Here is a 288,358-nt window from a genome sequence, read left to right on the forward strand (position 1 = left end):
TACATTTCAGGGAAGCCTCATGCAAAGGCTCAAAAGGAGCCCTTGTCAGCGCATTCAATACTAAGATCCCAGGGAGGAATATGTTTGATGACCCTGAGAGTATGTTAAGATCTGGCTGAAAGGAACCTGCTGTCTAAAGGATCTTCCGCTAGTCTTCTTTCTGCAAATAAAGATAAGACTGAGATCTGAACCCTAAGGGTGCTGACAGAGAGACCTTTTTCTACTTCCCTCTGCAAAAAATCGAATGCACAGGAAGTCGAAAAAGAATCTAAACTGGCTTTCCTTTGCCAGGAAACAAAAGTTGTCCAAACTTTCCCACAGATCCTTCTTGTGACTAACGGCTATCCAGGATAGTTTGAATAACCCTCTCTGAACACCCCCTCAGCTGTTGGATGCGCCGCTCAGCCTCCAGGCCTTCAAATGGAAGGTCTGAGGGTTTGGATGCAACACCGATCCCTGATGGAGCAGATCCTTCCGAACTGGAAGGGGCCAGGGAGGATCTACAGAGAGGGCCTTCAGAGAGGAAAACCAACTCCTCCTGGGCCACCAGGGGGCAATCAGAACCACTTCTGCCTGGTCCTGAATAATTTCCAAACTACTAGAGGTAAGAGGGGAAAAGGAGGGAAGGCGTAGACCAAAGTGAAATCCCACGGGAAGAAGAGAGCATCCGTCCCAAGGACTCCATCTCTCTCTCCAGCGAGAAAAACAAGCCGGCAATTTCCTGTTGAGACTGGAGGCAAAAAGATCCACTGTGGAAAGACCCCATCTCAGCACAACCTTCTGGAACGTGCCTTGATGTAGTTCCCAACCGCTGGAACTGATGCTCACCCTACTCAGATAGTCCACCAGCATATTCTCTGATCCCCTGATGTGGACTGCCCTGATTGCAGTGACCTTGATCTCTGCCCAGGACAGAATCTGCTGTGTTAACGTTAGAAGCGACTTCAAGCTGTGTGGCATTGTCTGAGAAAATGAATAGGTCTTACGAATAGACCCTCTCTTCCAGGGACATAAGAGCCTTCCTTACAGCTAGAAGCTCCCTGAAATTTGAGGAGCGGCCAGTCTCCTCTGGCAACCAGGCTCCCTGGGCATGCCAGTACTGTGAGTGAGCACCCCAGCCCCACAGACTGGCATCTGTGGTAATTTTTACCGGAGCATGTTGTTCCCAGAACTTCCCACCCTGCAGATGTTCCCACTGCTCCCACCAGGAGAGATCGAGAAAATCCTCTCCTGGCAGCTGCAGCAGCTGATCAAGAGAATCCTCCCTGCAATCCCAATGGAGCAAAAGAAACGTCCAAAGGGGCCTGGAGTGTAGTTTGGCTCAAGGCACTCCTGGGATGGCTGCTGTCATTAACCCTAATAACTGCATGATCCGCCAAATGGAGGTCTGTGGGAGCAACTTGAAGGCTCGCCGGGAGAGAAGAATTTTGAAAATCCTCTCTTCGGGAAGCAAAATTTTCTGGACTGCAGAGTCTATTAGATAACCTAGGAAAAGCATGCTCTGGGAGGGCACCAGGCAAGACTTTCACTGGTTGACTTTCCACCCCAATTTCTGAAAGGTCCGTATAACCAACTGCAGATCCTGAACAAGGGACTCTTTGTCCCGAGCAAAGATCAAAAAATCATCTAGATATGGGACGATTGACACTCTGCACCCGAAAAAAGGCCATGATTTTGGTAAAAATCCTGGGTGCTGCCAAGAAACCAAAAGGAAGGGCATTGAACTGCCAATGACTTGGCCCGTTCTCCATGAGAACCGCAAACCTGAGGATCCTTCTGTGACTTTGGCAGATTGGCACATGAAGATAAGCATCCTGAAGGTCCAGGGTATTCATGAAGACCCCTTACAGAATAAATGTTCTCCATCCGAAAACATCTGTAGACTATGAATCTGTTCAGGACGCTCAAATTAATGACCATACGAAAGCCGCCGGATGCTTTCTTGACCAAAAAGACGTGAGAATAAAATCCCCGGAAAAGGCCTCTTATTCTGGGGCTTACTCCCTTGAGAAGAAGGGAACCGTATACTCTTCGAGGTACGAGCTAGGACCTGTACCAAGGAGGAACCAAACAAGAGCTTGCCTTAAAAGGGTATGCATAGTTTATTCTTGGAGGTAAGATCACCTTCCCAAGATTTAAGCCAGATAGCTCGTCTAGCCGAATAAATGTGGGCAGAAGACCTGGCTGCAGATTTCACCGAAATCTGTTGCTGCACCAGCAAAAAAGGCAACTGACTTGGCAATAAACGGGAGAGACACCCTAATCTCCTCTTTGGAGGTGGCGGATGAAAGAAGATCATCCAGACGCTGAACCCATACGTCTAAATTCCTAGCCACACAGGCGGATGCTACCTCTGGACCCAAAGAAAAAGCCGAAGCATCCCAGGCCTTACGTAGCAATGAGTCGGCCTTTCTATCCATTTGATCTTTAAGGAGTCTTCAAAAGAAAGATCTGACCTCTTGGACAGCTGCGACATAGTAGCATCTAATCTAAGACACTTAAAGAAAACTTCCTCAAATTCAGACTGAAAGGGAAACTTTCTTTTGTGTGCTCTAGACTGGAACAACCTTTTTTTCAGGTTCTTTCCACTCAGAAAGAATCATGTCTTTAAGTGACTGGTGTACCAGAAAAGCTCTCGCCTTGTGCCCCTGTAGACCCCTATACGTTTTATCCTGTACAGACTGGGCTTGCTGTGGTACCTCAATCTGCTCTGAGGTATATATTGACTTTAGTAGTTCATCAATATTTTCCACTGGAAAAAGATACTTAGTTGAGCTACCCGTATCCTCCTCTGATGCAGATTCCTCATCAGATGAAGAAACCGGATTCTCACCTTCTTCCAGATCAGAAGCATTGCGCAAACTAACGGTCTCAGACACTAACAGAGGAAGGGATCTAGCCGAGGCTGAAGGCTCTTGAGCGATGGGTCTAGACAAGGAAGGACCTAGTCCAGTTATCCAGGCCACTACTTCCTTCATAGAAGACATTAACTCCTTAAAAGGGGAAGCCTCTGAACTAGCTCTGGATGGAATACAATATCAGAAAGCCTGGCCCTACAGTTCCCACATTTCTTCTTTACCGGTTTGGCCTAGAAAAAAAACAGAAACAGACCATGAACAAAAAAAGGTCCATACAAAAGTCCCCTGCTGTAGAGCTATCCACTGCCGCTGGTTCAATTGGAGCGGATCCTCAGACCTGTCCTCAAGCTCCATGAGGCAAGCGGAGATCAGTCAGAGAAAAAAACTGCTGCTGTACTGCTAAAATACACCTGCCGGCGTTCAGCAGACCGTTCCCCAAGCAGTATGTCCTCAGCGTTACACGCTATGCTTTCTAAAGAAAAAAATGTTGCACGGAAGTGCGTCATGTGACTTCCGGGTTCCGGCACCATCTTTCCGCGTCACCGGAAGTCCTCCGACACCATCTTGGTACACCGCGGTGAAGCATGAGGAGACAGTTCCACACAGCCAGAGCTGCGGAAAAAAATGGAAGGAAGTTGCCACCACACACATCATCCAGTAGGCAAGTAACCCCAAAAATAGGGAACCCTTCTGGTAGAAAGAACAGGACTATCACCCAGGACTTGAACACAACTAGTCCTGGATAATACCAGAGAAGGGAGGTCCACCAACTACAGTTACCAGACCTATCAAAACTAAAAACATGTTGGTGCTCCTGGAGGGTCTGGAAACACAAAACAACTGAGGGTTAGAGGAAAGGGAGGGGCCTTTTAAATTAAGCTGTCCTGAAAGGTGAGTGGGATATAATAATTTTATTCAATTTCTTCATTTTAAAAAAAATTGTGACAAAAAATTACAACTTCCAAAAGCTCGCTCTCTAACTAAAATGTCTCAGACTGTCTACTTTCCAAAAATGGCTTATTTGGGGGGAATTTGTACTGTCCTAGCATTTTAGGGCTTCAAGTAATGACATATGCCATCAGTACAGCAGAAAATATTGTTTTTTTTTTTTTTTTAAATTATCTTTTTGTGTGTGCAAAAAACCCAGTGGTGATCAAAAGAAGAAGATATATTGGTGTGAAAAAAATTATAAACATTTAATTTGCATACAGTATTACATGACTGTGCAATGGGCAGTCAGAGGTAAGATGTGTTGCCCTAATATGATTTATGGATTAGGAGTGGACCCACATCCCTACATTGTACAAGACAGAAACACACTCGCAAGGAGTGTAGCTCCTCTAATGGGATTTTTGAAAAGGGTCACTCTTGTGAGTGACCCTTTTCAAAAATCCCATTAGAGGAGCTACACTCCTTGTGAGTGTGTTTCTGTCTTGTGCAATGGGCAGTCAGACATCTCAAGTCTCCCGCGAGGTGCGGGAGCCTCCCACATTTGGGGGGAGCCTCCCGGACACCCACAAGTGCTGCCCGATATCCCGGCTGCGGGCTGATCCTGGATTGTCCCTGGTTCACAGCCGGGGATGATCGGTGCAGCAGGAAGGACAGCTGTGAACACCAATCTTCCTCTATAGCTGACATCCGCTTCTCCTTCTCTCCCTCCCACGGCTGTCAGCTAAAAAGCTATACAGGGAGATCGGTGATCACCGATCATCCCTGACTGTTCCCTGTATCCTCCTCCTCCAACCCCCCTATGTGTCTTCTACAGCTCCCCTCCTGTCCTTCACCCTGCTCTCTGTCCTCCTCCTCCAGCCCCCTCCTGTCCTTCACCCGGCTCTCTGTCCTTCTCCTCCAGCCCCCTCCGTGTCCTTCACCCCCCCCTTCTTCACCGGCTCCCTGTCCTCCTCTGCCCCCATCCATAATAATAAAAATAAAGAACTACTAACACCATCCACTGCCCTACTGACACCACCCTCCACACCCTCCACTTTAAGTCATCTCAGACTCTATTAAATCACACCCCATTTAAGCCACGCCCAATATGTAGCACCGTTTAAGCCATGCCCAACTCCCTGAAATGAGTTTGCCACCTCCCTGAAATTAGTTTTTGCAGGTTGGGATGTCTGGATAGTTAAAGTAGCGCAGTGCATGGATACAAAAGGTGTAGCGCTTATGTGTGAAACATGATACAACAACAAATGTCAAATAAAAAGTACTGAACCCCAATAATCGCTAATGGGAAAAAGCAGAAACATAAAAAATACAAATGCAATAAACCCTGTGACTAGTGATGACTGTCCAAAGAAAGTCCAAGTGAAAAAATGATAAAACAGAGTATGATTCAAAATCCCTTATGGAATAAATGAAAAAACTTCATGTGAAAATCATAGCGGTGAGCAAGGTGTGCAATTGAAGTGAGGAATGCCACCACCAAAAGTAGGGAGGCTTACCGGAACGTTTGAACCCACAAGAACATATGTTCTGTGGGTCAAACAAGCTTGTGTTGTGTGAACAACTAATGGTACTGGACACTGGAATCCTCAGATGGCTCCAACAGGAACACTCGGCTGTCCTCAGGATGGTGGGTGGTTATACTGGTGTTTCTCATAGGAATGGTAACCAGCTTTGCATAGATGCAGTAGATGGATTAAAATAGGGAGATTAAAAAGGGCCACATACCGTAATTCCATTAAAGATGTGCAAAACATTTAATGAAGTAGGAAAACTTACATTTAGCAGATTAAAAACAGCGCTTTTCTTAAAAACAAATGGAGGCAGTGGAGTCCTTCCCGCCGCGTTTCGTCTCCATAGACATCGTCTGGGGTGATGTAAGTTTTCCTATTTCATTAAATGTTTTGCTGAGGACAGCCGAGTGTTCCTGTTTGAGCCATCTGAGGATTCCAGTGTCCAGTACCATTGGTTGTTCACACAACACAAGCTTGTTTGACCCACAGAACATACGTTCTTATGGGTTCAAACGTTCCGGTAAGCCTCCCTACTTTCGGTGGTGGCATTCCTCACTTCAACTACACACCTTGCTCACCGCTATGATTTTCACATGACGTTTTTTCATTTATTCCATATGGGATTTTGAATCATACTGTGTTTTATCATTTTTTCACTTGGACTTTCTTCGGACAGTCATCACTAGTCACAGGGTTTATTGCATTTGTATTTTTTATGTTTGTGTTTTTTCCCATTAGCGATTATTAGGGTTCAGTATTTTTATTTGACATTTGTTGTTGTATCATGTTTCACACATAAGCGCTACACCTTTTGTATCCATCTTCTATTGGATTTATCCAATTTGCTGTGTTAGCTGCTACCTTTTCCTGGCAGCGCAGAATTATTTGTTACACCAAAGTAGCACAGTGCAGAATAGCAAAAAATTCCCTGGTCATGAACGGGGTAAAACCTTCTGGAGCTTAAGTGGTTAAGAAAATTAACATTGTAGTCTTCTTTGGCCTCTCACCACCCTGATGCTCTGCAGATGTCTTCCTGGGCGCATTTTGTTCCTTGATGACCACTTCTACAGACAGGATGGTAGGAGGTCAAAAAGTCACATATTGCAGGTTGTGTTTTGGTATTGTACCCTCATACTTTGGGGCACCCAGGACCTTAATCCAAAGTACCTTTATGATAAACTCACAATTGGAGGGAGATGGTTGAATATTAGGCCACAGCACCTCTAAGTGGATGATCACAGACAAAGACATGCTGAGAAAGAACAGCCAGTAGTACATTTCTTCTAAGCACTTGCAGAATTCACATTCACATTTGTTCAGTTGTTAACTGCAGACAACTCCATTGCACTTTTCCCCCTCCCCATCTCTCTATAAGGCTCCTTGCAAACAGGGCCCCTCTAGCTGCAGAGCATTTTAGTGTGCCTGGGAGGGACAGATGCAGTGTCTAGCCCCGCTGCTAAATGGGGCTGAACAATGTAAAATTTGAACTCGGGTTTGGGTCCCTGACCTACGTTCAGGGCCTTCGTCCCTGAATGCACAGGGCCTTACACCAGTATGACTCCCGACTTACTATCTGCACATGATTAAGTTGGCTTTATGCTTGTGAGATAGGCAAGAAGCAATGCCACCAGGCATGTTTCAAATCTGTCCGACGGACTCGAGTCCGGTCGAAAAGTCCGCTCGTCTGTATGCTAGTCCGACGGACAAAAACCAACACTAGGGCAGCTATTGGCTACTGGCTATGAACTTCCTTGTTTTAGTCCGGTCGTACGTCATCACGTACGAATCCGTCGGACTTTGGTTGATTGTGTGTAGGCAAGTCCGTTCATTCGGAAAGTCAGTCGCAAAGTCCGTCGAAAAGTACTCCGGACAAAGTCTGCCGTAAAGTCCGATCGTGTGTACGCGGCATAAGACATTGGGCGATAGAGACAACTTTCACACTTTCTGTCCCCCTTACCCAAAAGCAGCAAGCTTTGCTCACCCCCTTTGTGAAGCCCTGTTGTGCCGCAAACTTACTACACATCCTTTTGGTCATTCCCCAAATCAAGCCAATTTTGAGACTAGGTTCATACTATTACGCAGAAGTTCACCAACATGCAAATCCCTAAAACCTTGACCTCATTCTTTTTCATCACGGTACATTTCCTTCAAAAACTTACAAGCGGTCTATCATAATCCATTGGGCCAATGCAGCCAGTGCCTGCATTCCTGTGCTTTGAAAACAACCAAATCCTCCTTCTATAAAACACTGGTTTAACATAGTAAAAAATATCAAAATACCTATATGTACAGTATCTCTGGAATTCCTAAAACCATATAACCATACCTTTAATTGATTGGGAAATCCCTCAAGGGGTTTTTTAGCAGCAAAGTAGGTGTTCAAATCAAGTGACAATGATTTTATTAAAACTTGATAGTTCTTTATTTATATCATGGTATAAAAATAGGGGGATAAATAGTATAATTACATGGGAATCGTAAATTAATTACAATGGTCTCTGTGGCGTATTCGCTGCAAGATCACTTTTATCGGCGGCGGGGAGAGGGGGGCCCCTCCCACCGCGCTCCGGTGCCATCCGCAGGAAACACAAATCAGATACAATTTAAAAGGCCCCTCCCTTTCCTCTGACCCTCAGTTGTTTTGTGTTTCCAGACCCTCCAGGAGCACTGACATGTTTTTTGTTTTCTTAGGTCTAGTAACTGTAGTTGGTGGACCCCCCTTCTCTGGTATCATCCAGGACTACTTGTGGCCAAGTCCTCGGTGATAGTCTGTACTTTCTACCAGAAGGGTTCCCTATTTTTGGGGTTACTTGCCTACCTGGTGGTGTGAGTGATGGCAACTCCCTTCCACTTTTTTTCCAGCTCTGGCTGTGTGGAACTGTGTCCTCCTCGTGCTTCACCGCGGTGTACCAAGATGGCGTTGGAGGACTTCTGGTGACGCGACAAGATGGCACCGGAACTGGAAGTCACATGACACACTTCCGGGTGCAGTTTTTTTCTTATGGAATCACGGCATGGATACACTGAGAACATGATGCTTGGGGAACAGTTTGCTGAATGCCGGGCAGGCGCATTTAGCGGTACAGCAGCAGTCTATCTCTCCGGCCGATCTCCGCTTGACTCATGGAGCTGGAGGACAGGTCTGAGGATGGAGCGTCCACTCGGATTGAACCAGCGGCAGCATCCAGGTTCCATACTGCCCCCAAGGTAAGCCCTTGTCTGTGGATAGCTCTACAGCAGGGGACTGTATGGACCTTTTTCGTTTATGGTTCTTATTTCTGCTTTTTCTAGGCCAAACCGGTAAAGAAGAAATGTGGGAACTGTAGGGCCAGGCTTTCTGATAGTTATAAAAAAACTATTTTGTGAGGATTGTATTCATTCCAGAGCTAGTTCAGAGACTTCCTCTTTTAAGGAGTTAATGTCTTCTATGAAAGAGGTAGTGGCCTCCTTTCGGTCTGTTAATGACAGGGTAGCTGGACTAGGACCTTACTCGTCTAGACCCATAGCTCAAGAGCCTTCAGCCTCGGCTAGATCCCTTCCTCTGTTAGTGTCTGACCATTAGTTTACGCAATACTTCTGATATGGAGGAAGGTGAGGATCCGGTTTCTTCATTTGATGAGGAATCTGCATCAGAGGAATATATGGGTAACTCAGCTAAGTAACTTTTTCCAGCTGATGATATTGACGAACTTCGAAGGTCAATATATACCTCGGAGCAGATTGAGATGCCACAGCAAGCCCAATCTGTACAGGATAAAATGTATAAGGGTCAACAGGGGGCGGAAGTCTGGAGCTTTTCCGGTGCACCATTCACTTAAAGACATGATTCTTTCAGAGTGGGAAGAACCTGGAAAAGGTTGTTCCAGTCTAGAGGACACAAAAGAAAGTTTCCTTTTCCAAGAGGTCAGATCTTTCTTTTGAAGACTCTGAGGTCCTTAAGGATCAAATAGATAGAAAGGCCGACTCATTGCTACGTAAGGCCTGGAATGCTTCGCCTTTTTCTTTGGGTCCTGCGGTAGCATCCACCTGTGCGGCTAGTAATTTAGACGTATGGGTTCAGCGGCTGGATGATCTTCTTTCATCCGACACCCCCAAAGAGGAGATTAGGGAGTCTCTCCCACTCATTTCTAAGTCAGTTGTCTTTTTGGCTGATGCGGCAGCAGATTCCGTAAAATCTGCAGCCAGGTCTTCTGCTCTCATTTCAGCTAGTCGAGCTATCTAGCTTAAATCTTGGGAAGGTGATCTTACCTCCAAGCATAAACTCTGCGACATATCCTTTGAAGGCAAGCTCTTATTCGGTTCCTCCTTAGTGGAGGTCCTAGCGCTTTCATCTGAGAAGTGTAAGCGCTTCCCTTGTTCCCAAAGGAATAAGGCCCAGAATAAGAGGCTTTTTTGCGGCTTCCAAAACAAGGTTAATTTTAAAACCAATAGGCAAAGAAGAAGTGGTATTTTAACAAAGACAAACAAAAAGGGGGGGGCCCTCTTTGCTCCTTCAGCCTCTTCCAAAAACCCCCAGTGATGCCAGGATAGGGGTAAGGGGAAGGTTGTCCCATTTTGTCAAAGAATGGGCAGAGATTTCCGACAATTCCTTTATTCTTCAAACATTGGAAAGGGGTTACAGGTTGGAATTCAAAAGTCTTCCCCCCCCGGAGATTTTTTCTTACCCATCTGACAAGAGACCAAGAGAGACAGCAAGCCATAATGAATCTGATTTCTGTGTGGGAAACAGACGGAGTTTTTCTCCTGTTCCAGAAATTCAAAAATTCTGAGGTTTTTATCTCACGTCTTTCTGGTCAAAAAAGCATCCGGCGGCTTTCGTATGGTCATCAATTTAGGCGTCCTGAACAAAATCATAGTCTACAGACATTTACGAATGGAGAACATTTATTCTGTAAGGAATCTGTTGTTGCCAGGGGTCTTCATGATAACCCTGGATCTTCAGGACGCTTATCTTCATGTACCAATCTGCCAGAGTCACCGAAGGTTCCTCAGATTTGCTATTCACATGGAAAATGGGCCAAGTCATTGGCAGTTTAATGCCCTTCCTTTTTGGTCTCTCAGCAGCGCGAAGAATCCCTTGTTCAGGATCTGGTTGGTTTTACAGGCCTTTCAGAAATTGGGGTGGAAAGTCAACCAGCAAAAGTCTTGCCTGGTGCCCTCCCAGACCATACTTTTCCTGGGTTATCTAATAGACTCTGTTGTCCAAAAGATTTTTCTTCCCAAAGAGAAGATTTTGAAAATTCTTCTCTCCTTGCAGGCCTTTAAGTTGCTCCCACAGACCTCCCTTTGGCGGATCATGCAGTTATTAGGGTTGATGACTGCAGCCATCCCAGGGGTGCCTTGGGCCCAATTGCGTGCAGAAGCGAACGCATACGTGAGTAGCACCCGCATATGAAAACGGTGTTCAAACCACACATGTGAGGTATTGCTGCGATCAGTAGAGCGAGAGCAATAATTCTAGCTCTACTAAGCCTCCTCTGTAACTCAAAACATGCAACCTGTAGAATTTTTTAAACGTCGCCTATGGAGATTTTTAAGGGTAAAAGTTTGTCACAATTTGGAGCAATTTTGAAGCATGACATGTTGGGTATCAATTTACTCGGCGTAACATTATCTTTCACAATATAAAAAAAATTGGGCTAACTTTACTGTTGTCTTAGTTTTTAATTCAAAAAAGTGTATTTTTTCCAAAAAAAAGTGTGCTAGTAAGATCGCTGTGCAAATACGGTGTGACAGAAAGTATTGCAACGACCGTCATTTTATTCTCTAGGGTGTTAGAAAAAAAATGTATAATGTTTGGGGGTTCTAAGTAATTTTCTAGCAAAAAAAACAGTTTTTAACTTGTAAACAACAAATCTCAAAAAGAGGCTTGGTCCTTAAGTGGTTAAAGTGAAATAATAAAAATTAAACATTCCTTTAAATATAGTGCCTGGGGGGTCCCCTTAGTCTGCCTGTAAAGTGGTGCATCTGTACCGTGTATAGAACCTGCTGCAGAAAAACTGACATTTCTAAAAAAAAAAAAATTACATTAAAATTTAAAAATTTCCAGCAATACAATACCACTGCCGGCAATAGAAAAATCTGAAAAAAAACGGCATGCCCCCCCGATTTCATACCAGGCCCTTCGGGCCCCATGCTAAAATAATAAAGTAGCGGTGTGGGGTCCCCCCCAAGATCCATATCAGACCTTATCCAAACATGCAGCCCAGCAGGCCAGGAAAGGGGGGGGCGGGTGAGTGTCCCCCCTCCTGAACCAGACCAGGCCACATGCCCTCAACATGGAAGGGGGGGTGCTTTGGGGCACCCCCACCGCAAAGCACCTTGTCCCCATGTTGATGTTGACCAGGGCACTCTGCCCTTGTCAACCCTGGGTTATGGTTGTGGAGGTCTGCGGGCGGGGAGCTTAACAGAATCTGGAAGCCCTCTTTAACAGGGGGGCCCCCAGATCCTGCCCCCCATGTGAATGAGTATGGGGTACATAGTACCCCTACCCATTCACCAAAAAAGTGTATAAGTGATTAAAGACAGTACAAGAGTTTTTGACAATTCCTTTATTAACAACTTCTAAACCGGGCACTTTCCCCCCTTCCTGCCCAGGACAATTTTCAGCTTTCAGCGCTGTCGCACTTTGAATGACAATTGCACGGTCATGTAACACTGTACCCAAACTAAATTTTTTAACATTTTCTTCCCACAAATAGAGATTTCTTTTGGTGGTATTTGATCGCCTCCGGGGTTTTTATTTTTTGCTAAACAAACTAAAAAAGACTGACATTCAAAGAAAATAATCTTTTTTTATTTGTTTCTGTTATAAAATGTTGTTTTCTCCTTCACTGAGAGGCAGTAATGAGGCAGCACTAAGGGGCACTGATGAGTTGGCACTGATAAGGTGGGACTGATATGTAGAATTGATGGGCACTGATAGGCGGCACTGATATGCAGCACTGATGGGCACTGATAGGCGGCACTGATGGGAACTAATAGATGGCACTGATGGGCAGCACTGTTGATGAGGTAGTGACAGGTTTTATTGATGGGCAATGATTGGCACTGTGGTGAGCACTGATTGGCACTTTGATGGGCACTGACAGGCGTTTCTGATGGGGCACTGACTGGCAGTTGATGAGCACTGATTGGCATGGTTTGTGGCACATCTGATGGGGCTGTGCTGATAATCAATGTGCTTATTATCAGCACAGACCCCCCCTCTGACAGGGAGAGCCACTGATCTCCCTGTCAGCGGGAACCAAGGAAAGCCGTTTACCGGCACTTCCTGGTTCATGCTGTGAACAGCTGTGATTGGTCCTAGTTGATCACGTGGTAAGGAGCCTTCGTCAGAGGCTTCTTACTACGATCAGGGATGCAGTATGTCAGAGTAACACACAGCGCCACTGGTCGCCACGCTGTGCGCCCCCGTGGGCGCCCGCCAGCATGTTATCCTGCTGAAAGTCATATGACGTCCAGTCAGGATAACTGAACCCCCGCCCGGCTGTCATTCTGTTATAGGTTGGGAAGTGGTAAAAAAAAAAAAAAAAAATTATTTTACCCCATGTAGATTTATTGTCAATCACAACACCGCCACCACTGCCGGACCCGAAAAAGAAAAAAAAAAGCTCCGCTGTCAACGAAGGCTAAACGCCTACTGCAGGCTCCGCCATTTGACAGTTCTTATATAGGTAAGGGGCGGAGCCACCTGTCGATGTCACCTGGTGGCACCACCCCTTGTGATGTCACCAACCCAGCATGCAAAGCCCAATCAAGGCTTAGAATGTGCTGTGCAGCACACAGTGCATTGTGGGGAGCTCTACTGGCATACAACCTACCGAGTGCCCCGAAATTCGGGTGTTAGCCGAACCGGCAGACAGGCGATAATCGGGCCAAACTTTTGTTCGCCCCAAACCATTCGTCCAACACTACTCCTTGCTTATGTTTGCTTATGGTATCAGAAGGTACCCTCTCTCAAGTTACTACAGTACAAAGGTTGAGTGCTCCCTGTTTGTTAGGATTTTCATGTTAGATATGCAGTCATAAAACAATCTTGCCCATTTATGACACGCTTTTAATAATGTTAGATTTATGTTTACTCTGTACCTGACTGTGAAATGCTGTGTCCTATTTCTTTTTGTTACTGTATTGAAAACCCTAAATATAGTATTTTAAAAAAATGCACAGAATCTCCAGATTAAAAGATTATGCCTAAAGGGTAGAATTGTGGTGTTTCCAGACAATGAGTCTGATGTTTACAATTTTTTCTTGTGCTTATGGGATTTACCATCTAAGAACCTTTCTCATGTAGATAGTAAAGCCAGTGTAATCAGACTATCCCTTGAAAAGCCATTATCCCCAGTGATACAAGATGCTGTGATTCCTGTCCTCTAACACTGTTTTGGTCGAACTTTGTTAATTTTATTGTTAATCACCCTCTGTTTATTTAAAGGAAGTAACCATTTTTTATACCATTTTGGCTAGTCATGGACATAGGCTGGCAATTAAAGGTTATTATATGGCAAGGGTCTCCAAACTGTATGGAGAACACAGTAGATTTTACAAATAGTAATGGGCCAAAAACAATCAGCTTTATAAATGAATGAATCAAATGTAAATGACTGAATACATTTTACTGGGAGTTTGTATGTAATCAGCATGATATTATTTAGATTTTTAAAAAATATATTTTTGTTAAAAGGTGAACTTATCCTTATTCACAGTGTTGGAGGAAAAAGTAGGTGAATCCTTGGAGTTACTAGCTGGTCAAACCTCCTTTGGCAGCATTGACTTTAAGCAAGCACTTTTGGTAGCTCTGGATTAGACCTGCACAACGTTCAGGAGAAATTTTTGACAATTCCTCTCTACAAAACTGCTTCAGCTCAGATGCATTTGTAGGATGTCTGGTGTGAACAGCTAGCTCTCGAGGTCATTCCATAGTCTCTCTGTGGGGTTCTTGGCTCTGGCTCGACCACTCCAAAGGACACATTTTCTTTTTCTGAAGCCAGTCTGTGATGGAGTTACTTTGATGCTTATGTTCATTGTCCTTCTGCATCATCCAACTTCTACTAAAGTTCAGCTGGCGAACAGCCACCCTGCCATTATCCTGCAGGATATTTTGGTAAAACTTGGGAGTTCTATTTCCACTCGATCATGGCAAGTGGTCCAAGTCCTGAGGCAGCAAAGCAAGTCCAATTCATGATGTTCACTCTGCCATACATAGTGCTGAGTATTCTTCCTGAACAATTCAATTTTGTTTCATTGGTCCACAGAACATTTTCCTAGTAGCTTTGTGGTTTGCCAAGGTGCACTTTGGCAAACTTCAGACACGCAGTTTTTTGGATGGCAGATGCTTCCTCCATGGTGTTCTGCCATGGACAACCTGCCTGTTCACAGACTTGTGTATAGTAGACTCATGAACATGAATGTTTGCCAGTTCCAGTGATGTCTTCAAGCCTTTAGCTGTAACGCATGGGTTATTCTTTACCTCATTGAGGAATCTACTTTGTGCCTCGGGAGTTATCTCGGCCGGGTACCCACTTCGAGCTGTAAACTTCACTAAAAGGTAAAAGTCAATACAGGTTCAGCTTAGAAAATATTTTATACACTACAATCTAAGGTCCAGATGTTTGCTCAAAAATTATTTAAAATGTGGAAGCTAAAAAAAAGAAAAAAGTGGTCTGGATTTTATTAAATTTTTTTTCTTCCTCGTTTTAGTTTTCTTATTGTTTCACTTTAGTTTTGGTACAGTTTGAAGGATTTCCTATGAGACATCTTCAGTTGAAAATCACAAGGCAAATTCAGAAAAAAATATTTTACATCTCCCTGAAATAAATGTAACATTTAATATAGTCTTTAACCCATATTTTGTTCATTTTCTATTTTTTCTTAATCGCTACCCTTGTTGAGATCATTTGTTTTAAATGTAAAACACCGTACAATTTTATTATGTGAATCCTCTTATAATCACTTGTGCTTATTTTTTTTTTTTATTACGTTTCCCTAGAGCTGATTGTCAAGTTGTTTACAAAATGTGATGACATTAGTCTATAGCCAAAGCCAGCTGTCATCATCCACTAGGAAGGAACTGTGGGTCTTCTTTAACCTATGGCATGTTTTACGATGAGAAATGCTTCTTTTTTTACACAGATACAGGGTGACACATTGTTTTCTTCTCAGTTGTAGCCTGTGATTGGATGATTTCTAGAAAGTAAGCTTATTCTCTACCCAGCTACCAAGTCAGAATTACAAACACATGCACAACTGGTGAGGTCAATCTGGGTTACGGTCAAAGTGCTAATGCTTTAATGGAGGAAGGGTTTAAGAGTTTAACGCAGCTTCTGTATTGTTGTTTACTATCTGACCTGCTAAAAAAAAAAAATTCCTTGCTTCTATTTGGTGATTTTTTGAGTGGCTCCCTGCAGAGAAAGCTATCAATAAAAGCAATATTTGAGAGGTTAGAGTGGGCATTCATCTCTTGAAGTCAGTCCTCATCACATCATAAAGACATGAACAGGTCATACGTTGCTTGGTTTAGCCTCCTAGTAACATTATTTGAAGCAGTGCCAAGTGGTTGGTGATTTTTAAATGGATAATACCCTTGTAACTCCTTCCTGGTAGTGATGTATTAATCAAATTAGAATATTACATGGGATTCAGCACCCAGCAACTTCCAGAATAAGGAAGGTGCCCTCCATGATTTGCTGGGGTCACTCATTGAATAGAAGGTAAAGTTATTAAACTATTTAAATATTGGAGGGCAAAGTTTTTCCTATGAAAACTGGATAGACTAATTTTCTAATCTACAACGGAAAAGTGAAGCTGGCACATGAAATGTTCCAATATGTTGGATAAATTGTCTCCGTTTTTTATCCGCAGGGAGACATTATAAAACAGAAAATAGGATGTCCTAAATACAACATGACATGTAAGGCAAGATTTGTGAAGGGTGTGGGCTCTCCCTGTTTTTTTTTTTCATGCCCATAGGTCACTGGTGCCTAGTTGTCCAGGCCAAATTTAAGTGTTAGGCTGTATCAGTTAACTTAACAATAACTCTGTGAATCATTTGCATTTCAATTTTTTTTTAAATTACTTTTAAAGTACATATAAGGCTTATATTTGGTATTCACAAATAAATGACGATGTGCAATGCTATGCTGGCAAATGTGCAAATTGAACACAATTTATATATTTTTTTCTCTATTTCTCGAATTCAATTACAATCTAAAACTGATGGTATGGCAAAAACCATTTCAGCCTGAAGATGGCAGTGTTCATCTGCAGGGTGAAGGCTTATTTTTTTTTTTAATTAAGTCTCCAGCCTGCATGTGATAACTATATGTCATAGCGTATATATCAGTGGTGGCTGATGCTCCACCTTCCGGTCGGTCGAATCTCCCCCACGGTCGATCAAATCAACACCCCCCCCCCCCCCGTCGCGCGATTGTCAGCCCACCAGCCCCGCACTTACCCCATCTAGGTCGCAGGCAATGCTTCCTCCTCAGCGGATTCACCCTGCGTCTCCTCCTTCTCTGCTCACAGCGGCTTACCCTGCGTCTCCTCCTCCCCTGCGAGGAATACGCTCGCTTCTCCTATCGGTCAATTAGGTCTCAGGACGCCCTTCCTGATTCACCGGGAGTAGAATCAGGAAGACAATATAGAATAATAATTCGCTAATGTCACACAACTGGGTGGGCTCAGGGCGCAGTGCTCTGCATTGTGAGCCCACCCTTTTTTTAAGTCAGTTTGAGCCTCGGGCTCTAATCACGGGATAAAAAAAAAAAAAACCATTGAAATCCATGCATCCAGCATCCCGCATTTAGATTAGGTGCCAGGCGCATGGATTAGGGGGGGGGGGGGGGGCGACGCACTTGCACCCCACATGAACAGCCTGCCACTGACTTAAATAGTTCCTTTGTATAGTACATAATTTGTTTTAATCATTTTTTATTAATTTTTTGCAAAAGACAAACCTGTTACATAGCATTCTAAAAAGACTCAACATACAAAAATACAACATATTCACAAATCACAATGCTCATAATACATAACATTACTAAAGTATATAAGTCATATAATATTACCATCTCCCATAGGTAGACATAACATTCTAAGGTTTCCCCTTCCATATACTCAAACTTTTGAGAGGGGGTGAGGCAGAAATAAAACTCAATCCTTCTTTTCCTGTGAACCAAAAAAAGTTAATAATTAAAATTATGGGGTGGATCTAGGGACTATTACACAGAGGTCACCACCCCAATTCCACCCTAGTTCCATGCACCTCCGCCCACCCCTCCCTCCTTCCCTAAATCTGGCTATCCCCATGTTCTTTCCCTCTCTTTATACTCCATTCCCCCCATGCAAAAAAAAACCCCACACACCACACTTCCCACCTACCCTTACCCATTCCTTTTACCCCTGTGGACCAAAAACATTAATAATTCAATTATGGGGTGGGTCTAGGGAGGATTGCATATAGGCCTATACCCTAATTCGTGCACCCCCTCCCACCCCTCCCTCATTCCCAAATCTAACTATCCCCTCTTACTTTCCCTCTCTTTACACACCATTCCCCCCGTGCAGAAAAAAAAAACTAAAAAAAAATCAAAAAACAAACACGTGATATGTGGGGGTGGTTCATGAGATGGTCATACAGAAGGCCCTCCCTCCAGTTCCACCCAAGAAAAAAAAAAACCCGAACAAACCCCCCCTCCCCTCTACCAATACTTTAATCCCTCATATAACTTATGTAAATCACAGATTGTTTAAACTCAATCCAACCTCTCCAAGTTCCATAGAATCTCTGCCTGGAATCATTTTGCATAGATATTAGTTCTTCCATCAATCTAGTTTTATCCACTTCCCTGAACCAAGCATATACTCCTAGTCCAATCTGTCAAAGGCCTTTTCAGCATCTACTGACAGAAATAATAATGGTTTCTTTCCCCTTTTGGCTCCATGGATCAAAAGTAATGCTCTTATTACATTATCCCTCGCTTCCCTCCCAGGGACAAAACCTACTTGATCTTTTTCTATCCATTTTGACATAAGGCGCTTCAGCCTCTCGGCCAATATCCTTGCATAAATCTTTATGTCTTCATTGGTCAAGGATATTGGCCTATAGCTGCCACACAGTGTTGGGTCCTTCTCTTCTTTAGTTAGGAGACTTATATCCCCACTCCTTCCCCTATGGCGTTCGTATGTAACTGAAAGTAGGGAGCTAAAATTCCCAAGAATTTTTTATAATTTAGTGGGGTATACCCATCCGGACCTGGGCTTTTACCTGTTTTGGTGCTTTTAATTGCCTGTTCTATTTCCTCTTTTGAGATCTCTATATCTAACTTGGTGGATCCTTCTAATATAGCCGGCAACTTTGCCTTTTCTAAATAATGCTCTATTTTATTTCTTCTGAATTGCAATTCATCGGGATTTTGTATGTTATTAACTTTGTACAGCAATTGATAATATTCTTGGAAAACCTTTGTAACATCTTTTGTAGAGTATTTTAGTTCCCCATTCTTATCTTTCATTTTTGCTATATAGTTCAAATATTACTTCTAGGTTTGATTACCCCTGCCAATATTTTTCCGGGCTTATTCCCCATTTCATAATACTTTTTTGCTAGTCTTATTAAATATCCATTTAGTATCTTGCTCCATCAGGTCCATTAGTACATAATTTGGAACCACTCTGGTTTATGATCATCACTAGGTGGCAATGTCTGGTTATACAGAGGTGTGCTAGGTCCTTTTGAGCTAGAGCCCTTCTGTAGTGATGTAATAAGTGAGTCAGTGCTCATATATGTGTAGCACTACCCCTGTAGGAGTTGCTGAAGTCAGGGTTCCCCACAGTCAGTCACTCAGCATTTCCTTCTTTCAACACAAAAATCAGTCTTTGGCTTGTTTTTTGTAGTTTTATTAGGGGATGATAACTTGGATGGGGTAATGGATTATGGGATGCCCGGTGTGACAACAATTCAACTTCAGGGACACTTCCTTGCTATTTACAGAGTCCTCTTCTTCCTTCCACCTGCACAAACTTTGTTCCTCTTTGCACAGCTTCTGCTGGTTCATGCCTGTCAGGGAACTGACAGGCTTTTTTGTCAGTTCAGCAACAGCCCATTATAGGCAGAAACTCTCAGTACCTTGAAAAGTAGCACATATAGAGTGAGACAGCATATCACATCTCCTGCTTTCTTGTGGCCATTAATCCCAGTTCCACTGCAGAAAATGCTAGACCACCTGGCTGCCACCAGCCGCACCTGGCTGCTTTCTCTTCCTAGTCCTCCTGACTGACACGCACACATGGAGGTTCCCCAGGCAAGTTTAGATGAAGACTTGGCACACCGCATTCTTCAAAAGTGCACTGCTACAGCTGGCAGTCTCTCCCCTTGTCTGTCCCTACACCGTGCTGATCTACTCTCTGTCTCTCATTTCTCTCTTCGCTGCCACTCCAGCTTGAATCCCTCCAACTCCCTCCTGTATTGGGATCCTTCCAAGCCATCCTCCAGAGCTCCAGCCCGAGGTAAACCCCCCTCAAGGGCCACCGACAGCCTCCCTCAGCACTGCTTCTCCATCTTCCACCCGAACTCCCTTGCTGGCATGGCTCATGTCTATTTAAGGGCTTCTTTGGCTCCCAAAGGCCCCTAAATATTCAAGGCAACCCCTCCCAGCCTCCGCCCAATATTTTCTAGAACGTTCTCCAACATTCTAGAAAAGGGGGGGGGGAGCACCAGAGAGGTGCCAAGATGTTATCCAGCCCTGGCCTCTAATAACCCTGACCCAGATTTAGTGACTCAGGTTTATCCCAGAGCCAGACTATGTTTTACTTCTACTACACTTCTAGTAGCACACACTAGAGCTACATACTGTATAAGCCAGGTTGGGAGGAGCCCTTGTGCAGTTGGGTCATGGGAGCCAGGGACTCCACGATCAGGCAGATGAAGTCAGCAAGTGGAGGCCCTGGACAGGGCTAAAGCACAAGGAGAGGTAGACCTGCACTCAAATAATCAGGCTGTAGATATCCTGACTCCTATGGTGGAAGATTGCATACACTTTTGTATTTAACTGACTGCTAAAAAAAATTGAAAATTTGTTTTGTAAATAAAGAATGCAAAAAAAAAAAAAAAAGCCTCTGCAGATATATACACTCATGCGACAGATTTTATTAAAACTTAATTAACCTAGCAGTATGTGTTTAGATAGGAAACCAGGACACATGAATAAAATGCAGGAACTATACATACTCCATGCAAAAAACATCCTTGGCAAGAGCTGAACCCATTATTTTGACCACATTGCCACCATGCCATCATTTGTGCAAACCATTGTGCCAGTGTTTCTCACTGTGGTAGACTGGAAGCCAGTCGGTGAAATAAAGTAGTTCCCATATAGAGAACTATTGAATAATGTATTAACAATACAAGATTTCACCATCAGATGGCGTTGCAGGCAAAATCTGTAATTGCAGCTCTCTGTCACAGGAAAGCCCAAAAGCTGTGATTTCCCTCTAAGATAACATATGCAGGAATCACAAATAAAAACTTTTCTTACTTACTTGGATAAACTCTTTAACCACTTGCCTACTGGGCACTTTCACCTCCTTCCTGCCCAGACATATTTTTAGCTTTCAGCGCCGTTGGATTTTGAATGGCAATTGCATGGTCATGCATCTCTGTACTCATATGAAATTTTTATAATTTTTTTCACACAAATAGAGCTTTCTTTTGGTGGTGTTTAATCACCACTGTTTTTTTTTTATTTTTGCTAAACAAATAAAAAAAGACCAAAACATTTTTAAGAAAGTTTTTTCTTAGTTTCTGTTATAAAATTTTGCAAACAGGTGATTTTTCTCCTTCACTGATGTGCGCTGATGAGGCTGCACTGATGGGTACTGATAGGTGGCACTGATGAGGTGGCACTGATAAGGCTACACTGATATATGGCACTGGGGAGGCTGCACTAATATGTGGCACTGATGAGGCTGCTCTGATGGGTACTAATAGGCAGCACTGAAGGGCACTGATAGGAGGCACTGAGTGGCAGCACTGAGGGGCACTGATAGGCACTGTTGGGGCTGAACTGATCATCAGGACACTGATGATCGGTGCCCCGATTATCAGTTTAGATGTCTCCTTCTCACTTGCCGTGACAGTGTGAGAAAAGGAATGCCAATAAATGGCAAGTGTGTTTACATCATGATCAACTGTGATTGGACACAGCTGATCATGTGGTAAAGGGCCGCTGCCCTTGTGATTGGCCCTTTACCCTGATCTGTGATCAATCAATAGACGCCCTCCCAGAACTGGACAACTGCTCTGTAGCCGCCATTTGATTATAGAGCGGTCGGCAAACACACATACTCACCTCAGTCCTGCAGCATTGGTTTGATGCTGCACTGTCCCCCTCTAGGTCTAAGCCTGAGAACTGAGCAATCACATGACCCCTGATTGCTCAGTCCTTGGTCAGCTCTGGGCAGAGTGTGGTTACTGTCAGCCACCGCTCCCTGCTCTACCACTCCAGCAGTCACAGGAGCGCTGGGCTGGGGAGGGAGTAGGAGCAGCTGGTTCAATCTCTGTGTTCTCTGAGATGCTGAGCCAGCTCCCAGTCAGACATCTGGGTGTATCCCAACATTATTACTGAGATTCTTCCAGAGCCTGTAGCGGCAATGTGATGTCAGCTGACAATGGACTTTAGTTTGATGTCTGCTAAATTTGGGTCACAGGAGAGCACAGGTAAGTGCTCTCCTATAACCCACTAGAGAAGTATGGCCAAAAAAGAAAACTTTGGTCATACTTCTTTTTTAATTGCTTTCTATAGATCAATGACATCAGGGAAGGCCAGCTACACATCTGGGTGGTCTCACTGTACTGTGTAGGCGGGTAGCGAAAACTGTAATTTGTATTGTGTACCAAAGGGTTAAAGCGTGGTTACTCATGGGTTAATTGTGTGCTGTGGTGTGACAGCTTGCGTGTGTCCTTTTTAAATAAAAATAAAGTTGCGCTGTGTAAAACAAAAATAAAACAAAAGTGAGTCTCTGAGCCACACAGGTGACACAAATATAGATAAGTGTTGATACACCAACTGAAATCTTCCACCATGTGATAAACCCCCACCAATGAAGGATGTGCAATTACCAGAGAGCATTGACCACCTATTACGGGGGGTCAAAGAAGGCTTAGTATCTCAAATGCTCCATCTCCATTTGTAGGTTTACATACGGAAGACGGGAAAGATCATTCCAGGCAGCCAATGAGTAAATCACAGGTCCTCCAGTACAAGCTTGCAGATAAGGCAGCAGTGGCGGTACGTCCATAAGGGCGCACGGCCTGCGCCCCCTCTCTCCTGCCACCCCCTCTAGCACCAATAGATAGATTCATGCATTGCATGAATCTATCTATGGCCGCCGCTGCCACTCCCTATTCAGGTGCCCAGCCCCTTTTCGGTGCCTGAATTACAGCGGTGGAGGGGTGTTTTTTGAAGCACCTGATTGGAGCCATAGGCTCTAATAGGTGTCAAAAAAGGTGACATGCGAGCGCCAAGCTGGGCCTATCAGGCGTCCAACCATAGCAGAGGATGGGAAGAGAGGACAGGAGAGATATTGAGGAGCTGTCCCATCGAGACAGGGTGCAGTTGGTGGGTGGGGGCACACTGGCAGCATTTGATATGGCACACTGGCAGCATTTGATGGGGTACAGTGGGAGCATTTGATGGGGCAGGGGCACAGTGGGAGCATTTGATATGGCACAGTGTGAGTGTTTGATATGGCACAGTGGCTGCGTTTGATGACCACAGTGGCTGCGTTTGATGACCACAGTGGCTGCGTTTGATGGGCACAGAGGCTGCGTTTGATGGGCACAGAGGCTGCGTTTGATGGGCACAGAGGCTGCGTTTGATGGGCACAGAGGCTGCGTTTGATGGGCACAGAGGCTGCGTTTGATGGCACAGAGGCTGCGTTTGATGGCACAGTGGCTGCGTTTGATGGCACAGTGGCTGTGTTTGATGATACAGTGGCGGCAATTGATGGGCACAGTAGCTGCGTTTGATGGCACAGTGGCTGCGTTTGATGGCACAGTGGCTGCGTTTGATGGCACAGTGGCTGCGTTTGATGGCACAGTGGCGGCAATTGATGGGCACAGTGGCTGCGTTTGATGGCACAGTGGCTGCGTTTGATGGCACAGTGGCTGCGTTTGATGGCACAGTGGCTGCGTTTGATGGCACAGTGGGGGCAATTGATGGGCACAGTGGCTGCGTTTGATGGCACAGTGGCTGGGATTGATGGTACAGTGAGGCTGCAATTGAGAGTTGTTCAGTTTGTTTGTGCCCCCCCCTCCCCCCCGGAGATGTAAAATTTCCGGAAATTTTGAAGCTCGGAAAAAAAAACGTTTTTTTTTCCATTTTCTGGGGAACAAAACTGAAATTTTTGGGAAAAATTGAAAAAAATGCTACATTAGCACTTTTTTGTCTTTTTAAGATTAAAAGTCATAAAATATGACTATGGACAATTTGACTTGGCATTAAATTATCACAACTAGCATATTAAAAATATAGTGTAGCCACACAATTATCACAAACAGAATTTACTTTTTTTTATAATATTTATTTGTAACAAAGGGAGCAACAATCTCCTGAACTGCTTACTAGTTTATGTGGAACAACCAAAAAGCCTCCACAGAACAATTTTCAAAACCAAAAGTAACAATTTTTTTTTCAATTTCCTCTTCACAGTATTAAATAAAAAGAAAAACCCCATTCTCATAAAAAGAACTGAAGATGGGGGAAGTGTTAAGAAGAGAGTGGGACTAAGTTTCAATGGACATTTAATCAGAATCATTTTCTGAGCTGAAATTGTCAGTATCCGTCTCGGCTTCTGCAGCTACTCTTTTTTGTCCATCATCACAATTAGGAACTTCTAAAAATGTAAGGTTTGACCGGATCGGTTCTTGTTACAATAGCAGCACGGCACCTCCTAAAAGAAGAAATGCATACTGTTCTTGCATTGGAGGGTTCAGTTTGTTACCTAGGACTTGCTTGTCCTCACTCAGTGCACAGAAATTAGAATAATCTGATATCATACAATTTTTTTAGAAATGATTTGGAAAATATTTGAACACCCTGTCTTAAAATATTGTATTCATCATGTTAAAATAAAATATTCCACATTTTTTTTTTCTTTTTTCAATTTTCCCAATTTTTTTGAAAAAAACAAAAAAGCCTTCAGGGAAAAAACAAAAAAAAAAACATTTTCTTTTCAGAATTTCTCCTTTTTTTTCCGGGCCTCCACATCTCTACCCCCCCAAAAAAAATTTTGAGCACCAGCCTCCACTGTAAGGCAGATAAAGCCTTACCTGCAAGCTTGTACCAGAGGACCTGTGATTTACTCATAGACTCACTTATGTTTGTTTTTTTGTTTCACTCAGTGCAACATTATTTTTATTTATTTCTATTTTGTGATGATATCTCACTAGAGTGTTGCAGCTTATATTCACTTTGTTATCACAAGCGCAGTTTATTTCTGTTTTTTATTCCATTGTGTGTCCTTTTTAGGAGTTACTGTGTGTATATATATATATATATATATATATATATATATATATATATATATATATATATATATATATATATATATATATATATATATATATATATATATATATATATATATATATATATATATATACATACACAGGAGGAAGTTGAGCCTCATGGTCTTTTGAGACGATGGAAAATTGGGAATGAGACCATACATGTAAAGTGTGATTGTGATACCAAGTTTGGAATAAAACTAAAATCAATTAGGTAGCGCTTACCACTAAATGATTCAATACATATAACCCAATAGATTACAAATTCAACCTACATACAAGCTCAAGATCAAGTGGCTTAATAAATATATATATATACACACACACTATATTGCCAAAAGTATTGGGATGCCTGCCTTTAAACGTACATGATCGTTAATGGCATCCCAGTCTTCATCTGTTGGGTTCAATATTGAGCAGGCCCACACTTTGCAGTTTTAGCAGCTTTAACGGCTTCAACTCTTCTGGGAAGGCTGTCTACAAGGTTGAAGAGCCTGTTTTTGGGAGTGTTTGACTAATCTTCCAGAAGCACATTTGTGAGGTCAGGCACTGATGTTGTATTAAAAGGTCTGTCTCGCAGTCTCTACTCTAATTCACCCCAAAGGTGTTCTATCGGGTTGAGGTCAGGACTCTGTGCAGGCCAGTTAAGTTTCCCCACCCCAAACTTGCTCATCCACACTATATTACCAAAAGTATTGGGCCATCCCGCCAAATAATTTGGTGGAAGGGGGATTATGGTGTGGGGTTGTTTTTCAGGGGTTGGGCTTGGCCCCTTAGTTCCAGTGAAGGGAAATCTTAAGGCGTCAGCATACCAAGATATTTTGGACAATTCCATGGTCCCAACTTTGTGGGAACAGTTTGGGAATGGCCCCTTCCTGTTCCAACATGACTGCTTACCAGTGCACAAAGCAAGGTCCATAAAGACATGGATGAGCAAGTATGGTGTGGAGGAACTTGACTGGCTTGCACAGAGTCCTGACCTCAACCCGATAGAACAGTGCCTGACCTCACAAATCCTGGACTACACTCTGGAAGAATGGTCAAACATTCCCATAGACACACTTCTAAACCTTGTGGACAGCCTCCCAGAAGAGTTGAAGCTGTTATAGCTGCAAAGGGTGGGCCAGCTCAATATTGAACCCTACGGACTAAGACTGGGATCCCATTAAAGTTCATATGAATTATATGTGAAGCTGCCCCTTTAAGTGATAAACCACTTCTGAACAAAAAAAAAAATATATATTTTATGTTAAGGTTTAATGTGAGGTGAAAGCGCCAATACCAAGTTTGGGGCTACCCCGGAGCGGGACCCTGGTATGGGACAATGCATTGTAATTTACTTACATTATGGGAACAAGCTTATCTAAAATCTATGGACAGCACAGCCACAGCAACTACAGCATTTATGACAAAAGGTGGAAATTTGATGTTTTTCAAAATTTTGCACTATATGCATTCCTATCGAACTGGTTAAGAACTGTACATTTGACTGGTTCTGTTTAAGAGCAGCATATGGTCTGATTTACTTGAAGAGGGAGTGTGCTCTACAGTGTATTGGAGAACTGGGGAAGGAAGTGTACAATTCCAGTAAACCCTTGAGGTTCTGAAGTGAGGAGTAATAAGAAGAAGCAGCAGGCAGCACGGGTGAAGGGGAAGCAGTGGTAGCTGGTGACGGAGGTTCCACAAGCTACAGTGGCTAGGAACTTGCAAAGTAAGTGAAGTGGCTCCACTCTTAGCCTTCTGGCTGGATACAATGAAGTGTACAGTGTGAGAAGAGCTGGTGGAGGAAATCAGCGCTCAACACTATTTACTTCAAAGTGACTCTATAGTCAGTGTTGGGACAGGCGTCACCAGGGTCGGGACAAGGGGTGGGCAGGAGGGACGTCTGCCCTGGGCACTGAGGTATCATGCGAGGTGCGGGGGCACTACAAGGAGATTGGGGGCGGAGGATTTGTGTTCGGAAGGAGGAATTTGGGGGGCCGGCAAGAGGTAAGAATTGTTCTAGGAGAGGAAATTTGGGGAGGTGTACTAGGAATGGTGATTTGGGGGGCTTGTTGAGTGGGGGGGTGGGGAAGAGGTTTAGTGCTAGGAGGGAGGATTTGGGGGGTTTGTGCCAGAAAAAAAATAAACTGGTGCGGCGGGGGGGTTTGTGCTAGGAGGGGAAAGTGTTTTTAGGAGGGGGATTTGTGCTTGTAGGGAAGATTGGGGGCATTTGTGCTAGGGGAAATTGGGGAGGGGAGAATTTGTGCTAGGATGGGGGTTGGGGGGGGGGGGATTGTGATGGGAGGGGGAATGAGAAGATTAATTAGTGTTTAATTTTTCTTGGGATGGGGGGGGGGGGGAATTTTTGCTGACACATAATGCTCATACATCTTGGGGGGGGGGGACACAATTTGGTATGTTCGCCCTGGGCTCTAGATGACCTTGTCCCTGCACTGGGTGTCACTGACAAGTGTAACGGGGTCCAGTAAAGTAATTTGGCATCTGGACCAGGGGTGTATCTACCGTGAAGCAAACACGGCATATGCCCTGGGCAGCATTTTTCAGGGGGGGGGGGGGTTGGCAGGGGTGACCCTGCCCATGCTCAAAAGGACCCATACAGAGCTGCAATAGCCAGCTACACACTGTGCACATTAAGGCTGTGTCTGTAAAAGAATCCAACCTTGGCTGTGTGCAGTCGGGGAGGAGCAGCACTGCTGAGAGCCCTGTCCTGCCAGCTATGACCCCATACTCTGCCCTGCTGATCTCATCCTTTGCCCTACTGACCCCTGTCCCATGCTCTGCTACTACATCCTCTGCCCAGCTGACCCTATCCTCAGTCCAGCTCACCCCTGTCCTCTACCCCACATAGCCACCAGAGGCCCCACATAGCCACCAGAGACCCCACATAGCCTCCAGAGGCCCCACATAGCCTCCAGAGGCCCCACATAGCCACCAGAGACCCCACATAGCCACCAGAGACCCCACATAGCCTCCAGAGACCCCACATAGCCTCCAGAGGCCCCACATAGCCACCAGAGGCCCCACATAGCCACTTGAGAAGGAAGAAGTGGGACAAATTTAGATTGGGGGGGTGGTCTTGCTTAGATCAGCACAAAACCAAAATACACCACTGCTTTGGCAATGAGGTGGTGCTAACCCACACATGGAACAATATAAATCTAACAGCATGCAATTCTACATGCTAACAAGTGAGTACTGCGGATCCAAGACTAGATGGAGTAGGGTGAATGGCACTGGCTGGTAAAGTGGCTTTGTGGTTACACAAATGCCAAGTATGTGTACCCATTAAAACCTGTCAATACAACTAGCAAAACCTACTTATAAGGGTGTGTGAGGACATGTGCTTCCTGCCTTTTATCTCACATGAGTGAACCCATTTTTGTATCATTACATACACATTGCACCCATGAGTGTTTTTAAAACCCCCCTTCGCAAATCATATATTTTCTGAAAGCCCGAGGATCTATAGAATAAAAAACTGTGTTTATAATATTGCTTATCACATGATATTCATACCAGTTTTTAGCAAAACAATATTTTGGATAAAAATCCTCTATTATTAGTGCATAGAACATCTCCAAAATGACAAAAACACAAAACAAGAATGAAACTTGTGAATAAACATGTATACACTTAAAGCTGTGCATTTTGCAAAACTGCAAAAATCAAAGAAGTGCAAAACTGCAAAGCAACTTATTACTTCACAGTCAAATCGTGCTCAACATAACCAGCACCTGCATAGCAACTTTCTATAGACTTGAACTACCTCAACTTTTGGAATAAGGTCCCTTTAAACTAAGTTTACTGGAAAGCTACTGTGCAGGTGCTGGCAGCATTTCTTCACCACAGCTGTAAACACTGAGATGTGACACTTGTGGAAAGAGGTAAGTAAAGTGTGAGGGGTTGAGGGGAGGGTGAGTTGGCCCTCGACCCCCAAAGTACTCCTAGGGTGGGTCTGGGTAATATGATCAATGATGTTCTAAGTGGAAGCGGAGGTGTCAGTAGCAAACACTAGTGTACCATATGTATCTACGTTTCTCATCTCTGTCATGGGGTACAATTAAATCAGTCCTGTATGGTGTGTGTGAGGGTGGGGGGCAGATGAAGCATCGGACTGGTGCTGCATCAAGTAGGTATGTTTTTTATTTGTTATTTTACAATTCTGCACTTCTCCTTTAGGATGTTGGAAGGTGATATAAATGGCAGAAAAGTGGTTCCAGGTTAAAGGAGTTGTGAATCTGATGCATGCTATGCATTAAGATAAAAAACCTTCTGTGTGTAGCAGCCCCCCCCCCCAACACCCCCCCAACACCCCCCTTATTACCTACCTGAGCTCCTTCTCTCTCCAGTGATGTCCACGATCCCCTCAGCCATCCAGGACACTCCTCTAAATGGCTGAGACAGAGCAGCGGCGCCATTGGCTCCTGCAGCTGTCAATCAAAGTCAGTCACGCAATCAGGGGAGAGAGGGGGCGGGGCCAGGTCAGGGCTCCGTGTCTGAATGGATACACTGAGCTCTGACTCAGCTTGGGTGCCCCCTGTAACGAGCTGCTGGCTGAGGAGCACTCAAAGGAGGGAGGGGCTAGGAGCAGCAAAGAGGGACCCAGGAAGAGAAGGATCTGGGCTGCTCTGTGCAAAACCAACTGCACAGAGGAGGTAAGTATAACATGTTTGTTACTTTTTTATTTTAAAAAATGAGCCTTTCGTTTTCAATCACTCTGAGAACAAAGATCAACAGAGACAATCTTGTCTGATGCCATTTGTGATGACAAAACTGTCTGAGATGCTGCTGTTTACTTTCAACCTGATGTTAGGTGAAGAGTATAGGGACATAATTCATTGTAATTCATTACCAAGGTTGATAGATGTAGCGCCCTGCCTTAGTTGGGCTAAATTACATTTTTGGCTCTGCTGTACTCACTGGAGCAGCAATTTGTTTTCTGGTTCTGATCAGGTTTCCCCAAGCCTGGTGGTTTATTGCTCTTGTCCTCCTCTGGATGAAGCTTCCAGATATTGAGTAGGAGGACTAGCCACTGAAGTTATGAATATTTATCTATCCTCAGCCAGTTCCTGGGAGGGGAACTCAGAAGGTGGCTGGGGAGAAGATACTGTATATGTTTGGGACGCTTGCTCAGAGTTTTTTCTCCTGGGGCTGCTGCCCGTGGGATGCAGTCTGTGTATTGAAGAGCTGATGTAGGTCTCAGCATGTGCTTGGCCGAGGGCCTGAAGGCATCTGGACTGAAAGAAATTCGCTGGAGGGCATCACCTGTGGAAGTTGGCCTAAAGAGGGATCCTTTTATAACAGAACAGTGTTGCATGGAAGCTGGTGGGCGACAATGTGTGCATGTGCTTTAGGGGTTGAATGTCAGAAGTGGCTGCAAGGACTAGGACTGCTCATTAAGATTCTGGGATTAACTGGCTATCCCTTTTACCTACAGCAAAGACTGCTTTTCAAGGATTTTTGCATGAGAATCTGTCCTCCTGTTTTAGTGTTTTGGAGTATCCTACACCCTCATCCATCCAAAAAGACATCTCCTAGACTAAACCTGTGTTGAAGCTGATGACTGGGCCTGGCAGCGTTTGAACAGGTAAGGGAGACCTGTCTATTTCCAGTGGTCGCTCCAGGGGTGAGTGCTACATATATTTAAGTGTTTCGAGGATAAAAGACCATACTACCTTTATCGAATGCTTTCTCAGCACAAGGCATTGATGAGCTCGCAAATGCATGAAAGGTGCCCCGACATGCAGGTCAAATGGCCCCGCCCACAATCTATTTACAAAGGGACTCACAAACAGGCTGTGTAGACCAAGAATGTTTTTGGAAGTTTAGCAGACCATCCCATGTACTGTTTATTCAGCTTGTCCTGCTGGAGCTGTGTTCTGTGGGGGTTATATGATTTCTATCTCACCAACTCATAAGATTTTAATCTGATTGTTTTATGACTGACTTGCGAATTTTGAGGTTGTCAGACCTCATTATCATCACAGGTAAGACGCAGATTTGGATGCTATTGCACCTATTTCTATTTTTCTTCTTCTTCTAGGTGAGAGCTTACATCAATGTTTATAGAGTCCTGGTTATTTCTAAATAGATGAAGAGAATTTATCTACGGGGATGGAGCTCTCCATGATTTGGACTCTTTGTGGTTGATTTACTAAAGGCACAACCTGCCAAACTCATTCATTGAGGTCAATGAGGCTGCGCGGCAACAGGGAGCCATACGCTCATAGGTGCAGCACAGCCCTGCAAAAAAAACAAAAAAACACCACAGGTCTTAAGAAGCAGCAGTAGCACCTCTGGAGCGCCTGCCACCCACTGTTATATCATCCTCTGAAAAGCATTCCATGGTGGATTGCTTTTCAGAGGGCGCCTCTCTGAAAGAGACCTAACTCACGATCCTGTCTTCCAACTATCGACCGAAATCCACTTCCCATGTGTGTCAAATGACTTGTCGATAAAGGCCCCTTTCACACAGCCGATACGATCAGGTCCGCCTGTCAGTTTTTCAGGTGGACCCGATCGGAGCTTCCAGTCTTTTCTATGGAGCACAGGCTTCATTTATTTTTTTGCTGTTTCTTGTTCTCATTTGTTTGAGTTGGTATAGAGGTGCACATATAGCACAGGTGTTGCACATATTTGTGTCCTTTTGCACACATTGGTACCCTTTTTGGTTGCGCATCTATTTTCACTTTACACATATTTTTTAAAGCTGAATATTCCAGTTCTTTCTTAGATTGCAGCACCATCACATATTTTTATTAGCATTTACCGCATATTTTTATAGATTGATTTTCATTCGTATCCACGTTACACAACCCTGATGATTGGGGTAAGCCCAGGCACGTCCGGCCTGAGCACACACCTATGCATTTGGTGGTTGTGGTACTTGGTTACTTGAAGCCACAGTCCAATCTAAATGTGTCCAGATTGCAGTTGGTCTGAAACCTGGACACATGATTTAAAACCCGGACTGTCTGGGTGAATCCCGGACGGGTGGCAACCCTGTGTATAAGTGAAGTCCCAGGCGTGACAGTGAAGCAAGGCATCGTAGGTGCAGCATGTGTTACACCCCCAGCAGCTAAAGGGGGTAGTGGTTGTAATGGGGGGGTATACTTCCCAACATTTTGAGATGGGAATGAGGGACACCTACTAGCAAATGTATGTAGGACACGCCCCCTTAAAGGAGAATTAACCAAAAAAAGGTTAATTAAATCCACAAAGGACTTTTTTTTTACCACTACTTTTCCTTTATATTGACTTTTAAAATTTACAAATGCAGCAATTTAGAATTTGGATGAAAGGTTTAGCACTGGGAAACACTTTTTGAAAGATAAAAAGTGCATTTTATATACAACTATATAGATCAGACCATTATGAGAGACAAATGAGGAAGAAAGAGGGACAGAGGGTCATTGCTCCAGATCAGGGACAGCCCTCGAAATCCGAAATCGGGGACAGTTGGGAGCTATGGGGGAATGGTTGCCACCTCATCCCTTTAAAACCGAACACATATTAATTACACAGGTTCTGTGGCTAATTAAGGTGGTAATTAAACTCACTTGGTGCCTTATCTGCATTAAATTAGCCTCAGAATCTGGGTAATTAATATGTGTTCGGATTTAAAGGGATGAGGTGGCAACCCTAGATGGGGGGGTAAAACGCGGCCCAAGCTTGGGGGTTTATCTCCCCTCAACTGCTAGTGTGAATGAGCCCTTAGGAAGAAGTGTACACAATCCCTCCTTTATAAAACACATTCTTTATTTTCAGGATTCCCTGTGTGTGCAGCTTTCCTCAGCTGGAGATGGACAAGAGGCATCCTAAACACATAAAGCCTCTGATCCTACATACAATTCACAGAACAGCAACACCAGAGATCACATGACCTCATCCCCTCTGTGTCCTCGAAGATTCTCGCGAGACTGCTCTATGACTGTTGCTTAGCAACTGAACGCCGGCGCGTATTTGCAACAATAATCGTGCAATGGCGGAAAACCGGAGAGCGCCGGTGTCCTCCCGTAAGGTGAGCCGCTATGGAGGCGGGGGATATTTCCTTGCACGGTGCAGACTTGTTATAGATGTCAGCACTGAGCCCCCCGTGTATTGGGATTCTCTGTTCTGTAGACAGGTGTATGGGGCATACAGCACATCGGATAAATGAGACAGGCTCATTCCATAGAACATTGCATTGAATAGCAACCAATTCACCTCCATCCTGCACTACATGTACAGCAAGTCGGGGGTCACACCATACAGGTGCGATGGAGCGCATGCATTGTACGATTCCTACACCTGAGAAATGCACAAAAGCAACCTCTGATTCTTTTTTAAAATTGTCGCTTGCAAAAATGCGCACGTTAGAAAATGTGTGGGGTTGCCGACTCGCCTGCTAAAGGGCGGTGCGTTTTATGCGTGTGTCGGGAAGCGTGCAATTTTGCGCATGTCTCTTCTGCTGATGGTTTTGAAAGAGAGGCTTAAAGTGGAACTTTACCCATAACAACCCATAATGTTCTTTAGCAAGGAACCTACATTACACAGTAATAATTATGCTACCAAAATGAGTGTGTGCTGTAAACTGTCTCCAGCATTGCTCCTGTTTCTTCTTGCTGGCTGCCATTTTGCTGAAGCCCAGATCCCCTGAGCAGCAGTAAGCCCTGGTTCACATTGCAGTGATTTGGCATGTCAATCCCCATGCCAAATCGGCGCCTCTATTGCCGGCAATGGCACTCTCCGAATCGGTGCTGCACTGATTCCCAAAAGTAATTTCTGTACTAGGACAGGAGGGTTTAATTCTGCTTTAACCACTTTCCGACCACCCTGTAGCAGTTTTATTGCTACAGGGTGGCCACGCTGCCCAGGATCACGTGTGTGTGTGTGTGTGTGTGTGTGTGTGTGTGTGTGTGTGTGTATATATATATATATATATATATATATATCTATATATATCCTGCACTTCCGGGTAGCGGGCGGGAGCGCATGCTTCCATCGGCTCACTACTCACTGTGATTTTACACAGCGGGAGCCGATTAGCTAGTCCCGAGGACTCGAAGTCTGCCGCCACCCGCTGATCGTTCGGTACACAGGCAGAACAAAGGAAGGCATGGATTCTGTGTTCCTATAAAGCAGGGACATGGATCCATGTTTTCCCTTAGTAAAAGCCCCTCCCCACTACACTAAAACACAGGTTATGCACACATTTAACCCTTTGATCGCCCCGGATGTTAACCCCTTCCCAGCCAGTGTCATTAGTGCAGTGACAGTGCATATTATTTATTTTATTGTATTTGCGTCAGTTAGTGTCCAATTTGTCCCCCCCGCAATATCACAGTCCTGCTATAAGTCGCTGATCTCCACCATTACTAGTAGAAAATAAAAATTCCATAAATATGCCCCATAGTTTGTAGACGATATAACTTTTGCGCAAACCAATCATCATACGCTTATTAGGATTTTTTTTACCAAAAACATGTAGAAGAGTGCATATTGCCCTAAACTGATGAAGAAATTAGATTTTTTTTTTTTTTTTACATTTTTTTATTGCATATGTTTTATAGCAGAAAGTAAGAAATATTTTTTATTTATTTTTTTCCAAAATTGACAGTCTTTTTTTGTGTACAACACAAAAAATAAAAACTGCAGAGGTGATTAAATACCACCAAAAGAAAAGTTTTATTTGCGGGAAAAATAACAAAAACTTTATTTGGGTACAGTGTCACACAACCGCGCAATTGTCAGTTAAAATAACGCAGTGCCTTATCGCAAAAAATGGGGCTGGTCATGAAGGGGGGTAAATCTTCCGGAGCTGAAGTAATTAAGGCTATCAGCAGACCGGCCTCCACAAACTCGGCAGTGTCTAAAAATCGAGAGCAACTGAGCATGTGCAGAGCAGGGTGAGACAGGGTATTACTGGATTTTAAACCGTATAGACACTTATTTTTAATGTTTTACATAGCTATACCTGCAAAAGGGACCAGCCTGAAGTCATCTAGCAGGACTTAATTTTCTCACTAATGTTCTGCTTTAGGCTCACCACACACAATTAAAATCTGATTGTACGATCTCCCTTAGATCTACCAGCAACGATGTAGTGCAAGGGCCTGCTTGATTGAATACATTAGGTAGGTCCTCATATTACATTGTTTTGGTAAATCCAAAGTTGATTGTCCAAAGTTTGTCTCTAATTGGCTTCAAAAGAACACTGTGCCCGGAGCCCACCCAGTTGTGTGACATTCGCAAATTAATATTGGCTAATGTCTTCCTGTTTCTCCTCCTGGCCAATCAGGAAGCGGGTCCTGAGACCTGATCGGCCGGGAGTCCTAAGACCTGATCGGCTGCGAGTCCAAAGTCCTGAAGAAGCAACCGCCGGGACTCGGGAGTAGATGCAGGGTGGAAGCCGCGACCTGGATGGGCGAAGTGCAGGGCTGGCGGGTGGCCTGACGGGCAATGGGTGAGTGATGCAACGAATGAGCGACTGGGGGAGCGGTGATCAAACGAGCGAGCACCAGATTGGTTGGCTGGCTGGGGAGGCCGCGGGCTCCCCCTCCCCTCCCCTCCCCTCCCAGGAAAATTGAGCACCAGCCGGCACTGCTGTTTTCACTTTTTCTGTATCTCCGTGCTACAGATCTCCTGCAGCCACTTTCATTCACTTCCTGTCTACATATACTCAGCATTGGCTGCACATTTCTGCTCCAGTTTGGCCTCCTGGTAGTGATAGGAGTGGACCATGACTGCATGTTGGTACACCTGAATGTGGTCTGCACAAGCTCTTAGGCCTCATTCACACAAGCATACCGATCCATAAACCAGTGTGAAACGCTGTCATCAGCTGCTCAGATGCACAGGTGTTTGTGCAGAGACATGCAAGAGGCCTGTTCAGATCCGACCTGCGCAGTTGTGTATTCTGGGACGCATTCGGAGATCCGTGCAGGTTTGTATTGCTGGCCACCTGTCATTGATTTGTCTTATGAACACACAGAGCGAGGCTCTGGAGCAAGCAGGCACTTGAAGAAGAGGAGGAGCCAAGAGCGCTGCCGGGGGACCCAGGAAGAGGAAGATCTGGGCTGCTCTGTGCAAAACCATTGCACAGAGCAGGTAAGTAGAACATGTTTGTTTTTTAAAAAAAAAAACCTTTTAAAGTGGCTGTAAAGGCTGATGGTAAAAGAAATCTGTGTGCTGCTTCCCTCACAGCCCCTCTAATACACACCTGAGCCCTCTCTTGGTCCAGCAATGTGCACAACTGCCTTGGCTGTTCTGGGAATCCCTTTCCTCATTGGCTGAGACAGCAGCGCGAGACATCGGCTCCCACTGCTGTTAATCACAGCCAGTGAGCCAATGAGGAGAGTGAGTGAGGTGGGGCCAAGCCGCAGCTATGTGTCTTATGGTCGCATAGAGCGGTGCTGAGGAGCGAGCATGCACCAATGTCTCTATAGCAAGCAGCTTGCTAATTGGGGCACTGGTCAAAGAGGAGGAACCAGTAGCGCTGGCGGGGGACCCAAGTAGAAGAAGAGGATCAGGGCTGCTCTGTGCAAAACCACTGCACAAAGCAGGTAAGTATAACATGTTTGTTATTTAAAAAAAAAAAAGACATACCTTTAATACCACTTTAATATCATGTTAACGGCATAGTCCATCACAGGAGTGAGCTCTCAAACACTGAGCTCTGGGCTACTACATCAGGGAGGGAAAAGCATGTGAGGGGGTTTAAATCAGAACAAGCTTGCTCTTGTGATGCTGAAGGTAAGCAGTAACAGCTGGACGTGTCTTAGAAACTTCCCAGCAACAAGGCAGCCTGGGATGAATACCATCTCTGGGAGTTTTCCAGTCAGGCTTCATGAGGTATGTAAATGGCCTGCTCCTATAGCAAGGGCATTATTCAATTTTGGTCAGAGCTGCACAGTTTGTTTTTATCCACTGAGAGCCTTATCTGCATAGGCAGTCTTATGGTAAAGGTGAACTATCCCTTTAAGCATGCCCCTATGTGAGGGCCGTGTTTTTCCTGCACAGAGTTTCCATGCATTCCTGAGCAGACAGCCCCCTTTCATGTCAATTGGGTTGTAGCAGATTTATGGACACAGCTACCAATCTGACATCAGTGTGGGTGCGTGTCCCTGAATGCAGACAGCGTGAGTTCGGGGACACACACTTGCACCCACATGGATGTCAAATTGGGAGCAGAAGGTGTGCTCATGCAGCCGCTGTGTCCCAATTAACATGAGTGGGACTGCCTGCAAGGCCCTCACATGTGTACACATACAGTTGTGCTCATAAGTTTACATACCCTGGCTGAATTTATGATTTCTTGGCCATTTTTCAGAGAATATGAATGATAACTCAAACTTTTTTCACTGATGGTTAGTGTTTGTCTGAAGCCATTTATTATCAATCAACTGCGTTTTACTCTTTTTTTTTTTTAAAAAAAAAAATCATAATGGCAACATAAACTACCCAAATGACCCCGATCAAAAGTTTACATACCCTGGTGATTTTGGCCTGATAACATGCACACAAGTTGACACAAAGGGGTTTGAATGGCTATTAAAGGTAACCATCCTCACCTGTGATCTGTTTGCTTGTAATTAGTGTGTGTGTATAAAAGGTCAATGAGTATCTGGACTCCTGACAGACCCTTGCATCTTACATCCAGTGCTGCACTGACGTTTCTGGATTCTGAGTCATGGGGAAAGCAAAAGAATTGTCAAAGGATCTGCAGGAAAAGGTAGTTGAACTGTATAAAACAGGAAAGGGATTTGGGTTTCTGTTGAAACCAAACCACGGTCAGGTAGACCAACTAAAATTTCAGCCACAACTGCCAGGGAAATTGTTCGCAAAGAAAAACCCACAAATAACTTCAGGTGAAATACAGGACTCTGAAAACATGTGGTGTGGCTGTTTCAAGATGCACAATAAGGAGGCACTTGAAGAAAGGTGGGCTGCATGGTCGAGTCGCCAGAAGAAAGCCATTACTACACAAATGCCACAAAGTATCCCGCTTACAATACGCCAAACAGCACAGAGACAAGCCTCAAACCTTCTGGCACAAAGTCATTTGGAGTAATGAGACCAAAATTAAACTTTTTGGCCACAACCATAAACTCAACATTTGTAGAGGAGTCAACAAGACCTATGAGTTTGCATGTTCTCCCTGTGTCTGCGTGGGTTTCCTCCGGGTACTCCGGTTTCCTCCCACACTCCAAAGACATGCTGGTAGGTTAATTGGATCCTGTCTAAATTGGCCCTAATATGTATGAATGTGAGTTAGGGACCTTAGATTGTAAGCTCCTTGAGGGTGTAGGGACTGATGTGAATGTATAATGTATATGTAAAGCGCTGCGTAAATTGACGGCGCTATATAAGTACCTGAAATAAATAAATAAATAAATGATGAAAGGTACACCATTCCTACTGTGAAACGTGGAGGTGGATCGCTGATGTTTTGCAGATGTGTGAGCTACAAAGGCACAGGAAATTTGGTCAAAATTGATGGCAAGATGAATGCAGTATGTTATCAAAAAATACTGGAGTAACATTTGCATTCATCAGCCAGGAAGCTGCGCATGGGATGTACTTGGACATTCCAACATGACAATGATCCAAAACAGAAGGCCAAGTCGACCTTTCATTGGCTACAGCAGAATAAAGTGAAGGTTCTGAAGTGGTCATCTCAGTCTCCTGACCTCAATATCATTGAGCCACTCTGGGGAGATCTCAAACGTACAGTTCATGTAAGATAGCCAAAGCATTTACAGGTACTGGAGGCTTCTTGCCAAGAGGAATGGGCAGCTTTACCATCTAGGAAGATGAGCCTCATCCACAAATACCACAAAAGACTTGTCAAGCTGTCATTGATGTTAAAGGGGCAATACACAGTATTAAGAACTGTGGTATGTAAACTTTTGATCAGGCTTATTTGGGTAGTTTATGTTACCATTATGATTTAAAAAGAGTAAACACGGTTGATTGATAATAAATGGCTTCAGCCAAACACTAATCATGAGTGAAAGAAAAGTTTTTGTGTTATCATTCGTATTCATATCATAAATTCTGCCAGGGTATGTAAACTTATGAGCACAACTGTAAATACTATACACCCATGTGAATGAGGTCTAAAGATTATCTATGTACTTTTTGCCCAAGAGGGCAATAAGACTTTTAATTAATTAAGGTCTCTTTTTTTTTTTTTTTTTTTGTTGAATAAAATTTTGTAAAAAATCTTTTTTTTAGGTGCGGAAGACACACAGTGCTGGTCATGTAGTTCCTGAGTCTGGTAAGAAGGCCACACAAGACAGTCTTTTGGCAAAAGAAGAAGAATACAAGTATGGTTTTATCTTGGTTTTAAAATGCAATTTCTTTCTGCTGAATAATGTATTAAAGAAGTCTGTTGGTCAGGACAGAATAGCAAATTTTTTAAATCTATTTTTCTGTTGATTTCAGCTTGTTTGTTCTAGTGCTCTATTATTTGGTGTTTTATGTACTTGCCATCTATTTTAATTTTGAAGTGTTTCATTTCATTATGTTCATTTAAGGACACAGTCTGGTAATAATCTTAGCCATAGGGTTATGCCGCCACCTTCAGGCATAGGACTCTAAGCAGAAAAAACAACACAGCACCACCTACAGGCATCCCCCACCTGCTATAGGCATCCCAGTTTTTTGCTTAGTATCAAGGAGTGTGGACCTAGCTCCCTGATGGGACTCTTAAGCTGGCCATACACCATACAATTTTCTTATTCAATTTTCTTTAGATTTACCTTCAACTATGTAGTGCAAGCGCCTGCCTGATTGCATACAAATTGAAAGTGTTTAGGTTTTACCTCATATTATATGGTTTTGGTAAATCTAAAGGAAAGTTGTACAAGAGAATTGTATAATGTATGGCCAGCCTAAGTTGCACATTTTTCCTTTGTATTTTTGGCAGGGTGAGTCTTCCTCTGTCACTATTTTGTGATGGATTAGGCAGACTGTTGTTCAGGCCTATGCCATTAGGAGTTAATCACTTCCCTTTCCCCTCATGGTAAACTCCACTAGGACGATTAGTGCATTTTGGGCCATCGGGCTTCCATATCTCAGGTTTGCAAGGCTGTTACCTGGTTGTCTGTCCATACCTTTACCAAGTTTCACAAGGTTGATGTGTTGGCTGCAAGGTTTTGAAGGCTGAAATATGAGGTTTTTGTTTCCTCCCTTAGGCAACATGTACAGTAGCCTAACCTGACCTCGGCCACAGGAAAATGAAAAACGCAGCAAAAACGCAAACTGTGGTTTCCCGCGACCAGCGGTCAAAATGTTCCTATCCTGAACACGATTCTTTTGCGTTCAGGAGAGGGAGATTCAACTTCCTACCTAAACGCTCCTGATCTCTGCTTAAAGCCTATGTGTACATGGACACGTATGCTTTTATGGAGTTGAGTTCAGGAGCTTTGGCAAAAAAAGAATGCCAAAAGCTCTTAAACTCAAGTTTAGGAGCTGCTAATGTACATGAAGCCTTAGGGGTTCTTTTGTTGCATGTTTTTCCTCCTGGTTTCCCACTCCTCAATGATCAAGATTATTACCGGGCTTTGTCTTTTAATGAACGTAACAGAAAACTGGATTTTCCACCACTCTGATATTGTTTCTGTGCTGCTTTGCAACTAACTGAGCTGCCTATAGTAGATGAGGTTTTGGCCATAAGTAAGGGTTGCCCATAGGCTTGGTGTCCTACTACAGACAGTGGCACTATAACTCTACAGTCAAGATTATTACTGGGCTGCGTCCTTCAGTGAACTCCCAAAAATTGATTTTTCGGTGAGTAGAAATAAAATCCCATTTTTCGCACTTTACAGCAGTGGTTTTTAACTAGCATTCTTAAGAGAAGTAACTTTTTTTTTTTTTTTTTTTTCCCCCTATTCATGCTCACCTAGGTGGATGTAGCAATGGTCCGATGCTGCATCTGTCCCCCGGCACCTCTGCACTGAGAGCCAAGCGATCGAACATTGCCCGGTTTTCTTAGCCCTGGGAGCAGAGAGCTGCAGACTATCAGTCACAGCTCTCTGCTCTGCTCCCTCCTCGCTCACTGAAGCGCTGGGCTGTGGAGGGACGGGGACGGCTGGCTCAGGCTCTCAGCGGCTCACTGGGAGGCTGAGCCGGGTGCGGTCAAGGCACCTGGCGGATCCAGACATTTTATTGTCGCTATAACGTGGTGCCTGAACTGACATCCGTGACGTCAGCAGTGACCGGACTTCAGCCTGCTCTCTGCTGAAAACAGGTCAAAGGAGTGCAAAATGAACTACGCTCCTGTAATTCATAGAAGTACAGCCAAACAAGCTTTGGCTGGATTTCTCCTTTAAACTAGTGGTTCATTAGCTCACCTCAGCCTTTGATATCCACAGATTGATAAAAATAGAGTCACTATGAAGCTGCTCTGCTTTGAGCCTCATCTGAATTATCGGCATACCATAGCAATTAATGTCAGAAGTGGCTGACTGGCGGGGGGACTCGTATCCTTGTAGTGTTTGCCAGTTTGTTGGCAAGACAAATTGAAAATAACCTCAAGCCAGAATGCAGCATCTGCCTGTCCACTGAGGCAGCTGGGACAAAGAGTCAGAGGGATGCCAAAGGGCCATGGCTACACTCCAGGTAATGATTGCACTATGTGTAATTGTGCCAAGACTTTTTCAAATGTAGTAAGGATGTTGTTAGTAACTATGGTATTATACTATGGTATGGTATCTTTAAATTATACAATTAAAAAAATTAATTCCAATTTTTTGGAAGGTGCTTTTTTTAATTTAGTTTCATCCCCAGCTTTCAAAGTAGTACATAACAAGCAAGGTGCAGTACTACATGTTGGCTAAACAAGGATATCAGTACATAATGAAGCCTTGTAATCAGGGCTGTTCAACCCTGTCGGTTGAACAAAAAAAAAACTGACAGCTCCGATCTCCCCCACTGAGCTGTTGCGTTCTTACAGGGGGGCGGTTCCCCCGCCAGAACACTCAGATCAGCGCTATCTGCCATTGGATGTAAGCTCTGATCGGGAGTCCGTCAGCTGCTGGTTTTTCAAGCATGCTCATCCGACTTCTTTCGAACAGACCAACATATACAAAGGCCGAATGTCGGATGTTTTTTTTTTTTTTTGAACCGGCCCTTGTCTCCTGACATGCGGCCTGTTAAATAGTTAGAAAAAAATCTGACTATTGTACTCACAAAGCAAACTGATATCACTATCTTATCAAAAGTCAGGTCTCTTAATGTGTTCTACTTAAAAGCCAGGTATCATAGCCATGTTTTTCCTCCATACATGTGAATGCATCAGACTGTCACCAGGACTATCCTCTTTCTTCTAATCCAATGGTCATGCAGTCCCATACACAGTTTGCTCAAGAAAGGGATGATATTTTGTAGTATGTTGGTATAAGCCCAAAATTATTTAGAAAATATGTTGCTCACAGAGATGTTAAATATCAGTCCAATTCATGCCAATAACACTGCTTTCCAGACATATACCCTTTCAGCAAAAAGTTTTATTGCCCCTTTAAAACCAATAGCTGCACGTGAACTTCTAACAAAAAAAGGGAGGCCCACCAGAAAAGTTTGGCTCCCTTACTCAGAAAGGTGAATCAAGAACTGCTTTATCCATATACTGATGATCAGTACAACTTCTTAGTGATCTCTCCAATCACCATCTCATAAGAGAGTAAAAGACCCACCAAATGTCTTAGAAAAGGTTTTTATTCATCTCTTCAGCATAAACAATAAGTCAATGTGCTTTTATTATGTCATCACTTAAAAGATTGCTGTATTTGGGATCATATTTCTGTACTATGGTTCTGTGATTCCCAGAATTATTCACCACCAGTTAAAAAAAGAAACTCAGCTTAACAAAATGTACAAAAGAGCAGAAATTGGTAATATACGTGATCCAAATTCCATTGTGTTTTTATTTATATAGGCGCCTTAATGCCGAATTGGAGGCAAAAACAGCTGAGCTTGTTCGCGAGGCTGAAGAAGTGATGGTAAGTACGGTAGACAGGTGCTTATCTCTGGTGACACAAAATCCAAGTGGAATGTCACCCTTCTGTTGTCTATAGTTTATGGTTTGAAATGTGTGAAACACTATTAAGGCCAAATATGTCCACAGAAAAAAAAATGTCTAGGTTGACATATACTATAAGCACGGAGCCTCGTGGTTGAAAATGGAAATCTGAAAACAACTGCTTTTAGCAAACATCAGTTCTCCTTTTGTTTCATTTCTTAGGTGGTAATGAAAGTAAAGGTAATAAACAAATGAAATAGTGATGGCATGTAGAAATCCCAGTAAGGTCCTAAGATTCTCATATCACTTTCTTACTAGAAAGGGTTAAGATTTAAAGGACACTGAGCATACTGTTTGGCCATCCAGAAAATGTTTCATTATAATCTATTTTATTAGAATAGAATGAATATCAATCGCAGACCACACGCCAAGTCCAATCTTTGTTTTGTAGGTCAAAGATTAGAAAATTAGAAAAATTATCTCATGCATTCCAAATAGCATAATACTTCTCAGATTTGAGTATCTCAGAATAATTCTTCCATTTTGTCCATCTGTCAACAGTCAATGTTTGAAATGGTGGTTTGTGTCTTTCTCTTTGCAATTAGCAGTTGCAGTATGCAGCAGTAATCATTGGTGTCAAGCAGGGCTAAAACCAAGTTTTTAGCCTAGGTTCACATTGATGCGATTTGACATGTCAAATTGCATGCCAAATCGGCAGCTATTGCCGGCAAGGGCACCATCCGAATTGGTGCCGCATTTGCCACACCGATTCCCAAAAGTAGTTTCTGCACTACTGTTGGCACCTTTTGGGTGCGATTTCAATTGACATCTATGCAGGAACCCGCACAGATGTCTCTGAAATCGCCCCCCAAAGTCGGACTGACATGCGGGAATAAAATCGCGCAAGTTCAGCTGAACTCGCACGATTTCAATCCCACTGTTAGTGTTAACCTGGGCTTAAAGTGGAATTAAACCCATCGAATTAATGGTTCCCAAAGCAGTTACATTCCAGGCATACTGTGAATGATAATTGTCACAGTTGGTTGGACTCTCAACTGTGAGATGTCAAGCCATCAAATGGCTGATGTCCTAACTGATCGCATGTGCAGGACCATGGAAACTACAGATTAAACAGAGGCTAAGATGGCAGCTTTTTTGGCTGTAAAGGATAGGTTGATTTAATTCTTCTTTAAAGTGATTATAAAGACAGAAGGTTTTTTTTTTTATCTTAAAGTGTAGTTCCACCCACTTTTACAACTCTTCAGCATCCCTCACTAAACTGTGCACTGCAAACGAATTGGATATTTAAAAAATTTTTTTTCTCAGCACCTACTGTATATCTGCTGTATTCATTTTTCACTTCCTCCTCCCTGGCCGTGGCCCATCACATTATTTCCTGTTTGCAATGCCTTCTGGGAAGGGGCGGCAACTTCCTCTGACACTGACGTTGCTGTGGACACCTGACCTGAAACCTATTACACTGCTTGTGCTGCACTGAGCATGTGCGAGATCTGCAAGGATGAGATCCAGGAAAAAATACAGTGTGGCTTCAGATGCCCACACTTAAGATGGCCACGGCCTGCTGCAAGTTTATAAAATAACAAACTACTGCTATAAACTAACAAAACAGACCTTAGTTTACAGACTAACTTTACTAGAATACATTAAGCTTGTGTATTATAGGGGTATTTTTATTTAAAAAGTATAATTTCGGCCGGAACACCACTTTAATGCATTCTATGCATTAGGATAAAAAACCTGTATGCAGCAGCCCCCTAATACTTACCTGAGCCCATCTCTATCCAGCGATGTTGTACGAGAGACTCGGCTGCCCGGGACTCTCCTCCTCATTGGTTAGGACAGCAGCGGAGCCCCATTGGCTCCTGCTGCTGTCAATCAAAGTCAGTGAGCCAATGAGGAGAGAGAGGGGCCAGGGCCTAGCCAGGGCACCATGTCTCAATGGACACAGGGAGCTGTGGCTTGGCTCGAGTGACCTCGTAACAAGCTGCTTGCTGTGGGGGCACTCATCAGTAAGGAGGGGCCAGAAGAACCGAAGAGGGACCCGAGAAGGGGAGGATCTGGGTTGCTCTGTGCAAAACTGCACAGAGCAGGTAAGTATAACATGTTTGGTTTTTAAGAAAAAAAAAAAAGAGACTTTACAATCACTTTAAGTAATTGCTTTTTTTTAGTTTTGGATAGTCTGCAGAATGATTAGAATGACTGTTATGTGTTTCTCAATGCAATAGCTTTCATAGCTCCTGGTGCTGAGAGCAATGCCTTACCCTAAGGCTGCATTCACATAATAGCATTTTGGGAATGTGCGTAAAATCATGCTGCGTGTATGTGGGTTTTAGTGCCACATGCATGGCATAGTACAGCCCATTAATTTTAAATGGGCTGCCCTATGTGCCACAAACATGCAAAGGTAGCTCATTTATCTTTTTGAGCCTTAAGCTATGCAAGTTTTTAACCGTGTGGTTTGCTGCGGTTGTCATGTGTTTTATTTATTTATTTTTTATTAGAAAATCTCACGTCTGTTTTGCCTGCACCATTAACAATGGATGGCACCACAACCGCAGCGCACGTTTTTTAAATGCACTCAAAATCTTTCACAAGACGCTATAGTGTGAATGCAACCCTAGGCTTCCTTCATATGAATTCTTTCTGTAAACCTTACTCTTTCTTCTTTAACGTTAACCCCTTTTTTGCATACCCTTCTTTCCTACTCCAATATTCTCTATGCCAAAAAAAAATTATTCTACACGGAGAGGTCCTAGCACCAAAATATACTGATTGGTGTATTCATTGCTTTGTGTTCCTATTTTTGAGATGTTCCTTTGCTTTCATACCCCACACAGCTTACTTTTCTTATTGATTTATCAAGTCGTGTTACATGGTTATGTCAGTAACTAAACTTAAAGTTGACCTTCAGGCACAGTTCTTTTCAGTATATAAGTATATAAAACCATTTCGTATGCAATGAATACGATAGCAAAGCAAGCTTAAAAGTAGCAGTAACATAATCGCTGAACTGCATGTAGCCTGAGCAGAGCTATGAGTGGATTCTTGGCTCTTCATGTGCCTTGGGTGGGACCTGGATGGCCCTGGTGCCGGCCTAATTCTAACTGACTTGCTTATGATTCTCATCATAATTAATGGGCCTGTATGAGCAGACTGGGCAGTCCACACATTGATAGTCCACAAACTTTAGAAAGCCTTGAAAAAAAACTACTTGGTTGTTAATACAGAACCAGCCACTCTGCTAAAAAAAAAAAAGCAGCAGCCATCAGTCTTTTTAAAGGGGACTCATGCACCAAAGTGCCTTTGGGCTAGATTGGTTCAAATATCTAGAAGCAATGCTAACAAAACATCAAGACTAAAGTGAGTGCTTCTCGCATTTACAGTTTATATGTGTAACCTGGTGTTTAGCTTTGACGTGATCCTGTAAGCACATGGTCACTTGTATACAATTCCATAACTGCAAAGGAAGAGGCAATATACTTGACTATGTGATGACCTGTATATGAAATACTGCATTGCTGCTCCCCAGTCGCTTTATTGCCTCTTTTTTACTGTAACGGTATAGTATACAAGTTTTCCTAGTTGGAGTGGGGCCACTTTAAAGTGAACATGCCTAACCAAGCAATTCTCTTTGCCTGCTCATGAGAGCAAATAGTAGAAGTCCTGTGTAAGTTCCAAGTTGCTTCAACTGGTTACACAAGGTTCAAGATTTACTCCACTCGCCCACAAGATGATGGTGTTCTGCATTGTGGGAGGAAGGAAAGTGAATCAAATGCTATTATACTTTGCTTTCGAACCAAATAGCAAGCGTATAAAGGAAACATACGTTTAAACCTAAAAATTGGGGGTCCATATTATCTAGGCAGTTCCAGAACACGGGAAGTTAAAGTGGAAATTTTAACAGTTTCCTAAAAGAGTTGCATTCGAGGCATGCTGTGAATCATAACTGTCGCAGTTGATTGTGCTTTCAACTGAGCTGTTCAGCCACCAAATGGCTGCTGTAAAAACTGATCACATTTGCAGCACCATGGCAGCTTCCTTTGCTGTAAAGGAGAGGGAGGGTTTAGTTCCTCTTTAAAGCAAATCTAAACCCAAAAGAAAAATTGTAATATATTGCAGCTTACCAATATCTAAATGTGCTAGTGGTATAAGTTTTCTTTTTTAGGCCTATCCTTTATTTTCTCCTTTTGGTTCTACCAGTAAGTCTGTTAATTTTAAACTTTTTTTTAGAGACCAAGCTGTCCAGCAAAAGTTGCAGTTAGTGCAGTGGTGGACATCTGATAAATTATAGAGGGCTTTAAGTGCGGCCCCTGACACTTCCAGAGGGCTACACCAATATCTCTGGGTTTTTGCACCTCAATGCCCCAAAATTTTCGTTGTGCTGCATTGCAATGTACACTAAAGAAGTTGGAATACAATAACCCCAAACATTAGTGTCAGTGGCCACAATAATAGCCTCCAACATTGGTGTCAGTACAATTAACAGTAACACACATTGATGGTCCGTGACAATGAAAGTTAATCCCCTATCCCTCCCCTGCATTGGTGGTCGGTGGCAGTGAAAGTTAAGGTCCACCGCCTCCAAATTGGGAATCGCAACATTGAAAGTTAACCCCCCACAAAAGTGTTAACACCCCCCCCATATTGGTGACCATAGCATTGAGACTGGCGCCCTATAGCCTACGTGCCGCACACAGAGACCATCCGTGTGTTGGGCACCAGGGAGTTAGAGGGTTGAGGCAAGCCATTTAACACTGACAAGGTTGCTTACAATAGTCAGCTTTTTATTTTAATTCATGTAAAACATTTATCCCAAAACTGTTGCTGTAGCTGTGTCAAGTGATTGTAAAGGCTAGTTTAAAAAAAACAAAAACAAACATGTTATACTTACCTCCTCTGTGCAGTTGGTTTTGCACAGAGCAGCCCGGATTCTCCTCTTCTCGGGTCCCTCTTTGCTGCTCCTAGCCCTTTCCTCTTTTGAGTGCCCCCTCAGCCAGCAGCTTGCTACAGGGGGCATCCAAGCCGAGTCAGAGCTTTGTGTATTCCTTCAAACACAGACCCCTGACCTGGCCCTGCCCCCTCTCTCCCCTGATTGGCTGACTGACTTTGATGGACAGCCACGGGAGCCAATGGCGTCGCTGCTCTGTCTCAGCCAATCAGGAGGAGTGCCCTGGATAGCTGAGGGGATCGTGGACACCGCTGGAGAGAGAAGGGGTTCACATAGGTAATTAGGGGGGAGCTGGGGGGGCTGCTACACACAGAAGGTTTTTTGTCCTAATGCATAGAATGCATTAAGATTAAAAAAACCTTCTGCCTTTACAACTCCTTTCAGCTTTAATTTGTTAGTTAAGTCCATCTTAATTGCTAGTGCATATAAAACTACCCTCTCCACAGATTGACAATGCTGCTGTTCTAGGGTTGCTCAGTTGCTCCTCCATAGAGTGGAGCCACCCAGGTTAGGAATGGTGTTGGCCAGATCACCAGGTGAAAGAAAAGTTCTAATGCAACCTCGATATTTCAGGAATGGCAATCTGAAATATATTACATTTTTGTTTTTGAGCCCTACCAGCAAATCAGATTTTAGTTTTCAGTAATTTAGGTAAGTAGAAGATGGTCGGCATGGATTTCTGTGTTTTGCTCTGTATCTTAACTAAGCATGGGTAGTTAACCCTTTTAGTTTATTCTGAACTGCCTTTTGTGAAATCACTGTGCCAGGAGACTGCCATGGTTAGAAGAGCTGGACACTTCTAGCTACAAGGCTAGAAACAATGGATATGATCATGCTTGATAACCAATACCACTGATAAAGGAGATGCTGAGGATATAGATCCAAACACAAACATTGACAAATGGTTTGAGCAAGATCATCTGCCTATAGCGGCATAATTGTACATACACTACTTGCATTTTCTTGGTACTTAACTGCTCTGCATGTCCTAAATGCTCGGCAAACATCTTGTAACAATGGCAAGAAAATGTTCTACAATCTAAGGTGCACCATAAAAGGGAAAGTAAAGGGTTAATATAGTCAGCAAGCAAATGGAAGGCAAGCTAACACTGCAGCTGAAGACAGATTAGGGGGAACCAAGCCACAACAAGGTGAGGGGTTGAATGCATTTACTGGGGAGCTGTAGTGTAAGAGAGACCAACTTGGGTATAACCAGGATAGTGAATGGAGAATGGCTGGGAAAACTTGAGCGAGTCCTGAGGTGTGCTGAGCCTCATACAGATGAGTTAGAATGAAGAGCGTAGTGGAAACTAGAAAAGAAAAGTTAGCTAAACCAGTAGGGCTGAACGAAAAAAACTGACCGCTCAGGATGAGCCGCTGTACTAACTATCCGACGTTAGTACAGCAATCTCCCCTGCTGTTCTATTGTGTTCTAACAGGGAGATGGGCCCCCCACCAGAACACTCCAGTCATTGGCTGAGAGCGCTGATTGGGAGTCGATTGGGTGACCTTTTTCGGCCTTGACTAACAAACTAAGGCCTGCTTCGGACGGTTTCTATTGAACTATCCATTGCCGCCCTACATTCGTCCCATGTGTACTAGGCTTAAAGGGTTTGTAAAGTCAGAAGATTTTTTTTTATCTTAATGCATTCTATGCATTAAGATAAAAAGCCTTCTGTGTGCAGCAGCCCCCCTTATACCTAATACTGGAGCCCCATCTCTGTCCAGCGATGGCCATGAATGTCTCGGCCGTCCGGGACTCTCCCTCCTGATTGGCTGAGACACAGCAGTGGTGCCATTGGCTCCCGCTGCTGTCAATCAAAGTCAGTTAGCCCATCAGGGGAGAGAAGGGTGGGGCCGAACTGCAGCTCTGTGTCTGTATGGACACGCAGAGCTGCAGCTGCTAGCTGTGGGGGCACTCAACAGGAGGGAGGGGCCAGGAGCACAGAAGAGGGACCCAGAAAGAGGAGGATCTGGGCTGTTCTGTGCAAATCTACTGCAACAGGGCAGGTAAGTTTTTAACATGTTTGTTATTTTTATAGAAAAAAAAATGAGACTTTACAATCACTTTAAGTATGCATATCTCGTATCTGATGGGCTGCTGAGAAAGCTAGAAATCACTGTAGGATTACATGTGGTGTCACCACCCCCTCCTCTCCACCACATCAAATCAAAGCCTTGTCTTGTTCATTTAAAAAAATCAAGGTGCTCTATGAATGGAGGTTTTCCGTGTGCAGAGGGTAAGCTACTCCCACAGAACCTGGGGGGGACCAGGTATATCTATTAGGCTCGGTTCACACTAGGGGCGGCACGACTTGCACACGACATCCACGGCGACTTGCAAAACGACTTCTGTATAGAAGTCTATGCAAGTCGCCTCAAGTCGCCCCAAAAGAAGTACAGGAACCTTTTTCTAAGTCGGAGCGACTTGCGTCGCTCCTATTAGGACGGTTCCATTGTACAGAACGGGAGGCGACTTGTCAGGCGACTAGGTCGCCTGACAAGTCGCCCCTGTGTGAACCGGCTCTTACTATTACTATATAGCTATTACTGTAGTAGTGCAGACTACTACATTGATTATCAGTTTTACCAGCTGCCAAGCTAAACCAACGTAAGCATGCAATTCAAATCATTCCAGGAGTTCAGCTTTAAACAAATGCAGAAGAACAGAATACAGTATGTAATAGTTTGTTTCTAGTTCTGAATACTGCAAAAGCAAATGTTAACATGTTTCTTCTTTCAGAGAGAGCAACAGCAGCTGTTATCACAACCAGCACTGACACAGGTTAAACTTTTTGATGAAGATGAAGATGAAAGCTTCAGGTTAGTGTTGTGTTTTTTTTTAATGTATATTAGCAATGTTGCAAATTCCTAATGCAAATTGAAAAGACTCCATGTTTGCTTTGACTTTAAATACTCTAAGCTGAGTCAAACAAAAAACTATTTTGTTCAGAAACCGATATGTCTGCTGGGTGCACTCTGTATAAACTGTATATACAAAGCTTCCTCCGAGGTGAAGATCATGACGTCATCAGTCCACCTCTCTGCCTCAGCCAGTCAGAGGAAACTTTGTACTCATCTATAGAGTACAAAGCTGCCTGTGAATGACTGAGCAGTGTCCAGCCCGACCCAATCTTGCTTCAGGAGCAGGACAGGAAGTCCCCATCCTGATACTGGGACTCAGCGCTGTATACTGGACATAAAATAATAATATAAGTGAACCTCTGCGCTACTAAAATGTTTGCTAAAAATGTGTACTACAAATGTGTACTGTGTGAAGTGCTGCAAAATCTAAGGTGTACACAAATCAACCAATACAGAAAGTCAATAAAGTGATTTCGCGCACAACAGAAAAGTGAAAATTCAAATAATACTATAAATAGTGTTCAAGTGCCAAAAACTCATTGAAATGAAGTATTGTGAACAATGATGAAAATCAAAAAAATAACATCAAAAATAAGAATCGGTGTAGTGGATCAACCGATATTATATATAGTCAGTCAGTAAATAGATCCAATCGTGCTGGGACTGGATATAGATGAATCTGCTCCAAACATAGGGTGGATAATGTAGACAGCAATAGATGACATCTGTATGATAATGTGCTCACAGAGCCCTTACCTCCTAAAGGCATAGGTAAATGCCTTAGTGCTCCAAATGGTGGTAGATGATGGGGACCGATGAGTGCTCGGGTCAGTAGATGTCAATCATCAAGCTAGATCAGGCTCATCTCCGGGTCCAGGTGTACAGTATATAAAAGAAGAAAGGACAGCCTCCAATGGTGTAGTAAAAAAAATCCAGTTTTTAATGATAAAAAACGCTGTACAGGGCATACAGGCAAACAGTACAGCATACAAGAGATTCCCTGAGGAAGTCACGAGGGGTCATGACATAACGCGTAGGACCCACGTTAGCTTACGTAATCGTAAGCTCTTACTCTGACCCGGTTGTTTACATTACGGACCGGAAGTTTTATATCAGGTAGCGGTGGAACGCCGCTGTATGCTGTACTGTTTGCCTGTATGCCCTGTACAGCGGTTTTTATTGACTTACTGTACATAACTGGTGCTATATACAACTATATACAGCTATATTCAACTGTTATTGAACAAAAAAGTTTGTTGGGGCCACCTTGGCCCCAACAAATTACTTAAACCCATAGTAAACCTGTAATTAGGCTTCAGTCTGCAGCAGAGAAAAGATGACTCCAGGATTTCGTCCTTATAAGTAGAGTTTCAAGAAAAAAGAAGCCGAATCTGAAACTGGCGAAGAGAAAGAAAAGGATAAAAGAGCAAAAAAAAAAAAGAGAAATGGTAGTAGATGACCGAGAGAAATATTAATATTATGGATAGAGGATATGTCTAAGGCCCCTTTCACACATGCGAACCATTAGTTTCATTAGATTAGTCACTTTTTTTTTTTAAAGAAAAAAATGGATCAAGTTTTTGCATCAGTTTTTGCATCAGTTTTTACATCCGCCAGCTAGAGTCCTTAACCACTTGAGTACCGGAGACTTTTTTTTCAAGCAAAAACAGACCGTTTTTTTTCTTTTGTTTCTTTTTCATCTGTTCCGCATTTTTTCGGAAGAAAAATAGGGCTTTGATCTGTTCCAAAATACGGATGATGATGGAAGCAGATGTAAACGGATGATCATCCATTTACATAAGTTTTTCCATAGAGATGCATTGATGGTCCGCATGCGTGAAAGGGGACTAAGGGTCATATTTATAAAACCGTGGATCTGACAATCTCCCAATATTCACTGCAGTTGAATATTCCAGGTGCATGTGTTCTAAATGAGATCGGTTCACTAGCAGAGAAAGTTTGTCACCTTCACTACCTAATAAATAGACCCCTAGATGTGAGGTATTTGGATGAAGGGGCAGAAAATATATGGGCTTTAGAACAAATGAAAAAATTCTGTAGGCATGATGCCCTTGTCAAGCATGGTGGAAGAAATGTAGTGGTATGACATTCATTTGGTGCTGGTTAAGGCTGGGGGTATACACAAAGTACAAAAAATAATAAACCTGAAAGGTTACCCCTCTGTCTTACAACATCATGCCTTCTCCATGTGGTCAATGCTTGATTGTGTCCGCATTTATCATGCAGCAGGACAATAATCTGAAACATGTTGATTTTATGCAAAACTGAGTAAAGAAATTGGAAAGTACTTTCTTTGACCAGCACAATCACTAGATCTTAACTGTTTTAAACAGTTTTTACAATTTCATTGTAAAAATCAAAGAAAAATGTCCTACCATCCAATTGCACCCTTAAGCCTAGTACACACAGGCAGTTTTTTTTTTTTTTTCATTCAACCCAGCGGGCTGATAGCTCAGGTCGGAGCCGTGGTACTAACAATCCAATGTTAGTACAGTGATCTCCCCTACTGTTCGATTGTGTTCTGACAGGGGGATGGCCCCCCACGCTAGATCACTTTGGTCAACTGAGAGCGCTGATCAGGAGCCGGTTTGCAGACCTTTTTACGTCATGCCGAATGGCTGGCTTCTGTCAGACCAGCTGCAATACACACGGGCCGAATGTTGGCCAGTTTTTATTGAATCGGCCGATGCCGTCCGACATTCAGACCGTGTGAACGGGGCTTTAAGCATTGCTAAAAAAACCATGGATGAAATTTCCCCTAAATATCTTCTCAAACTGACAGCTAGAATGCCAGAAGCTGAAAATCTAACTGCTGCAAACAGAGGGGGTTGATTTACTAAAACTGGAGAGTGCAAAGTCTGGTGCAACTGTGCATGGTAGCTAATAGGCTACTAATTTCAGCTTGTTCAAGTAAAGAAGTATAGCCAAGCTTTTTTGGCTATGGATCACAGGAGTACAGTTCGGCTGATGTCACAGAGTGGGTCCAGGCTCAGGAAAGATCCTGACCATATGGTTGGGATCCACCCAAATGCCTGGACTGGCAGCTGGCTCAGGCTCTTAGTGGGCCTCTGGGAGCCTGAGCCAGCCACTCCTGCCACCTCCACAGCCCAGTGCTCCAATGAGCGCTGTAGGGGCAGAGCAGAGAGCTGGTGACACAGTCACCAGCCCTCTGCAGGCAGAAGAACGAGAGCTGAGCCAGCGGAGGACAGATCCAGCATCAGACCGATGCTGCATCCACCTAGGTGAGTATAATTTTTTTTTTTAATGAAGCCTGAATTTCTCTTTTAAGCTTTCACAAAAAAGTCTAAACTGATTGGTTACTATAAAGACATGCACAAGATTTTGCACTGTCCAGTTTTAGTAAATCAACCTCAGTGTTTTTGAATGTAAAAAAAAATGCCCTACACTGTCAATGTTTTTTAATTTCATTTTTAATTAAATTAAGAATGTTATACTTACCTGCTCTGTGCAATTGTTTTGTACAGAGCAGCCCTGATCCTCGTATTTTGGGGTCCCCCGCTTGAGCTCCTGGCTCCACCCCCTTGCTGAGTTTATGCGTGCTCGCTCCTGAGCCCTGCTCTGTGTGTCTACAATACGCACAGAGCGGGGCTCGGCCCTTGTTCCCACTCCCTCCTTTCTAGCTCTGAATGACAGCAGCGGGAAACAATGGCTCCTGCTGTTGTATCTGAACCAATGAGGAGCGAAAGACTCAAGCTTAGTGTGTGTATAACATATAAAGCATTTCATTTGTAACCCTATGTTAAATTTATCGAATTTATTGACTGTTTATAACATGAAAAGTTAATATCTGTGGCTAGTGCTTTTTCTGGCTAGCCCAGAGATTTGGATGGGCGCAAAGTGTGTTGTGTTTGTTTTTTATTATATATATTTCATTTTTAGAAATTGTTATACAGTAATACCTTGGATTACGAACACAATTCGTTCCAGAAGAATGCTTGTAATCCAAAGCACTCATATATTAAAGCGAGTTTCCCCATAGGAAATAATTGAAACTCAGATAATCCGTTCCACAGCCATTGCTTGTCTATGCAGTACGGCATGTGGCCAGAGGTGTCGGGGGGCGCCAGAGACGAGCATCTCCGACTGTCTCAAAGTCCGACCGTCAAGAACGCGTTGACGTACAACACGTAAGACAGGACTAGAAAAAGGAAGTAAAATAGCCAGTAGCCAATAGCTTCCGTCTCGTACTTGCTTCAGAGCATGTTTCGTTTTTGGTATGTTGGAACAGCATACAGACAAGCGGTTTTCCCGATAGGAATTGGTTCCGTCGGAAATATTTAGAACATTTTCTCTTTCTAGGTCCGTCAGAGTTTTCGATGGAAAAAGTCCGATGAGGCATACACACGATCGGAATATACGTTGAAAAGCTCCTGTCGGACTTTTTCTTACAGACATTCTGCTCCTGTGTACGCGGCATAAGTGCTGACTTCTTCTTTTCTGGTCATACTTCCCCACTGTATAAACCTGCATACATTAGCTAGAATTATCTTAATAATTTTGAAGAGCATAATCAATTTTAAACCTCTTTTTATAAGAGAAGTATGGCTTTTTTTTTTTTTAAGTCATACTTACCTAGCTAGATGCAGCATTGGTCTCGCACTAGCTCTAACACTGAGAACCAAGCAATCAAACACCGCTGATCGCTCAGTTCTCACAGCCCCCTGATCAGAGAGCTGGTGACTGTCAGTCACCTGCTTTCTGCTCTGCCCCCCTTGCTCACTGGAGCGCTGGGCTGTGGTGGCTGAGCCAGGTGCCGGTCCAGGCATGTGGGCAGATCCCAACTTCATTGTCGTGATCTTGCCCAAGCCTGGACTGGCACTGTGATGTCAGCCGACAGTGGGCTTCAGCCTGCTGTCAGCTGAAAACGGTCAGAGGAGTGTAAAACCAACTGCACTCCTGTGATCTATAGGATAAGTACAGCCAAAAAAGCTTTGGCTGTACTTCTTCTTTAAGCAATGCTCGCAATTCAGTTTTTTTTTTTGTTTTTAGTCCATTTTTGATCCTCCTTTTTAAAAGCGATAGAAGATGTATCTATCGACGATTAAAAAGCAAACAATATATTTTACCCACTCCCCTTTGACTTTTCACATGAAAACTGTAGCTGCAGATTTTGATATTTCACAAAATGTTCTAATCAAGAGTACCACATTTTATGATGATCAGACTATTGTTACTCCATTTTCAGATATACATGCTGTGTAGGTCAACAACGTTGGGACTTTAGCTTTGATATAGCATTATTTAAGGGAAACCTGTGCTGAGAGAAATATGTAGGCTTCTCAAAATGCTAATTGTCTGAGTCTGACTTTAAAGCGGAGTTCCACACAAAAATGGAACTTCCGCTTTTCGGAACCCTCCCCCCCTCCGGTGTCACATTTGGCACCTTTCAGGGGGGAGGGGGGTGCAGATACCTGTCTAAGACAGGTATTTGCACCCACTTCCGGCATAGACTCCCATGGGAGTCTACACCAATTCCCGTCCCCACCGCGCTGTCTGCTGGGAACACACAGCTCCCAGGAGAGAGCGGGGACCACTTGGGATGCGCAGCGTGACTCGCGCATGCGCAGTAGGGAACCGGGAAGTGAAGCCGCAATGCTTCACTTCCTGATTCCCTCACCTAGGATGGCGGCGGCAGCTGCCGAGAACCGAGCGGGTTCTCGGCGTCCCCTGCCGACATTGCTGGACCCTGGAACAGGTAAGTGGCCACGTATTAAAAGTCAGCAGCTGCAGTATTTGTAGCTGCTGGCTTTTAATATTTTTTTTTTTGGCGGTGTGGGTGGACCCCCGCTTTAAGTAGATGTAAACTCAATCACTAAACTCTTTTATGTAAACAGCCTGTTTACATTGCTCAAAAGCTCAAGCTTAAGCTGGCCATACATTATACAATTTTCTTATTCAATTTCCCTTAGATTTACCTTCAACTATATAGTGCAAGGGCCTACCTGATAGAATACAAATAGATTGTATGGCTGAATTTACATCACATTCACACCAAACTCTTGCAGGACCCTTTCTTTGGTCCACACCAGAATGGTATCGCTTGGGTGTTCACACCCATGCGATCTGATTTCTGTCCCAATTGACAGTTCGCACCCGATCTGGGGGTGTCATTAACTTTGTATTGACACTCCCAGCGGTTCGCATAGGGCAAGGTGAACTACAGGTGGGAGCCATGCGATGCAGGAGCCCGTACTGGATTTGCTGGGTTCCCGCATTGCTGCAGTGTGAACCAAGCCTTAAATGTTTCTTTTTAAAACGATTGTGTATATAAATTTACCACAAATCCATTATAATGAAAGTTATATGCCATCCTTGTCTCTATATCTTTTTTTTTTTTTTTTTTCTTTCCTTTTTTTAATTTTTTTTTTTTAATATCTGTTAGGCATCTGTTGTCCCCTGAAGTACCAACTTTAACCCTTCCACGGAATATGGTATGAAAATGGTTCTTATGTGTGCATAAAATTGTAGGTTTGATTTATAAAAATTTGAACCCTTCTTTTTTTTTTTTTTTTTTTTTAATGCAAGGTTTTTCAAATGTGATTTTATACTTGAGTGACATTTTGTTTAGATTTCTTAGAAACTAGAAAAATCTGTGACCTTGGAGAAGGAAATGGATTGACATGTTTTATGGAGTTTGTATGTTCTTCTGAGATGCATGGGTTTCCTCTGGGTGATACAATTTCCTCTCACGTTCCAGAAACATACTGGTGGGTTAATGTGCTTCCATCTAGATTAGATGTGCTTTCCTGTATAATTGTAATAAGGACATTAAAATCCATATTCAGGGCAAAGCAACAAATTCACTTAAGTGATTCTTCTGCTGCCTATGCTCCTCTTTCTCTCCCTCACCACTACTTTTGCCTGCAGGAAATAAGAGAAAAGCCCGGTATAAACTATAAGGTTTGCTCTGGTTGGAACTTACACAGGCTGGGAATTCTTTCTCTGTTCCAACATGACAGCTTCTCGGGAACCCAGTATGGCATAAGCTACTTTCTCTTCATACTTGGTATTTCTCCATTCTCTTGGTGGTCGAATGAAGCAGCTGGATGTATGGGATTGGGAAGCATTTAAGTGATATACAAAATAGGCAGATAACCATAACCTCACGTCCTGAAGAAGCCGGGTTTCTGGTGAAACGTGTTGAAGTTATGCAGGCGTGTGCGCTGGACGTTACTAGCCACGCCTTTACCACTTCTGCCTACCCGGGAAGCTGAAGCCAGACTTTTGAGACACTGCGGCGAGTGTACACACACATAGAATGGAGTGCAGTAATTTCGCGCAACGTCATGCAGGGACTCTCTACTGACATCTCATAGAGCGGCATACCCGGACCCATTGAAGATTGTTCAACTATCAGGTTTGGAACACACATGCTATATGCAGTACTATAGAGTCACCAAGAACGGTTTCCTGCACAAAGATTGAGCAGTCTGCTCACGGAGCATGGAGGTGGCTTAGGACTGGTATAGACTGAGCTTTCACTGTCTGTTTTGTGAGCCATCTACTCTGTCTATTCCCTCCGCTCCCTGCAAATAGGTGCCATGCTTACTGCTTTAGGTCTGCTTTCTGCTGTTCATTACCTGCTGCCATCTACCCGCTTGTCTCCTCCTGCAAATTTGCTTCATGTCCATCCAATGACACAGTGACTACATGTCCACTCATGACATGTCTACTTGGAAACTAGTCTGGCCCATCTGTTTGCGGTGTGATGTCAGTACCGCTGACTGGTGAACAGTCTATTCCGCAATATATTTACTCTGCTCTTTTTTCATTTACCAATGGACTGTTAGATCAGTCACATGATTTATGTTCTGTTCCCATACTCTCAGTACCTCTATCTACCCGGGGACTCTACGCATTGATGCTGCAGCGGTAACAGATGATCACCCGACCCATACTAACTTGGATATACAGTGGATATAAAAAGTCTACACACACCTGTTAAAATGTCAGGTTTCTGTGATGTAAAAAATGAGACAGAGATAATTTCCGAACTTTTTCCACCTTCAATGTGACCTATAAACTGTACAACTCAGTTGAAAAACAAACTGAAATCTTTTAGGTGGAGGGAAGTAAAAATAAAAAAATAAAATAATATGGTTGCATAAGTGTGCACACCCTTAAACTAATACTTTTTCGAAGCACCTTTTGATTTTATTACAGCACTCAGTCTTTTTGGGTAAAAGTCTATCAGCATGGTACATCTTGACTTTGCAAAGAAGGGTGAGCAAATATTGCCAAAACACTCCAAATCTGTCAGATTGCGGGGGCGTCTCCTGTGCACAGCCCTCTCAGATTAGGATGTTTGCTTTGGGTCGTTGTCATGCTGAAAGATGAAGTTCCTCTTCATGTTTCGCTTTCTAGCAGAAGCCTGAAGGTTTTGTGCCAATATTGACTGATATTTGGAACTGTTCATAATTCCCTCTACCTTGACTAAGGCCCCTGTACCAGCTGAAGAAAAATAACCCCAAAGCATGATGCTGCCACCACACCATGCTTCACTGTGGGTATGGTATTCTTTTGGTGACGTGCAGTGTTGTTTTTGTGCCAAACATATCTTTTGGAATTATGGCCAAAAAGTTCAACCTTGGTTTCATCAGACCATAACACATTTTCCCACATGCTTTTGGGAGACTTCAGTTGTGTTTTTGCAAAATTTAGCCGGGCTTGGCTGTTTTTCTTCGTAAGAAAAGGCTTCCATCTTGCCACTCTTCCCCATAGTCCAGACATATGAAGAATACAGGAGATTGTTGTCACATGTACCACACAGCCAGTAATTGCCAGCTATTCCTGCAGCTCCTTTAATGTTGCTGTAGGCCTCTTGGCAGCCTCCCTGACCAGTTTTCTTCTCGTCTTTTTTGGAGGGACATCCAGTTCTTGGTAATGTCACTGTTGTGCCGTATTTTCTCCACTTGATGATGGCTGTCTTCACTGTGTTCCATGGTATATCTTTTTTTTTTTTTTTTTTTTCCTTTTTTTTTTTATAATTTTTTTTGTAGACCTACACCATCAATCAGAAATCGCCTAAACCATAGGCATATAACTTTAGCATAGTTACTTTCACAATGTCGTGCAAAATATCAAACTTTTATAACCTTCAATACTTATTATACGCAGTTCATATTTACTCCACATAGTCAAAAAAAAGAAGGTGCTACCAATACCTCCACTCACTCCAGTCTTTTCATCAATTTTGGAGGGACATCCAGTTCTTGGTAATGTCACTGTTGTGCCATATTTTCTCTACTTGATGATTCATTGTGTTCCATGGGATATCTAATGCCTTGAAAAAATTTTTGTACCCTTCCGACTGATACCTTTTAACAATGAGATCCCTGGTGGGAAAAGTTCTGAAATGATTTGTCTTTGTCTCATTTTGTTACATCACAGAAACCTGATGTTTTAACAGGGGTTTGTAGACTTTTTATGTCCACTGTGTGTGTATATATATATGTGTGTGTGTATGTATATATATATATATGTGTGTGTGTATGTATATATATATATATATATATATATATATATATATATATATATATATATATATATATATATATATATATATATATATATATATATATATATATTCCTTTCCGAGTCACCCCTTTTCTCCGCCCCTACCCACCTCCCAGTACCATACCTTTTGGACAATATAGAACCAAGTATCATTTTGAGGTGCTAAGTGATTTGTATAGAATTTGGTAATGATATCAAGAAAAGCAGTAAAATAGATCCCCTGCAGCCAGCAACAATAGATCCCCCTAACAGCAATGGACCAACCACAACAAAATTTCCCCGCCAGCAACAATAGACTCCCAGCAGCATCAACAGATCTCCGCACAGCCAGCATTATTAGTCTGTCTGCCATCCACAATAGACCCCTCCCCCAACAGTAGATCTCTTTCAGCAACAACGGACCCCCCCAGCAACAATAGGTTCCCCACCAGCAACAATAGACCTCCCCAGCAACAATAGACCTCCCCAGCAACAATAGACCCCCCTTGCAAAAATAGATCCTCAGCAGTGAGCATTAATACCCTGCAGCACACCCCAGCACCCCCTGCCATTACATACTGACTGCATCAGTACACACAGTTTCCTTTATAGGCTAAATTAGTTACTGTGTTTAGCTATATTAGGAACGTTTGAGTTGTGTACATGTGTGGCATCCGGCGCACCTTCTTTGGTTTACATAGACAACGTTGTCTTTTTTATTGGTGATGGTGGGTGGTTCCTGTTTTCATATTTTACTATTTTGATATACTTGTTGTATCTAATACAGTTTGATATATTTTTTATAGATTGTTTTGGCATTTATTATTTTTTTGTTACCATACCCCAGTGGCTCACAGTTCTGGTCCTTAAGGCAGCTCTGTCTGCCTATTTTTGTATATGCATTGTTTTTGGCCATAGAGCCCCACTTTATTTAGGTGAGTAGGTAGGTTACTAGAGGTTGTGTTTTGGAACCTCGAGATTTGTAGGCTCCCTTTTTTGTTTGTTTTCTCCTGAACATTAAACTGAACCTGCTTTTTCCCTACATGGGCATCATGGAAATGGTATAGATAGGCAACTCCCTAAATTAATATTTATCAGTGGGTCCAAATTAATATTAACTAATAAAGGAACAGACACAAAAAGATACACTCTGCATTTTAAAATTACTGTTCTGTTGATTCGGCGCATTTTTTTTTTTTTTTTTTTTATAAACATGCTTACGTAGGTATAACGTTAATATTACAATTGTAGACTGTAAATAGGCCGGCTAGTGTTTTTATCATGGTTTTAGAATTAGGGTAGGTGGCATTAGAGTTAGCATGATGCCTAGGTCGTTGGCTGCAGTGGACAAAGCATACAAAATGAAGTACATGTATATACAGAATTTAAACATTCATTCACAATGGGTTAGGCTCTTTCATGGATGGGGAGTGATGTGGATGATCTCCCTGCACTGCAAAGGACAGTAAAATATGTTAAAATGCATAGAAAATGAGGATATTGTTAAGTTTTTGTGGGGTGGTGTCAGAAGTGACTGAAATTGACCACTAGAAAACCACAATATTCTTATTGAAGTTAAACTTTTATTGTGCTTATTTTTGTATGTGCTAGTAATGTGATATTTAGTTAAATCCATGCAAAACATTTCAAACTTAATTTAAAATTTTCTTGTGAAATCCCTGTAGGTAAAATCATATAAAGGCAGGGGAACCGCTGATGAAATTACATTTTTTATTTTTCTAAGTGGAAGGAAATTAAACCAACTTCTGCTAGGAACAACCATAATTCTTACATGTGTCTTAGAATTCTAATACCTGGATAATATTTTTTTTTGTCAATTTAGCACGTTAGAAAGAACAAAAGTGTGGTTTGTGCAGAGGTTTGGCACCACATTATTTTTATAATTGCTTTTTTTTTTGCTGTTCACTATAGAATGCCCTCAATTACTGATGAAAATTTAACCCATAAAAATTGTGGATTAAAATTTACAGGGACGTGTTATGTTAAAGTGGAACTAAACCCATCAATGTTAACCGTTTCCCAAAACTGTACATTCAACGCATGCCAATGAAGATAACTTTCAGCGCTGCTTGTGCTCTCAACCAAGCTGTCAAGCCATCAAATGGCCGTTGTCATAACTGATCACGTTTGCAGCACCATGGCAGTTGCAGATCAAACAGGCTAAGATGGCAGCTTCCTTGGCTGTAAAGGATAAGTTGGTTTAGTTCCCCTTTAAATATTCACTAAACAAAATCCACAAATTAGGACAGTTAGTCAACTTAGGGTAAAGTGGGCAAAATGGAACTGTAAAATCCTTCGTTTAAAGTGGTTGTAAACACCATTCATGAAATCTGACCTGGTCAGATATAGCTGTAGTGTTTACTTATCTCTCTCCAAAGCTCTAAGTGCCGTGTCTTTCTGCTGCTCTGTTCCTCTGTTATCAGCATTATACGTATGACAAGTTCTCCAACACAGGAGATAAAAGCAGCTGTAAATTTGTGTGGGGGGGGGGTAATAGTTAAGATAGTTGAGCAGAGAGCTTGTCTATTCACAGTACAGCTCTTCAAGTTTCTTCCTTTTCCTATGTGGAGGGGGTGGTGTCTCTTTCCTCCAATCAGGTGTCACACACCATGTATGCCCAGACTCCCCACCCACTTCTGAAGCAGGAAGAAAGATTTGTAACATGATCTGCACTTTCTAAAGAATGTAGAAAGCTGAAGACAACAGATATACATTTAAAACTTATGTAGGGAGATTTGTTTCATTCTGTGTATCATCTGAGGCTGTTCACTTCACTGGGTATATGTGAGGGTTTACATCTACTTTAAAGCACTACAAAGTACAGAATGCCTTCCTAAAGCGGTAGTAAACCGCTGCAAAAAAAAAAAAAAAAACTCATTAAAAAACCCCTGCAAGACAATGGCATAATGTGCTAATATGCATCGCGTACAAGCACATTATTAAATACTTGCCTTAGAACGAAGCCACCGCAGCGGCACCCAGTCACTGCTGAGGGGGCTGACATGTTCCCCTGGTGTTTTTTCCAGGTTCGCGGGCTCCGGCTCTGAGAGTGACCAGAGCTGGGATGACATCACTCCCGAGCCCTCGGTTCCGGCATGATATGCCAGAACTTCAGAGCGCATGCGCCGCGGACGTCAGCAGCTGCATGCAGGGTGAAAATCTCCTAAATGGTGCACGTTTAGGAGATATTCATTTTACCTACAGGTGAGCCTTATTATAGGCTTACCTGTAGGTAAAAAAATAACAAAGTGAGGTATACAAAATATTCTAGCATAGATCTAAAACACAAGAGATTTATACCCTATTTTAGAACAGTGGGCAAAGCTATGCCAAATAATTCTTTGTCCCTGTGGCTCAGGCCCACTCATACCACAGAGTTGTGCAGCACAACACGTGTTTTTTTTAAACAGACTATTTCAAATAAATGCACTGCAAATATAGGGCAAGCTGCATTTTATTGCAGCACAGGGCACCAAACGTTGTGCTGTTCTGCTTTAATGTAGCATACTGTAAAAGATCAGCAAAAAAAAAAACTTTGCTTACAACTCTCTGGTCATTGAGATACATAATAATAATAATAATAATAATAATAATAATATATTAGTGTTATTGTTATTATTATTATTACGAGCTTGGACGGAGGAGACAAGGGAGCTTAAAGCGTTTAACAAAAAAAAAAAAAAAAGATCCTGTTCCCTTACAGCATGTTATACAGAACAGTGCTTGTGCTGTGTCATTTGGAACCTCCTATCATCTGAAATACCTGGCTGACCCTGTCTAGCTATGCCCTTCCCTCTGCAAACATACCACGATAATCATGGCTGCTGGGCCCCTCATACCGTTGTCTATTTGCGTGATTTCGTCATCCACTGCCTGCTCTTCTGTGTCTGTCTCCTGTGTCTGTCTCCTATGTCCTTCTCCCCCCTCCTCCTCCCTCCCCTCTCTGCTTCTACAATGGGCTCTCCCCTCCTCCTCCCTGCTCGTACAATGTGCCCCCTCCCCTCCGCTCCTGCTGCTCTAACTGCTCTCATATCTTCTATTACATCATCCCATCCTCTCTACACCAATATCAGAAGTTTTCCTGTGCCTGTGTTCAGTAAAAATACTGCACGATTCTACCTGTATGAGCTCCGCTCCCGGTGCTCAGCTGATTGTAGCTGGCTTGGCGCTCTGTGTCTCCTCTCTCTATTTCCTCCCCGGCTGACGTCAGCGGGAGGGCTCGGCCCCGCCCACTGAAGCTATGAGCCGGAGACAGAATAGGGGAGAGGAATCAGCTGATTGCCTGGAGCAGAGCTAATACAGGTAGAATCGTGCAGTTTTATTATAGAGCACATAGAGAAAACTTCTGATAATGGTGCAGAGAAGATGGGATGATGTAAAAGAAGTGGGTTAACAACCACTTTAAGAGCAGGAGGTCTTGAGAGCAGTGGAGAGTACAGTTTGGCTATTTGGAGACAAGATTGGTGATGTAGCTTGAGGCAGAATTGTGAATGGCTTTGTATGTTAGTATTTTGAATACTTGCATATTAGGTCAGTTTGGACCCACTTTGATTCAACACAGCATTGTATGAGGAAACTAAGACTTTGAAGAGCAGCAGACATCTGTGAGGACACAGGGTGGCTTGCATGGTCAATGTAATTGCACATTGTAAAATGTGGTAATTATGACTTTCTGCGTAATGTAACTTCTTAATTTTACAGAATGACAGTAAACCAAATCCAAAATCGACAAAGTCATCAGCTCGGAGCAGGCCATTTTCTGCAAACAATGGGAAAAAACAAATGCCTAGGTAAGAAAAAAATAAATAAAAAAATTAAAATATATCTATTTATTTTATAGTAGGTAAAATAAGTATTGAACACGTCGCCATTTTTCTAGGTAAATATATTTCTAAAGGTGCTATTGACATGAAATTTTCACCACGTGTCCGTAACAACATATCACGAAAGGGAGGTGTAAAAGGGCATGGAAAGACAAGACACCAGCTGAAATCTATCAGTAATTAGAAAGCAATGCTGCCCCTTTCCAGGGCAAGTTAATATCAGCTGGTTCAGTTTCAACTGATGGCTTAAAAAAAGGTGTCACACAAAGCATAGCAAAGAGCTCTCTCAAGACCTTTGCAACCTTATTGTTGCAAAACATACTGATGGCATTGGTTACAGAAGGATTTCTAAACTTCTGTTAGGGCCATAATCTGGACGTGAAAAGAACATAATTTCAAAGACACTTGATAAACATCTGCTGCCATCTACCAGGATGATGAAGATGAAACATCTTCATCATCCTGGAAATTTCAGCAAGACAATGATCCCAAACACAAAGCCAAGGAAACTCTCCATTGGTTTCAGAGAAAGAAAGAAAATAAAGCTGCTAGAATGGCCTAGCCAATCACCTGACTTGAATCCAATAGAAAATCTATGGAAAGAACTAAACATTAGAGTACATAGAAGGGGCCCATGGATCCTTAAAGATTTGAAGACTGTGTGGAAGAATGGGCCAAAATCACACCTGAGCAATACATGCGACTAGTTTCTCCATACAGGAGGCGTCTTGAAGATGTCATTACCAACAAAAGATTTTGTACGAAGTATTAAATAAATCTCAGTTAGCTTTTTCAATACTTTGTCCCTGTGTCATTCCTTTTTATTACACATAACTTAATTTCTGAACAAATTTGTTTTGTTTTTTTTGTATGTATGGACTGCATGGGTTGTTAGTGACGTGGTTAAAATTTCATGTCAATAGCACCTTTAGAAATGTATTTACCTAGAAAAATGGTGACGTGTTCAATACTTATTTTACCTGCTGTGTGTGTGTATATATAAATATACTGTATATCCTAATTTATTTGTGACACCTCTAATCTGCAACTGTGTTTTTGCTCCTCCTTATCACGGTCATGTGCATTATAATGAAGGGCATCTTTCTGTTTTTTTCTCAAGACCTCGATCGAAAACTACCAACACACAAGCTGTCTGTGACGTTGCAATCCCCACAGATATCGCAGATTTCTCCCTTACAAAAACCATTAGCAAGATTGAATCTAAGCAGGAGGAGGGAGAGCTGCCAGAAAACACCGAAGATGTCATTCCAGGAATAAGTGATGAAATTGGTGCAGGTATGTGGCTTTCCGTTTTAACACTGGAGAAGAAAAGATAGATATATATATGTGTGTAATATATATATATATTTTTTTAAATATTCCTTCCAGTTTAGCTTCCTCCATTTATATGTATGTGATGTCTCTAATCCTCTAATATTCCCTCATGAACTCATCAAATAAGGCTATAGAAAGTGAAGGACCTTTATGCACCTGCAAAATATTTTTTTTTCACTTCACTTGCAGTGTTTTCACTCTCTCCATCTCCTGAAAAATCCTTCTTACTTACTTACCTGCCATTAATTATCTTTGGCAACTAAAATTGCAGATGGAGCCTAAAGAACCGCTAGAGGTGCTGTTTTGCAGTGTGACAGTTTGTTGTCTGACCTAACACCAAATGCCGGGACTTGTTTTGCATCAACATCCAATTCATACTACTTAAAGTGATTGTAAAGGCAGAAGGTTTTTTTATCTTTATGCATTCTATGCATAAAGATAAAAAGCCTTCTGTGTACAACAGCCACCCTAATACTTACCTGAGCCCCATCTCTATCCAGTGTTGTGCACCAATGCCTCGGCCATCCAGGACTTTCCCTCCTGATTGACTGAGACACAGCAGCGGTGCCATTGGCTCCCACTACTGTCAGTCAAAGTCAGTTAGCCAATCAGGAGGGGGGGGGGGCAGGGCCAAACCGTGGTTCTGTGTCTGAATGGACACATGGAGCTGTGGCTCAGATGCTACCATAGCAAGCTGCTTGCTGTGGGGGCACTCAACAGGAGGGAGGGGCCTGGAGCGCTGAAGAGGCACCTGAGAAGAGGAGAATTTGTGCTGCTCTGTGCAGTTAAGTGTAACATGTTTGTTTGTTTTTTTTTTAAAGGAAAAAAAAAAAAAGTCTTTAGTATCACTTTAAAGAAAACCTGGCAGAGGCTGTCATTGCTGACTTCTTCTGAAAATACACGTTGCCTACTTATCATACTTGACCTTCTTGCTTTAGTATTTTATAGGAAGCATTTTTCACTGAGTGCCCAAAAATTTAGGAAAAATTATTTCTTGAGCCATGTGAAACTGAGGAGACACCTTAAGATGGTAAGGTCCGGGATAGTAGTGTTCTCCTAAATATTTGAATAAAGCTTTCTAATAGAGAAGGCCTAAATCTCACTCACCCTTTGAATGTGGTTATAGCCGTTTTTAAGAGGCAGAATTTAGTGGCCAAAGGGTCCCAATGGCTCCAAAGAGGGTTTAAGAGTCCTGACAACCCCCTTTTAACCACTTGTCTACTGGGCACTTTTACCCCCTTCCTGTCCAAGCCAATTTTCAGCGCTGTCGCACTATGAATGACAATTGCGCGATCATGCAGCACTGTATCCATATGACATTTTTATCATTTTTTTTCACACAGAGCTTTCTTTTGGTGGTATTTAGTCAACAATGGGGTTTTTATTTTTTGCTAAATATACAAAAAAGACCAACATTTTCGAGGAAAAAAAATCCTTCTTAGTTTCTGTTTATAAAATTTTGCAAACAGGTCATTTTTCTCCTCCACTGATGGGCACTGATAGGCTGCACTGATGGGGCGGTACTTATAGGCAGCACTAAAGGGTACTGATAAGGCAGCACTGATGAAGAGGCACTGATAGGCGGCACTGTTTAGCATGTATTGGCAGCACTGATTTGCGCCACAGCCGGTGCACGGGGGGAGCATTTACGAGAGGACGATACCTTCGCAGAACTGCCTGACTGCGGTAATTTTGCTATAGCGCGGCCGGCAAGTGGTTAAAGATTACATGACCAAAAAGTAGATCTGAGCCGATGACTAATGTGAGACTCTCTTGACGAAGATGTTAAAATGTAGCTTTAGTCTAGTCTAGGTAGGCTGACTTTACCTCACAGACCCCCCACCCTATAAGTCCTTGGTTCCCTTTCACATCACAGTCCCCCCTTTACATAAGTGTCCTCAATCCCCCCTTCAAAGCACAGCTCATACCCCTCTGCCTCCCATTTTTATATCCACATCCTCTCTCCCCTCTTCAAATCACAGCCCCTCCCCCTTACAGCAGTGTCCTCGGTTTTCCCCCTCACATCACAGCTCAAACCCCACCCCCTTTACATCACAGCTCCCCCCCCCCCCACCCCCCTTAATTCATTGTCTTTAGTCTCTTCTTTACCTCATGGTACAGTAGGTCTGAACAGAGGGTAGGGACTGCCCAACTTCCCATGTTAAGAAGCAGGTAAGTGGTTGCTGGGACTTCCCCAAGTTCTAGCAAATAATCACCCTCCTGTTAACTTAATAAGTTGGGCAGCCCCCCCCCCTGTACAGACCTGCTGAACCTCCCAACTCTCTGCCTTGCTGTGAGGTTGACAGTGGTGGCGGGGCAGGCAGAGGGGTACACGCAGGAGAAGACAACCAGACTATTAAGTTGCGTGGCTGCAGTCTGGACAGGACTGTCACTTAGTCCACCATTTAAGTGATGCACTGTATAGTGGAAATGCATTTTTAAAAACCTCATCACCTCTGTCAAATAGCCCCAAATGTATGTGAAAAGTGTATTTTAACAACTCCTTTCTTTGTTAACCCATGTGAGCAAGGAGACTATCTCTCCTGCTCAACCATCAAGTTCAAGAATTACAAAGGATATTTAAACATCTTTCTAAACATGCTGTTTGAAAGTAATTGCAAATCTTCAGGTGAATGTGTTTAACTACAAGCCAAGTAGACCAGATCTTATCACTTTTCTTATCATAATTTATAATTTTAAATATATTTCCACTTTTGCGGTCCAATTTGAGAAAACACAGCTGTATATTTATATGTTCCTATTTCAGATACACAATGATAATGCAGACTTAAGTGTATCTAGAGTCTTCTAAAACAGCTTGCCTTCTCATCATCTCCCTCTCGTGGTGACATTTGGTGCCTGAATGACCGATTACCAAACTCAAGTAGGGCTGCAACTAATTATTTTCATAATCAATTAGTTGGTCGATTTATTGTCTTGATTAATCGGATAAAAAACCTAAAAAAAAAAGTGTGGTGTATAATTTAGGTAATATGCAAAGCTTAAAGAAAAGACAATAAATTCTTCAATATCTATATGCAGTATGCATGTTAGATCTAAATAACCAGCTATATGGTTAGTCAATAAAATATCTAAGAATAAAAGACAGAAGGGATCTGGTACATATCATCAGACTCAGTGATCGAATTGTTAGTGGGGTGAAATCGACATTCATTTTCGACCTCAGTGGTGGGAAAATTCAAAGGAGCAGAGTCAATCAACCTCATTTTCAGACAGTGTATGTGTTGTGTGTGTGTTTTTTTTTTTTTTTTTTTTTTTTAAGTCACCTTCAAAATAACACAGACGATCAAGGCTAGCCCTTGGAAAACAAGGTTCTTTAGAACAACTCAATAGCTGGGTTGTGTTTTGTGGGAATGTGAATAAACTTTACAGTTAAGACATCCATCAGATGTTTATACTGGGTAAATGAAGGACTCCCTAATCAGAGGAAGCTGGGGCGAGTCGAAATGTATAAGGCAACTTCTGTTAATTTACTGCTCCCCAGAAAGGTTATCCATTTTTTTTACAGAATTTAGACGATATTCATACATGTGATGGCCTAACAAGGTGTCTAGAGTGCCTCTCAACAGAAATGTGTGTGACGAGGGATGTTTGTAAAACAGATGTTAAATTACTGCTGCAAAAACATTTTAGAAAATCAAAATCTGTCAATATCACTCCAAGTTTTTTTAAATGTTCAGTCTATTTCAGAGGTGGTTATGTTACCATCTTTCTAGCTGTATGGTTTGTTGGGAAAATACTGGCTCTGTCCTAATTACAGTAGAAATGAATTCAGTTTAATAAACTGTATATTTATTTACATAGAAAGAGATTCATTTATTTATTACAGACATTTGTTTAGTGCTGACAATTTACACAGCGCTTAACATATATTGTACTTCCACGGCAGTCCATGCCCTCAAGTAGCTTACAGTCTAAGGCCCCTATCTATGCACATACTAGGGCAAATTTCATCAGGAGCCAATTAACCCACCCGCATGCCTTTGGAGTGTGGGAGGAAAGCTGGGCACCCAGAGAAAACCCATTTAAGCACAGGGAGAACATGCAAATGCCATGCAGATAGTGGCCTGACTGGGATACTAGCTGGGGACCCCAGTGCTGCACAGAAGAAGTACTTTCTATCCTTTGAGCCTCTTACTAATATACCTCACTTACTGCCTCTCGACCACCAACCCAAACTAGGGTATGCAGCTGCTTAGGGCTCCACACATGCCACAAAGCAAACCATTAAGCAAAAATTAAATATCATGTCGCTTTTTTAACAGGCAGTAGCATCGCAGAGCATGACCCATTCAAGTGACATGGACATACCACAAGTACCCTGCAACTGTGTGCAATGCACACAGTTGTGGTGTGATGGGTCGCCATTTTGAAAGTTAAAATGGGTGGTGAGGAAGTGACGTATTTCCTCCTCACTGACAGTTTTGCCCTCTGAAATAGCGATCAAACCCGGATTGCTTTTCAGAGGGGTGGCAGTATAGCCGCACATGTGAACAAGTCCTTATACAAGCATGTTATGTGAACTAGGCCTAAAAGTGCAGCATTCTGATCTTTGTAGTTCAAGTTAATATGCAATGCTATTAGACAGTGCAATTAGAAATGCTATTAGGCAGTGCATGGTGCACTGTCAACTAGCCCAGTGAATATTGTGCTATCATTTTCTTTACCCCTTCAGAATCCTCATAATGCTTTACAAGTTCCAGTTTTCCATACCGCCAGTTCAGGATTATAGCTTCTTAAGAAAGGACTGGTGCAACCTTTCTTAACCTTTTAACACATGGGGACCCTTGAAATAACTTTCTGGTCCCAGGGAACCCTTGCTAACAATTACTATATCTACAGCTCACTGTACATTAGTTTGATGATCAGTGAGAAGAATCCTCCTTTTACAGATAGCTCAAAAGATAATTGATGTCAGTAGGAACTTATCTGAGAGGCATAAATTGTTCATTGCTCAAGGAAGTCCTAGCAACCTTTGGAGGAACACTAGTTGAGAAAGGCTGGTCCAGAGCATAGAAATGTACTAACGTGTTGCTGTCCCCTGCACTACAAATGTTTTGCTATGTAACCTTGATAAGATCTAAGATCCAGTATCAATCTTTTTATGGCTATTACCAACTTGGTGGTTTGTTATATTAGAAAGGATGGTTTAGTACCCTATGATGGCTACCATTATAGCTGATAAATCAAATTGCTGCTGATCCGAGGGCTCCATGGTCTGCTGAGCTTGACCTCTAGTTGGTGCCTTCAGTAAAAGTACCTGGTTAAAATAGTTCCTAACCCTAAATGATTGATGATCAGTTTGGTAAAGCACTGTGTATCATAAAATTGCCATGTTTTTCCTATAAAATACAGTTTTCACCTTGTTTGCTTTTTTATCCTTTTTGCCATCTGCTCCAGCAATCTCCTTCAGCTTCTTGCATTATTTCCTAACTTTTATTCCGCTGCATCAGCTACACATCATTAAACATCATTGCTTTACTGATACCTGCTTTACTTACAATATACCTTTTACCTGCTTTACTGATAGTAACAATGACTGTGTAATGTGTGTAGACACAGCTGCTTGTAGTTTAACCCAGTGGCACATTTGGCAAAGGGGTAGACACAGGAGCATGATTTGGATACATTTGTCACCCCATAACAGGAAGAGTCTGAACAAGGACCTTCTTGGGGTTTCCTTTCAGGAAATGCAGATTTGAGGAGATTAAATTCAACTTTTTCAGTTACATTAACATGTAAAACTTATATCATATTTTAGCCATTGGGTTTTTATCTACTTTAAGACCTTGTTCAGATATCGTGTTGCAGGAAAGAGCGATGTGTTGCGCATAGGGCAACGTATTCAGTTCAATGGGCTGCCCTATACGAATTTGTAACCCAAAAGCTCCTGCTCCCCTTTTGGTGACAAGCTTAGCGTGATTTTTAAATGCGTGTTTTGCCACAATTTCAGCACGATTCTGTTGTGCGACAATTGTGGCCGACTCGCTCTGCATTTGAGGTGCCTTAATTCTTAAACACGAGTCGTGCATGTTGCTGCAATATTGAATAGTGGCGATTCTGCCCTCTATTCCGAATCGCCTAATAAGAATGGGACCTAACTGGCCTTACCAAACTCTATTAACCGCTTGCCGACCAGCCGCCGCAGTTGTACTGCGGCAACGTGGCTCGGCTGTGCGAATCGCCGTCATGTTATGTCCCTTCTAGATTTGGCCACTAGGGATGCGCGTGCGCCCCCTGCTCGCCCATGGAGCCGAGTGGCTGCCAGTAGCGATCACCGCCGGGCTCCTGCGATCGCTCAGGGCATACGGAGAACCGGGATCTGTGTGTGTAAATACACAGTTTCCGGTTCTCTGAGGGGAGAACAGATAGATCATCTGTTCATACAGAGTATGAACAAAGATCTGTCATCTACCCTACACAGTCCCCTCCCCCCTTCAGTTGGAACACACAATAGGGAACACATTAACCCTTTGATTGCCCCCTAGTGGTTAACCCCTTTACTGCCAGTGTAATTTTTACAGTAATCAATGCATTTTTATAGCACTGATGGCTGTAAAAATGACAGTGGTCCCAAAAATGTGTCAAAATTGTCCGACGTGTCCGCCATAATGTCAGTCCCGATAAAAATCGCAGATCACTGCCATTACTAGTAAAAAAAAAAAAAAAATTAATAATAAAAATGCCATAAAACTATCCCCTATTTTGTAGACGCTATAACTTTTGCGCAAACCAATCAATATACGCTTATTGCGTTTTTTGGGGTTTTTTTTTACCAAAAATATGTAGAAGAGAACATATCGGCCTAAACTGAGGAAAAAAATATTTTTTATATATATTTTTGGGGGATATTTATTATAGCAAAAAGTTAAAAAATATTGAATTTTTTATTCAAAATTGTCGCTCTTTTTTTTGTTTTATATCGCAAAAAATAAAAACCGCAGAGGTGATCAAATACCACCAAAAGAAAGCTCTACTTGTGGGGAAAAAAAAAGGAAATCAATTTTGTTTGGGTGCAACATTGCATGACCTTGCAATTGTCAGTTAAAACGATGCAGTGCCGAATCGCAACAAGTGCTCTTGTCAGGAAGGTGGTAAAATCTTCCGGGGCTGAAGCGGTTAATCAAAGGGAGAGGTAGTTCATACTTAAAAGTTCAGTATGTGTGTCTGTTGAAGAAGCCCTGGCATTGGAAACATCATGTTATTATTTATGTCTATGTACAATGGATAACTACCGTATTTAATGGTGTATAACACGCACCCCAATTTTAGGAGGGAAGTTTAACCACTTAAGCCCAGGACCATTTGACTGGCCAAAGACCAGAGCACTTTTTGCAATAAGGCACTGCGTCGCTTTAACTGACAATTGCGCGGTCATGCGACATGATTCCCAAACAAAAAGAGCGACAATTTTGAAAAAAAACGCATTGTTTTTTTACTTTTTGCTATAATATCCCCCAAAAATATATAAAAAAAAAAACATTTTTTTCCCTCAGTTTAGGTCGATACGTATTCTTCTACATATTTTTGTTTAAAAAATCGCAATAAGCGTATATTGATTGGTTTGCGCAAAAGTTTAGCGTCTACAAAATAGGGGATAGATTTATGGCATTTTTATTATATTTTTTTTTTTTTTTTTTACTAGTAGTGGCAGCGATCAGCGATTTTTATTGTGACTGCGACATTATGGCGGACACGTCTGACAATTTTGACACATTTTTGGGATTAATACAGCTATCAGTGCCATTAAAAATGCACTGATTACTGTAAAAATGTCACTGGCAGTGAAGGGGTTAACACTAGGGGGCAGTGAAGGGGTTAAGTAAGTCTTAGTTTGTGTTCTAACTGAAGGGGGATGGGGACTGTGCAGGGGAGATAACAGATCGTCTGTTCATACTCTGTATGAACAGACAATCTGTCAGTTCTCCCCTCAGAGAACCAGAAACTGTGTGTTTACACACACAGTTCCGGGTTCTCCGTGTGCCCCGAGCGATCGCTGGAGCCCGGCGGTGATCGAGACTGCCGGGCACTCCCATTGGCGCGGGGGGTGCATGCCCCCTAGTGGCCACAGGACGAAGCGATGTTACATAATGTCGTTTTACCCAGCCGTGCCATTCTGCCGCAGTACAACTGCGACGGCTAGTCTGCATGTGGTTAAGGAAAAAAACTTACATTTTAAATAAAGAACTTTGAAGCAAAATTAGGGTCACAGCTCATCAATGCACCCTGCTCAATGCCCAAAAGAAAAATACCCGAGTCATTCTTTCCAACACTGTCTATCCCTGGTGCCGGCATCTCAACTGGCTTCACAGCTGGGGGCCCACTGCGCATGGGCAGGCCGCGCTGCACTTTTTGAATGGTCTTGCAGTCTTCTGGGACCTATGACCTGTCCCAGAAGACTGGGGGGAGAGAGGGGGTGGAGACCTTTCAAAACCAGGTACCTGCTCCCCCTCCAAAAAAGTCCCTTTTTGTAAAGAGGGGGGAAGGAGACTGTGATGGAACCACTTAGGCCCACGATTAGGTGCGTCCTCCAAACAGTGCCTCCTGCCCTTCAAACCATTCCGAGCAGACCCAGAGCTAATACCAGCCCTTTTTTACCCCAAGTATGGTACACAGACAAGATGTTGGGATAGAACAAAAGTAATGACTGTTTATTGAACAGGTTTTTTTGACTTGAAAAGTAGGTCAGTCACCACATGAACAATAAAACCAAATATTTACGCAAAACATCACACAATGGTTAGGTAACGAGGTATAGCTGACACAAGGCTAATCCCATCATAGGTACCTCCAAAAGTTACCCAATTTAGCCAACAGGCAGAAACAATAGGTGACTCAATTAACTTCATTAACAATTGGAAAAAGACACGTAACACATAACGCCTTAAATAGATTAAATCAGGCAACCCCCAGCATCAGGTTGCTTTGAGCTGATGATATTAACATCTCTGTCTCACAGTTTGAAGTAGTCATTGCTGGTTTGGGCCTAGAGACCCCAAATATCTATATAGGTCTACCAGTTCCCAGAGTCTGTGTGTTTTGGGGAAACATGGACTTGAATCCGAAGCAAGACCACTCCAAGGGTCCCCCAAGCATACACCTCCCAACAAGTAGTGTTCCCTTAAAAGCCAGGGCCCATAGTCAGTGGCCACCTTAAAGCAGAACTTCCCCTTTTGGATGGAGCTCCGCTTTAAACTTCTCTTTTAAAAAAGGTGGACTGCCATTTTTGACTTCCTTCTAAAAATACTATTTGACTGGATTCTTTGCTGATCCACTAGCTTCTCTTTGCACTGAATCTCAGATCTAGAACAAGTAATCAGATTATGAAAGTCAGAACAAACTCATCTGCATATTTGTTATAGGTTATTACCTCAAAGTGTTGAAGAGGATAGGCATAATAGACCGGCAAAGCAACTACCATTATCAGGAGGAGTTAACAATTGGAGTCTAAATGAACAGAAAAACCCAAAAGTAAACTTTCAAAAAAAATTCTTAGTTCAAGATAGCAGATTAAGTACAGCTAAGTAGTCCCATTTACAGTATAACCGCACAGGTTAAAGAGGGAGGGGGAAAGATTATTTTTTTGACAGCATTGCAGTAAAGCCCATGTGGCTACGAGTTGTTGGAGTGTGAGTAATAGATTTGCTTCATGTCTCATCCAAAGGATGTCTGTCACCTCCGCTACTTCTGGTCTCCCTTGATATTGTGCTGCAGTGTCAGCATTGGGCATGAGCCAATGCAACTTGTGTGTGAGATGAAACCATGAACCTCAGACCCTGAGCTGACAGTGCCGGCAAATGATGCATATAATGTTCGACTTTTGTGTTGGAACAGTGATCAAGGAAATATTTTATTAAACGCTTTTGTCAGTAATAACTCAAGGTTTTGAAAACTCTGCTTTCTGCCAGAGAGTAATATCAGGTCATGGGATTCTGTCATATCTAATTCTGGCTTCTGTGTGACTGTTCTGTTGGTTGCTGACAGTGATCCTTTCTGCTCCGCAGCTCTGCATGCTTGTCGTATTTAGTCAGGTGTCATATATTTGACGTTTTGTCCAAGCAGTACCGTTTGTATAGTCAAATAAATAAGTATAATAAGCCCATTTGCTATCCATAACTAATGTTTCACTTTTAGATGTCAAAATGACAAATCTTTTGTCAGACCAGACAAAAATGGACATAGCAGGACTTGAACTAGATGGAGAGTTTGCCATGCAAAAAGATTAGCAAACTTAATATTTTTATTTTACAGAATGCCCTAAGAGGATATCTTTTTTAATATGTTTAAGTGTTGGAGGTCAGTATTAAAAACTGCCCCATGAACTTTTCATCTTAGCAGTTAATGGGAACCTCAGTGTAGACTTGAAGAGAAACCAATTTCGGGATAGAAGGTTATTCTTTACTGTAAGTGTGGCCATAATTTGGAATTTTCTGCTAAAGGTGATGATTGACTACAGTAGAAGTGAATTTAAATCTCCAATTTTAATTAGGATTGCTATGTCCCCGAGAGATATACTAACCCAGTGAGTAATTCAGTATAGCAGTTCTCAAATATTTCTAAACTGTCAGATTTGGATGAGCAGGTTCACCTTGGGGAATTTTAACCACTTCAAGACTGGAATGTTTCACCCCCTTTCCTGCCCAGGCCATTTTTCATTTTTCAGTGCTGTCACACTTTAAATGATAAATACTCAGTCATACAACCTGTACTGTACCCAAATACATTTTATATCTTTGAGGCAGAGAGAGCGTTCTTTTGGTTGTATTTAATCACCACTGGGTTGTTTTTTGCTTTATAAAGGAAAAAAGACCAGAAATTTTGAAAAGGAAAAAAAGAGTTTTTCTTAGTTTTTGCAAATAAATAATATTTTTTCATAAATCTAGTCCAAAATGTATTCTGCTACATTTGTACATTTGTTTGGTAAAAATAACCAAACTCAGTGTACATTATTTAGTCTGTGTGAAAGTTGGAGTCTACAAACTATGGAATATGTGTTTGAAAATTGAACAATCCTGGGGTACTGATTGCATATCTTGTTATTGAGGCTTTAAAATGCCAGGACAATATTCCCTCCCCAAATGACCCTTCTTTGAAAGTAGACTGTCCAAGGTATTTAGTAAGAGGCATGGTGAGTTTTTTGAAGTTGTAATTTGTTGTCCCTTTTTTTTTTTTTGTGGAAAATTAAGAAATTTAAATGTATGTAAATGTATTCTCACACACAGCATTGACATGCTTACAATTACATTCCAAAACGTGTTCTGCTATACCTTCTGAGTATGGGAATATGTGTGAGACTTTTTCACAGCCAAGATGCGTAGAGAAGCCCAAAATCCAAGGAGCACATTTTGGGCTCTTAAAGCAGAACTTCAGTCATTTTTTCATCTTTCCATCTATTAAATCTTCTGCCCTTGTTGTTTTAAATTTGGATAGTAAAACATTTTTTTTTCTGACAGTAAATACCTTATACAGCACACTTCCTGTTTCTTTTCTGGTCATTAGCCCTAGGCTTACGACATCATGCACACTCTCTCTCGTGAGAGTTTGCCAGGAAGGGAGGATGGATGAGTCATAAGAAGGCCAATGAGAGCTGCAGAGCTGGAGGTGTGCCTCTGTGTGTTTGTGTAAATCCAGGAAGTGAACAGGCAGCAGCTTCAGCTGTCCACAGTTAAAATGGATGCAGCCAGACTCGGTGGAGGGAGATTTCTGCAGCATATTTGGCAAGTACAGAATCACAGTATATATAAAATAATATGCAAAGTAGTTGGAGGGAAGCTTCAGAGTGGCAAAGATGTTTTTATTACAGATTATGTGAGCAGACTGCAGTTCCTCTTTAAGGAGCATAAATTATGCACCTAGTTTCCTGACTACTTATATTTCTTGAGACCCTGAAGTGCTAAGACAGCAGAAACACCACAAAATGACCATATTTTGGAAAGCAAACACACCATGGTGTTTTCTGAAAGGCCTAAGGAGCCTTTTAACCACTTGCCGACTGCCGCATGCCGATGTACGTCCAAAGTTTGGCGGCGGATATCGTTGTTATGGCAGCAGCTAGCTGCCATAACCTCGGTATCCCTGTTTTCGTGCGGCGGTCGGCTTTCAGATAAAAGTGGTCTCTGCGGCGGATTCGCCGCGAGATCACTTTTATCGGTGGCGGGAGAGGCCCCCCCCCCTCCTGCCGTGATCCAGTGCCCTCCGCCGCTTACAGGAGCCGTCGGTAGCGGCGGAGGCGATCGCATCTGTCTCCCTGCTGTGCCTGGAGACGAGTGAGGCTAAGATGGCGCCCACTCGTCTCCATGACACTGCTGGGCGGAAGCGACGTCAAAACGTAACTTCCGTCCATACGTCTTAAAGGCACATTTTTTACAATGTCATTTTTTTTAAATGACTTTTTTTTCTTTCTTTTTTATTGCATTTTAGTGTAAATATGAGATCTGAGGTCTTTTTGACCCCAGATCTCATATTTAAGAGGTCCTGTCATGCTTTTTTCTATTACAAGGGATGTTTACATTCCTTGTAATAGGAATAAAAGTGACAAATTTTTTATTTTTTTTTTTTTTTTAAACCGTGTAAAAATAAATAATATAAATAAAAATTTTTTTTTAAAAACCCCCCCATCCCGACGAGCTCGCGCGCAGAAGCAAACGCATACGTGAGTAGCGCCCGCATATGAAAACGGTGGTCAAACCACACATGTGAGGTATCGCCACAATCGTTAGAGCAAGAGCAATAATTCTAGCCCTAGACCTCCTCTGTAACGCAAAACATGCAACCTGTAGAATTTTTTAAACGTCGCCTATGGAGATTTTTGAGGGTAAAAGTTTGACGCCATTCCACGAGCAGATGCAATTTTGAAGCGTGACATGTTGGGTATCAATTTACTTGGCGTAACATTATCTTTCACAATATAAAAAAAATTGGGCTAACTTTACTGTTGTCTTATTTTTTTTATTCGAAAAAGTAAATTTTTTTCCAAAAAAAAGCGCGCTTGTAAGACCGCTGCTCAAATACGGTGTGAAAAAAAGTATTGCAATGACCGCCATTTTGTTCTCTAGGGTGTTAGAAAAAAAAACAATATATAATGTTTGGGGGTTCTAAGTAATTTTCTAGCAAAAAAAACTGTTTTAAACATGTAAACACCTAATTTCCAAAACGAGGCTGGTCCTTTAAGTGGTTAAAAAAAACTTAATTTTTTTTTTGTCACAAGTTTTTGGAAAATGCAGGAAAGATAGCAAAAATTTCTCTTTTACACAATTTTGTCAATTATTAAGATATTTCTAACACACATCACAGGCATACTTAGAATTACACCCCAAGACCACGTATGAAAATGCAGCCTTTATCCATGTCATTCCTAAACCGGGGAAGGATCATGGGGACTGTGCTAACTACCGTCCGATCTGACTTATTAATGTAGATTTCAAACTGATGTCCAGAGTCTTAGCAAATCGGATGAATACTTTCCTGGCTAGTTATGTACATCCGGACCAGGTGGGGTTTGTGCCTAACTGTTAAGCTCCCAATCAGACCTGACGACTAATAGATCTCATATCGGCGGTGCAGTCTAACTGGGACAGTTATGGACCCAGGAAGGGTATGATGTTGTCCTTAGACCTTTGTAAGGCTTTTGACTCCTAATCATGGGACTATTTGTTTTTTGTACTTAAAGGTTACAGATTTGACCCAAAGTTTTTGACAGTTTTGCAGACCCTTTATAGCGCTCCCACTGCTAGGATACTGGTGAAGGGATATAGATCACATCAAATAGATATTCACAGGGGTACCCGACAAGGGTGCTCTCTATCTCCCATTTTATTTATACTGGTTCTGGAACCCTTGGCTATCAAACTTCGTTGCCATCACAACATAAAAGGGATACATTGTGTGGATTTTGCGCACAAGTGTGCTTTTTTTTGCTGTTGATATCCTTCCTCCCCGGCCACGTCACTCTCAAATCTATACCAATTAATGCGTCGCTTTTCCATTATCTCGGGTCTCTCTATCAACCATACGAAATCGGTTGCCCCTAATTTCTCCTTGGATGCGAACACGGTTACACAATTACGAAACTAATTTCCTTTTAAATGGCAGAGGACCCTTCCATATTTAGGAATTTTTCTGCCTTCCTACTATAGATACGTTATATCAGGTAAACTATCCCCCATTATATAGAAGGATGATAACAGATCTTCAACGATGGGAAAACAACCCCCTGTCGTGGTTCGGTAGACTGTACACGATTAAGATGAATCATTTGCCAAGGTTGTTATACCTATTCAGAATATTGCCTTTCTCAATATGTATGCCAGATTTACACAAGTTCCATAATAAGGTTTTGAAATTTATATGGGGGAATAAGAGACCTTGAGTGAACAAACGCACCATATACATGCCCAAGCTAAGGGGTGGCCTGGGAGTCCCGGACTTAGCAAAATACTTCCATGCAGCACAACTAATCCACTTCCATTCTTTATCACCTCAACCTACATGGATGAAATTGGAATCCTCCTTACATCCCACAAAACCAGATAATCATTTAATGTGGCTGAAATCAAAAGACGGGCCGGTTATAATGTGTCCCACGTCATCCTTACATTTGTGGGATAGATTAACATAGCCTTAAGGTTTTAAGTCCCCACATACTCCCATGGCTCCGCCTGGTCAGATTTCACTCCAGGTCTCAATACCCACACTTTGGCCTGGTGGACCAACAAGGGTTTGATGCGCATTGCTGACCCTTGCGATCAAAGCGGGATCTTATCAAAAGAAACCCTACGAGACAAATGCCAACTCCCAAACTCAGAATTTTTTCATTATGTTCATATTGCGCATTCCTTGAAATCCCTACAGCGTACATCTGATATTACCGCATCTAGCTCGATGGAGTATTTGTGTAGGTCCTTTGATAAGCACACTGGCCACATCTCTAAAATCTATGGCCCCTTTCACATGATAAGCCTGCTCGGATCCGCCTGTCCGTTTTTTCAGGCGGATCTGAGCACGCCACTTATTGACTCCTATGGGCAGGCGGATGTCAGCGGAGATGTGTCCGCTGACGCCCGCCTGCCATCCTATCTGCTAAAAACAGACGTATGGCGAAACGTTCAGCCATCCGTCTGGTGGATCGGATGAGATCTGATGAAAATGGACATGCTATGCATTTTCGTCCAATCTCCCCATAGGAATCAGCGGGGCTCTGACAGGTCCCTCCCCGCTCAGTGAGCAGAGACGGACCTGTCATCCGCTGGCTCAGCAGAGATCAACGGACCGATCTCCTGCTGCGCTGGCGGACTCCGCTGAGCGGATCAATCCCCGTGTGAAAGGGGCCTTAAACGTACTGACTTCCAAGTCAGAAAAACAGTTTTATATGACCAAGTGGGAACAAGACAGGCAAAACGTTCAAAATAGCTGAATGGTCCAAAATATCACAGGGTGTGTCGAAATCATACAAAAATACCTCATTGATCAAAGCTTACTATAAAGTATTGATGAGATAGGACATGGTTTCCAGCGAGAATAGCTGCATATGTCACAGGGGCCATTTCCTCTTGCTTTTGAGGGTGTGGGATAGAAGGCACAGTATTACATATATGGTTGTCCTGTCCCAAAGTGAAACGCTTTTGGATCCGTATCTACAACTTAATTTATTCACTTATACAGATGAATCTACTCAAATCACCACAGCAAGCTCTTTTGGGACAGCCAGTTGATGGAACACCAAGACAGGCAGGGAAACTCATAGCCTTTATTTTCACGGCAGCTAGGATAGCAATAGCTAGGTCCTGGAGGACACCTACGATCCCCTTCGACTTGGTGAAAAACAAGTTGTCGTGGATCATGGTAAACGAACGCCTTTCTGCAATTCTATTAGACAAACGAGCTAGGTTTGATGAGATCTGGAAACCCTGGATTAAATACTTGTGAGCTGTCACGGACACCAGACAAGCTCATACTATGGAGTGCACTCTCTTCTTTGGTATTATATCCTTTTTTTCTATTCTATTCCCCCTCTTTTCTTTGACTTACCCCTTTCCTTATACTCTCCCTGCAGCGCCAAGGAGATGGATGTCATACAATCTACAACAATGAGTATAACGTTAAAGGGAAGGCTATAATACTTTGTTCAAATGCTGAATTTAGGGTCTGTATTTCTAGACCACACTGATCCATGTTGAATGGGACAGAGGATACTGGCCTCACGGTTATGTTACCATGGTTTTCCCCTTCTTTCCTCTTATGGAGTGCGGTGGAACAATGGGGAAACCATAAGATACTTATCGTTACCTCTAGGGTGCAGAAATATACGTTGTTCAATCTCTCTTAACTTTCTAATTGTTTTGTAAATTTCAGTAAAAATCATTGAAACAGAATTACACCCCAATACACATTCTGCTACTCCTCCCGAGTATGGGGATACCACATGTGAGACTTTTTCACAGCCTAACCACATTAGAGAGGCCTAAATCCAAGGAGCACCCCCAGCCTTTCTAGAGCCATACATTACACATATAATTTCTTGACTACATATGACATTTTTGGAGGCCCTGGAGCACCAGGACAGCGTTAACACCAACAAAATATGCATATGCATTTTGGAGCGCAAACACACCGATGTATTTTTTAAGAGGCACAGTGAGTCTTTTGAAGATTTCATTGTTTGTTGCCTAAAGCATTTGGAAAATTTACAATGAAAATGAGAAAATATATTTAGAATTACACCCCAAAACACATTCGGCTAATCCTCTCAAGTATGATGATACCATATGTGTGAGACTTTCACTGTTTGGACTGATTTTGTACCGGACATTGTGGTATCACATAAATCAGCCAATTGTACAAAACCAACAAACTATAATGGTCGCCTCTATATGAGTGATCAGGGAATATAGCTTAGTGTAGCATCACCTATAGAAGTCCCTGTTCCTATAAGCCAAGCAAGCCTAGTCTACTGGTATGTGGCTGTCCCCAGGAGTGCAATGTTTACTCTCCAGGAAGTACAGGAGGCTGAAGAAAGGAATAACAGAAGCGTTTCTGTGGTTCCAGGAATGCAGTTGTCCGCAGAGGATAGCTGGGATTGATGACTCACAGGAACGTAGTCAGATGGGTCAGTTCATGCTGCAGGCCTAGACACAGTCAGCAAACAGGCAAAGGGTCAGCCAGGCAGCAGGCAGAAACGTGGTCAATAAACAGGCCAGAGGCAGCAGGCAGAGGCAACACTGCACTTTGGCACTGATCAGGAATACTGTTGTTGACTGCACTAGTCTGTTGACACTGGGCACTGGTGCGGCAGCAATCAGGAACACTGTTACTGACTTACACTGGTTTGGTGACACTGGGACTACTGTGGTGACAATCAGGGAGACTGTTGCTGGTTTGCACTGGTCTGGTGACACCGCGACTGGTGTGGTAGTGATAAGGAAAGGCTGCACTGGCCTGGTGTGGTGGCGGTCAGGAGCACTGGTTCTAGCTGCAATGGTCTGATGACACTGGGACTGGAGTGGGGGTGATCAGGGGCACTGTGATTCCTTGCACTAATAGGGCTTGTTCACATGTGAGTTGGAGGGGAGGGGGTGATAAAACCTTGAAGTTGAGCTGCAGAGGCAGCAACCATAGGTGTACACATGCCACAGCTGCAATGCTTTGGCTCGTAGCTGTGGCAGGAATTATACCTCTGTACCCCGGTCCAAGCATTTAAAGCACGTGGCGAGGAGGCAATGCAACACCTCCTCACCGCTTGCTAAATGCTCTCTAAAGAGTGGACTAAACGTGAATCGCTTCATAGAGCATCACACATGTGAATGAGTCCTTATGGTGACACTAGGACTGGTGTAACGGTGATCAGGGACACTAGAACTGGTGTGGCGGGGATTAGGGACACTGTGGCTGGTACAACAGTGATTATGGACACTGTGAGTGGTGTGGTGGTGATGAGGGACACTGGCTGGTGCCACAGTGATTAGGTACACTGTGGTGACTGGCAGCACTGATCTAGTGACAATATATTGCTGTGGCGGTGATCAGAGACAATAGCTGGCAGCACTTGCATAAAGTGATATCAGAACAGCCAAGCATTGTACATGATCACGCCACAGCAGTAAAATGTCACCATTGTCACCCTGCACTTCCTCTTATGACAATATGTAAAAAAGAAAATTGCAATTTTTGTTTTTGTTTTACATACCATCACCAGAGCAGTGAAGTGTCACCATAGTGTGCAGTTTCTTTAGTAACGAATTCCTGAGTTCTGCCCACACAGCCATGCCATTTTTAAAATGTGATAGCAGGTGCAGGGAGAGGCTCCCTCGCCCACAACCTCAGTGGAAGGGATGAGGAGGGAGCGGGGCACGAGCTAGCACGTATAACATATTACACCCTAAATACGAGTGTAACATTTAACATTTTCCAAAGGTGAACTTAGCCTTTAAGATGGTTATTGACTTCAGACAAGACAAACTCTCACCAAAAGACTACATAGCTCTGTCTTCATTTGAAAGTTCAGCTCAGTGGAACATAGTTTCAGTAGAAAGAGGTGAGGGCCTGTTTGAGGGGGTTATCACTACACTATATAAGGGCTACATAATTGTTATAAACAAAAAAACTTAGTTATCCTGTCATTGTGAATTCTAATTTAACATTAACTTTACTGTTCACTCATCCTGTACATTAAAATGGAACTTCACCTAAAGAGGCCTTTACACCGCACAGCCCTGCACTGGCAAAGTTGAGTAAAGTTGGACATGGACAGATCAAAATTCAGCCGGTTCAGCAGCAACTGGCCAAATCTATTGATCGACTTTAGTACAACCAGCCTGTCAGTTTTTTTTCCGTACAATCACTAACGGCTGCCATAGCCGCCAGTAGTGATCATTGTATTCTGGCAGCAAGGAAACCTTCTGCTGTCAGAATAAAATAGCACAGCGATTGTAATTTAACCTGTGGTTGAAGGAAAGAAAATTGCATAATCTATAACCAGCCTAATAGCCACACATTTTAAAACAAACTTCATGACACAAGCTTGTATTTTAAAGAAAGGGAAGTGGTGTGTCTGACCAGGTCATTCGCAGTGCTAAGAGATGTGGGTCTTATGGTGGCCATATACTGTATGTAGAGAGAGATGGATCAAGTGATCACAAACAAGTGAATTCTTCATTGATTCATTTATTGAAAAGATTTGTTTTGCTGATACCCACAATAAATTCCTACATACCTGGCAGCCCTGGTTAGATTACTTTCCACCAACACAACCGCCTATGCGCTTCCTGAACTGTAATCTATAACGGTGCTCTTATATTTCTGTAGCGAGCCTCCGCAACAGGGATGGCCTCCTCTCCTCCTCCTCCTCTTCTTCTTTTTTTTTTTTTTTTTCTTCCCTCCCCTCTCTCCTCTATCGCTTCATCTCTTATTTCTGATCCTCTTCGCTTCGGAATGGTCCCTTTGCCCACAGGCAAGAACGGTGCCCCTCTTTGGTCCCATGGACGAAGATATAGTCTTCAGTTCTGTCGTTTCCAATTGAAGGGGCCTCTTTTAGGACATGAAGCATTTTGCGATCTCAAGCATGACTTTAATATTTCTCCACCTTCCAATTTAATGTCACTTGGTTATTTTCTTTATTATTACATCATTGTTTAATGTTCAATACTTGCCGAGGGTAACCCTCTTTGAATCTATACCTGTTATTGTACTTTTTTTTTTTTGCACTGTGTAAGTGTCTATGTTTCTTATAATTTCCAATAAAATTCAAGTGAAAGAAAAGCTTAGTTTCGTACTTTGGAAAGATGTGATCTATACATTACAATTCGAGACGATCTATTAAAAATGATCCTTTTGTGATCAGTTCTCTGACACACACACTAATATTTGAGTCTAAATCAGTCAGGAGCTCGTTAAATGTCTACGACTTTTAGTCAAATCGATGTATAGTTAGGAAAAATCATTAAGTTATTTTTAAAATGTTTCCACAAATTGCCTTTCCACAACTGAACGTACCTTTTGGAGATTTACATTGCAAAGTATATTGTGCATACATAACAGTTTATCTATACAGTGCATATGTGTTTTCTTTTCACAGAAGCTCAAATTAGATTTCTGAAAGCAAAGCTACGAGTCATGCAAGAGGAGTTAGACAACATAACACATGAATGTAATAAAAAGGTAAAATCAATGTTCCAGGCCTGTTGGCACAGCTGGTCTTTTTCTAAAGGTCCTGCATTTACTCCTATCAGGTTAAAGCGGGGGTCCACCTATCTATCGTTTTTTTTTTTTTTTTTTTTTTTTTTGAGTTCATTCACAAACTTTTCTTCTCAGCATTACATACTCACATATTGTGTGTAATATGTCCGCCTGTGTCAGATTTTGTCGGAAAGAATAACTTATATTATTCGCTGCAGGCGGTTTCCATCTTCATTGTGGGCATTTATTTCCTGGATGCGGTGAATGCTGTGCTCACAGCATTCACCGCTCGTTCCCGCACATGCTCAGTGGCATCCTGGGAAGCCTGAGACTAGCTCCCAGGAGACTGTGCGGAGTCTGGGAGAGGCTAGAAACACGCCTACTCCCACGGGAGGAGAACCAGGAAGTGCAAAGAAGAATAGAAAAATAAAAGGTAATTACTGCGATTTAAATTTTTTTAAACGGCATGTCAGCATCTAGGCAAGGAAGAGAATACATACAGATATTGTTCAAAATTTGGGTGGAACCCCGCTTTAAAGTTATTGTAAAGCTTCGTTTTTTTTTTTTTTTTTTTAAATAACAAACATGTCATACTTAAAATTGTGATGTAACGTCCTGTGAGCCACCACTACCAAACAGATCAAAAAGGTCTTCAAAAAGCAATGTTTCTATTTTGAATTAGCCGCTAGCGTTACACATGTCTCATGAATCATGCAAAAAGTTAAAAAAAAAATATACAAATACGCTGCGCTATCAAAATTAATGAATTAATTGAAACATTTTCTGTAGGCATAAAATATATATATATTCAGAGTCCTGAGCCAGAGTGCCTCGGCTCTTGTGCACATCGCTGGATCGGGCCTGGGCTCAGGTAAATATAAGGAGTGGCTGGGGGGACACATGAAACACAGCAGTTTTTTTAGCTTATTGCATTAAGCTAAAAAAAACTCTTAAGCCTTTGCAACCACTCTAATTCTGTACCACTTTCAGGTCTTAGATTCCCTGGACAATTTTTTAAGTAAAAATTTCTATTTTTCAGTTTGCATACAACCTGCCTACAAAAATACACAAAAGTATAAAGCAGAAAAGTGCCAGTTTTACATTATTCCCCTCATTGAATACACTAGGATGTCTATTTCCCTAATTTTGGGGTTATTTTAGTTGTTTTAGTTTTTGAAAGCAGTATGAAAAGCAAATATCATACACAGGTAGTAGGTAACGTATGCATATCAGGGTGCAAATACACAGATTTAAATACATATTTTAGTTTTTTCCAGTTTGCAAAAGGTCCAATTCCAAATTGTAAATGAAAAGTACTGAATTAGTGATTAAAAACTGTCCATTCATACTAAACTAAGTTTCATAAGTTCAAAGCAAATATCTATGAAAAGCCTGAGGCTCTCTATTTTTTTTTTTTTTATATTTTTGGTAAATTTTCTTTTTAAATTGTCTGTGAACTAAAACTTTTGTTTACAGAGCATTGTATTAGAAATATTATACTGCTTTAAAAAAACACAATGTATAGACTATAGTTATCATCCAATGATACACATCTCATGTGAGAAAACCGACCTTTATTTGGGATCTCTTCAGTCAGGATACAAATGGGGACAGATTTAAAGTGGTTGTAAACCCTTAAAAAAACCTAGTGAAGTGGGTGGCCTCAGGTGATACAGAGATGAAACAAATCCTCCTACAAAAGTTGTATCTGTTGGTCTGCAGCCCTTTCTTCTCTACATCCATTCAAAGTGCTGAATTTTAAAGCTTGTCTGGGAATTTAGAAAAAAGAGGGCAGAGAACTGAAGTTACACTCTGCAGAGCTCAGTGAGGAGAGCTCTGACAGCGGATTGGAGGGAAAAGACAAACCCCCTTCACACAGGAACAGAGCTGAGGCTGTCAATTAGCTGCAGATCCCTCCCCTGTCACCTTTTTTTTCCCTTGGTGTCAGAAGTGATTCATGATAATATCCTAATTGAGACAGGTATACACAATAGAGGGATATGCTTTGTTCATATTTCATGAGGTTTACAACCACTTTAATTTTAAATTTAATGCAGTAGTAATATAAACTGGAGTAAGATAACAAAAAAATGCATAATAATAACAAAAGATGTGCAGTGTATTTATTAAAACAGTGCACAAGTAAAAGCCTTATGTCCTTAACAGTGTAACAATTATTTAGGTAAATAAATGAATCACAGAATTAATGTTTAGTTAACTGATGCATACTGAAGCTGTTAAGTCTGAACTGCAGGGATTATCTGTTTTGCATACTTGCATTGGTCCAGCTTGGCACAATGCAAGTATACATATCTCATAATGAATGGACCACTTGGAAAGCTGATTTAGCAGTTGGTACTGCTACAATGATAGCAATGATCTTCTGGGTCCTACCCGGGTCATGTGCGAGTGGCTTCCCCTCTGAACACAGGGAGTCACTTGTGTTCAGTGAATACAAGGCGTTCTCTGATTGGGTATATGAAAGGCAGTAACATCCCAATTGCCACTAACACTGTAGCGCTAACTACTGCAGTGATTGCCAGCTTCCCCACTAGCCCATCAGGTAAGAGATACACATACTTATGTTGTGTCAAGCTGGACCAATATAAGTATGAAATACAGATAATTCCCAGAGTTCAAATTTAAATTTGTTCTGGGCATCTAGGCTTCAATGACCTGTAGTAATTGAGCTATTCCACAGAAAAAAAAAATTCATTATAAATGTATGACTTGTTTTTGGAAACTTACATGTAGTTTTTCTGTTTGGTGGCATTTATTTCTTAGAAGGCTTGGCTAATCCTGCGTGTTTAGTCATGCCTCTCACTGTAATTGGCAGAGAAAATGGTATCAGGAGCTAAAAGTTGTGCATTGTAGCTTGTAATGCATGTCTGCAGAGCTGAATTAGCACAGTATAGCGCTACAATCTTTAACCTTATTAACTGTTTTTTTTTTTTTTTTTTTTTTTTATTATTAAATAATTATGTTGCTTATTGGCCACCGTTAATGTTGTTGTGTGTTGTTTTTTTTTTTTTTTTTTTTTTTATGTAATCAACAGGATGATGAAAATCGAACACTTCTGGCTCGTGTAAAAGAACTGGAGGAGGAGCGCGTACGATTACAGAGAACGGCAAACGTGCAGCAGACCCAAGCAGAGAAATATAAAGCTTTATCTGAGGAAGCAACTAAAAAAAATGATGGATTCCAGCATCAAATTTTCTCACTAGAAAAGGTACAGTAACGTTTAGTTGCACTTTTCTACAACACTTACTAAGTAAAAACAAAATACAGAAAAGGTCTATGTTCAAAGTGCAGTACCTATAACAAGCAATTAAAATCCATCTTATACTGGTCTGCATTTAGCAGATTGCTTCCTTGCACTTCTTATTGAACACTCAAGGTACCAAAGAAATGACAGGGCCACAAACTGGTAGTGCTGGAGCCATAGGGCTAACCTGATAAAATGTTGGTACACTGGAATAATGGAAACATGTAAGTATGCATCTTTGATGTCCACAAAAGCCAGAAGGTCTTCCTGATGAGGGAATGCAATGTCAGATCTGGTGGACTCAATCTGGTCCTTGACAACTCTCAGGCCAGTGTGTTCATTCCCCAGAAGAAGCTTCAGATTTTCAGGTCTCAGGTTCTAACTCTTCAGTCCAGAAGCCATCTAACTCTCCATTTGTGCATGGGGGTTTTGGGATTGAACATAGCATCTTTTAAAGCAGACCCTTTTGCCAGTTTTCACTCCAGACCTCTGTAACAGAATGTTCTGTCATTGTGGGACAAGTCAGGCCTGTTTCTGCACAGGCTGATTCGTTGACACCAAGGATCTGGCTTGGTGGCTCAGGAGTCTAGCTCTGGAAGAGGAAGGAGGGGGGGAAGTGCTTTCTTCCTGTCTCTTGGAAGATTTTTATAATGGACAACAGCATGACTGACCTGGGGGGTAGATTTGTTTGCTGAAGAACACTCTTCTCCCAATAAACTTGAAACTTCAGGTGATTTTTATCCATCCATTTATCCACTGCCTGTTGGAGGGTTATCCTATCCGGATTCAGTCTGACATCCCGAACATCAACCATCATTAAGGAACCAGAAGTCTCTGTGGCAAGAGAGAGATCCTGTCCTGGGCAGATGTGCACATTCCAGCCTTGTCGGCTGTGTACATTTCAGGCGTAGACAATTGACAGGTAGATTTCCATAGCTAGCAGCATCTGAATTTGAGAAAAATGTCTCTATACCCAGAGGTGTTCAAGGACAGGATATCTGATGTGAACCTCCTGGCATCCAGGTACAGCAACAACCTGGACAGGTTTTTATCTAGGTCCAAGGATCCACTGTTGGAAACAGCAACTCTGCATGGATAGTTCACACTGATCTGTATCCTTCTCCTGAAACTACTTCTTGGCCTGCCCCACAGGATCAAGGCATACTGGTGATCCTCATTGCTCTGGATTGGCCCAAGCAGATGTCATACGTAACCTGATAAGACAGACTGTGGGCCCTGCCAGACTGCCAAGGGCCGATTTGCCGTCTCACTTTACTGTTGCTGGCTTTAACAGCATATTGTAGCCATTGAAGCCCAGGTTCGGAGTGACAGAGAGACCTCCTAATCTGTGATTCCTATGATGCTCAAGGCTAGTAGGGCCACTTCCCCCCCAGGTATATTTTTGGATATGAAAGATTAACATCACTTGGTGTAGGTCTAGGGCTTTCCTCTAGGAGACTAATTCTCTCCTTCCTGCAGTTGCATCTGGACCAGCATTTGGCTCTTGGCACCATCAATGGTCAAGTCTCTGCTCTTTCCATTCTCTTCTAGGGACCATTAGCCTCTGACTCTTTTGGTTAAGACTTTTGTACAGGAAAAAGAAAATCACACCGCTGTGTAAATAGCAGCCAACACAGCTATAGACCAAAGAAATATGTATAAAAAGTAAAAGTGTAGCGCTATAAATCATAAATTAACCATTAGATTAATAATGGAGTGATATAATGTCACAAAAGAGGATTATTAATGGTCCAAATCTACCCAATAAGGGAATAAACTATTTTAACCATATAACAAATACACATGTGCACGACAAGTGACTCTAATGACTTAGAGAAAATAAGTGAATAACAATTGTGAAAAGTTATATATATAACGGTTTGAAAATGTGCTACACTATGGACACGAGATCTAATAATACAAAAAAGTCCAAAAGATGTCAGCAGATATAAAGAAAAAGTCCAAAAAATGAAGAAGATGATCCCACATATCAGGACATATATTCAACAGACATCACTTGGAAGGAGGTTGGGATAGTGAGTAAGCCACCACCAATAGTCATAAAGAGGCTTTCCAGATGTTGGTGACTTGGGAAGGCATATACCGTCCAAGTCGTAAAGACTTTCAAACCAGCTGACTGGAAAGGTGCACCTGCTTGGACAGCCACGATAAATCCAAGATCAGGAATATACCTTGATCCAAACGATCGCGGACAGCAACTTGTGGGTAATACTCCAATAGGGAGCTCAGATCCGATCTGCAGAGTGCTGATCAGGTGTGCAGAGTGGAGATGGTGCATTGTGTACAGAACTGCAGGTGCACCTTTCCAGTCAGCTGGTTTAAAAGGCTTTACGACTTGGGCGGTATATGCCTTCCCAAGTCACCAACATCTGGTAAGGCTCCCTATGACTATTGGTGGTGGCTTACTCACTATCCCAACCTCCTTCCAAGTGATGTCTATTGAATATATGTCCTGATATGTAGGATCATCTTCTTCACTTTTTGGACCTTTTCTTTATATCTGCTGACATCCTTTGGACTTTTGTATTAATATTATATATATAACTTTTCACAACTGTTATTCACTTATTTTCTAAGTCATTAGAGTCACTTGTCGTGCGCATGTGTATTTGTTATATGGTTAAAATAGTTTATTCCCTTATTGGGTAGATTTGGACCATTAATAATCCTCTTTTGTGACATTATATCACTCCATTATTAATCTAATGGTTAATTTATGATTTATAGAGCTACACTTTTACTTTTTAAAGACTTTTGTACAGGTTGGTGTCCCATGTGAAATCACCTATCTGTTCCTGTGTGATCTAAATCTGGTTCCCTTTTAGAAGCCACTGTTTGAACCCATTAGAGACATTCCTCTCTACTCTCACCCACACAGCTTCTTTCCTTGTAGACTTTGAGGGGAATGTCTCTTAAATCGAAAAAAGGTTTTTGGACCTCACATTTTTTTGTTTGTCAGTGATTTTAGGTGAGGATTAGGAATAGATTTTACAGAGAGTACAGTAATCCTATTTTCTTTAACCATACATCATGGGACACAGAGCCATAGTAATCACTATGTGGTTATAGGCCACCTTCAGGTGCTGGACACTGGCACATCCTAAACAGGAAGTTGCCTCCTTATATAACCCCTCCCATACCGGGAGTGCCTCAGTTTTTTGCCAGTGTCTAAGGTGTTGGTCACAAGTAAAGATGTGCTGTGCTGAGCTCCTCTGGAGCTATCCTTGCTTGGGCTAGCTGTGCAGCCGGATCCATTCAAATTGTCTTATTAGGCCAAATTGAATGGTACCCGGGCCTCGTGTCCGAAGAAACAAGGTTTTGCCTGTAACGCTTCTCTTTTTTAGAGAGCTGGACCCGGGATCCAGTACTTTGGTATTTTAAAGCCATAAAGTTTTACTGGCGGGTGCTATTATAGGTCCAGGATTGTGGGTTCCCAAAGGGTCCCCGGTTCCCGATGGTTTAACGGAACCCACTGTGAAGGGTGAAGATTGGGTCTGCCCTGCGGCGGGAAAGGTAAGTGGAGTTTTTCTAAGGAATTTTTTAATTTTCTTATGAAATGTCTCCTTTAAAAGTAAATATTGTCATGCCTAAGAGTCACCACTGGGGGCTGTATGGAGCACGTACCTTGTCATGCTTCCTCAGAAACCATGCTCTGTCAGAAGCAGCAGGCTTTCCCTCCGGCGAGCAGCTCAGACCTCCGGTAAGATTGGGGGGAAATTTTCTCTCACTAAAACACCCCACCTGGACAAAGCTCTCTCCCTGGGAAGGGGAAAGTGAAACGATCGGCGTTGCTGCTCCGTTTTTTCTCTCACCGCCCCTGCACAGCGGCTGGTCACCAGGTCTCCTCGCCACCCCCCCCCCCCACACACACACACACGCCAATCTCGTCGGATCAGAGGCCCACGCTCATGCGGGAAAAGTTTCTTTTAAAAAGTAAGAGTTTCTTTTGAAAACTGAGGGGGGGTGTGTGGCAGGGACGGGGCTGAGCGCGGAGTTGGCATGCAGTAACGCTTAGCACGGGAGTATGTTGTATGAAACTCATTTTTTTGCTGGCTGCAGCTGTCGGAGGGACACAAAAGCAAAAAGGAGCATGTAAGAGGTTGGTGACACAGGCATTTCCCTGGCACATTTACTAATAGCATCAGGCTGAGTGTTAATAGCAGTGGCTGGACTATTGCTCAAAGCAGTGGATGCGATTTCTTCTGGTAGTACCTCTGCATTTATGCATCGGGCTATGGTCAGAAGGGGGGGTAAAAGCACCCCAAAGGAGGGCTAAAGGGGTCTCCCTCAAGCCCTGAAAGCCTAAAGCTCATCTCTTCAATGGCATCCTCCCCTGAGAGGGGGTGGCTGGTCAGAATGAGCCTTCAGGGGTCATGGAATGTTTGCAACTGTTTACAACACTGCAGCCCCTGCCTATATTTCTAAAAACGTTTTTTTCCTCTGCCATGATAGGATTGGAAAAAGGTTAGCAGCTTTAATCGCATCCCAGATTGGGATAAAATACGACAGGTTCCATTCCATTACCCAGGACCTTTTAAACTGAGTATCTGGGGGCGGGAGAAGATGTTTTCTCTTAGGGGACCGTGAACAGGCTGATGACTCCACTTCTGAGGGGTCATATGCGGAAGCATTAGCTTCACAATCTGAGATTGTGGGTGCAATTTCTTACTGAATTGGTCCAATCCACATTTTATGGTACCCTTAACTGAGTGTCCACTTCTTGTTTTGGGTTCGCTAAAGCGTCCTCAAAACTGTGCATGCCTTTTTCCTGTCCATACATTGTGGGGAAAGCTTATGTATTCTGAGCGGAATCACCAAGATAAGCATTTTTTCCCTCCTAAAAAGTATTTTCACACTTTATCCTATGGAGGAAAAAGCTTACTAAAGGTGGAAGATACCAGCAATTGACGCTGCTATATCTTCTGATTAAAAGTTTGACTTGTCCGGCAGACAATGCTCAAATACTTAAAGATCCAACGGATAAAGAGTTGGAATTCCTATTAAAAAGAAAAAAACATAGATTGTTTTCCTGACAGGTTGAGTGTCTCAGCCTGTGCTGACAGTAATTGGTATATAAATAAAGTTTAAAAACAGAGCAGCAAGGTGGGACTTTGTATGAGGCGCGATGTGCGCAGAGCCAAGCGTCTCCATCCCCAATAATTTGAACAAAAAGACAAAACAGGTGGGACTTTATATGAGGCATGCACCCCAGGAGATAACATGCTAACAATGAATATGGCAGGTACCCAAAATAATATAATAGAACCAAAAACGTTGCATAGAAGCATCACATGGAATCAATTGGCATTAAATGATTTAATATAAAATGTATATAAAATATGACAGAAGTAAAAATATCGTAATTCATACTGTAAATACTATAAAAACTTGAATTCATTGGAGTCTCCAATTGTATAAATAATATAACAGAAATATAATTAATAACATGATTAGTTCATACTGTAGAAAACAAATTAATTAAAGGCAAGTCTCTATGATAGATAATTGTATCCTTGGTTAATTGATAAAATCCAATTGATATGTAAGGTAAGATAGTGATGCAATGGTAAACATAAGGGGGCAACTATTGGCTCACAATCCCATAGTAAAGCAACATAATTGGCTCATACTGTAAACACTGTACATAACCAAATTCACTGAAGGGTGTCTCCATGATAAATAGTTATAGTCGTAATTAGTTGGTACAGTCCAGTTGGTGTATAAGGTAGTAAATGGTGATTCAGGAGCAGGTATGTAGTAGGTGTCTATAAATATTAAAAACATATATGTTGAAAGAAATTATATAGTAGGTCTATATAGGGGGAGAAGAGGGAGGGGGGTAGGGGGAGGAATAGAACCCGATTTCCCAGTACTACTTACAAATAATCCTATGAGTTTGGGCATAGGGATGGCGGGCTGGAGGCCGGCCGAAGAAACATCAGCCCCCGGGAGCTGAGGTGGACTGACCCAGATATACAACGATGGAAATCCAGTAACAGACACTAGTCCCCAGGGATGTACCCCCGTTAGTTTCAAAATTGATGTGATCCACGTGGTAGCCATCTATGAGAGGAGGGGATATATGGTACAATATAAATAGACCGTGGAAATATATAATGGGTTACTAGTGAGAAAATTGTACTGGTGCAGATACCAATCAGTGGCAGGGAAATTAAACCGAATGTAGGATCGGTGCAAGGTAGTAGAGAGGATGATGTGGCACAAAAAAGAAAAGGGAGAAAATATGTGGGGAAACCAAAAAGGTTACCTGGAAGAGGAGTGTAGGCAATGAAGGTCCGAAAGTGCACAGAGGCCATGGGGGTGACAACCGTGTGGGGGCTGGGAATGAGCTGGAGGGAGTATATAGACTCCAATGTGGTCATGGGTGTCCACCAACGTCACGCTGGCAGCCAAATTGAATCAGCAGCAGCAGCGCACCGATGTCACATAGTGACGCAGCACGCGCCGGAAGTGTGATGCTGATGCGCAATTGGACGTACGCCCGATCCTCCGCGTCACTAAAGAGGAGGTGGGGGGAGAGGAGGACACCAGAAGCGCATAGCAGCTCCCGGGACTGAGCACGACTGCCGGGAGTGGCCAACTTAGCTCATATTATAACCCAGTACAATACAAATAGGCAAAATAGTCAAGCACACACATTGTGGGTAACAGTGTGAGACAGTAACATGGTACAACCAACCTCCTCAGAACCTAAAATGACATAAGACTCTAGATTAGCAATGTAAATGTTTGTTAGTGTTTAACCACTTCAATACAGGGCACTTATACACCTTCCTGCCCAGACCAATTTTCAGCTTTCAGCGCTGTCGCAGTTTGAATAACAATTTTTATCATTTTGTTCCCACAAATAGAGCTTTCTTTTGGTGGTATTTGATCACCTCTGTGGTTTTTTATTTTTTGCTAAACCAATAAAAAAAGACAGAAAATTTTGAAAAAAATAAAAGTTTTGCTTTTGTTTCTGTTAAAAAAAATTTGTAAATAAGTAAGTTTTCTCTTTCACTGATGGGCACTGATAAGGCGGCACTGACAGGCACTGATACGGCGGCACCGATGAGGTGGCACCAATGAGCGGGCACTGACGATGGGCATTGGTAGGCGGCACTGATGGGTGGCACTGATGTGCAGCACTGATGGGCATTGATAGGCGGCACTGATGGGTACTCATGGGTGGCACTGGTTGGCACTGATGGGCACTGATAGGCGACACTGGGCACTGAAAGGCGGCACTGCTGGGCACTGAAAGGCGGCACTGCTGGGCACTGAAAGGCGGCACTGCTGGGCATTGATAGGCACTGATACGCGGCACTGATGGGCATCCCTGGCAGTGGTAGGCATTGGAGTGGGCACAGATTGGCAGCTGCCTGGGCACAGATTGGCAGCTGCCTGGGCACATATTGGTATTTCCCTGGGGGTCTAGGGGCATACCTGATGGTCTAGTGTGGATGGCCATCCTGGTGGTCCTGGGCGCTTCCCTGGTGGTCCTGGGCGGGATCCGAGGGGGGGGCTGTGCTGATAAACAATCAGCACAGACCCCCCCCCCTGTCAGGAGAGCAGCCGATCGGCTCTCCTCTACTCGCGTCTGTCAGACGCGAGTGAGGAAAAGCCGATCACCGGCTCTTCCTATTTACATCGTGATCAGCCGTGATTGGACACGGCTGATCACATGGTAAAGAGTCTCCGTCAGAGACTCTTTACCTAGATCAGAGTTGCGGTGTGTCAGACTGACACACCTCAACAACGATCGCCGCGATGCGTGCCCCCGGGGGCGCGCAGCGGCTCAGTATCCTGATCACGTCATATGACGTCCGGTCAGGATATTGAAACCACTTTGCCGCCATCATTTTGCTATATGGTGGGCGGCAATTGGTTAAATATAAAATAGACACCTGAGTTTGTAGTAACAATGGAGAGTACCAACATTCGAATAATAGGTAAGGGTGCATGCTTCCATCCCTTTTAAGTGAATAAAGTTTAAAAACAGAGCAGCAAGGTATGAGGTATGAAGTGTATTGGTATATGTCAAATCCTTGAGGGACCAGTTTAAACAGGTGCTCAAGGTTATCCCTTTATGTTGGCAATAGACGCTATGAGAGATTCTATCTTCAGGCCTCACACCTTTTGCTGGGCTGGTACATATGATAGAATGCTATGGTTGAAAAATTGGTCAGCTGAAGCATCGTGAAAAAAAAAACTCATCATGAAAAAAACAAAAAACTCCTGGCTGGTTTTCCTTTTTTGTGTGAAACGGCTGTTTGGGATATCTTGGATAATTAATGCAAAGAATTTTTAGTGGAAAGGTACCCCTTTGCCATTTAAGAAAAGGAGTAAATGTATTTCATTTAAACAAGCTCCTTCTCCAGTGCCAGGGGTATCAGCCTCTGGGCAGTCACAACGGCTTCTGCCATCAAGTTTAAAAGGTAATCCTCAGGGTCAAGCCCAGGGATAAAAGAAACCAAAAAAAAGATACTAAAGCATCCTTATGAGGGGGTGCCCCCTAGGGGTGCGCATCTTCACTGGTCTCACGATTTGATTGGATTACGATTATCTGGTCTTCGATTCGATTCCGCAATGCATCACGATTACCGACAAGCTCCCACTTCCACTTGGGCCGCCTAGGCGGCCCTTCCTCCCTGCAATCTTCTGGGACACGTCACAGTTCCCAAAAGATTGCCTGGCTATGCAGGAAAGCGCAGTGAGACATGCGCACAGTTCCCTGTATTGTCTCTGTTCTGACCAGTGGCAGCTGGTGCTCCAAATTTTTGGGGGAGCCTGAATACTGAACCTTCCCCATCAAACACAGCCACCTGTTCCCCTCAAACGCAGCCACCTGTTCCCCTCAAACGCAGCCACCTGTTCCCCTTAAACGCAGCCACCTGTGCCCGTCAAACGCAGCCACCTGTGCCCGTCAAACGCAGCCACCTGTGCCCGTCAAACGCAGCCACTTGTGGCCATTTAATGCAGCCATCACTACCCCCCCCCCACAATGCATGGGCCACCACTGGTGCTGACAGTTCCTTGGCATTGGAATGTGCACAGGATAGCCAGGGACCTGTCAGCATGGAGCGTGAGGTGTAATGTTACCGTTGTTAAAATGACTTTCTTTTAATAAATTCTGTGTTACAATGGATGATGTGCCCCACTGTACTGTGTATGTGCTTTTTTAAAAAACTGTCACTTCATACCGAATTTCATTGTAGTACGAAATATCCCGCTTATGTGACTCCCGGCCCGTCCCGCCCCTCTCCTCTCTCCGGCCGCTCTCCTCTCTCCGGCCGCTCTCCTCTCACGTCTCCTGAGTCCTGACGTCAGCAGGGAATTCTCAGCCCCGCCCGCTGACTTTAGCTATCGTATCAGAAGAGAGGCGGGCGGGACTGAGAATTCCCTGCTGATGTCAGAACTCAGGAGAGCGGAGAGGAGAGTGGAGAGGGGAGGGACGGGCCGGGAGGGGAGTCACATGAGCGGGATATTTCGTACAACAGTGAAATTCGGTATGAAAAAAAGCACATACACAATACAGCCAGCGGGGCACATCATCCATTGTAACACAGAATTTATTAAAAGAATGTAATTTTAAAAATACGCTCCGAGTGCATTCCCAGGAGGGGCGGAGCTAGTCGCCATGACGTCACCCGCAATCGATTTTCCGGTCCTTATGCATCGATGCCGCATTGGGGACACCCGAATCGCGATGCATAGATTAATTTCAGCACCCCTAGTGCCCCTGCTTGCTCGCGGAGGGGGAGAGGGAAGACTTCTGCAGTTCTCAAGGGTCTGGCAGAATGTCAAGAATGTCCTAAAGATCCAGAAAAAAAGAAGTCTGGCTTTCTAGCATTGGACTATCCTTTGGCAAAGAGTGGTCATGCTGGTCCCCTTGAAAGAGCTGGGGTTGAGGTTTTATTCAAACCTTTTTTTCACGGCAAAATCGAATGGAGATGTCAAACCCATTCTGGATCTCAAGAATCTAAACCGGTTCCTGGATATCCGCTCTTTTTTGCATGGAGTCAATCCAATCAGTTGTCTCCATCCTACAAGGAGGAGAACTTTTGACATCAATCGACGTCAAGGGTGCATACCTCTGTGGCATATTTCTTCACTCACCAATAATATCTACTTCAAGATAGAGAATCTTCATTTTCAGTTTGTAGCTCTGCTTTTCAGTCTAGCTACTGCTCCTTGAGCCCGGGTTCACACCTATGCGAATTAGATGCGGCTTACACCGCATCTAATTCGCAGGACATTTTAAAATACATTCATATGAATGCATCTGGTTCACATATGTGCGTTGCATTCGCACTGCGCATTGCACAAAAAACGTGTGCGTTTTTTGGGCATTGCGGTGCGAACTACAAGCCTATTATCTCCTATGGGAACGCATCTGATTCGCAGATGCATTGCGTTCTGAACAAGGATTTTCTCTTTCTCCTCACTACACCTCCCCCTCCCCCCCCCTCCCTCCCCCTCTCCCTCCCCCTCTCCCTGCTCTCTAATCCTGAGCAAAAACGCAATGAATCCGTTGAACAGGAGATTGTTATCTCCCCAGTGAAACCTGAGCTTCAATTCGCACCGCACATGTGTGAAACCAGGCTGAATGTTTACAGAGGTTCTGGCCCCTCCTCTAGCCAGATTAAGGGCCCAAGGTATAACAGCTACAATCTGTCTAATCGGCTCTTGACAGACCAGTCGGTAGCCTGCTTAAACCAAAGTATGGTCACCAAATTCAACTATCTGGAATACCTAGGTTGGATTCTCGACCTAGAGAAATCTTCCTTAAAACTATTAAGGTGGTTAAAATACTTGGGTTTTTTCATAGATACACCCAGGAAAGGGTATTCTTGCCCCAGGCAAAGATCAGCACCATAAAGGAATTGATTAAGGGGTCAAAGCAAGATAAATCCTTTTATTCAGCTTGTATGAGGGAAAGATGGTGGCTTCATTCGAGGCCATTCCTTATGTTCAGTTTCTTTCGAGACTCCTGCAAAACAGTATCTTATCGGCTTGGAACAAGAGGGTTCAAGCTCTAGATTTTCCAATGTGCCTGATTCCAAGGGTGCGCCGGAGCCTCAGTTTATGGTAATAACCAAAAATCTGCAAAAGGGGAAAATCCTTTCCTACAGTTACATAGTAGGTGAGGTTGAAAAAGGACACAAGTCCAACCTATGTGTGTGATTATGTGTCAGTATTACATTGTATATCCCTGTATGTTGCAGTCATTCAGGTGATTATCTAATAGTTTCTTGAAGCTATCAATGCTCCCCGCTGAGACCACCGCCTGTGGAAGGGAATTCCACATCCTTGCCGCTCTTACAGTAAAGAACCCTCTACGTAGTTTAAGGTTAAACCTCTTTTCTTCTAATTGTAATGAATGGCCACGAGTCTTATTAAACTCTCTTCTGCAAAAAAGTTTTATCCCTATTGTGGGGTCACCAGTACAGTATTTGTAAATTGAAATCATATTCCCTCTCAAGCGTCTCTTCTCCAGAGAGAATAAGTTCAGTGCTTGCAACCTTTCCTCATAACTAAGATCCTCCAGACCCTTTATTAGCTTTGTTGCCCTTCTTTGTACTCGCTCCATTTCCAGTACATCCTTCCTGAGGACTGGTGCCCAGAACTGGACAGCATACTCCAGGTGCGGCCGGACCAGAGCCTTGTAGAGTGGGAGAATTATCGTTTTATCTCTTGCGTTGATCCCCCTTTTAATGCATGCCAATATTCTGTTTGCTTTATTAGCAGCAGCTTGACATTGCATGCCATTGCTGAGCCTATTATCTACTAGGACCCCCAGGTCCTTTTCCATCCTAGATTCCCCCAGAGGTTCTCCCCCCAGTGTATAGATTGCATTCATATTTTTGCCACCCAAATGCATTATTTTACATTTTTCTACATTGAACCTCATTTGCCATGTAGTCGCCCACCCCATTAATTTGTTCAGGTCTTTTTGCAAGGTTTCCACATCCTGCGGAGAAGTTATTGCCCTGCTTAGCTTAGTATCGTCTGCAAATACAGAGATTGAACTGTTTATCCCATCCTCCAGGTCGTTTATAATGCGATGCGATGTGGTAACAACATACGCCAATCTTCTTTTTTAGGTTGGGGAGCAGTCCTGGAAGAAGCAACTGTCCAAGAGAAGTGGTCCAGATCAGAAATGACCTTGCCTATTAACATTCTAGAGATTCGGGCAGAACGCTTGGTCCTGAGGGCCTGGACATTTAATTTTCGGAGCTGTCCTGTCAGGATCCAATCCGAAAATGCCACAGCAGTGGCCTGTATCAATCACCTAGGGGGCACAAGAAGTTGTGCGGCACAGAGAAAGGGGAATCATATCCTATCTTGGGCAGAAAACAACGTACCTTGCCTATCTGCAGTTTTTTTTCATTCTAGGGATAGGAATTTGGCAGGCAGTCTATTTGAGTCGCCAGCAGTTGTTCCCAGGAGAATGGTTCCTTCACCCCGATATCTTTCTGACAATAGGTCAAAGATGGGGGATCCCAGACGTAGATCTGTTTCCGTCCAGGTTCAACAGAGAGATCGACATATTTATGTTAGGAACAAAGGATCCGCTAGCATACGGAACAGGTGCCTTGGTGTTCCCATGGAATCAGTTTTTACTGATTTATGCTTTCTCTCCTTTTCTGCGTGCATCCACGACTTCTTTGCAGGATCAAGCAGGAAGGGAAGTTGGTGATTCTTGTGGCCCCGGGGGGGGCCCAGAAGATCTTGGTATGCAGAGATCGTAAGGATGGCAGTAGGGGTCCCATGGACCCTACCACCTCGTCCAGACCTTCTCTCGAAAGGTCCGGTATTCCATCTTGCCTTACAAACGCTAAATTTAACGGTTTGGCTATTGAGACCCACACGCTGAAGAAGCGTGGGCTGTCAGGTTCAGTGGTATCTACCTTGGTTAATGCAAGGAAGCCGGCCTCCATAATTATATATTATGGAGTCTGGGAAGCATATGTCTCCTGGTGTGAAACCAGGGGTTGGCACCCCAGGAAATAGGTCAGAGGTAGAATCCTTGACTTTCTGCAGATGGGGTGAGAAATAAAGCTGGCCCTGAGTACTTTCTAAGGACAGGTCTCGGCCTTATTGGTATTATTTCAACAACCACTTGCTCCGCATTCTTTGGTTCGTAACTTTATTCAGGGGGTAACATGGCTTAATCTCCGGTTAGGTCACCCCTGAACCCTTGGGACTTGAATTTAGTTTTGTCGGCATTACAAAACAGCCTTTTTTTGAGCCAATACGACATATTCCCTTGGTCCTTTTTTGACAAGGAAACTATTTTTTCTGGTAACCATATCTGCTGCAAGAAGGGTATCAGAATTGACTGCTCTCTTTTGTAAAGCTCCATATTATTATTATTATTCACAAGGATAAGGTTGTATTGCGTCCTCATCCTAATTTTCTACCAAAGGTAGTGTCAGGTTTTCATTTAAACCTGGATATTGTTCTACCTTCATTTTTCGCAGAACCCCGTTCTGCAGAAGAGAAGTCCCTACATTCTCTTGATGTGGTGAGAGCAGTCAAAGTCTACTTAAAGGCGACTGATTAGATTCGGAAAACTGATGTTTTGTTCATATTACCTGAAGGTCCTAAAAGAGGACAGGCAGTATCTAAATCTACTATTTCTAAATTGATTCGACAAGTAATCGTTCAAGCTTATGGTTTAAAGAGGTAGATTCCACCCTCTCAAATCAAAACTCACTCCTCTAGGGCTGTTAGTGCTGCATGGGCAGTGCATCACTAAGCCTCCATGGCTCAAATCTGCAAGGCCGCAACTTGGTCTTCAATTCATACATTTACTAGATTCTATCAGGTGGATGTAATAAGGCATGAGGATATCGCCTTTGGGCGTAGTGTGCTGCAGTCAGCAGTGTAACTCCTCTAGTCTCATGTTGCCCTAATTATGTTGTGTCTCCCTCCCCTTAGTTGGCATTGCTATGGGACATCCCACATAGTGATTACTATGGCTCTGTGTCCTGTGATGTACGATTAAAGAAAATAGGATTTTTATAACAGCTTACCTGTAAAATCCTTTTCTTTTGAAGTACATCTCGGGACACAGAGGTCCCACCCCTCTTTCTAGTTTACACGTGTATTGCTTTGCTACAAAACTGAGGCACTCCCTGTATGGGAGGGGTTATATAGGGAGGCAACTTCCTGTTTAGGGTGCGCCAGTGTCCAGCACCTGAAGGTGGCCTATAACCACATAGTGATTACTATGGCTGTGTGTCCTGTGATGTACTTCAAAAGAAAAGGATTTTACAGGTAAGCTGTTATAAAAATCCTATTTTGTCAGGAGGAAAATCATTTTATTACAGTCCATTAACTGTATTTGCTTCATGTAGAAAAAAAAATACTAATTGTGCATGTTTAAGTTATCAGCATGTCAAAGCTGAACTTGACTAAACCAGGGGAACACTCTGTCCCCTTAATGCCATATAGACTTCCCCAGTTTGCTTCTCTGTACAGCACCCAGGAGCCTAAAAATGATTATGATAAAATATGACATGATGTTGTAATGGTCAGCATATGACACCCCTTCCTGCAGCTCACTATTGCCACAAAAGATAGGTGCCAAAGATGGGATGGGGCTGGCAGAGCTAGCGACCAGGACGTTATTTGCATCTGGTTTTCAGTGTTCTGTTCTTAAAGCGGTTCTAAAGCCTAAACATTTTTAACCCTAATGCATTCCCTGCATTTTTTTTACATGCTGTCACCAGTTAGTGTCTCTGATCACCACCATTCCAGTCATTAGGTGACGCTGTACTGCTCTGGTAACCGTGTAAAAAATAAATAAATAAATAAATAATTTCCTAATTTTCCAAAAAATTGTGACAAAAAATTACAAATCACAATGCCTCTTACTAAATACCTCACACTGTCGTCTTTCCAAAAATGGTTAATTTGGGGGGTATTTATGTTGTCTTGGCATTTGGGGCCTCATGAAATTAGAGTTTATACCTTTCCTACAGACTAAATAATATACTTTGATTTGGGTTATTTTTAACAAAGAAATGTAGCAGAATACATTTTGGGCAAAATTTATGAAGAGCGATTAGTTATTTGCAAAATTCTGTAACAGAGGCAAAGAAAAATGCTTTTCTTTTTTCATTTTCTGGGTTTTTTTTTTTTGCTTATTTAGCAAAAAAAAAACCCACTGGTGATTAAATATGAGTGTAATTAAAAGTATGACAGTGCTGAAAGCTGAAAATTGACCTGGACAGGACACTAGAGCGCTGGGGGCACGTAAGGTTGATGCAGGCATTTCCAGTACAGGAAATAACATTTATAACAACACTAAAGCTGAACTTTATGAGCATTGTCTTTTGCTAGACTATTTTGCTCAGCGTGTTGTGCATTTACTTAGTGCCTCTGTGTTTTTGTGCTCAGCACTATGGTTCCCAAAAGAGACACCCCAAAGGTACCAAAAATTCCACCCCCAGGCGCTGGGAACTCCAGTCGTGTCTCCACACTGTCATCCTCGTCTGAGATACCAGATATGGCAAGCCAGGGTGAGTCATTGGGACCAATTGGTGGTGCAACTGCTTCTCACATTTCAGCCCCAGTAAACGTGACTGAAGATGTGTTTTTCCTCCGCCCTGCAGGGCCTAGAAGGAAGATTAGCGACTTTAATCGCATCCTCTATCCAAAAGGATAGAAAGCCCCCTTACCAAGGGAACAGTGGGTAGAGGATCAGGTGTTACCCTCAGGTGAACAAGAAGAACAGCAAACCGTTTACTCCTCTGCGGAGGAAACAACGGTAGATGAACCTTTTTCAGCCTCACAATCTGAGAAATTGATGATACAATCTCTTACAGAGATGGTTCGTGCCTCTTTCAAGCTACCTCTAGCAGAGTCAGCTGATAGTTCTGTTTCTTCTTTAGGTTCCTTAAAACCTTCATAGCCTTTTCATGCGTTTCCTGTAATTGCATTATTAGAAAAGCTTATTTATACTGAATGGGATCACCCAGATAAGCGTTTTCTCCCTCCAAAGAGATTCACAGCACTCTATCCCATGATGGAGAAATTCACCAAAAGATGGAAGGTACCGGCAGTTGACGCTGCGATTTCCAGTATGAATAATAGTCTAACTTGCCCAGTAGACAATGCACAAATGCTTAACCGCTTGGCATCCGCGCTATAGCCGAATGACGGCTACAGCGCGGACCTGAATTCCCGGGAGGCTGTCATATGACGGCCTCCCCTGTGCACGTGCCCTGCGCGCGCCCTGCAGGGCGCGCGTGGAGCGCGCTGTGATTACCGAGTCACTGAGACTCGGGTGATCACCGATCTGTGTAAGGGGCCGGTACCGGCCCCTTACCATGTGATCAGCTGTAAGCCAATGACAGTTGATCACATGATCAAAACAAAAGCTCTGTGATCGTTTTTTTTTTTCTCCTCGCGCTGACAGTGCGAGGAGAAAAAAAAGCCGATCACCGGCTCAGCAGCAAGGGACATCGGTCCCGAAGACGAGGAGGCAATAATGCCTCATATGTGCCTCAATTGTGCCAACAGTACCCACTGACAGTGCAACCTGACATTGCCACATCACAGTGCCCACCAGTGCCATGTATCAATGCCCATAAGTGCCACCTATCAATGCCTACAAGTGCCACCTATCAATGCCCACCATTGCCCTAACAATGCCCACCATTGCCACCTAACAATGCCCACCAGTGGTGCCTAGCAGTGTACAAGATCAGTGCCCATTATTGCCACCAATCAGTGCCCATCACTGCCACCCATCGGTGCCCATCACTGCCACCTATCAGTGCCCATTGGTGCCGCCTCATCAGCGTACATCAATGAAGGAGAAAAATTACCCTTTTAAAAAATTTTATAACAAAATATAAAAAAAATAATTTTTTTTTTTTAAAAATTCGGTCTTTTTAAATTTTTTTAACAAAAAATAAAAACCGCAGAGGTGATCAAATGCCACCAAAAGAAAGCTCTATTTGTGGGGAAAAAATGATAAAAATGTAATTTGGGTACAGTGTTGCATGACCGCGCAATTGTCATTCAAAGTGCGTCAGCGCTGAAAGCTGAAAATTGGTCTGGATAGGAGGGGGGTTTAAGTGCCCGGTAAGCAAGTGGTTAAAGGTCCAACAGATAAAAGATTGGAATTTCTGTTAAAATCCTCTTTTTCTTTGGCAGGTGCAGTTACTCAGCCTGCAGTTGCGGCAATAGGCATCTGTCAGTCCCTAAAGAACCAGTTTAGACAGGCCCTTAAAGAGGTCCCTGCACAACAGGCCCTCGTTTTGGCAGAACTACCAAGGGCACTATGTTTTGCCATAGACGCCATAAAAGACTCTATTCACCAGGCGTCCCGCCTTGCGCTTGTGCTAGTACACATGCGTAGGACACTGTGGGTAAAAAATTGGTCAGCCGAAGCACCTTGCAAAAGGCTTCTGACTAGTTTGCATGGGGATCAACTATTTGGGGAGGATTTGGACAAATACATCCAAATGATTTCTAGTGGGAAGAATACTCTTTTGCCGATCAAAAGAAAGTATGAATGTCCTTCATTTAAACTGACTCTTTCCCCTGCGCCAGGGGTATCCGCCTCTAAGCAGTGGCGACGGCCTCCACCGTCAGACTCTAGAGGAAATCCTCAGGGTCAGGCCCAGGCACAGAAGAAGACCTGGGGCCGGAAATCTGCAAAGCCGAATACTAAAGCCTCATTATGAAGAGGCGCCCCCCCTCACCAGAGTGGGGGGAAGACTTCTGCAATACTCAGAAGTCTGGCAAGAGGAAATTCAGGACAGATGGGTCATCTCCACGGTGTCTCTAGGATACAAACCAGAATTTCGGGAGTTTCCACCGTCACGTTTTCTGAGATCAAACGTTCCCAAAGATCCAGAGAAAAGGCAATCTCTGTTTCAGGCATTAGACCGATTACTGGCTTAAGGGGTGATCATACAGATCCCCACAGAAGAGCAAGGTTTGGGGTTTTATTCAAACCTCTTTATGGTACCAAAACCAAATGGAGATGTCAGACCCATTCTAGTTCTAAAGAATCTAAATCAGTTCCTGAAGATCCACTCCTTTCGCATGGAGTCGATCAGGTCAGTAGTTTCTATCCTACAAGGGGGAGAACTTCTGGCGTCTATCGACATCAGGGATGCATATCTGGCATGTACCTATATATCCCGCTCACCAAAAGTTTCTGCGGTTCGAAGTAGAACAGCAGCATTTTCAGTTTGTAGCCTTGTCCTTCGGGCTAGCTACAGCACCCCGGGTGTTCACAAAAGTGCTGGTCCTACCTCTAGCCAGGTTAAGGGCACAGGGCATAACAGTTTTGGCGTACTTAGATGATCTGTTGCTTATAGACCAGTTGGTGGCTCAGTTGGAGCAAAGCGTTACGCATTACAACCAGCTACCTGAAAAATCTGGGTTGGATTCTCAACCTAGGGAAATCTTCCTTAAAACCACTAAAAAGCCTGGAGTACTTGGGTCTGATCATAGACACAGCCCAGAAAAAGGTGTTCTTGCCTCAGGAAAAAATCAACTCCATAAGAGAGCTGGTACAGATGGTCAGGTCGAAAGGAGATCCCTCCATTCGCCTTTGCATGAGGTTGTTAGAAAAGATGGTGGCTTCATTCGAAGCGGTCCCCTATGCCCAGTTCCATTCAAGAATGTTGCAAAAGAGTATCCTGTCCGCTTGGAACAAAACGATCCAAGCTTTAGACTTGCCAATGGGACTGTCGCCAAGGGTTTCACAAAGCCTCAGTTGGTTACTAACCCAGAATCTGCTGAAGGGAAAATGCTTCAGACCAGTTATCTGGAAAGTGGTAACGACAGATGCCAGCCTTTTAGGCTGGGGAGCAGTATTAGAGAAGACAACTGTCCAAGGACAGTGGTCAAGAACTAAAAGAGCCTTGCCCATCAACATCCTAGACATTCGGGCAGTGCGTCTGGCTCTGAAGGCCTGGACTTTCAGGTTACGGGATTGTCCTGTCAGGATCCAATCCGACAGTGCCACAGCTGTGGCCTATATCAATCACCAAGGGGGCACCAAGAGGTGCGCAGACAGAGGTGAACCATATTCTAACTGGGGCAGAAAGGAATGTTCCGTGCCTATCGGCAGTCTTCAATCCGGAAATAGAGAATTGGCAAGCGGACTAGTTAAGTCACAAGTAGTTATTCCCAGGGGAATGGTCTCTTCACCCCAACGTTTTTCGGGCTGTTTGTCAAAGATGGGGGACTCCGGACAAAGATCTTCTAGCATCAAGATTCAACGTGAAGTTAGTCAACTTTGTGTCCAGGACAAGGGATCCTTTCGAATGCTGAACAGATGCGTTGGTGACCCCGTGGGATCAGTTTCCACTGATCTATGCATTTCCCCCTATTCAGTTGCTTCCTCGACTTCTTTGCAGGATCAAGCTGGAAAGAAAGCCAGTAATTCTGGTAGCACCAGCATGGCCCAGAAGGTCATGGTATGCAGAAATCGTAAAGATGGCAGTGGAGGATCCATGGTCCCTTTCACTAAGGCCAGACCTGCTTTCACAGGGGCCAATATTCCATCCTACCTTACAAACGCTAAATTTAACTGCTTGGCTATTGAAACCCACATTCTGAAGAAACGTGGGCTTTCCGGGTCAGTTATCTCTACTTTGATTAATGCAAGGAAGGCAGCTTCCAGAACTAATTATTATAGAGTCTGGGGGGCTTATGTTTCCTGGTGGGAATCCAAGGGTTGGCACCCTCGGATATATATCATAGGCAGAATTCTTGCCTTTCTACAATTAATGAGATGAAGTTGGCATTGAGTACTATTAAGGGCCAAGTGTCAGCTTTATCGGTCTTATTTCAAAGACCGCTTGCGTCACATTCTTTAGTCCAGGGTTTTATGCAAGGGGTGATGCGGATTAATCTGCCAGTTAAATCGCTTTGAACTCTTGGGACTTGAACTTAGTTTTGTCAGTGTTACAAAAACAGCCATTTGAACCGATACAGCATATTCTCTTAGTCCTTCTGACAAGGAAGCTGGTGTTCTTGGTTGCTATATCCTCAGCAAGGACGGTTTCCGAATTGGCTGCTCTTTCTTGTAAAGAACCATAATTGATTATTCATAAGGACAGAGTGGTGTTGCACCCTCGTCCAGATTTTTTGCCAAAAGTGGTCTCGGGTTTTCACCTGAACCAAGATATTGTACTGCCTTCGTTTTTTCCAAAACCATGTTCCAGGGAAGAAAAGTCACTACATTGTCTTGATGTGGTAAGAGCAGTGAAAGTCTATTTAAAGACAACTGCTCAGATTCGGAAGACTGATGTCTTATTTGTACTGCCAGAGGGTCCTAAGAAAGGACAGGGAGCGTTGAAATCCACTGTCGCTAAGTGGATTTGGCAAGTTATAATTCAGACTTATGATTTAAGGGGTAAGATTCCACCTTTTCAAGTCAAAGTGCACTCTACCAGGTCAGTTAGTGCTTCTTGGGCAGTGCGTCACCAGGCCTCCATGGCTCAGATCTGTAATGCCCTGTAAACACGGTTGGATTTTCCGACAGAAAATGTGTGATAGGACCTTGTTGTCGGAAATACCAACCGTGTGTGGGCTCCATCACACATTTTGCAATCGGAATTTCTGACACACAAAGTTTGAGAGCTTGCTATAAAATTTTCCGACAACAAAATCCGTTGTCGGAAATTCCAATCGTGTGTATACAAATCCGACGCACAAACTGCCACGCATGCTCAGAATAAATTAAGAGACGAAAGCTATTGGCTACTGCCCCATTTATAGTCCCGACGTACGAGTTTTACGTCACCGCGTTTAGAACGATCGGATTTTCTGACAACTTTGTGTGACCGTGTGTATGCAAGACAAGTTTGAGCCAACATCCGTCGGAAAAAATCCATGGATTTTGTTGTCGGAATGTCCGATCAATATCCGACCGTGTGTACAGGGCATAAGACCACAACTTGGTCTTCAATACATACATTCACCAAATTTTATCAGATGGATGTAAGGAGGTATGAGGATATCGCCTTTGGGTGCAGTGTGCTGCAGGCAGCAGTATAGGTCCTCAAGTCTGTGGGTACCCTATGGGTTGTCTCTCCCTCCCCTCAAATAGCATTGCTATGGGACGTCCCATTAAGTTAATAACTATGGCTCTGTGTCCCATGATGTACAATAAAGAAAATAGGATTTTTAGAACAGCTTACCTGTAAAATCCTTTTCTTGGAGTACATCATAGGACACAGAGGTCCCTCCTCTCTTTTTGGGGTTTAGATATATTGCTTTGCTACAAAAACTGAGGTACTCCTGGAAGGAGGAGGGGTTATATAGGAAGTGAACATCCTGTATTGGGTATACCAGTGTCCATCACCTGAAGGTGCCTATATACCATTAAGTTAATAATTATGGCTCTGTGTCCCATGATATACTCCAAGAAAAGGATTTTACAGGTAAGCTGTTATAAAAATCCTATTTGATCCCCTGCAGATTTTGTAAGTTTTCCCAATTACAGAAAAATTAAGGGTCTATCATTTTTATCATAGGTGTATTCTACATGATAGAGACAGAATATCAACCAAAAATCCAGAAAAAACATGATACAAAAGTTATAAATTGAGTTGCAGTTCAGTGAGTAAATCCCCGAATCCTTAAGGTTTCTAGGCTGTCGCTTGGCAACTCTAATGCCGCGTACACACGGTCGGACTTTTCGTCTACAAAAGTCCAACGGACGCCGACGGACTAAAGCTGGCTGGTAATCCGATCGTGTGTGGGCTTCTCCGGACTTTCAGCAGACTTTTTCAGCCTCAAATCCGACGGACTTTAGATTTGAAACATGCTTCAAATCTTTACGTCGTAACTACGACGGACCCCGAAATCCGCTCGTCTGTGTGCTAGTCCGACGGACAAAAACCCATGCTAGGGCAGCTATTGGCTACTGGCTATGAACTTCCTTATTTTAGTCCGGTGTACGTCATCACGTACGAATCCGTCGGACTTTTGTGTGGTCGTGTGTAGGCAAGTCCGTTCGTTAGAAAGTCTGCTACAAATCCGCCGAAAGTCCGCCGGAAGTCTGTCGGACAGGCTGTCGGACTTTTGTAGACGAAAAGTCCGACCGTGTGTACGCGGCATAAGTTTCAGCTTCCTCCATAAGTTTTCTATAGGATTAAGGTCTGGAGACTGGCTAGGCCACTCCATGACCTTAATGTGCTTCTTCCTGAGCCACTCCTTTGTTGCCTTGGCAGTATGTTTTGGGCCATTGTCGTGCTGAAAGACCCATAAATGACCCATCATGTTCTAGCTGAGGGAAGACGGTTCCAAGATTTTACAATACATGGCCCTGTCCATTGGCCCCCTCAATGCGGAAAAGTCGGTCTGTACCTTTTAGCAGAGAAATAGCCCCAAAGCATAATGTTTCCACCTCCATGCTTGACTGTGGGGATGGTGTTCTTAGGGTCATTGTCAGCATTTTTCTTCCTCCAAACATGGCGAGTCCCCATCCTCAAGAAGGCACATTGTACAATCATGCCAATGAACATCTAAATGATTCAGAAAGGATTGGGAGAAAGTGCTGTGGTCAGATGAGACCAAAGTTGTGCTCTTTGGCATTAACTCGACTCGCCATCTTTGGAGGAAGGAAAATGCTGACTATGACCCTAAGAACACCACCCCTACAGTCAAGCACGGAGGTGGAAACATGATGTCTTGGGACTGCTTCTCTGCTAAAGGTACAGTCCGACTTTGCTGCATTGAGGGGCCAACGGACAGGGCCATGCATTGTAAAATCTTGGATTAGAACCTTCTTTCCTTAGCCAGAACACTGAAAATGGGTCGTGTATGTGTCTTCCAGCATGACAATGACCCAAAACATACCGTCAAGGCAACAAAGGAGTGGCTGAAGAAATACATTAAGGTCATGGAGTGGCCTAGTCAGTCTCCAGACCTTAATCCTATAGAAAATTTATGGAGGGAGATGAAACTTCAAGTTGCCAAAAGACAACCAAGAAACCTTAAGGATTTAGAGAAGATCTGTAAAGAAGAGTGGACCAAAATCCCTCCTGAGATGTGTGTGAACCTGGTCATCAACTACAAGAAACGTCTTACCTCTGTGCTTGCCAACAAGGGTTTCTCCACCAAGTACTAAGTCCATGTTTTGCTTGGGGATCAATGACCTATTTCACCCACTGAACTGCAACTTATATTGTAGCATTTGTTTTATGTGTTTTTTCTGGATTTTTGGTTAATATTCTGTCTCTATCATTTAAAATACACCTATGATATAAATTTTAGACCGTTCATTTCTTTGTAAGTGGGCAAACTTACAAAATCTGCAGGGGATCAAATAATAATTTTTTCCCCACTGTATGTTGATTATACATCACTTTGTTTTTATGTTGTGCTTATCACTCAGTGGCAGCCAGTGTGTGGACATATCATGGGCATGTAAGGCACATCATCTCTTATACCCCGGTTTTCTTTTATTACTAATGAAGATTTCTTAATTATCTATTCACTTTGTATCTTAATCTCGTAAAGAAGGGTTAATTGGGTATAATTCCATACTTCATGCGCAGCACTGCTAGCTCCTTGTGCTGTCATAGCAGCTAAATATTACAATACAGATGAAGGTTAAAAGCAACTTATTCCCTCAGGAATGGGAGTGAGGAAGAATATGAGGTCATTTTCTATTTTCTTGCTTTTGAAATATTAGCTGAAGTAGGACCTTGGAAGAGAGTCAGTAGGACTTGCTAATAAGGGATGATGTAATGATACCCATGATGTTCTTGCAGTACTTAAGAAGCACATGATGAGAATACAAATTCGTAATGGGAGTTTTGGTGGGGAGGTTGACGTGCATATTTTTCACATAAAAAAACACACATTTGGATTTTAATATGCAACTTTATTGAAGTAAGTAATTTGCTAAAAAGAAGCTATTAAAATATATTTTTGGTATTTTTGAAAGCAAACATTGTTTGATTACTTTGTTTGATTAATACATTTTTATCACAGGGTTTGCTAGCCAACGGCTGTGTTGTTTCTACTGGAAGTTTTCTAAACCATGCTGGATGTTGGAATTCGTTATTGAAAACTTACATTTCAAAACAAGTTAGAGATGCAGTGATGTGTCCTAGCCTTACCCATTTTTTTTTTTTATTTTTAATATGTAAGATATGGGTAAAGCATTGGTAAGAATTTTGATAAGGACAAGAAAATGTATGGGGGGGGGGGGCTCACCTATAACATTATTTAAATAATAAGCAACTTTACTGTATATATTAGTTAAAGAAGCATAATTTAAAGTTTGCCTAAAATCCTAATAAAGTATACATTTCAGTTGTATACCTTAACAGACAGATGAAGACACTGCGCACAAAGACTAATGCCCCGTACACACGGTCGGATTTTCCAATGGAAAATGTCCGATCGGAGCGTGTTATCGGAAATTCCGAACGTGTGTGGGCTCCATCGGACATTTTCCATCGGATTTTCCGACACACAAAGTTGGAGAGCAGGATATAAAATTTTCCGACAACAAAATCTGTTGTCGGAAATTCCGATCCTGTGTACACAAATCCGACGGACAAAGTGCCACACATGCTCAGAATAAATAAAGAGATGAAAGCTATTGGCCACTGCCCCGTTTATAGTCCCGACGTACGTGTTTTACGTCACCGCGTTCAGAATGATCGGATTTTCCGACAACTTTGTGTGACCTTGTGTATGCAAGACAAGTTTGAGCCAACATCCGTCGGAAAAAATCCTAGGATTTTGTTGTCGTAATGTACGAACAAAGTCCGACCGTGTGTACGCCCTATAACAGGTTGCCTCTGCAACTTTTAATTTCTATTTTAATAGATTGGAGTTGTAGCATTGCAATATATAGAAAAGTTACCCCAGAAAGGTACCATGATCGCAAGTTAACACCTGATAAATTTCCCGATGCCTAAATGGTGTGAGGCTATTGTCTTAAAATGATATAATATTACTTTATCGGGGCTATAGAGTCTCTGTGCTGCAATCAAGTACATAATGATTTCAGTAATACCTGTGTAGACCTTATACAAATATTGTAAACTTTATTTAATTTGTTACTTTTTCTTTTCAGTAATTTTAGTTTGCTGTCACTAGAATATAAAGTACAGAGCAGTTTTTAACCACTTGCCTACAGGGCCCTTTCACCCCCTTCCTGCCCAGGCCAATTTTCAGCTTTCAGCGCCGTCACAGTTTGAGTGACAACTGCGCGGTCATGCAACACTGTACCCAAATAAAATTTTTATATTTTTTCCCCAACAAATAGAGATTTCTTTTGGTGGTAAGTGGTCACCACATTTTTTTTTTTTTTTTGCTAAACAAATGAAAAAAGACAGAGAATTTAAAGTAAAAAAAATGTTTCATAGTTTGTTATAAAATTTTGGAAATGTTTGTAAATTTTCTCCTACACTGATGTGGAGTGATGGGCACTGATAGGCGGCACTGATGGTCTGCACTGATACAGTGCCTTGAAAAAGTATTCATACCCTTAAAATTTTCCACATTTTGTCATTTGTTACAACCAAAAACTTAAATGTATTTTATGGGGATTTTATGTGATAGACCAACACAAAGTGGCACATAATTGTGAAGTGGAAGGAAAATGATAAATGGTTTTCAATTTATTTTTTACAAATAAATATCTGAAAAATGTGGCGTGCATTTGTATTCAGCCCCCTTAAGTCAATACTTTGTAAAACCACCTTTTGCTGCAATTACAGCTGCAAGTCTTTTTGGGGATGTCTCTACCAGACTCTAGAGAGTGACGATTTTTGCCCATTCTTCTTTGCAAAATAGCTCAACCTTTGTCAGATTAGATGGAGAGCGTCTGTGAACACCAATTTTCAAGTCTTGGATTTAGGTTTGGACTTTAACTGGGCCATTCTAACACATGAATATGCTTTGATCTAAACCATTCCATTGTAGCTCTGGCTGTATGTTAAGGGTTGTCCTGCTGGACGGTGAATCTCTGCTCCAGTCTCAAGTCTCAAGACTCTAACAGGTTTTCTTCCAAGATTGCCCTGTATTTGACTCCATCCATCTTCCTATCAACTCTGACCAGCTTCCCTGTCCCTGCTGAGAAAAGCATCCCCACAACATGATGCTGCCACCACCATGTTTAACCAATTGCCGACGTCATTATACGGCGGCAGGTCATCACGATCCCGCGAACTGTCGTAGCTGTACGTTGGCTCCTTTAAGCGGGATAGCAGGCACGCGTGCGCAGCTGTACTGCGGTGGTGCCAATGCTTGTCACTGGCAGTCGCGTTGACCACTGGCCAAGCGCGATCGCGGGCACGAGAGGCAGAATAGGGACGCATGTGTGTAAACACACAAATCCCTGTTCTGTGAGGAGAGGAGATGCAGATCGTGAGTTCCTAATAGCTAGGAACCTCGATCTGTCATCTCCTATAGTCAGTCCCCTCCCCCTACAGTTAGCACACACACTAGGGAACACAGTTAACGCTATACGTTTGCGCAAACCAATCACTATACACTTACTGCGATTTTTATTATCAAAAATATGTAAAAGAGTACATATCGGCCTAAACTGAGGAAAAAAAATTAGCTTTTTTTAAAAAAAAAATGGGTACAGCGTCAATTTTGTTTGGATACAGCGTTGCACGACCACGCAATTGTCAGTTAAAGTGACGTATTGCCGTATCGCAAAAAATGGCTTGGTCATTGAGCAGCAAAATCTTCCGGGGCTGAAGTGGTTAACGGTGGGGATGGTGTGTTCAGGGTGATGTGCAGTGTAAGTTTTCCGCCACACATAGCGTTTTACTTTTAGGCAAAATAGTTCAATTCTGGTTTCATCTGACCAGAGCACCTTCTTCCACATGTTTTCTGTGTCCCCCACATGGCTTCTCGCAAACTGCAAATGGGACTTCCTTTGGCTTTCTTTCAACAATGGCTTTTTTCTTTCTACTCTTCCATAAAGGCCAGATTTGTGAAGTGCACGACTAATAGTTGTCCTGTGGACAGATTCTCCCTCCTGAGCTGTGGATCTCTGCAGCTCCTCCAGAGTTACCATGGGCCTCTTGGCTGCTTCTCTGATTAATGCTCTCCTTGCCCGGCCTGTCAGATTAGGTGGACGGCCATGTCTTGGTAGGTTTGCAGTTGTGCCATACTCTTTCCATTTTCGGATGATGGATTGAACAGTGCTCCATGAGATGTTCAAAGCTTGGGATTTTTTTTTTATAACCTAACCCTGCCTAAAACTTCTCCGCAACTTTATTCCTGACCTGTCTGATGTGTTGTTCACTAACAAACCTCTGAGGGCTTCACAGAACAATTGTATTTATGCTGAGGTTAAATTACACGCAGATGGACTCTATTTACTAATTAGGTGACTTCTGAAGGCAATTGGTTCCACTAGATTTTAGTTAGGGGTATCAGAGTAAAGGGGGCTGAATACAAATGCACGCCACACTTTTCAGTTATTTAGTTGTAAAAAAAAATGAAAACCATTTATCATTTTCCTTCCACTTCACAATTGTGTGCCACTTTGTGTTGGTCTATCACATAAAATCTCAATAAAATACATTTACATTTTTGGTTGTAACATTACAAAATGTGGAAAATTTCAAGGGTTATGAATACTTTTTCACGGCACTGTAGGTGGCACTGATGGGCACTAATAGGCGGCATTGGTGGAACTAATGAAGAGGCACTGGTGGGCACTGATAGGTGGCAGTGATAGCCGGAAACTGATAGGCAGCACTGATGAGCACTGGTAGACGGCACTCATGGGCACTGATAGATGACACTGATGAGGAGGCACTGATTGGCAGCAATGGTGGGGTACTGATTGGCAGCACTGGTAGGACTTTAGGACACTGATAATCAATGCCGATGTCCCTTTACTACAAGCCGGTTATCGGTTCTCTTCACCTCTCCTCAAGCTGTCGACATGAGGAAAGAAAAGTCGATAACCGGCTTGTGTTTACATCTTGTGATCACCTGTGATTGGCCCTTTACTACATGATCAGCTAAGTCCTTTGGACTCGGCGATCACAGAGAGCGCCGCCCGCGCGCCGCGATCACAGGAGGACGTCAAAAGATGCCCTCCCGGCAAAGTAAGCCCACACTGTAGCTGTCATTCGGCTATAGCACGGGTAGCAAGCGGATAATTAATATAGTACACAGTAGCTAGGGTGCAGCCTGGACAGCCATCCCGCTCCCTTCTTCCAGGTGGGGAGCTGTAAAATCATGACAACTTCAGGAGTCTGCTTTAAAGCGGACCTTCGGTAATTTTTTCATCTTTCCATCTATTAAATCTTCTGCCCTTGTTTTAACTTTGGATAGTAAAACATATTCTGCCAGTAAATACCTTATACAGCCCTATTCCTGTTTCTTGTTTGGTCATTAGCCTAGGCTTATGACCACATGCACAGCTCTCTCTCTCTCACTCTTGTGAGAGTTTACCAGGAAGGGAAGGGGGATGAGTCATAAGAGGGCCAATGTGAGCTGGAGGTGTGCCTCTGGGTGTTTGTGTAAATCCAGGAAGTGAACAGGCAGCAGCTTCAGCTGCCCACAGTTAAACTGGTTGCAGCCAGACTCAGTGGAGGGAGATTTCTGCAGCATATTTGGCAAGTATAGAATGACAGTATATATACAATAATATGCAAAGTGGTTGGAGGGAAGCTTCAGGATGGCAAAGATGTTTTTATTACAAATTATGTGAGCAGACTGCAGTTCCTCTTTAAGTTGGTTCCAGGGCTTTGTAGGTGAATGTATTTATCTCCATTGCTTATATCACTGCCTTGAAAGCAGAATAAAGCCAGCTCTTCTAAAGGTAATATAATTTGTATATGTGTGACTGAGACCAATCATGGAATCTGAGCAAAGCACATAGGTCTGTAGTGTTTACTTAGCTCTCTCCAAAGCTCAAAGTATCATTTCTCTCTGGTGCTTTGTTCCTCTGTTATCAGCGTGAGTCACTTGGCTGACCGCTTGTCTATTCAGAACACAGTTCTTCTGCTGTGTGGAGGGGCTGTGTGCCTTTCCACCAATCAGCTCTCACACACTGTTACTGCAGTCTCTCCGCCCCCTCCTCTATGCTCCTGACATTAAGAAAGATTTTAACACTTTTCTGCCCTTTTGAAGATGAAGAAAGAAAGAAGAATGCAGATAAACAAGTAAAACCTATGTAGGATGATTTGTTTCATCCCTGTGTATGTGAGGGTTTACAACCACTTTAAGTTAACCTGCCCAGTTTAAAACCACAGAAGTGTTCTAGACAAATATGTTCCTTGCAGGTTAGTGAGGACCTGACTGTTAAAAGAGACCCGTTGTCTGCATATAAATCTTATTGAGTTTGCCCTGGGTTTAGAACCTTATGTACCCACACTGTTAGATACTTACCTGTCATGTAGAGACGAATGTTAGAGGCTTCATGTGGCAGTAGATCCTATGTCTGGCATAGCTGTGTAGCTTAATCCTCACTGCACAGCAGAGACCATTCCATCAAGACCCTGTTATTGGTTACAGAGGTCCACTGAAACAGCAGTTTCTTTACAAGTAGCTATGAAACATATTTTGTAAGGTCCCTAAGCCCTCGTTCACATTGGAGCGACTTGTCATGCGATTTGACAGGTAAGATAAACCCTATTGCACCCTATTGTCTGCAATGGTCAAGTTCAAATCGATGCGCCGCCGACTTTGCAGTGCTGTGTCAATTTGAAAAAGTAGTTCCTGCACTACTTTTGGCGATTTCAGGTGCGACTTGTATAGACATCTAGATCATCACATACATGAAGCCGCACAGATGTCTCCAAAGTCGCACCTGAAGTTGCACTGACATGCAGCTTTGAAATCGTCCCATTTCAGATGAAGTCGCACAATTTCAAAGCCGCATTCAATGTGAATGAGGGCTTAAGATATGTTCACACTACATGCAGTGACCTGCTAGGGCACATGGAAAATTGTTGTGTTTCATGTACCCTGTTGCTGGTGCTAGGACCTGGGTCTAAAACTGAAAACTCTACTGTGTCTTGTGATGTCTCTCCTTGCTTAGTCACTTGGGATGCCAGACAGCTCCCCGGACAATTCCTTCAATGATCTTACAACTCTGTTTTTCTTGAACCTTGAACTCTTTGCTCCTTCCATGAACTTCCTGATTTAAGCTATGTCTCTGCACTTCCTGTTTGCCAGATTGTTGTGCTTTTTCTGTCTTTTTGCTCCTGCTGCAATCCATATCTTCACTATTACTCGTTTCCAACCTTTGGCTTGTTCCTCGACTACGCATCTTCTTGATCCCAACTTGCATCCACTCGTTACCGACCTTCGACTTGTTTATTGATTATGCTTTTGCTTATCCCTACCTGCTATATCTGCTACTGGACCCCGGCTTGCTCACCTCCTGGTGGGGTGCTCCTGAGGACCGCAACCTGGTACTAACACGCAGCAAAACCCATCTTCACCATCGGGAGCTCTGGGGAACACTGCTTAGTACTTATACTCCACACCTCAGGTGAACCCATGTCATCCACCATGACCTGCTTCTGTGCTTACAGAGCTGGTTGTTGGGTGCTTCTGTACTGCTATAGCTACTGGCCTCCAAACCTGACTTCAGACCGTGACAGCTGGTGTGACGTATGGTCTGGAAAAATGCAGCCCACCACACAGTTCACTAGTGTGAACAAGCCTTAAAACTATAGGGCAGCAGGAGGAGAAACGTGTACCATGTTTTCTGACAATGATCAGCTTAAGGCAGTGGGTTCTTGTCTATTTAGTCTTAGCTGATCTTTTTTTTTTTTAATCTGTTTACAGAAATCTGTTGTTCTAGCTCAAGTTTTATGAGCAACCAAATGAGTCATTCTGCTTCCTATCTGTTGTGTTCAGATGGGCTACCTGGAGTCCCAAACAAAGATGGTGTCCAAATTAAATCCCTTCTGCTGTGCTCTTGCTTTAGAATATCCATAAGCTCTATAAAATATGTCAACACAGACAATTTGTTTTTTTTTAAGCAGCGTATGGAAAGTAACGTTATAAAAAAAATTCTGATGTAGCCTATAGCTGCTACAGTATAGGAAAAAACAATCTTGATGAAGGCAAGTCATCACAGTGTGTAATATATATGCATGTTCTGTAACTGGTATATTATCAGTCACATATTATTATTATTATTATTATTATTATTATTATTATTATTATCAGTCATTAGTGATATTGATGATCTGTTACTGCCATACAAATCAAAATATTTTTTTTTTTTACTTCTACTATGAACATTTTGCTTTTTTAATATAGGAACTGGAAAACTTTAAGAGAGCACAGAAGCAGTCTGCCAGTAACCAGAGTGCCATCGAAGTTCGCTTAAACAGAGCCCTTGAAGAAGTTGATAAATATAAGATGGAACTCAATAAGCTGAAGCAGGGTAATAAGGTACTCATTTCCTCTTCTTACTTTGTTGGTCTTTTAAAGCGGAACTTCCATATCATTGGTGGATCATGTCACAAAGTGTCATAGTGTTACTGCTGACACATTTGTTGCCTCTTTATTCCTGTACTATTATCTAACGGGTGCCATTTATTTTCCATGTAGCTCAACAACTAGCATAGGTAGTTTTACTCACATTTTCCTTAATTTTTTTTTTAACATAGCCCTTACTGTTTTAATTGCTATAGCCCAGAGGTCTCCAAACTGCGGCCCAGGGGCCGGATGTGTCATTTTGCACGTCTTAATCCAGCCCTTGGAGCACTATTCCTCTGACTGACACCAACAACGGGGCATAATTCCTGTCATCGATACCAACAATAGGACATAATCCCTAACACTGACCCAAACAATAGGGCACTATTTTTCCCACTAACACCAATGATGGGGAACTATTCCTCCCACTGATGCCAACAGCAGAGTAATATTCTTTCCACTGACACCAGTGAAAGGGGCACTATTCCTTCCCCTGATACCAACAATGGGGCACTATTCCTCCCACTGACACCACTAATGGGGCACTTTCTTTATCGTACATTATGGGACACAGAGCCTTAAGTAATTACTTAATGGGTTATAGGCTACCTTCAGGTGTTGACACTGGTTATACCCAATCAAGGAAGTTCACTCCCTATATAACCCCTCCTCCTTCCAGGAGCACATCAGTTTTTTCGCCAGTGTCTAAGGTGTTGGTCACGAGTGAAGATGTGCTCTGAGGAGCTCCAGGAGGGATCCATGCTGGATTTAAATAACCTCCTTAAAGACCAGATCCATCCAAAGTGCTACTAAGGCCTAAAAGGATGGTACCTGGGGCCTTGTATCCGAAGCACAAGGTTTTTCCTGTAATGCCTCTCTTTGTAGGGGTGGACCCCAGGAACCAAGGGCTTAGGTCTTGCTACATTACCTAAAGCTTCCTTATGGGGGGTTTTACAGGTCCAAGGGAGTTGGAACCCCGTTTTAGGGACCCGATCCTTGAAGGTTTGCTAAACACAGCCCGCTGTGATGGGTGAAGGCTGGATTGTCTGTTAATTCAGCAAATCCTGCGGCGGGGATAAGGTAAGGGAAGAAACTTGGATATTAAAAGCACCTATGTATTTCTTCCATTAGGAAAAAAATGTTGTCATGCCTTAAATCTCTACTAGAAGGGAGTCTATGCACATACCTTAATCTGTTGTCTTGACTGTAAAGCTCAGTCCGTGTCTGGTTGCAGCAGCGTGTGGAGGGGGATTTTTTCAAGGTAAAGGAAGTCTGCAAAAAATGTTTTCATTCTCCCCCCTGATGGGACTAGAGGGTTAGGGTGACAGCAGTGCTGTACCCCCCTTATATTACCCCCCCCCCGCCGCGGGGGGGGGGGGGGTTGCGGAGCTCTCGCTAATACCGCTAATTGTTTTACTGTGGCTGATTTCACTGTTTGTGCCTGCTGCTGGATGGGTCCCTGCTCCCCCCCCCCCCCCCCCCCGGTGTTGGGTCGGTGGACCCGAAAACGCCACGCAAAAGCGAGGGAACATTTTAAATGTAAAAAGGGGCAGAATTTTTTCTCAGAGGGGGCGGGGCCTAAGTGCAATGCCGTGAACATCCACGAGGACACACAGCAGGCTAAAAACAAATACAACACAGCTGTGACAGTCTCTCCTCGGCTGACGAGGAGAAAAACAAGCAGCCTGCAACACAAGGACACAAGAGCTGTGGGACATGTGAGTGTTGCAAACGGGCATTCCTGATACAGGAAGGATACCTTTTTCCCAGCACTAGGCTGAATTTTATAGCGTCATGACTATTTTCAGCGATTAGGTGCAATTTGTATAGTTCCTCTGTTTTTGTACTTAGGACTATGCCTACCAAAAAAGACACCACAAAAACCAAAAAAGTAAAGGTTTCACCCCCAGGCGCTAGGATCCCGAGTTGCATTTCCATGCTGTCATCCTCGCCTGAATTGCCAGTTATGGCAAGCCAGGGTGAGCCATTGGAATAAGTTGATGGTGCAACTGCTTCTCACATCTCAGCCCCTGTATACGTGACTGAAGATGTCCTTTCCTCCTCCCTGCAGGGCCTGGAAGAAATATTAGCAGCTTTAATCGCATCCTCCATACAAATGGATAGGAAGTGTGCTAGATCCCCCTCCCCCACTTCAGAACCTTTGCAGGGGAAACAATGGGCACAGGATGAGGTGTTACCCTCAGTCGATCAGGAGGAAAAACAAACCAATGATGATTCCTCTGCGTAGGAAACAATGGTAGATGAGCCTTTCTAAGCCCCTCAATCTGAGAAATTGCTGATACAATCTCTTACGGAGATGGTTCGTTCTACTTTCATGCTACCCCCAAAGGAGTCTCCTGAAAGTTCGGTTTCTTCCTTGGGTTCCTTAAAACCTTCTCAATCTTTGCATGCGTTTCCTGCACATGCATTACTAGAACAGCTTTTTTTTGCTGAATGGGATCACCCGGATAAGCATTTTCTCCCTCCTAAGAGATTTTCAATTCTCTATCCCCTGGAGGAGAAATTCTCCAAAAGATGGAAAATACCAGCAGTTGACGCTACGATTTCCAATGCAAATAAAGGCCTAACTTGTCCAGGAGACAATGCACAGGTGCTTAAGGATCCAACAGATTAGGAGTTGGAAACCCTGTTAAAATCTACTTTTTCCATGGCAGGTGCCATTACTCAGTCTGCAGTTGCTGCAATAAGGGTCTGTCAATCCCTAAGGGACCAATTTAAACAGGCCCTTAGAAAGCATCCTGCACAACAAACTCGGGATTTGGCTGAACTACCAAAAGCATTATGCTTTGCCATAGATGCTATTAAAGATTCTGTTCACCAGGTGTCCCGCCTTACACTTATGCTTGCGCACATGCTTTGAATCCTGTGGTTAAAACATTTGGTCAGCTGAAGCACCATGTAAAGACCTCCTAACTGGGCTCCCTTTTCATGGGGTGCGACTATTTGGAGAAAACTTGGACAAATATATCCAAACAATTTCTAGTGGGAAAAGTACTCTTTTGCCTGTTAAAAGAAAGTATAAACCCCCTTCATTTAAACGGGCTCTTTCCCCTACGCCAGGGGCTTCCGCCTCTAGGCAGGGGCAACGGCCTCCGCCATCAGACTCTAGAGGAAGATCTCAGAGTCAGTCCCGGGCTCAAAAGAAATCCTGGGGTCGGAAACCTGCAAGCCAGAATCCTAAAGCCTCATCATGAAGAGGCAACCCCCCTCACCAAGGTGGGGGGAAGACTTCTGCAGTTTTCAGAAGTCTGAAAAGAAGAAATTCAGGACAGATGGGTCATCTCCACAGTAACGCTGGGGTACAAGCTGGAATTTCGGGACTTTCCACCGCCTCGCTTCCTGAGGTCAAGTATTCCCAAAGATACAGAGAAAAGACAATCTCTATTTTCAGGCACTAGAGCGGTTAATATCTCAGGGAGTGATCATACAGATCCCCACAAAAGAGCAAGGTTTGGGGTTTTATTCAAACTTTTTTATGGTACCGAAACCAAATGGAGATGTCAGACCCATTCTAGATCTAAGAAATCTAAATCAGTTCCTGAAGATCCGCTCCTTTCGCATGGAGACGATCAGGTCAGTAGTTTCTATACTTCTAGGAGGAGAACTTCTGGCATGTCCCTATATTTCCCGCTCATCAAAAGTTTCTGCAGTTTGAACAGCAGCATTTCCAGTTTGTAGCCCTGCCCTTCGAACTAGCCACAGCACCCCGGGTGTTCACAAAAGTGCTGGCCCCACCTCTAGCCAGGTTAAGGACATAACAGTCGTAGCGTACCTACACAATCTATTACTAATAGATCAATCGGTGGCTCATTTGGAGCAAAGCGTACGCACTACAACCAACTATCTGAAGAGTTGGGTTGGATTCTCAACCTAGAGAAATCTTCCTTGAATACCGCTAAAAAGGCTGGAGTACTTGGGTCTGATCATAGACACAGCCCAGGAAAAGGTGTTCTTGCCTTAGGCAAGGATCAACTCCATAAGAGAGTTGGTGTGGATGGTCAGGTCAAATGGCGATCCCTCCATTCGCCTTTGCATGAGGTTGTTAGGAACCATGGTGGCTTCATTCAAAGCAGTTCGCTATGCCCAGTTCCATTTAAGACTGTTGCAAAATAGTATCCTGTCTGCTTGGAACAAAACAATGCAAGCTTTAGACTTGCCAATGCAGCTGTCCCCAAGAGTGTCCCAAAGCCTCACTTGGTGGTTACTAACCCAGAATCTGCTGAAAGGAAAATCCTTCAGACCAGTCATCTGGAAAGTGGTAACTTTCAGGCTGGGGAGAAGTACTAGAAGTACTAGAAAAGACAACTGTCCAGGGACAGTGGTCAAGAACCGAAAAGAACCTTGTCCATCAATATCCTAGAGATTCGGGCAGTACGTCTGGCTCTAAAGGTCTGGACTTTCAGGTTACGGCATTGTCCTGTCAGGATTCAATCCGACAATGCCACGGCTGTGGCCTATATCAATCACCAAGGGGGCACTGAAAGTCTCTCAGCGCAGAGAGAGGTCAACCATATTCTAACCTGGGCAGAAAGGAATGTTTCGTGTCTATCGGCAGTCTTCATTCCGGGAGTAGAGAAACTTACAGATTTCGGGCTGTTTCCAGACATGCGGGACTCCGGATGTAGATTTTCTAGCATCCAGGTTCAACATGAAGTTAGTCAACTTTGTGGCCAGAACAATGGATCCATTCGCATGTGGAACGGATGCGTTGGTGACCCCATGCAATCAGTTCTCACTGATCTATGCATTCCCCCCTATTCAGTTGCTGCCATGACTTCTTTGCAGGATCAAGCTGGAAAGAAAGCCGGTAATTCTGGTGGCACCAGCTAGACATGTGCGCCGTCAATAAATTTGTTTTGTTTCGTTCCGTATTAGAATTGATTCGTAATTCGTGTCGGAAATTTTGTACGAATTTTCGTTAGGTTCGTTAACTTTTCGTAACAATTACGAATGTTCGTTATGATGAATTTATCATTATGAGGGGCTCCCACCATCCCTGTGTTGTGCTGACTTCCTGGGTTTTTAGCTTTTAGGTTTGTTAACTTTTTGTAACAATTACGAATGTTCGTTAGGAATTTGAATACGAAATTCGTAAACGAAATTTCGTATTTTGTACAAAATTCGGAAGCATAGCAATTCGTATTTCAGATCCTCCCAGATGTACAAATTTACGGAAATTCGTACGAATTTTCGATTCGTACGAAGCTAAGTTTAGCACTAAGCTTTTAACTAAGCTATGTCTAGCACCAGCATGGCCCAGAAGGTCATGGTATGCTGAAATCGTAAAGATAGCAGTGGAGGGCCCATGGTCCCTCCCACTACGGCCAGATCTGCTCTCACAGGGACCGATATTCCATGCTTCCTTACTGTCTCTAAATTTAACGGCTTGGCTATTGAAACCCACATTTTGAAGAAACATGGGCTTTCTGGGTCAGTTATCTCTACTATGATTAGTGCAAGGAAGCCAGCTTCCGGAACTATATATTATAGAGTCTGGAGGACTTATGTTTCCTGGTGTGAATCCAAGGGTTGGCATCCTCGGAGATGCATCATAGGCAGAATTCTTGCCTTTCTACAAATAGGGGTAGAAATGAAATTGGCCTTGAGTACTATTAAAGGCCAAGTCTCAGCTTTATCGGTCTTATTTCAAAGACCACTTGCTACTCATTCTTTGGTCTGGGGTTTTATACAAGGGGTGATGTAGCTTATTCCTCCCTCAAACCTCCCTTGAACCCTTGGGACTTGAACTTAGTGTTGTTTGTGTTACAAAAACAGCCATTTGAACCAATACAACATATTCCCCTAGTCCTTCTGACAAGGAAGTTGGTATTTTTGGTTGCTATATCCTCAGCAAGGAGGGTTTCAGAATTGGCTGCTCTTTCTTGTAAAGAGCCATATTTGATTCTTCATGAGGACAGAGTGATGTTATGTCCTCGTCCAGACTTTTTGCCAAAAGTAGTTTCAGGTTTTTACCTGAACCAAGATATTGTCCTGCCATTTTTTTTTTCCAAAACCATGTTCCAGGGAAGAGAAGTCACTACATTGTCTTGATGTGGTGAGAACAGTGAAAATCTATTTAAAGGCAACTGCTCAGATTTGTAAGACGGATGTCTTCTTTATTCTGCCAGTGGGTCCTAAGAAAGGACAGGCAGCGTCAAAATCCACTGTCGCTAAGTGGATTCGGCAAGTGATAATTCAAACTTATGACTTAAGGGGTAAGATTCCCCTGTTTTGAGTTAAAGCACACTCTACCAGGTCGGTTAGTGCTTCTTGGACAGTTGCGTCACCAGGTCTCCATGGCTCAAATCTGTAAGGCCGCAACTTGGTCTTCAGTACATAGATTCACCAAATTTTATCAGGTGGATGTAAGGAGGTATGAGGATATCGCCTTCGGGAGCAGTGTACTGCAGGCAGCAGTATAAGTCCTCAAGTCTGTGGATACCCTGCGGGTTGTCTCTCCCTCCCCTCAAATAGCATTGCTATGGGACGTCCCATTAAGTAATTACTTAAAGTGGAGTTCCACCCACTTTTACAACTCTTCAGCATCCCTCACTAAACTGTGCACTGTAAACGAATTGGATATTTTTAATTTTTTTTTCTCAGCACCTACTGTATATCTGCTATATTCATTTTTCACTTCCTCCTCCCTGGCCGTGGCCCATCGCATCATTTCCTGTTTGCAATGCCTTCTGGGAAGGGGCGGCAACTTCCTCTGACCATGCCGTTGCTATGGAAACCTGACCTGAAACCTATTACACTGCTTGTGCTGCACTGAGCACGTGCGAGATCTGCAAGGATGAGATCCAGGAAGAAACACAGTCTGGCTTCAGATGCCCACATTTAAGATGGCTACGGCCTGCTGTAAGTTTATAAAGTAAAAAACTACTGCTATAAACTAACAAAACAGACCTTAGTTTACAGACTAACTTTACTAGAATACATTAAACTTGTGTATTATAGGGGTATTTTTATTTAAAAAGTATCATTTCGGCCGGAACACCACTTTAAGGCTCTGTGTCCCATGATGTACGATAAAGAAAATAGGATTTTTATTACAGCTTACCTGTAAAATCCTTTTCTTGGAGTACATCATGGGACACAGAGGTCCCGCCCCTCTTTTTTTGGGATTAAGTATATTGCTTTGCTACAAAAACTGATGTGCTCCTGGGAGGAGGGGTTATATAGGAGAGTAAACTTCCTTCATTGGGTATAACCAGTGTCAACACCTGAAGGTGGCCTATAACCCATTAAGTAATTACTTAAGGCTCTGTGTCCCATGATGTACTCCAAGAAAGGGATTTTACACTTAAGCTGTAATAAAAATCCTATTATTCCTTCCCCTGATACCAACAATGGGGTAGTATTCCTCCCACTAATACCAATGATGGGGCATTGTTTACTCCCAATAATGCCAGGGCATGTTCTACTCACACTGGCCACAGTCCGGCCCCCTTAAAGTCTGAAGGACAGTAAACTGGCCCTTTGTTGCATACAAATAGGTGGCTCAGAGGGTTGGATGTGTCATTGCCATCATCCCTTAGAAGATTAGAAACACATGTATACCTCAATGTGGGATTTTGAAGGCAATGTAGTAAAGAAAAAAATTATATTTAAAAAGAATAATTTATTGATACATAGAAAATATATAACACATACAAAATGCTTTTGGTGATCATGCGATTAAAAAGAACCATCAAACATGAAATGGACTGAGAGCTAAAGCTCCTACATTGTGATACATCCTGCTACAAGATACAATCACCACCTATAGCAGTGCGATGGCGTCAAGTAGCGATATTCCAACGCGCTTCAACTTATAGCATCAAAAAAAGTTTTCCTCAGGGAGAGATTGCATCATGTTCTAAAGTTTCAAAAAATAACAATGTTACATAATAAATAAATAAATATATATATATATATATATATAATATCACATATATGTCATTAAACGCATACATTCAATAAACGCAACTTACATTTTTCATGTAGCTGCAGGAATGCAGGAAAGCCTGTGGTGACGAGCCTGGGTTGTAGAGTACCTCTTGGTTGGAAGCCGAATGGAAATTGCTGCCATAAGCCGTCCCTGGCGTCCTAATAAAGGGATGTGGGCGTGGCTAAGCTCTGGGCGTCGCATCTCCATAGCGACGCCCCACCACCAATTGGTGCAACCGTGGGAGGCGCGGTGCCGACAAAGCGGCATCCCGCCCCTCAGATGAAGGGTATGGGTGTGACCGAGCTCCGGGCGTCGCATCTCCATGTCAACACCCAATCGCTCATTAATACCAATGTGAGGGGCGCGGTGTCGGCAACGCGACGTCCCGCCCCTCGATAAGGGCTCCACGCCCCACATCCCCATATCCTATGGGGTGTGGGTGTGGCTCACCGAGACAGGGGAGGGAAGCGTCGCATCGCCTAGGCGACGGCGCACATTTCCACTGTCTGTCGGCGGCGCGTGCAGCGTCAAAGTTATGACTGAATGCTGCCGTGACGCCGTTTCTCCTAGGAATATAAAAAATAAGTATAGAAGACACCCGGATGCAGCGAAACAACCATATCACGAGTGAGCGGAAGCTGATCTAGCTGTGACATGGGGACACAAACCCCACTGCTACGCAAAAATATTAAAGAATTAATTAGTTCCTGCTCCATGGTTTAGTGGGACATGATACATAAACAAAATGAAAGAAAGTGGGAATCATTATGTCAACTTAAAACGTTGTATATCAAAAAACCAAAAGAAATAACACCATTGGGAATTATTTTAGGTTCCCTATGTGGGATGCCTAGACCCTTTAGACGGTCCGTATCTCCCTTTGCTTCAACCATAGAAGCTTGGGAGGAGAGGGCCTATTAGGACTAATAACCACCGACACAGTAAGAAACCCCTGGCCCAGAATAATAATCGGAGTCCAGGGGTACCTAGGCCACGGTATTTCTAGCATGGCCCCCCTGTGCCGGGTAGGAATGAGAGGACAGAAAGGACAACCATATATGGAAACCTATAACCTTAGCACTGGGAAGCAAATATAAAAATTGTTATTATTGAAGTGCATTAACAATGACAATGAATATACTGTAATCATGTCAATAGGTGAAAATTATGACGTTATCCGACCTACGATTTGGGCAAAAAGAAAGACCCAAGGACAATACTTCCTGTTCTGCTATTGTTTGTTTGTGGGAAGAAAGATTGATGACATTTAACTTTCATTCAGGGGTGGGACTATTGTTGGTATCATTGATGACAAATCACCAGAGAGATTGAAAAAATGGAAAAACACACCACTAAAAGCAATTTGAATTTGGAACACCAAAAGGCCTTGAACACCCTAAAGAACAACACGGATATTAGGATCAAGGCATCAGACAAGGGGGGAACATTGTCCTCGTGGACAATGTCAAATATGAAAAAATGTGTTTTAACATACTCAACAACACTAAATGTTATAAAAAAATTTCCCCGGCCGCGGTGGACAAATTCAATCAGGAATTTTTCTCCTTAGTGGACAAATCCCTGAATGAGGGGGTAATAGACAGAGATATGTGGGATTTCATACGAACTCGGCACCCACGCCAGCCCACCTTCTATGTACCTGCCGAAGGTACATAAAAAGCTCAATGATCCTCCAGGGAGACCGATTATCTCTGGAAATGGTTCCATCACAGAAGGAATCAGCCAAATTATGGACCAATATTTTAGACCTCACGTTATGGACCTACCTTCATATAGAAGAGACACAATACATTTATTACAAATTTTGGACAATTTAACTATTCCCAGCTCGGCCATACTTGTTACAATAGACGTGGAATCCCTCTACAATAGTATCCCACATGATTTGGGTATTGCAGCTATCGAATGGGTTTTGAAATAAAGGGCAACTACGGACTGGAAATGTAATGCTTTCATTTTGTCAATGTTGGAATATAATATAATGAGCGATGGGGCGTTGCCATGGAGATGCAACGCCCGGAGCTCGGTCACACCCACACCCCTCATCTGAATGGCGGGATGCCGCTTTGTCGGCACCGCGCCTCCCACGGTTGCACCGATTGGACGCCCAGAGCTTAGCCACGCCCACATCCCTTTATTAGGATGCCAGGGACGGCTTTTGGCAGCACTTTCCATTCGGCTTCCAACCGAGAGGTACTCTACAACCCAGGCTCGTCACCACAGGCTTTCCTGCATTTTTTTACAAGACCCATATTCTACTACACGAGAAGGCAACTTTATATACGCTCTAACCGTAAAAGCCTCAGAGAATATTGGTCTCTGAAAGAATCTTATTCTTATCACTATTTTCCCAAAAACTTTTTGTTTTTCTAGAAACTTTACTTATTGGCTGCCTATGATTGGTGTTTTTCTCAAAATATATTCTGCCGTCCTGTAGAGGATTTTGGACAGCATGGGCAACAAATGTTGGAGACACTTCCTTTCTTTTTAAGCATTGGGAATGCACTTTTCCTGCAGCTACATGAAAAATGTAAGTTGCGTTTATTGAATGTATGCGTTTAATGACATATATGAGAGATATATATATATATATATATATATATATATATATATATATATATATATATATATATATATATATATAGTATGTAACATTGTTATTTTTTGAACCTTTAGAACGTGATGCAATCTTTCCCTGAGGAAGACTTTTTTTGATTCTATAAGTTGAAACGCATTGGAATATCGCTACTTGACGCCATCACACTGCTATAGGTGGTGATTGTATCTTGTAGCAGGATGTATCACAATGTAGGAGCTTTAGCTCCCAGTCCATTTCACGTTTGATGGTTCTTCTTTTTAATCGCATGATCACCAAAAGCATTTTGTATGTGTTATATATTTTCTATGTATCAATAAATTGTGTTTCTAACTGGCCCTTTGTTTAGAAAGTTTGGAGACCCCTACTCTAGCACCACCTTGCATTGACTGTCAAAGGTAACTTGAAGTTTAAATAAATTAAAACCTAATGCATTTATGAGAGGAACTAAAAACAACTATTTTCACTTCTTCAGCACTCCATTTTCATCAGGAGGGTAGGACTGACAGCTTATAAGATAACACCTGTACCTAAAAAACGGAGAGGTGTGAATGCAGCCTTAAAGGATCAGTTTTATCAAGGCTGATAATTTTATTTTTTGTAAAGGCTGTAGAATTAAAGGATAGGTTCACCTTTAGGAGCATGGTACATGTTACACCTGTATTTAGGGTGTATCTTGTAACATGCTTCTATTCACATGGCTCCCACCGCCAGAACCCCCTCCCTGCTGTCACATTTCAAAATCAGAATGACTGTGCAGGGCTCTGTCCACACAGCTACATCATTCATTCACAGCAATCTATGAATGAGGAAACTACAAGTCTCATCTTCCACCACAGCAGATGGCTTGTAGTTTTAAATAAACTGCAAGGTGGGGAGCTGATGAGTGTGCTTATAGTTCATTCACAAGCTTTGCAGCTTTCAAACTGAAAGTCCTACAGAGGTACGGGCAGAAAGCTGTAGGAAGTGTCTGCAGGAGCCTGACTTTGTACCTATGATCCACTGATCATGGGTGCAATGCACTCTTTTTTCCCACATAAATATATGCGTTTATAATTTTTTTGCGCAAAGGTGAACTTGGCCTTTAAACCATGTGCCAATTTCTTTGTTGTGAGTTCCTAGGTATGCACTTTTTGCTTTACCTTTGAGGGGTTCTCTTTGTTGGATTTCTTATGTACTTCTAGGTGGACAAGTCTGGAAGTCTAGCAGGGAGCTCTCACTGTTGGTTTATCAAAGACTTATACGAATTGACTCTTACCACCTATGTATAAAATACAATTTTTGAGTAGATTGACTTCTTAGAGCTGAACTCCTGGAAAAGTAAAAATGCCCCCCTGCACATGTCAACTGCTCAATTCTGTCTAAGGGTTTGGAAAATAACTTTTACTTACCTGATTCTCTGCTCACACAGCCTCCTCTATGTTGCCAGACTGGTCCCAGCAGTCCGTTCTTCCCTACACTCTGGCAGTCTAACGTCCTCTGATGTCACACTGACATGCACTGGACATGAGGATGCTGAGGAACAGTCAATGCCGGAGTATGGGGGAGCACTTTCTGCTGGGGAAACTTTCTGCTGGGATCTGGTAAGTAAAAATGCTTCTTCTATCCCCATAGACAGGGACAAGCAAGGAGCATTTTTCCATTTTCTGGATTTAGGCTTTAAATTGCTGCATGTAGACCAGTTACCATTTTCATAGATTTACTTTAGTGTAGCTGTAAAACGTCACCATCCTTTAAAAGAATAACATTTTTTATTTTTATTAAATCAGTCCAGTGTCCTTACTAGACTTTTTTTTTTTTTTTTTTTTTAAAGAACATTGTTTTAGTTATCCTTGACCTGTGACCCTTCTGTATATTAGCTGAGGTATAAAAATGTTTGTTTCACAATTGCTCCAGATGTGTATTGTGTTTATGACGTCTACAAATAAGACAAAAGATATCCAGCTGATACAGCAATAAAGCAGATGCCTGGCTTTAATCTGTGCACAGATTGCATTTTCCCCTAGTTGTCTTTGTCTAATTTGTCAGGGTAACATACAGCAGAGTCTGAGGCTTCTAAATTGGTTTAAAAAAAAAAAAGGATTACGATAGTTATGGTAGAATAACATAAAGAAAAAAAGTTTAGGATTTTCTTTAATAAAAATTCAAAGGGCAGAAATGGGTATTGTGTAGCATCCAATTATAGATGCCTTATATTAGTCTGACTGCACAAATTTGATGAACGCTAATTCCTTATTGGTCATTAGGGACTGGCGTGCAGTTCCAGTGCACTCATGCGTTTTTTGCATGTTTTTTCACTGCTTCCATTGAAGTCAATAGGGCCAAAAATGCCCCATTCTGCTTCAAAAGTAGCCCATACTGTATATCTTTTGGAGCTTCAGGCATTAAGCTACATGTGCCTGAATACTGAAATGTGAACAGGAACAATTTAAAAGCTTGGCATTTGGATTCTTGCGCATTTTGGAGCTTCGAGGTACAACGCACAGGTGTGAATGGCAAATTATGGTATTGATACAAGCTATTTAACCAGGATTTTTTTCTCAGAGCAAAGGTGCAGGAACTCACCCCCCTCTCCTAGGTTACTCTAGTCTCCGCCCCCTACCCGCCCATAGAACCACCCCCCTTTAGAGAACATGGAACCAAGTATAATTTGGGGGGCTATACAAGTAATTTGTATAGAATTTGTTAATAAAAAGCAAAGCATGAGCTCATCCCTACTGGTACAGCTCTAAGCACCCATGTGAATGAGCCCTTAGACCCCTTTCACACTGAAGCATTTTTCAGGCGCTAAAGGGCTTAAAATATCCCCTGTAAAGCACCTGAAAAATGCCTCCCCTGCCACCCCAATGTGAAAGCCCGAGTGCTTTCACACTGGGGTGCTGCGCTGGCAGAACGTTAAAAAAAAGTCCTGCAAGCAGCATCTTTGGGGCAGTGGAGGAGCGGTGTATACACCACTCCTCCACCGCCCCTGCCTATTGAAATGAATGGGCACTGCTGCTGAAGCGCCTGCAAAGCGATTCGGCAGCGGCGCTACATGGGCGCTATTAACCCTTTCTTTGCCGCTAGCGGGGGGTTAAAAGCACCGCTAAAACTAGCGGTGTTTTACCACTAACGTGGCCCCACTGATAGTGTGAAAGGGCTCTTATTGCAAGAATAGATCCCTTCAGCAACAATAGACAGACCATACAATGGTCAGCTTTTATTCATTTATGTATTAATTACAGGTACTTTATATAGTGCCAACAATTCACACACACACACACACACACACACACACACACACACACACACACACACACATATATATATATATATATATATATATATATATATATATATATATATATATATATATATATATATATATATATATAATATAATTGTACATTCACATCAGTCCCTGCCCTCAAGGAGCTTACAGTCTAGAGTCTTTAACTCACATTCATACATAATCATACATACACATACTAGGGCCATTTTAGACAGGAGCCAATTAACCTACAAGCCTGTCTTTGGAGGGTGGGAGGAAACTGGAGTACCCGGAGGAAACCCACGCATGCACAGGGAGAACATGCAAACTCCAGGCAGGAAGTGCCATGATTGGGATTCGAACTGACAAACCTAGTGCTGTTAGGTGGAAGTGCTACCTACTATGCTACCCATGTAAAAACGTTAGTTTCAATCGTTTCTATTGGTATTTTGAAAAAGTGCACAGTAAATGAACACTGTGCAGAGCAGCAAACAATCCTTGCATGCTCTGAATCATACAACAAGAATTAGTACAAAAATGAGGGGAGGAGAGTAGGAAACGTCAGGGGAAGATCTTGGTAAACTGATTAGGTCTTCAATAAGGCCACGGTGAAACATATGGGCATCAACAGAAATAAACATATAAGCTTTGGGTTATGAACATAGTACATTATGAAGACATCATTATTAACCCTGACAGGTAGCTGACATGATTATTTCCCTGTGTATCAGAATAAGAATCAATAAGGGCAGGAAGATCCTGAGGTTGAGACTGAAACATAATCACTGTAAGTAGGCCCTCAAAAATAATAGAGGGTTCTAGTCCAGTGACCACATCTCTCTAAATATTTTCCCCTGTAGGGGGCTCCAATCCCTCAACTATAACAAAAAATCATTCTAGTAGGAAGAGAGAAAGAGAAGAGAAAAAAAAAGTGTGTGGGGGGGGGGGAAGAGCAGTTAGATTCCTAGATCAATTGGGATCAGAGGAACAATAGAAATGGTAAAGGAGGAAAGAGGAAAGAAGAAGAGGATTCTCCAGTCATTATTGGCTTCAGTCTCCTGGTTCCTGCAAATAATCCAGCCAAGGATACCAAAGGATACCAAATTTTGTCAAAGTTTGTTTGATATTCCCTATCTTTTCGTGCAACATGATCCCCCATGTAAAAACTTTTAATCCCGAAAGTAAAAAAAATTCAATAAAAAAGCTGTTGCTGTAAGTGCTTAAAGTGTTATCTGGAGTTCGGCTTTAATTTGTTAAGTTCCTCTAATCTACTAGTTCATCTAATACTACCCCATACTGAATGCTGTTATCCAAAGGTGTGTTCATTGCTCCTCCATCCAGAGCGGTGACACCCTAAAACAGGAAGTGTGTTACAGTTTGGATCACCAGGTGAAAATAAAGGTAAAAATCCTAAAAAAAAAGGAAAACAAATGCAGCCATTACATCTAAGGATTAGTAGCCTGCAATATATTACATTTTTGTTTTAACAAGGCATCATCTTTCCATCACACTGTTAAAATCAAAATGAAATGAAATGCTAAAGTTCATCTGAACTGGTCACCCATGTAAGGAAAGTGCTGATCATATAGTCCAGAGCTGTACCAGAATTTGACAATGGGTACTGGATGTGTTCCTGCAGTAGTTGCATATACAAGCCTTTTACGCAGGCCTTAACAAAACCAGGTCCCATGCCCTGTTTTGCTTTGCTAGTGGAGTGAACTTGCCAAGAAATTTTTGTTCTAGTAAAAGCAGCTGTTTGGGTCATGTACATACACTACCAGGTCACACAAGACTGCTCAAATAGACCGAGCTCTGCCACTTCCAACAGACAAGACCTCATAGCGATCAGCTATTAAGTGTGTGCTGGGCAGGCCCAATGTGTTGCACAGCGTTGTGTAAACTGGTAATTAATACAAATGTTAACTAGAACATGCATTCACTCCACATGCAAGGCAAAACTGTCCGGGCACTTGGCTTGCCTTAAAGCAGTTATAAACTGTGGACGTTGCAAAAAAAAAAAAACCCCAAAAAATCTTGCATTGCATACAAGCACATTATAAAATACTCACCTTGGAACGAAGCCCTCCAGCGCTGTAATGTCACCACTGAGAGGGCTGACATGTTCCCCCGGTCTTTCTTCCAAGTTCGCTCGCTCTGGCTATGTGATTGGCTGGAGCCGCAATGACGTCACTCCCACGCATGTGCGCGGGAGCCCTCGGTTCTGGGACAAAGCTTTGAAATTCCGGCACGGTATGGGTATCCTGGGCATTCGTCCCTGAGCGCATACTGCCCTAATCCTTACTACTGTTAGGTGCACAGTCAAGACACGGCACCTGTCAGCCCCTTTGACAGGCTGCCAGCAGCAGGGCTGCATGGAGCACCTCTGCCTGCAGGTAGATGCCAGAACTCAATGCACTGGGGCTAAACATCCAGTGTTCGTGGGACCTTTACTATTTTGCACTCATCATGAATAATGATACAGATAAAGTAAAATGGGCTACTTTAATAGAGAGTTTGGAAATGGCACCTCCATGTTTACCTCTCATATACATTGTGGTTGTTTAATAAAGTTTACAGACACAGGTCCTTTTCACATTTGTTTCTTTAAATAAAGATGTTATTTTTTTTTTATTTTTTTAACCTGAGTAAACCACCAACATGTAATAGTTGTACTACAATATTATGGTGTTCATTTTATTTTCTACTCCCTGAACCATAGGAGTAACCTACATTGTGCTGTCATTGTGTATACTGTTTACAGCATTTCCAGGTGGCAGACTGTTATAAAATGGAATTTTACTAATGCAGCACTGCTCCTTTCTCCCAGGATACTGCTAATCAAGAGCGCAGAAAGATTGATGAACTAAAACTGGAAAACAAGAAGCTGGAAAAACAAAAAGCAGATTTGATGGCTGGATTTAAGAAACAAATTAAACTTATAGACATTTTAAAAAGACAAAAGGTGAGCGTGTTATATATACTTAATGAGAAAATACATGAGGAAATGTATGGAGATCTCCCAGCATATTGGGTATGATGCGCTTAGTATGGCATTATTGTCAACTGCCCATACTTCTCGTTTGTCTCCTCACTTCCCAGCCAGGGGTTAGAGAACGAAGGAGGGAGGACCTGTTATTCGTCTCTGTGCATCCTGGCTTGTTTATAGATTTGGCAAGAACATGGAATAATTTTTGCAAGGTTTACCGTATATACTGGAGTATAAGTTGAATTTTTCAGCCCTTTTTTTTGGGCTGAAAGTGCCCCCCCCCCCCGATCAGCGTGTCATGCAGGCAGATGGCGGCCAGCGTGTGATAATACCGTTCAAAGGCTATTCCAGCTTTCAAAAGCCGTGCCTCCTGCTCGTCTGTGATAGGCTGGACACTCCATTTCCCAGCTGTCACTGTACAGCCTATCACGGACATTCTCTCATCCTCGTCCATGGTATGCGAATGAGAGAATGTCTGTGATAGGCTGACTGCTGAGTATTCTGCCTATCACAGATGAGGAGGAGGCGCAGCTTTTGAACAGTGGAATGGCTGCCCAAGTGTATTATCACACGCTGATCGGAGGATGGAGATCGCCACAGGGAGGTTGCACAGGACACAGGTAGGCTGCACAGGGACACAGGACACATGCACACAGGACACAGGACACATGTACAGGACACAGGACACATACACATGTACAGGACACATGCACAGGACACAGGGACACATGCACAGGACACAGGGAAACATACACTTGTACAGGACACATACACATGTACAGGACACATACACATGTACAGGACACATGCACATGTACAGGGCACATGTACAGGACACAGGACACATGCACAGGATACAGGTAGGCTGCACAGGACACAAGGAGGCATGCAGCTGCAGATGGACATTGTTGACCCTCTTTTTCCACTTACAGTAGCTGCTGCATTTCTCACCCTCGTCTTATACTCGGGTCAATACGTTTTTTCCAGTTTTTTGTGGTAAATTAGGGGCCTCGATTTATACTCGGATCGACTTATACTCGAGTATATACGGTATATTGCTGTCTATGTCTCCTTTTTAGAAAATGCAGATACATTAATAGAGGGGGCTCTCTTGCTGTAAAATTAGGATTTTTGGTTTACCTGTAAAAATTATTTTCTTGGAGTTCATCACAGGACACAAAGGACTTAATATTAACCCCTTCGCGACTAAGGGTAAAACAAATCTAAATGCCTAAGCACAATTTTGAAACGTTGACGTGTAATTAAAACTGTACTGCATTTTTTTCAGGACAAATTGAGCTTCCTTTTGGTGGTAAATGGTAATGAGCATCTCCTGTTGTTGTTTTTTTTTTTTTTTTTTTTTTTTTTTATCAAAGGAAAGCTGTCCCAAAATAGTAAATAAAAAAACATTTTTTTATTAAATTTAATGGTATATTTCTTTCTATTATTATAACCTACCACCAATGAAAAAACCCAAATGTAATTCTCCTGCTCCTGACGATCGCAGCGATACCCTATATGTGTATGTTAGTTGTTGTTTGAATAATAGTGCCCATTTTGCTTTTTTTACCCTACCTAAAACACACGGACGCTGATACAAAAAGTAAATAAAAATCCTGTCCAAAAAATAAATACTGACCCTCAATTTGACCCTGACCTTGACCCAAACACTAAACCTGGCACTGACCTAGATCAAACCTTGATCCTAGGTTTTTTTTAATTATTTTTTTATACAAACTTTATTTTTTTCTCTCTGCAAGGAGAGAGAAAGATACTAAGACCCCTTTCACACTGGGGCACTTTGCAGGCGCTACAGTGCTAAAAATAGCGCCTGCAAAGCGCCCTGAAAGAGCCGCTGCTGTGTCTCCAGTGTGAAAGCCCCGAGGGCTTTCACACTGGAGCGGTACGCTGGCAGGACGGTAAAAAAAGTCCTGTTAGCAGCATCTTTGGAGTGGTGAAGGAGCAGTGTATACACCGCTCCTTCACCGCACCTGCCCACTATACCCACTATACCGCTGGCTGCAGCAGCGCTTTGCGGTTGTTTTAACCCTTTCTCGGTCGCTAGCAGGGGGGTAAAACGTCCTGCTAGCGGTTGAATACCGGCGCTAAAAATAGCGCTGTTTTACCGCCGACGCCGCCCCTGCCCCAGTGTGAAAGGGGCCTAATTATGTCTTCTCTATTCACGGGGGCTGGCTTCACAGTGACTAATCACAGCGATCAGGTGACCCGCAATCAGGAGATCCGGGTCCCAATCATTATTATGGGGCCGGGGGCTTTTCATGAGTTATGCGGCCCCATGGAAAAAAGCCCAGTCCAGTGGGGCAGCATATTTGCATACGCTCAGCGTGAAGGGGTTAATGACTACATGGGTTATGCTACCACCTTCAAGTGAATGGACTGGCCAGAAAAGGCAGCATCTAGGCATAAGCTCTTCCCGCTCAGCTAAGCCTCATTTTGTAGCAAGCAATGAGGAACAGACATGAAGGGAGGGATCTCTGTTCCGTCTATTACCTCTACTAGGATTTGACAGGTAAACCAAAAATCCTAATGTCCTAACAACTTCAATACTGGGCACTTTCACTCCCTTCCTGCTCAGGACAATTCAGCGCTGTTGAATGACAGTTGTGCAGTCATGCAACACTGTACCCAAATAAAATTTTCATCATTTTCTTGAGACAGAGCTTTCATTTGGTGGTATTTAACCACTTCCAGACCGCCCACCGCACATATACTGCGGCAGGGTCGGCCCTGCTGTACAAACCGATGTACCCGTTTGTTGGTCTGTGCATTAGATACAGCAGGTGTGTCACTTAGAGTCAGATTTGTCCACCGCAATGTTGCAGTCCCACTAAAAATCGCAGATCGCCGCCATTATTAGTAAAAACAATAAAAATAAAAAGTCCCTAAATCTTTCCCCTATTTTGTAGATGCTATAACTTTTGCGCAAACCAATCAATATACGCTTATTGCATTTTTTTTTTTACCAAAAATATGTAGCGGAATACATATTGGCCTAAATTGATGAATACATTTGTTTTTCTATATATTTTTTTTGGATATGTATTATAGCAGAAAGTAAAAAATATTGTTTTTTTTTCAAAATTGTCGGTCTTTTTTTGTTTATAGCGCGACAGATAAAAACTGCAGAGGTGATCAAATGCCACCAAAAGAAAGCTCTATTTTTGGGAAAAAAAGGACATCAATTTTGTTTGTGTACAATGTCACACGACTGCGCAATTGTTGGTTAAAGCAACGCAGTGCCGTATTCGCAGAAATGGCCTGGTCATTAAGGGGCTGAAGTGGTTACTCAGCACTGGGTTTTTTATTTTCTGCTGAAAAAAATTTTTGCTCTGAAAATTTTGAAAAAAAAAAAGTTGTTCTTAGTTTCTGTTAGAAAATTTTGTAAATAAGTAATTTTTCTCCTTCACCAATGTGCACTGATAAAGCTGCACTGATGGGCACTGTTGAGGGGGCACTGACTGGCATCGCTGCTGGGGCTGCACTGATAATCGGTGCCCTGATTATCTGTGCAGCTCTCCCCTGTGAGGAAATGCTGCTGATCGGCTCTCCTCACATGCTGTCAGTGTGAGGAGAGGAAAGCTGATAACCAGCATTTCCTTGTTTACATGTGATCAACTGTGATTGGACACAGCTGATCACATGGGTAAAGAGCCTCGTCATTGGCTCTTTATGGAGATCGGTGATGCGCCGTGTCCCAGAAACACAGAGCGCTGCTGATCGCCGCGCTGTGTGCCCTCCGCGGCGAGAGTGGGATAAGGTCATATGTCATTCCAGAACGAGAGAGCCACCTTGCACCTGTCATTTTACTATATGGCCCGCAGGAGATGGTTAATCGTACATAACAGAACACCTATTTACGATTACTTGGAATTTCCCAAAGCAATGAACATGAGGGGTGGGTAGTAGGAAGTCCAAACATACCCAAAAGCCTGAAATGACCTGGACCTCACTGCAAAGCTGCTTGCATAACCTTTTGCCCAAAACTGGCAGAACTTAGTAGGTGTGTGAAGAGAAGACCAGGTAGCAGTCTTACAAACTTGAACAACAGAAGCTTAATGCTGAATCGCTTAAAAAGTACTTACACCCCTGGTGGAATGAATCTTAACAGGGAAAGGAGGAGTCTTGCCCTTCATAACATAAGCTTGAGAAATGAGCTGATGAATTCACCTAGAAATAGTTGAGAAGCAGTCTGACCCTTGCAAGGTCCCTCAGGTAGAACAAACCGGGAATCTGCATTTCGAAATAAAGCTGAACAGTTTGAACAACATCCAAAGAGTAACACATCTTCTCCTTAAGATCCTTATGATTAGGACAAAAAATTTGCAACACACTGTCCTGTGGAACAAAAACCACCTCAGGTAAAAAAAATAGGACCACCTTTTATCCTGGTTAAGTACATTCCTTGCAAAAAAAGCACAGCCAACTCTGAGACCCTGTGAGCCAAAGTAATGGCAAGAAAACATTCTTACATGTCAAGAGCAGCAAGGGCATCTCTTAAAGAGGTTCAAAAGGAAAAGTCTGCAACAAGTTAGGTGGGCATGCACAGTGGAACAATTTTATGTGAAACCCTGCACACTGGCTTTTACAAAGGAATGAGTCTCTGAAACAGAACAGCCAAGGCCAAAAGGCCAAGATCTGTTCCTTGAAGGAATTTAAAGCCAGAGACAGATCCACACCAGACTGGAGAAAACCCAAAATGCGCCCCACAGCATATTGTCAGGTATGAAACTTGCAAGCCTCACACCAGGCGGGAAAAAAAGCTTTTCAAATATGGTGGTACAACTTCCTGGAGGTTGACTATCCTGCCTTGAGGAAGATCGGGATTCCAGAGTCAGAAATACCCCTATCCCTCAGGAAGTGGTCTTTAACAGCCATGTCATCAAAACCAGCAACCGCAGGATGGAAGATTGCACCCTGTGACAGCAAATTTGTCTGATCTGGAAAAACCCACAGCTCATTTGCCAAGAGATTTGATATCTGCATATCACATTCTTCATGGTCAAGTGAGTGCGATCAGAATCACCAGATTGCCCTCTACCTTTACCCTGCACATCAAGCCAAGAAGAACATGGAGTGAAGAGAAAGCATAGATCAAGGAAAACCAATCCCAAGGAGTCACTATGACATTTACTGCAAATGCCTGAAGGATCCCTGCTTTTGTAAACAAACCTAGTTTGCTAGTTTCTAGTTTGCTGATTAATCTGGACACCAAGAGATCTAAATCCAGTGTTCCCCACTGCAGACCAATCTCTGCACACAATTCCTGGGTAAAGGGTCTATTGTCGCAGATTCATCTGCTGACAGCTGAGAAATTCCACCTGCCAATTTTACATGCCGAGACTGTGCATGGCATACAGAGTTTGAACATAAAGTTCTGCCCAGGATAAGATCAGGTTTAACTTCATGTCCTTTGATTTATGCCACAGCCATGACATTGTCCAACTGTAACCTGATGGGGGCATCCGTTGGCAAGACCTTCCAATTCAAAGGAAGGATATCACAGCCTCTGTAAGGGTATCCACCATTCCAGAGCTGACCGGGTGTTTGTCCTATGCCAACATGATATGATATTGACCTGAAGAGCTCTGGAGTTAGAAACTAGGCATACAGGGCCACATCTAAGGTGGCTACCTTCTTCCCCAGCACCCCCTTGCAGGCCTGAACCAAGGGACTTTCCAACGATTTCAAGGACTCCACCTCTCCAGATGTGGTGTTGAAACCAAGACAACTTCTGAAAGTTTAGCGCCCAACCAAACCTTTCCAAGACCTGTAACATCTGATAGACATGGGCTGTCAGCTTCGGATCCATCCCATTACTCGCTACGTTTTCCCAGGTTCCTTACAATGGGAATACCCCAGGTTCCCAACAATCCCAAAACCAGAGCAAAAACTTTGGTAAGCAATCAAGGGGCAGTGGACAGGCCGAAAGGCAAAGCCATAAAAATGATAGTGATGAACCTCCACTGTGAATCGCAGAAACTGTTGGTGAGGCCAGAGAATCGTGATGTGTAGGCATAATATCCACTAGGACGTCCCCCTGATGAAGCAAAACAATCGCTGATTGAGTGGTTTCTATCCTCAATTTCTGTACTTTAAGGAACTTGTTAAGACCCTTGAGGTACAGAATAGGCTGGGTATCTCTGTTTGGCTTAGGAACTGTAAACGGGTTGGAGTAGAAGCCATGAGAACTCTCCCCCCTCTGGTACAGGTATGATGCAATATAAAATGCTATTTTTTGGAGCTCTAAAGAAACTTTTGAGACCATAAAGTGTGGAGAGAGAAAGCGGCGAAACTCCAGCTTGCAGCCTCTGGACACCATGCTACAGACCAAATCGTCTGTAACTTCTTGAGCCCAGGTGACTGCAAAGACCAATAGATGTCCCCCTACTCGTGCAGGTTGCTTCCAAGGATGGTCCAAACAAGCATTTGCCCTCAAAGAGCAGCCTCTCGATACCAAAACTTGAGCCATAGGGTTCTTCTAATGTGGACAGACATGGTGCCCACCTTTTTGAAAAATGCTGTATGGAATCCTCCAAGGCATCCACCAAGAAAAGCTCAGATTTCTTGGAATGCTTTCTGTAAAGCTCAGATTTCTTGGAATGCTTTCTGTAAATTATACCCAGATCTCCCAGGTGGCAGGTTCCCCCGGTCCAATTCTCTGGAATGGAGCATAAGCTTCACTCACACTTTAAGGCACTGTCAAGTCCCATTACAGCTACCACAGGCTACAGAGCCACTCCTACCTAAGAGAAGGACGCTTTAAAGAGGTCCTCTAACCTCTTGTGTGTGGCATCATTAAAGGCTGGGACCTCATCCACAGGGACTAGGTGCCTTATTCAGATAGGAAATTGCAAAGTCAACAGCCAGAAAACCCTTTTTTTTGGTGGAATTCTTCTTCTGTAGAGTACTGTTAAGCAAAATATTTCAAAGATGAAAATGATTTCCCTGGCTGAGCCCAATCAGTTTGCATCAAAGCAAAGTGAGTGTGCATGGGAAAGAATTTTGGGATGCTTTGGCAGCTGCCAGGCCTCAAAACCAGTAATTTTAGGGAAGAGGATTCCAGCAGTGGTAATGGGCACCACGTCCGCCAGAAAATCCAGAGTGGTCTTATGTGTCTGAGACAACCCTCGACCCCAAGATTACTCCTGGGAGGACTCGCCTACAGAAGATTCCCAATCCTCAATAGCTCCCCCCCTTATCCTCATCTTGAGGATGTTCTGATGCTTCATCCTCCCACAAAAAGGGAGCAGAGGAGGAAGAGCACCTACTCTTGTGTCCCAGGGGTTTCAAGCCAAAGAGAATCCATGAGAGGTGATCTTGCAGTCCAGAAATAGCTGCAGAATTTTCTTTCTTTTAACACAAAGGAAGTGGAGGATTTTGCCCCTGAGACAGTGTATATACCAGATACTGGTAGGGATTTAGAGTTAATCTAAACCATTCAGAGAGCCATTGCAGGATGAACTGTGCAGGAGGTCCTCCCCACCTGAATGAGGGATTTGGGAGCCCACCACATGGCTTGCTGAAAATCTGTAGGCCTGTTTTATACCTCAAGGGAAGCACCCACCCAGCTGTGAGGGGTGTAGTCACAAGCCACAACACCTAAGTGGCAGTCACCCCCTGTTAACAAGTGTCCCTTATACTTGCTGCGCCCTATGCTGAAGTTTGGTGCACTGTGTGGTGAGGCAGTCTAGCTGAACAGCTGGAAAAAACAAAAATGGGTCTGGAAACCAAACTAAACAATGAAAAAGAACAGGCAATCATCTACTCATCCTGATGATGAGTGGGGTTTAGTGGCTAACCAATCAATGAAAAAGGGGAAGCTACACCAAAAGGAGAAAAGGTGTAGAAAATATACCACATATAGAACCAAAGAGATGAAAAAAAATGAATTATAACAAAAATAGACATGTATTGTATGTATGCATGTATAAATACACAGTAATTGACTACATAAAGTATAAAATCAATAACCTCCACCATTAACTATCCAATGACAACGTTGTCAAATGACCAGACAAATACAGACAAACTAACAGACTGACAAACATATAGGGGAACATCTTCACTGCATGTGCATAAATATATGGGCCATAGAAATGCTATATAGATTTAAGCAATGTGGCAGCATCAAACATGGAACCAGGTAATCCTTTTATGAAAAAAATGGCAGCAAAAAATAGTATAACTCAGTCATTCAAAATTGTTCGATTTAAAATTGTAAATAAAGTGGGCTGTATGAAGCTGTTAAGGGTAAATAGCAAAAGTATTGGCATATTGGATTATAGCAGATGGATATCCATTTTGGTGAGCAGAAAAAAATATATATTGCAGTCCATAGGACACAGGAAAATAGCCTGCAAAGCGATTGTTAGTGGCAGAAACAAAACAGTCTAAGTAACAGAAGTATAGCGGGTAGGTATATGGTATGATCTACCTTACCCGAGATGTAGACAGTGATATGCTGTAGGTAGTTTGCCGTGGTCTGCTGTGTTCAGTACTCCATTCTACTTACGATGGAAAAGCAATGGTGTTCACATAAAAGTGGATATCAAACAACTGAGCGAGGAAACACCTCATGTATCAATCAGTATCACTATGCCACAATAGTGACGTTTTAGGGGGCGTGGTCACTGGGTGATGTTGACCACGCCCCCTAAAACGTCACAGTCCCAGCATGCCCAGGGACTGTGACATCAAAAGGGGGCGGGGTCTCCGCCTATATAAGTCACAACGCAGCCCTCGGAGAGCAGTCCAGCCGGAGAGCGCGTCGTGTCAACATCTGGAGAAGAGAAGAGAAGAAGCCCAGAAGCCCAGGAGTCCGGACCTCTGCTGGCAAGAGAGCTACCTGAAGACAGCAGAGGAGCCGGCCGAAGAACTGGAACACCGGGAGAAGAACCAACCGGACGCAGGGAGAAGATGAAGCGCAGGGACCCCCGAAGCCGGAAGAAGACCCCCGAAGCCGGAGGAAGATCTCCCCCCCCCGGAGCTGTTTAATAAAATATTTTAAAAACCTGTGTAGTGTGTTTTATTACACTTTTTCCCTAGGTGAATGGGTAGGGGTACCATGTACCCCATACTCATTCACATAGGGTGGGGGGCCGGGATCTGGGGGCCCCCTTATTAAAGGGGGCTCCCAGATTCCGATAAGCCCCCGCCCGCAGACCCCGACAACCAACGGCCAGGGTTGTCGGGAAGAGGCCCTTGTCCTCATCAACATGGGGACAAGGTGCTTTGGGGTGGGGGGCCCCGCAGGGCGCCCCCCTCCCCCAAAGCACCCATCCCCCCATGTTGAGGGCATGCGGCCTGGTACGGTTCAGGAGGGGGGGGGCGCTCGCTCGTCCCCACCCCCTTTCCTGACCGGCCAGGCTGCGTGCTCGGATCGGGGTCTGGTATGGATTTTAGGGGGGACCCCACGCCGTTTTTTCGGCGTAGGGGGTTCCCTTTATAATCCATACCAGACCTAAGGGCCTGGTATGCCCCGCGCTCGCCGCAATAGGAAAATGTGTTTTTCCTATTGCAGCGAGCGCGAGATGCAATACCCTGCCCTCGTGTCGTATCTGGTCCGTCGGACCAGCATACACACGAGCGGGCTTTCCGTCGGACCAGCACACACACGAGCGGACTTTCCGCCCGAAACTGAGTCCGGCGGAAAGATTTAAAACTTTTTTCAAATCTAGGTCCGGCGGGCTTTTGGGAAAAAGTCCGCCGGAAAAGTCCGCCGGCGCCTACACACGGGCGGATTGTCCGGCACACTCTGGTCCGCCGGACCAAGTATGCCGGAAAGTCCGACCGTGTGTACGCGGCATAAGGTTATGTTTATCCCTTTATGTTTGATATCACCCGGGTGTTTGCCAATGCGTACATGGAGCTGACGCTTAATTTTGCTTAATGTAAATCTTATTGCAAGAGCATTGTAAGCTATAGATCACCTTCATGGTTGCACAATTGATACACAAGGTGTTTCCTTGCTCAGTTGTGTGAGATATACACCTTTATGCAGGGCTTTTTTTCTCAGAGAAAAGGTGCAGGAACTCAACCATGCCCGCCACACACACACACACATACCTGCCAAATGGCATCAAATAGTAGCTCTTCCCTCTGCATACAACCCCTCCCTCCACTGCCCTCATCTTCTCCCCCCCTCCTTAAAAGCTCCACCATCTGTCATATGTCTTACCTTTGTTGCAATATTAAGCTGAAGCACCTATCCGGCTGTAGTACTTCCCAGCATACTATACTATCACTTGTAAATGCAGAAGCTGGACTTCAATGTTACCAAGTGATGATAGATGAAGTGGTGATAGTGGTGAGAAGGGAGCAGAAGACCTGAGCCAGAGGCGGTGGAACTGAGTTCCCCCCAGTTCCTGCTAAAAAAAACCCTGCCTTTATGTGAACACCATTGCTTTTCCATCGCAAGTAGAATGGACTACTGAACACAGCAGACCACGGCAAACTACCTGCACCATATCCCTGTTTACATCTCGGGTAAGGTAGATCATATCATATACCTACCCGCTATACTTCTGTTACTTAGACTGTTTGGTTTCTGCTACTAACGATTGCTGTGCAGGCTATTTTCCTGTGTCCTATGGACTGCAATATATATATATTTGTGCTCACTAAATGGATATCCATCTGCTTTAATCCAATATGCCAATGCCCTTTTGCCATTTACCCTTAACAGCTTCATACAGCCTACTTTATTTACAATTTTCAATCAAACGATTTTGAATGACTCTGAGTTATATTATTTTTTGCTGCCCTTTTTTTCATAAAAGGATTACCTGGTTCCACGTTTGATGCTGCCACATTGCTTAAATCTATATAGCATTTCTATGGCCCATATATTTATGCACATGCAGTGAAGACGTTCCCCTATATGTTTGTCAGTCATTTAGTTTGTCTGTATTTGTCTGGTCATTGGATAGTTAATGGTGTAGGTTATTGATTTTATACTTTATGTAGTCAAGCACTGTGTATTTATACATACTATACATTTCTATTTTGTTATAATTCATTAGTTATTTTTCAGACACTATATCTCTGTGGTTCTATATGTGGTATCTTTTCTATGCCTTTTCTCCTTTTGGTGTAGCTTCCACTTTTTCATAGCTGAACAGCTAGCCATACTGAGCTGCAGAAGCCTGAAAGCACATGTTGTAAGCAGGGAACCAGCAAAATGGTTCCTGTGCATGTGCAGATGCGGGCTATGTTGGTCCACCCATTTTGAACAATGCTACTGCAGTGTAGCGGTCTGCCCAAAGCACAAGGGGCCACTGTAGGAGAATGCTGCCACCTGTTTCTCTTTACTGAAGGTCCAGCTGACCCAATCTTGACAGGCGCACACCCCAGGGCCTTCAGGGACTCAACCCTTCCTCCAGGGGGTCACTGTGGATAGAAATAGATACCTGGAATGACTCTTAACATCAATTCAAAGTTCTCTTAAAAGGGATTTGGTATAGTGGTTGGCAAGGGTTTGTAAACAGTTCACCAACTTTTAACAGATGCCAGCTAGAAGAACAAATTCCATACTACAATCCTCTCCTAGCAAAGTAAAAAGGTCCTGCTTCCTAAATGTCCTTTAAACTTTACATGGATGCTGCTATGATTGATAGTTTTCTAAATAAAATGTATGTTCAAGCAATGCCTTTGCTATTAAAACTATGGGATATTATAGAACTACTCATGTATATATTTTTAAAGATGAAACTGCAGTAAAAGTGTTTTTTCTAAGTTTACTTAATCATCTACTGAGAAATCTTGCTTTTTTCCATGCACTTCATAGTTACTGAAACAGGCTTCCAGTTCAGATTAACAAGTTTCTTATTATTTAATGTAATTTTATTTCTCAGTCCAGGGAAAATACATGTCAGCTGTAAGAACACACTGTGACTCAGAGCCAAATATTGTATAATCAGTGGGAATTATGACTGACTTATTCCAGCTTGATAGTTAATCCACAATAACCTCCGAACTATTTAATAATAGAGATTTCTCTCATAAATCAGGGTTTGGTTTAATTTTTACTGGCACTAGCATTACTTTTCTTCCCTCAAGCTCTGTTCACCATTTGCCCCCTAAACTGTCACGACCGAAATGGTTCACATTTCCCAGTGACTGCTGATGTCTACAAAACAGTATAGCTCCTTGGGGGCAAGAAAGGTAATTTATTGGCTCTAAATTCTTTATAGTGAAAACAGAAAAGCACCTTCCCTGGTTCATCCCTCACCCCTTCGCCAGCATGCTATTGACTTTTTTTTTTTAATCCAGCATATGAAAGGGGTGACAGAGACAGTCTTGCTGGAGAAGAAAGAGCTAGATAATACTGGACATTTTTATATTTCCCAATTAAAGGGGCTGTAAAGGCAGAAGGTTTTTATCTTAATGCATTATATGCATTAAGATAAAAAACCTCCTGTGTGTAGCAACTCCCCTCATACTTACCTGATCCCCATCTCTGTCCAGCGATGTCCACAAGTCCCTCAGCTACTCCCTCCTGATTGGCTGAGACACAGCAGCAGCGCCAATGGCTCCCGCTGCTGTCAATTAAAGTATGTTAGCCAATCAGGAGACAGAGGGGGCGGGGCCAAACCAAAACTTGTGTCTGAATGGACACACTGAGCTGCAGCTCGGCTTGGGTGACCCCATAGAAAGCTGCTTGCTGTGGGGGCACTCGTCAGGAGGGAGGGCCAGGAGTAGCGAAGAGGGACCTGAGAAGAGGAGAATCCGGGCCACTCTGTGCAAATCTATCGCACAGAGTAGGTAAGAATAACATGTTTGTTATTTAACAAAAAAAAATTTGACTTTACAATCACTTAAAGGGGTTGTAAACCCTCAAGGTTTTTCACCTTAATGCATTCTATGCATTAAGGTGAAAAACCTTCTGTAGTGCAGCTGCCCCCTAGAGACCCCCTTTTACTTACCTGAACCCGATCTTTCCAGCGACGAGAACATGCACAGCAGCTTCAGCCACTGTCTTGGGTCCTCGTTAGACAGATTGATAGCAGCAGGAACCATTGGCTCCTACTGCTGTCAATCAAATCCAGTCATGCAGGGGCCGAGTCCTGCTGTCTGTCAATGGACGCTGCAGCAGGACTCGGGAGCGCGCCTGCACGAGTGTTCCCTTGGAATGCGGGTCTCCGCGGGGGCACTCAATGCGGGGAGGAGCCAGGAGTGCCCCTGGGGACCCCAGAAGAGGAGGATTGGGGCTACTCTGTGCAAAACCCTTGCACAGAGGAGGTAAGTATAACATGTTTGTTATTTAAAAAAAATAAAAAACAAACCTTTACAACCCCTTTTTAAGGACTGAAAGGATTTACCCCCTTAATGACCAGGTTATTTTTTGCAAAACCGCACTTCGCTACTTTAGCTGACAATTGCACGGGCGTGTGACCCTGTACCCAAATAAAAATGTTCCCAACAAATAGAGCTTTCTTATGGTGGTATTTGATCACCTCTGCAGTTTTTATTTTTTGCACTATAAACAAAAAAAGACCGAACGAAAAAAACATACATTTTTTATTTTCTGCTATAAAACATACCCAATAAAATTGTTTTAAGAATAGTTTTTTTTTTTTTTTTTTTTTTGCTAGTAATGGCGGTGAACAGTGATTTTTAGGGGGACTGCGACATTGCAGAGTGGACACCTAACTTTACATTTTTGACACTTTTTTGGGAACCAGTGACAGTGCTAAAAATATTCACTGACATTGTACTAATGACACTGGCAGGGAAGGGGTTAACATCAGGGGCGATCAGGTGGTTAACTGTGTTCCCAGGGTGTGTTTTACGCTTTTAACCCCCACTAGTGACCGAAGAAAGGGTTAATAGCGCCCGTGTTGCAACGCTGCCGAAGCGCTTTGCAGATGCTTCAGCAGCGCTGCCCATTCATTTCAATGGGCAGTGGCGTTGGAGGAGTGGTGTATACACCGCTCCTGCACCCCCCCCCCCCAAAGATGCGCTTGCAGGATAGGACTTTTTTTTCCCATCCTGCAAGCTCACCGCCCCAGTGTGAAAGCACTGGGCTTTCACACTGGGGTGGCTTGAGAGGCGCTTTTTTTTTTAGCGCTAAAATGCCTGAAAAGCACCCCCGTGTGAAAGGGGTTTGACTGTATGGGGGATGGGCTGCCTGGGATAACACACAGATTCGTCTTCCTGCATAGCAGAAAGACAAGATCTCTGTGTGATCCCCTGTCAGAACTGAGATCTGCCTTGTTTACTTCAGCAGATCCCCGTTCTGTCTCTGTGGGGAAAGATCGCAGGATGACATCGATTCCGCCGGACCCGCTGACTGGCTCCCCTGCTGGCCAATCGGCACACGCGTGCATCCACAGAAAGCCGTGGATGAACCCGACGTACAACTACGGCGATTCGTGCAGCCGAAATCAACTTGCCGCAGTATAACTGGCAGTTGGTGGACAAGAGGTTAAGAATGTCTTTAGGTCAGTCAAGTGGCATGCCTCCTCTGTTAGACTGGCCAGTCCTCAATGATACAGAGAGCACCACTAAAGTCCACACCACTCTGCTTCATTACAGTGTGAATGCAGGAACTGTGGTGATACCCTACATGTGCAGGATGTCCTCTCTACACCTAGTGGCAGAAAGAGTGTGAGTGATAACGGTGGTATAGGTATTAAAAAAAAAGAAGAATGCTTTAAAGTGTTTGTTAACCTAAAAAAAAGAAAAGGAAAAAAAAAAGGATCCTGTTCCTTTTAAAAGAGAAGTCCAGCCTGAGCAATTCGTTTTGCACTTCTGTGACCCGTTTTTAGCAGAGAGTGGGTTGAAGTCCGCTCTCTGCTGTCGTCACACAGATCAGTCCGAGTCATCCCGAATCTGGGTGCCTCGACTAATGGCCGTCTCAGCCTCTCAGTGAGCCGCTGAGAGGCTGAGACGGCCTCTCCACAGCTCGGCACTCCAGTGAGCGTGGAGGAGCAGAGCAGGAGAGCTGCTGACTGACAGGCAGCAGGTCTCTGCTCGGGGAGCTGAGAGAACCGAGCCATCGGCCATGTTCGATGGCTCAGTTCTCAGTGAGGAGGCGCCAGGGGACAAATGCAGCATCGGACTGATGATTGATTCAGGAGTTTAAAGTGGCTGTAAAGACTGAAGGTTTTTTACCTTCATGCATTCTATGCACCTTCAGTGTGCAGCTCCCCCTGCAGCCCTCCCTAATACTTACCTAAGCCCAATCCAAAACCAGCGATGTGCAAGAGAGCAGCTGCTGTCCTGGCTCTCTGCCTCCTCTTTGGCTAAGAGCCGACAGCGGGAGCCGATCACAGCCAGCGAGGAGGGAGCAAGTGAGGGGCTGAGCCCCATGCTGTGAGTCCTGTGGGAAGCAACCCGCGATCTGGGCTTGCCAACCTGCCATCCTACAGCAGGAGGTCGCAGGCCACTGGTTGGGCACCCCTGGCTTAGAGTATGTCAGTGGCAACAAACGTTACTAAAACTTTCTTTCAGTGACTTGCTATGAGGACAACCGGCAGGTGGGAGGAGCCCTGAACGCCAATAGGGGACCCGAGAAGAGGAGGATTGAGGCTGCTCTGTAAAACCATTGCACAGGGCAGGTAAGTATAACATGCCTTTACTATCACCTTAAGTGCTTAGGTGTAACTTTAATTGTTTACACATTATTTTTCACTAAACTTTGTTATTACATAGGGACCAATAACATCCTTTATGATAGCAACTGTAATGACATGTTCACTGGTCTCCCTATCCTCTACCTGGGGCCACCCAGCATGTGGGTTCTGGACCCATAGGTGGGTTAGCAGACCCCAGCTTACAGGGAGTTCTGCCACTTCCTGGGGTTCATGGATGCAATTGGGCAGCTGTACAGCTGCCAGGTCACTTCTATCTGGAAGCCCACATCAACATCTGTGGCATAGGGCTTAGAGCAAGTGGTGCCCAACCTTTTGAAGAGCGAGGGCCGCTTAAGCAACATGGCAACCGGATGTGGGCCAAAATGAGCGGAGCGGGCGGATGACAGGTTTGTGTCCGCTCTGAATATGCAGAGCAGACACGAACATAGCCCACTCTACTCTATGGGCCCTCCGATCTGATCCACCTAGGCGGAAGGGGATAATCCCCTTCTGTTTTTTTTTTTGTTTTTTGTTTTTTTATAGCAGATTGGATTGGAGGTAGGTGGGTGTAAACCAACACAAGTCCGTTTACATCTGCTGCTCCATAGAGGTGAATGGAGGGTCCGATTGAGTCGGACCAATCGTGTGAATGGGGTCTAAGGCTGCTTTCACACTGATGCATTCTGGTTTACCCACACCTGAACTTTGCCATAGAATTCTATTATATTTTGTAGGTGTGGTGCACTTTCTGGAAACTCTCCAAACCCACAGGTAATAACAGAAGTCTATGGCACAGTGCAGCTAACCCTATGGATCAGTTTGAAAGCAGCCCAGTGACAACTGCAGAATAGATATGTCATTATATACACTGTGATTTTATTAGTAAACTTGCCTTTAATAACAGTCTTCTATTCAGGTATCACTGGCTGTTGCTGTCCCAGGCAGAGTACATTTGTTATCACTCTGCCTGTAACAGGAGCCTGTGCTATTCAGGAAGCGTAGGCTTATGTGGCTCTGCTCTACCGCCAGCTCTTTTCACAACACTGATGCTCTAGGATGGCGGGTCAGCAACCCGCGATCTGGGCTTGCCAACCTGCCATCCTACAGCAGGAGGTCGCAGGCCACTGGTTGGGCACCCCTGGCTTAGAGTATGTCAGTGGCAACAAAAGTTACTAAAACTTTCTTTCTGAGGCCTTGTCAGTAGCAAAGCGAACACTGTACCCTACACACTTGTGGTTTGTGTTCTACAGGTATAATTGGCTTCCAGTCTGAAATACAAGATTCTAACTCCATGGATTTTAAGTAGTGGTAAATGTAGTGGTGTTCTTTTCCATATAACAAATTAGCATTTTTTGTTACCATAAAAATGACTCCACTTCATGATTCAGATCACGCTGATCTGTAGGCATTATCTAATCAGGATTTAATGTTTGCCTATTCAAATATGTTGAAAAAGTCAACAATTTCCATGGGGTGTACTTATTTTTTCACATGTTTTTCTATGTAAGACATACATTTGTTATTTTAACCCAAAGCCTATTACTTTTAGAATGGCCTACTATGTGAGCTGCTGCACGATTTAGTTATTGGCTGGGTTTTGACGTGGCAGTCATTTTGATGTTCCCCTGGAGAGCTCTAAGTACAAGTAACACCTGTCAGCTTAAGGGAGTGCGAGAGTACAAAATTCTGTAACATTTCAGGTGTTTTCTGTGTTTGCTGTTGTCTGCTCTAAAAATATATTTTACGTACATGTTAGTCCAAGGGGCATTTTTAACATGAAATTCCCATAGGTCTCTGAAATCTAAAATAACTTTCTTCTCTGCTGCACTACTGGTTGGAATAACTGAGCTGTAAACAACTTTTTACACTTCGACCTTTGAAAACTCTATGGCTTTTACTTGTTTTGAATAGACAGAACTAAGCATGAAAGGATGGCTGTCTGATTTGATACCAACACAAAAAGCATTTGAGTGATAAAAGAGCATTGCACATGCAGAGATTTCTGAGGGCGATTTTTGTCAGAACTGTCTTTTAAAATGTTTACCCAAAAAAATAAAATAAATTTCCTGGTCCCTTAAGGCAGATTAAACAACAAAGCACAGTGCTTGTGCTGTGTAATCTACCCCCCTCTAAACTGTAAAAAAAAAAAAAAAATCCCTCCCTGAACCTGCCACTTCCTGCTTTCCCTCTCTGTACTGACCACGAAAATTAGGGCTCCTGAACCCTGACCACCGTGGTCAGAGTGCGTCCCTCCGTCATACGCAGCCCTGCTCTGACCTCTCCCCCTCATTCCCTCCTCCCTCCCTGTCAACTCCTTGCTGTGTGTCTCCGTCCCGCCGCTATTAGTACATATCAAAAAAAAAAATATTGAATAGTCACTGGCAGCCCTCCAGTATATTAAGGCAGAGCACACTGTATATATCTTTTCCAAAAACGAGCGTTGTAACTAGCTAATTAGAGCTGTCTTCAGGCCAGTCATGTGACTCGCACCTGCTGTCTAGCTCAGAGACAAGGCATCTGCAGGAGAGGCTGATCGGCCATGTAATCTCCCCGGCTGATGTCAGAGGGAGATCACGGCCCCTCCTGCAGGAACCATCCATCGTAGCTGAAAAGCGGCTGTGGGTCATGTGACAGGCCTGAAAACAGCTCTAAATAGCTATTTACAATGCTAATTTTTGGAAACGATATATACAGTGTGCTCTGCCTTAATATATTGGAGGGGCTTCCTGTGACTACTAAGTGTGCATTAACAAACACTTTAAACAATATGTAAAACCAAAAACAAAACTAATATATTGCAGCTTAATTTGTCCTCAGATATGGTGGTTTGACTTTCATAGTTTTCTTTTTTCAGGCTTTCTTCCGCTTTATTTTTACTTGGTAATCCTGTAAATAACAAACTTTTACAGTTCCTTTGTGCCTATACTTATTTATCCATTGTATCTATGGAAGGAGCAGTGGTTGTCCTCCAGGTAGGACTTCAGATATGCCTGCCTTTGTTCATTCCCATTAAATGGTGGAATGATGGGCTAACAGTTTACAACAATTACAAAATAAGGATGTTAGTGCTTTCTTTTTAGGTTTACAGGAAGCAAAACTGCATTTCTGGCAAGATCAACAGGTGTTTTCTGTACTTGCCGAAAATGTTCTGAAAAAATACAATGAATACTACCACCATTTCTAAGGAGTGGCATATTCAATTTTGTGTTTAGATATGTATTAAGCTACCAACAACCGTGTAGTGCAAGGGCCTGACTGATTTTTTTTTTTAATAGTTTGGGTAGGTCATCAAAATACATAGTTTTGGTAAATCTAAAGCTAATCGGACAAAGATTGTAATTCTCTGTGCACTGAAGGCTCTGTAGATGGTAAACCGCAGTACATAAGTGTTGTGGATAGGGCTCTGCATAGACACCCTTTCATTAAGATTCCTTATTCCTCCTGTACAAGAAGTAATATTATAGTAAAACATACAAACAATTTCTATAGGAGGGAAGGCAGTCAGCTCCTTCGGGTACAGAGCTCTCAGTGAAATATAATCAAATCAGTAACCTACAGTAAGACTCTTATGTTTACGTTTCCTGCCCCCTGCCTTTGGCTACAAAGTGGCAGTTGGAGAAAACCTATATATGAGGTCCAGCCTTGACTGGAGACTTGTTAAATGAGGACTGGTCACTAGAAAGGGTCCTTGCTATAGTGGTAGATAACAGTTCTTGTGGTATATCTGGTTTCCAACATGATCCATGCAACAATTTGGTGCCAAGGTACGTAGGGGAGGATTTATTCAGTAAATAATGCCAGAAGTGAAGTGACGTTACCATGATTGATTGAGTTGAGCCAAAACAAGATCTGGAAATGGTTTGCTATTGGTACTGACACGTTTAGTTTTTTGGAAAAACCTCCTTAGTCTGTTTCTCCTAAATATTAGAATGGTTTGGTTTCTAAACATTTTTTTCATCACAATCTTGTGTTTTCCAGTTTCAAGCTTTTAAAGCGATAGTAAAGTCCACTTTTTTAATTTATACCTACGAGTAAGCCTATAATAAGGCTTACCTGTAGGTACAGTAATTATCACCTCATCAGCTGTGTCTCCCATGCACATGGTCATTGTGAGGTCATTCAAATAGCTGGAGCCCATGAACCCGGAAGGAAGACTGGGTGAAGATGGAAGCCCTGTCAGTGGAGATTGGACACTGATTGGGGGGGGGGGCCACTTAGTTTTTAAGGGAAGTCTGTCCTATTTTGCTAGTATGCTATGCATACTAGCACATTATGGGGTTTATTTACTAAAAGGTAAATAGTGTGTGCACTGCAAGTGCAATTGCTCTAGATTTGAGGGGAACATGAAATAAAAAAAACTGCATTTTTGCTTACACATGAGCTGGACATTTTGTAGATAGGCAACTCCTATCCTCATATTGATTAGTGGTTCCAAATTAATAACTACTGCAGTAGGGAACAGACACAAAAGATACTCTCAGCATCTTTCCAAATAACTGCTCTGCTTTATTATGATGCAATTGAAGGTTTTTATACACATGATTACGTAGGTATCACATTAAAATTACAATTGTACGTTTCTGGTAACAAGGGGCGTTACATAGGCAGGCTAATTCTAATCAGGACTCCAAAGAATCCAAACATGTAATGAAAACATTATTAGTGCCGTGTGCACAGTGAGGGCAGTGTGCAATACATACAAAATAGAATACAATTTTTTACAGAACTTACAAATTTCCATTACACACATGATTGGATGATAGAAATCAGCACCGCTTCCCCTCAGATCTAGAGCAAATGCACTTGCAGTGCACAGCATATTTGCCTTTAGTAAATCAACCTCCCTGAAATTATCCTGCATGGGCCCAATTTGTTTTTTGGTTTACTACCACTTTAACACGACAGTAAAATTTATATTTTCAGTGTACACTCATAAGGCTAATCGGTTATTTTTTCCCCTACTGTTTCTAGATGCACATTGAAGCAGCAAAGATGCTTTCATTCACAGAGGAGGAGTTCATGAAAGCCCTGGACTGGGGAGTTTCTTAGACCGAGATTGTCATTGTTTGAAACAAGGCTGAAGGCTGTATGCATGTTTTGTTTTTTGTAGTATATGCATGTCTAACACAAAATTTCAAGCTTTTTATTTATCTGCAAAATATGCATCTTTCCATTAGTGTAAAGAAGTCTATAATGTTTTTTTGCCTGTAGAATTTTATGTTTAAATAAAATTTTTGTACTCGCTGTAATATCCTTTTCTTGAAGTCTATTGAGGGACAAAGGAAGTCATATTGTTGGGAGGTTTGGACACTGGCAAATAAAAAAAAAACATGTAGGCCAGCCCAAGGTAACCCCCTCCTGCAAGCCTCAGTTTGTAGCAAGCGGTACCAGTGCCCTTGAGAGGACACAAAGCAGCCAGGACCCTGCCAGGGGAGGGAGCAGTGGATTTTCCTGGATAAATAGATAGCATACCTTTTATAGCATATGGTTCCCAAAGGCATGTTCCTACTAAGACAGGAACCTGGGAGGTAAAGGCACAGCTCTAAATAGTAGCACAAGAGGGCATCTGTAGTGCAGATGGAATTAATGCCATCAAAAGCTAAAGGAGCTATTATGAGCATCCAAAACCCAAGGAGGCCCGATACCAAGGAACCCATCTGGCTGCGCAAAAAAATACAAAAGTGAGGATGCACATTCATGCCAAAGGCGTTAGCAGATCTCTGGCTTCTGGACCTACAGGCTGGTCTTTGAAAAGACATACTGCACTATGTGCAGTGAGTAACAAGGCCCGCTGTGTGCAGCAAGACCTCAAGTACTTACACCTAGGGAAGTGATCTGAGGGTGACTTTGGGTCACTGTAGTTGGGTAGTGGAACAGAACCAGAGACCAGAAATAAACTTGGTGCTTTGGGAGCAGGTGGTGCTGCTTTATTTAGGCTGAATGCCAGGAAATAGAACGCTGCACTCCACCTAACAGATTACATGAGCACTCAGTCGTAACTGTTCTTTACAATGGTAAGATGTTGGTTGCATGAATATTAAAATGATGCCCAAAAATGTACCAACTGTAAAGGTAGCTCCTAGTACTTCTGGCTAACTAGCCTTACTAAGTGATCCTTCAGGGACAGGTTTCCACTAGAGGCTGTGCCACACCTCTAGAGCCAGAATGTGCCCTTTGGCTGAAAATGCCACAATTCAGAATCCAGTGCCTAAAGATCACATTTCCTGCTGGCGCCGCAATCTTCCAGTCCAGTGAGGTTTCTGGGTATGACCTCCAAAGTTGTCGCTGAGGATACACTTATCCATGTAGCTGTGTAGAGGCTAGCAGTGTTTTTGAGTAGTTGGTTCACCCAAAGTAACATTAGGATATATGTGGAGTCCGGTGGTCATTGTCTGGGTTCTGTATCCTTCTGTGACTTCAACAGCTGGATATGATGAAAAATTATACTCTTCTTTAAGAGCCTGGTGTATATATGCACTTTAGGCATTCATAAAGTAGTAACCTTTCCTTTCTGCTCATGTCAAACTCATAAGTTGCCCCCACAGAGAATTATATAAATACCGGTGTACACAAAGGAGGGAAAACTGAAAATACCACCTTTTCAGATGTAGTCTCAGCCCAATAGCAGCCCCACTCCCCCAGGCTTCCCCTGATTAGTCGTACATAAATAATGCTGCCAGTCCCACTTATAACATCAATGGATGCTGCCAACTGTAACATGGTGCCAATACAATACATTGCCAGCCAAATGCTGCTGAAGGCAAAATGGCACAGGGGCAGACCCCAAAGATTACACTGTCTTCCCTGCAGATGGCTTCTCAATGCTTTGAGCATATTTTTCTAACAATACAAGTAGCTGAGGAGCTGGCGTAAGGAGGAGGGTTTTGGATTCATGGGGAACTGGGCCAACTTTGCTATTGGTTCCTGGCTCTAAAACAGAGATGGACTGCGCCTAAACCTGGAGGGTGTGGCTCTGGTGGGGGAAGATGGCCAGAAATTTTAAACAAGAATGGGTGGCAATTAAGGCAGCTGATCGTGATCCCCTCCACATAAACAACCTCTTTTAGCTTAACCCTGCTGACAGAAGCCATCTCTCCAAAGCCATCACTAAATTTACACTGCAGATATGGGACACGGTCAAATACTCAGCGAACCTACAATCTCCCAGTAAGCCCCTTATGTTTCTTACTCATAATCCTGCTTTGCACCCGCATCCAATCTCCTAATTCCTTTAAGGAATCAATACATAGGTTTCCTACCTATACACAGAAATGGAGACCTACTACATTCCTACTCCCGGAATGTTCTGGCAGTAGAAACTAATTATAACGTCTCAACACTTTGGTACATGGTACTTTCTATAATTGCCCACTGGATGCCTAGATATCTACCATTATGTTTATGGGGATGTGGACAGATGGGAACTTTTCTCAATGGATGGTGGACATTACCTATAAGACAGTTTGGGCTATAAGTTTTTCAGCTGATCTCCAAGCTTAGACTCCTTCTCAAAATGTGCTTTAATGTTCTCCTTCACGTTTTGACAAAGGCCAAAAAATCTATTGCAAAATCCTGAAAATCAAAAAATACCACCAAAAAAAACACAACTGTTATGTTACATGAGAAAATTGAGGCCAAACAATGTCAACAAAATGAATACATTTATGACCATCTGGCAACCCTGGAGCTCTAAATTTCTCCCTACTGGCTTCAACTGGAGCTTCCTTGAACTCTAGTCGGGGAGGTTTGCCCCCCCTCCCTCTTTTTTTCTCTCTCCCCTTTTCCCCCCTTCTCTCCTCCATCCACTTTGCCCAAACCACCTCTGCCCCCTCCCGTTATAGATAATGACCTCTTTTATATGTTTCCATCAGCAATAGGTCAATTACCTAACTTGTACATCTTTTTAAACAACTCTAAGGCCCCTTTCACATGTGCGTTCTGTCTGTCCATTTTCCATTTGTCTACTGGCAGATGAAAAACAGACAGCAATTCATTTCTAAGGACAAAATGGATGTACATGAATGATCATCCGTTTACATTTGCATTCATTCAGTTCCATTTTTTTAAATGGAACAGCCAACGTCCAGATCCATTGATATGAAACAGAGCAGATGTAAATGGATGCCATACATTTTTGAATCTGTTCCGTTTATGTCTGTTTTTAGGCAAGAAACTGTTTTTTTTGTTTATACAATTGTCACCTCTGATTGTTTTTTGCAACAACTGAAATAAAGGGATGCAAAAAATGGATGTAAACGGAACTGAACTAAAGATGGATGTGCAAACCGATGTTGACCGATTTATATAGCCTCCAAATTAATTGCAAATAAACCTCTGGTTTCATTGCCAAGATGTATTTAAATTTCAGTATCATGAAGACTGAGAAGAAGCTTGGGATAGATTACATTATACTATAGGATTCTTGCTTGTAAACAAATGTATAAGAGTTTATTATGTGTAGTAGCCTTTACAAAATCTAAACAAATACATATTAAACATTTTATTGGACATTACATATGGGCCACACATAAAATGTTTATACAAGAACTATACATCCATAAATTAAATCAAATAGCACATGGTTGATACAGCAATAGATTGCCATCTGGTGGCAGAAAAGTGAAGAACCTAAAAAGTAGAGCTATAGGCAAAACTTTTTTTTTCCCATTTTGGATAGAGTAAGTGAAGGTTATAACCCGTAAGATTGTTTTTTGCCATCTGTGTCCCATTGGGGAGATTTACCCTCAATTTCTGTCCCATAGCCAAAACAGGAAATCCCTGCAAATGATATAAATCCCTTAGGGTCCCCTAGATTACTAGAACTAGTGTCCTCATTTGGAAGAATTCACCTCTATTACTTTTCTGGGGACAACCCAAAATCTGGGCTTTTCCTTTACTTTCACTTGCAATGATAATGGTAAACAGAACAAAAATATAGGGTGAATCCCCCTAAAGGGGACACAGACAGCAATAAGAACCTAACAGATGTTCTAATCCATCTCCTCTCCATGCAAAATTTTTTTTTTTAAAAGTTCCTTTTAGTTATACTTTAATTTATGAATCCCAGCCATCATCCGAAAACATGTCTGCACCCCTCTTCTGAAAAGTCTTGCGAAACTCTTCATCAAACATATTGAGATCTTCTTCACCTTTAAATATTCCCTGAAATTTATAAGACAAAAGTTAACATGTTAAAGCTGAACTCCGGGATAAGCATATATTGTTTAAAAACAAGAGAGTCATGCGTATTGTTATTTGAATCTTGGTGTGGTTTGTGTATTTCTTCCAGATCAGTGTAGTAATCTAGTGTGAAACTTTGCCTTTCTGTATTAAAGAATGGTCACTGCAGCTCTCTCTCCTTATGTAGGGTGATCCAGAGTGGCCCCAAATGATCGCCCTGAAAAGGCAGATCAGTTAGGGCTTTTTTAGAGACCTGGTCCACATAGGGGAAGAAGGGGCCCCACCACACCAAGAACGACCACTGCTGTGGGACACCCCCTGTGCCAGTAGCGGCAACAGATCACCAGGACACCCCACAGCCTGCAGCAGAGAGAGGAAGGGACCCTACCAGACTCACCACCCCACTAGCGTAGCGCTTGCTGCCTCAGATGTGGTCCCGCACACACGTGGCTTCCGAGGGAGAAGATAACCCACGAGTCAGTACTGGGGTAAAAGGAAGAGCTCCCACCTGCTAAACACCGTCCTGGGCTACACACCAATGGTCGGCGCTACCTGAGCACAGTATCCACCGTATCATGTCCGCCAGACTACACATACATGGCTGCTGGTCATAGGAAGTCAGCAGGCACTAGAGGAAAAGACGTCGGCTATGGCAAAATTGCCGCCGGTCGAGCTCACAAGGCTACCAAGGACCCAGGAGGGATCCCTGTAGCCCGCCAAGAAAGCCACCTGAAGAAGAGGGGAGCTGGACACCGGACACCAGACCCCCGGGGGGGGGGGCGCCTAGTGCCATTCCCTCCACCCCGGTAAGCACAGCATCCGGAAGTACGCACCCCCTGCCCACCATCCCCCAGAATCAACCATGGCACTACACTAACCCATATGGAAGGAGGGGGGCTACCAGGGGACCCCCAGGGACCATCCACCCCAGGGAGAGAGGATGCAGGGGACCACGTCTGCCGCAAACCCACCAAGGGGAGAGAGGGGACAAGTACTCATCATACCAGGAACCGGACGGGCACCGCTCCAGACAGAACCTCCTCGCCATCGAAGTGGGGGGAGCTGTTGGCCATGAGGGACGCTGAGATTCGGGCCAAGACCCGGTCATATAACGCCTCGCGAGACGTTTAACTTGCAGGGCCAGCCCCCGTCCAGTGAGGCTGTGTCGCACCGACCTAGTGCGCAGCTGCGATCTGCACGTCCTCGCTTGCCAGACTGGGGAGACCACTGGATCAGGTGTCCAGCCCGTCACCAAGCCCGGCAGTTGATTGTAGGTTTCACCGGAAAAAAATCCAGGAGAAAAGAAAAACAACAAATAAAAAATAAAAATTAAAAATTGCCAGGACTAGAGATCCCAGCAGGGAACTAGGTCCTTACTCCTGACTAGGCAGAAAAAAAACTGAATGCCTATAGCAGAGAGGTGGGTGTATACCACCTAGGACTGCCCATAGGCGTAGCCAAGTCTTTTTCTGCCTAGTGTCCTACTCCTGTAGGGGGAGGTATAACCCTATGGTTCTGCATAAGGAAGCGCTGTGTCTGTCAATGAACCAAAGAGAAAAAATGTTTCCTATGGTAGAACAATGGCAAACTTTTACTGCACTCCCTATGTGAAGAATATAGACCAGTAGTCTCCAAAATGTGGCCCTGGGGCCAGATGCGGCCCTTTTCTGGCCCTGGAGGCATTATTCCTGCTACGGACACCAACAATGGAGGGCTATTCCTTCCGCTGACACCAACAATGGGACATAATTCCTTCTACTGACAACAAAAATGGGGCACTATTCCTTCCAATGACACCAACTATTTCTCCCCCTAACACCAAAAATTTGGCATGGTTTATTCCCACTGGGCACAGTCGGCCTCTCTAACGTCTGAAAGACAGTAAACTGGCCCTTTCTTTAGAAAGTTTGGAGACCCCTGATATAGACTATAGGTGTGCAAGCTAAGGGTTTAAACTTCAATAGTGTGCTTAAAATACATTTAAGAGATGCCCAAAACTACTAATATTTTATTGATTAAAAGAAAAAAAAAAAAACTTTTTGGATGACAGATAACAGTGACAAATTGATATTAGAAAAGAATAGCATGCTGGTATTTGTGGCTTATACATGAAAGGGCTTGAGCACCCCTGGTACAGACCGTACCATAAAAAACAGGCACTTACTTTGGGAAGGTAGCCCAGTAACTGAGTGGCATGTTGCTTAAGAAGTTTCTGTCTCTCCTCCTCAATGATAGCCCGGCGAAATGCTTCCCTCTTCTCTTCCTCCTGTCTTTCCAGCAGCTCACGTTCCTGCACACAGTTAATTATTAGTATACATTGTATGTTTCTTAAGTAATATTTTTATTTTATTAGATAATAAGCTGTGTCAAGATTTTATTGTAAAGCTGCCCATTACAACAGCAGATTATTTACAGATTGGATCATACTCGCTTTTGGATAAATCTGAAATATCCTAATATTTGGTCTTTAAACTGGAAACCTGGAGTGAACGGAGGATAGTAAAAACGGTGATATAATCATCAGTCATGTAATATCGGAGGACTGATTATTAGACAATATAGGCCCTATAGCTTCTTTAAAGTTTAAGTGCAATTTATAAACAAGCTATGCAACAGTGTAACTGTCGGCAATAAACATTTATGGGCATCTTTAGTAATTTAGCCCATTTCATACCAATGCACAAAATTATAACTAGTGCATGTTTAATCTCTTGTTGTTAAAGTACGACAAAAGGCAAAACTTGTCTGTAGCAAGGGATTAGAACATCTTTCATGTTTTCATTGCTGTCTGTGCCCCCATTAAGAAGATTCACTCTCCCCATTTGTCCTGTTTACCATTTTCACTGAGAATGAAAGTGAAAGAAAATTCTAAATTTTGAGCTTGCACCAGAAGAGGAACAGAGGGATAATCTTCCGTTGAGGACACAAGTTCTGGTGACAGCCAGGGATTCTCTCACTTTGGAAGGATTTCTTCTCACTTCCTGTTTTTTTTGCTATGAAACAGCAAGTAGAGGAACATTTCCAAAAATGGGCACAAGTGGCAAAATGCTTGACAGAGATTGTAACATTCCCTTACTCTATCCAAAATGAAAAAAAGAAAAAAGTTTTGCTTTTAGTTCTACTCAAACTGCTGGTCGCAATACAAAAAAAAGTCTTATTTAGAGGTGTGGCCTATTACTATGTCACATGATATAGTTTGTGCTATGCGTAACAAGTTCCTATTTTGAAAGAAGGCTTGGTAGAGACCATTATGGAATTAAAGGTTTACCACATTAGTAGGTTCCATTGGATAAAGCACTAATTGGGTAAAAAAAAAAAAGAGCAATGCAGTCCATTATTTTTAGAAATAAATTCTGCAGTGTATAAATTAAAAAAGTATGTTTTGTCACCTTATCAGCAATGAACTGTTGGCGCCGATCCTCAAGCAGTTTCTCCACTGCTCTTTTGTGCTCCAATTGTTTCATCCTCCTCTTCTGAGCATTCATCTGCTCAATCCTGTCATCTTCAGCAAACTTTGCAAGCATTGCCTGTCTGAAAGCCTCCTCTTCCTCTTTTGCTGCTTGTTGAACAATTTGCTTAAAAGCCATTTGTTCTTCAAAGGTTCTCTGCAACTCAAGACGCTGGCGAATTTTCTTTTCCAACTCTTCCTACAAAACGTTAAGCAAATGGTTATCAGAAACTCTTGGTTCGCGTAAAAAAACTATAGTGGTTTTCCGTTATTTTGATTCTTATTTTATTTAATATATGCAGGAAATCTTTGTTTTACAAAAGTTTAATAGATGACAAAAGAATCCGAAATTGCTTCAGGTTAGCTAAAGAGACACCACAGAAGACTCAGCTCCCATTCAGACGCAGATGTCTGGTATGTAAATGCCACACTGAGCAGTCTGGCTAAAGTTTCATTGTGGTAACTTACTCAGTTCTGTGTGTACATTTCACCCTTTTTCACATGTGGTAGGTGGAGAAAGCAATGAAAGGAGCCTAGAGCTCCACTGTCTGGCTGGATAAACGACTAATAGTCACATTCAATAAATCTATTTTAAAGTGTATGTTAACCCTAACAATGAATTTGTTATTTGGCCATTTTTGGACTGTTAAAAACTCTGGCTTGAGCTGTGTCTAGGATTAGGCACAGATATTCCCACGCTGACGTCTCAAGATTCAGGAACAAAGCAAAGACCTGCAAAGTCTGGACAGTCAGGCCTATGTTGCTTGCCAAAACCCATGCAGACTATTCCCTGAGCAGGAGGTCATCCAGATATCTCAAAATGGTAATGTCCTGAGAGTGCAGAAAGGAAACCAAAGGTGCCGCCACCTTGGCGAGTACCTGTGGTGCAGAGGACAGGCCAAATAGCAAGGCCACAAACTGGAAGTGCATAGGGCCCACAGCAAAGGAATTGCTCATGTGCTGCAAAAATAGTGACATGGAGATATGCATCCATGAGGTCCACATGGGCCAGAGAGTCTACCTGATGAAGGGAGGCTATGACAGACCTGGTGGATTTCATACAGAATTTCAGGGCCTGAAGGAAGACACTTAGAGCCTTAAAATTCAATATGTGGTGGAAACGGAAAAGATTTGAGTAGAACCCCCAGAACAGCTGGGTCACAAAGAATATGGCAAAGATGCCCTGCTCCAGAAGGCCCAGCAGGGCTGCAGAGATCTGCTAATCTGTGTGTTGACACAAGCGGTTTGGAGGAAATTAACCTGGGAGGGGGTTCTAGCTTGTTGCCCCTAGAAACCACCCCTGACACCCAAGCATTTGATACTAATTATCCAAGTGTCTGCAAAGGTTAACAGTTGTCCTCTCACTTTGGGAAGTGGGGGCACCATCCAATTCTGAGAAAGACTGATCTGAAGGACTTGGAAGTCCAGGAGCAGCAGGCAGGCTGGGTGGTTTGGCTTCTTAAGTTGAGGACTGGGAGTAACGAAGAGAACTCACCTTGGCCTCCATTGAGGATTGGGCTTTTCCAGACTTAGCCCTATGCCTATTTTGCTGGGGAAGATGGATAATCTTGCCACTGGTAACATCACTAATGAGGGCAGCTAGGGTGGCCCCTAACAGAATTTGTACCTCAAAGAGCATACGGAGTAAGTGCTTTTTGCATGTGGCTTCTGCAGACACTTTAGCTAAAGTGTTCTTATATTCACAAAGACTCATACTTTAAGGTGGGAGACCTCTAACAACCTGTCCGCGCTGAGGTTTAAAGCTGTGGGCATGGATTCCAAACACTAGGTCACCAAAGGGATCAGCTGCCATCGTGATTTGTTTCCTTCTAATAGGCTTAGACCAGTCAGCTAGAGTTTGACAGATTAGGTCAGGGCTTGACAAATTTACTATGAAACTAGGAGCCAGTTTTTTCTTTGGTATGACTCTGTGACGAGCCCACTCGGGGGGAAGAGTCAGATTCAACATCCTGGTCATATATTGTCCTGGTGGAGAAGGCTGTGGGCGGCAATAGGCGGATTGTGGCATGCTTGGGGGGCGCCTTCTATCTGAAGCCTGCCCAGAATCAATATCGGACAATTTATGTACAGGGCTGTACGCCACGCTGTCATACATGGGGCTAACGTGTTAATAGAGGAAAACCTGCATTACTGGACTATACTGGGTATCAACAGCCCTGTGAAAAAAAATCAAAAAATAAAGGATAAAGGGAACAGCTGCTAGCCTGTTTTTGATAAAATCTAAAATTCTTATAAAGAAAAAAGGGGGGGAAGTGCTATTCCCATCTATTAGTGGCTTGCAGGACTTGACATTTTTTGGCATGAAATAGTTGGACTTTATAATTGGACGTTTTTTTATATATGCACTTTGGTTTATATTAGCACAAGGCACTCTATTAGAGAATGATATATTGTTTTTTTTATTTGCACGTGAATTAAGCAATATTGTGTTGTTTTTTTGCACATGAAAGTAATATTTGATACATTACAAGTTTGCACATAGGATTACCGCTCCCCCTCCCTTTTTTCCCTTTAGGGGTCAACATTAAATTGATTATATACACTTCCTTGCTGAAAAAGGAACATTTACAAATTAACTATGCAATAAAAATAAAATATAGAATGTAATAAAGCAGGAAAAAATTTTTTAAAAAAAGGGGGAAAAAAAAGCCAAAAAGCAGAGATTTATAAATTCTGCATCCAGTTGATAAAAAAAAAAAAAAAAAAAATTATTTGCTATGTACAGTGTGTGCCCAGGCTGGACACGCTAGCAGGCAGGGGATTACCTCCTCACAGATCTCCAGCATTTCTATGTACTTCTCCTGGACTCAGCCTCTCCTCCAGCTAGAAGAGCAGGGCACTCTGGTGCGGGAAGACCGCCGACTCCGGATCCCCCATGTTCCTGAGCCGTGCTTCCGCCTTCCTGAGCTGGGCCACAGCCTCCCACAATACCCTGCGGGAGGGCAGCAGCAGCAGTGGGAATGACAGGCCGCTGGGGATACTCAGCTGGATTTCACTCTGTTGGCTGATCGCTCCTCCCGCCATGTCAGCGGCTGCTGTTCCGCTCTCTTCCTGGTCCATCCCTGCTACTGCCGCTAATCACGTTACTAGACAGTGCTCTGTGTCTGGAGGGCCTACGAGGTCCGAGGCGCCTCCACTTTCCCGGGCCAAGACCCCGCAGCCTGCCCTGTAGCAGAGGCACCTGTCACTGACAAAAGCCCAGGCGCCAGGGCACAATTTCTATTAGCAACGGCAACCTGGCGCCTGGGATTTGTCGAGCTCTGGATTAGGTCACGGCCAAGAGAGGTTGCAGTGCTGAGCTTCCAGTGAGAACAGAGTTCCGGAAAGGGTGTAATGTCACTTTCAGTAGGGTCCTTAGGGATAGGTGCATCCTCTATGGTGATGGTAGATGCTTTGTTAGGATAGGATACTGCTGGACTCACAGAGGGGGCAGATGGTGTTTTAAGAAAAAATCTTCTTAAATGGGTACAAGGCTGGGGAAGGTTTGGGAGGTACAAAGAGCTTGCCAAGATTTTTCCAGTCTCAAAAAAAAGAAATATTTGGGTGGTCTTAGGAGCACTAAAGGATCATAAACTGCAGGCAGCACTGGTAATAGGCTACAGGGGTGGTGCATACTGCATCAATAACAGCCGAGACAGTCTCCTTAAGTTTGGGAGTAATTACAGAAGACTGCAGGTTTGTGCATCAAGCATCAAGGTCTTGGCAGCTCAGAGGACCATAAGCCACTGGAAGATTACATAGAGATTCTGCAGCGGAAGGTGCAGGAGCATGCTTATAGCCTCTGTGGTCAGGGTCAGTAGTCAGTAGTGCTTCTTGATTCATAAAAAGAGGAAATACTAATGCGCAAGCCACAAGGGTAAAAGATAATATAAGCCTATCAAAGTAGCTGCCAACATAAAGGTGTTCTCACACTAAACATGAATGGTAATAATAGCAAGTAATGTGGCGCTTACTAATAATCAGTGAATAATAGTCAATTAAATGCTTAATTCTCCAGGTGCATGTGCTAAAGTGCAAGGAAATATATATAATATTATTTACGTGCAAAAATAACAATCAAAAGTGCTAATGATAATCAAATCAATATAATAAATAATAAAAAATGCAAAAAATCCTAGTAGAAAATGTATATCCATGACAAAATTCTCATGTGAATTGTTGCAAACAAATAAACCTACACAGTTTATATATTTAAAAAATAAAATATAAATAAATTGCTGCCAAAGTATTAAAAAACCCAATGTGCAAATAGCAAAAAAGTACAGATAATCATCAAACGATGTCTTTAAATAGTGAGGTAAACAAGTCCCATAATCGTGCAAAGAAAATCCACACGAACAGTAAATCCACACTGTGTAGTTCGAATCATCAACGGTACAGTGCAAGTGCCATTATCCAAGTAGTTTCCACCATTCAATGTGCATCACACTATTTCCCCCAGCCTCTCACCTCATGTAGCAAGATATTAAGTCTCTGTAGATTCCCACACTGGTCGATCGATTCCCAAAAAAACACTCCTCAGCATAGTCACAATCACAGGGCAATAGGTTCATTTACGTGCAGGAAAAGAGAAGGCTCCATAGTGTAATAATTTATCAAAAATACATTTTATTAAACGTAGTAACTTACATTCCAGGTTAAAAACAAACAGTGCTGTATATCCAAGAACTTCTGGTCTCGGCCGCAACCAGAAATGATGTCACCCGGCTCTCTCCCTGACGCGTTGCGTCACTGTTCACGTGATTTTTTCAAAAAGGACTTGTTTACTTCACTATTTAAAGACATCGTTTGATGATTATCTGCACTTTTTTGCTATTTGCACGTTTTTGCACATTGAATTTTTTAAGACTTTGGCAGCAAATTATATATATTTTATTTTTTAAATATATAAACTGTGTAGGTTTATTTGTTGTGAATTTTGTCATGGATATACATTTCCTACTAGGATTTTTTGCATCGTTTAGGATTTATTATATTGATTCTATTATCATTAGCACTTTTGTTATTTTTGCAAGTAAATAATATTATTATATATATTTCCTTGCACTTTAGCACATGCACCTGGAGAATTAAGCATTTAATTGACTATTATTCACTGATTATTAGTAAGCGCCATGTTACTTCTTGATTCGATTCATGTTTTAACACATTTTCCTTCCTTTAAAAAGTGTAGTAGGAAATAAAGTTTATGCTGTTAAAAAGTATGTCTTTATGGTCCACCTGAACAATCCAGTTGATGGTTTTGTCCACCAGAATCAACTGGTAACTAAACTAGGTGTAGGGGAACCCGGGGGGAAAAAAGTCTCCATTAGAATTCACTTTTTCACCGCTTTCTTAATAAAACCATTTAATCTCACTCCCCCCCCCCCCAGCATTTGCTTAAAGAAAAACTTTGGAACAAAGTGCGACATTCCTTGCAGCACCAGATCACAAGGTGGATAAGCAGAGGGACGATTTCTGTATAAGTACCTATGCTTTGGAATGACAGTAAGTACAGACTTCAATAAATAATCTTGCTAAGAACTGTTACTAGGAAGTAAAATGAACACATTAGAAGATACACAAGATACGGTCTTGTTACCAGGCATAAAGGCAGCATTTGCACTATCCTCTTACTATGTATTACCTCCCTCAAGGCAAACATCCCTGAACAATAAATGCTTTAATCCTCTATTAGGCCTCACTAATCTTGCAAATCTGAAATGGGTTGTTCACCAGGCAAGTTCTTTAAATGTAGCAGATATCTGCTACACACTATGAAGAAAAAAAAAAAAATCAATGTATTCTCGAACAAATTGAACAATGCAGCACAGTAAAATAGGTCCATAAACATTTAAAGACATTTCAAATGCTATGAAGCAATCTGATGACTGAAAGATATACCTCTAATGACACACTTGTAAATTGCCAGCATGCATTAAATAAGATTACCCTAATATTACAATTATTTCTTCACAGAGATGAGAAAAAAGGGTAAGCAAAAGTCTAAAGAAAAAATCTGCAAACAACATTTTCCCCCAACAACTGGGGCCAGGGATGTCTGTTGTGTCCCACAGATAGATTGATGGTGGTCTGATCTAACTTTAGACACCTTTAGGAAAGTATTACAACCATGACTTACAGAAGGGGGATATTTCTGTCACTTACGATTTCACGCTGTCTGGCCTGCTCAGCTTGTTCTTCCAGGTATAACTCTTCTCGCATTTGATCGAGTTCCTCTCTCTGCTGTTGTTCTCTATGAATATGCTCCATGAGCTGTTAATAAAACACAGTAAATGTTTATTTTACAACAAATACACAAATATGAATTGATAAAATATTTGTTTCCTCCGTTATAAATGCTTTCCCTGCCTGTCAGCTGTAATGTACAGTGTGCCACGCATGTGCAGCTCAGCGTGCATTACCTGTGCCGTGATGATGTGACTCCCGTGTGCATGTGCAGGAGGGATGCCATCGTAGCCCAGCCTTTTTAAGTGGCTAAAGAAATGGAACCCAGAAGGATGACCAAGCCAAACTTGAAGCTCCCATGAACCGCAGGATTGGCAACACATCAGTAAGGGAGAGCATATTATGACAGGCAAGTCTGTAATAAGTTGCTAATATGCGGTGCATACTAGTACATTATAACTTAAACCTGCAGGGGGACCAAATTTTATTTTTCTTGCATTTACTACCAGTTTAAGGTAAGTGAAGTACCTACTTTACCACTTGTGCACAACAGCACTAGAAAAGTACCTGCACCATTATGCAAGCAGTGATTGCCTGTATAGTTTGAGGGTTAGATAAGAGAGATTCTCCTAGTTTTCCATCTTAGTGATTGTGTTCACAGTCTACTCTCCAGGAGGAGTACAAACAGCAAAAAGCGCAAAAAAAAAAAAAAAAAAACACAACACACGGTTTAATCCTCAGTTTTGGCTGAATTTAAAAATTAAGCTCTGCCCCATGTCCCTAGTGTGCATATACCAATTTCTGAATTCTATATTCGTTTGGAAACCTCTGGCTTATTATTTGACAACTCTCTTCTAATGACATCCTAAATCAACCATGTATTCTGAAAAAATAAATCCCATTGGAAGGATGTTTCTACTTTCTGACAACAGCAAAATTCCAGTGCATTTTGGTGAATTCTGAACTGCTTGTCTGTGCTTGGTAGCTATACATTCATAGGAATTTATAAAAAATAAAAGCAGTCAGAATCTGGAGCAGCTATGCATGACAACCAATCAGCTTTGATCTTTCACTTTCAAAGCTTAAAGCGGGAGTCCGGCGACCAATTTTTTTTTTTTTTTTTTAAGGTCATTGAGACACTGCTAATCCCAAAATAATACTCACAGTTTGGGTGTAATACTTCCGCCTCTGTCTGTTTTTGTACTGAAGAATAACTTTAAAAATGTGATGCTGGCTGTTTCCATCTTGCTTGTGGGCATGTGAAGCCCACAAGCATTGATTTCCTGGATGCGGTGAATGCTGTTCAATATAAAGGTAATTACAGCGATAAAAAAAATTTCCATGCAGCATTTGAACATCTATGCAATTAACTGAAGGGGGTAAGATTAAGTTAAAAATTTGAGTGGAACCCCGCTTTAACTGAACAAGTTGAAGATAGAAGCTGATTGGTTTCCATGCACAGCTGCTCCAGATTCTGGCTGCTCCCGTTTTGATAAATTCCCTTCATTGTGCATTGTTAAATGGTTCTGTGTGTCAGCAATTAGTACCAAGTTCTGGATAGCTTTCTTCTTCTCCTCCCGCTCCCTGATCTGGACCATGCGATCTTCTTCTCTTCTTTGCTGCATATTTGCAAATGACAGAATTCTCAGATTTTCTGCCTCCATTTTCTCTTTTTCCATTTTTCTCCAAGTCTTCTGCTGTTCCTTGAATTCTTCGATGTATCTTTTAGTAGCAGTCGTTTTTTCCAGCTTTAACTGTCTTTCCCTGATATAGCAAATAAGTCACCATTGAGATGCTGGTCATTTAGCAATAAATCAATGTTAACTTGTTAATATATGCAATGCAATTTTATGCTGATTTATGAAAGCAGAGAAAGCGCAGCAGGGCTGCCTCAGCAAAATGACTATGAAATGTGGGACATGAATGCAATGTTTTTAGCACCGTATGACTCCTAGCTTTGAAATCAAGCTTTAAAACTGAACTCTGGAAAAATAAAAAGTTCTTCCTTGCAATGGGGCTGTGCCTGCACTGCAAGGGTAGCCAGTCATTTAATGGAAGGGTCGGAAAAACAATTTTGCATATCTGATCATCTGCTCCCCTGGAGTTTCCCTACACTCTGACAGTGGACAGTCTCTTGGGGGCCTCATGTCATGGTCCCTGCATCTGTTTTCATGTTGTCAGAGGACCCTGGACCACCGAAGAGCAGGGGAGAAGAGACTCCTCGAAAGCGTCAAGCAGCAAAGGGGCGCCTGCAGGAGTCGAGCAACAGGTAAGGGAAACTGCTGAACCTGGTCTCCTAGGCCAGTGTTTCTCAACTCCAGTCCTCAAGCGCCCCAACAGGTCATGTTTTCAGGCTTTCCATTCCATTTCATCTGAGAGAAATCCTTAAAACATGACCTGTTGGGACGCCTTGAGGACTGGAGTTGAGAAACACTGCCCTAGGCATAAACGAGTAGCAGGCAGAGCTCCACTGCAAAGAAGGACTTCGTTTTCTGAGTTTGAGTTCAGCTTTAAGTTATGGCAATCACGATAACGTTCAAATCTGTGGGTTTTTTGACTTGTGACAAATGTGTTTTGAAGGGTTCATTCACACTTGTTCTACACTAATTCACATCAATTTATTTCCAATGGGCTATCAACCCACTTTCCTGCATATGGTGCTGTACTGCAAACCACAGTTTGCTGCTGTTATTTAGGCTGAAGAAAAACACATCTTCATGAACTTCAACCTTTCACAAACTTCATCAGTTTGGATTTTAAAGGAAAGATTGTAAAGTAAAAACCAGGGTTACTTTGACATAAAAAAAAAAAAACCTTCATTTTGGATACTTAATATTGCCATTGGTTAAAGTGGTGTTCCGCCTGGGGAAAAATAAATTAAAGTCAACAGCTGCAAATACTGTAGCTGCTGACTTTTAATATATAGACACTTACCTGTCCAGGGAGCGCGCGATGTCAACACCCCATCAGATTTTTGGACCGGGGCTGTCGGTGCTGCCACAGCCAGTTCCCTACTGCTCATGTGCAAAGCATACTGCGCTTTCTAATTGGCCTGGCAGCAGGGAAAGGAGGGGGCCGAACTTCCGAGGGATGGCGCCGCCTCCCGGAAGTGGGGAAGGGTACCTGACATGTACCGGTTCCCCCCTCCCCCCTGAAAGGTGCCAAATGGAGGAGGAAGCAGATCAGCGGAAGTTCCACATTTGGGGGGAAACCCGGCTTTAAGCTTTTGCCTTTTTTTTTTTGTTTATTATGTTTCTTTAAGTAAATAAAATACTTAATTTAATCAGGTAAACAATTTTTTTTTTCAGCTTCAGTCTTTGGCATGTTGATTGAATTGATTTGAATTGATTAATTTCTTGCAATTTTTTTAAATTCCAATCTTTTTATTAAGTTTTTCATGTATTTAACAAAACAGAGCCCCAACAAGGGGGAATAGTTGATAGACACATGGGTCCAAATTCCCTTAATAGGGTAACCAATTTAGAGAAGACAAAGTGTTCAAGGGGGTGAAGAAGAGAAATACAATCTACATCTCAACAATGACTAGAACACTAGACAAAAGAGCAGGTTCTAATGAGGTAATCTCTCATATTCAATATTCTCCCTGTCTTACTTGCACCAAGTGTCCAAATGGAAACAAATTACCATAACAAATTATTACTTAGTCGTTTCAAAAGGAGCAAGAAGGAGCCAGGGCAAGGGGGAGACAAGAAAAAGGCAAAGATCCATGTTCCTGCTTTGCAGAAACACAGGATCAATACCTTCCCCTCTGACAGAACGACAATCTGCCTTGCTTGTGTCATCGGCGGGCACCGGCAGACAGAGCCGCGGTACCTGCCACTAGGCTCCGGATGTGTATAATCACAGTGGAAGCGGGTCGCCGGCGGCGCGCGCTCCAGACCCGGAAGTGTCATATCACTGGTACAGAGCAGCCCCCTGCCGCAGTAAATGTATGCTGAGCAGTCCGCAAGTGGTTAATGTGGAATTTATGTTCCTTGCTAAAGAACATTATTTTTATCAAGTTGTTATAGGTAAAGTTCCGCTTTAACTCCTTGATTACATTTATCTCCATTTACTGATATTGTTAGCTATTATTTAGCTGTATGGTTACCTGATCATAAGTGGATACCATTTTATGTTCTTGCATACCCTATACTTTGTATTAAGCATTTAAAAAAAATAAATACAAATTGTGTCCCTTACTGGAACAATTGGCTTTGCTGTCCCAGCTGATTTCTGGGTAGCTGAAATCACCCATAATAAAGGATTATCATCAGTTTGTACTTTGTAGCTGCACTTAAAAGGGGTTGTAAACCCTCATGGTTTTTCACTTTTATGCATTATATGCATAAAGGTGAAAAACCTTCTCTCATGCTGCAGCCCCCCAGTGCCCCCGTTTTACTTACATGAACCCTATCTTTTTCTCCCCGAGGACGAGCACACCAGCTCTAGCTGGTGTCTTGTGTCCTGATTGGATAGATTGATAGCAGCGCAGCCATTGGCTCCTGCTGCTGTCAATTAAATCCAATGATGCAGGCGCCGGGGCTGAGTTCTGCTTTTTGTGTCAACAGACGCAGAAGCAGGACTCGGGAGAGCGCCCGCACGGGTGTCCTGAAGGAAAGTGCTTCTCCAACGGGTCACTAGAGAAGAGGAGGAGCTACCAGCGCCGCTGAGGGACCCAAGAAGAGGAGGTTTTGGGACATTCTGTGCTTAACCAACTGCACAGTGGAGGTAAGTATGATGTTTGTTATTTTTTTTTTTTAAATTTCAACGAACCTTTAGTAACCCTTTAGATCTTAGCTGTGTCATTTATATGAAGTGGCTCATAACAAGCTATTGCTATTACCTTCAATGTTACATAATTAGTCATGTTGAAAAATGTTCATCTAGTTCAACCAATATAAAAAAATAAATAAATTGAAAATTGTGTACCACTACAGACTCTAGGGATTATTCAGTATATCATTGTAACGGACCTCCGGCCTCAACAGGAGTATGTCAACCGTAAATGCTTTCTCTGTCCGGTACTACACGATACAAGACCCTTTAGCCCACCCAGTCACTAGCTGTAACTCAGTGTAGGGTGAAAAACACCAGACTCTTTATTGAAACACATGTACAAAAAGATATACAACTCGGGGACAATCACCCCTCCTTTTGGAATTCAGGGCGAGCTAAACTGTCCAATCAGCAAGGAGAGCTGTTGGAGGAATCCCCCCCTCCACAGAGATATACATCCCACAATATACTTTTCTTCCAAAACAGACAGCCACAATAGAACAATACAACCACACCCCAAACAATCCCAGCAAAGAGTCCACAACAGCATGGGACAACACACAATATATACAACATTCCAGTGTGGCTGTTCAGCGAGTCCGACTAGCACAAATCATAGTGGGGTTCTCGGTCACCTTGTGCCCCTAATGGACACAGGGTTATTTACACATAGGAGGAGCTGGACACGGAGTTTCCAGATCTCTCCAAGGTAAGCTGAGTTCCACAAGCCCCCCACCCAAAGTGACTTCCATCACAATCATAATAATTATTATTCTTATACAGGATTTATATAGCTTCAACAGTTTACGCAGCGCTTTACAAAATCTTGGTTTTTCATAAGTAACTGCATTTAATCAGTTTTGTTTGGCATTTGTTATTATGCATTTTATACTTTTACTGTTGCATTTTTTTAATAGCACAAGCAAGGTTCATTAGGGCTGCATTCACACCTGAGCACTTCAAAGTCGCATTTTTTGCTGCGTTTTACCGAGATTTTGTTCTTTTGTTTTCTTTTGTTCTTACACCAATGTAAAAAGGCAGAAAAACGCCTGTAATCTGCCCCAAAGAAGCCCATATTCTTTTTTGAGCTTAGGGCATTTTTCAGGCGTTTTGCTTCAGGTGACAAAACACTCAGATGTGAACAGGTGCCATTGAAACGAATGGGACTTTGCTTGTTGGGCGTTTTTCAGGTATTTTTTCAGGCATTTTATGAGCTGAAACTGCTCAGGTATGAATGCAGCCTAACTCCTTACTGCCTTTGCTAGCCCCACCCCCACTGCATCTCCGCTAACCCCTGTTATCTCTCACTCCTTGCTGTCACTATATTTAAAATTTCTGTTACCCTTCCCCTACTCCCAGATCATAGATTAAAATTTCATTCTAATTAAAATATCCTTCTAATCATTATTTGCCCAAGCAAGCAATGAGGGTGCATCATCTCCCTACCATAGAACCTGTAGCAGACTTTCGTTCTTCCTGTACCTATTTCCATATTTCCAGCAGTCATTCTCCAGGCTGTTAGTGGACATATCTTTTTACACAAACAACAATGTATATAGTGAGCGCACCAATCACTATAGCAGCTAGCACGCAAGGTGACTACAAACCCTTGTAATAATTTCAATCCAGTAAAGGTGCAGCGCTAAATGAAGCTAATACAATACATGTACAGCGCCTTGAAAAAGTATTCATACCCCTTGCAATTTTCCAAATTTTGTCATGTTACAAAAAAAAATGTAAATGTATTTTATTGGGATTTTATGTGATAGACCAACACAAAGTGGTACACAATTATAAAGTGGAAGAAAAACGATAAATGGCTTTCAATTTTTTTTTACAAATAAATAGGTGAAAAGTGTGATGTGCATTTGTATTCAGCCCCCCTGAGTCAACCACCTTTTGCTGCAATAACAGCTGCAAGTCTTTTTGGGGATGTCTCTACCAGCTTTGCTCATCTAGAGTGACATTTGTGCCCATTCTTCTTTGCAAAATAGCTCAAGCTCTCTCAGATTGGATGGAGAGCGTCTGTGAACAGCAATTTTCAAGTCTTGCCACAGATTCTCAATTTGATTTAGGTCTGGACTTTGACTGGGCCATTCTAATGCCCCGTACACACGGTCGGATTTTCCGACGGAAAATGTTCGATGGGAGCTTGTTGTCGGAAATTAGGACCGTGTGTAGGCTCCATTGGACATTTTCCATCAGAATTTCCGTCACACAAAATTTGAGATCTGGATCTCAAATTTTTCGACAACAAAATCCGTTGTCGTAAATTCCGATCGTGTGTACACAATTCCGATGCACAAAGTTCCACGCATGCTCGGAATCAAGCAGAAGAGCCACACTGGCTACTGAACTTCATTTTTCTCGGCTCGTCGTACGTGTTGTACGTCACCGCGTTCTTGACGTTCGGAATTTCCGACAAGATTTGTGTGACCGTGTGTATGCAAGACAAGTTTGAACCAACATCTGTCAGAAAAAGTCCATGGATTTTGTTGTCAGATTTCCGATCATGTGTACGGGGCATAACACATGAATATGCTTTGATCTAAACCATTCCATTGTAGCTCTGGCTGTATGTTTAGGGTCGTTGTCCAGCTGGAAGGTGAACCTAAGATTGCCCTATATTTGGCTCCATCCATCTTCCAATGAACTCTAACCAGCTTCCCTATCCCTGCTGAAAAAAAGCATCCCTACAACATGATGCTGCCACCACTATGTTTCACGGTGGGGATGGTGTGTTCAGGGTGATGTGCGGTGTTAGTTTTCCGCCACACATAGCAGTTTACTTTTAGGCCAAGAAGTTCAATTTTGGTCTTATCTGACCAGAGCATAGTTTTCCGTTTTTAGTTTTTCACGTTTGCTGTGCCCCTCACATGGATTCTTGTTAATTGCAAACAGACTTCTTATGGCTTTCTTTCAACAATGGCTTTCTTAACACTCTACAAAGGCCAGATTTGTGGAGTGCACGACTAATAGTTGTCCTGTGGACAGATTCTCTTACCTGAGCTGTGGATCGCTGCAGCTCCTCCAGAGTTACCATGGGCCTCATGGCTGCTAATCTAATGAATGCTGTCCTTGCCCGGCCTGTTAATTTAGGTGGACAGCCATGTCATGGTAGGTTTGCAGATGTGCCATACTCTTTCCATTTTCCAATGATGGATTGAACAGTGCTCCATTTAAAGCTCGGGATATTTTTTTTATAGCCTAGCCCTGCTTTAAACTTCTCCACAACGTTATCCCTAACATGAAAACCATTTATCATTTTCCTTCCACTTCACAATTATGTGCCACTTTGTGTTGGTCTATTGCATAAAAACCCAATAAAATACATTTACATTTTTGGTTGTAACATGACAAAATGTGGAAAATGTCAATGGGTATTATTTCTTATTCAGGCACTGTAGCAAGGACAGGGCCGCTGTTAGAAATCATGGTGCCCTGTACAGCTTACCCGACTGCCTCCCCCCGCCCAACACATGTCTCTGTCTTGCTTTTTTACTGCCACCCAACTGCTCCCCCGTATGCTGCAAAGCCAGCGGAGAGGGGGCAAAATATGCTGTGGGTGTAATGCTATATGTGCAGCGAAAATTAACCTTGCTGTCACATTTTTGCATTGCATAGTAGCACAAATAACCCCCCCCCACCCCCATACCTAAAAATAATCATCTTGTCCCACCCCCTCCTATTACAAATACTCTCATCCTCTGCACAGATATTTAATACTATACCCCCCCCCCCTTGTGACCTGAGTGTCCCCAGTGCAGTCTCCCCTCCCTCAGACACACAGACCCCAGATACCTCTCAACTACCACTTAACTGACAGGAGTATGTCACTACTCCTGTCAGCCTTGTAGTGGCAGAAACGCTCCTCCCGATGCCCCCCCAGCTAATGTTACTGTTGCCCTTCTGCTTCCCCCCTTGGCCCTGCTCTGTGCCCTTGTCACGCCACTGCTGCCTGGACGATGATCCCTGAACAGACTATACTCGTCCCACATACTTTGCTGATGGACAGCTGCGGTGCCTCACAGTCCCCGTCAGCAGCAGCCCCGCCTTCTGCCCTCAACACTTACTGAGGGAGTGAGGCAAACAGGCATCCCTTCCATATCACTTTGCCAGGGATAGCCAGGCTGGGGGCCTGGAACTTTAAACTAATTCTCGGCAAATGTGGCACTGGCTGCATCTGCACCTACATAACAAAAAAAAAAAAAAAAAAAAAAAAAAGGGAGTTCCCGCTCTGCTACTGCCTCCTGGGCCCCACTGATGGAAGGATGGGGACCCGGGAAATTATATTTCGAATTTAAATAATTTTTATTGTTTTCACCAGAAGAAAAACATACCGTTGAACAGTAAAATCCATCAATCAGGTATCCTTTAACAGTTATTATTTATACCTGCTTTACCTACATTACTATAAAACCTCTACCCTTCCCCTTGAGAATATCCGTTTTCGGTATACATGTTATTCCTTAGTTACGTCTTTTGTTGGAAACTAATTTTTCCTTATCGCTTCCCATTTTTAAGCTATCGTTATGTAAGGTCTCTGATGCGACACTCACAGGGGGCATGCCGTCCCTTGTAGCCAGGGCTTCCATATCTTAACGAACTTGTCATAGTTACCTCATCTAATGTAAGTTGCTTTTTCTTTCCACACCATAAATTTATGGTCATAACCCATTCTTCCGGAGTCGGGGGCATTGTTGATTGCCAGGATTGTGCAATTAATTTCCTCGCTTGATATAGGCATCTCGCAATTGCTATTACTCGCATTCCCTAAGTCTTCATCGATGTGACCCAAAACACATACTTTAGGTTCTAGTTCTAATTTAACCCTAAATGTAGTATTAACAATTTTTAAAATCCCTGACCAATATCTGACCAGTTTTGGGCATCTCCACACCATAACTTGTCGTCAGGTCTACATCCGAACATATACAGTTTATTGGGAGTATAATAAGCTCTATGTAGCAATAACAGATGTGAAGCTTTTTGTGAAGGAGAACCAATGGGCCGAATTCTAGAATCCTCTTCCATTGCATCTCAGTTATTACCCCCACATCTACTTCCCATCTTTCTTTGTTCCTAGAGGACGCTACCTGTATATTAATTCTGCCAGTTACTTGTGCGTATATCTCAGATATAAGACCTTTGGTTATATCTGCCTTAATTATTTTTTGGAGAAGTGGATTCTTACTCCATTCCAGTGGGTGGTCCCTGAACTGATTGCCCAAGGCATGTCTGATCTGTAAATAACTATAGAATGTTTTATTTGGTATCCCATACTCTTGTCTCAACTCTGCAAATGATTTTAAGATGTCACCCTCATACAGTTGAATCAGCCGACTCATTCCATACCTTTCCCATCGGGAAATTATATTTAATTATCAGTCAATCTAGGAGCTGCTCACAAGCTTTGAAAACTGCCTGCCCTGCACTCTACAATGTAACAAAGCTGCCAGGCCCCCCATTGCCCGGTACAGGAGGATCGGTGTCACCTGCAGATCAGCGGCCCTAAACAAGGATACAAACAGTGATCACAATGATTATAAGATGCAACTATAGGTGATTGAAAAAAAATTAGTACATATGATATAAAAGGGTTCATTCAGTGTGTAGTTCATAGGTGTACTAAAAGCTCACCAGAAGTTAAAGGTACTAAGCACAATATGACATCCACCAGGCATCACCAAGGTGCGTGAGAAAATCCCCACAAGTGAACCTTCACCCAAAGTATGCACTCACCAGAAGAAAGACTTCTGTGAGCTTCAATCCATAATCAGTACTCCGTCATCTTTAGTATGAGCCGTAGGTGATATGGAGACTTGCTTCCAGAACACAGCACACTAAAGAGCTCACCAGCCAGGAGCCCAGAGAATGCTTATATAGTGTAGTATTTATTGGAAGTCTTAAAATCCATATAAAAAAGAAATAACCGCGCTAAATATAAGTGAAACACGTGAAGCAATCTCAAAGACTTCCGTGAGGAAGTACATATATAAATACAAAAATGTTGAAAAATATTAAAAATTAAATTATGAAAAGTACATGGGTCAACACATGTATGTATGAATCAAACATGAGTGTCCATATGTAATATTTGCGAATAAAAATAAGTGTCCATATAGAGTAACAGAAAATAAAAATGTGAAGTAATGCTCTGAAAACAGTCCAAGAAAGACCCTTTGGGTGAATCCAACCAGAGTCAATGGTGTAAAAAATATGAGTGACAACCCATACAGTATCCGCAAATACCCAATAATTGCGCTTACCGCAAGGCAAGCGTACACCAGCCTGTATCACGTCTTGGTGTGGAGAATCCAGATGGTGCTCTTAGACTGTATACATCGTAGCTGAAAGGATGTAATGAGGACACCAAACTTCCATCTCATGGACATGTAAATAAAAGGAAACTGGCCATAGTGTAATACTGCCAAACTAATTAAAGTTTAGAAAAGGTAGAAAACTTACACTAGTGCATAAAGATACAGCAGGAAAAAAAGGGAACTTAGAGTGAACACTAGCAAACTCAGTAGTGAAGATGAGACCCCACACTCCGTGCAAATATTGCGCTTACCACAAGGCAAGCCAACAACAGCTTGTGTTCAGTATTGGTTAACCACACCACACTACGTGATCCACCACCAGGCAAATAATGCGCTTACCGCAAGGCAAGCCAACCACAGCTTATGTTCAATAGCAGTATGAGAGATCCATTGGCGTTCTGGACTGCTTGCGGCAGGAACCGGGGGATACAGCAGAGACTCCAAAATGACATCTCACGAGCATGTAAATAAAAAGGAACTGGCCATAGTGTAATACTGATAAAAACGATTTAATAGATAAAAGGTAGAAAACTCACATGAGTATGTAAAAATACAGCAAACAGCCGGCCGGCATAGCGAGCACCCGTCCACACTGAAAATGGCGATGACGTGACGTCATCGACATATGCACATCTCACTAACTGCTGCTTTTTGGGGGGATATTTTCTATAGGTAGCGCAGTATTTTCTTGTTTTTTTTTGGGTTAAAATCCATATAGGTACCGCAGCATAATAAAACAAAAGCAAGTGCATTTAAAACTGTGGCAGCCACTCTAAACATGTGGACAAAGCGGTGCTGACGTCGCCCCGCTGCGTCCATGTGTTTGGAGCAGTGGCCGCCAATGTAAATGCACTTGCTTTTGTTTTATTATGCTGCAGTACCACTACCTATATGGATTTTAGGACTTCCAATAAATACTACACTATATAAGCTTTCTCTGGGATCCTGGCTGGTGAGCTCTTTAGTGTGCTGTGTTCTGGAAGCAAGTCTCCATATCACCTACGGCTCATACTGAAGAGGACAGAATACTGATTACAGATTGAAGCTTACATAAGTCTTTCTTCTGGTGAGTGCATAAGTTGGGTGAAGGTTCACTTGTGGAGATCTTCTCACGCACCTTGGTGATGCCTGGTGGATGTCATATTGTGCCTAGTACCTTTAACTTCTGGTGAGCTTTTAGTACACCTATGAACTACACACCGAATGGACTCTTTTTTCAATCACATATATTTGCATCTTATGATTATTCTGAACACTGTTTGTATCCTTGCTACATATTATTGTATTATTTTCATTCAGCGCTGCACATTTACTGAATATCGTTTTACAGAAAAGGTACCCCTAAACTTACATCCCCAAAATCAGCCTAAAAGCCATAGTGTTGCTCATTCAGGATTGGAACTTTTTCCCCTACCCCTTCTTCTAGTTGTGCCCAAACTCATACAGAACACCTACAAAAAAAATGTGAAACATGGCTAAAATACTTTATCCCTCCTGACTGAGTTTTTGTGATTATCTGACATGATAATTAGTAGCTCATAAGTTGCATGTGAATAAAGCTTGGATATAAAGGAGCAATAACTAAAGTAAACATTTTTATCGACCATCACTTTGAAGTCTACTTTTTTCCTCAAAACACCTTTTACCCAGGATTTACACATTTTCTATCTAGATTTGAATGGAAGAATGTGTAAATCCTGGGTTAATGTTGTATAAATAAAAGCATAAATAGACTGCTTAGTGGACATATGTCAAACACAAGGAACATGGGCAAGACCTGGCTCTCTAGGCTGGTCATGTGGCTCTCCCACTCAGTTTTGCAGACGATTGGGGTGCAACTCCATTCCACCACGTGCGGTTCTCACCCTCCCCTCCCTGCTGTCACTTGTAAACATGGAAGTCTTCTGTGTATACAAGGGACAGCTTTGCTTTCAGCGGCTTTCAGGTGTAACAGATCCCTCATGGCAAGGACAGCTCTCCAGAATCTGAGAGTGAGAATGCTCTGCCTGCCTACACAGGGAGGTATAACAGAGCCAAATACAGGGGTAATAGAGCGAGCTGCCTACACAGGGCAGTGTTAGAGCCGCCTATATAGGGAGAGGTAGGAGTAGAGCAGAGCTGTGAGGAAGCTGAACTCTGTACGCAATGCACCCCTAAACCATGCACTCTGTATGGAACACACTCCTGAACTCTGCACTCAATAAAAGAGAGTAGATGCATAGCCTTCCAGATTCAACCAGTTCTTTGAGGGCAACCATACTGCTGATGCGGCCCACAATGACATTGAGTTAGACACCCCTGACTTAGTATCTGCAATAACATTACAATGTAACCCACCATAAACTCTAAGGCTAGTCACTGAATAATAGACTGCTCCATCACACACACAGTGGATGGAGTAATCCCCTTCCCCCATTTCTACAGGGGTGTTGTACTCTGACAGTGGAAACTGCCGCTGTCAGGATACATCGATCAGCTTCAGCTGCTGAGTGACAAAAGTTTTCCAACAGGTCCTTTCAAGAGAAGTCTATCAAATGACCAACTTCTGTTGAACATGGATGACCACACACTAATCAAACTTAGCCTGGTCCCTGCTGAACCAGCTGAATTTTTATCCCTCAATGGCTAGCTTAAGATCCAACAGTGTTGTGTGCTCTGACTAAAAGCAGCTTTTATTCAGCTTTTGCAGTTGCATTAAAGAGGAAGTAAAGTCTTATTTTTTAATTGTACCTACAAGTAAGCCTATAATAAGGCCGATGCCGGTGTTCTGCCGAAAACTTAAACTCGCCAAAATCTCCAACCATGTCACTTCCGGTGACTCACCAGAAGCAATAATTGCAGATTTCAATGAGTCACTACGGTACATGACTAGTTTACCGTTTTGACAGAACACTGGATAAGGAGGCCATGTTGTTGGTTACTAGCGGGTGGACGAACAATGTCATTATCGTGTACCTTAGTGTAAACGTTGCCGGTGTTCTGTAAAGACAGCCAACTCATAGTAATCTACAATTTTTGCTGCTGGAGAGTCAGCGGAAGTGATGCGGTTGGAGATTTTGGCGAGTTGGAGTTTTCGGCAGAATACTGGTCCTTCAGAGCCCGTGCCATAAACGTCGGCTCCCACGCGCATGTGTGGGAGTGACATCATTGCGGCTCCGGTCACTCACATCGCTGAAGCACGCGAACCCGGAAGAAACACCGGGGAAGATGTCCGCTCTCTCAGCGGTGTGTGGGCACCACTGGAGGGGTTCGTTCGAAGGGAAGTATTAATAATACTTATAATAATGATGCATACTAGCTCATTATGCCTTTCTCTAATGCCGCATACACACGGAATTTCGGCCTGCAAAAGACCGATGAAATTTTTTTCGTCGGAAAATGCAACCGTGTGTATGCTCCATCGGTCTCTACACTAAATTTTACAGTCCGGAAAAGTTCCTATCCGAAAATGCGATCGTCTGTGGCAATTCCGACGTGCAAAATCCCTACGCATGCTCGGAAACAATTCGACGCATGCTCGGAAGCATTAAACGTCATCATCGTAGTGTTGTACGTCACCGCGTTCTTGATGGTCGTAATTTCAGCGAACTTTTGCGTGACCGTGTGTATGCAAGGCAAACTTGAGCGGAATCCCGTCGGAAAAGCCGTCATACCTTTTTCCGACAAGAAAACCGATCGTGTGTACGCGGCATTACAGGTTTCTTTTTTTTGTTTTTTTCCTTCAAGGGTTTACAACTTTAAACAAGGTCAAAACTGCAAAATACTCAGCTATGTAAGCATAAATTTAGTAGGTAAAATGAAAGTGTGTCACAGCCTGCTCTATAACACCATGTGTTTTCAGATACGTTTTAAAACTGAGTAAGGAAAAAAAAAAAAATGTATTTCTGTACACCACTGCCATCTGCTGGCGTTTTAGGAATATAGTTTCTCTATTTATTAAAGTGAATGTATGGCCAAAACAGTTTTTGCTTAGTTATTGGATGTGTAGGTATAAGAACTCAGTCATGTTTTTATTGCTGTCTGTGTTACCGCAGAGATTTAAGCAAGCCATAGATGATTTGATTTTCCTTTCCTTCCACCATGGGTGGAAGGAAAGAAAAATCGCTTAATTCCCCCATCAACACAGTCACTATTGTGTTCTGCTGGCTTGGAGCTTTCCCGGGCCGGCAGAACATAATGATTACAGCTAGCTGCTATAGCCTCCGGCGGTAATCATAAGTATACAACTGAACAGGCTGGTTGTACCCAAGTCGATCGATGAATCGTCTTGGGTACAACCAGCTTGCCCATAGATGGATCGAATCTTGGCCGGTCCCTACAGAACCGTCCGGGATTCAAACCATTTATCGCTGTCTTTACCCTCTTTATTTTTCCTGGTGACCGCTGTCCCTGAGACAGAAAGTGAGATCCAAGGAGGACTTGTGTTTCAGTGATAACAAGAAGAGAATTCCCCTCGCTTTATAGAGGTTTCCTCTCACTCCCTACTAGATTTCTGGGGCTATATGTGAATGGAAAGAAATAAAGGTTTTGGCTATACAGTACATACTTATTCCAATAGAAAATACATCTTTGCAGATTCAGTTTTTGATAGGGTTAAAAAGTACAGCTTTGGTCATAACAAATGTCTATAGTTTTCATTTGCAAAGCATTTAAAATATAAATTATCTGCTTAGTTTCTTAGTCTCAATTCCTGAAGCAGAGTTGGCTAACATCACGCAGAAAAGCAAATCCCCTCATTCAAATTTTTTGTTTGTGCCTGCCCTGATGATGGAGAGTCATTGGGAATCATGCTGTGCCCACCCCCCTCCATTGAGGGCTATGACATGGGAGACAAAAGGGTACTCCATAAAGAGTACTTTACTAAAAATAAGGGTAACAAGGGTATGTTGCCAGTTTAGATCCAAATAGCGCCAATCAGATTTGTGTCTTAAAGCTTTTTAATAACTGGGTGATGTTTATAAATGTAAAAATGGCAACGGAAGTCAAGCACTTGGATCTCAGACTGCCAGGAGATTCCTCACTAAACACATACATGTCTGCTGGTATCAGCCAGTATGTGTGTATATTAAAGTCCCAACGGCCAAAAGGACCTCATTACGGCCATTTAAATGGGGAACTATGGTCCATTGACCAAGGATTTAAGCCTAGAAACAACCTGTAGTGTATGTTTCTAGCAATGAAGTGTACCCTACAAATGCTGTTGTTTCTACCTGCTAAAGTGACTCTAATAAGCTCTACCACAGCAATCTCATTCTAACATGCTGGAAGACATCTGTAACAGATTAAAGAGCTTTCCCTTTTACTGCAAGTGTGCTGAATATTGCCAGATACGGAGAAATGTATGATCATAATAAGGGCAGGCAGAAGTCTACTGTAGTAATCCAATGTAGTATCTGCTTGCATACAAAGTTATGCAGGCCTTAAATGGCTGATCCAATAAGCTAATAGGTGGCTGAGGCAAGGATCAGGGCATTTATATATACACCTCCAAAACTGGGACAAAAAGCACTTCAGATGTACCACTTATCAGTCACAGAAATGTTCTAGACTGTTGGTAATTTTTTATATATATATATATATATATATATATATATATATATATATATATATATATATATATATACACACATATACACACACACATATATATATATATATATATATATATATATATATATATATATATATATATATATATATATATACACACACACACACACACACACACACACACATATATACACACACACCATTTCAGCAAAAAAAAAAAGATGATGCACTCATTTAAATTCTCCAGTTCATGCAAACATATACATAGATTTGATATCATAAAAATAAATATCATATAAAACTTCATATGTGTCCATATATAAATTAAATGTTCTATACAAATTCATGTGTCCAAAAACCTACATAAAATGCAATTACAAATCAAGTGCAAAATTTTCTCACCTTCACGCCTCACTCATCAGATAGTTTGTTCCCACTCATCCCTGGCTCAACATGGGCTCATAAAAAACAACAAGGGTTTCCACCATTTTTCCATTCCGTATCCACCAAGGTGATGGACAGCGGAAGAGAGAACACATTGAATATGCACTTTATTTTTAAATCAGAAAACTGAAAGTGGACATTTGCACTTTTATGATCTAGGATAGCACAGTGTACTTTTTGGAGAACATTTTGCACTTTATTTGTAATTGCACTTTATGTATATTGGTATATACATTTGTATAGGACATTTAATTTATATATAAACGCATATGAAGTGTATAGGATATTTATTTTATGATATCAAATATATGCATATGTTTGAATGAATTGGAGAATTTAGTTGAGTGCGTATTTTTTGCTGAAGCGCTTTATATATTGGGGGTTATTTACGAAAGAAAAATCCACTTTGCACTCCAAGTGCACTTGGAAGTGCAGTCGCTGTAAATCCGAAGGGGACATGCAAGGGAAATAAAAAAACAGCATTTTAGCTTGCACATGATTGGATGATTAAATCAGCAGAGCTTCCCCTCATTTTAGATCTACCCCTCAGATTTACAGCGACTGCACTTCCAAGTGCACTTGTAGTGCAAAGTGGAAGTGGATTTGCCTTTCGCAAACAACCCCCTGAGTGTGTGTGTGTGTGTGTGTGTGTGTGTGTGTATGTGTATATACATATAATCATGAGGTCAAAGGAACTGCCTGAAGAGCTCAGAAACAGAATTGTGGCAAGGCACAGATCTGACCAAGGTTACAAAAAAATTTCTGCCACATTTAAGGTTCCTAAGAGCACAGTGGCCTCCATAATCCTTAAATGGAAGACGTTTGGGACGACCAGAACCCTTCCTAGAGCTGGCCGTCCGGCCAAACTGAGCTATCGGGGGAGAAGAGCCTTGGTGAGAGAGGTAAAGAAGAACCCAAAGATCACTGTGGCTGACCTCCAGAGATGCAGTCGGGAGATGGGAGTAAGTTGTAGAAAGTCAACCATCACTGCAGCCCTCCACCAGTCGGGGTTTTATGGCAGAGTGGCCCGACGGAAGCCTCTCCTCAGTGCAAGACACATGAAAGCCCGCATGGAGTTTGCTAAAAAACACCTGAAGGACTCCAAGATGGTGAGAAATAAGATTCTCTGGTCTGATGAGACCAAGATAGAACTTTTTGGCCTTTATTGTAAGCGGTATGTGTGGAGAAAACCAGGCACTGCTCATCACCTGTCCAATACAGTCCCAACAGTGAAGCATGGTGGTGGCAGCATCATGCTGTGGGGGTGTTTTTCAGCTGCAGGGACAGGACAACTGGTTGCAATCGAGGGAAAGATGAATGCGGCCAAGTACAGGGATATCCTGGACAAAAACCTTTTCCAGAGTGCTCAGGACCTGGGCCGAAGGTTTACCTTCCAACAAGACAATGACCCTAAGCACACAGCTAAAATATCGAAGGAGTGGCTTCACAACAAATCCGTGACTGTTCTTGAATGGCCCAGCCAGAGCCCTGACTTAAACCCAATTGAGCATCTCTGGAGAGACCTAAAAATGGCTGTCCACCAACGTTTACCATCCAACCTGACAGACCTGGAGAGGATCTGCAAATCCAGGTGTGAAAAACTTGTTGCATCTTTCCCAAAAAGACTCATGGCTGTATTAGATCAAAAGTGTGCTTCTACTAAATACTGGAGCAAAGGGTCTGAATACTTAGGACCATGTGATATTTCAGTTTTCCTTTTTTATTAAATCTGCAAAAATGTCAACAATTCTGTGTTTTTCTGTCAATATGGGGGGCTGTGTGTACATTCGTAGAGCTGCACAATTAATCGTTAAAAAATCGTGATCTCGATTCACCTCCCCTGACGATCTCTCCTGCTGAGTTTGCCGATTCTTTCATATAAACAAGTAGAGAGATTATCTGCTCACTCAGCTGTCAAAAGAAAACATCAGGCAGTCTGCCAAGTTTAGAACTTGAAACATTGTAACCAACTTCCTTCTTAGATCAAAGATATAGAACTTCTCTGTGTAAACAAATAACCTGGGCAATCTGCCAAGTTTTAAACCACGTGTAAATGCAGGAAGTTTAACCACTTAAAGTCTAAATCTTTTTCTGACACTTCTTTCTCAACTTAAAATCAATATTTTTTGCTAAAAAAAATTACTTGGAACCCCCAAATATTATATAAAATGGCAATTGCTTTAATATTTTATGTCACACTGTATTTGCCCAGCTTTCAAATGCAATTTTTTGGGAAAAAATACACTTCAATAAATAAATTTTTTTTTTTTGTTTTAATGTGAAAGATGATGTTACGCCGCGAGAATCGTGAGAGAATCGTGATCTATCCTCTAAGCAAAAAAATCGTGATTCTCATTTTAGCCAGAATCGTGCAGCTCTATACATTAGTGAGGAAAAAAATGAACTTAAATGATTTTAGCAAATGGCTGCAATATAACAGAGTGAAACATTTAAGGGGGTCTGAATACTTTCTGTCCCCACTGTATATATGTATGTATGAACAACAGTCTGATCACAGTAGGTGCGAGCTTATATAGCAACTGAGTAGATAGGGGATAACGCAGGTGAAAGTAATTTGTACAGGCAAAAACAGTGGCTGCTCTACAAAGGGGTAAGTAGGTGATTCTTCAAAACATCTACCTTCTCTGGCTAGCCTTAGTTAAATTAGATCAGACTCTCTCAATCAGAGCTCCTATTGAGGTTGAGCAATTGAGAACTGATCTCCAACCTACACTGACCACCAATACAGGAGGGCAATCTTCCAATGACCACCAACATAAGGTGTTAACCACTAATGCGAGCTATAGTTTTTGTTTTTTTGTTGTTTCATTAAAATTTTATTAAAGCTTATACAGCAAGTGAGACATCAGTCGGGAGGAGAGAGGTGGCCGGTCACATGAGCGCCAAGAGGCGCTCTGAAATTAGGTATAGAACTGCATTTTTTTTTTTATAAAACAGACACTGGGCACCTAACATTATTAACCACAGATATGAAAATTAAACAATAAAGTTTTTATCTGAACAATCTTGAAGTTGGTAGACGTACTTTGCGAAGATCCCCACACATTTACTTTCATGAATTCTGGGACACATATTCACCATGCCATTTGTCAGAGCCTGCCTTCTAACTACAGAGGAGCCGAGATGAGAGGTTTAAGGAGGTGGAGTCAGTACAGAAATCACTGCTTGAACCATGGGATATGTAGTTCTTAGAAACTGAATGTAAGCAGCAGAGGGATGCTGCAAAGCATACAGAAAATACAGGAAGTTGTGGAAAGAGATGGAAAAGAAGGTTTTTCAAATAAGCTTATATTGGGTTGTCAAAAATAACCATCGTTTGTATGGTTATTATAATGTTGCGCTGTAAAAAGAAAGAAAGTGTATGCTGTGACTATAGATTGCCTTTAAGATATTTTAGGGTGGCAGTGAGCCAACAATAGAAAATAAGTAGTGGATTGTGGATAATTAAAGTATAACTAAAGGGAAACAAAATTAGAAACAAAATTAGAGGAGAGGGATTAGAACACCTGTCAGGTTTACTGCTGTCTGTGCCCCTGTTTGGGAGATTCACCGTTTCTTTGTCCTGTTTACCATTAAGATAATCCCAAATTTTGGGTTGTCCCCAGAACAGAAAGAGAGAGAGAGAAAATCTTCCAATGGTGACATTAGTTTTGGTGACCCTGGTGACAACCAGGGATTCCCTAATTTTGGAGAGATTACCTCTCACTTGCTGTTTTGGTTATGGGACAGGAAGTGAAGGGACATCTCCCCAATGGGGCACAGATGGCAAAAAAAAAAAAGACAGAAGTTATAACCCGACCTTACTCTATTTAAAATGAAAAAAATGTTTTTGCCTTTAGTGCTACTTTAATGCCATCTGCTGGTCATATACTGCAAGGCAATTGCTCTTTGTTGTTTGGAAAATTAGACTAGACACATACATGGGAGAGTATGGTTTTTAATGGACAGATCTAGGTGCCCTAGACCAACCTTTTTCAACCAGGGTGCCCTGAGGTTGCTTCAGGGGTGCCTTGGAAAAATGCCTTTTAGTTACACAAAGCCACAGGTTTTAATTGTGCACCATTTCAACCTTCCAGCCAACGCCACCCTAACAACCAGTGATGTCATCAGTGTTGATCGCCTGCACAGCATCCTTGCTTGACCCACCCCTGCCCCTCTGAGGGAGAGGAAAAACACTGGAATACTAGTCGGTACTAAAGTACAAAACTGTATTTGATTTGTAAGAATAAATTACCCCTAATGTTGGGTGTTCTACGTGTGTTGATGCTGCCGCTTTATGTAAAGCTATTAGAATATTTTTTTTACATTTTAGAATGAGGTGCCTTGAGATTGTATATAATTTTAAAGGGTGCCTTGACTGAAAAAAGGTTGAGAAACACTGCCCTAGACAATCAAATTTACAGTTTTTTTCTGGAAAAATAACAACTGGCTATTATAATTTAGATTTTGATTACCAAGGCAACATGATGTTTATCTTGCAGTATAATTCTATGTGTTATAGAATACTAGCACATTATACTAACTATGGATGCACCGATACCGAGTACAAGTACTGGTGCAAATGCTCCCGATACTCTAAACCAAACATCTTTGCGGTGCGATTTGAGCCCATACAAAATGAATGGCCTCAAATTGCACTGATTTGAACAGGAATGTAGTGCAATTCCTGTCCAAATCGCATTCTATTTTTCCCACCGCTCCTGTGTGATCCCAGTATAGAAAGACAGGGAAGTGCCATCTAAGAAGTGCAGCAATGGGTAAACAGTTTATTAAAAAATGCTAGGTTATCACAACTCACATGTTAAAAGTACATAACATAGCTTGCAGCATGTCAAATCGAAAACCATGGCCGCTTGCGGTGCTCACAGGGCTGGAGGAGATGCATAGGCAGTCCTCCCCTCAAGCCAACATCCCTTCTGCCCTATACCCACAGGGGTCCTGGAACTTCCTACATCTCCTCTAGCCCTGTGAGCGCCACAATCGGCCGTGGTTCTGAATTTGACATGCAAGATATATGATGAACTTTTAACATGTGAGTTATGATAACATTTTTTTAAATAAACTGTTTGTTTACCCATTGCTGCACTTCTTACATGGCGCTTCCCTGTCTTTCTATACTGGGACCACACAGGAGGGGATAGCCGTATGCGATTTGGACAGGAATCCTACCGCTTTCCTGTTCAAATTGGAATGCGACTCTTTGCAGTGCGATTTGAGTCTATTTGGTATGGGCTCAAATCGTACCTCAAAAAGGTATTGGTACTCGGCATCATCAAGTACTTGACTGAAAGTATCGGTACTCGTACTCGCTGGTAGAAAAACGTTATCAGTGCAACCCTAAACCTAACAATCCAAGTACTCAAGGAATGTGGGGGGGGGGGGATAGATGGTGGTGAATCTTTGTAAACATGTAAAGGTTTACTGTAATTTGTAAAAAAACAGCAAAACCTATTCCTGAAAGGGTAACTAGCTTATTAAAACTATGTCAAAGACTAGTGATGAATTGATTTGTAAATTATTATTTAGGATGCCAGGCAATAATGATAAAGGTATACATAAAATATGCTAATAAGAACCAAATTAGAACCAGGGCTGTAAATGCTGGTTGCTTGCTATAAATCATTTTACAACATGTTAAAAATACATTGTAGTCAAACTTCATATTTAAAAGGGCAAGATCGTTTCTAGTAAAAACAAAATTATTCTATCTTACCTATTCATGTTGTAAAGCGCTGCGCAAACTGTTGGCGCTATATAAATCCTGTATAATAAAATATTCCCCTAATCCAACCTAAGTTAGAAACCCCACACAGGATTCTTTTTTTTTCTACAATTACAGCAGATATATGTTATATGGGTGGGTTAGGTGCATATATTGCTTACTGGAGCTGTTCTTTAACTGTTCATTACAGATGCGGTCATATACAATTCATATTTGCAGTCAGAAAACTCTGCACATACACATATATTTCCTTTAGAAGGACCATCACACATTTATTTTATACTTACGTCTGATCTTCTTCATAAATCTTCCTTACAATTTCATCTACCAGGATTTTCTCCCTCAGGAACTCCTGATAAGCTTCCTGCCTCTTTATCTCCTTTTCTTCCAGCTGTGTTTCCAGCTCCTTCTGGTAATGCAGCTTCTCATGATAGCGCCTGGTCTCTTTAGCCAGTTCCTCCTCTGAAGCCCTTTCATGTTCCTCCTTCATTTTGCGAGCTATTTCAGATTCACGTTTCTATTCAGTATGCAAAAGTTTTGTGAGTGACAGGTTAGAGAAAGAATATTTAAATGACAAAAAGAGGATTTTTGTACCCACTGCAAAATTCTCATTTTGGAGTCTATTGCGAGGTACAGGAATTCAGATGCTATCAGATTATACCGCCAACTACAGGATTGGATACTGGCAAATAAAAAACAAACTAAGGTCAGCCCCAGGATAACCTATTCTCCCACCTGCATGCCTCAGTTTTTAGCGACAAGAGCATGAACATAAAACACAGAGGGGTGTGATCAGTGTCCCACAATGGACTCCAAGAAAATTATTTTACAACAAATGCATAAATTCCATTTTCTTTTAGTCCATTGAAGGACACAGGATTTCAGATACTGTCGGGAAGCTGAAAAGTAGTCAAACTGAGAGGCGGGCAACACAGCAACAACCACTAACGGATCCCAAAAAAATAGCTATGAACTGTCTGTAGCCCAGGGGCCACCTGAGGAACCAGGCCCAAACCTGAACCGGGTGAGGCTGGGCTCTCTGCTAGACAGGTAAACCTGCCCAAAATGACCAGAAAGAGAAGGCACAGAGAACCATCCTCACCTAGATAGACAGGTTGCCACCAGAGGGAATTACTTGTGAGAGTTATCATTCACAGTATGCCTTGAATATAAATGTTTTGGGAAACCATTAAATCGATGGGTTTAGTTACACTCTAAGGGAGTCGGTGTAATGCCGCGTACACACGACCAGACTTTACGGCATACTTGGTCCGGCGGACCGGAGTCCGGCAGACAATTCGATCATGTGTGGGCTCCAGCGGACTTTTTTTCCCCAAAAGTTCGACGGACCTAGAAATGAAACATGTTTCAAATCTTTCCGACGGACTCGAGTCCAGTCAAAAAGTCCGCTCGTCTGCATGCTAGTCCGACAGACAAAAAAACGACGCTAGGGCAGCTATTGGCTACTGGCTATCAACTTCCTTGTTTTAGTCCGGTCGTACGTCATCACGTACGAATCCATCAGACTTTGGTTGATCGTGTGTAGGCAAGTCCGTTGATTCGGAAAGTCCGTCGAAAAGTCTGCCGGACAAGGTCTGCCGTAAAGTCCGCTCGTGTGTACATGGCATAAACAAGACTAAGACCTGTAGTATCATCTAGCAGAGGAATCAGACTACCTCTCCTGCTGCTGAAAGGACTTCCACTCTTTCTCGGTGGTAGAGGCATGGCAACACCTAGATCAGCCATTATTAAATGGCGGCCCACGGTCCGAACATGGACCGAGCGACGCTACGGTCCGGACCGTTATGCCACCAGTGTAGTGCCACATCTCTGCCGCTCAGCAGTCATTGGTTGCTGGGACCGCAGGCGTCCCAGCAACCAATGACGTAGAGTGTATGCCCCGCCCCCTGCTGCTGACTAACTTGCGGCTCCCGGCTCTCACTCCCTGCCAGGCCGCAAATTAAGGCGCCACGTCAAATGCGCACCCTGCCCTCTGCTATTCGCTATCTCGCGGGTCCTGGCTCTCACTCCTTGCCAGCCACGAGGTATGGTATCTGGCAGCTCCCACCCCTTGCAGCTTGTTACCTCTGCCAGTTTCTGCCGGTATGTGGGGTGTGATATTTACAGAGATGTACGAAATATGTAATGCTCATTATGTACTGACATATGCTTCATGTATTTTTACACTGCCATCTACAGTTCTGTTGTGGGACCATATATGTTCATGTTATTAATCAGTTACAGGAAAGCCTATGCAACACCACACTCACTAAAGGTGGGAAGAGTTGGCCTTGTACAGCAGGTGCTTAACAAAGGCTTTATATTGGTTCGGCAGTGGCTGATCTGATTTCTATGTTTGTATTTAGCTAGGTTCTTTCAATGGTAGCAGCAGTTTCTACTGTCACTGAGACATTCAGCATTGAAGGCAGATTATGGTGGTGATCAGACTGCTCTGTATTATGGCAAGGGTCAGCAGATAAATATAGTATTCAGGACCACCAGAAGGAAAAACTTCCTTCTTTTGATAAGCTGCTAAAAATTACCAGGAGAAAATGTTAAAAGTACATTGAATATCTGGCTCCAGGAATATGTCTAAAACTCTGTCATAGTACGTTACCTATGATTGGTATACTGTATATACATTTCTATGTACTGCTTGCTTCTAATCTTTACTTGCTGTACTAAAATATTTTTCTTTGATTTAATAATTTAATCAATAATTTGATTTTATTTGGATTTAATAAAGTGGGACAATGTTTGGTTGTGTTCACTACGGTGTTTTTTTCTTAACAAACCAGGAGACAAGGATAATCTTTAAAGTGAACAGGACTTGTTGAAATTATATGTAAAGTAGAAGTATGGATGTATAAGCAGGCACGCTAATGTGCTTTACTGTACTTACAGTACCTTACCAACAATCCCAACCCTATAAAAATGCAGAACTTTTTGCAAGTACCCCTTTTCTTTATACAGTGCCTTGAAAAAGTATTCATACTCCTTGAAATTTTTCCACATTTTGTCATGTTACAACCAAAAATGTAAATATATTTTATTGGGATTTTATGTGATAGACCAACACAAATTGGCACATAATTGTGAAGTGGAAGGAAAATGATAAATGGTTTTCAAATTTTTTTTTACAAAAAAAATATCTGAAAAGCGTGGCATGCATTTGTATTCAGCCCCCTTTACTCCGATACCCATAACTAAAATCTAGTGGAACCAACTGCCATCAGAAGTCACCTAATTAGTAAATAGAATCCACTTGTGTGTAATTTAATCTCAGTATAAAAATACAGCTCTTCTGTGAAGCCCTCAGATGTTTGTTAGAAAACCTTAGTGAACAAACAGCATCATGAAGGCCAAGGAACACACCGGACAGGTCAGGGATAAAGTTGTGGAGAAGTTTAATGCAGGGTTAGGTTATAAAACATATCCCAAGCTTTGAACATCTCACAGAGCACTGTTCAATCCATCATCCAAAAATGGAAAAAGAGTATGCCAGAACTGCAAACCTACCAAGACATGGCCGTCTACCTAAAATGAAAGGCTGAACAAGGAGAGCATTAATCAGAGAAGCAGCCAAGAGTTCCATGGTAACACTGGAGGAGCTGCAGAGATCCACAGCTCAGGTGGGAGAATCTGTCCACAGGACAACTATTAGTCGTGCACTCCACAAACCTGGTCTTTATGGAAGAGTGACAAGAAGAAAGCCATTGTTGAAAGAAAGCCATAAGATGTCCCGTTTGCAGTTTGTGAGAAGCCATGTTGAGGACACAGCACACATGTGCAAGAAGGTCCTCTGGTCAGATGAGACCAAAATTGAAATTTTTGGCCTAAAAGCAAAATGTTATGTGTAGCGGAAAACTAACACTGCACATCACCCTGAACACACCATCCCCACCATGAAACATGGTGGTGGCAACATCATGTTGTGGAGATGCTTTTCTTTAGCAGGGACAGGGAAGCTGGTCAGAGTTGATGGGAAGATGGATGGAGCCAAATACAGGGCAATCTTAGAAGAAAACCTGTTAAAATCTGCAAAAGACTTGTGACTAGGGCTTCACCTTCCACATCACCTTTCAGCAGGACAACGACCCTAAACATACAGCCAGAGCTACAATGGAATGGTTTAGATCAAAGCATATTCATTTGTTAGAATGACCCAGTTAAAGTCCAGACCTAAATCCAAGTCAAAATCTGTGGCAAGGCTTGAAAATTGCTGTTCACAGACGCTCTCCATCCAATCTGACAGAGCTTGAGCTATTTTGCAAAGAAGACTAGGCAAAAATGTCACTCTAGACATGCATAGCTGGTAGAGACATACCCAAAAAGACTTGCAGCTGTAATTGCAGTGAAAGTTGGTTGTACAAAGTATTGATTCAGGGGTGCTGAATAAAGAATGCACGCCACATTTTTCACATATTTATTTGTAAAAAAAAAACAATTTAAAACCATTTATCGTTTTCCTTCCACTTCACAATTATGAGCCACTTTGTGTTGGTTCATCACATAAAATCCCAATAAATACATTTAAGTCTTTGGTTGTAACATGAGAAAATGTGGAAAATTTCAAGGGGTGTGACTTTTTCAAGGCACTGTATCTGTCTGGGGCTCAACATTAAAGCAGCAGTGCTGCTCTTATGTACTGTATACAACCTCTGGGCTCCCATATATAACCTTTCGAATAAATTACTTTTATGGGTATAACTAGCAAAAAGCTCCAAAAAAGGGTAATATCTTTTAAATGGCCAATATTAGATTGGTGTTCTTCTCACCAAAAGTAGAAAAACTTACCATTTTCTCATATTTAACAACCTCTTTTTCTGCTATTTGTGCAGCCCGCTCTCTGGTTAGATAGGCAGACTTCAGCTTTTGCTCTAATTCTCGGAGCTCCAGGCTGGGAAAACAGTACAGTCATTATAAACAAATTAAAAGTAGAAGTTCAGTCAAATCCTAACTACTATACTTAAACCTGCGCTACCACCCTCATTCTAAGCCTATTCTACCTGCCCTTACCTATGCTGAGGGCACTCTGGTCCGGTCACATGATTCCCCCCCCCAGTAGCTGGCTTCAGGAAAGAGGAGAGATCACAGACAACGGTTGCAGAGCCTGGCTGGTGACAACACCAATAGGCTTACTATGGAGCATCTGTTATCAGCTGTCTCTACAATGAAGCCGATGCTGGGATTCGATCATATGGCTAGAAGTATACACATGTTTCTTTTACAGGGTAGTAAGAATAGGGCTTAAAACAGGGGTGGGAGCAGGTTTATGAATATGTATGTTTTTCTAAAGGAAAAACAAGGCTTTTTTGTGATATTGTCTAACAAAAATGTTTTATGCAAATCTTAGACATAAAATGCAGCTAAACTTTAAAACAAACAAAAATATCATTCTCTTTCTATTTTTACCATTTTTTTCATTTGAAAAAAAATGTGTTACTGCATATACATATTTTTCTATAATTTGTATTATTTAAAATGAGAATAAAATTATGATTATGGTGCAAAGCATTGTAAAGTTAAAATGTGACACAAAATGTAAAAAAAAAAAAAAAAAGAAAAAAGCAGAAAAATAGTTGACAGGAGAAGGGTAAGAATGAGTTACTTAGGGCTGGTTAGGGTTAAATATGGCTTAATAAAAGGGGTTAAAAAGACAATTTTTTTTTTTTTTTATACACTTTTTTGGTCAGTCAGCAGATGGAAGTTCATCCCTTAGATACAAATATAACAATGTTACTTTGTATCGTTCTATTTAGCAAAGGGTGTTGAGAAAGGTGGCCCTCTTTTTGACATCTGCAGCAGCTAAAGCTACTGTATGTACACAGCAACTCTCGGATTTAATTATTTTCAGAGAAAAAAGTGCTGGCAATTGGGGGCAGGGGGGTCACGGCAGAGGGGCAAAAAGGACTGGACGTGCCACACGCATCCTGTGTACGTTGAACATACTACACATGCCACAAAAATGTCATTAGTGTCCTCAACTTGTTAAACAAAGAAAAAAAAAAAAAAACACAAGTTTACAAAGAAGTACTAATATATATATATATATTTATTTGCCTTCAATTCAATAAACTACCTGTTCTCTCGAATTTGTTGCCTCAGCTTTTCATCTTTGAGTTTTTCTTGTTTGATCCTAGCCAGTTCTGTCGCCATTCTTTCTTCCTGTTCCAACTGTAATTCCTTTAGTCTTTTTGTTTCCTCTGCCTATATTTAAAAAAGCAATAAATCATGAATGATCTTTTATATTCCATATCCCCAAACCTGTAGTGGTGGACACAGGCCACCTCCCAGCGTTTAGCACACAAACTTCTGCTCTTTGTGCTTGCCTTAAGCTGGTCATAGATGCATCAAAATTCAACAAGTTCAGCAGGGACAAACTGAATTTCAGTCCATGTTTGACCACTGCAGCTGAACAGAGGTCGATCAACCGATCAGCTAAATCGACATATATTAAAATACAAATATAAGCGTTTTAGCATTTTAAAAAATGGTTTTGTGATCCAGGAATCCCTTACAGAAATCACAGCCAGATTCTAAACCTCCACTGCAGCATCAGCTTGGTCAAAACACACACCTAGCTTGCTGAATGGAGATTAAAGCTGTCAGGGTTTTTCTGGTATAAAAATATCAATAATACGGAATACTAATAAGATAGGCAGACTGAACATCAGATAAACTCAGCATTACAGGTGTTCACTGACCTCATAATAAAGGCCTTGACAGACTAAAGTTTGAGACATGTAGAAAGCCTAAAGTGATATTAATGTTTGTTATTTAAAAAAAAAAAAAAAAAAAAAAAAAAAAAAAAACACATGACATGTTATACTCACCTTCTCTGTGTAGTGGTTTTGCATAGAGCAGCCCAGATCCTCCTGTTCTTGGATCCCCTGCTGGCACTCCTGGCCCCTCCCTCCTGCCAAGTGCTCCAGAGTAAGTAGCTTGCTCTGGGGGCACCCAAGCAGGCTCCCTCTAGAGCCACGGCTCTGCATGTCCATTCACACACAGAGAAGTGGCTGGGCCCACCTCCTCTCTCTCCTCATTGGCACCCTGGCTGTGATTGACCTCAGCCAATGAGGAGTGAGAGTCCCCAGAGAGCCGAGGTTCTGGTGCACATCACAGGATCGAGATGGGGCTCAGGTAATTATAAGGGGGGCTTCTGCACACGGAAGGTTTTTTTAACATCATGCATAGAATGCATGAAGGTAAAAAACCTTGAGTTTTTAAAACCAAGTCAAAGACACACAAGTCTCTGGCAATGTATGGATGGGTTATCCAAACAGAAACCAATCAGTTTATCACTTGGAATATACAAAGTCTGTGGTTCAGCTGGCAGTAACCACATGTGTTGCATAGTGTCAACTTCTTGCATCGTCTATACATTGAGAAATTCCAACAAATTGAGAAAGACAAGTCTGACTCCATTTAGCTAAGCTAGCAAGAAACATGGAGAAGGATACACAAGAAATCTTTAATGAAGTACAACCTTTTGGAATCTTTCCACAAAGGAAAATGAAAGGTTTTTCAATATTTTATGAGGCAAAACAGTATAGATCTTAGGGGCACCATTGGAAAATAATAACTATAGCGTATATGACATCCTACTATCTAAAGGAATCAATGATGACAAGAAATATTGTACCATGTATGCGAATTATCAAAATACCTAAGATAAGAAATAAGTGTGTTTTCATAAAATGAATTCAGAAGTGAGATAGAAAATGAAGATGTAATATTTATCAAGATCTCCATTTTGGATTAATAATTAATAGCTAAAAAAAAAAAAAAAAAAAAGGATTTCTGGATAAATCACACATCTTTAACAAATATCACAAGATTGAGGCTGGGTTCACACTATTGCGAATTGGATGCGGGTTTCCCTGCATCGAATTCACATGTCAGGAGAGTGTGCCCGGCTCTCTATGGAGCCGGTTCACACATCTCCGGGGCAGCTCCGGTGCAAATTGCACAGGAGTCCTGCGTGTCTTATGGCCCGTTTCAGGTCCGAATTCATCTAAAAATTCAGACTGATATTGGACGGTGAATCAGCACGCACCGGACCCCTGCTGTAAGCAGCTTCGTGTGGTAGCGTGAACCCAGCCTTAAATAAAGGTACATTAAAAATGAATATCACAAATAATATTATTCACAACGGGAACTGATGAGAATAAACTATTTAGATTAGCGCCCTAAAGACGAAGGTGGCCTTGCTCTCCCGAATCCATGGCTGTATTATCTGGCGTCCCAGATGCAACACTTGATAAGTACTATGGCCATGGAGGGAGTCGTGGGTGACAGATCCCCTAGTGCTTCCGAGGCTATTATGCTCCATGCAGTGGGTGGGCGATCAGTCCCGACTGCTCTTGAGGCATTGGCCTTTGGTAAACCTCAAAAAACCTTCCCCACATACAGTCTAATACAAAAAGTATGGAACAAAGTCAGCTATTTGCAGGGGGCCACGGGTTTCAATGAGTTTAGCCCGATTTGGGCTAATGGGGCCTACCCGGAGCTGGCTAAATCGCAGCACACGGACAAGTGGAAGGGACATGGTATCTTCTACCTGGCTCAAGTTATAAGTAATGGGAAACTGTTGTCCTTCGAAACTTTGAGAGAGAAATACGGGCTACCTCAACATATGAAGTTCTACTATATGCAACTCAGACATGCATTTATAGCCCAATCTAGGACCACTGAGTGGCATATGGACCCTAATCCCATTCTTTCCCAACTTAAAATTGCGGAGGTCTCCAAGGGATTTATCTCCCAGTGCTACGGCACATTATCTACTCAATATCTTTCCAAACACCCCCTTACGGTCAAAAGAAAGTGGGAAACAGACATAGGGCCCCTGGATGACAATCAGTGGGAGGAAGCCCTACAATCAGTGGCTATTTGTTCCCTAAATGTGACGCAAAGGTTGACTCAACTATACACACTTCTGAGAGTATATTACACGCCCCATAGACTCCATGCTATGGGACTGACGCCCACCCCGCTGTGTACTAGATGCAAAAGGGACCATGGTGAGTTGATACATATGCTTTGGCGCTGTCCCAAACTCCATGTGTATTGGAAGGGGGTGATAGAGGTTCTGTCTGCAGTGTTTGGGGTGCAGATTCCTTTGGACCCTAGACAGTGTATTCTGAACTTACTAGACGAATTAGAATGGGAGACACATATTAGAGAAGCCCTTACACGGACCCTTTTCATGGCCCGTAAACTGATTATGATACATTGGAAGTCTGAGTCGCCCCCTACGGTTAAGGAGTGGATTACAGCAGTGGGCAACACGCTAAGGATGGAGAACATCATATACCAGCATAGGGGTTGTGCCGCCAAATTCGAAAAATTGTGGGAGCCGTGGCTGGGAACTTCGGGATTGGCCCCGGAGGACCTGGTCATGGATAGACTCCTGAGACTTAATGCGGGCTGAGAGACTCCACGCCTTAATAATCTGACAGAGCATACATTTAAATGCAGATGTATTGGAAACCATGTAGGGTATCTTGATTGGGGGGTGTGTGGGGGAGAATGGCATGTTCTATTATTTTGCATGTTTGTGGCTTGGCTCTCAGGGAACTGGGGGTGATATACCTCGTTGTAATTGTAAGGCTTATGAATCTCTGGATTGTATGCTGTCAATTTTCAATAAAGAATTTTTTCTGGATTAAAAAAAAAAAAAAACTATTTAGATTAACCCAGGATAAAACTAATAATGTCCCAGATAGGGTTAAGTTGAACATCCAATTTTATTTCCAGAAGACCTAAAATAGGGATTCCTAGTCTTAGAGCCCCATCTGGTAAGCAGGTACAGTCAACTCCTAAACAAACATTGGCTTAATTTATAGAAGTGCCTTCCAATCAAATGTGAGTAAATAATCTGAACTACACCCTCAAGATTAGTCCTTAGATAAGGATTAGATTTTCGAAATAAAAAGGTAAGTTCAGAGAGGAAGGGGGAACATCATCATCAGATCACACTACAACTTCATCACTTTCTACCTAATGGACCATCATCTCAATCACTGAGTCTTCCAACAAAAGCGCTCTCTCGATCTAAGGCTTTGTAGATCAATCTCCTTAAAAGCCCTCCGAACCTGCTCTACAGTTCACTCAACAAGCGGCCTTGCGGATTCCCATGTGTGGTTCCATAACCCATCACAAATCTTTATTGGTAGAGTATAATTAAATAACTATGTAGCAAATTTTTCCTCTTAATTCTGAAGGTAACTGTATGTGTATTTCATAGTTTCTTGTGTTAGATTTTGGTGTTAGATCCTATTCAAAGATATATTCGCCACATCAGGTATCAGGTGATTAAGTCAAGCTGTTATCAGCTTAACTGTTATCATAGACTCGAGACTCGTATTCTGCTGCAGAAGAGTCCGAGGGGAGGGGCAGAAGAGTCCGAGGGGAGGGGCAGAAGAGTCCGAGGGGAGGGTCTGATTGGGCGGACCTGATTGTCTTTCAGTATAGTCCAATAGCATGTATTCTGACTTTATTGTGGTAAAAAATCTCTACAAAGAGTAAACACACTCAGGAAAGTAATCAAGCCAGTGTAGTTTATATTAAATGACTTTATGCTAATTAGCAGGCTGGAAGGCTGAAGGCACTGCTCTATATTGACTAATTTAATCTTCAATATCGCTGTCTTGATTAGCACACTGAGGCAAGTAACCTCTGCTCACTCTTTTAGCATGCTTACCGCTGGCACTGTAACAGATCCTGGCTAACTCTTAGTGCTGGTATATTATATACTGTATAGAATCAGTGCTAAAAAGTTTAATTCTGCCTGTGATGCCATTGGAGAGATTGCCAATCACTTCCTGACTTGTGTCATACAGCAGACAGCTTAAAAAAAATAAAATTTGAAATTCTAACAATTTTTCACATTTCTAAAAATGTCCTGACACAAAGTAAGGGAAAATCATCTTGACAAGGTCACAGATGGCAATACAAACTCTAAAGGATGAAAATGCCAAAATTTGACAAATGGGTTTCCTTGGTGAACCATTTCATAACCCCTAATTTTGATTACCAACTCCTTCAAATATACCGTATTTATCGTCGTATAACACGCGTCAGCGTATAACATGCACCCCAATTTAAGAGGGAAGTTTCAGGAAAAAAATTTAAAAATAAAAAAATAAACCACTTTGAAGCAAAATAATGGTCAGTGAGCATCAATGCAGCCTGATTAGTGCCCATCTGCAGCTTCAGTGCAGCCTGATCTGTGCCCATCTGCAGTCTAATTAGTGCCCACCTGCAACATTGCTCCTCACTGCAGCTTGATCTGTGTCCATCTGAAATATAGGCTGCCACTGAGAGGAAAGAGGGGACGAGCGCTGCTGAAATAGAGCCAGATCTCCTGTGTACTCGGCTCGGCCCAGATCCTATGATGGACATAATGCCGGTCCAATGCCGGGTCGTCAATGCTAGGAGATGTCCAGGGGGAGGGACTGAGCGTGACTGCGAGCCGAGCCGAGTACACAGGAGATCTGACTCTATTTCAGCATTCGTCCCCTCCTTCCCCTCGGTAGCAGCCTATACCAGCGTATAACAAGCATACACAATTTTCCCTCTATTTTAAGGGGGCAAAAGTGCATGTTATACGCCGATAAATATGATAATACTTCATCCACTAGTGTGCTGAATCTGTTTCCTAACCATTCCCACCCCAATTGATACTCTATACTCTCTCCCAACTTTCTTTTCTCTTTCCCTATTTTTTCCCATTCTATGTTTTCTATGTTTTCACATATCTACATTAAGTTCAACAATAGATTCCACCACTGCCTTATCCCCCACTGCTATCTCTCAAGTTGTACTTACTTGAAGAATCTACCCATTAACCTATATGATTGCACTAAACTGTATATGTTTTATATTACTACTTAGATGGAATGAGGTGGTTATAGCAATTTTCTGACCCTTACAATTGTGATCTTTGTAATTCTAGCACTAGGTACCTTGGTGAACTATAAGGCATTTTGCACACAGGAGTAAAAAAACGCCATTTTTTTTTAGTGATCTGAACACAGATGCATTGCCGTCTATGGGACAATGCACACAGCTGCATAAAGATCAGTAATACAGCAATGAGTACAGAGTCGTTAAATAAAAAAAGGAAATTTTGCAGTAACTTACACACATACTCTTGTATACTCATATATATTGCAACACTGGCAACTAGAAGAGGGTGAAGAAGAACTGTAAGCATGTATATGCATGCATCTTTACAGAACATTTTACTTAGGATCAATAAGATCCCACATATAAACAACAGTAAACATGTGCAAGAGGCCCTACTGCTTCTATATATTTTCCAGGTAAATTTCAGTAAACATTACCAGAAGAGTTCTAGTTTAAAAACTGACTGCTTCAAACCACCCTGGTTTGAATTACTTTCTGCTTTACAGCTGCACCCGGACGCTGAGCCTGTTAGATAGTAATAAGGGTATTCACTGGTGTGAAGGACCCAATTTAAATCACTACTACTACTACTGTGTATGCTAATGAAATCACTGTATACAATGGCCAACTGTACTCATAATCTTTCTAATAAAACACATTGAAACAAAAAGTTTGGTTGGAAATGGGTTGTCATTAAAATCTATCCAAGGTCTTTTGCTTACAATGTTCTTTTTGATTAAAGTGATATTCAACAGTTGTTTTAGTGAACACATTGAGCACAATGAAATAAACATTACCCAGTATATTACTCTTAAAAGATGTACCCCAAAACTTGCAATTACAACTTTCAATGCTCCTGTTCTCAGTGCTGCTTTCCTGAACTTCCTATCTTCACAAGAAAGTGTTAACAGTGGACAGTGCAGTCTGTATTAAGTCTGTTAGCTAGGAGAAGGGATGGGGAGGATCAGAGGAATGACTTGTCACTCTAGACTAAGGGCTGTGTATTTCCATAGATGCACATAATGAGTGTAGGGAGTCATAGCTCTAGTCCCTGCATGCAATTGTGGTTCCACAGGACACAGCAAGAGAAAGGTGCCACCCTAAAGGTCCATGCACACTGGCTTACAAATCGCTGCTTCTACGGGAGTTTTGTCTGTAGAAGCAGCTCAATGTTATCCTATGTGTCCATGCACATTAGGACATTTAGAGGCATATTTTAAGCTCTGCGTTCAGAGGCAGGAAAAAAACCCTTCTGGTTTGGGTTTTTGATTGGACCTTTGTCAGAAAAAAACACTAAACACTCTTTAACGCACCTAAACATGTGTACAAAAATGCTCTATATGAGCGGTTCCCTTTTCTGCCAGGGGAACTGGCATTCAGTTGTGTGCATAAAGTCTTAAATAGGAAACCTTGGGCAGGGTTCATGGCACCAGTTTACACAGAAACATAGGCAAGGATTAAAGGATTAGACCCCTTTCACACTAGGGGAGTCTGCCAGCGGATCCGTCCACTCAGCAGGAGATGTCTCTGCTGAGCAGACAGATGACAGGTCCATGTCCACTCCGCTGATGCAGAGCAGACACGGACACAGCCCGCTGTCTTCTATGGGCTGTCAGATGGAGACAGACTGCCTGACCGTTTCCATCCGACTGTCATCCAATCTGCCAGATGGATGAGGAATGGATCAACAGCTCTCTGTTTTTTAGAAGATAGGATTGGATCAGATGACAACCGCCCCTCTATAGAGATCAATGGATAGTCCGATTGGGTCCGCCTGAAAAGCTGACAGGCAGATCCGAACAGTCCATTAATGTGAAAGACTCCTAAAGAAGCTCCATACTCAGTAAGTGAATAAATCAGCTGCCGAAAGTTGTTAAAAACGAAATGGTTTAAAATCAATTTAAGGCCTGCCATAGACAGAGCAAATTTCTGTCCTGTAACCACGGGAAAGAAATTTGCTCGATTCACCCATCAACACAGATGGTGCTGGGAAGCCGTCCCCACTAGGAGAACACAGGGATTATTGCTAGCTGCTATAACAGCTGCTAGCAATAATTGCATGTTAAATTCAGCAGGCTGGTTGTACCCAAGTTAATCAATCAACTTGGGTACATTCAGCCTGCCCATACATGGTTAGAATCTTGCCCGGTTCCTGCTGAATTGGCTGAGATTCGAACAGTCTATGGCCGGCTTAAAGCAGAGTTCCAGTCACCTGTGGAAAAAATAAAAAAGTCGGCAGCTACAAAAACTGTAGCTGCTGACTTTTAAAAAACAGCCACTCACCTGTCCCACAATCCAGTGGTGTGCTCACCCCAGTCGGTCCCACCTGCTGTCTTCGGCCCCTGGCATCTTCACTATGGGCATCCGGCTGTGACAGCTTGGGGCTTCAGAGCCAGGTGCCCACTGCGCATGCGCGAGTCGCGACTGCACATCGTAAATGGTGGATGCAGTCGTCTGGGACCTGTCAGTGTCACAGAAGACTGGGGGGGGGGGGGGGGATGGGAGGAGAACTTCCGCTTCTGAGTGCCATGGCAGTCGGAACGAAAGGGGAAGCGGTTATGCGCTCCCCCCCCCACCGCTCCTCAAAAGTGCCAATTGTTCAGGAGGAGCAGGGAACGAGTCCTTTACAGCGGAACTTCCTCTTTTGGGTGGAGCTCCGCTTTAGGTCACAAAAACTAAAACACTAACACTTTTCAGATATTACTAAACGTAAGGAAAAAGAATCAGAACTCCATCAAATACCAACCCTAAGCCACATGTTTATCTGACTATTAAATTAAAGGTCAGCAGATTTCTTACATGCTGAATGGCATCTTCCATTTGTCTCTCCTGTTCTTCATCTTGCAGTCTTCTAAGATAACGCTTCTTCTCCACACGCTCCTCACTTTTTAGAGATGCTTCCAGCTGCTGCTCTTGGTTCAGTCTTTTTATCTGGTCTTCCCGGATAAATTCCTGACGTTGAGCTTCAGCTATCTGCTTTTCCCTTTGACTGTATGTCATTCCTCTCTTTGAAACCTAATCAAAAAGACAAAAAATGCACTGAAATTCACCATGAATATGCTAAAGAGGAGATAAAGTGTAAACCACACCAAAGAATTATTATTACTTAACTTCGGGTCTGGGAGGCTGGTAACAGAGATGAGCTGAGGAAAGATGGCTCATCTCTATGGCCTAGGAGGACCAAAGCGATGTCGCAACATCACTTTTGATTTCCGGCCCAATTTAAACAAGGCCATTTGTTTTGGGTTTTTTTTTTTTTTAAGCACTAGATCAATGTTTTGGTTTGTTGTTATCTAATGCTTTAAATTGTGGAGGAGAGATCTCTACATAGGAAGGACCTACCACTGTTTTTTTCTAGCACAAGGGATGTTTACATTCCTTGTCATAGGAAAAAATATGTGCAAAAAAAAAAAAAAAAAAATTGGAAAGGGAAAGTGTTAAAATAAAATAAATGTAATAAAATAAATAACATTTTAAAGCCCCCCGAGCTCATGCACAGTGGGCATAAGTAGATCACGCCCACATATGTAAACAATGTTCAAACAACACATGTGATGTATTGCCACGATTAAAAAAAAACAGATTTTTACATATACAGTAAGGGGAAAAAAGTATTTGATCCCCTGCTGATTTTGTATATTTGTCCACTGACAAAGAAATGATCAGTCTATAATTTTTATGGTAGGCTTATTTTAAAAGTGAGAGACAGAATAGCAAAAATATCCAGAAAAACGCATTTAAAAAAAGTTTGCATTTTAATAAGTGAAATATGTATTTTATCCCCTATCAATCATCAAGATTTCTGGCTCCCAGGTGTCTTCTATAAAGGTAACAAGCTGAGATTGGGAGCACTCTCTTAAAAGGGGAGTGCTCCTAATCGTAGCTTTTTACCTGTCCACAGAAGCAATCAATCAGATTCCAATCTCTCCACCATGACCAAGACCAGAGAACTGTTCAAGGATGTCAGGGACAAGATTGTAGACCTACACAAGGCTGGAATGGGCTGTAAGACCATCGCCAAGCAGCTTGGTGAGAGGGTGACAACAGTTGGTGCGATTATTCGCAAATGGAAGAAACACAATAACTGTCAATCTCCCTCGGTCTGGGGCTCCATGCAAGGTCTCACCTCATGGAGATGATCATGAGAAAAGTGGGGAATCAGCCCACAACTACATGGAAGAATCTTGTCAATAATCTTAAGGCAGCGGGGACCATAGTCACCAAGAAAACAATTGGTAACACACTACACTGTGAAGGACTGAAATCCTGCAGCGCCCGCAAGGTCCCTCTGCCCCAGAAAGCACAAGTACAGGCCCGTCTGAAGTTTGCTAATGATCATCTGAATGATTCAGAGAAGAACTGGGTGAAACTGTTATGATCAGATGAGACCAAAATGAAGTTCTTTGGCCTCAACTCGCCGTTTTTGGAGGAGGAGGAATGCTGCCTATGACCCCAAGAACACCATCCCCACCGTCAAACATGGAGGTGGAAACACTGCTAAGGGGAAAGGACAACTTCACAGCATCAAAAGGGACAATGGACACGGCCATGTACCATCATATCTTGGGTGAGAACCTCCTTCCCTCAGCCAGGGCATTGAAAATGGGTCATGGAAGGGTATTCCAGCATGACAATGACCCAAAACACACAGCCAAGGCAACAAAGGAGTGGCTCAAGAAGAAGCACATTAAGGTCCTGGAGTGGCCTAGCCAGTCTCCAGACCTTAATCCCATTGAAAATATGTGGAGGGAGCTGAATTTACGAGTTAGTCAGCCTCAAAACCTTAAAGACTTGGAGAGGATCTGTAAAGAGGAGTGGGACAAAATCCCTCCTGAGATGTGTGCAAACCTGTTGGCCAACTACAAGAAACGTCTGACCTCTGTGATTGCCAACAAGGGTTTTGCCACCAAGTGCTAAGTCATGTTTTGTGAAGAGGGCAAATACTTATTTCACTCATTAAAATGCAAATCAATTTATAACTTTTTTGGAATTCTTTTTTCTGGATTTTTTGTTGTTATTCTGTCTCTAACTGTTAAAATAAACCTACCATTAAAATTATAGACTGATCATTTCTTACAAAATCAGCAGGGGATCAAATACTTTTTTCCCTCACTTTACTCTCATACAGACAGAAGTGTCAGAATTGACCCGGTTAGCAAGTGGTTAAAAAATATACCATACTTGCCAAATCTGTTGGTCCTGCCAGAAATCTAGTGAGGCAATAACTTCCTGTACCCTCTGCCTGTGCTGCACTGTTATCAGTTAGCAGTATTCCCAGCTCACTCTATGGAAAACAGAATAGTTCCTCCCTATGTTATGCAGAAGGGGAGAGGGGTGGGTATTCTGTAGTCTTAAAGCAGGGGTCCACCTATCTATCGTTTTTTTTTTTTTTTAGTTCATTCACAAACTTTTCTTCTCAGCATTACATACTCACATATTGTGTGTAATATGTCCGCCTGTGTCAGATTTCGTCAGAAAGAATAACTTATATTATTCACTGCAGGCAGTTTCCATCTTCATTGTGGGCATTTGAAGCCCACAAGCATTTATTTCCTGGATGTGGTGAATGCTGTGCTCCCAGCATTCACCGCTCGTTCCCGCACATGCTCAGTGGCATCCTGGGAAGCCTGAGACTAGCTCCCAGGAGTCTGGGAGAGGTTAGAAACACGCCTACTCCCATGGGAGGAGAACCAGGAAGTGCAAAGAAGAATAGAAAAATAAAAGGTAATTACGGCGATTTAAATTTTTTTAAACGGCATGTCAGCATCTAGGCAAGGAAGAGAATACATACAGATATTGTTCAAAATTTGGGTGGAACCCCGCTTTAACATATTTCCTGTCCTTGGGTGACAATACTGCTTCTCTATAGATACAATACAGTCAGGGGAAGTCATAGAGAGTGTCTATGACACTCCTTACACTTTGTCATGCCTCCACGTGACAAATGTTAGTGTAGGTGATAGATTTGTGTACCTGTTAGAAAAAGAAAAGGTGAATGAATCTGGGGCAAGCACTGCATGCAGAAGTGCACTGAGAGTGTCCATACAGCACTCTCTCCGCTGCAGCCATCACAGACAGGATCTCTGCAGCTGGGTGTGCGGATCCTGATGGGGATCCACAGACACTAAATCCCATCAGGTCCGCTCCGCTTGTGATTGACAGCAGACGGATCCATAGCCAATACACAGCCTGCTGTTGGCTATAGAATCCACCCACTGCCTGCTGTCAATCACATGGGTAGAGCAAACGTGATAGAACTGGAGTCTGTGAATCCTCATCAGGTGCCACCCACTTTTAATGTCACTGGTTGCTAGAAGCCCATTGGCTGTGAAGGTGACAGCAACCCGAATCAGCTACAGGTGGGGAGGGGATAGCGGTGGCAAACATGCCGTTCTGCCACACAGTAACCAGAGACAGGTACTCTGTAAGTGGAGATGGTACAGGCTTAAGGGTTAAAAAGGGTTAAGGGTTACAGGGTTAAAAGATGGTAGGGGGGAGACATATTGCCTTCCAGCTGCCTGTCAAATGCCCTCTGAAAAGCAAGGCAGCAGGGCACGACGTCATTGCCCTCTGAAGAGCCATACACTCTGAATCACTCTTCAGAGGGTGATGATGTCATGCCTTGCTGCCTCCAGGGATTCTCCATTGTTTAAAGTGGTAAACCACGGCATTTAAAAAAAGAAATCCCTGCAAGGCAATGGCATTATGTGCTAAGATGTACTGCATACTAGCACATTATGAAATACATACCTTAGAATGAAGTCTTCCAGCAGTGCAACGTCACTGCTGACAGGGTCTCCATCTTCACCGTCTTCCTTCCAGGTTCCCAGGCTGTGGCAGCTTAAATGGCTGAGCTGCGATGATGTGGCATGAACAGGAGTCACAGCCATGGCACAGTGGTCTGAAGGAACAGCACAGGTATGCCATTCCTTCAGAGCACATGTGCTGGTGACATCACTGGCTGCCAAAACAGTGCATATCACTTAAACGGTGCATATTTAGGAGATATTCATCTTATTTTTAAACTTACCTGTAGGTAAAAACCACAAAGCGGACTTTCCTACCACTTTAATGTGGGGCGCAAGCAAAGCCATGATATTTTGCATGTGCACAGATGTGTAGTGGGTCTCTAGGCCCTTCCAGAGACTATGGGCATTTCCATGCATGCATGAACAAACCACAACCTACGAAGAATAGCTGCCAGCAACTGATGCAGGCTGTCTGCAGATGCACAGCAATGTCCTGTGTATGCACAGTTGTGCTGCGGGTCCTTGCCAGGTCCTAGGACAGGTGTGGGCAGCCTTTGGCACGCCAGCTGTTGTGGAAGACTCATAAAAAACACCAAAATTCTGACAGCCAAAGGCATAATACCTAGAGGATGAGGCATGATGGGATTTGTAGTGTCACCATAGCTGGAGTGCCCAGGTTGCCTATTCCTGTCCTGGAGACCTGCTACACATCTGTACACATGTCTGATAATTAAAGGCGGTGGTGCCAAAGACAAGCGAGGGGGTTATGGAATATTATCCCTGGGTGAAGTTCTGCTTTCAGAGGGAGTGGTTTGGGGCGCTTAAAAACACAGCTTAACCACATGTTTTTACTGCATTCCCCTAATACTTACATGAAAGCCATTAGCCAGTAAGCCAATGAGGAGACAAAAGGGGGCGGGGCCGAGCCACGGCTCTGTGTATGAATGAACACGCAGAGCAGTGGCTCGGGAGCAAGCCTGCTTGGCTGTCCCCATTGCAAGCTGCTTGCTCTGGGGGCACTCGTCAGGAGGGAGGAGCCAGGAGTGCTGGCGGGGGGACCCGAGAAGAAAAGAGAAGGATCAGTATAAAAATTATAACTTTTTTTTATTTTAATAAAAATAAATGCCTTTAATATCACTTTAAATGAGCTCTAAGGATCCATAAAATAAACACTGCGAAGCGTGGGTTCAGCGTACGTGGCATTGGCATGCATTTGCATGCTGCACTGCGTTTTATAATGGGCTTCAATACTTTTTTTTTTTTTTACTTAAAGTGATTGTAAATGTTTGTTTTAAAAAAATAAAATAAAAATAACAAACGTGGTATACTTACCTCCTCTGTGCAAGGGTTTTGATCCTCCTCTTCTGGGGTCCCCTAGCGGCGCTCCTGGCTCCTCCTCCTCATCGAGTGCCCCCACGGAGTGCCGCTTTCCATGGGGGGGCACTTGTGCGGGCGCGCTCCCGAGTCCTGCTGCTGCATCCATTGACACAGATAGTAGGACTCCCCCCCCCCCCCTGGCTCCCATGTCACTGGATTTGATTGACAGCAGCAGGAGCCAATGGCTATCAATCTATCCAATGAGGACCAGAGACAGCGGCTGACGCTGCTGGGCTCCTTCTCGTTGCTGCAAAGATCGGGTTGAGGGAAGAAAAAGGGGGGCAGCGGCAGTATAGAAGGTTTTTTCACCTTAATGCATAGTATGCATTAAGGTGAAAAACCACAAGACTTTACAACTCCTTTACCTTTATTCCTATATAAAACCTCAACTGACTGTTTTGACTCTGCCATTTACATGTGTTTACATACGCTGCGTTGCGCTATAAAAAAAGTTCTACTATTTGTGCAGCACATATCAGCACAGCGCACTGGGGCGAACTTCTCTTTTAGAATACATTGGTTCTTCGGGTGCGAATGAGCCTAAGAGGGGATTTGCCCTCACTTACTATGGTGTCTCCAGGACAGGAAGTGAAGGGAAATCCCCCAAATGTGTCACAAGCAGCAAAACAAGATAATAATAATGACAGAGGTTCTCAGCATTTCCTGCTGTATGCAAAACCAACAAAGTTTGGCTTCCAAACACATTATGACTATGGGATGTAAACAATTGTCCTCGATGTGGAGAGCACAGAACAATACAGACATATAACATTTTGAGCACAGACACAATGATTACACTGGAGGGACAGGGCTGGCTCCGTGTCATTTATTACCATCATGGCTCCGCAGACCCCGCGCTTCGTCTGATCCTGGTTGCCGCTGCTGTTTGCCCGCGTTACTCCGGTAACCAGGTTACCAAGGCAGTGTCCTGTACCTTCCCGCCCACCGACCCCCACGTGACCGGACACGCCTCGCACATCAAAGTACACATAGGCAGGATGTGTCGCCCCACCATGAGGGCGGCCATGTTTTTGGTATCCTGCTAAAAATTTCTGTTCATAAAATCACAGCGGGCAGTATACAGAAGCCGATATCTTCAGGGTATAGAATATATGATGTTCATAAATAGTTAGTATATAAAGCATAAGGCATCCTCCCAGAATGTGGGCTCTATATGGGAGAGCTGTGTCCTTGGCCGTTTAGGTGTACAATACCTGTTTGTAATAGCGCCCCCAAGCGTTAGTTTATTTTTTTTATTGCATAAATGCCAGCGCGGTTCTTCTCCTTGTTTGACAAAAAATGAAAGTCAGCAGGTACAATTACAAATATCTACCTACAAATACTGTAGCTACTGACTTTTAGTAAAACGACCTTTACCAGTCCAGGGATCAGGGGCGGATCCAGAGTCTAGTCTCGGGAGGGGCACTGCCAGAAAATATATTTTTTTGGGGTACATCTATCGGGGAAAAGGCTGGTGTTGGCGCTTCAATCATCACGGCACCATGGTTGTTATGGTGTCAGGATGATTGAAGCGCATTATTACTATTATTACATTGTTGTAAAAAATTAAATAGTTTAACTCACCATAATGCAGAATCAGTGGAAGCCCCGAGTGTGTCACTTGCCACGTCACCTGTCACCAGATGCAGATTGTCACTTGCCACGTCGCCTGCCACATGTTGCCGATTGTCTCTTGCCACGTCGCCTGTCACCAGATGAAGATTGTCACTTGCCACCTGCTAAGGTGGTCTCTTGTGTCCCAGAGACAGGCAGCAGAGAGATGTTGTAATCCCCATTAGTATAGAATCCCCCCTCAGTGCAGAGCCCCCATTAGTATAGAATCCCCCCTCAGTGCAGAGCCCCCATTAGTATAGAATCCCCCCTCAGTGCAGAGCCCCCATTAGTATAGAATCCCCCCTCAGTGCAGAGCCCCCATTAGTATAGAATCCCCCCTCAGTGCAGAGCCCCCATTAGTATAGAATCCCCCCTCAGTACAGAGCCCCCCATTAGTATAGAATCCCCCCTCAGTGCAGAGCCCCATTAGCATAGAATTCCCCTCAGTGCAGAGCCCCCCATTAGTATAGATTCCCCTCTCAGTGCAGAGCCCCCATTAGTATAGAACCCCCCGTCAGTGCAGAACCCCTATTAATATAGAATCCCCCCTCAGTGCAGAACCCCCATTAATATAGAATCCCCCCTCAGTGCAGAGCCCCCCATTAATATAGAATCCCCCTCAGTGCAGAGCCCCCATTAGTACAGAATCCCCCCTCAGTGCAGAGCCCCCATTAATATAGAATCCCCCCTCAGTGCAGAGCCCCCCCATTAATATAGAATCCCCCCTCAGTGCAAAGCCCCCCCATTAACATAGAATCCCCCCTCAGTGCAGAGCCCCCCATGAGTATAGAATCCCCCCTCAGTGCAGAGCCCCCCATGAGTATAGAATCCCCCCTCAGTGCAGAGCCCCCATTAATATAGAATCCCCCCTCAGTGCAGAGCCCCCCATTAATATAGAATCCCCCCTCAGTGCAGAGCCCCCCATTAATATAGAATCCCCCTCAGTGCAGAGCCCCCCATTAATATAGAATCCCCCTCAGTGCAGATCCCCCCATTAATATAAAATCCCCCTCAGTGTAGAGCCCCCCCATTAGTATAGAATCCCCCCTCAGTGCAGAGCCCCCATTAATATAGAATCCCCCCTCAGTGCAGAGCCCCCCATTAATATAGAATCCCCCTCAGTGCAGAGCCCCCCAATAATATAGAATCCTCCCTCAGTGCAGAGCCCCCCATTAATATAGAATCCCCCCTCAGTGCAGAGCCCCCCATTAGTATAGAATCCCCCCTTAGTGCAGAGCCCCCATTAATATAGAATCCCCCCTCAGTGCAGAGCCCCCCATTAATATAGAATCCCCCCTCAGTGCAGAGCCCCCCATTAATATAGAATCCCCCTCAGTGCAGAGCCCCCCATTAATATAGAATCCCCCCTCAGTGCAGAGCCCCCATTAGTATAGAATCCCCCCTCAGTGCAGAGCCCCCCATTGGTATAGAATCCCCCTCAGTGCAGAGCCCCCCATTAGTATAGAATCCCCCCTCAGTGCAGAGCCCCCCATTGGTATAAAATTGGTATAAAATCCCCCTCAGTACAGAGCCCCCCATTGGTATAGAATCCCCCCTCAGTGCAGAACCCCCATTAATATAGAATCCCCCCTCAGTGCAGAACCCCCATTAATATAGAATCCCCCCTGCACATGTCAACCCACATATACATGAAGTTTACAGACCTCAGAACAGCGCGGACAGATGCACACAGCCGTGTGTGTCCCTCGGGCTCCTCCTCCTCCTGTGTGGATGTAAACAGAGAGGAGGGGGAGGCGGCTTCAGTCCGCTGCGCTGAGGGATACAGCACAAGACCTGAGGAGCAGATCAGGTCAGCGGGCGGTGTTAGCGGTGCATGCCGCTACCTACGGGTGTCACCCCTCTGGCGGGTGTCACCCGGGTGTGGACCGCACCCCCCCGCACCCACCTAACAACGCCACTGCCGCTCTCTCTCGGCGGCTCTTTCATATATGGAGCCGCCCGGCGGCTCTCTCACTTACGGAGCCGCCCGCCGGCTCACTCACCCGCATTTCTCGGAGGGGGCAATTGCTCCGTTGCCCCCTCTGGATCCGCCCCTGCCAGGGATCCCGCCAGAGGTCGCAAACCTGGCCCCCTCACTGCCCCCCAGGTTGACCACATTTCCAAACTGCCAATCAGGGACCCCCCCTCTCCACATTTCCAAACTGCCGTTCAGGGACCCCCCTCTCCACATTTCCAAACTGCCAATCAGGGACCCCCCCTCTCCACATTTCCAAACTGCCGTTCAGGGACCCCCCTCTCCACATTTCCAAACTGCCAATCAGGGACCCCCCCTCTCCACATTTCCAAACTGCCGTTCAGGGACCCCCTCTCCACATTTCCAAGCTGCCGATCAGGGACCCCCCTCTCCACATTTCCAAACTGCCAATCAGGGACCCCTCCTCTCCACATTTCCAAACTGCCATTCAGGGACCCCCCCTCCCCAAAAAAAGATGATTTTTGATACCTTTTTTGCCAATTTTTTATTTTTATTTTATTTTATTTTTTATTTTTTTTGGGGGGGTCACATCTTCAGCTCTGAGGGGTTCATGCGACCTGTAGTCCTTCACTTTTGGGGGGTGTCATCCCCCAAAATATATGGACTACATGTCCCAGCATGAACCCCTGATGTCTAAGGATGTGACTCCCCCCCCCAAAAAAACTGAAGGGCTACAAGTCCCAGCATGAACCCCTGATATCTAAGGATTTGACTCCCCCCTCCAAAAATTTAAAGGACTACAAGTCCCAGCATGAACTCCTGATATCTAAGGATTTGACTCCCCCCAAAAATGATGGACTACACGTCCCAGCATAAACCCCTGAGATCTAAGGATGTGAATCCCCCAAAAGCGATGGACTACAAGTCCCATCATGAACCCCTGATATCGAAGGACGTGACTCCCCCCCAAAACTGAAGGACTACAAGTCCCAGCATGAACCCCTGAGATCTATGGATGTGACCCCCCCCCCCAAAAGTGATGAACAAGTCCCATCATAAACCCCTGATATCGAAAGATGTGACTCCCCCCCAAAACTGAAGGACTACAAGTCCCAGCATAAACGCCTGATATCTAAGGATTTGACTCCCCCCAAAAATGATGGACTACACGTCCCAGCATAAACCCCTGAGATCTAAGGATGTGACTCCCCCAAAAGCGATGGACTACAAGTCCCATCATGAACCCCTGATATCGAAGGACGTGACTCCCCCCCAAAACTGAATGACTACAAGTCCCAGCATGAACCCCTGAGATCTATGGATGTGACCCCCCCCCCCAAAAGTGATGGACAAGTCCCATCATAAATCCCTGATTTTGAAAGATGTGACTCCCCCCCAAAACTGAAGGACTACAAGTCCCAGCATGAACTCCTGATATCTAAGGATGTGACCCCCCCAAAAGCGATGAACTACAAGTCCCAGCATGAACCCCTGAGATCTAAGGATGTGACCCCCCTCCCCAAAATTGAAGGACTACAAGTTCCAGCATGAACCCCTGAGATTTAAGAGTGTGACCCCATAGATTTCACAGGTTCATACTGGGACCTGTAGTTCTTCACTAGTGAGGGGGAGGCGGAGGAGTGTCACATCTTCAGCTCTAAGGGATTCATGCTGGGACCATTAGTCCTTCACTTTTTGGGGTCACATCTCCCAAAAGTGAAGGACTACAAGTCCTAGCATGAACCCCCAGTTATATAAGGATGTGTCCTCCTCCCATCCCACTGAGGGTGTCATGTCATCTGTCCTCTCCTCTGCTGCCAGCTTACCCAGCTGTCGTCCGTCCTCTCTGCACTGCAGTCAGTGCCTCATGATGTTCCATCCATCTGCATGGGAAATATATATGGGTGGGACTTTATATGAGCCGTGACCATCCAGTACACAGGACTCCATCCCCGATAATTTGGCACAAGAGGGAAAGGGGGGCAAAAAAGGGAAGTGGGACTTTATATGAAACAAGACACTTGGGGTAGATTAAACCAATCAATAAAGTAAAATAACAATAATAATTTATTGGTAACACAGAGGGAGGTAGTACAGTAGATAAATTAATGGTAAATCAATATGCAATTAGCAGAATTAAAAGGTGTAATGATGAGATAACACAATCAAATTCATAATACAGTAGCATTGTTACACATGATTAATAATAAACTAGCAGTACATTCCGAAGTGTGTATACAGTAATAACCAATAAATTTAATTGATGATTTAGATAGATCAAACCCATAGTAGAATCATGGTCATTGGGGCATAGCATCCAATAGTAAAAAGCTTGACGCGTTTCGTGGATTATTTCCACTCATCAGGAGAAGCTATGTTTTGGGGGTACCTGTAGTAAGTAATGTAATATAGATCAATGGTAATTGATAGTAAAAGGAAAGAGAGGGAGCATAAACAATGGTCCTAGCAACTCTTACCTATGGGTAGCAATTAGTATACATATAAGTAATGGTAGTGATGATAAAAATCAATCAAAAGGCACTGGGAGGTGGAGTTGACATCCCCCCGGGAGCTGAGGTAACAGCCAAAGGCCGGCATGTAGGCCAAATGGTGGAATGGATCACAAATAGTGGATGGGGTTCACTCTACCCGGAATGGAATAGCAGAAGTGAATCCAAGGAGCTGGTGAAAAACACATAATGAGATAGTGTTAGTGGAGTGTGGAAATGAAGACCTGAGTCAGCAAAAATATGAAAGGAAAGAAGAAAGGTGGGTGAGAAATACAGTAGGCCAGAACACACGTCTAGAAGTGAAGAAAAATGTGCAGAGAGTGAACCAAAATTAGAAATCAGAGTGATGATCCAGAGTGTGTAGTGTGAACGTGGAAGGTGTATAAGAACTGAAAACACTCCAAAAGGAGATGAGTGGTGAAATTGGCCCGCAACACCGACAAGGATGTAACCAACGCAGCTCAGAGGGAGAGAGCACCCACGTCTGAGTGACTTGCGCTCATAAGTAGGAACCCGGCGTCCCTCGTGCTGGACGTCGTTGGAAAACAAACACGTCAGCGTGTGGCGTCACAGATGACACCAGACGTACGGCCTGTGGGCGTGGCGTCGACGCACAGCGAGGGCGAGCCGCCACCCCACATGACCAGTCGACCAGGGGTTTTGATCTATCTAAATCATCAATTACATTTATTGGTTATTACTGTATACACACTTCGGAATGTACTGCTAGTTTATTATTAATCATGTGTAACAATGCTACTGTATTATGAATTTTATTGTGTTATGTCATTATTATACCTTTTAATTCTGCTAATTGCATATTGATTTACCATTAATTTATCTACTGTACTACCTCCCTCTGTGTTACCAATAAATTATTATTGTTATTTTACTTTATTGATTGGTTTAATCTACCCCAAGTGTCTTGTCTCATATAAAGTCCCACTTCCCTTTTTTGCCCCCCTTTCCCTCTTGTGCCATCCATCTGCATGGCGTCGTAGAAGATTAAGGTGGAGGGGGGTGGAGCTAAGTACTAGGCGTACAGGACCAGGAAGTTAAACTCTCCTCCGCTCTGAATGCTGGGGCCTCGCTTTCTCTAATGATGTTACTGGTTGCTAGACGCCAGGCGGCTAGCAACCAGTTCTGGCAATGAGCCAGCGCCCAGTGGAACAAGGTAAAATGGGTCTCGGCTGGCAGGAGTCCACCAGGACAAGTGACAGTGAGTAAAGCGGCAATGCAGCAGCCTTTTTAGGGGGCATCAGATCAGCCCAAGGGGCAATCTCGGGACACTGTATTGTCCCAGAATGAAGGTACCCGGCACCCAGGACAGACCTGCCAAAAGCGGGACTGTCCCAGGCAATCCAGGACACGTGGTCACCCTACTCCCCCCACCCACCCCCGTCACACGATCAATCGTCACTTCGCTTGCCCGTCACCCGCCAGCCCCGCACTTACTCCATCTAAGGTTGCGGCTTCGGCAACTTTCCCCCCTGCATCTCCTCCCAGGTCCAGGCGGTCGCTTCTCCTCCTGGCCAATCGGATCTTAGGATACCCATCCAATCGGGTCTCATGATCCACTTCCTGATTGGCTGGGAGGAGAAGCAGGAAGACATTAGCAAATATTAATTCGCTAATTTCACACAAGTGGGTGGGCTCAGGGCCCACCCACTTGTTATTATAATAATAAAAATGCCATAAATCTTTCCCATAGTTTGTAGACGATATAACTTTTGCGCAAACCAATCAATATACGTTTATTGCGATTTTTTTTTACCAAAAATATGTAGAAGAATACATATCGGCCTAAACTGAGAAAAAAATTTGTTTTTTAAAAACATTTTTGGGGATATTTATTATAGCAAAAAGTAAAATATATATATTTTTTTCAAAATTGTCGCTCTTTTTTGTTTATAGCTCAAAAAATAAAAGCCACAGAGGTGATCAAATACCACCAAAAGAAAAAAGGACGTTAATTTTGTTTGGGTGCAACGCCGCACGATCATGCAATTGTCAGTTAAAGCAATGCAGCGCCGTATCGCAAAAAATGGCCCGGTCATTAGGCAGCCAAATCTTTCGGTCCGTAAGTGGTTAAAGTGTCACTAAACCCACATCATTAAAACTATAATAAATGGTGTATTACATGCTGTTCATACTCACTATGGGATTCGTTTTCTGTATTCAGAAAAAAAAAAACCTGGTTGATCCTGCTGTTTTTCCATCTCCACCTTCTGTCCATGTCCCATTCCAGCTAGGGATTTAGGAGCTGTGGTGGCAACTCTGCACATGCTCAGTTTTCTGTAAGATTCTATGCTGAGCATTTCCTCCCTATCACATCTGAGCAGCCCATGTGTGGGCTTATACACATAGGTACATACCAGCTCACTCTGATACCTCCTAACTTTTTGAGATGGGAACAAGGGACATCTATTAGCAAAAGTATGTAAGCATAGGATACACCCCCTGCCACACCTCCTTAAAGGAGAATTATACAAAAGTTTAGCACTGGGAGACACTTTTTGAAAGATAAATAGTGCCTTTTTTATACAACTATATAGATCAGACCAAAATGAGGGACAAATGAGGATGAAAGAGGGACATTGATCCAAATCAGGAACAGACCCTCAAAGTCAGGGACAGTGGGGAGCTGTACACTCATTTCCTCCTCCTCCATGCCCACTAACCAGCTAAACACAATGGGGGCAGAATATTACATCTTGACTGATGGAGGCTTCACCTCCCTCTTATTCTAAGACCCAGGCTGGAGGGGGTGACAAAGCCCGTGACTGTCAAAAATACGCCAACACCATTTTATTGCCAAAAAATAATAAAGATTTGACTTCAAATATATATTTGTATGACAATTTAAAACAGTTTATCAATATTAATTATTTATTTTTACTCTGTATGGCGAAGGCTGTTCTTTTATTTTGAACATGTGAAAAGGAGCAGAGAATTAGAAGCTCCTCCTGCTTATGTTTCCCTGCAGGCAGGCTGGGAAAGATCAGGGTCATGTGACAGCTGTATATCAATTAGGAAAAAGGTACTTGGAGGGTTTTTTCTTTAATAATTACAGTGCCATCATCCATATACAGAAACAGAAGGGGACAATGTGAATTATACAGTGTGTGTTTAGTATCACTTTAAGGCTGCATTCACACCTGAGCGTTTCAAAGTCACTCGTTTTTACCGCGATTTTGTTCAGGTCACCAATGTAAAAGGCAGAAAAATGCCTGTAATCTGCCCCAAAGAAGTTCATGTTGTTTTTTGAGCTTAGGGTGTTTTTCAGGCATTTTGCTTCAGGTGACAAAACGCTCAGATGTGAACAGGTGCCATTGAAATGAATGGGATTTTCCTTGTTGGGCGTTTTTCAGGCATTTTTTCAGGCGTTTTACGAGCGTTTTATGAGCTGAAAACTCTCAGGTGTGAATGTAGCCTAAGGCATAGCTACTCAACCTGTGGCCCTCTAGCTGTTGCGGAACTACAAGTCCCTTTAGGCATTGCAAGCCACTAACAGTTACAAGCATGACTCCCAAAGGCAGAGGCATGATGGGACTGGGTAGTTCCGCCAGAGGGTCACAGGTTGAGCACCCTTGCTTTAAGGGAATCCCTTGGGGCCCACCAGGTCACCAGAACTAGTGTCCCCATTGGAAGATTTCCCCTCTATTACTGTTCTGGGTACAACCCAAAATTTAGAATTTTCTTTCACTTTCACCCTCAGTGATAAAGGTTAACAGGACAAATAGAGAGGGTAAATCTCCCTAATGGGGGCACAGACAGCAATAAAAACCTGAAAGGTATTCTAATACCACTCCACTCTATAAGGGCCCTTTCACACTGGCGCGGGGGCGTTGTCGGCGGTAAAGCGCCGCTATTGTAAGCCGCGCTTTACCGTCGGTATTCGGCCGCTAGCGGGGGCGGTTTTACCCCCCTGCTAGCGGCCGAGAAAGGGTTAAAACCACCGCAAAGCGCCTCTGCAGAGGCGCTTTGCCGGCTATATAGCCACGCCGTCCCATTGATTTCAATGGGCAGGAGTGGTGAAAGAGTGGTATACACTCCGCTCCTTGACCGCTCTGAAGATGCTGTTAGCAGGACTTTTTTTCCCGTCATGCTAGCGCACCGCTCCAGTGTAAAAGCCCTCGGGGCTTTCACATTGGAATTAATGCAGCGGCACTTTCGGGTCAGTTTGCAGGTGCCATTATTAGCGCAATAGCGCCTGCAAACCACTCCAGTGTGAAAGGGCCCTAAAAAAAACCAAAAAAAACAAACAGTTTGCCTTTAGTTATACGTTTAAATATAAGTTTTGACATGTTGGGTATCTATGTACTTTGTGCAACCTCTTTTTGTTTAGATTTTATCAACAAATTGTATAATATATTGTGTTTATGTGTCCTAAAATTAACTTTAGTGTATTTTTTACTGAAATTTTGCTTTTCATAAACCATCATGCTAATAAAGGGAGTACTACCACAATTTTATTTTTTTAGGGGTCTGCTTTCAGTAAATATATCATTTTTAGTCTTTTGGCCTAAAATAATATTTTAAACGTGTATTCAAAAATGGCTCTGGCACTGAAAGGGTTAAAGAGGTTGTAAACCTCAGAAAAACAAATAAACAAAAAAACCCCCTGCAAGACAAAGACATAATAAGCTAGTATGCATCACATATTAGCTCATTAAGAAATATTTACCTTAAAACTAAGCTGTTGCAGCGGTCCCTGCACACCGCAGACACAGCCGACATCTTCCACGGACTTTCTTCCGGGTTCGCGAGCTCTGGTGCTCTGACTGGCCGGAGCTGCGATGACGTCACGGCATGGGGCTCGGAATGGCACCCATGGGCCTTTCATTCAGAGCGCACACGCCAGTGATGTCACTGGCTGCATGCACTGTAAATATCTCCTAAACTGTACAGGTTTAGGAGATATTTTCACTACCAATAGGTAAGGCTTATTATAGGCTTACCTATAGGTACATGCCAGCAGAGGAAGTTTACTTCCTCTTTAAGTTGCTGTATTTTCCTCATATGATGTTGATTTCATATTCTCATGCAGTAAGATGTGGAGCTAGGAGCTAGGGTTGCCACCTGTCCGGGATTCACCCGGACAGTCTGGGTTCAGGCGGACTGAAACCCGAACACATTATTCAGACCAGGCTGTGGCTCCTCAAGTAACCAAGATAGTCACACACAAATCTGTTGCCTTCCAGGAGCTGTTGGAGGCTGTCTGGGGGCAGTTTGGCATCAATGGGGGGAAGGGCAATGATGTCAGCAAGAGCAATTTGGCCACACCCACTGTTTGCTGTGGCACGCTATGTGCACCGCATTTCTACTCTCCTTTGGGGCACCCAACGTTGTCCCAGGTCGCTAAATTGTTCGGGCTTGGCTTGAAGAAAAGGTGGCAACACTATGTGGAGCATAAAAAATAAATTGAAAAAAATTGACAAGTGCTACATACCCTCTGCACACTCCAGTGCTGTCACCAGCTTCTTCCTTAATTCAACACTTAGGCCCTGTTCACATCTGGCATTTTGGAATCTCTGGCAGAATTGCTGCAATAATAGCAAAATGCACCATGCGTGTTCAGGAGCCATTCATTCTCAATGGCACCTAAAAACGGTGCAGTTTTTCTGTGGTTGTCGCGTGATACATTACGCTGCAATAGTGGCAAACCGCAACACATGAAGCTTGTCACTCAAAAAGAAACAGGAGTTTCTTTTGGGCAACAAGCTTTGTACGCTGAGGTTTGTCCCGATTTATGGCGAGACAATCATGGCAAAACTGCCCTGCATTTAGGTGAAAATTAACGGCACCCAAACACACGTGGTGCATTTTGCCATTATTGCAGTGCGATTTGGGATTGTGGGACTAATTGCAGCGATTCTAGCAGAGATCACAAAATGCCAGATGTGAATAGGGTCTTATTCAGGTTGAAATGACAGTTGCCAACATTGCGAAAAAATTTAAAGAGACACTTTTTTGTCTGTAGGTGGAGTCTTGCTATAATTAGGAGGTAGGGCATTCACCTGAAGGCAGGATGCAGCAAGGAAAGAAAAATGGGCATGGTTTAATGGCAAATTGGGTGTGGCTTAAAGGGGGCGTGGCTCAAAGGGGTGTGGTTGGAGTCTGAGCTGAACGAGGGATGGAGGGAGAAAGTAAGGGAGAGAGAAAGAAGAAAAGAACGAAAGACAAAAAGAAAGAAATAGGGAGAGAAAGAAGGAAAGAAAGAGGGATGGAAGGACAGCAGGCCCAGATCCCACACCACAATAGAAATATGTGTATTCCATAAAGTTTAAGAATCAGCAGATAAGGATACTCCAAAAACCTGGTGTTGGCACTTCAAACATCACGGCACCATGGTTGATATGGTGTCAGGATGATTGAAGTGCATTATTTCTATTTTTACATTGTAATATGAAATTAAATCGTTCAACTCACCATAATGCAGAATAAGTGGGAGCCCTGAGCGTGTCACTTGCCATGTCGCCTACCACCAGATGCCATCAGGTGTCCCCAGTGAAGTCCCTCCTTACACCAGGCATTTCCAGTAGAGTCCCTCCTTACATCAGGTGCTCCCAGCAGAGTCCCTCCTTACATCAGGTGCCCCAGCAGAGTCCCCCCTTACATCAGGTGTTTTACCAGTGCTGGCCGTTGACCACTAGCGGCGGTGGAAAAAATTGTAAAACTGCGATTTCCCAGAAGATTTCCCAGGAAACGGTAAGACTGGGACAAAGGTCTAAAGCCCAGGAATGTCTCGGGAAATTCGGGACAGTTGGCAACTATGCATCACAGAGATAGCTGATGCTCGGCTTAAAGACACACGGCTTAAGGCCCCCTACTATGTCTTGTTTGTTTAACTACCATGAAAAGCAAAAGGAAATCTAGTGATGTTATGATACCATAAATTCCCACGAGACCGGCTGCTTTACTGTGTGGAAACTTAATTACTGTGCAGGAGGTTAGTAGAAAGGCAGCACAGCATCTGTTCCACATCCTTCTCTGACACTTGGCTAAAATGTTTATTACAACAAGTAAACCTGTTTCATCTCCCGGTCACTATACCCATACATTTATTCTAATCTGTTTCCTTGAGCTTTAAATTAATAAATTGGATTATTTATGTTCCCTGGTAGCTGCTAGCACACAATGCATGCGTTATATCCTTCACTAGAAACAGTCAATAGGAACATAGCAAGTGTCCATTGTAATGGATTATATTTTTTCTTGGAAAATGTGCTTTGTGCTGTCGTACTCTCCTTGTCTATTATTATATCTGAATATGTTATTGCAGCACAACTATGAAGTAGGCCAAGCTTTGGGATCCATTATGTAGGGGGGCAATATGGAACTTGCACACCTTTCCATTCCACTCTAATCTTTCCCTTTGAATGGAATCCAACCATCATCTGCAATGCTGATCATCTTCTGAAAGTGCTATTTACCTAATTGCAGTGTCAATCTACTTTCTAAGACACAGATTAATGCAGGCCATACATGGGTCAAATTCTGAACAAATTTTCTTTAGAAAATCAGAACATTTTTGTGTTTTGTAATGGTGCTACCATTGATTTCGAAAATTGATCAACCAAGCCTTCAATTTCACTTCATGTTGCTACAGAAAATAAATTTTGTGGGGGGGGGGGGGGGAATCTTCTTTTCTTTCAAGGTCACAGCTCATGCACATTTCTTTTTCGATTATATGTCTCGCACGATTTTCCCATCATTGATTAGAAATTAGTTTATTTTTCCAACAAATTTCAACATGCCCGATCACTCAAATTCGATGGTTGCATTAAAATCGGCCGTTGCTTCAACGCAATAACTGAATCGGCTGTTGCTGCAGCCCACTGCAAAATTAGAACGAAAATTCTTAGTTACGATTTTCAAAAGAAAATTTGTTCGGGAATTCGACCCATGTATGGCCGGCATTAGAATGAGTTTGTATATTTGAAAAGTTAAAACGCTGATCTAGATGCTCTTTCTTGGCCAGAGATAAAAGATAAAACTGTCAAAGCCAATGAAGTACTAAAGGAAAATAGGCTGTTCATCTTTGCATTGTAATTTTCACCAGAGCTTAGTGAATGTGGTAAAATACCACTTTGCAAAGAATATCCAATTATGTGCAAGGGAAAAAACAGGATTTTTGTTTGTACATGATTGGATGATGGAATCCAACAGATCTGCACCTAATTCAGCCCTGGGGCAAATTCCCTTGTAGCAATTTTAGTCATGCTTAAAGCGGTAGTCAAATAAAAAAACAAAAAACCTGGTCCCTGCAAGGTAATGTCATAATTGCTAGCACATTATGAAGGACTTACCTTAAAACGAAGCCTTCCAGCTGGATGCTATCACTGCTGACTGGGCTTCCATCTTCACCTGGTCTTCCTTCTGGGTTAGTTGACTCCAGCTGTTTGAATGGCAGAGCCACGTTAATGTCACGGATGAGGTACAGCTCTCTCATTGGACAGCATGCTGACCATTGAGGGTCCAGTGCACATACGCCGTTGACGTCACCAGCTTCTACATATGTAAATATTCACTGTACCTAGAGGTGATCCTTATTAAATGCTAAAAAAACTGAGTTTTCTACCTCTTTAAAGTTACACTACAATTGCGTTTCCAAAGTAAATATCTTATCAAGTATGTATTATTAACTCAAAAATATACCTTCCATTGCTCTCAGCTTGTAAGGGTAGGGTGCGCGTCCTGTGATAGACAGGTGACCTCTCCTCTATGTGTTCCCCATTAACTTGTTGAGTGCCAAGTGTAGGGGTCACACAGGAGACCTACCTCAGGGTGGGGTCTTTGAGGCTATGCCAGGCGACCAGAAGGATCATATGTTGTAACAGCGGGTTTACACATTGTCTGAGGGTGTGCTTGTCAAGGGCTGTGGTCATGTGAAGAATGAAACATTAAGGCCATGCTCCCACTCATAGAGGAGCCACTGGTGTGCAGTGCTATGTGGAATCCTTTCCGAGGATGTGGTCCCGTATACTACACACTTGTACCAGTGTATGTTTTGCATTCAGAGGGACATGCAGAACCTATGCCCCCTCCACAAATCAGCGTACTCTGCCACCTCACTCCCAGTAGCAGAATGGGGTCCCACCAAGCATATAGCGCAGACTTCATGCATGCTCACTTAATCCTTTGTGTTCTGTACCAAGTGACCAGGCCATGACTCTCCGTGACGCTAATCCGCTCCTGGGGACTGACAGAAACAGACAGCTAGGGAGGAAGCCATAGCACCGGACCCCTCGCTATCGGAGAACCTGTCACCATAACAGGTACCATGCCAACGACTGGCTGCAGTTAACTTTTTGTTGCTGAAGTGTGACTAGAACCTTTTGTGTGCTGTTACAGGCGGTTGCAGACTCAGACTCTTGTGTGTGTGTGCCAGGACCCCATGTGCACCCCTTGAATAACTTCAGACCAGGCTTAGTGCAGTTAATAAATTTAACTAAAAGTATGGCATAACATGGCAGAACGTCCTTTCCCCATCTAACGCTAGTAGCGGCTGCCCCAGAGTACCTGTACAGGTAAAGTCCTTGTGGGTGAAGTCCATAGCTGGCATGTCTTGATGGGAGAATTTCAAGCTTGGGTGAATTTCGAAAAACGGTGCTCCGTGGAAAAACTGTAATGCCGCGTACACACGGTCGGACTTTTCGTCTACAAAAGTCCAACGGACGCTGACGGACTAAAGGTGGCTGGTAATCCGATCGTGTGTGGGCTTCTCCGGACTTTCAACGGACTTTTTTAGCCTCAAATCCGACGGACTTTAGATTTGAAGCATGCTTCAAATCTTTACGTCGTAAGTACGACGGACCCCGAAGTCCGCTCGTCTGTATGCTAGTCCGACGGACAAAAAAACGACGCATGCTCATAAGCAAAAACTAAACGGAAGCACTCGGTCTAGTAAAACTAGTGTTCGTATTGTAGGTAGCACATTCATCACGCTGCAAAATCTGTGATCGTTCAATGCAGCGCATTTTATTTCTTCTTTACGAAGGCTCTAAAGAACGAAGGTGTTTTGCTGTTCATAATCAGAGTTCTCCCAAACTGATTTCTGGATTCTTTTTCTCTTTGATCTCATGAATGATATAGTATGCCTTTTTAAAACAATGTTTCCATACTAATAATACTTTTTCCCCTTTTTATTTTTATTTTTTTTTTTTTTTTTTTTTTTTTTAGGTTTGTAAAGTTAACACAAAGAACCCATTATTTTTTTTTTTTTTTTTTATAGTGTTTATTTTTTAGTTTTTAGATAAAGTTAACCCAAAGCACCGTTTTTGGTTACGTAATTTTTTGGATTTTCAAGACTTACCACTTGAACATTATTAACATTAGTAATGTATTTTTGGTGTGTTTTTTTTCAAACTCAATGAGATTGTTGTCCCTTGTTAATTTAACATTGTGTGTAAAATCAATGATTTCAAAGAAAACACATAAAGTCTTTTGCTAAACTCAAAAAATATCCATTTATTCATGGTCAAAATAAAATAAAGAGGAAGTCAACGCTGGAAAAAGTCGGTGTACCAGAAAATTGGGATCTTGAGGAGTCCATATAAGAGGGAGCACAATCTGGTCCAAGAATCCCAGAGATCAACAGCACCAGCAGATGATCTAGATGTCCCCAGACTGTGGTCCTACAACAGCCTGCGTCTTCTGTCAGACCAGACTGAACCCAGGTCATCATTTTCTTCTCTTCCCTGCAGCCTTTCCTCCACGCTGCCCTGCAGCCTTCCCTGTAGCCTTCTTTTGAGGCTGTGGCTCTGGTGTTTCAGTTGTGGCAGGAGGAGGAGGAGGAGGAGGAGGAGGAGGAGGGGGGGCTGCCTCATGTAGTTGGGTGTTTTGTGTTAGCGTGCCCTGCAGCCCCTTATGGATTGTTTCCCCAAATAGGCGCTCACAAATGAGGCGCTGCTCCCTATTCATCTGAAGAAGCCTGCTGGCTAAGTAGCAGCCATAGGATTCTTCCGCTTCAGGGGGGCTCCTTAAAAAACGGGTGGCCTCTTGCATGAGGCGCAGGGATGCGTCCTGTGTGACCATCCCCTTCCTGGCCCTTTTTTTGGGAAGGTGGAGGGGAGGCACTTGGGATTCGGTCAGGCTCCTACTGGGCCCAGCCACCTCACTTGGCCCAGCCACCTCACTTGGCCCAGCCACCTCACTGGGAGCAGCCACCTCACTGGGAGCAGCCACCTCCTGCCTGACACTGGGCCCAGCCTCCTCCAGGATGATGGTGAATCCGGCCTCCTCCAGGCTGTCCATGGGCCTGGTCTCCTCCTGCCTGCCACTTTCCCCCCATTCCTCCTGGATGGACTCATCCTGTGTATAAAAAAAGGACAATAGTTTGAGTATATTTTTTTGGGTTCATCAATGACACACAGTTTGCTTCTCATGAATAGCAAATTCAATGTGAATACTTCTCTTTAATAAAAGAGTCTAATCAGACACCATAATTATTTCAAGCAGGTGCCAAACATATTTAGCCACTACTGTCAATTGATATGTATACCCAATTTTGAGTGCCAAATTATTTTAGACAATTATAACATCCAGTTAACATCATTAATATTAGTACAGTAAATATTTGTTAAAATAATTTACCTGACTCCAGATGGTCATATCTGGTTCATCCAGGATGGAAGACCCAGCTTGCTCCTCATCAGCCTCTGCTGGGGTGGAGGGAAGGGTGGAGGGAAGGGTGGAGGGAAGGGTTGAAAGTGATGGCCTGGCTTCATTCTGGTCATCCAGAAAACGGAGTTGATTGTAGTACCACAGCCTGGGTACATAAACATCATCTGCTGATGCTCCTGATCTCCTTGATTCCTGGATCTTCTTATGCTCCCTCTTATACATGTTCCTCAAGACCCCAATTTTCTTGAGCAATGTCTCCATTGTTGCTTCCGGGATGGTCGCCTGGACAAAGGCCAGAAGTCTCTCCAGCGTTGACTTCCTCACATGCTTAGCATAATACTGAGGGTGTTTCACCTCCCACAAATTCCTCATCTCTCGATATTTGGAAATAAAAGATGTAAGGAACTCTGGATCCTTAAATAGGGGATTCATTATATCTGGAAAAGATGAAGTCACAAGACAAAAAACACTTTTATTATAGGTTTCGGCTAACCCCTCATCATCTTCTCCCTATGTAGGCCTCATCAATCTATCAAGCCATATAGGCCGCTTGCTACAAAGTCATGACCATAAAAACCAAAAAAAAAAAAAAAAAAAGAATATATCTAAAATTACCTTCGTTTTGTAACGTCCAGGTCCACTATCACCTACCACAGAACGTACGTACGACACGTGCGCAAGGCCCCTCTTTATACACTACGCATGTGTGAAACTCCGCCTGCGTCGCCCGCCCCTGACGTTCGAAATTAACTCATGTTCTCCGCCCCCTAATTCGACGCACAGAACGTACGTACGACACGTGCGCAAGGCCCCTCTTTATACACTACGCATGTGTGAAACTCCGCCTGCGTCGCCCGCCCCTGACGTTCGATTTTAACTCATGTTCTCCGCCCATTTTTTGTTACGGCGCGTAGTGGAGTTAAAGAATGGCGGAGACACCTGAAATGTTGACGACCTCAGGTAGTGGAGACAGCCCGGAGGCTGGAACGTCAACAAAATCTGTGAGGCCTAGATTTAAGGCCTCTAATATGAGTTTTAAAGAGATGGTGGAGATGGTGGCCATTCTTCACAAAGACGACTATGATGGGAAGTATGGGCCGTACGCACGGCCAAATTTGCGCAAGGCCAAAATAATGGCGAAGGTGGTGGAAACTTTGCAGGCATCTTTTGGGGTCCAGCGCTCCAAAGACCAACTGCGAAAAAGATGGTCTGACCTGAAACTCAGGGAGCCGGATCAATACCGACGTATCCGGAAAGTTCTTAAAAAAAGTAAGTACTTGTCGTGTTTTTATCTTGTGTTTATTACCTTGTATATTGCTCCATGTGCTTTTCCTTCCTATCCGATTTTTGTTTTCATCGTTTTAAACGATCTTTTAAGAAACCTCGTTAGTTACATATCTATAGATATATATCTATATATACATATACACATATATATACATGTGTATATATATATATATATATATATATATATATATATATATATATATATATATATATATATATACACACACATATATATATATACACACACATATATATATATATATATATATATATATATATATATATATATACACACATATATACACATATATATATATATATATATATATACACATATATATATATATATATATATATATATATATATATATATATATATATATATATATATATATACACACACACATATATATATATATATATATATATATATATATATATATATATATATATATATATATATATGTGTGTGTGTGTATATATATATATATATATATGTATATATATATATATATATATATACATATATATATATATATATATAACTATATATATATATATACACACACATATATATATACACATACATATATATACACATACATATATATATATATATAACTATATATAAATATATATATATAACTATATATATATATATATATATATATATATATATATATATATATATATCTAACTATATATATATATATATATATAAATATATATAAACGAGAGAGAGAGAGAGAGAGAGAGAGAGAGAGAGAGAGAGAGAGAGAGAGAGAGAGAGAGAGAGAGAGAGAGAGAGAGAGAGAGAGAGAGATATATAGAGAGAGAGAGAAATATAGAGATAGGTAGATAGATAGATATAGAAATTTAAAACATTCTTTTGGAAGATTTGAAGTTATCTTAATTTTTTGGCTTTACATTTAGTTAGATAGTTTGAGATTTTGTTCCAGATATAGAGAGAGATCAAAAGATTAGTAACTATATTTTGAGATATTGATATCTATCTATCCGATATGTCTTTCTAATTTTAAATATTGAGGTAAAATAGGAACTCTACACAAACCACTTCATTACAAATGTTGGAAAATTACTATGTACTAAAATATCTGTGTGCTAATTAGATTAAAATAATTTTTTTGTTTCACATAGGGGAAAAATCACTCAGCCAACCCAAAGCAAAACATGATTGGGAAATAAGCCCAAGTCCCATTGAGGATGTGGAGGAAGGAGAGGTGGGCGACATGGGCACCCCACCAGGTCAGTGTCTGACACACCAGCTTACGGTAATCTATGCATGGCTGCCTTTTATTTTATGTAATTTTTCTACTCTATTTTAGGTGATCTGGTTGTGCTGGAGTCAAGCAACAGCGCCACCCCCGAGGATGTTAATGAACTTTGCGACATGGGCACCCCACCAGGTCAGTGTCTGAGACACCAGCTTTATGGTAAGGTAAACTTATGTGTGCATATTTCTAAACATATTTTTTTTTTCATTCCACTTTAGGTCCAACTGACTATTTTACCCCAGACAGTGCCCAACGGCTAATTGCTCAAATCATGGCCTGGAATGGGGAGATCGATCAAATGCGGAATCGGCTGGATCGTATGCAGCAGGAAATGAAGGACATGATTGATGTTTTGGGTCGAATCTAAATGCCCTTTTTTAAACCCCAAAACATCAATCATGTCCTTCATTTCCTGTTTTGCTGACCCCATTCTGGGCCTTCTCTTTTTTGTTTTGGCCAGAACATAAATGGCTGTTTAAGCTAATGTAAAAAAGGAGGGCTGTTTCTTGTAAATACCTCACAAATCCACAAAAAATTAAAAATTGATTTTCAAAAAAACACAAAAAATAAAAAAAAAAAAAAATTGATTTAAAAAAACCAAAAAAAATAAAAAAATAGATTTTAAAAAACCCAAAAAAATTAAAAACTTGATTTTAAAAAACCCAAAAAAATTAAAAACTTGATTTTAAAAAACCAAAAAAAATAAAAAACTTGATTTAAAAAAACCAAAAAAAAAAAAAACTTGATTTCAAAAAACCAAAAAAAAGAAAAAACTTGATTTTAAAAAAACAAAAAAAAGAAAAAACTTGATTTAAAAAAAACAAAAAAAAGAAAAAACTTGATTTTAAAAAAACAAAAAAAAGAAAAAACTTGATTTTAAAAAAACAAAAAAAAGAAAAAACTTGATTTTAAAAAAACAAAAAAAAGAAAAAACTTGATTTTAAAAAAACAAAAAAAAAAAAAAAATTGATTTTAAAAAACCAAAAAAAAAATAAAAAACATGATTAAAAAAAAAAAAAAAAATTAAAAAACACTTGATTTTAAAAAACCAAAAAAACAAAAATAGACAAACTTTATTCAAAAAAAATAATAAAAACAAAAATAACTTGCTAAAAAAATAAAAACATAAACACAAAAATTGCTTTAAAAACCAAAAAAAAAAAAAAACACAAAACAAAACTTGATTTTCCCAAAACCAAAAAAAAAGCCTGTTTGTGAAAATCAAAAAGCCAAAAATAATTTTTTGTGGATTTAGGTATAAATATTTAGATATAATTATATTTTGCTACATTATTAAGATATCATTCTATTTTTGTCAATGAACATTTTATACTAAATGCAGAACTGAATGCATAACAACCATTAATAAAAACATCTCCTTATAGGAATTAAATAAATGTGTGGTTTGTTATTTCAAGGCTCAGTATCATTTTAGTTATAATTGTAAAAAAGTTGTTTACAGTGGCAATGGAGCTTATTTAGACATTTAAAATTACAATACAGTTGGCACTACAACTGCTCGACCATAACCTAGGAGACAGCCCAAAAGAAAGGCAAGCAATAAATATAATGCAAGATTTCATCAATAATTTTTTTATTGGCAAAAATTATATATCCTGGCCCATTGCAATGGCCCCCCTACCCATAAAATAATTAACATATTGCTGTCTAACTTGACGGGCGCTTTGGGGGGCCAAGCCAGTACGGACAGTATCCAGGCCTGTAAGGTTGGCTTCTATTTGTCCGGCCTCAGGCCCAACTGTGCCTATATAATTTGGAGCATGCTTATTTAAAAAGTTGTGCAGAATGCAGCACGATAAAATGATAAAATTAAGTTTGTATTCCGCCAAATTAATGGCTGTTTGAAACAGGCGGAACCGGCTGGCCAGAATTCCAAACGCATTCTCAACCACTCTTCTAGCTCTGGCCAGCCGGTAATTAAAAACCCTCCTCTCCGGGGTGAGTGTTCTTTGGGGAATGGCCTCATGAGGTGCTTGCTGAGAGCGAAGGCTTCATCGGCAATGAAGACAAAGGGGAGTCCTTCCACGTTATCCTCATCAGGTGGCAATCCCAGGCCACCACTCTGGAGACGCTGGCAGAACTCCGTCTGGGCAAATACTCCTCCATCCGACATCCGGCCATTCTTCCCCACGTCCACATATAAAAAATCATAGTGTGCCGACACCACCGCCATTAAAACAATACTGTGGAACCCCTTATAATTAAAATAATATGACCCCGAATGGGGTGGTGGCACAATGTGGACATGTTTCCCATCTATAGCCCCTCCACAATTGGAAAGTCCCAACGGCTGGCAAAATGGGATGCCACAGTCTGCCATTCCTGTGGCGTTGAAGGAAACTGGGAAATCAAAAAAGAAAACCAAAATCAATTAATTGTAAGCTAACATTGCAAGAAAATTAGACAATTAAAAACATTATTCCCCAGCATCAGTATAACATTCAATAATTTAATTCTCTGGAATAACTAATATGGAAAGGCACACTTATCAGATTGCTCACCCCCTCTGATGGAACATTGATTACATTTTAGGGGGTTGTGAAATCCCTAAAAAAAATTACTTTTAGGACACGCAGGAATTTAGGGACTAAAAAGGCTACAAGACTGCAGTTGTCGCACTCTGCAGGTGCAGTTGCTAACCAGCTTACAGTAAATGAGGTAATGTAAAAAGGCATTCATGTTGCAAGGAGTACACAATCACATGCAAGGGCAATTAATGAAAACACTTTGAGGCTTGCATATGATTTGATGATGGAAATCAGCAGAGCTTCTGCTCATTTACTAAAGCACTGGAACAAATGCACTTGTAGAGTGCACATGCATTTTGCAAAGTGCCACATATATTTGCTTTAGACAAATCAACACCACAGAACATTCCAGCAAATTTTAACGAGGGTGGGGGTGGGGGGGTTGTGAAATCTAGATAATTGCTCATTAGCAGCAAACTATTTGGAGTGAGTTTAGGTGGGGGGGGGGGGGGGTTGTGAAATCTAGATAATTGCTCATTAGCAGCAAACTATTTGGAGTGAGTTTAGGTGGGGGGGGGGGGGGTTGTGAAATCTAGATAATTGCTCATTAGCAGCAAACTATTTGGAGTGAGTTTAGGTGGGGGGGGGGGGGGGGTTGTGAAATCTAGATAATTGCTCATTAGCAGCAAACTATTTGGAGTGAGTTTAGGTGGGGGGGGGGGGGGGGTTGTGAAATCTAGATAATTGCTCATTAGCAGCAAACTATTTGGAGTGAGTTTAGGTGGGGGGGGGGGGGTTGTGAAATCTAGATAATTGCTCATTAGCAGCAAACTATTTGGAGTGAGTTTAGGTGGGGGGGGGGGGGGGGGTTGTGAAATCTAGATAATTGCTCATTAGCAGCAAACTATTTGGAGTGAGTTTAGGTGGGGGGGGGGGGGGTTGTGAAATCTAGATAATTGCTCATTAGCAGCAAACTATTTGGAGTGAGTTTAGGTGGGGGGGGGGGGGGTTGTGAAATCTAGATAATTGCTCATTAGCAGCAAACTAAATACACTCAAACAAAATACATTCCAAATGAGTAGACTAGGTGGATATGTTCCCATCACTTCATGCTGGGAAGGTTATTGAAGGAAAATATACATGCATGACAAAAATAACAGGGAAAAAAATCCAGCATGTGTGAGGATAAAAAGGGGACATTCACACTATATTGCAATGATGGTAAGTAGTGTTGAAGCAAGAAATACATTATATTATCAAAGATTACATAAAGAACATGTGATGCTAATAAAAGAAAAATATCTTACCTTAATATAGTCCTTCTGCAGGACCTGTATGATGGCAGAACAGGTCTCTGGGATAATGATCCCCAGAGCCTGGGGGGAGATGCCTGTCGAGAACTTAAGGTCCTGCAGGCTTCTCCCTGTGGCCAAATACCGCAAGGTAGCGACCAGCCTCTGCTCCGGAGTGATGGCTTGCCTCATGCAGGTATCCTGCCTGCTGATATAGGGGGTCAGCAAAGCCAACAAACGGTCAAAAACGGGGTCCGTCATCCGGAGAAAGTTCCTGAAATCCTCAGGATTATTCTCACGGATCTCACGGAGCAAAGGCATGTGACAGAACTGGTCACGCTGAAGCAACCAATTCTTGGTCCATGAACTCCTCCTCGCCCTGTTCATGGACTGGTCTTGGGCTGAAGAATAAACTACAGCACCAAGCACATACAATGCACGAGCTCTACGACGAGTACGTACAGGTAACATGGCTTCAAAACGGTCGGCTGGTCAGAACGCACTAAACAGAACGCACTGAAGAACAGCAAGGCCTGTGAAGAACGACCTGAAAATCAGGAACGAGCAGCCAATAAAACAAAGATTTCTCAATGCCAACTGACCAAACGCACTGAAAAGCAGATACAAACCTCACAAGCACAGACTGAACAACAGTTAAAACGAACTGAAAAATACGAGTCTCACAAGCGCGAATCGTCTCTCACCAAACTTCTACTAACACGAGATAAACACGAGATTAGCAGAAGGAGCCCAAAGGGTGTCGTACGGGCTATTGAACTTCCGTTTTATAGTCTCGTCGGACTTGGTGTACGTCACCGCGTACTAGGCTGTCGTACTTTTGTGTGGTCGTGTGTGCGCAAGTCCGTTCGTAAGAAAGTCTGCCGCAAGTCCGCCGAAGGTACGTCGGAAGTCTGTCGGACAGGCTGTCGGACTTTTGTAGACGAAAAGTCCGACCGTGTGTACGCGGCATAAGTCTCAGCACAGTACTGATCTCTTGTCGCTGACCTGACTCAACCCTTGAGATCCAAACCTCTGCCTTTTATATATCACAGGACAGGAGGCTGGACCCCAAAAGCCCACAAAATGTTAGCAGTAGAACATAACAGATTTAAATCTTCCTCTCCTCAACCTGGGCAGCCATGCTAATCTAAGTAGCATAACACAACCGGCCTACAAGCCTCCTCCAAATTCCTTTTTTTTATGCTGCTGTGATCCAACTTTCTGTTAGAGGGTGGCTTTACCTTGAGATCTTTACCAGATTCTTATCCTAGACGAGGTTCTGATCTAGATGTTAATGGCCCCTTCCACCAAAAAAATAAATAAAAACTGCATAGGGTTCCTCTCCTAATTCATACCAGGATCTTCAGGACTGGTGTGGATTTTAAAGAGGGAATTCTTAAAATCCAACAAAAAAAAGCATGAGGTTCTCCCCAGAAATCCACACCAGACCCAGTGGTTGTCTACGTTTGTGGGCAGGGGCTCATCAGAATATGGAAGACCCATTTCCCCCCAAAAAAGTAAAGTGTAATTAAAGACAGACAAGTTTAATAAATAATAATTTAATTAATAAACAGTCCGGCAATATACAGTACATCACTTGCTCATCACATTGTCTAGCGATGCAGATCCACATCAATCATGCTGGTGGACATATACCGACTCGCCAAAAGAAATAAACCTGCCGACACACATCTGTCATTGTCGTTTCAATGCTGAATGACTGGTGCAGGAGATGACAGTTCTTCCAAACAAAGGACGGGGTCTTCCAGGTGATTAGAAATACAGGGGGGGGGGGGACTTTGGACTTTTTAGGCACAATAATACAAGGTAAATTACAAAAAAGCATATTTTATTTATTGAAAAAACATATAAAATGCAATAAAAAAAACCACAATGCAATCTAGATGCATAAATATTCAATGTTCAATAAGGTTGCCGCTGTACAAAGCCATATACAGTGCCTTGAAAAAGTATTCATACCCCTTCAAATTTTACACATTTTGTCATGTTACAACCAAAAACGTAAGTGTATTTTGTTGGGATTTTATGTGATAGACCAACACAAAGTGGCACATAATTGTGAAGTGGAAGGAAAATTATAAATGATTTTCCAGATGTTTTACAAATAAATATATCAATGTGGCGTGCATTTGTATTCAGCCCCCTTTACTCTGATACGCCTAACTAAAATCTAGTGGAACCAATTGTCTTCAGAAGTCACCTAATTAGTAAATAGAGTCCACCTGCGTGTAAATTAATCTCAGTATAAATACATCTGTTCTGTGAGGCACTCAGAGATTTGTTAGCGAAGCTTAGTGAACAAACACCATCATGAAGGCCAAGGAACACACCAGACAGGTCAGTGATAAAGTTGTGGAGAACTTTAATGCAGGGTTAGGTTATAAAAAAAATACCCCAAGCTTTGAACATCTCATGGAGCAATGTTCAATCCACCATCCGAAAATGGAAAGAGTATGACACAACTGCAAACCTACGAAGACATAGCCGTCCACCTACACTGACAGGCCAGGCAAGGAGAGCATTAATCAGAGAAGCAACCAAGAGGCCCGTGGTAACTCTGGAGGAGCTGCAGAGATCCACAGCTCAGGTGGGAGAATCTGTCCACAGGACAACTATTAGTCGTGCACTCCGCAAATCTGGCCTTTATGGAAAAGTGGCAAGAAGAAAGCCATTGTTGAAAGAAAGCCATAAGAAGTCCCATTTGCAGTTTGCAAGAAGCAATGTGGGGGACACAGCAATCACGTGGAAGAAGGTGCTGTGGTGAGATGAGACTAAAATGGAACTTCTTGGCCTAAAAGCAAAACGCTATGTGTGGCAGAAAACTAACACTGCACATCACCCTGAACACACCATCCCCACCGTGAAACATGGTGGTGGCAGCATCATGTTGTGGGGATGCTTTTCTTCAGCAGGGACAGGGAAGCTGGTCAGAGTTGATGGGAAGATGGATTGAGCCAAATACAGGGCAAACTTAGAAGAAAACCTGTTAGAGTGGGCAAAAGACTTGTGACTGGGGCGGAGGTTCACCTTCCCAAAAGACAATAACCCTAAACATACAGCCAGAGCTACAATAGAGTGGTTTAGATCAAAGCATATTCATGTGTTAGAATGGTCCAGTCAAAGTCCAGACCTAAATCCAATTGAGAATCTGTGGCACGACTTGAAAATTGCTGTTCACAGACGCTCTCCATCCAATCTGACAGAGCTTGAGCTATTTTGCAAAGAAGAATGGGCAAAAATGTCACTTTGTAGATGTGCAATGTTGGTAGAGACATCACCAAAAAGACTTGCAGCTGTAATTGCAGCGAAAGGTGGTTCTACAAAGTATTGACTCAGGGGGGCTGAATATAAATGCACGCCACACTTTTCACATATTCATTTGTAAAAAAATGTTGAAAACCATTTATCATTTTCCTTCCACTTCACAATTATGTGCCACTTTGTGTTGGTCCATCATATAATATCCCAATAAAATACATTTATGTTTTTGGCTGTAACATGACAAAATGTAGAAAATTTCAAGGGGTATGAATACTTTTTCAAGGCACTGTACATGTATACAAACATCAATCCAAGGTAGGTACAAATCCGAGGGTATGGCTGGACAGTGGACAAACGATAATAATATTCAACTAGAAACTGTGCTTGAAATGTCTTCCAGGTGATGTCATTGATCATATATGAACATATTTGGTCATTGACAACATGGAATCTCAGGAACACATTGTATCCTTCACTTCACATGGGGGGAGGACAGTATCTTAGTGCCCTTGTTGCTAAAGGCAGATTCCTGATTATGATAAGCCACCTGCCTGCAGACCCCCATAACCACCCATGGGTACTAGGTGCTAGGTACCCCCACATGTTGAGGGCATGTGGCCTGGTAAGGTACATGCGGTTTGGTGCAGCACATTCTGAAAAAGTAGTGCTTGCACTACTTTTCCCATGTTTCAGTGCATTTTGCAGCCCATGTAAACAAATTGGCTGTCAAAACCACACCACAGGGAAATGGGGGGATTGCACAGGAATGTGCACCTTCCAGTGTGAACAGCCCTTAGGCTATCTGTGCAAGTGAAAAAAATAATTTGTGGCTTAAATGACAGACTACATCCAGACTCTGTATATCATCCACATCATCCACACTCGGAATCTTATCTTTAATTCATTATGTATTGGTTTTAAGCCAATGAATAAGCATAATGTAGCAACACTGATGGAGAGTACTAACATCTAGATTCTCTGAATGTCACATGCAGAGCTCTCACTGCAAGCTTACTAATGGAAGAAAATACAAACAGCTAAAATATATATAATGTATATCAAGAGTCTTTTCACACTATACTGCGCAAAATGCACGTACATTGATATGCATTTAACAAGTATTTGCAGTGTGTTGCATTTTTATGCATGTTGGCATACATTATTATGTCATCCGTTGCGAAGTGTCAGATCCCTGGAAACAGTAAAAATACTAACAATTTATTTTTATATCTTTTCTTTTAGTTTTGTTGTGTTTACATATGTCCCTGTACTTTGCATTGCGTTAAATACAGACAGGTTGCATTTTGACGCAGCACACTGCAACACACATGCACACAACATTGTGGTGTGAAAGAGGCACATTGAAAAACATTGTTTTTTATGTGCCCTTTCAGTGACTTGCATTGATCCGGTGTTGAAAAACATAGGTCACAGCACATGGTGTGAACGAGCCCTAAAAGTTTACATTTATGCATTAATGAACCATATCTAATTTAATTTGCTCCAGCTGGACACCACCTGCAGAACTCTCTTTCAGCTCCTTTTGAACACTGCACATATACCCTAAAATATTGATAACATCATTTTTCACTTTCATGACATGAAACCCCACAGGGAATAATTATGCTAATAAACCTTAATGATTCTTGCAAATAAATGATCGAACCAAATTGCTACTGTTGATTTATATTAATGGATGCCTTTAGGAGAAGATCTGTCTGGATGTAAAGGCTTCCTGAATCCTGATTCTTCTACATTAACAGCAGAGAAGTCTTTGGAGTTAAATGCATTAGAGCTGTAATGGAATGCACATGTGGGGTGTCTGCATTTCCTAATGTTCCACTATTCTTCCTCATGGCAAGCCTGGTATTATTGCAGATAACTTTCTTTCAGATACTTTTTACTCATGTTTGATTTTTTTTTCTGCATTCATGTGTGAGATTGTTTGTGTTTCAGTCATATAATGTTGTAAATATATGTTTGTTTTTTTAGCTAAAAAAACATTGATTTAATCATGCTAACAACGTTAAAATAAAAAGTTTGTTTTATTTCTAAGAATATTCTTAAAGTGCACATCACCCCTGCAAAACCTTTAAAATGGATACAATAAAAAATGCAGACAAGAAACTGTGGCTTTACACAGAGCTCCCAACTGTCCCTGATTTGGAAAAAAGTCCTTCTGCCCCTCCTTCCTCCTCATTTGCCCCTCATTTTGGTCTGATTTATATAGTTGTATATAAAATGCACTATCTATCTTTCAAAAAGTGTTTCCCAGTGCTAAACCTTTCATCCAATTTCTAAGTTGCTGCATTTGTAAATTTCAAAAGCCAATATAAAGGAATAGTAATGGTAAAAAAAGCACTTATGGGTTTAACTTATCATTTTTTTGTATAATTCTCCTTTAAGGGGGTGTGGCAGGGGTGTGTCCTATGCCAACATACTAATAATTGCTAATAGGTGTCCCCAGGGCTTTTTTTTCTCAGAGAATAGGTGCAGGAACTCAACCATGCCCGCCACACACACATACCTGACAAATGGCATCAAATAGTAGCTCTTCCCTCTGCATACAACTCCTCCCTCCACTGCCCTCATCTTCTCCCCCCTCCTTAAAAGCTTCACCATCTGTCATATTTCTTACCTTTGTTGCAATATTAAGCTGAAGCACCTATCCGGCTGTAGTACCTCCCAGCATACCATACTATACTACAGTCACTTGCAAGGTAGATCATGCAGAAGGAGCATCAACAACTGGTCACCAGGGAAAAAAAATGGAGACCACAGAGGGTGCAGCCAACCATGCACCCTCTCCTGTCCATGACTGAACTGAACCCTGGTTATTTCTGTATCTCCCTTGTCCCTGTCTGGCACTCAGTGGGATCTGCCCAGGAGATCTGACCTGTGGGAGCTACTGACAGATAAGCTATCACTTGTAAATGCAGAAGCTGGACTTCAGTGTTGCCAAGTGATAGTGGTGAGCAGGGAGTAGAAGACCTGAGCCAGAGGTGGTGGAACTGAGTTCCCCCTAGTTCCTGCTGAAAAAAAGCCCTGGGTGTCCCTCATTCCCATCTCAAAAAGTTGGGAGGCATGGCTTTACGTAGCTTGAAATGTCACCTCCAGCTTTCCAAGACCCAAGTATTTTGGAATTCTTTTATATTCAGATTTTGGCATCATCATGCAATATCCAGAGTTGAATGAATTAGCTCAGAATGAGTGCCTATGACAGGTCCCTCGATTCTGTCTTCTGGTGCTGTGAGGTATAGGAGAGGGGCAGAACACAGAGAATTTCACGTTTTACCTAAACTTAGGCTTTGGATATGTTCTGTTGTATTTTACATTTAATGTCAGATTAGGCTTTGCAAGAAGTGGTGGGTGGGAATTGCAGCTGAGACAAAAATTGTTCTAACAGCTGTTGCTTAGACTGAGTGGATCTCCCTCTACTCTAAGCATTACTGCGTATGTATGGTAGGGTAACCAAATAAGACACATAAATGTACATAAGTTCTGCTATTGGTTGACTATAGAGTAAATAGGCCAATGGTTTTGAATCATACTAAGGGCTGCTCCCTTAAAGTGTGTACTTTATGCTTTCCCTGCTATGCTATGGATGGTGTCAGTGCCAGGACAAGATCTATCCAGTGCGCAGGGCAAAGATGTCAAATTGCTCACCCTCTCCCTCAGTATACAGTACAGTGGTGATCAACATGAAAATTATAGTGGACCACAAATTAGCAGAGCGATTTTGCGCGCTAAGGTGCTTTGCACCAAGTTACGCAGCCTGTTTGGGTTGTAATTGATCTTAATGCACGAAAATTTAAATCCTGCAGTGTTTTTTTACCTTGACCGCAATGCACACTAAACAGAAAGTAGGAATAAATGAAACCCCATAAATCATATAAGTGGCAGTAATAGTTGCAGCTAGTGGCAATAATAGTAACCTCCTGCATTGGTGTCAGTGGCTGGGTTTTAAAATTGTCATTATTGTTGTCAGTGGTTGTAATAATAACCCCCTGCATTGGTGTGACAGCAGTCATAACCCCAAGCATTTGTGTCAGTGGGTGCAATCATAATCCCCAGCTTTAATGTCAGTGGCAGCAGTAATAACCCCCAGCATTGGTGTCAGTGGACGCAATAATAACCCCCAGTATTGGTGTCAGTAGGCACAATAATAACCCCAGCACTGTTAGAGACTGCAATAATAAACTTTAATTTAGTGTCAGTGACCATAATAATAACCCCATGCATTGGTGTCAGTGGAACCAATACAATAATATCCCCTAGCACTCGTGTCAGTGGCCACAATAAACCCCAATACAAAGGGAAAATGAAGATCTCATGTTACTATCCCAGAGGGAGCAAAAATTGTGACCACTTAGAAGAGGTGCTGCAGAAGAACCTCCTTGTCAGAGAACTTGTACAGCAAGTGCTCGTTCCTATGCAGCAGTTGCCAATCCCCATTCAGCAAATGCTAATGCGCATGTGCGAAGCCACTGACCAAGACGGGCAAGGATTGGAATAAGCATGCGCAATAGCGCATCCATACGAGCGAGTGCATGCATGCGCTAATGTGCGCACACATCCACGAATCCTGGCGCACGGCGCCCTATTTAACCTGCGAGTCTGCCTGGCTTCAGTGCTGGATTGTCTTCAACTTGGTTCCTGCATTCCTGACTATTATTCATATCTGCTGACCTTGTTCCTGAAACCTGGCTTCAACTGACTATTCTCTTGGATCATCCCTGCCTGTTTATCTGCCTCTTGCCTATATTACTGACCCCGGCTTGGACTTACTACTACGGCTCTGTTTCTTGATCGTATACCCCACCGCCAGCATGTTACCGACTCCTGCCTATTCCCGACCTTGCTACTGATCCTGATTCAGCACCTATCTGCCTGGCTCCCACTGAAAAAGACTTGTGACCCGCATCTGCCAGGCGCCTGCACGCTTCCACTGCCCTAGCAGTCCCTGTCTCCACTACCAGGGGTGCTTGGACAAGAATTGTGCAAGAGGCCACCCTCATCATCTCCGGCTCCACTGTAAGGTACGTGACACTCCTGGTCACATTTCCAGATAGTGGCAGGATCCCCACTCATGCCCAACAGGCCTCCAATTCATAGATCTCTGAAAGGAAAAGTGGCAGTGGTGGTGGCTGGCTGCCTCAGCGATACTTTTAAATAATTTTTACAACCACAGTGGATAGGCCAAGCCACAGGCAGCAGTCACAGACAATGCATAAACCATATGATTGCAAACTACTTGGGGCCCAGGGATGATGCGGGCTTTCTTTGAAGTGATGACCCCATGGACTATGGGGTACCCAAGCAGAACCACTAGCCAGTACATACTGAAGCTTCTGTCTTGCCCTGTGGCCAATGTGCTATCTGAGATGGTCTACAGAGCAACAGATGGTTTTGTCTACTGTGGAAGAAAAAATGCACTTTAATTTTCTTCTTTTTTTCATTGTAGCCTAATAAGCTGCATACATACTGTGCACCGACTGTACAATATTTCTGGCTATTGTCTCTGAAATAATACATTCTATTTTTTCTTTCATGGTAAAAACTGCCTTTTCTCTCCTACTAATAATTCAACCTAATGAAGTTGCTTATATGATCATCAGTGAATGTACACAATGTGTGGTTATTGTTTCTCAAATAATACAATTTAAGTTTTATTCCATGATAAAACTTGTCTTGTCTCTCTGTCCCTGTCCCTGTCTCTGTCTCTCTCTCTCCCTTTACTTTCCTTTGCAGCCTCAATAAGCTGCTTACTTAGTCTGTCAAATTTTCAGGAACAGCCACGAAATTCCAGCCCTCAAGCTCATGCACATGCATATAAGTGTGCACATGTTTGTCGGCATAGAAACCTAACTAGATATGGGACCTTGTGCACACATATGCACATAAACGCAAACATGTGGGTAAGTCCAGCACAGATATTGGTGAATAGCGGGATATTTAAACCTGAGTTTTGCAGAGAACCATTGCTGAAGGGTCTTTCAATCTGTGATTCCTGATCCTGAACCCTGTGCTTGATAGGGTTGCCACATTTTCTCCAAGCCAAACCCATACACTTTAGCAGCCTGGGACACCTTTGCATGGTCCAAGGAGAGTAGTAATGTGGTGCGCATAGCATGCCACAGCGAACAGTATTTGTGGCCAATTTGCTATTGCTGACATCATCACCCTGCATCCCAGTGATGCCAAACCTGCCCCCAGACAGCAGCCCATAGCTCCCAGACTGCAACAGATTTGTGTGTAGCTATCTTGGTTACTTGAGGAGCCACAGCCTGGTCTGAATAATGTGTCCTGGGTTTCAGTCCACCTGAAACCTGGATACATGATTCAAAACCTGAACTGTCCAGGTGAATCCTGGACAGGTGGCAACACTAGTGCTTGACTTTGTTACTGACCTGGCTTACTGCTGACTTGCTCCAGGATTATCTCTGTCTGTCTATGATTGCTGCTTATTTCTGTTACCGACGTTGACTTGGACTGCTGACCAGGATTCTGCCTTTGTATGCCACTGCCTGCACTTTGCTAGCCTCTGCTTTCCCCTGAACTTAAATCTGCCTACAATCCTGCACGGCTGTTGCTGAACCCAGTTTGTGATCTGACTCTGCTCATAGTGTATCCTTTGTATATTACCAGCTGTTCTTCTGCCCATCTGATACCTGCTCCCAGGTTCCATTCTTCAGTTTCTGTACTGTAACACTTGTGCCCTTCCATCACTCCTAAGGGCCTTGTCTCTACTTCCAGGGGTGCTAGAGGCCACCCGCAACATCTCAGGCTCCTCATTCAGTTACTGTACCTGGCACAAAAGTACAATATTTTTGGTTATCGTTTTAAAACACTTTACTTGTTTTTGATTATTAAAACTAGAGTTTCACCGATACTAAGCATTTGCACAAGTACGAGTACTCATGTAAATGCTTCGATACCTTTGTGGTGCCATTTGAGCCCATACAAAATGAAAGGGCTCAAATCCCACTACAAAGAATCACATGCGATTTGAACAGGAATGCGGTGCGATTCCTGTGCGATTCCTGTCCCAATCACATGTGGTTTCCCACACTGCTCCTGTGTGAACCCAGGCTTGTCATAGTGACCTCAATTTTGTATGGGCTAAAATTGCACTACAAAGGTATCGGTATCGGCGAGTACTTGAGCACACAAGGTAATTGGTACTAAGCCTAAGAAAACTGTTTACATAGTCTTCAGCAAATGTAAACTATTTGTGGCAAATGTCTCTAAAATAATAATTTTTGTTCCATGAAAAAACTGTCTCTTCTCTCCCTCTTACATTGTGTCCTACTAAAGCTGCTTAAATACTAAGCAGTAGCTGTACAATATTTCTGGCAATTGCTTTAGAAATAATGCATCGTATTTTTTTTCCTAATAAAACCTGCCTCGTCTTTCCCTCATATATTGTGACCTATTAAAGCTGCTTACATTCTTTTCAGTGCATGTACAATATTTTTGGCTATTGTCTTTTAATTAATACACTCTATTTTTTTATTTCATGATAAAAATTGATTCATCTCTCTGCTTTAACATTTTATTAAACTTTTAAATTGATACAGTGTGGAATGTTAAAAAGAAGCTCACAAACTATACTATCAAACAGTTTTTTCCACGGGCCAATCGGAATGAAATTGAGGGCTTTATCCTTTCCTACAGCCATTAGGGCTCTTGTTGCTGCTATTTCTACTGTTCACTTCAGGCCCATTACTGCTGGATAATAAAAAAAATAAATCCGGTGTCAAAGTCAAAACTACCTAAAAAAAAAATGTAAACGTTGTAATGAATCAGTTTGGAGTAATACTACTGCTGTATTTAAGCCAAGTAATAATGTAAAAGTAAAAATATCCATTACACATAATAAATATGTGATTCCACAATGTCAGTGTCACTGATGTTGTCCATGAGAATCGTACTGTTCCTTAACCCCAAATACAGCTTAAACCCATCTCTCAAGCTTGAAGTTGCAAAAAGGAGGACCATCTCCCCACTGTAAAGTCATTTTCTAAATTATTTTTTGCATTGGTACCTGTCCCCCATGGCAGAGCATAGCTTCCCATGCCCTTTGTTTGACAATCCCTTTGCCTATTAGGTTTGAAACTGGCCAGAATTGATTTTCAAGATTTGCACCAAAAACACTTCAATCGGGTTCAAATTTAAGTCTGCAATTTTTGACTTTAATAGGGGTTTGACAAACACCCTGCTAACCAAACTCAGGCACATTCCCTCATTTTTAGTGACTAGCAAATTCAAGCTTAAAGTATAACTAATGGCAAAACTTTTTTTTTATTGCAATCTGTCCCATTTAGGAGATTCACCCTCTCTATTTGTCCTGTTTACTATTATCATTGAAAGTGAAAGTAAAAGAAAATCACTAATTTTAGGTTGTCCCCGGAAAAGTAATAGAGGGAAAATCTTCCAATGGTGATACTAGTTCTGGTGACTTGGGGGTCCCCAAGGAATTCCCTTATTATGCAGGAATTTCCTCTCAATACCTGTTTGGCTATGGGACAGGAAGTGAAGGGAAATCTCTGCAATGGGACACAGATTGCAAAAACAAAAATCTGACTGGGGTTTTAACCCTCCCTTGCTCTGTCTAAAATAACTGACAGTTGCGCGGTCGTGCGGTGGTATTTGATCACCTCTGCGGTTTTTATTTTTTGCGCTATAAACAAAAAAAGAGCATCAATTTTGAAAAAAAAGCAATATTTTTTACTTTTTGCTATAATAAATATCTCCAAAAAATATATAAAAAACGTTTTTTTCCTCAGTTTAGGCCGATACGTATTCTTCTACATATTTTTGGTAAAAAAAAAATCGCAATAAGCGTTAATTGATTGGTATGCACAAAAGTTATAGCGTCTACAAAATAGGGGATAGTTTTATGGCATTTTTATTAATAATTTTTTTTTTTTACTAGTAATGGCGGCGATCAACGATTTTTATGACTGCGACATTATGGCGGACAGATCTGACACTTTTGGCGCTATTTTGGGAACATTCACATTTATACAGCGTTCAGTGCGATTAAAAATGCACTGATTACTGTGTAAATGTGACTGGCAGAGAAGGGGTTAACCAGGAGGGGGCTCTGTAGGGGTTAAGTGTGTCCTAGGGAGTGATTCTAACTGTAGGGGGGATGGGCTATGTGTGACACGACACTGATCACTGCTCCCAATTACAGGGAGCTGTGATCAGTGTCCTGTCACTAGGCAGAACGGGGAAATGCTTGTTTACATCAGCATTTCCCTGTTCTTCCTCTCCGTGAGACGATCGCAGGTATCCCCGCGGACATCGAATCTACGGGACCCGCAGTTGGACTCACGGAGCTTGCGGCGGGCGCGGGCGCCCGCTATCTGGACCTTGCAAGATCACGTACAGCTACGTGATTTCACGCAGCGGAGCCAACCTGCCGCAGTATAACTGCGGCGGCTGGTCCGCAAGCGGTTAACTCAAGCTAACACGCTTTAAGGAATTACAACAGCAAATGTTTTTTTGAAAGGTTTTAAATAAACAAATAAAAGCTGACCATTGTAAGCACCCCTGTCAGTAATATATGGTTTGTCTCAACCATCTAACTGCCACTTTGTCTGGACAGCTTGGTCCTTTAAAGTAGTGGTTCTCAACCTCAGTTCTCAAGTACCCCCAACGGGCCATGTTTTGGGAACTCCCCTTAGATAATGTCATTGATATTGATTTAAAGCAGTTGTGCAAAGTAAAGGCATACCTGAAAACATGGCCCGTTGGGGCCAGGTTGAGAACCACTGTTTAACCACTTCAGCTCCGGAAGGTTTTACCCACTTCCTGACCAGGCAATTCTTTGCGATACTGTACTTTGTCGCTTTTACTGACAAATGCGCAGTCGTGCGACACTGTACCCAAATAAAATTGATATTATTTTTTTCCCACAAATAGAGCGTTCTTTTGGTGGTATTTGATCGCCTCTGCGCTTTTTATTTTTTGCGTTATAAACAAAAAAAGACTGACAATTTTAAATAAAAAAAAATACTTTTTACTTTCTGCTATAAAACATTCCCAATAAAAAATGTTGAAAAATTGAATTTCTTCATAAATTTAGGCCAGTATGTATTCTGCTACATATTTTTTGTAAAAAAATACCAATAAGTGTATATTGATTGGTTTGCACAAAAGTTATAGCGTCACAAAGTAGGGGATAGATTTGGGGACTTTCTATTTTTTTATTGTTTTTCCTAGTAATGGCGGCGATGTGCGATTTTTAGCAGGACTGCGACATTGTGGCGGACAAATCTGGCACTAAGTGACACTTTTTGGGGACCAGTGACACCAATACTGTGATCAGTGCTATAAAAATGCACTGGCAGGGAAGGGGTTAACACCAGGGGCGATCCAAGGGTTAAATGTTCCCTAGGGAGGTGCTTACTAACTGTGTGGGACAGGGTCACACGGAAGGAAAAGAGAGATCCGTGATTCAGCTTAGCTGAATCACAAGATCTCTCTTTCCCTTCCTGGCAGATCCACTGTTTGCTTTGTTTACACAGACAGATGGCTGATCCGTCTCTCCTGTGAATGATCGGCAGGGCGCTGCAGCCATTGCGGCCGCTGGACCAGCTGATTGGCGCACGCCCAAAACCACGTGCACAAAATCATGTACCTGTACGTGATTTTGCGCAGCCGGGACACCCTGCCGAAGTAGATAGGCGATAGGCGGTCCGGAACTGGTTAAAGGAAGTTGAAAAATAACAGACTTAAGTTGGCCATACACTAGTAGAATTCTGTTTGAAAATTTTCAATTTAAGAAAATTTGTTTGATTTTCTACTCATTAGTGGGGTCAAATTTGAAGGAATAAGAGGGAAAATAATTCCTTGAACAAGCAGATTTCTGAAACCAGTCATCAAATGTACTGATGAGAATTTTCATACAAATGTTTGTTTCTAAAATCTACTGCCCAGTTTAACTGGCAGGGTCAACAGGTAATAACACATGCTCAGAAAAATGACAACTTCTGTGTAACCATAGTGAGGGACTGGATTATAAATGTAATTTTTAATTTTGCCCATAGTTCCACTTTCATTTCTTCTTAATTCAGTTATGGAGCATGCTTTATTCTATAGTGTAATGACTGCAAAGACACATGTTTTTCTATTTTATTTTATAACTCTTTGTTAAATAAAGCAAATTACTACAAAAAAAGGAAAGGAAAGTTATATTATTAGCTTTGTTTAAATTCAACGAAATTGAATTATTTAAAGGTCTACTGGCAACAACATCAGAACAAAAACACAGAGTTTGCTGTAGTTGATAAATAAGTTGATGAATAATTAATTATTAATGGTGAAAATATACCGTTTACAAGTCCTGTCCCAGCAGAGATAACGTTGGGTATCAGTTTGTAGCTAAGATAGCCTGTGGAGTTTGGTAGGACATTCATCTTCTACATTACCCTTACCTGACACTGTTCATTAACCACATGTGTTTAAACCTGAGTATTGGTGGATATTATTAGTGTACATTAGAACTGTAGCACTGTTTTCCTGCTGATGCTGTGCTTTTTAGATTATTAACACAATCTCAAATAGACCACAGACATTTTCAGATCAATGCTAGTGGTCACAGGTTATAGAGGGGGCTTGTAAACAATAGCTTAGGACTCTGGGCAGTAAATATGCCAAAACTTTTTCTTTTCAAACTAAAAAATAAAATGAACTTAAAGCATATCCACCCAAGCAGTGAGTAGCAATATAGGCCAAAAATGAAAATGTAATATATTTCAGCTTATCAATCCTTAGATGTAGTGGCTGTTTTAGTTTTCTGTTTTTAGGCTTTCATTCCTTTATTTTAAATAGGTGGTCTGGCCAGTGACACAGGTCTTAGGGTGTCTCCTATGTGTATACAGGAGCAATGGATACACTCACGAACAGCAGCATTGTCTGGAGAGGACAACGTTCGATGGACTTGTAGATTAAGTTTGATTTAGATTTAGATGAACTTTAGATACAGTAAGTGACTAATAAATTAAAACCTACCTCTAGCTAAATTGTTAGGCAGTTAAGGGATTGAGGTTTTAATTAAATGAATAAAAACTGACCATTGTGCACACCCCTGATGGATTTAAATGGTTTGCTTCCCCTTATTCAATTTAGATTTTGTACATCAGGTATTCAAAGTATAGCCATCTCTGGGCTCTGGGCATGGGCGTAGCATAAGGGGTCTTGGGGGTCACAATTGCACCCCCGCACCTAGCTCCAGGGGGCCCGTGCAGCCTCCCTATCATATTGTCATATCCTTCACAAAGTCCAGCTCCGATCTGCCCCAGGGCCCCACAGCCACGTTCCAGTACTGGGCTTCCACTTTGTCTTTTCCACAGTCCACACCCATCGTTCTCATTGGCTGGGGAGAAGCTGGAGCCATTTCCTGAATGGAGAGGAGCACAGGGTGAGAACAGCCCAGGATGGGGAAGTGTCTGTGCTGTGTGCTGGCAAATGGAATAGTAACCAAGCTCAGCAAGGCAGGAGGAGGAGCCAAAAAAGCCAGATACAGATCTGGCCAGATAGCCAGAAGATTGTGGCTGACAGACTGTGTGTAAAGGAATGTGATTTCAGCCCTGTGTAGTGTGGGTGGGAGGAGCTGTATACAGTGCTGGGATGGGAAAGGGGCTCTGCCAAGTGACCTGCCAGGGGTGATCCTTGTCCCTTGATTCTCCAGCAGTGATCCCTGTCCCCTGATGTAAGGAGGAACTCTGGGGACTCAAAACTCTTAAGCCACTTTGAATATCTTGGCATGCGGTGGGTGTATATGCATGCACAGTGGAAGCGGCAGGTGGTATGGGGGGGGGGGCAGGTCAATTTTTGCATTAGGGCCTACAAGCTTCAAGCTACGCCTCTGGCTCCAGGGAACATAGAACTGTTGTGTGAGAATGTGTGGTCAACCAGAACTGCTTGCCATAATGCAGAACATTTGCCTCACTGAAGTCACATTTAGAGCATTGATGTCTTTCCACCCATTTTCATCAGAATAATGAGGTGCTCCTAATACTTTATAAAATACTTTGAAATCTGAAGTCATGGAATGTGTCCAATTTTCTTGCTATAAGTTGCTACCTTGTGGACTTTTATTTAAAACTGATAGTTTTACTAAGCATCAGAAGTACAGATATCGTCACACTCCTAGCACTCTGATGGGAGCTATGCTGCTTTTTCACACATCAGCAGCTCTGCCCTCTGCTGTCCTTTCACAGAAGCCTTTGTATTTTGTGAATGGGTTCACATAGTTACATAGAAGGTAAGGTTGAATAAAGACAATAGTCCAACCAGTTCAACCAAGCTGTACGTGTGTCAGTGTCGGTAATTATTTCCCGTATCCCTGTGTGTTGTGTTTGTTAAGATGCATGACAAATAGTCTTTATAAAAATATCAATACTGCCCACTGAAACCACCACTTGTGGCAGAGAGTTCCACATCCTTATTGAGCTGACAGTGAAAAACCCCTGCGCAGTTTAAGGTTAAACTGCTTCTCCTCCAATCTCATTGTGTGGCCCAGTGTCCTCTTACACTCCAGGAGACTGAATAGTTTTTTTCCTATGCTGGAATCACCATTGAGGTATTTGTAAATCTCTATCATGTCCCCTCTTAACCATCGCTTCTCCAGTGAGAATACATTTAGTGCCTGTAGTCATTCCTCGTACCTGAGATCCTCCAGTCCCCTTATTAATTTAGTTGCCCTTCTCTCCAGCTCCAGCTCCAGCACATCCTTTCTTAGGACTGGTGACCAGAACTGGACAGAATACTCCAGAGTCCAGATGTGGCTTAAACAGAGTTTTATAAAGTGCCAGGATTATAGTTTTATCTCTGGAATATATCCCCTTTTTTATGCATGCTAATATTCTGCCGGCTTTGGTAACTGCAGCTTGACATTGAATGCTATTGCTCAGCCTGTTATCTACTAGGACCCCCCTAGATCATTCTACTTCCTTGATTCCCCCAGATGTTCTCCCCTAGTGAGTAGTTTGAGTTGATGTTTTTAGCCCCCAAGTGCATTACCTTACATTTGTCCATATTAAACCTCATTTGCCATTAAGCCCACCCCATATTTTTGTTCAGGTCTTTATATATATCCTGATGTGAAGTTTTTGCCCTAGTTATTTTTGTGTTGTCAGCAAAAATGTAGATTGAGCTATTTATCCCATACCCTATATCCTTTATGAATAAATTAAACATAATTGGTCCCAAGATAGAGCTTGGGTTCCCCACATACCACTCCAGACCAGTCTGAGTACACACTATTTATCACCACCCTTTGGTCACGCCCCTGTAACCAGTTTTCTATCCAAGAACAAACCTTGTGGTCCATGCCTGCAGATCTCAGCTTGTAGATTAAGCGTTTGTGGGGAAATGTATCGAATGCTTTTGCAAAATTCAGACCACATCCACAGGCCTCCCCCTATCTAGATGGCAGCTCACTTCCCCATAAAATATTAACAGATTGGTCTGTCAGGAATGACTTTTCATAAACCCATACTGATTATTACTACTAATGATGCTATTTTCTTCAGCTAATTCTTGGATATAGTCCCTTATCATCCCCTCCAATAATTTACCTACTATTGATGTTAGGCTGACTGGCCTGTAGTTTCCAGGAATATGTCTCTGCCCTTTTTTGAATATTGGTACCACATTGGCTTTTTTCCAATCAGCTGATACAATTCCTGTCAGTATGCTGTCCACAAAGATTAGGAACAATGCTCCAGTTCTTTCAAGACTCTTGGGTGAGGGCCATCTGGTCTTGGTGATTTATTTGTGTTAAAGGGGTTGTAAAGGTAATTAAAAAAAAAAAAAATAACAAACATGTTATACTTACCTTCACTGTGCAGCTCGTTCTGCACAGAGTGGCCCCGAACCTGCTCTTTTGGGGTCCCTCGGCGGCTGTTTCAGCTCCTCCCCGCAAGAACTAACCACCTTAACGTGAGCTCCCTCGACTGGTGGTTATTTCTTGTGGGCGCGCTCCCGTGATATAGCCGGCGGCTATAGCTGCACACTGTATCACTCGGCCTGTAGCCAATAAGCGGCCAGGCTGAGCGGCTTAATGGATGTCGGGAGCGAGCGGCTGACTTTCGAGGTGTCAGGTAAGTAAAACGGGGGGGGGGCTGGGGGCGGCGGTATTGTCGGAAGTTTTTTCACCTTAATGCATAGAATGCATTAAGGTGAAAAAATGTTTACCTTTACAACCCCTTTAAGCTTATCTAGTCTTTTGACTCTCTGTGACTGGGAAGGAGCAGGGGAGGGGCAGGCAGAGCAGGTGCATATGACTCTGCAACTGCAAGAGCTGAGACCATAAGGTCCAGGTTCAGAGCGTCAGAAGTATAGCAATAGCTATGCTTCCGGTGTTCCGAGAAAATGTAAATTAAAGAGATAAGTCCACGAGGTGGCATGCACCTCATTGGACTTAATCCTTTGTAATTCGACACATTTTAGAAAGTGGCTGAATTCCTGGAGTTCCATCTTAAAGTGTAATTTAAACCAACATGCTGCTGTCTAGGGTAGAAATCTTCTTCTCACTGCTTCCGGGTCCTTCATCATAGTGCTGATTTTTTGGCGCAGCTAGGGTTAACATCAGCTTCTACGAGTGTGAAAGAGTTGCACCGCTCGACCACCCCTTCCACCTACCTCCTCCATTCATAGAACTCTTAGATCTTAGAAGATCAGTGCCCCGTCATCTCTGCTGGGAGGTACAGGAACACATGCCGATGTATAGCGTGCCAGTATCTCCAATGGTCAGTTGTGCAGCTATGGCCAATTCCAGTTATAACTGGTTTAGTAAGGAGGCTGTCTTATTAACACACACACACAGTAGGAAAGTTTCCTGTCTGTGACTTATATCACACACAGTGGATTGGATTATTTCACACAACAGGCTGGCAGGCCTCTGATGAAGTCCTATAGGTGTAATGCATAAGGCAGAGCTTGGGTACACTCTGGGAAGTGTAGTTTTGCAGAGAGGAGAGTAAGAAGGTAATCTTCCTTTATTCATTAGGATAGATTGATTTATTAAGCCTGTAGTTTTTATGGTTTGAATTGTGCTTATTTCATTTTTTCTTTTCATTCTTTTCTTTTAATTATTATTATTCTTTTTTTTTTGTTTTAATAAAAGTATAGCAGAAAGCATCGTGATTTTTTTATGTTTCTATTGAACTTGAAATGCTTGCCTAAACCTTGTGTAAAAAGAAAAGTCTAGCTCTCAAATCTGAAACAGGAATGTGCAAATGTTCTGAAGGTTTAACCCCTGAAAGGAATATGCTTTCCTGACCTCCTGTAATTAGAGAGGTACATCCATTTACACATATGGTGCAGCACACAATCCTCTGTGATAATCTTCAACAAAATGTTCACAGAGGTCCACCACAGTGTGGATTAACACTGTGGTGGACTTTTGTGAACATTTTGGTGAAGATTATCACAGAGAATTGTGTGCTGCCGAACCTATAGATCCAATGCGTTTAACCCCCACAGATCCAGAATTTCAGTATCAGAAAGAGGATAGAGCAGCCCTACAGTGAAGATTTCTACAGAATCCATCAGCTTGCACATCGTGGGACATACTTCATTAGAGGTAAGTAATGTAAGCTATGATGCAATAATTACCACGCTATGGAGACAGCAGTGAAGGGTATTTACAATGTAGCTGCAAAAAGCACCAACTTTATATCCCCAAGTTAGGGACATAAAATAAAATTATACTGTATATACATAAAACATATTCAGTTGTGCGTGTGCTACTGAATAAACAGTTCCCCTTGGATTTTCAACGTACTACAAAACCCCTTCAAATATCACAAATATAATCAAATAACATCCAATAGTAAAATTATTAAAAAATAGTCCATATAAAATGTGTTTAAAAAAATCCATATAAAAGTGCAACAACGAGAAAAGTCAGTGTTAAAGTGCTCAAAAATGCTTCAATGTGCTGTGCTCCCCCCTGACTGCACTCAGCAATACTCCATGACCCCTTAGTTTGAATAAGCTTTGATTCTTCCTGGAATGGCATGCACCTTCCCCTTTAATACTCCTCTCCAAGCAAAAGGTAAACCCGTTTGATCTTTCCACCTCCACTCCAGAAATATATATCCAAGGGAACCAGAGAAGTAGCCTCCAATAGTGTTACACCGCTTTATTAAAACAGCTTAAAAACAGTAATACACTTACTGCAATGTGTGGCTTGCGTAAACGTGCAAGAAAACTCGCATAGACATGTGTCCGGGATGCTCCTGTGTTCCACAGACCAGAAATGAGGTACTGAAAGTGACGCAAGAGGCTCTGCCCAACGTGTTTCATCACAGTGACATTTTCAGTAGGGGCACCGGGTCATGTGATATTAGGAGGGGTTCTGTAGTACATAGAAAATCCAAGAGGAACTGTTTATTCATTATCACACACATAACTTTACACATATACAGTATGTTTTATGCGTTGTTTCACTTTATTTTTTGATGTTTGATCCGTGAGGTAGGTGTGTTGTTGTAGCGCAGCACCTAAAATATATAAATAAATATATATATATATATATATATATATATATATATATATATATATATATATGTGAGTAACCTAAGCTGTAAAGCAATAAATGTTCTTTTATGTAAACTTCAGCTTTAAAACATATTGACAAGATTATTTACATTAAACTAATCATGTAAATATATGTTAAAAAAAATATTTAAAAGTCTATAGTTTCGTATAATTCCTTTTTAACCAGCCAGACAAATGCATGTTTGCCAGACTAAAAGCAAAGAGATCAAGGCATGATTTCTTTATTTTATTTTCCATTCTTCTGAAAGAGTGCAGAATTAGCAATGTGGTATGAATGTGTTGTCTTTTTTGTTCCTGCATCTAATTTGTAAATACCTGCATTTCCCAGCACACTTACCAGATAGTCAGTTAAAAAAAAAACATAGGCTGGGTTCACACTGGAAAACGCAGCGGCTCACAGCAGGAGTCCGGTGTGTCTCCATTCACCGTTTCAGGTCCGATTTTAGTCCGAAATTTTGGGCTGAATTCAGACCTGAAATGGACCAAAAGACGCACAGGGCTCCTGTGCAATTCGCACCGGAGCTGCTGTAAAGATGTGTGAGCTGGCTCCATAGAGAGACGGTCACAATATCCTGCTGTGTGAATTGGATGCGGAGAAAACCCGCATTCAATTCGCAATAGTCTGAAAATAAGTATACAGGGAGAAGGAGGACCCCCTGAAAAAGAAGTCACGGACGAACCAAGCTGCTTATATGAGTGAAACTATTTATTGCACAATGAAAAAATACAAAACTACACAAAAACTAGGTACCCACCACCAACACCTAGACTACATTAAAATAAGACAACGTTGTCTGTGTAAAAGCAGCTGCATCGCATATACAACAAGCACACATCATATACCCAAATGGGTTGAAATATAAAGTGCTGGGGGGCAGGAGGCGGAGCCTAGCGGAGCAGACATGCATTGTTAGAGCTCCACACCGCTGAGGAGAGAAGAGAAGGACAAAGCGGAGCCTGCAGGCTCAAAAGGTATCCATTTGAACCTTTTTGCCCCAGGGAACAAACTGTGAAAGTTTGGGCAGGAAATATGGTACTGGGAGGAAACCGTGGCAGAAATAAAAATCACCTCACAAAGAGCTCACAGGCACTCACTGCAGCTGAAGCAGCTCCAGTCACCTCACAATATACAGCACCAGGGCGCTCTCACAGACAGAAAATGTCACAGCAAGACTCTCCATTTGAGTCAGATACAGAACAAATCTTCTCACAAACTTCTCCACAAGCCTCCTCAGCATCCCCAGTAATATTATTACAATTTGAAAAGATGCTTCATAAGGCTTTAAAACAAACCTCAGACCAAATAACAAAAAGCCTAACCAAATAAATAAGAGAGCTGGGAAACCGCACCGCAGCCTTAGAAATAAAAATGGATGAAATTTAAATTACAACCCAAGAAAATATAACAGAATTGGAACAATTAAAAAAAGAGAATTTAATACTTCAAACTAAGCTTGAAGATTACGAAAATAGAGCCAGACGTTCAAACTTGCGCATAAGGGGAATACCTGAAACTGTGACAGACCTGCAATCTACTATTACTGCTCTATTACAAGAACTAAAGCCAGATATCCCTATGGAACGTTTAGAACTGGACAGAGTACACAGAGCCCTCACAGCCAAAAAGAAAGATGGACCCCCACGTGATATAATCACAAAATTTCATTATTACAGAACGAAAGAACAAATACTAATTGCTGCAAGAGAAAAAAAGGAACTTAATTTTCAAGGACACAATTATCAAATTTTTGCTGACCTATCCCAACTTACTATTACTAAAAGACGATCCATGAAACCCCAACTAATGGAACTGCAACGCCACAACATTATGTATCAATGGGGCTTCCCCTTTTCAGTCAGATTTAACTACCAAGGTACAATTTACAGAAGCAGATCAGCAGATGAACTACAACAAACCCTTTTAAAATTAAATCTGACAGAACCCACAAGCAGCAACACTCCCACACGCAGAAGAATGGCATCATCTTCACCTTCAGGCAGCACCCAGAAAATTTCAGAACAAAATGGGAATCATCACTCTCACAAAAGAGGCCGTTATGCCACATCATCCATGGACCAAGAAGATTCAATGGACTGACATCCTAATTCCTGATATCTCTTCATTTATTATACTTAGAGATGGTTCTCTATAAAAAACCTGTATTTATAACTGAATGTAACTGCATTCTGATAGTCACACACTGTGTGGGATCATGTTACATTCCAGTTATATTTCTTATTACTTCTGATTCATACAGTCTTAGAATATATAAGTGAAATAAGGAAATTCTTGTTCAGTTATATATTATCAGGTAATAACAATAGATTTATTACTTTTTAGGGCAAATATGTTCAATAATCCAGAAGTAATGGAAGCTTTTTCTTTCTTTTCTTAAAACAAATATATTATTACCTAACTAGTTCCTAGAATTATGTTTTTGTTTATTCTAATCTGAAGCAATACAACCTCAATTTTATGAGTTAACATATCTAAACAGTTACATATGAATAAAATATGTAATTGTTTACTCTAAAAGGGTTAAAATCCCAAAATAATTCAAACTATCTTCATCAATACCAAAGTTATTAACAGTTCCTTTCTAACTGAATTATTTAGCCTAGGGCAAGACTAACCATATACAACCACCCTGGAATAAATAATTTCAACAAAAACTATATTCTGCACTCCAATTAATGAAACATCATTTTGATGTCTTTTGACATAGCACTTCTCTCCTGTAAGCGGAAGATCCGTGTACCCCCATTAGCCCTCCTCATTCTCCCAACCATATTATGTGGGAGTGTGACGAAGGCACTTATTCCCCTGAGAGAGATATTTATTCTCTTTCATGGGTAAATTGTGATTACTTGCAAAAAATAATTTATACAATGTATAATCTAATCTCATATGTTTTTTGTTTACTCTTTACTCCAGAATTCACTGGTTTCTTTTCTATCTATTCATCTCTTCAGTCCACACAGGTTGATCTGCGCAGTCAGCTCTGCATAACAAAAAGTAAGTCAAAACTATTTGATCTATTGCCATGGCACCACTGAATATACTTTCCCTGAATGTTCAGGGAATAAACGTCCCTCAAAAAAGGACCAAAGCCTTCCGTACTTTCCATAACAAGAAGGCTCACATAGTATGCCTCCAAGAAACACACTTCACCAAAGATTCTACTCCAAAATATATTTCTCCTTTTTATCAACAAATTTACACGGCTTCTGCCTGTACCAAGCAAAGGGGAACTCTAATTGCATTTCACCGATCCACACCATTTACCTTATCATCAGAAATTAAAGACCCAGAAGGCAGATACCTGATACTCATGGGTTATATAATGGATACAGCAATCACGGTGATTTCCTACTACGCTCCTAACAAACAACCTACACCATTCCTCTCACATATATTACAAGTGATTAATACACACAAAATAGGAACAGTGATAATGTGTGGGGATTCGAACCAGGTCCTCCTCCCATTTCTAGATAAATCACCTTTTACACCATCCAAAATAACCTCTAGATAATCTTTTTCTCAACTTCTTTCCAAATACAATCTGGTAGATTCGTGGAGAGAAAGTAACCCAATGAAAAAGAAATTCACTTATTTCTCGCACCCTCATCAAACCTTCACCAGAATAGATCATATTTTTCTAACAATAGGAATGATACCAGAAATTATTGCATCAGATATAATTCCGATTCCGTGGTCTGACCATAATGCAGTATACACTACTATAGCCTCAGCCATACCAAAAGCGCATGACCCAACGTGGTACTTACCGGACATAATGCTCAAACACCCACTACATCAGATTGCCATTGAACAAGCTTTAAAGGAATACATATCAATTAATAATACAACAGACATCTCCCCAATAACACTGTGGGAAGCTCATAAGCCTGTCTTGCGTGGTACAATACAAAGACAAATGGCACTATTTAAACGGGAACGCAAAAATCTAGCAAAAAAACTAGAACTCAGTTTTAATGCAGCCTACATATCATTTCAAGATAATCCATCTCAGAGTACAAAATCTCATCTGGAAAAATCTAGATTGGAATACGATCTATTTCTCACTGAGTCAGTTGATAAATCCCTCAAACGCTCCAAACACAATTTCTACATGAATACAAACAAACCAGGTACATATTTGGCTCGGGCATTAAATTCAACTAACAAATCTTTCAAACCAATACGTTTGAAATTATCAAAAAATGTTTATACTTGTAATCCAGTTAAAATAGTCCATAAATTTCACTCACATCTCGCAACTTTATACAAGACAAACAATGAATTTAATCCTACAGAGGCTGAATCCTTCTTCTCAAAAATAACCTTACCTGAGTTATCTCAGAATCAAAAAAGCAGTTTGGATGAGCCTATAACTATAGATGAAGTTGCTAACGCCATAAAAGACCTAAAACTTAACAAAAGACCAGGCCCAGACGGCTACTCGGCTTTATACTATAAAACATTCTCAGAAATACTCTCTCCCATTCTCACTGAAACTTTTAACAAACTTCTAGATGGACATTCTTTTCGGCAAGAAACACTAATGGCAATTGTTTGTATGATCCCAAAACCCCTTTCTGATGATACTTCCTGTGTGAATTATCGGCCTATCTCTCTGTTAAACCTCGATATTAAATTATTAGCAAAAATAATAGCAAAACGCCTCAATAGCATTATAGGAAAATTAATACATAGAGATCAAGTAGGCTTCATGCCAAATAGACAGGCAGGCGATAATATACGCAGGGCAGTGTTATTGGCACATATTGCTAAAAAACGGAAAATCCCTTTATGTTTTCTATCTCTGGATATTAAGAGGGCATTTGACACAGTATCCTGGCAATATATGCAATATTCATTACAAAAATGGGGTTTTGGACCCCACTTTTTAACATGGATCAAAGCATTATATAATAAACCCAAAGCCTATATAAAATATGCTGGATACAAATCTGAAGCCTTTAATATCGAAAGAGGTACCCGACAGGGTTGCCCATTATCTCCCTTATTATTTGCCCTTATACTCGAACCCATGGCCCAATACATCAGAACAAACCAAACTATAACTGGCATTGAAGTAGGAGGTATTACACACAAATTATGTATATTTGCAGACGATATATTACTTTTTCTATCATCACCACAGGTCTCTGGTCCTAACTTAATACCAGCTCTTGATGGATTTGCAGCCCTATCCGGCCTTATGGTTAATCCTAAGAAATGCCTAATGCTTAATATTTCTCTCACAAACATGGAATTGATCCCGGCTAGGGCTGCACTCCCATTCACATGGGCAGAAAAATCAATCCCATATCTTGGAATTCATTTAACAGCATCTCATTCTGAATTATTCTCAACCAATTATCCTCCTGTATTAAGACAGATCACAAATCTAATAAAACAATGGTCGCAACTTCCTTTATCCTGGATAGGGAAGATTAATGCAATCAAAATGTCTATTCTACCCAAATTGCTTTATCTATTCAGAGTCCTCCCTATTCCAATTCCTTCCTATTTTTTGAGAATAGTACAAAAAAGAGCAACTTCGTTTATATGGGGCTCTTCTAAACCACATATACCTATACACACACTACATCTTCCCAAAAATAAAGGAGGCCTGGGATACCCTAATTTTACTAACTACTACAGAGCAGCACATTTGGCCAGTCTGTCCAAATACCATGCAAAACAGGAAATCCCATTATGGATATTTATAGAGGCTTCAGAAAATGACCCTCTATTAATATCAAATTTATTATGGCTTGATCCTAAAGACCGCTTTAAAATTCATAATCCCATAACTAAACACTTCTTATCTCTCTGGGATAAACTAAAAACCAAATATCAGTTACAATCTCCACACAATCCTCTCCTTTCTTTTATCAGAAATCCGGCCTTTTATCCGGCATGGATCTACCCAAATTCTTTTAAAGCTTGGACAACATCAGGCATTCAGACACTAAATGACTTCATAGCATCTAAATCATTCCTTTCATTCCCATCGCTTAGAGAAAAATATGATCTACCAAACTCTGAGATATTTAGATATCTCCAAATCAAAAATTTCTATACACCATTCCTAAAGGGGGATACACCATTATCCCAATTATCCATTTTTGAATCAATCTGTACAAAAGATCCATTTGCTAAAGGTACAATTTCATCACTTTATAATCAATTATATGGAGTAGCAAATCTTAATAGACCCTCTTACGTTCAGAGGTGGGAGGAGGACCTGGGACGAACTTTAGAAGACACGGACTGGTCTAACATATGGCTCACATCTAAGTCATCTTCACCCAACATCTTAGCACTGGAGACAAATTATAAAGTCCTAACTCGCTGGTACCTTGTACCCGCTAGAGTGGCAAAATATTCACCTAATACCTCAGCTCTTTGTTTTCGAGGATGCCCAGAAATAGGCACATATTTACACATATGGTGGACGTGCCCAGTAATCCAAACCTTCTGGAAGGAAGTCTTCGTGATTGCATCTAAAATATTTAAAAAAATAATACAACCAGATCCATATTTAACTTTACTTAATCTAAAACCGGAATGGTTAACACTCTCTCAATTCAAACTTATGATCCAACTAATAACTGCTGCAAAACAAACAGTGGCCAAGGCATGGAAATCTCCTACATTGGTACTAGCAGAAACAATTCACAGAATGAATAATGCAATGTCCCATGCTAAGATGGTAGCCATCGATCAAAATCAAATTCCAAAATTTGAAAAACTTTGGCATCCTTGGATAAAACAACAGTTCCTGTCAAACTTCAATGACTCTGTCCTGTTGCCATAGTAACAGATTAAATGACTTACAGAGACACCCATTCTAAGGCTTCAAAGAGAACTAAAAAGAATAATAAACTGACGAGCGGGACAACCTTGTGGACCATACCTCTACCTTTCAACCCTTTTTCTTCTTCTTCTTTCCTTTTCTCCACCTTACGATTAAAGCTCATTATCAGAATTTATTTGACCTATATACACTCTACTTGTAAACAATATGTATAGTAGGTATAAATCATTTAAATACCTACAAAAGTAACTAAGGAAATGATATATATCTTTAATTTAGGTTTACGTGAACCCAATGTTTAATATTTGAAATTTCATGATATTTACCTATATAAACCCTACTGTAAAACAATGAGCTTACTTTATAGATCCTTGTAAACTTACTTTATGTATCTTTATAACATTGTATACTCAATAAACTTCTTTTGACAAGGAAATATAAAGTGCTATAAGTAGCAGTTAAGTAGGCACATAGATCCTAGTGTAATTCACCGTAAATCAATGTGCATATTCCGTCACTGTATATAAATATATATGGGCCCCGTCTAGGGGATACAAGGGTATTGACCCTAAAGTCCACACACTTGAAGTATAGACCCCTTAATGAACATAACACTGGGTTAGCTGGATTGCTGTAGTTTAGCTGATAATATACCCTGTATAGAGAGCGGCATATAGCCACTATCAGTTAGTGATTCCGGTATTCAATAAGCAAAGCTAATCCGGTATGGGGTTTTGACGTTAAGCAGTGGGTAGAGGTTATCTGCAGATAAACACAGAGATATTTATGCAGAGATGTAGGAAGTCTAAGGACCAAAGGTCCGCTCACCTGACCACAATAGACAGGCACATCCGGTCTCTGACAGGTGTCCCAAGTGTGTCCACAGAGTTCCGTTTGTTGGAATGGGGTCTTCACACTGCAGTAGTCTTAACATTCAGGATGCTCTATTACCGCACGGGGGTCCCGTAGACTTCATTGTGTAGGTCTGCTGATAGCAATGTAACATTGTTGTGCTGTCCAGGCACGCCGTTCTGATACCTCAGCCAAAGATGGCTCCCACTGGCTTCAAGATGTGTAGTGCGCTTGCGCTAGCGTGACGTGGTACATCATCCATGACGTATAAAGCGTTACTGCCGTGGTGTCGAGGCAACGCTGTCTTATTTTAATGTCGTCTAGGTGTTGGTGGTGGGTACACTGTTTTTGTGTAGTTTTGTATTTTTTCATTGTGCAATAAATAGTTTCCCTGATATAAGCAGCCTGGTCCGCCCGTAACTTCTTTTTCAGGGGGTCCTCCTTCCCCCTGTATTATTATTTTTACCTGATTTCTAAGTCTCGGAGACCGCACCTTAACTGATGAGTCTGCATTTTAGGGACGCTGTACCTGTTATGCACATCTACTGGATGGTGCAGTGTACATGCAGTAGTGAGATGATGGTCTCCATTATCACAATAGTGTGAACCCAGCCTTACACTGTCCTAAATTTGCATTAAAAACATTAAAAAAAAAAAACCATGTGAAAGCCGCATAGCCCTGCCAAGGCCCCTCTGTATAGTGCAGTCCTAACTCTAGCCTATGAGCACCTCCATGGTGGATTATATACTGTACAGCAATGGATAAATCAAGGGCAGGCATGCCTGGAGTCAAAATAGCAGGGAAACCACAAAAGCTCAGCTGCACATTTGTTTTAAAGTGGTAGTAAACCACACTTTTTTTTTCTAAAACCATACAAGACAATGGCATAATGCATCATATACTACCACATTATGAAATGCATACCTTAGAATGAAGCCCTCCAGCGGCGCGCTGTCACCGCTGACGGGGCTTCCATCATCCAGTCTTCCTTCCGGGGTTGAGTGCCTTAGCAGTTTGATTGGCCGATTCGCGATGACATCACTCCTGCACATGCATGCGGGAGTCATGGCCAAGGGGCACGGAGCTCCACGGGTATGCCCTCCCTTCAGAGTGAATGCATCGGTGACGTCACTGGCTGCATGCAGTGTGAATATCTCCTAAACAGTGCAAGTTTAGTAGATATTCACTGTACCTACAGTTAAGTCTTATTATATTATTTATATTATAAACATCTTTGCCATTCTGCAGTTTCCCTCCAACCACTTTGCATATTATTTTACATATACTGTGATTCTGTACTTGCCAAATGCTGCAGAAATCTCCCTCCACTGAGTCTGGCTGAATCCATTTTAACTGTGGGCAGCTGAAGCTGCTGCCTGTTCACTTCCTGGATTTACACAGACACACAGAGTCACACCTCCAGCTCTGCAGCCCTGCAGCTCTCATTGGTCCTTATATGTCTCATCCCCCTTCCCTTCCTGGCAAACTCTCACAAGAGTGAGAGGGAGAGCTGTGCATGATGTCATAAGCCTAGGCTTTTTACCAGACAAGAAACAGGAGGGGGGCTGTATAAGGCATTTACTGGCAGAAAAAAAATGTTTTACCATCCAAAGTTAAAACAACAAGGGCAGAAGATTTATTAGATGGAAAATTGAAAAAATGACTAAAGGTCCGCTTTAAGGGAAATCTCCCCAATGGGACACAGATGGAAAAAACATAACAGGGGTTATAACCCTTCCTAAGGGCCCATACACACGATAGGACTTTGTACAAACTTTCCCGTTGGCCTTAAACTAATTAAGCATACACACGGCAGGACTTTTTCATCCAACTTTCACCAAATCACATGATTTTTCAGCTCTTTACTGCCACCCTTTGGTCAACTTGGTCAATCTACCCATACTCATTCACATAGGGTGGGGGGGCTGGGATCTGGGGGTCCCTTATTAAAGGGGGCTCCCGGATTCCGATAAGCCTCCTGCCCGCAGACCCCGACAACCAACGGCCAGGGTTGTCGGGAAGAGGCCCTTGTCCTCATCAACATGGGGACAAGGTGCTTTGGGGTGGGAGAGGTGCGCAGGGCGCCCCCCCCTGTCCCAAAGCGCCCCCCCCATGTTGAGGGCATGCGGCCTGGTACGGTTCGGGAGGGGGGGGGCGCTCGCTCGTCCCCACCCCTTTTCCTGACCAGTCGGGCTGCGTGCTCGGATAAGGGTCTGGTATGGATTTTGGGGGGGACCCCGCAGGCCGTTCTTTCGGCGTAGGGGGTTTCCCTTGAAATCCATACCAGACCTAAGGGCCTGGTATCCTCCCAGAGGGGAATTCCCTCTCGCGCTCGCTGCAATAGGAAAATGTGTTTTTCCTATTGCAGCCAGCGAGAGATGTACAGTACCCTGTCACCGAGAAACATTCTCGCGGGCAGGCACTGTAGTTTGTACAAAAGTCTGATGGCTTTGTGTACACACGATCGGACTTTGCTCCATCGGACTTTTGTTGCCGGAAAGTTTGTCCGTTCGCACAGCCAACAAAAGTCAGATGAAAATCAAAAAGGTTTGTCCGATGGAGCGTACACACGGTCGGATGTTGCCCCAAAACAGCTAATTTTCATGTTTGTTGTCAAAAAGTCTGATCGTGTGTACGGGCCTTTATTCTATCCAAAATTAAACAAATAGTTTTGCCTTTAGTTCTTCTTGAAATACTGGTGGAGTTTTTCACCCGAGCCAATTCCACCTTGGATCTTCTGTGTACCATTTTATGGGGCTGGTACACAGAATATGTATATACCTAATAGCTATGCCCTTTTACCAGATCATGTGGCCCATATTTCAGGGTGTAGTTCCCAGAACATGACACTTGCAGTACCAATATGCATTGCTTGGGAGCCTACAGGCTATGTATAGCTTCTCACTTGTCTTTTTCTATTCTGCAGTTATTCCTATATATGAGTCTATACACTTTTATTTACATAATATATCTGTAGAAATATGATATGTATGTATGGTTTGCAGACTTTGTGCAGTGCCTTGGCCCCAACAACTGTTAATGCCTCTGACAGCTGTATTAACAGTATGCATCCACAAGATGTCACCACTAGCTAGAAAATACTGAAAATCTCACTAAAAGGAACCTGTTGTGATTTAAATATGGGAGCGGCCATTGCTGACTTGTTTTTGAAGATGTAAGCTTTATACCTATGCTTGTTTTCACTAATTGGTGAATCAAAGACCTTAAATCAGATATCCTTATGGTTGCATGCTTAGTCTGCCTTAGTAACATGTTAAAGTGAAACTAAACCTATCGATTTAACTGTTTAACTTCTTCAGATCCGCGCTTTAGCCAAATGATGGCTACAGCGCGGACCTACTTTGCATGTATGTCAATAGACGTCCTCCCGTGCCCGAGCGGTCTGCGCGCCTTCTGCAGGGCGCGCTCTGTGATCAGCGATCCCGACCCCTTACCACGTGATCAGCTGTCAGCCAATGACAGCTGATCATGTGATGTAAACAGAGCCGTTAATCGGCTATTTTTTCTCCTCGCGCTGATAGTGTGAGGATAAAAAAAATCAGTGTCACCTACCAGTGCCCATCAGTGCCACCTATCAGTGCCCATCAGCGCCATCTATCAGTGGTGCCTATCAGTAACACCTATCAGTGCCCATCAATGCCACCCATCAGTGCCACCCATCAGGGCCATCTTATCAGTAGCCATCAGTGCTGCCTTATCTGTGCCCATAAGTACCACCTTATCTGTCCCCATCAGTGCCACCTTATCTGTGCCTATCAGTGCCCATCAGTGCAGCCTATCAGTGCCCACCACTGCAGCCTATTGGTGCCCACCAGTGCCGCCTCATCAGCGCATATCAGTGAAGGAGAAAAATTACCTGTTTGCAAAATTTTATAACAAACTATGAAACAAACATGATTTTTTTTTCAAAATTTTCCATCTTTTTTTGTTTGTTTAGCAAAAAATAAAAACCCCAGCTGTGATTAAATACCACCAAAAGAAAGCTCTATTTGTGTGAAAAAAATTATAAAAACTTAATTTGGGTACAGTGTTGTATGACCGCAATGACCGCACAATTGTCATTCAAAGTGCATAAGCGCTGAAAGCTGAAAATTGGTCTGGGCAGGAGGGGGGTTTAAGTGCCCAGTAAGCAAGTGGTTAATATGCAAGTGGTTAAAGTGGTGTTCCGGCCGAAATTATACTTTTTAAATAAAAATACCCCTATAATACACAAGCTTAATGTATTCTAGTAAAGTTAGTCTGTAAACTAAGGTCTGTTTTGTTAGTTTATAGCGGTAGTTTGTTATTTTATAAACTTGCAGCAGGCCATGGCCATCTTAAGTGTGGGCATCTGAAGCCAGACTGTATTTCTTCCTGGATCTCATCCTTGCAGATCACAAGCAGTGTAAAATGTTTCAGGTCAGGTTTCCACCTGTCACAGTTGTAACTGTCACAGTTGCTAGTGTTCTCAACTGAACTGTCAACACAACAAATGGTTTCATAACTGTTTACATGTACAGCACCATGGCAACTGCAGATCAAACAGAGGCTAAGATGGCAGCTTCATTGTCTGTATAAATAGGAGGGTTTAGTTCTGTTTTAAGTAATGAAGCAAAGAAGAATGATAGCCATAATGATTACACCTTTAAAACTGTAAGCATTTGCATCTCCAAGACTTCTTTCCTGACAGGTTCTCTTTAAACACTTGTGTACATTGATGCTTTATCTATCTTCCAATGGCATGTTTCTAGTTGAAATACCCCTTACAAGTTTAACATCCCATTCTAGAACAAGGAATAAAGCTTAGTTCTGGGCACAACAACTTTCATTATACACATTTCTTAATAGCCATGAATAATATAAATCCACTGTGGGTGCACCAAATGCCTTTGCAAGCCAAGATATTACCTTGTAAAGAAGCAATTAGTGGTGGTCCATTAACAAGGGGCGCACGGTCGTCGCCCACCCTATCCATGCATCCGGCCCCCTAATCTACATGCAGGGCACTGGACACATGCATCCCAATGTTTTTTTTTTTAAGCACGTGATTAGAGCCAGAGGCTCTAATAGGCTTCAAAAAAAGGGTGGACTCGGGGCGCAGGGCACTGCGCCCTGAGCCCACCCAGTTGTGTGACAATAGCGAATGAATATCTGCTTAACAGAGGAGCAGCTAGGCAAATTTATGCGGGCTGTCTGCTCGTTTGGCTGGGCTTCTATGGATCACAGGAGTGCAATTCGTTTTGCACTCCTGTGACCCATTTTCAGCAGAGAGCAGACTGAAGTCCGGATTTCAGTCCAGGCACCTCGTCATCCTGACAATGGGAATCTGGATCCACCAGCTGCCTGGACTGACACCCGTCTCAGCGAGCCGCTGAGTGCCTGAGACAGCCACTCTCCACCCCTCCACAGCACAGCGCTCCAATGAGCGAGGAGGGAGCAGAGCGGAGAGCTGCCGATTGACAGTCAGCAGCTCTCTGCTCGGGGAGCTGTGAGAACTGACCCATCAGCGATGTTCGATCGCTCGGTTCTCAGAGTAGAGGCGCTGGGGGACAGATGCAGCATTGGACCGATGCTGCATCCACCTAGGTAAATATGAATATGGAAAAACCCCCAAACCCATACTTCTCTTTTAACAAAAGCTGTGATTGTTTAGTTCTGCTGCTCAGTGTGCTCTGGTGCTGCTCATGCTGTCTGAGTGTCTCTATGCTCTAGCAACCTAGGAAGGTACTGGGCTATAGGTGGAGACTAGCAAGATGAGCAGCATTATTATAGAGGCAGTCCCAGCCAATTGGAAGGGGTGGTGCCCCTAGGCATGCTGGGTGCTTGTCTTTATATTCTAGGAGCACTGGGCTTCTGGTCTTTCCTAGCAAAGGATTGCACCTGGCTGGGGGAGAGGGGCTGCCTCCCCTGGCACTTGCAACCTGAGGACTTGAAATATGTGTGGCTAACCCTGGTCCTACCATAACTGACTGAGGGAGAGTCACAGTGCATCTGGTCTGGGATCACGGAGTGAGAAGGCTACCGGTGGTGTGTCAGGAGCCTTGTGAGAACAGACACCCTAAGGAGCCTTGACAGTTAATCCCCCTCTAAGTCAGCTAAGGGTCCACACAAAGGGAACACTGGTTAGTGTTCTTAGAGCTCTGTCCAGGACTGTCCACTACTTTACAAAGGGACATTCCTCAGTTCTGCAACCAGTTTGCTGCTACTGTGGAGAAATCTTTATCTGCCTTCTGCAAGGACTTCAGCCAAGTTTCAATACGAAAGGAAAGTGAGAGTGTGAATAGTTAAATTTGGAAGTATCCCACTATATCCCTTACCCTATCCAAGTTCTCCAATAAAGCAACAAAACAAAACCCCTAGACTGGTCATTGGAATACCGAGCAGAAATGAGTGTGCACCTTGCTGTGTGAATCTAGCTTGTGCCTGCCTGCGGAACAAAAAGTGGGGAAGACCTGGGCAAAATACCAGTGGCTCCTGCGTCGGTAGCACTACATAAACAGAAGGCTTCTGTGTTTACAAGTGACAGCAGGGAGTGGAAGTGAAGGGTGAGAGCCAGAGGTGGTGAAATGGAGTTCCAACATGTTCCAGCTGCAAAAAGGGTGCAAGGGCCACATCACAAGGCCTGGTGGGCCGAATTCAGCCCGTAGGCAAATGCTCCCTTGCAAACCCCACTCATCGCCCCCCAGGCTAGTCCTACTTTGTTGTGTCACCACTACATTTGCTGGACAGCCTAATTTGCATGTAAGCGAGGAATAACATATAAATATAGACATGTCATTACATTTATAAACCACCTACAGTTGTCAAAATATAATACAACAATAGTAGTCTTTTCTCGTTCAAAGGTTTTTATTAAGTTTTTCAGGAAGGAACAAGGTCATAATAACTGTTATGCCCATACAGGAGCTTAGGCATCAGAAAACGGTAGATCGAGGGTCAATGTAGAGTAAGTAACAAAATAGTGCAAACTCTAAAAGGCTAGGCAAAGACTGCTAATATTGGATAATGTCAGTGACTCATGAGCGGCAAAGTTTAAGAGGCTGGAATTACATAGTAGTTGGGGCCTAAGTAGGGCGGGAGGGAATAAATAGGGGGAGAAGAAAGGCAAAAGGAAAAGGGGAAAGGGAGGGCAGGGGGAGGAGAGACTCCCACAAGCTCAGGTTCAAGCTGTGTAGATAACTAAAGGGATTTTAGGCTTGCTGGGTCTAGGGAAGGTAGGGCATAATTGAGCCATGGGTTTCAAGGTTTAGGGAATTTGGGCTGAGAGTTACTAAGGTCGCTGGGCATCTTTTCATTATTCAACATTAGGGTCATTCGGTTTTTGATTTCTTGTATGGAGGATGAGGGCTTCTTCCAGGCCTTGGCTATTGTTTGTTTGGTAGTCAGAAAAGGGAATGTGGCCAGTCATTGCTGGGGGGCACGAAGGCCTGGGATTGGGCAGTGAAGCAAAGCATATTTAGCCACCTTGGGAAGAAGGAGGTAAAGGAGGAGCCCAAAGACTTGGGACCAAAAGGAGACTAATTTCAGGAAGGACCGCCATGTGTATAATACATCACCTCATTGACTACAACCCCAAAAACATCTGTCTGAATAGTTCGGATTTGCCAGGTTACCTGGGCCAGTACCCAGTAGCATCTAAAGAGAACTTTATAGACTGATTCTAATGTGTTCGTATCGTTAGAGCATTTGGCTACCCTTGACCAGGCTTTGGACCGATCCTTTTGATCAGTGGGGGCTGCCAGGTCATGCGTCCAACTCATTACATAAAAAAGGGACTCTATGGAGTGGATGGAGATCAACTTGGGTGTGCCTGGAGTATATAAACAGAAATGCTCGAATACTGTTGTTGTATTTGGAAATGTGGACACGTGGCACAGGGGTAGGATGCAGTGGTGAAGTTGTAAGTACCTGTAATGTTCAGCTGCAGGGGCGTTGTGGTAATCCCACAGGGCAGACTAGGCAGAAAAGAGCATGAGGTCAAAAAGTGATGTACATGAGTGAAGCCATGTTGAGCCTACCATTTAAATGCATCCGCTTGGTCATATCCCAGGAGGAAAAAGTGTCTTATGAAGAATGGGCAAAAGTGGGAGGAAGGGGATGTAAATTTGATGGAATAGTGTACTGAGTCCCAAACTTGAAGGGTATGCTGCTTCAGGGGGCTTGGAAAAGTAGAGTGTGACAACAAAAGTAGTCTTTTAACCACTTGCTTACTGGGCACTTAAACCCCCCTCCTGCCCAGACCAATTTTCAGCTTTCAGCGCTGTCGCACTTTGAATGACAATTGCGCGGTCATACAGCACTGTACCCAAATGAAATTTTTATCATTTTTTTTCCCACAAATAGAGCTTTCTTTTGGTGGTATTTAATCACAGCTGGGATTTTTATTTTTTGCTAAACAAACAAAAAAAGATGGAAAATTTTGAAAAAAAAAAATCACGTTTCATAGTTTGTTATAAAATTTTGCAAATAGGTAATTTTTCTCCTTCATTGATATGCGCTGATGAGGCGGGACTGGTGGGCACTGATAGGCAGCACTGATGGGCACGGATAGGCACAGTTAAGGCGGCACTGATAGGCACAGTTAAGGCAGCACTGATGGGGACAGATAAGGCGGTACTGATGGGCACAGATAAGGCGGCACTGATAGCCACTGATGGGCGGTGATGGGTGGCACTGATGGGTGGTACGGATGGGTGGCACGGATAGGTGGCACTGATGGGCACTGATAGGTACCACTGATGGGGGGCACTGATGGGTGGCACTGATGGGCAGTGATGGGCGGCACTGATGAGCACTTATGGGCACTGGTAGGTGACACTGATGGGCACTGATAGGTGACACTGATGTGCAGCACTGTTGTTGTGGCACTGATGTGGGCGCTGATGGGTGGCATTGTGGGCGCTGATGGGTGGCACTGTGGGCACTGATGGGTGGCACTGTGGGCACTGATGGATGGCACTGTGGGCACTGATGGATGGCACTGTGGGCACTGATGGGTGACGCTGGTGGGCACTGGTAGGCAGCACTGCTGCCTATTGTTGTGTCACTGGCAGGGGGCACAGATGATCGCCGTGATCGGGACGGATGTCCCTCTCACAGCCGCTGGTGATCGGCTTTTTTTTCCTCCTCACGCTGTCAGCGCGAGGAGAAAAAATAGCTGATTACCGGCTCTGTTTACATCACATGATCAGCTGTCATTGGCTGACGGGACTGACCCCTTAGTCCCATAGACTCGCTGATCACCGAGCGCTGCACACGCGCCCTGCAGGGGCGGCCCGCAGGCCGCTCGTGCCGGGACAACGTCAATAGACGTCGTCACGGCAATGTAGGTCCGCGCTGTTGCCGTTATTTGGCAATAGCGCGGATCTGAAGATGTTAAGCATTTCAAAATCATCATGGAAAAAGAGCCATTTTCAAATTGCACCATTCAAGAAATTATGGAGAAAGATTGTAATCTATCCGAAAAAAATGACAATTCAGTCTGTTAATATTACTCATCCTGCTTAGTTTGAGATATGGAATCCACTGCCTAAAAAAGGATCAGTGGTTTCTTAGGGAAGCAGATAGTCTCTTAAAGTACTTCTGTCATATGTTAAATACAGAAATACAAAGACTACCATTACCAACCTCCTTCTGAAGATGATAGTTGATTACAGATACTCTAGTTTCAGTTGTTTGCATTGCTGACTTGCAACCAGTAAGCAAATCAGAAAATCCAGAGAAAAGTCAAAATTCCTTATCTGCATAGTTCTCACAGGTCAATAACTCAAAGAAATGAAGCACAAGGGTCAGCATGACAGCCATTCAATTCACACTTTCAGAATCAGAGATGGGTGATGCAATGTCTCTTTCATGACAGTTTTACTTTTAAGATCTACAGTTCAATATATGCTTATTTACAGTATCTCACAAAAGTGGGTACCCCCCTGACATTTTTGTACATATTTTATTATATCTTTTCATGTGACAACACTGAGGAAATTACACTTTGCTACAATGTAAAGTAGTGCGTGTACAGCTTGTATAACAGTATAAATTTGCTGTCCCCTCAAAGTAACTCAACACACAGCCATTCACAAGGTCTAAACCGTTGGCAACAAAAGTGAGTACACGCCTAAGTGAAAATGTCCAAATTGGGTCCAATAGCCATTTTCCCTCCCTAGTGTCATGTCACTAGTTAGTGTTACAAATTCTCAGGTGTGAATGGGGAGCAGGTGTGGTCAATTTGCTGTTATCGCTCTCACTCTCTCATACTGGTCACTGAAAGTTCAACATGGCACCTCATAGCAAAGAACTCTCTGAGCATCTGAAGAAAAGAATTGTTGCTCTACATAAAGATGGCCTAGGCTATAAGAAGATTGCCAAGACCCTGAAACTGAGCTGCAGCACAGAGGCCAAGACCATACAGCGGTTTAACAGGAAAGGTTCACTTCAGAACAGTCCTCGCCATTGTCGACCAAATACGTTGAGTGTACTTGCTCAGCGTCATATCCAGAGGTTGTCTTTGGGAAATAGACATATGAGTGCTGTCAACATTGCTGTAGAGGTTGAAGGGGTGGAGGGTCAGCCTGTCAGTGCTCAGGCCATAAGCAGCTGCATCAAATTGGTCTGCATGGCTGTCATCCCAGAAGGAAGCCTGCAAACAGTTTACCGAAGACAAGCAGACTAAGGACATGGATTACTGGAACCATGTCCTGTGGTCTGATGAGACCAAGATAAACTTATTTGGTTCAGATGGTGTCAAGCGTGTGTGGCGGGAACCAGGTGAGGAGTACAAAGACAAGTGTGTCTTGCCTACAGTCAAGCATGGTGGTGGGAGTGTCATGATCTGGGGCTGCATGTGTTCTGCCGGTACTGGGGAGCTACAGTTCACTGAGGGAACCATGAATGCCAACATGTACTGTGACATACAAAAAAGAAGCAGAGCATGATCCCCTCCCTTCGGAGACTGGGGCGCAGAGCAGTATTCCAACATGATAACGACCCAAAACACACCTCCAAGATGACCACTGCCTAAAGAAGCTGAGGGTAAAGGGGATGGACTGGCCAAGCATGTCTCCAGACCTAAACCCTATTGAGCATCTGTGGGGCATCTTCAAATGGAAGGTGGAGGAGCACAAGGTCTCTGACATCCACCAGCTCCCTACTCTGCAATTGATAGTGTAACAAAAAATAAATAAATATATAAAATACATACATATGTGTATCTACTCACATATATCACTGTTGCTGCATTAAACCCCCCCCCCCCAAAAAAATCATATATATAAATTAATACATACACAAATTCATATGAAGTGTAGTGCATTCATGTAAAATTGAATCAGATGTTCTGTGACTATAGGCTACTGAGATGTAAATATAACTATTCCCAAAGTGTTGCAGTTCAGTATATTTGAAAGTCTGCTGTTCTGCATATTAGGTGTACTGTACAAATACATGCACTGGGGTGCTGTTCAAAGTGTGCTTTGTGTTAATTAATGCACAGCACAACGTGTCTTTACAACAGTGGTGGCTGGTGCTCAATATTTTGGGGGGGGTGGCAAACCAACGGCACCCCCCAGCAAGAGAAGGGGCCATATCCCCCACCCTTTCCCCCCCGCGGGAGAGCGGGAGACAGACGGGAAGGCGACGATCAGCCCCCTCGGGAGACAGACGGATGGGAAGCCGGTGATCTGAGGCCTCCTTACCTTAGGAGGCAGATGATGAGTCCCTAGAAAAAAGAGGGCGCACTAACCTTGTGCATTATCCTAAGATATATTTTATTAAAAGAGTAAATTAAAAACTACTCACAAACATGTGAAAGAAAACCGCAATATAAAATAGCCTTCAGATGATGGCAATCGATCTAACGACAATAGTCTCCAGATGGTAATAGAGAAAATTTTGAGGGCCACTGCTGACTGACGTGTTTCAAAGGGATACCTTGTTCCTCAGAGATACCTGGGCTCTATGGAAGAAGGTATCCCTTCGAAATGTGTCAGCTGGCAGTGGCCCTCAAAATCTTCTCTACTACCATCTGGAGACTGTTGTCGTCAGACCGATTGCTTTCATCTGAAGGCTATTTTGTATTGTGGTTTTCTTTCATATGTTTGTAAGTAGTTTTTAATTTACTCTTTTAATAAAATATATCTAAGGATAATGCACAAGGTTGGTGCACCCTCTTTTTTCCATTTGTCTTTTGACTGCTAGTATACCCCTATCCCTGAGGGCAGCAAGGCCTGAGGCATTGTCCACTACGAATTTTAGTCAACCTGGTTAACATACTTGTGCGGAAGAGTATTTGTTTTCTGCTATCAAGATGATGAGTCCTGCCTGGGATGACACTCTGCTCTCCCCTCCTCCTCCTCCCTCCACTGTCCGAGCCAGGAAGTGCTGGATGTGGCTGCGGATGAACTGTCGCCGAAGACCTCGCTCCTGGGCCTTTGCTTCTCCTCCCGGCCAAACAGGAAGTGTGTTCTGAGACCCCTGGCCAATCTGGACCTGCTTTCTGGATGGCCGGGAGGAGAATCAGGAAGACAATAGAGATCATTAGTTCGCTATTGTCACAGAAGGGCCCAGCCTTTTTTGAAGCCAATTAGAGCCTCGGGCTCTAATCATGTGTTTAAAAAAAAAAAACATTGAAATCAATGCGTCCGGCGCCCTGCATGTAGATTAGTGGCCGGGCGTCCCCTATGGACGGGCCACCGCTGCTTTATAATCCATAAGTGTGAAAGGGCCCTTCAGTATAGAAGCATTTTTATCTTAGCTTTCTTTGGTGGCTGACTGGGTTGAGTATTTGGGAAGTTCTATATTTTTTACATGAAATGACAGGTAGGAGCATACACTTTTTATTTATAGCTTGCTTCTCATCTACTTAGTATGTAGAGAACACTTTCAGTTGCCTTTTTCACAGTTTCAGTGCATTATACTATTAAATATTTATTACAGGATTAATTGGAACACAATTGATTTGGGTACAAGCAATGAGCAAAGCCTTGGCACTGTGCTCCTAGCAAATACATAAAATGTTTCAATAATTCACTAGGTGACTTCTTAAGTCTGAGGGATAAATGGTTAATAAGAGCTATCAGTTAATAGGAAAGTATTTTGTTTGTTCAACATTTCCCCTCGCCATATGTTTGCAGGAGTATCATTAAAAAAGTAATCCATTATGAGGATAAGGCTTTTAAGCATTGTGCTGAGGACCCAGGATCATGCCCTGGAAGTGCTGACTCTGTCAGCATTTTGCTCATAGCTGGGAGCTGTATGGGAGGAAGGATGATAAGGGAAAGTGCCCCATTAATCCACAAACTGTCTTAAGGACCAAAAACCACCACACTGTGTCTTAATAATTCTTCTGTTTAGTTTGCAGAAAGCTTTAACTGTTGATCAACTCTTGATTCAATATATTAATGATAATACAGTAGTTTAGTGCATGTATAACCTAATTTATAATAAATGTGTCCCTGGACCATATCTTGTAACATTTTCAGTGATTTGGATGCCATAGTTTGATTAATGAATACTGAGGATCCCAGTGAATTATTTATTTTTTCTTAGTGGAAGGTTTGCAAATCAGGTGAATTGCAATTATTTTTTTCATTCACCATAATTGTAAAAAGCATTCATACCCCTTGAAATGTTCCACATTTTGTCATGTTACAACCAAAAATGTAAATGTATTTTATAGTGATTTTATGTGAAAGACCAACACAAAGTGGCACATAATTGTGAAGTGGAAGGGAAATTATAAATAGTTTTCCAATTTTTTACAAATAAATATCTGAAAAATGCGCAATGCATTTGTATCCAGCCCTCTTTACTCTGATACCCCAAACTAAAATCATTGGAACCAATTGCCTACAGAAGTCAGCTAATTAGTAAATAGAGTCCACCTGTGTGTAATTTTAACTCTGTGACAATACAGCTGTTCTGTGAAGCTCTCTGGGGTTTGTTAGAGAGCCTTAGTGAACAAACAGCATCACAAAGGCCAAGGAACACACCAGACAGGTCAGAGATAAAGTTGTGGAGAAGTTTAAAGCAGGGTTAGGTTATAAGAAAATATCCCAAGCTTTTAACATCTCACAGAGCACTATTCAATCCATCATCCAAAAATGGAAAGAATATGGCACACCTGCAAACCTACCAAGACATGGCCGTCCACCTAAACTGACAGGCCGGGCAATTAGAGCATTAATCAGAGAAGCAGCCAAGAGGCCCATGGTGACTCTGGAGGAGCTGCAGAGATCCACAGCTATGTCCACAGAATCTGTCCACAGGACAACTATTAGTTGTGCACTCCACAAATCTGGCCTTTATGGAAGTGCAGCAAGAAGAAAGCCATTGTTGAAAGAAAGCCATAAAAAGTCCCATTTGCAGTTTGCGAGAAACCATGTGGGGGACACAGCAAACATGTGGGAGAAGGTGCTCTGGTCAGATGAGACCAACATTTAACTCTATGGCCTAAAAGCAAAACGCTATGTGTGGTGGAAAACTAACACTGCACATTACCCTGAACACACCATCCCCACCGTGAAACATGGTGGTGGCAGCATCATGTTGTAGGGATGCTTTTTTTCAGCAGGGACAGGGAAGCTGGTTAGAGTTCATTGGAAGATGGATGGAGTCAAATACAGGGCAATCTTAAAAGAAAACCTGTTAGAGTCTGCAAAATACTTGAGACTGGGGCAGAGGTTCACCTTCCAGCAGGACAAACATACAGCCAGAGCTACAATGGAATGGTTTAGATCAAAGCATATTCAGGTTTTAGAATGGCCCAGTCAAAGTTGAGACATAAATCCAATTGAGAATCTGTGGCAAGACTTGAAAATTGCTGTTCATAGATGCTCCAAACTCCATCCAAGAGCTTGAGCTATTTGCAAAGAAGGTTGGGCAAAAATGTCACTCTAGATGTGCAAAGTTGGTAGACACATCCCCAAATAGACTTGCGACTGTAATTGTAACTAAAGGTGGTTCTACAAAGTATTGACTCAGGGGAGCTGAATACAAATGCAGGTCACACTTTTCACATATTTATTTGTAAAAAATTTTGAAAACCATGTATCATTTTCCTTCTACTTTATAATTATGTACCACTTTGTGTTGGTCTATCACATAAAATCCTAATAAAATACATTTGCATTTTTGGTTGTAACATGACAAAATGTGGAAAATTTCAAGGGGTGTGAATACTTTTTCAAGGCACTGTGTATATATATATATATATATATATATATATATATATATATATACATGCACACTATATTACCAAAATTATTGGGACGCCTGCCTTTACACGCACATGAACTTTAATGGTATTCCAGTCTTATGCTGGCCATACACTAGACAAAAAATCAGCCGAGTGCGCTTTCCAGAAACAAGCATACGTTCGCGAGAGCAAACAATCATGCCATCAGGTAACCCAAATATTCCATATGTGGACATGCACTCATTGCACTTTAGTAGGGGTGACTACCATCACAAACTTTAAAGATAAACTCAAACCAGGTTTATTTTACAGGCCAAAATCTCCAGACCACTGATAATGTTTGCCAAAAAACCATGAGAGATCATTAAAAATCAGTGTTTGATGGATGTATTATGTTATGTAAAGTGTGACAATAATGTTTAACATTTTCGAAAGGCTATTAAAAAAAAAAAAAATGTGCACAAAAAAAACTTTGTAAAACTATTTCTTTACTTTATCAAAAAAAAACAAAACAAAAAACAATTACAATAAAGTTTTAATATTGCATATTTGGTCTGTTGTACTATTTTTTTTTATCACGATTGACAATGTTGCAGTTTATACAGTTGGTGGTGTGTACTATTTGGCATGACCCTTTGATGTGACCATTCTTTGGCACGAATATTTACCTTCCGGGTTAAATGTTTTTCACCCATGTGCAGTAGCAACCATTATTTTTTTCACGGACGAATAAAGCATTAACCTTGCAATTTATGTTCGTTCAGCAGAAGTTTTCCAAACTTGCCTCTGTTTTTTTGTTTTTTTGCCACAAAAATGTCACAACCGATTACCAATTTGTGCCCATTAACTGGCCGAACAACTAACAAAGTGTCCAAATGACTGATTTCCGGACGATTTTTTGTCTAGTGTATGGCCAGCATTAGTCCATAGGGTTCAATATTGAGTTGGTCCACCTTTTGCAGTTTTATCAGCTTCAACTCTTCTAGGAAGGCTGTCCACAAGGTTTAGGAGTGTGTCTATGGGAATGTTTGACCATTCTTCCAGAAGCGCATTTGTGAGGTCAGGCACTGATGTGGATGAGAAGGCCTGGCTCACAGTCTCCGCTCTAACTCATCCTGAAGGTGTTCTGTTGGGTTGAGGTCAGGACTCCGTGCAGGCCAGTCAAGTTCCTCCATGCCAAAATCCATGTCTATGTACTATAAAAAATTGCAAGCACAATATAATAAATATAAGTCAGCACAGATTTACGTTATTCACCAAGCTAAATGAAAATTCACTCTGTGTAGTGAATAGCCCATTCTCCTTTAGTACATGAACCCCGTTTTGTGTGTATTTACAAATTAAGCACTGAAACAAGGATTTAAAATCTTAATTGAAAAAATAAAAACTTGTTTTATTAATAAAGATTGCAAGATTACACCGCTAACAATTCAACAAGCCATTTTTGATCTCATATTCCCCTATCATCATGTAAATGACATTTGCTATAGAATTTTTCGTTAAGAAAACCATACCTTCTGAACATCTATTCTAAAAAAAAAAAAAAAAAAAAAAAAAGGAAAAACTTCAGTATATTGCAGACAAGGATCATAATTTTACAACTCTCATTCCATTAGTAATACTGGAGGTGGCAGTACAGCTCTTCTCACTGCCTTTATACGATTGTATATGACAACCTGAACTCCACATACCAAGATAGAACAAGAATTATTAAAATGTAGCAGATTAGAGTATTGCATGATTTTATAAATCATCACTGCAGTCAGTCAGGTGCAGAAGGAGGTTTTTTTCCATCTTCATTCAGAGAGTCTGACTAGAGGTCTAATTCATTAGTGTCTGCAAAGATTAGTGTTTATTTACTTAGACGGCCCACAGAAGGAATAAAAAAGAGCCTGAAGTTCTAGTAAGTACAAGAAGAAAAATGTTTCTGTGTCTCCTCCTCTTCTGATATACCTCCAGTTGCTGCCAACTATCTAGAAAATTACTTACAAAATTGTAGTTGACTGGCACTTGTTTTTTCTTTTTTGTATTTTATGACTATTTATCTTTTACTATGATAGGTAGCAATCATTCAAGTGGTATTAAACTCAAAACCAAAAATATAATATATTATAGCTTACTAAGCCTCAGACACATGGTGGCTGCATTCGTTTTCTTTTTTTAGGATGTTTTAACCTTCTGATCTGGCCAGTAACACACCTCATGTCTTACAAAACCTGCACTCTGGATGAAGAAACACAGAGGGCACAGCATTGTCAGTCTGGAAGGAGGTTAGTGTTGAATGGATTAGCAGATTTAAATACTGTATACTAACAAACTAAAGCCAAACTCCTGCTCACACTTACAGCAAACAGTTTTTTTCCTTTTAGGAGATAGATTTTGCATGAATAAATAAAAGCTGATAATTTCAAACACCCCTGCCAATGTTAAATGGTTTGTCTCATTCCTGAAAACTGATACATCTGGAAGAGAGCTTGTTCTTGTGAAAAGCAGCAGACTTACTAGCTGGATCACTAGATTATTATTATTATTATTATACAGGATTTATATAGCACCAACAATTTACGCAGAGCTTTACAATATAAAAAGGAGACAATACAGTTATGATACAATAAAATACAAGAGGATTAAGAGGGCCCTGCTCAGAAGAGCTTACAATCTAATAGGGTGGGGCAGGTGGTACAAAAGGTTGTAACTGTGGGGAATGAGCTGATGGAAGTGGTAGAAGATTAGTTGGAGACGTGATAGGCTTTCCTGAAGAGATGAGTTTTCAGGGATCGCCTGAAGGTAGCAAGAGTAGGGGATAGCCGGACAGGTGAGGTAGTGAGTTCCAGAGGATAGGAGAGGCTCTGGAGAAATCCTAGAGACAAGCATGGGAAGAGGAGATGAGAGAGCTTGAGAGTATTAGGTCTTGAAAAGAGCGGAGAGGATGATTTGAGTGATAGATGAAAATAGTTTCCTTTTTTAGGTTTTATTTCTTCTAATACAATCATCACATATAAGAATTGGTAAGCAGCAATATAATGCATGTTTGCTTTTGGGTTTAATATTGCCTTAATGTTTTTTCTCCAACACTAATTTAATAAATATATAAACATATGTAAATCTGGTTTTAGATTTTTTTTTAGACATTCCTTCATTATGGTCTGTTTTTAACTCTACTGATATTAATCCTGTTTTGAATACACTGATTAATTTAGATTTTTTTAATATTTTTATGAAATTTTCGGTAATTCTAAAGGGAATTCAAGTAGAACAAATTCTCTCAAGTCCAAAGATTAGTACAAATGGTATCCAAAAATATAGGTGTAAAAATATTTCAAAAATAATAACAGGCAAGTTAATGACACCATAGAACTAATTGTCCACCAGATATACTTCTCTGCAGTAGAAATAATATGAAGTAAAAATTCTAGGTGGAGTAAAAGGCGCAATAGGCAACAACCATCATACACTGATTCCTTTAGATACTAATTTCAAAATTTCATTTACTAATTTTTAGTTACTCTTTTTTAATTTTCTATAATAAACTTAAAGCTAAACTCCAGGCAAACAGCTAAATAGACAGAGAAATACATTTATGGAAGCCTGCTAAACAATTTGTATTTCTGTTCATTCATTACTGAGATGTACACAACATTGTCAGATAGCAGACTAGACTGTTTCCCTGGACTTTCTATACTGTAGTTAAGTAATACACTTGGTGTTGTTACTGTCTGTAAAAATGTACAAAAGAGGGGGCAAATGCCTAGTGCATGACCATAAATGACCATTTATTAAAATCACATAACAGTGTTGTACTCACAAAAGTAGGAATAAAATCAGGCTTGTCATATACAATGCTCCAACTGGTGAGGCGGGTGACCCGATGACCACACGGTGGAAAGGCTTACGCGTTTCAGAGGACAGACCCCATTCCTCTGAGACGAGCCGCAGCTCCATGTCTAAATGGACGCGCAGAGCAGCGGCTTTGGAGTACTCCTGCTTGGGTGCCCCCATTGCAAGCTGCTTGTTTGGGGGTCACTCGACAGGAGGGAGGGGCCAGGAGCGCCAGCAGGGGGCCTAAGCAGGGGAGGATTGGGGCTGCTCTGCGCAAAACCACTGTACAGAGCAGGTATGTTTGTTATTTTATTTCTTTTTGCCTTCTTAACCACTTCCCGCAAAATCACGTGCCTGTACCTCAGGCTCCAGGCATCACCCCAGTAACATCTTTTTAGAGCGGACGATTGGCTTTCATGCTAAGGAGCCACTGGGCTGTTATCACAAGCAGCGGGTGGGGACGCCCCCTCCCACCACTGCTCCACCCTGTCTTCCGTCCCACCGTCAGCTGGCCGGAGTCCCGAACAAAGCCAGAATTGGCTTCAATCTGGTCTCCGATGTAGTAACCTGAAGGCAACATTGCAACGTCACTTCTGGTTTACTCGGCAGCCAACAGTGCAGATTTTAAAAAATCCAACTTATTCAAAAATGCCAATTTTGATGTTTTGAATACTTTGAAGTGCAGAAGAGGGGTTTGGGGTCATTTAGACCCCAGATCCCTCTATAAAGAGTACATGTCACTGCCTATTACTGTCACAAGGGATGTTTAATAAAAGTGATCAGAATTTTTTTTTAAAGGAACAGTGTAAAAATACTGTTCCTTTGCACAGTATTCAATTTAATAAATGTTACTTTTTTCCTTGTACCCACCTGACTGGCGAATTATTTCCCAGTTTGTGCTGCCATGATGCATAAGGAAAACGGAAAATTGTATACTCACCTTTCCGTAATTTTCCTTTCCTGACGCATCTTCATGGCAGCACACAGCATCCCACCCTTCTTTAGGTGATAGTTACAGAGAATGAGGTGGGTGCCTTTGCCTTCAAATTTATAATTAACCAATCCTGTCAGGTTGTGGGGGCAGAGTCACAACCCAGTGTGTGTGCTGCCATGAAGATGCGCCAGGAAAGGAAAATTACGGAAAGGTGAGTATATAATTTTCTGTTTTTACCGCTGGCCAAGTAGCTGATGCAACAACTTACAATGCCAGCACAAATTATGGTTATAGAATAGAAGCCAAACACATGAATATTCACACAATATAATTGCGGCAAGTCCTCCTTAAAACATATGTCAGGGCA

General features: G+C 42.5%; 2 protein-coding genes across 5 annotated transcripts; one reads left to right on the forward strand and one right to left on the reverse strand.

The window, feature by feature from the left end:
- The first annotated feature begins 32,776 nt into the window (after positions 1-32,776).
- On the forward strand, positions 32,777-158,987 carry TEX9 (testis expressed 9). 4 transcript variants are annotated; one of them, XM_073618776.1, is made up of 12 exons: positions 32,777-32,910; positions 39,108-39,199; positions 42,811-42,874; positions 50,607-50,686; positions 57,153-57,201; positions 64,988-65,076; positions 66,230-66,405; positions 86,534-86,616; positions 89,690-89,863; positions 121,184-121,318; positions 137,994-138,128; positions 158,720-158,987. In XM_073618776.1, the coding sequence occupies exons 1-12, from the start codon at positions 32,872-32,874 to the stop codon at positions 158,795-158,797; spliced, it is 1,194 nt and encodes a 397-aa protein (XP_073474877.1). In that variant the 5' UTR covers positions 32,777-32,871; the 3' UTR covers positions 158,798-158,987. The 4 variants fall into 4 exon arrangements, with proteins under 4 accessions (XP_073474877.1, XP_073474879.1, XP_073474878.1 ...); XM_073618778.1 differs by having other exon boundaries at positions 32,891-32,910; positions 39,108-39,150; XM_073618777.1 differs by lacking the exon at positions 32,777-32,910 and adding an exon at positions 35,226-35,334.
- Positions 158,988-162,233: 3,246 nt separating this feature from the next.
- Positions 162,234-216,417, reverse strand: MNS1 (meiosis specific nuclear structural 1). The gene is made up of 10 exons (XM_073618780.1): positions 216,280-216,417; positions 210,120-210,335; positions 201,487-201,614; positions 200,202-200,304; positions 195,692-195,921; positions 174,113-174,329; positions 172,545-172,652; positions 166,318-166,575; positions 165,093-165,218; positions 162,234-162,910 (listed from the first exon to the last, which is right to left on the reverse strand). The coding sequence occupies exons 1-10, from the start codon at positions 216,283-216,285 to the stop codon at positions 162,803-162,805; spliced, it is 1,500 nt and encodes a 499-aa protein (XP_073474881.1). The 5' UTR covers positions 216,286-216,417; the 3' UTR covers positions 162,234-162,802.
- Positions 216,418-288,358: the final 71,941 nt, after the last annotated feature.

This window comes from Aquarana catesbeiana, linkage group LG03 (genome assembly GCF_042186555.1).
Source record: "Aquarana catesbeiana isolate 2022-GZ linkage group LG03, ASM4218655v1, whole genome shotgun sequence".
Taxonomy (NCBI): Eukaryota; Metazoa; Chordata; class Amphibia; order Anura; family Ranidae; genus Aquarana; species Aquarana catesbeiana.

What these genes read in the sequence shown, in the direction of transcription:
- TEX9 (XM_073618776.1), top strand. Translation starts at nt 32,872, where the DNA reads ATGGCGGAAAACCGGAGAGCGCCGGTGTCCTCCCGTAAG. An exon ending in GCAAAAGAAGAAGAATACAA is followed by an intron (nt 39,200 to 42,810) that starts GTATGGTTTTAT and finishes TTATTTATATAG; the next exon opens with GCGCCTTAATGCCGAATTGG. An exon ending in AAGTGATGAAATTGGTGCAG is followed by an intron (nt 66,406 to 86,533) that starts GTATGTGGCTTT and finishes TTCTTTTCACAG; the next exon opens with AAGCTCAAATTAGATTTCTG.
- MNS1 (XM_073618780.1), bottom strand. An exon ending in ATTTATGAAGAAGATCAGAC is followed by an intron (nt 174,330 to 195,691) that starts GTAAGTATAAAA and finishes TTGCTATATCAG; the next exon opens with GGAAAGACAGTTAAAGCTGG. An exon ending in AACAGTTCATTGCTGATAAG is followed by an intron (nt 165,219 to 166,317) that starts GTGACAAAACAT and finishes AACTGTGTGCAG; the next exon opens with GAACGTGAGCTGCTGGAAAG.